The 288,358-nt window shown below is 39.1% G+C and overlaps 2 protein-coding genes and 1 pseudogene across 2 annotated transcripts; 1 reads left to right on the plus strand and 2 right to left on the minus strand.

Annotated features, from left to right (window-relative positions):
* Positions 1–39,360: 39,360 nt before the first annotated feature.
* LOC150085105 (uncharacterized) lies at positions 39,361–160,612 on the plus strand. The gene is made up of 6 exons (XM_090376788.1): positions 39,361–39,735; positions 120,139–120,276; positions 140,398–140,447; positions 142,419–142,535; positions 142,664–142,812; positions 157,427–160,612. Exons 1-6 carry the CDS (start codon positions 39,441–39,443, stop codon positions 159,765–159,767), a joined length of 3,090 nt encoding a protein of 1,029 aa, XP_090232914.1. The 5' UTR covers positions 39,361–39,440; the 3' UTR covers positions 159,768–160,612.
* A 35,819-nt stretch (positions 160,613–196,431) lies between these two features.
* On the minus strand, positions 196,432–245,058 carry LOC150085106 (uncharacterized). The gene is made up of 8 exons (XM_090375775.1): positions 244,280–245,058; positions 228,720–228,856; positions 220,186–220,291; positions 215,290–215,384; positions 211,034–211,130; positions 206,926–207,024; positions 198,899–199,009; positions 196,432–196,616 (listed from the first exon to the last, which is right to left on the minus strand). Exons 1-8 carry the CDS (start codon positions 244,329–244,331, stop codon positions 196,432–196,434), a joined length of 882 nt encoding a protein of 293 aa, XP_090231901.1. The 5' UTR covers positions 244,332–245,058.
* A 36,833-nt stretch (positions 245,059–281,891) lies between these two features.
* LOC150085107 (uncharacterized) lies at positions 281,892–282,727 on the minus strand (annotated as a pseudogene).
* Between the last annotated feature and the right edge of the window lie 5,631 nt (positions 282,728–288,358).

Here is a 288,358-nt window from a genome sequence, read left to right on the forward strand (position 1 = left end):
TTCTTAATGTGCATTATATGGCTCAACTAAATGCTTCCAGACCCTTTTAAACTTTGATTTTATGTCTCGATCTGTACTTGATGACAGCATCTTATTTATCTAGTTCCAAATGTAATAATGCAATACATGGAAGACTGTTTATGCTTGTTTGAATGGGTTTTTCAAATGGAAATACAGGATCATTGAAAAAGGTGTCTGTGATTTCCCTTTTAATTATCTTCAGAAATATTTGATCGATTGCTGTGATCGTAGCAGCAAACAGTGTGGTAACTCACTAAGTTTTATATGACACCTCAACAATGACCTTGGCTGCATTGTGAGTGTGCACTGAATGACTCCTACGCACACTGCCTCAGTCAGTGTCAGTAAGATAGCCACCGTGCAACAGAAAGCGCAGTGTGTGTTGTAGTGTGCTGGATTTAAATCTGTCATAACAGTGCAGTGTCAATACCGACATCAGTATTGACGTTGCACAGCACTTTCTGTTGCATGGTGGCCATTTTACTGACACTGACCGTGGCAGTGCATGTAGGAGTCATTCTGCATACACTTCACAGATACAAAAGCTTTTCTAACTACTTGCCTTCTATAGTGGCACAACCAAACTTCATCTCTTCCATAGAAGCTAACGACTTGTGATGCTGTTGCAAAGTATAGTGAAGTTAACAGATACATTAAAGTCCAGTAATAGGTCTAAATTCAAGTTTATTAAAATTGATGTAATTATAGTGAAATCTGATAAAGTCATTTAAGACTCATTAACGTGTCGCTGCCACCTATATTTGAAGAGCCCATTTAATATATGCTATAATTTTTGGAATGTTGAGAAATATTCCAAAATTAAGTATTCCAAAAATTTGTTATGTACCTAAAATAACACAAGCAAAAATAAATGACAGTGTGTAGTAAGCTATAACAACAGAACGGTCCTAATAGTGAAAGTTCAATGTCCAACAGAATAAAGCAGTTCATTTCATGTGCCTGTACTTTTATGCCACTTGTATGTTGACCACTTACAGCACATTGAGTGCCATGATGCTTATATGCACTGAACATGTTTAATACCACTACCTTCCTTTGACGCAATAAGTTGATCAATATAGCAAGAATGATGAGTATAGGAATGTTATAGCTATAACACTTTTTAGCATTAGCATTAGTAGAGGCATATGATGCAAGAAAGCAAGCTTATTCAGCATCAGCCAAAAAAAAAAAAAAAAAAAAACCCTCTCCCATTTCACTCCTCCGTTCATTCGAAATACCTGTCCAGTTGAGCTTTAAATTTGTTTAGGCTATCAACTTCAACAACAAGTGATGGAAGTCGGTTCCACCAACCAACCACCCGCTGGCCAAAGGCAAATTTCCGCACATCTATCCGACATCCGTCCTTCCTCAATTTGAATTTATGGCCTCTGAGGTGATTATTCTGAGAAAGATGAAGAATCCCATTGGCATTGAGCATGCTCAAACCATTCAAAGCCTTATACACCTCTATCAGATCACCTCGCCGGTGCCTAGTCTCCAGACTCTGTAATTTGCAAAACTTAAGCCTTTCTTCGTAAGAGCAACCCTTTGTTCCATTTACTAATCTTGTTGCCCTTCTCTGTACCCGTTTCAGCAGCTCTACATCCTTCTTGAAATGAGGCCTCCAGACCTGTATACAGTACTCAAGATGTGGCCTAACCATTGCCTTATACAAGGGAATAATCACCTCCTTATCCCTGCTAGAAAAATTCCTGTATATCATTGACAAGACATCATGAGCTACTCTTGCAGCTCGTCTGCACTGCTCACAGAACTTCATATCTGCCTGCACAATTACCCCCAGGTCCTTTTCATTCTCCACCACTGTCAGTGTAGTACCGCAGAGTTGATACATTGCTCTGGGGTTACTGTTACCCATATGTAGTACTTTACATTTGTCAATGTTAAACTTCATTTGCCACCTCTCAGCCCATCTGTTCAACCTTTCCAGATCCTGTTGCAGCAGCATAGCGTCAGTAGTGTCCTTAACGACCCTGCCAACCTTTGTATCATCTGCAAACTTAGACATTAAACTTGATATCCCATCATCAATATCATTCATAAACACCGAAAACAACAATGGACCCAACACTGAACCTTGAGGAACTCCACTAATAACACTAGTCCACGTTGAGCAGTGTCCATTGATTACCACTCTCTGTCTTCTGCCACTCAACCATCCCCTTATCCATAGCAGCAATTTGCCTCCAATGCCACACTGCTCCAATTTGTGCAGCGCAACAGTATCAAAAGCCTTTCTAAGATCCAAATATATAATATCAAAGTTATTCCCTGCATCCAGTTCTTTTGTGACTACATCATAGTATCCAATCAAATTGGTCAGGCAAGACCTGCCCTTAACAAAACCATGCTGCGTCTGAGCTATAACTGAATTCTTGTCTAGATGATCCTGCAGTGCTTCTTTAACCAGTGCCTCCATTAATTTACCTGGAACAGAAGTTAAACTAACAGGTCTATAATTACTTGTCAGCCTTTGATCCTCCTTTGTGAATTGGGGTTACATTTGCACATCTCCAGTCTATGGGTACCTCCCCTGAGTCCAAAGAAGCTCTCATAATTATGGCTAGGGGTTTGCATACTTCCTTTGCTGCCTCCTTTAATATAACTGGATAGATCCCATCCACCCCAGGTGCCTTTTTTATGTTTATCCTCAACAATCTCTCCTCCACTTTCCTCTCAGTTATTACAAAATCATCCAGCTCACTGCCAATGTTTACTTTACCTACATCATTCTCCTTCCTGAATAACTCCTCATGCGTGAATGTAGATGCAAAATACTCGTTTAGATTGTTAGCCACCTGAGCAGGATCCTCAACTGTTGAACCATCAATATCCAGTGGACCAATCTGATTCATCCCTTTCCTTCTCGAGTTCAAGTATGTAAAGAACTCCTTTCTGTTTTTCTTTGCATCCTTTGCCAAGGATTTTTCGTAGTCTGCCTTTGCCTGCCTAATCTCCTTTGTGACTTGGTTACAGACCAACTTATATCTATCATAGGCTTCCATGTCACCCATTAATTTGTATGTATCCCATGCATTTTTCTTCTCTGCCACATGTCTCATTAGTCCATCTGACAACCATTTAGGCCTAAACCTTGAACAATATTTCTTAGTTGGTATGTAAAGCCTGGTAGCCACCAAGATTAGTTCCTTGAATGCTTCCCATTTTGAGTTTGCTGTTGGTAACATCATCAGTTTGTCCCACTGTATAGAATTTAAATACTGTGTCAGACCATCATAGTCGCCTTTACGAAAACAAAAACCCTTCCCTTTACCTCTGATGGTAGTTACCTCCTTGAGTAAATCCCACTTCAACACACTGTGATCACTGCCACCTAGTGGTTCATTTATCTGCAGGTTCTTAATGCATGAAGAATCACTACTGATAATCAGATCAAGAGTATTGCTCCCTCTTGTTGCCTCACGAACATGCTGATGTAGAAAACAATCATCCAATAAATCCACAAAAGCCTTGCTAGTGTGCGAGTGACCAACCCACAAATTCCAGTCAATATCTGGGAAATTAAAATCCCCCATTATAAGACTCTCTGATTTACTGGCCCACTCTATTTCCCTGTACAATATATTATTATACTCATCAGAGTCATTAGGCCTATAGCACACTCCTACTCTCAATTTTGATTTCCCTATGCTTATGTCACACCAAACTGACTCGACACTGCCCTGTCCATCGATGTCAACTGGCTTCACTTCCTTTGACTTTATGTGTTTCTTAATTAATAGCATAACTCCTCCTCCTCCCTTCCTGTCCTGTCTATCCTTTCTATATACATTGTATTCCCCAAATTCCAGTTCCGCATTACTTATATCTGTGTGACACCACGTCTCTGATATCCCAGCATGATATCCACTTGCATTACAAGCAGGCATGCTGGTTGTAATTTTTCACCTTGCATAGTACAACAAACACTATGGTCCATAGAACAGTAGAAAATTAATTCTATGGAGTAACAACTCTCCATACACCTTATTCTGATATAATGGGTAGTCATGGAGAGAATCTACCAAAAGCACGTATCGACAATGGTGGTGGAGTTAGTGTATTTCTTATCATATGGCTAGGCCTTCTTCTGGTTGTCTGGCTAATGCCTATCTTAATATTTGGAAAATTCCATACTCTAACAAAAATCCATCTTTCAACAGGATAATGTGCCATGCCATACCACCAGTGCTGTTTGATTTGTGGACACAATACAAAAGTTGGAATGGCTGGTCATTCCAACTTTTGCGGAGTCTATTTGAACCCTGTGGAACAGGATGAACTGAAATGTTGGTTGGGGTCACACCAACACATTTTGTGTTGGTAGCTTAACTGGCCAGTGTTCAACCATAATGGCAGAAGGGCCAAACTGCATTTCTGCCATTCATTGTTGGAAATCCTGCCAAAGAGGGCTGGGTCTGTAATACTAGATCAAACAGTCTAATATACAAACTAAAATAATAATAAAAAAAAGTCCATTATATATGCGATATGAAACTACGTGTGCTGCTTCAAAATTGCATGGGACAAATTTAGGAGCATATTCTACAGCTAAAAAAGTTCCTATAAAAAAATAGCCTTTATTTTCGCAATATTATAAATTAAACATTCAAATTTATGTAAAAAAAATTACTAAACTGCGCAAACACCAACATTCATACGAATAGTGTGTTCTATGTGAATTGCACCAATCACTCAGTTGTGAGTAACCAGTGTAGCAGAGTATGTACTGCAGTATCAACATGACTGACTTGAACTTCGAGTTCTATGATTGCTGCCTAATTTACAGTTCAGCATGTGTAAAACATTTGGGAGAGAGAGACTACAAATCTGTTTGCTTTTACTGAGTTCACTGATATGATTTTAATTTATGGTGAGGTTCGTTAGTGAGAATTCTCCAGCTGCTGTTTGTAGATATGTTGAAATATCTCCTACCTAATCATAAAACTTGTAAAGAGAGAACTTTGAGAAATAGATATGCTGAAACAATTGAGTAAATGCTGGTAGAAGGTTTTGATAAACTGCAAATGTTAAGTAGCAAATACTCTGAGTTGTACAAGTATTTCCTACTACAGGAACCAGAAGGCTTCAGGTCGTGTAAATATTTCATCTGCAAACATGGAGGATGTTGCAGAACAGCAATCGTATCCATTTCGCAGTACACTTGTAGAAGAATTCTAGATGACAAGATTTATCCAACAGCGTCAGAACAGCCAGAAACAATGAAACATCTGTTCAATCTTCATTTTATCAATTGCCAGCTTACGAAGAAAACCCCAGTGTTCCAATTTTAAATAGAGTAAAGTGGCTTTGGTATATGCCAGTGGTGTCCAACCTTTGAATATTGAGGCCATATTCAAAGATTTGTTTTGCGGGCCACACTAAGTGATTCAAGAAAAATTAGTGTTACATTTTCCATATCTTGTTACATATAAAAGCAGTTTCTATTTTCAGGCTACATAAAAAATGTCAATTCTCAACACTTTATGTTCAACAAATCTATGTCAGTGATTTATTTTTTAGATTTTATTAAAATTATAAAAATATGACTTGTTCTTTAAAAGAATACCTTTTGCTTTTAAATGCTCACTTTAGAAAATTGAAAAGGATCACTGCTTTTCAATAAGGCAAATAAATAAATATAATGGTACACCTAAAATTGAAAATATTAAAAAAAAATTTTTAAGTACAATACACATTTACTGAACAAAACATTTATTGAGATGTTGAGGCTGGATATTTTTAGGTAATTGTTCACAATTTGCAATTCTCAATACAGAATGAAGATGCTCATTTGTTATTCTGTTTCTTTTTAAATATTTGATTTCGCATGTGAAAAAATTTGCTCACAAATGTATGTTGATCCTAACAAAGTAGCCATTTGCAGGCTGTATCCAACCTGCAGGTTGGACACCACTGGTATAGGCACACAACTATTAAATGTGAGTTGATAGCTTAAACAGATTCAAGGCAGAACTAGACAAACATTTGGAGTGAGTGGATGGGTGAAATGAGAAGGGGTTTTTTTTTTTTTTTCCTTTTTTGGCTGATGCTATATAACTTTCTTTCTTGCATCATGTGCCCTTGATGCTAATTCTTCAACTCCTGCTGCATAGTTCGGTAGGAAATTGGGCTTTCTTTGCCTGAATTGAAATTTTCTGCATGCTGGAGCTTCTATTCTGATGCACAAATTTGCTTAAATTCCTGCAGTCACATTCTTGGGACTTGCTGCTTCATTTCTTCCTTTTATGGCTCAATTCTTTCATTTTCCACTCGTATACTTTTCAGATGGTTGCAGGTGATTTCCTTTGTTTTCTCAACTTTGGTTCCTGCTTAACATGTTTCAACCATAATACCTTTCTGAAAATTGGAAAAATCACCTGTTTTCCCCATGATGGAACAAGTAGAAAGCCCCAGTATTTATCTGATACCAAGGAACTTGTGAACATACCACGTAACAAGTTACATTTGCTGACTGTAAGTTCAATTATCTGTTGATGCCAATAGCAATGGGTTTACTTTTTTTTTTCTTTTTTTTTTTTTTTTTTTGACCAGTGGTTGTATGAACAAAACGTGCATTGCCCTCAAAAAGTTTTCCATTTCATCATCAACAGTTGACTTTCGATGATGCTGTCTGTCAGCAGTTGCATGTATTGACATAGTAGCAATACAAAATCTGACTAACAGCCCTCTCGAAATTGACTTGGCTCCATGCACCATGATGAGAACAGTTGATTTGTGTTGCACATATGGCTTACTTATACACTTGTATATCCAGAATGGAATATGAAAACAAGGCTGTTTAGATACTTTTAGAGGGTAGTGCAACAATGTGCTAAATGAAGCAGTTCTTTTCATGGACCAATAAATGCCTCCATAGCGAAATTACCTAAAAATAAAATTAATCTTAATGAAACCAAAAAGGAAAGTTTATTCTTATCGAAATCAAATCATCAAAGTTGCAATTCCTGTGTTCATATACACATTAATATTACCTTCCAAAAAGCATCTAGACATGTTGATTTCAAGATGATGTTATTGCCATTTGCTACAATAGTGTGTCGGACCACCATCAGTCATTATAACATACTTCATCCTCCTGGGTAATCTTTCCACCAACAAACGATGCATTGCATTGGGCATAGTCCATTCTTGTAGCACAGTGACCAGTTGAGGCACTGTTATGGAATGTGTTAGTCTAGCCATCACACATTGTTTCAGTTTCCCCTATAATGTTAAAATTGGAACTTTACAACAACCATTTCAGCCTTTGTGCATCTGGCCAGGAACCAGTCTTGAGTAGCACACAATGGAGTGACATGGAGCATTATCCTTTGGAAAAAACGGTTCTGTGCTACAGAATTGCTAAGTTGCGTTGAGCATGAAATTGTCCAAAATGTTAAAGTATGCATCAGCATTCATGGTTCCCCACATTTCACTAAGTGTCCAAAGGTATGCTATAAGACACCACCTCTTCTGAACTTCATTGTTGGAATAATGCAATTCTTCAGCCATCACACACCCATCCTGCTGGTCACAATACAGCATTGCAAGATCAGTCACCCCATAGAACTTAGGTGCACTATAGCCAGTTTAGTTTATGTGCCATTAAACTCCCATAGAACTTATTTCTGTGCTCTGAACCAATTACGGCATTTGTTGTACCATTCAAGGCAAGATTGCTGACTGTAGTTGGCATTATTTAGCTTATGCACTCCCACTCCCCTATGAAAACTGAGAATGTGCCACTCAGAAGCGTGTTTGTACAAATTTCAACTGTTAACACCTTAAATTATTTTTTTGACATAATTAAAATTAATGACAAAAATCTTGATCGAAATCAAAATCTTGAAAATGAGATCAAAACCTTGATGCCTGATAAGATTGTGTTACTACACTTCCAAGTAGCTTGCAGTCATGTTGGAGGAGCTTCCTTTGTCTTTCTGTGCATTACTAGATGGTGGTACCATCGCATTTCATGATGATATCACCGATGGGCGACTGGATGGTGTAGCTCTCAGAATTGCACAAATCAATAAGGTATTGGTGTGACATTCCACAATAAGACCCACTGTCAAAATTAGTCAGGTCACTTCTGTTTACTGTGCGATAACAACCAAATTGAGTGATACATCTATAACACACACGAGGAATTCTTTAGGGAAAGGGATGCCAGAAGTTTATCAAACTGTGACAAGTAGCTAAATGGTTTTGTGATAAGTGAGAGGAAAGTGGAAGAGAGATTTCTAAACACAAAAAAACGACTGGGATAAATGGGATCTATTCAATTATATTAAGAGAGGCAGAAAAGGAAGTAAGAAAACCCTTAGCCATAATTAGAGCATCTTTGGATTCAGGAGAGGTCCCTATGGACTGCACATGTGCGAATGTATACCCAATTCACACAAGGGGATCAAAAAAGTGATAAGTAATTACAGACCTGATAACTTAACCTTTGTTCCAGGGCAAACAATGGAGTCACTAGTTAAAGAAATGATTTAAGAGACCATCTAGACAGGAGTGCAGTTATACTTCAGTCACAGCATGAGTGTTAAGGGGAGATCTTGTCTGACCAATTTGAGTGGATTCTATCATGTGGTCACGAAGGCACTGGATACAAAAAATAATTGATATCATGCACTTGAATTTCAGGAAAGGTTTCAGGTATAGCTGTACGTAAAAGGCTGTTTACAAATTGGAGCATTGCGGAATTAAGGATGAGTTACTGCTCTGGGTAAAAGAATAGTTGAGTATGAGATGACAGTGAATGGTTATTAATGGAAACTGCTTTTCTTGGACTAATGTTATTAGTCCAAGAAGAGCAGTGTCCATTAATAACCACTAGTTAATAACCTCAGGGTTCAACACTAGGCTCATTGTTGTTTTCTATATTCATTAATGGTATTGATCAAGGTATATCAGGCTTAATGTATAAGTTTGAAAATGATACAAAGGTTGGCAGGATGGTTAATGAGTAATCAAGATAAGCTACTGCAACAAGATCTAGAAAACTTAGGCAGAGAGGCCGAGAAATGGTAATTGAAGTATGCAAAGTACTGAATATTACTTTGCATACTTCATATCTCCAGAATAATGTACCTTTTGTGTGGTACCACACTCAGAGTAGTGGGAAATGAAAGAGAGCTGGGGTAATTGTGCAGTCAGATATGAAGTCCTCTGAGCAATGCAGACAGGCTGCCAGGACAGCTCATGGGGGTTTCGACAATGGCATATACAGGAAATTTGCATGATTATCCTGCTGTACAAGGCAATGGTTAGGCTGCATTTTTTGTACTGTATACAGGTCTTGGGCTACATTGTAGGAAGGATGTATATCTGCTGTAACGGGTGCAAAGAAGGGAAAACAAGATTGGCGAAGGGAAAAAAAATGGGTGATCTTACCAAGAAAGGCTTTCAAATTGGAGCATCTAGAGACTAGACTAGACACTTGAGTTGATCTGATTGGTGTGTTTAATGCTCTAAATGGTTTAAGCAAGCTCAATGGTGATGACTGCACACGCCGGAGGGGATTTAAATTCGCACTTAGGAAGGGTAGTTGCAGGATAGATGGCAGAAGTTTGCCTTTGGCCAGTGGGTGGTTGATTGTGGGGAACAAACTTCCATCTTTTGTGAAAGTGGATGGTTTGAATAACTTCAAGGAAGAACTAGACAAATTATACACTGCTCGGTATCAGTTTTCTCCCTGAAATAATTTCTACAAATTCTCGTAGGAAATATGTTTGAAAACTCAGATATGTGCTTAAAAAGTTCTCATCACCCTTAGTTTTCAAATATTGTAGGTTAATGAACGAAAACCCCTTAGATGGTTTTATCATCTTTTCCATCTATTTTTTCTATTTATTAATTTTATTCTTTTTCTAGAACAATCAGGAGCTTTCTACAACATCCGAGGATGTTCCAGAACGTTCTAGAATATTGTTGCGTGCTAAAGAGTCGGGAAGTATCTGGAAGGTTCTAGAACTTTCGACTGAATTCGCTAAAAACATTGTGAGCCTTCTAGAAACTTATCTAACGGTATATATACTGAAAGGACAGAATCTTGGGACACCTGGGCAACTCAATGCTGTCATCCATCGAGCTAGTCGACGAACCCACCGCTTGACAGGTATATAGGTACACTGCATTCACGTAGACGGTAATTTCTTGTCAGTATGGATAAACGTCATGAGTTAAACTGATTTTGAAAGAGGGATGATTGTGGGTGCCCAATGTATGGGTCACTGTCGTGGAGTTGGTACAGAAATTGCACTATCTCTGTTCGACAGTATCAGGAGTGTATCAGGAATATGCCATTTCTGGAATAACATCTCATCGTGGACTGTGCTGTGACAGCGCAGAGTGGGCGGAGAAAGGTGGTGGAAGAACATGGCCACCTGTCTCACATTGTTTCAGCCAACCGGAGAGAGCGACAGTGGCACAAATCACGGCCCACTTCAACTAGGGGGATGCCAGAAACGTCTCCACCAAGACCATCAGGCAATCATTAGCTGCAATAAGTTATGGTAGCTGCCAACCCACCGGAGTCCCATTGCTAACATCATGACACAGGTCTACTTTGGCACTGGACCTTGGATGATTGCAGACTGGCATCCTGGTCAGATGAGTCCTGTTTCCAGTTATTTTGAGCGGACAGGAGCAGGGCTGTGCCAAGCCATTTTAGTACCTGAGGAAAATATGAAAAACTGTGCCCTGCTATTAATGATGGCAACATTGACAATTATTTAATCTTTCTTTTGGCACCCCTTTCAGCTTTTAACCTGAGGCAAGAGCCTCGTTTGCCTCAGCATGAGTTATACTAAAGGTCTGCACGGACCCAGGCCTGTACCTCGGGCTTTGGCCTGACCTGGCCCTTGGGCTGGGTAACACGAATGATGTTCGAGTCAGGTACAAATAATGGAAATGAATTGTTATTTCAAACATAAATACTTACTCTACTGAATCAACGTTATTGACTGAGTTAGCATCGTTAGCGCCATTTAGGAAGTGCTGTCATTTGTGCCATTTCCGTAAGAAAATTAATTTCATTATCAGTTGGTTTTGCTTCAGTCCGAAAATGTAGCAGGTGCCGCCAAAGATGTTTTCACATCAAAAAAATAGCATGAGCAAAGGTGACAGTGGAAGAGTGGGAGTCAAAGTGGGGAGGAAGATGGAAGGATGAGAAAAGAAGGCCTCTCCAGATGAGGGAGGCAAGGAAGGAGTGAAGGTTGGAACCCCTGGACTGGGCAGCTCACCCAAGCCCAGTTGCAGGGCAGAGAATCCTGCAAAGAGGAGCGCAATTTGGCATCCCACACCGGAAGGTGGCAGTGGTATCTGATCCACTTTATGGTATACAGGTACAAAGTTAACTCACATCTGAAGAAGATGGCAAAAAATCCAACCCTTGTGAGTGTTTGCAAGATAGGCTGTTCCTACTCATCACCCTGCACTCAAGGGAAGTGCCATTATACTCCAGTGGCGTATTCATGTCAGGTATACCACAGAGGAGTTAACTAGGTGGATAATCCCGCACTTAGGAGTGCCAGCACATAAAATCTTACACCAACTGGGGTTGCAATCCCGTACTGCCAAGCAGCAAGAATCCTACCCCAGAAAGGTTTGAAAGGGGAGGAGATCCAGCACAGTGTTATTCCAGCGTAGAGGTTAGTTTTCAAGGGTTGTTGCTTCCTATGTAGAGTTCTATTGTGAGAGGAGGTCTAGAATCTTTAAACAGTCAGAAGTTGATGATAGGGGTTTTCTCTGGTGTGTGATGTAAACTGACTAGGTATCTCTTCTTTGATTTGTTTGCCTAAGTTGAATGACTGAGTGTGCGAACTCTGAAAGAGCTGCATAGTGATGTTCATCCTGAAGGAAAAAATGTTCTTGATGGCGGGGGACTATTATATATTAAGGTCACCCTGTAAGTTATTACATATACCCATTTGTATTGTGTGTGTTCTCTGGTCGATTTGCCTGCTGGACGAAAAACCCCATTTTCTGGGAAAAAAAACCTTGCTACCTACGCCTGAGACCAACTAACTCAGCACGGAGTGAAAAAAAGCACATAAGAGTTCTTCGCGTCATCGACAGGATTCGAATCCTGGCCTTTACCACCTGGTGTGAGCAGGATGGTGACGATACCACTGTGCTACTCGCGCAAACTGATGGCAGGAGAAAAAAAAACAACCAAATTATGATATTAGTTTCCCCTATAAATTATTACATCTACCCATATTTATTTTGTCTGTGAATTGCGTGTGTTCTCTGGTCGATTTGCCTGTTTGCTGGACGGAAAAACTCCAGTTTCTGGGGGGAAAAACCTTGCTATCTACGCCTGAGACCGACTAACTCAGCCACGGAGTGAAAAACGTCCACTAGAGTTCCTCGCGTCATCGACGGGATTCGAACCCCGGCTGACGGCGGGAGAGGTCTTGAATTTTGTCATCATCCTGAGTCGGAATTCCTCATACAGTGGGCAGGTACACATAACGTGGTTCCACGTTTCCATTTCGCCGCAGTCACAGTTTGTGTTTTGCTGAATATCGAGTGCAGTTAGTTTGTGTTTTGCTGAATATCGAGTGCAGTTAGTTTGTGATTGAAGAAACCATGACCCGTAACATGGAAGGTCACTTGCAGTCCCTGGGAGAACCAGGGAGGAGACTTCAGTCTAGTGAAGGCCACTGCAAGTAAAAATTTTTTGGTTACAGTTTAGTGGTGGCATCCCAGGAATCTTGCCAGATGGTCTGCAGGTTTTCAGCAATGCGCTTCTGTTCTCTCTCGGGGTCATTATTGTTGTCTAATTGAAGCCCTGGACTGCTTTCATAGTGCCAAGACGACACTGTGTGATACATTTGCTTTAAATTTAGCATTAGCAAGGGCACATGATGCAAGAAAGCAAGCTTATATAGCATCAGACAAAAAAAAAAAAACACCCCCTTCTCATTTCACCCAATCACTCGATCCAAATGTTTGTTCAGTTCTGCTTTGAATCTGTTTAAGCTATTAACTTCTACAATGACAGATGGAAGTTTGTTCCAACAATCTTAAGTTTTTTTCCAACTTAAGTTTGCCTTTAGCCAGCGGGTGGTTGATCAGCCTCAATTTGAATTTATGCCCTCTCAGGTGATTATTCTGAGCAAGAGGAAGAATCCCATCAGCATTGAGTATGCTCAAAGCATGTCTCAGGCGTAGATAGCAAGGTTTTTTTCCTTCAGAAACTGGGGTTTTTTCGTCCAGCAAAACAGGCAAATCGACCAGAGAACACACGCAATTTACAGACACGAATACGGGTTAATGTAATCATTTACGGGTAACCCTAATATAGTAATTTGATTTTTTTTTTAAATTTGATGCTCAAACCATTCAAGACGTTATACACCTCAATCAGATCACCTTGCAGGTGTCTAGTCTCCAAATACTGTAATTTGCAAAACTTAAGCCTTTCTTCGTAAGAGCACCCCTTTGTTCCATTCACTAATCTTGTTGCCATTCTCTGTATTCGTTGCAACAGCTCTACATCCTTCTTAAAATGAGGTCTCCAGACCTGTACACAGTACTCAATGTGTGACCTGACCATTACCTTATATAGGGGGATAATCACCTCCTTATCCCTGCTGGAAAAATTCCTGTATATCATTGACAAGAAACCATGAGCTACTCTTGCAGACCGTCTACACTGCACAGAAAAATTGATACCTGCCTGCACAATTATCCCCAGGTCCTTTTCGCTCTCTACCACTGTCAGTGTAGTACCACAGAGTTGATACGTTGCTCTGGGGTTACTGCTTCCCACATGCAGTACTTTACATTTGTCATTAACAACCCTGCCGGCCTTTGTATCCCTTGCAAACTTGGACATTAATCCTGATAAACCTGATATGTTGTTTTCTGTATTCATCAATATCATTTATAAATACAGAAAACAACAATGGATCCAACACTGAACCCTGGGGGAAGAGCAGTGTCCATTGATTACCACTCTCTATCTTCTCACACTCAACCATCCCTTTATCCATACCAGAAATTTGCCTCCAATGCCACACTGCTCCAATTTGTGCAGCAGTCTTCCATGTGCAACAGTATCAAAAGCCTTTTTAAGATCCAAATATATGATCCAAAAATTATTCTTTGCATCCAGTTCCTTTGTGACAACATCATAGTATCCGATCAAATTGGTCAAACAAGACTTACCTTTAACAAACCCATGCTGTGTCCGAGCTATAACTGAAGTCTTGTCTAGATGATCCTGCAGTGCTTCTTTAACCAGTGCCTCCATTAATTTCCTTGGAACTGAAGTTAAACTACCAGGTCTGTAATTACTTGTATCTCTCTTTGTCCTCCTTTGCGGATCATATTTTCACATTTTTTTGGGGTCACATTTGCACATTTTCAGTCCATAGGTACCTCCCCAGAGTCCAAGAAAGCACATTAATCCAATATTATTATTATTATTATTATTATCCGTTTATTTCCATAAGGAAACCACCCCGGGACGGCAAAGTGCCAGGAGGGTGCTAAGTACATATCAGGGTACGAGATACTACGTGCAGTGGGTTACATATACTGAACACGTAGTCTCGTCCCGAAATATTATATACACATTTTATGTTTAATATATACAGTATTTACACATTGATGATTCTGTACATACATTATACAACTGATATATTTACAATTCACTAATAATTCCATCTATAAATTACATATTAACATAACTGTTACAGAAGGTATATTTTTACAGTCAACAAATTATTATTGTTCTTAAAGCAGAAAGTTTCTCTTTTACTCTAAATTCTTTGGTACTTTGCAGCCGATTCATATTTTGGTAAGTCTATACGAATCCTGGAAGATCTCTTTCCGGTATGTTGCATCCTCACACAGTTTTTCGGCATCTATGTGTAGTGAGTTAAATATTTTCGCCGCATTTGATGGGAAGAATCTTTGCAGGCTACTAAGATTGTTCAGGACTGAACGCAGTGGATTATTTACTTCTCCGCAACGTCTAGCAGTGGCACGCGGTTTGACTAGAATATTATCCAGGACTGGAGCATCCACTCTGCCTGTGAGCATTTGTGCGAGAGTGTGTATGTTCCTGTTAATTGTCCGCTGCATCCAGGGTGTGATGTTAAGGTTCGAGTAGAGAATGGCCCTTGAGATAGTAAAAGGGTGGCCAGCAACTCTGTTAAGCCATCGCAAGAACCAGTACTCGATCCCAAGGACGGACTTATAATGTGAATCTGGAGCTGAAGACCAGATTTGCGAGGCATACATTGCAATTGGCAGGACACACATTAAAATGTACTTGGTCGCTAGCTGAGGATCCCTAATTCCTACCAGTTCCTGTCTGGTAGCCCATAAAGCGGCGAATATTTTTGTCTTCATATGGGCGAAGTGTTGAGCAAAGGTGAGTCTGTCATCCCACTTAAGACCCAGGTCCAGGTGAGAGTGCACTTTTACCACATTAGACCCGTTCACAGAGATCGAGATGTCATTTTTATTCTGCTTGCAAGTTATGGTCATTTGGGCAGACTTCTGCGCATTAATACGGAGCCCGATGCAATCCAGGTAGCTCTCAAATTCTCTGATTGTGCTATTTGCCATCTGACAAATACCTTCTGCTGATTCATGGTCTTTGGAAGTGATGAAGAATTTTACATCGTCAGCATATGTTATAAAATTGTAGTACCGTGCAAGAAACGGCTCCAGGGCGGCCGCGAAGAGAGTAGCCGAAAGAACTCCCCCTTGTGGCACTCCTCGCGAGATGGTAAAGCAAGATTGTAGCTTTTGGTGCTTAACAATAAGTTTTCTATGTTCTAGCAGGCTGGTTATTATAGTTAACAAATTTCCTCTTACATTAAAATAATTCTTTAAAATCGCAATGAGCGCTGGAATTGAGACGTTGTCGTAGGCTGCGGAGATATCCAAAAAAATAATATCGATTTGCTTTTTCTCATTTAGTGCTTTCTGCACGCGAAAAAGGGTTTCCAGTAAGTTTGTTATTGTTGATCTACCCGAAATAACTGAGTGCAAATGTGGTGGTCTATGGCTGAAGCAGTGTTGATTGATGGTGGGAAGCAGTGCTTTTTCGAATACCTTCTGTAGGGTGCAACTGACAGAAATTGGTCTGTAATCCTTAGCCAATTTTGGGTGTTTAATCTTTGGTATTGGGGTTACAATGTAATTTTTCCAGGCTTGCGGGAAAGCTCCTGACCTAATGATTTCCTGATAGATGTGCAGTAATAGATCTATTATAAATGGGCTACTTATCTTAAGGATGAACATTGGAAATTTGTCTGGTCCAACAGTGGCCTTATTGGGCAGATCGTTGATTGCTTTCATTACGCTCTCTTTGGTGATTTGTATTTCACTCAAAGGAGGTCTTGTTGGTTCCTCTATTGCCGAATGGTTTCGCTTGGTTAAATCTTTCAGGAATTCAAAAATTTTGTTACCATTATCAGTGTTCTCAATTTGATTCAGTCCATGCAGGTTACTAAAAGTGTTATTAGCCCATTCCTTGAAAATGCATTCGGTCATATTCTCTGTGCTATTTCTATTGCTAGTAATTCTTTTTGCTCTTTTTAGTTTATTATGAACAACACTGCAGTGTGCCTGTCGTTTTGCTTTGATGAAATGTGCTCTTTCTTTCTTATAACGAATGTGATCGGCAGGATGACCCGTTCTTTGCCATTTTCTATACAGTTTTTGCTTCCTGAGGAAACTTGCTTTCAGTTGTGGGTTAAACCATTCTTTTGTTCTCTCAGATATTTTGATTTCTTTTGCTGCTCCTTCCAATGCTGTTTGGTATAGCTTTTTAGTGATCATTTCTAAAGCTTCGTCTACTGGCTTTTCTTTCAGGTCATTCCAGTTGTAACTAGTCAGGTGACTGAGAATGACCTCTGCATTAATATACTTCACGGAGAAAAGATACTTACTTTGCTTTTCCCAGTTCGTGCGGTTACCCTGCTCGTATTTGTGTATCTTCAGTGCTGCTTCTATTTCAATGGGATTGTGGTCCGACTTAAATTTTATGCAGTTTTGCGCTAGCCTTATGTCTAAGGAACTATGATACAACAGGTCAAGTTGCTGCATTCCCCTTGTCACTGGTGTCGGAAGCTGCGTTAAGTGCAGTGCACCCAATGTCGCATCCAGCTCTTTCTTGGCCTCCCTGTGTTTCGGAAAAGGCAAATTAAAATCTCCCGCTATTATTGTGTCGACTGATGGCTTTAGATTTGCAGCAAGCCAAGCATAGAGTTCGTTTCTTGTCTCCGTTGTGTGCTCAGGTGGGAGGTATATGATGCATAACTGTATTTTCACGTGCTCTTTTGAAAAGGTAACGCAAATCCCTTCAAAATTATTTGAATTGGTTTTTCGTTCTCTTATAGGCTGGTATTTATTTTGATAGCAAATTATAACTCCCCCTCCTCGCCTATCTGTTCTTCCGGTTCCCACACATTTGCAGTTTGCTGCCGCAGTTAGCCGATCTAACTGTTTTTCATTTCCCAACCAGGTTTCGATTAGGCAAATGAAATCCAGGTCCTCGTACATCATCATCGTTTGTAGGGTGTGGAGCTTATTTGAGATACTCCTCACGTTTTGTACAAACAGGTGGATGTGATGTTCTGCATTCCCAGCTGGGGGTAGTTTTCTTGATTGCTATTGAGCCCGATTCCTTGCATCATTTTTAACCAGTGGTCTGGCCCATCTGTCTCTGTAGGGCTTGACTAAGGTACCTACTGGCCAGGCGCTTACGTCTTGTAGGCGAGTTGCTTTATCTGGTGGACAAGAGATTATAAAGGAGGAGTAAGCTGGGTGTCGTGTTTTCACTTGCTTGACTTCCACAGTTATCCCATGTTCGCCCTCACACATGGCTTTAATGTTTCTGGGCTGTGTTGTGGGTCCCAGCCTTGATACAAAAATTTGCTCTCTGGTTGCAACGGAAGTAATGTTGTACATTTCAGAAAACCGTTTGTTTGTTTCAGGTGTGTTACAGGAAGACACGTTAATACTTTCTCTGTGAACTGGATTACGTCGTCGGCTGTCCTCGGCGAGAGTAGGCATGAAATTTTGGGATGGGCGGGTTTTTCTACCCTCAAAAGTGTTATGCTTTTTAGGTAGCATAGTGATGTGCGCATAAGTGAGTGGGTTTGCAGGAACATGATTTGAGGGGGAAGATGTAATTCTGGAGTTCGTACTCTTGGAATATATGCATGCTCCAATCATTTCAGTTGATTCCTGTTGTCCTAATATTTCTGAGGCTTCTTTATTTTGGTTTCGACTTTTCCTAGTGGAATGTGTGGAGCCATTTCCTTGTGCTGCCCCTAAAGTTTCACTGGGTTTGGTGCTATTGCTTGCGAGGTCCTGCTGCAAACAGACAGTTCGCGGCTGGGCTTGAGATTCACATATTATTTGGCTGTCTTGTAGTTTTGCAATTCTTTCTGATATGTTTTCCCCCGAATTCAATTCTTTTCTTGTCTTCTGTTTGTGATTTTCAATGCTTTCTGTCCTCCTGTACAATCCATGCATATCACTTCTACTTTTCTTTGGGTAACTCTGCCTCGCATAGCAAGTTTCGTCGGTTACGGGAGCCGTTGAGCCACCTTGTGCAACGAGGACGGATTCAAAGCATCCTAGCTTTTCCTCCAGTCGTTTAAGGGTGTGCAATATTTTACTGTTTTGTTCTTTGAGAAGAAAATTCTCTTCCTGCAGTTCCTGTAGCATTTTATGTACAGGGATGAAATTGCTTGCGAGGTTTTCAGCGTATTCCACAGCCTGCATCGAAAAGGGGCTGATGCAGTCTGCAAGGATATCCCTTAATTCCGTACGCGAGACATATTCTTTACGGTTCTCTTCCTGCCTTTCATCCGGGCTATGATTGCTCGTCTGTCTAGCGAAACCCCCTTCAGAGTGCTCGCAGTCTTCCGGGCAAATATCGCATCCCAAGGTTTCAAAAATTGATCCTTCAGGATGGCCCAAGATGCCATTTCCAAGGTCAGTCTGCGAGAGGATTTCTCTTGTTGCTTGTTCAAGGTCATTAATCTGTTCTGTGCAAGAATCTTCACAAATGACTTCATTAGGTAATTCTTCATTATTTTTCCCTGTTTGTTGCCTACAGGCGTTACATTCAAACTTGCGTTTTCTAGTTTTGTTTAATTTCTTAATATCTACAGAAGTACAATCAGGCTTATTGCAATAGTTTTTGTGACAAGTAACGCATTTAATTATGAAGTCATCATTGGTCAGACATATGCAGCAAGTAAGCGGCACGGCTGATGCGATGAAATCTGTCATTCTGAAATGCAAATGGGGGGCTGGAATTTCAGTAATTTCGAGGTAGGTAGTCTTTAGTACAACAAGATAGGGCACTTCTATCGTTCGATGACTAGCCTATGAAATATGCAGGTGGAAATGGGGGAGGTTTTAATCCCTAACTTTGTCACCGCTTGACCTTGTTCAGAGCTTAAGTTCCGTATTGCCTTAAGCAGAATATTGCTATGTTCCGCTGCACTGAATCGCTATAAACCAACCGTTCCTTTCAACTATTACGCGAAGTATGAATGCTTAAAATCAAGATTAGACATATTACCTGTTCAGGATTCCATTGGTAGACACTATATCCAGATTCCACTTCTTATAAGCTCTCTGTCAATATGCAGTTCATTTATGATTCTTTCAGTTTAACTTAGGTATTTGAGTATTTTTAGGAGCACATAATTCAGTAACTCACTGACCTACGCCACCTAGCGGACTAGTGACGAGATCCGTTTCCGTCTCCACAGGCAATTCATACACGATATGCTACCTCCGCCTGAGACTGCCCGGTTTCAAGTTGTCCAATGCCCCGAAATCTCAAAGAATCAACTAAAGCAAGCCAAAAACGGTAATGAAGAGAGAGAGAGAGAGAGAGAGAGAGAGAGAGTGTGTATTGCAAACTAAGAAAAAGATAGTTGCAAAGTACTGAATGTTGCAACCGACCCTTCAATGCACGCAGGCCAGGGGTTAACAATGCCAAGACATACAAAGTGAGATAAACTTAAAAAAAACAAAGGGCTCAGTCCAACTGATGTTATTGAATGGAAAGCACCTTCTTTCTATATCTTTCATCAGATGCGAATTTGTTAAGATCAGTATCAAGTTTGTAGAACTAGGAGGTGTGGTCTCAACCCATGTTTTTATAGGCCAATCCTAGTAAGAGAAAAATCTTTAAAAAAAAAGCAGATAAAATGATAAGGAAGAATAAGTAATTAAGGACGAATAAGTAATAAACATACACATGTAACGCAACTGTTACAAAACCCACTAATAACTGTGAAGTTGAAATTGTTATTCATAGCAACTATACAAGCTTTTGGATTTAAAGATTCAGGTTGTATTACCCTTGTGGTAATAACAAAACCTATAATTTTAAGTTACTGTTCTGAAGACAATTTAACAAAATATGGTCCCTGAATCGAGATTATGTCAACTGAGTTTTGTTCCCCTGAGATTCTAATCCCAATACCCACAGATTTGAAAATTTTTGGAGGGGAAACTAATAATCCAGTGCACAGCTGATAGAGATCTGGATTTAGTTCAAAACGGAATTGTACATCACGTTTAACTTCTTCCTCCCTAAAACGATAATCCATTAAATTCTTGCAATATATACAGGGTGTCTCAAAAATATTGGTGCAAACGTTTAGGGGAGGTAGGTAACATCTAAAGGAATGTGAATCGCGTAGGAACCCATAACCGGAAAGGTCACGGGGAAGTAGTAGCGGAGGCACAAGAAGCAGAAATGACACAAGACAGTAATTAGTGGCAAACATTTATTTGACATAATATTAACAATGGAATACGAGATGGATATATTTCATGATGTTACAACAGATGTCATGATGCTCGAAGGTTCCACCATGAGACGCGATGCATGCGTGACACCGACGCAGCATGGATTGCTGGACACGGTCGAACACACCTGGAGTTTCTTTGACAGTAGCAGCAGCGCAGACGAGTCCCTCCACGAGATCCGTTTCCGTCTCCACAGGCAATTCATACACGATAGATTCGATTTGAGGGCCCCCACAGAAAGAAATCAAGGCTTGATAAATCAGGTGAGCGGGGGGGGGGCAGGCAACGAGTCCACCACGCCAACCCATCGATGCCCAAAACGCCTGTTCAAATGGTCACGAACACACCTTCCATAATGGGCAGTCGCCCGTCATGTTGAAACCAAATGTTGCGTCTCACATTTGCTGGAACATTGTCAAATAACCTTGGTAGAACTTGTTCAAGAAAGGGGTATAAGGAATCGTTGTGCCAGACACACTGTACACTGCAACGAGACACTCCTAAGGCAGAGGCAACGGCACGTGGCTGGTAGTAGGATTATTCTGGACGGCATTCAACACACTTTCTTCCATGGCGGAGGTTCGCGTCGAACGTGGTCTGCCCGCACTACTCCTGTTACCTCTAAATGACCCATAATCGCACAAATTTTGATGCACACGCGCAAACAAACGGTGGTCCGGTACATGTCTGTCTGGGAAGGGTTCTCCATAAATTCGTTGAGCGGCTCGTCCATTGTCCTATGCTAATCCATACACTAGGTGCATGTCTGCCAGCTCACAGTTCATATATCGATGCATGCTCTTCGTGCGGCGACGTTTCCGGTTGTGGGTTCCTATGCGATTCACATTCCTTTAGATGTTACCTACCTCCCCTAAACGTTTGTACCAATATATTTGAGACACCCTGTATAATAAATTAACTCTATTGTTAACTTCCATGTTTATAGCTTCCAACTTCTCAATTTCAATTAATAGAATTGTATTAACAGTCTCAAGGTTTTTACCACTTTTCCATTATTAAGTTTCTCGTAACTTTAAAGTCACCTTAATGGTTTCACTGGACAAAAAACCCCTGATATTCTTTTTCATAAGAGAAATTTCCCCACATACGAAGAATATATCCTGTACATTATCAACCACCAAAGGCTGCGGCCCTGTATCAATACCTGATTTAGAATTAGTATCACAGGAGAGTCCAAGGAAAAAAAGTCTTTATCTAACAACAATCGCGACTGCATATTTATACCAGCAACAGTCCTTGTAACCTCCCCTGTAACGGACTCTCGAGTATATCTAAACTCAGACAGTTTTTTTGTCAGATTGAGATGAAGGCACTTTAGGGGGTAATAACAGAGAGTGGTCCCCCTCTACCCACCTCTATCCCGCAGAAGGTTTACTTATATTACTATATTTTAGATCCATATTACCCAACTCCTACAGAAGTATTTATAATATTAAGTAAACTGAAATTTAAAAAATCAAAATCATTTGAGTACAAATATAACCAACTAATTCAAACACACTAAGAAAGAAAAGCAAAACAAAAAATGTACAGCAGAAGGGTATATTCCCACCTCCTGAAAAATACCAAATAACTAAATGAACAAACAAACTTAAAAATTCTAAAACCCAAGCAAATTTATAAATTCTCAAAAGCTAGCAGTATCAAGTCAATCCCAACTTCCACAACTACTAACAATTTCAACTTAACTAAAAAGACAATTCAATTAAATATAAATATTTAAATATTAAACAAAATTACCTGATATTAACTCTGATGCCAAATAAAGTTTATGACATAACTTACATCCTAGAATAAAGAAATTACAGCAGCTTAAATTGGAATTGAATTTCAATATCGATAATCTATAATGCTAACACCACGGCGGCCATATTGATACCTCCATTACCAACCACCAAGAGAAATAAATTAACTGATTTCTCTTGAAAAAACAAATGCAAAATCACACAAGTACACCAAATATCAATAAAGAGGCTCAGAAGCAACCCCAAAACAAATTAATGCTAAACAAAGCAAAAAAAAAAAAAAAAAAAAACTATCAGTAAAACTACCAGCAGCACGACGCTCAGCACAGCTCCAACAATCCACTCTTCTTCAAGGGGAAAACTTTGAACCCGGGCCTTTTCCACCCGGTGTGGGGAAGCGGTGATGATACCACTGTGCTACCCTTGCAGATTCTGTAAAAGTATTAGTATTAGTAGTGGCAAGTTATGCAAGAAAGCAAGCTTATACAGCATAGGGGGGGAGGGAATTGATGTTCCATAGCTCACTCTGCAATCCGCCCAAATAATGGATGTAATATAGCGCCTTAAACTGTCAAAGTCCCCTCTTCTGAAATCAAAACCCATGCCTTAACCTTTAACTACTGCAACATCTTTCTTCTTCTTCCAACTGACGACTGCGTGATCATGTTTCCTTTAAGTCTTGCGATGTCATCTGCTTCATGAGTAATGATGAGGTCAAAAATATTCTCATTCTAGAATTTTCTCTAACATTCTGGTATAAACAATAACCATCTAGTTTATTTTTAAAAAATATTCTCCATGGTGAGTTTCCCTCCCACTTATTCCAATCAATTAGGGGCCGATTGAAGTCATTCGTAATAAGATATTCATAACAAGACATAAATTCCAATTCCAATATGCACTACGTTGCAAAGAAAACACAATTGTATCATTCGAATGTAAATAATTGTTTTTAATATAAAAATAATATCTTGTTAGATTTACTTTTTAATTCTACTCGAAATATTCTTCTACCCTCGTAAGCGCCTTTCAGAGTCTTTTGGATTACTCTTCAACTTGACATTCCTCTAAGAACATTGGTCCCTTACGCCGAATCACAGCTTTGACCCCTGCATAAATCCGGCATTGACTTTCATAAAAGAAGAACATGGCTAACACCATCATGTTAACAAGCTATGCATCCATCATGTTAACAAGGAACTGTTCAGGCAGGTGGACGGTCGGTAATGGTCTGAGGGGTGATCAACTGGCACACATTGGTACCTCTGGCACGTCTAGACGCATTTCTGAACATTCCAGGTTACGTGTCCATCCTTGCAGACCATCTGCATCCGTTCATGGTCAACGTGCACTCACAGGGCAATGTACTCTTCAAGCAGGACAATGCGGCTCCCTACAGAGCCGTGGTGATTAGAACATGGTTCGAAGATCACTACGCAGATTTTACCAACAACGAATGGCCTCCCCGTTCACCGGATGGGGAGGCCATTCGTCAGAAAAGGAGTCTCCAGAGATTCAGAACCCAGAATGAGTGCAGATCCAGACTTTTCAACTCTTCATACTGCAAAGTCGCATCTTAGGCAGAATTGAACGATTGGACCTCTCCAAAACCAAGGCTCAATTACTAGGATCATGGCTTCAGCAGTGGAATCTTCTTGAAAAGGGTGTCGATGTGTCTTTTTATAAGAAGAAACAATCTTACATAACGAACTATTACTCCATGGTTGGTGCTTTGGTTTTTTGTAACAACGTCCAAGGATTATTGAATGAGTTACATCTGGAGCGTATCCCGAGCAGTGAAGGCCTTTCATTGATTCATCTAAAGTCAGTTTGAAGGCAGTTTTACTCCATTAAAGAGTTGGTTTATGCATTGTTACTGCACGTACATCATTTCTACTACTCAGGTAGTACGAATGCATCATTTAATTATATCTCATATTATGAGATATAATTGAACGATTAAACTCAGTTACAACGAGTGGCCAAGGTACACTGAGTGGAAAGAAATCATGGGACACCTACCTAGTAACGTGTAGTCCCACCTTTCGCACGGATAAGGGCAGTCACACGGCGAGGTATTGAGTCCGTTAGTTCCCGAAAGCATTCCACACGTATTTTCATCCATGCTTGCTGCACCGCTGTCCATAATTCCATCGCGTTCCTGGGTAGAGAATCCAAAGCTGAACGGACCTTTCCACAGCATCCGAAAGATGCTCCACAGGGTTCATGTCCAACGAACGGGGAATCCATTCCATGGTGGTAAAATCTGCGGAATGCTCTTCGAACTATGTTCTAGTCAACACGGCTCTGTGGGGAGGCGGATTGTCCTGCTGGAAGAGTCCATTGCCCTGTCAGTGCATGAAGGGATGCAGATGGTCTGCAAGGATGGACACGGGTTCAGAGATGCTTCTAGACGCACAAGAGGTCCGAATATGTGCCAGCTGAACACGCCCCAGACCATTACCGACCGTCCACCTGCCTGAACAGTTCCTTGTTGACAAGACGGGTGCATAGCTTCGTGTGATTTCGCCAGATACGCACACTCCAGTCTGCTCAAAATAAAAACGGGACTCATCGGACCAGGAGACCTGTCTCCAATCATCCAACGTCCAGTGCTGATGTTCTTTTGCCCAGTTGAGGCGTAGAGTTCTGTGTCGTGGTGTTAGCAATGAAACTCTGATTCGTTAGCTCCCATAACCTATTGTGGCTAATGATCGCCCTATGGTCTTAGTGGAGACATTTCTGGCACCTCCCTCGTTGAAGTGGACGGTGATTTGTGCCACTGTCGCTCTCTCTGTCTCTCTCTCCGGTTGGCTGAAACAATGCGAGACAGGTGGCCACGTTCTTCCATCACCTTTCTCCGCCCACAGCGTAGTCCACTATGAGATGTTATTCCGGAATGGTGTATTCCCGATACACTCTTGATACTGTCGAACGGGGATAGTGCAATTTCTGTACCACCTCCGCGAAAGAGTAACTCATGCGTCGGGCACCCACTATCAAAGTCGGTTAACTCACGACATTTATCCACACTGACATCGAATTACCGTCTACGTGGACGCCGTGATGCAGTGTATCTATATATATCTGCCAGGCGGTGGGTTTGTCCACTAGAAAGAGGGGTCAGCGTCGCGCTGCCTAGGAACCAGTTATCCCATGAATTCTGTCCTTTCAGTGTATTGTACTGCTTTGAATAAGTAATGCTTCACCAGTGGAGAAGCCTAATGTTACTTATTGTAGGCGGATACCATCACCTAGACGGCAACGGTTCGAAGCTTGTTGGCTTACTCATCGGTGGGTGGGCAGGTACCCTGTTGTTGCAATAGTGACAACCCAGTTATGAAGTCTAAGTCCACAATATGAGAGATGCTAGATGGTATGCGTAGTTTAATCTAAAAATATTTCTTGACTTGGTGAAAGGTTTCACCAAGGTATTTCTCAAATGGAAAAAAGATGCCAAGGAAAATGGAGGCCAAATATGTTGGCAGACTACCGTTGGAATCTCGTATGGGAGACACCAAGGGACGATTATAAAATGCAAAAAAAGACAAAATAAGTGTTTTGTCCTTTTTTAGACCCATTTTTCAGTATTTAGCACTGTGTTTATCATTTTCTTAAAATATATGAAATCTTTTTTACTAGTAACTTTGACTTTAATCTCTTCTCCCTTTGACTTTAATCTCTTCTCCTTTAATCTCCCTTCTCCCTTAACTGGTGGATGTTACAGCAATACGGTTCCCATATTTGAATTCAGCAACGTCAAATCTATAAGAATCATCCTGAGGATTAAAAAAAAATAATAATAATAATAAAATAATAATAATAAACAAAAAAATAATAAGAAGAATTGCCGGATTTCTATTGGTTTTAATTAAATTTGGAATTACTTGACTATAAATATTTTTCAGTAATATTTAAGTAATATTTTTAATTACTTGACTATAAATATACAATGAGCGAAGGAATGATGCCTGCAGTCAGGAAGATAGATCGCAAATTACTAACGCATACGACATACCCGATATCCTTCCTGTTGAGGTAGAACATGCGTTGAAGAAAATAAAGAATCAAAAAAGCCCCGGGGGAAGATGACGTTACTGTATAGTTGTTAAAATTGGGAGGAAGAGACATAACACAAAAACTGGCAAGGCTCTTCACAAAGTGCATTAGAAAATGCGTGACGCCTAAGCAGTGGAATAATGCAATCATAGTTTTGCTGCATAAGAAAGGAGATAAATCAGAAATTGGAAATTATAGACCAATTAGCTTGTTATCCCACATCTACAAGTAACTCACAACGGTCATTACTAACAGATTAGAAAGAATACTTGATGAGAGTCAACCGAAAGAGCAAGCTGGCTTTAGGACAGGATTCTCAACTATGGATCACCTTCACGTAATATCACAGCTAATGGAGAAAGCAAATGAATATAAAACACCATTATGCCTGTCATTTGTGGATTATGAAAAGGCATTTGACTCCATACAGCATAAGGCAATGTTTTGGGCACTGGAAAGACAAGGCATTGATACCCCATATATTATGATTTTGAAGAAAATATATAAGAGTGTTACCTCCTTTATTAGACTAGACAAAGACAGTACCAAATTTAAAATTGAGAAAGGAGTTCGACAAGGAGACACAATATCTCCGAGTGGTTTACTGCTGTCCTTGAGAACGCTTTCAGAAGATTAGACTGGTCGCAGAAAGGAGTCGATGTGAATGAAGAGTACCCAACCATTTACGATTTGCAGATGACATTGTGGTCATAAGCCACGATCCCAAAGAATTAGAGGAAAATCTTAATCAGTTATGTACAGTTAGTAAGGATTTTGGACTAAAGACGAAGGCTAAAACAAAAGTAATGATGAATAAGTATGCCACAGAAAGAAATATAATCATTGAAGGAGCAGTAATTGAAAGGACGGATACATATACTTATCTGGGACAAGTCATTAGCTATAATAATGATAAATGGCTGGAAGTCAAGAGAAGAATAAATTTTGTATGGATAGTAGTCAGGAAATATAGTCACATACTGAGGAGTAATATCCCAATTTGTCTGAAATGTAAAATAATGAACCAATGTATACTCGCCACCATGACTTACAGAAGTGAAACTTGGGCACTCACCAAAAGAATGTAAGAGAAGCTGAGAACTACACAGCGAAGAATGGAACGAATTATATTGGGAATCAGACGGTTAGATAAGAAGAGAAACACATGGATTAGGCAGCAAACTGAAGTAAAGGACATTCTTATCAAAACTAAAGAACTAAAATGGTCTTGGGCAGGACACATAGCTCGAAGACATGATGATAGATGGACTAAGAAAATAACAGAATGGTATCTAAGAGGAGCTAGAAGAAAACCTGGAAGATAAAGGCGGAGATGGACAGATGAAATTCATGAGTTTGTGGGTAGTAAATGGATGGCCATTGCACAAAACAGAAGGAACTGGAAAGTTGCTGGAGAGGCCTTCATCCTGCAGTGGATTGAAAATGGCTGATGATGATGATGATGATGAAATATTTTTAAAAAGCCCAAGTATGAAAGTTACATGAAACTCCATCCACTAGGAGTCAAGTTACATGTTGACGGACGACATAAAATTTCATGAAAATCCGCCCACCGGGAGTCGGGTTCTTACATGAGGACGAAAAACAACAAAATTAAAAAATAAAAAATCAGGAAGAAAATATAATTATTGCCGGATTTCTATTGGTCCGATTCCTTGGACCAGTAGAAATCCTTCTTGAATTTCTGGAAGGACTTGAGGAATCTTTTTAAAAGGCTCAAATGTAAAATGTCACGAAAATCCTGCAAGTCGAGTTGTTATGTGTGGGCGGACGGATGGACAGGGATGCATTATGCATATATGCTAATGCACCTAAAATGTCACGATATACTGATTGAGATTCGGTTCTGTTAAGTACACTTGTTGATGCAATAATGGGTATTTTCAAGAGGATCCTTAAAACAGTCTTTCAGCGTTGTTAAAGGCGATTCAACGCTTTGAATGGTTGCTGAGTCAGAGAGAGAGAGAGAGCGCGAGAGAACCCTGTAAATCATTCTGAGCATTTCTTCTTGGGTCCATTTGGTCTGAATATTTTCGAATTCCCTCATATGGCATCGATACAAAAGTGGTGATAAATCACTAACCTGCTTTCTTATATAAATTCGATTTTATAGCATCAAATCGAATGAAGCGAAGGTAAGATCCGTTTGAATATCGGGAAAACACTCGACAATGTCTTTAAATAGTAAATGAGTATCAAACTCATGATTCGATGAAGTGCATTTTCTGGTCAAACGAAATGCTTCTGAACAAACATAGAGAGTTACAATTTTTGTAAAAAAAACTGCCACATCTCGCTTCCTGGAGCGATTAACCCATTAACATAAGTGGACGGGCCATAGCTTAGGACCGTAAATCAACCACTTCTTTGCCTAAAGGATTTCGAACACCACCGAGGGGAAGGTCATTGCCCGGAATTGCTGCCTGCGAAAGTTCTTCCTCAACGCTTCCAGGTGTAATTAGCACATCGCAATTCACAGTTCCTCGTAAAAAGCAGCTCACTCCTCTCCACATCCAAGGAGGGCGCAAATAAATGAATACCCGTGTACAGACAACACCTGGAATGCGAAGTCACGGATAGGGAAAGACCCAGATTTCTGAACGTGCATGGTACGGAATATGTCGAAGGTGATGGACATGGTCACCGAGCCCTGATGCACCACAGCTCTTCAAACTGATGAATTTTAAGTGTGGCTTTCCTGAGGAATCTTCTCTATTTAAAATAACACTAAACTACCCTAAACTACCTTGCAAGACAAATTTATCAAGAAAAGAAAAAAAAAATTAAAAAACAAAACAAAATAAAAGCATCCTGCAAAACCTCAAAAAACTTCTGAGATTAATAGCGTGTCTCCATGACAGTGTAGTGGCTTTGCAACTTGTCACCCGTTTGAACCGAATGACAAGTTGCGAATCCAGTCAGAGACTAAATGAATTCTTAAATATCACTTTAACCGGGCTGTTTCGGGTTTTTAAGCCATACGACATGCAAATTGACCCGTGAAAGTGCATACTCCTACAGCCATAATACAGTGACGCAATATGGCTTAAGATGCTTCAGCATAAATACGTACTGTTTAATCCATTCCGGGGACAAAGACACCAGTGGAGACAAGAAGGTTCTGTCGTACAACTACGTATTGATAGCAATGGCAGAGACATGCCTTCTGGGGAGGCGCGTTGATTCGACAAGCTGAAAGTTGCAAGCTTAACATTATGAAAGCCAAGACCAGAAAGTAGATTCTAACGGCAAAGGTAACATTATGGATAAATTTCAGAGTAAGAAGACCCTTGGAGGTAGTGGATCATTTGTCTTGCCAAAGCTGGACCGAAAGATTGCAACAGCTTGTTTTCTCCGCTTCAGGATTCGAAGAAACATTATGGGAGAAGGTCCAAGGTCTTTATCCCCATGACCTTCTTATCATAAGCCTCGGTGTTTTAGGGACATTGTCTGCAGTGACAATGTCCCTAAAACAGAATTGTCCAACTATTCTTTCCTTACAGATTCACCACTCCAGGAGCGACCACCTGCGGAGCATGGTATTAATAGAGCAGATATACACTGATTATACATTAACTATATATAATGTATATATATCTATATAATTAACTATATATTAACAAAACAAAAAAATTGCAGCCCAAAGGTGAATTTCTGGTTGTGCCCCTTGCCATTGCGTTGACTTAGTATTAGTATCAATATAGAATGACTAAGAATGGCAAAACGATTCAAGGTAGCGGACTTTTTCACATCTGCCAAAAGCAGTAACATTTTCCCTATTGTCAAGATGATTCCCAACAGTTTGGAAATCTGCAATTGTGAAAATTCTTTTAAAACCTGGTAAACAGATTGAAAATCCAAGGTCTTTCAGACATATTTCCCTTTTAAGCCGTATAGGTAAAATATTTGCGAGCTTTTATCATCGAGGGCGCTTTTGATTGCCATTTGGTGGGAGCGGACCCTCGAATTTCTCAGATTGCTAAATTGCTCCTCTGATTTATACAGTACTATCACGATTATTTTTCAAACAGGCATATTACTGTTGTCGCAAACTTTTAGATTGCATATAGACAATTTATTCACAGGGCTCCATTCTTGAAGCTCTGATTTGGAACTTGGTTCTGAATCAGTGGCTGGTAAAACAATTTGGCAATTACCAGTCCATAACATACGCTGACAATCTTGTGCTTTTTTGCTATGCTAATTAGAGAGCACAAATCGAAACTCTGGCTAATAACATCTTGCAGGAACTATCTGACTAGGCAAGTGCTAAAAAACTTGAAATTTCTACACAGAAGACTTCGATGATGGTCTTTAAAGGTACCTTTCCATTAATACATCTCCGTTAAGCTTAACGGCTCCAACACTCCTTGTGTTTCTAAAACTAAATATCTTGGAATAATAATTGACAATCGATTAACTTTCTAACCCCTACTTACTTAATTTGTCCAAAGTCTTTATCCCCATGACCTTCTTATTAAATGAAATTGCAGAAATTATATCTATTATTACTCATACCAACTGGGGTCTTAATCAAAAAATGCTAACTATTCTCTATAAAGCTGTTATTTTGCCTATTGCCACATATCTGGCAGCAGCTTTGTTTGCTAGGACCGACCAGACTCTTCACTTTTAAAAATAAATTATCTACAATATAACTCAGTTTCCTTCTATCTAAAACTTATAGAACGATTTCAACCCTTGCTTTCCCAGTTCTCTCAGGATCCATGCCTCTAGATTTATTTTTAATCTTTCGAGTCTTTTGATATTTTATTAGAAAAAATCAGTTTCTTGACTTTGAGGGCATACAAGCTGATCTTAGTAATGTTCCAAAAAAGGAAAAATTAAAGTGTTTGAAATCCTAATGTCTATATGGCAGCAACGTTTGAATCTCCTAAAGGTCAAGTTAAAAAACTCTTTATTAGTAATGTTAACTTTGTTAACAAAACTGCACTTAAATGGTTCTCTCCAAATATTTATACTGGGTTTCTCCTTACTGGACATCATTACCTAAATGCCAAATTAGTTATGGAAGAGGTTTCCACAACTAATTTGGTCACGGTATATGGGTATTTGTGGCCCATCTCTTCGTGCTGTACACGGACACTGGACAGGCTTTCCAGGTGATCGCGTTCCTGGTGGCAAAGTGGCCAGAAACAACACAGACTGCACAAAACATTTCTGGCCTTTTACAGAGTTCTGTATTCATCAGAGTGTACCACGGGGGAGTTGAACTATGTTTTGGAGTCGCCCTACATAAGATACTATATACTGTATGTCTACATGTCATCCAATTTCGCTTTAATCTTAATCAGACTATCAACCTCGACCACTGTAAAAGGCAATTCATTCCGCTGATGTACACAACTCACAGTTCGAAAGTAAACTTCTGTCACTTCCAAGAAGTTTATATTTGGGTCCCATAGTTCTTGTCTCTCCTGCCAGTAAAAATATACTTTCCCCCTTCTAACCTTCAATTATGTCCTGAATCTTTTTCTTCCTGAACTACTTTTAACTCCTCTCTCTTCTCTAGTTCGTAAGTACTTCTTGGAGTTCTGTTCTCAAGTGCAAAATCTGACATTTAGCAGCATTAAAATACCGTTGTCAACAAATCCAAATCATTTTGAAGCGCATGGCGTGATCATTAACCACCCTTCCTATCTTTACGTGATTAGAATACTTTTACAGCTATTCCTAAGGTCCCTCCTCCATGTCATTAAGGAAGATCAGAAACAAGATTGGGTCCAAGAACACCAAAAGCCAGACCCGAGTCAGGGCTGTCTTTTGGTGTTCTTAGACGATAGATATCTTCATCCAGAAGCCTCACTCAGTACATTACATCAAACTGAGTTAAATCCAAACCCAAATATTTGGTCAATGTATATTAATCAGATTTGGAAGAAAAGAAATAATTTCGCATGGAAATCTCTGTTTAAAATTTTGTTGGTAGAATTTCATTGTTGGAATAAAATTGTTGAATTCTGTATTCTAATATTCTGGAGCAATGTCAAAATATGTTGACCACTTCCACGGATGCCATTGTGGGTAGCACAGTTGGTAGAACTACCGTCCTCCCCACACTGGGTGGAAAAGCCATCAGTTCGAGTCCGGTCGATAACGTGAGGATTTTTTGTGGACCTTTTTCACAACGTGGCTGATGATTTTTTCTCCCGGAAACTCGGGTTTTTTGTCCAGCAAACAGAAAATCGACCACAGAACACACGCAATTTACAAACTGTGTGCACGGAGCAATATGGCCTTACAGTGATGCTCCTAAAAACTTAATGCTTCTACAGATGTCACACCACAAAGTTTCTAGAAAAGCTTCCCTATTCCAGTTCTTCTTTTTCTAATCGCTGCACCTTGTGTAGTAGTTTTTAAAAGGTCTTTGCAACAACAATTAGGAGTCTATAAACGAAGGGTTTAATGACATTCAATTTGAAAGTGGCGCTGGTGGCACCAGCTGTATGCTAGCTAAATTAGTGCGCTCTTAAAAATTAATAAATAAAGAAGGTTTTCGGGAGTGTTACTCAAAAAGAAGTTATATTTTAGATAAAATAAGTGTGGGTGAGTGATAGGTTAAGATTTGAGACCTAAACGTGGTTTTATTTTTCGGACTGAACTTTTTAAAATGGTTATCATTGTTATGTTCGGACATAGGAAATTTCAAGGTCATTAAATTTTTAAGGAACTATAATCAGTCGCTGGGAATTCTTAGTAGAATAGTTGTGCTACATGATAGCTTTGATGTAGAAGTTTTCAGGATACCAAATTGTATTTAAAAATACTCACGTTTTGCTGAGTTATACATTATTGGTATTTTCAAGGTCACAGTAATTTTACCGAGTCAGCCATTTGGATGTTCCAGGAGATAAAACTACAGCAGTGCCACCTGCTTGGTCAGTGGTGACTAGAAATTCGGCATAAATTGCGTAAAATTATGACATCACGAGGCAGCTTCATCACTGAATAAGAGCTACTCCATTTATATGGCTGCGGCAGGTTTAGTAATTTAATTTGTTAATTTGTTAAACTACTAAAGCACCGAAAGATATATGCTCCCAGAAGGGCCTTCCATGGCGGAAAGGTTTCAGTGGAGACGTCAGACGAAACCCGTTTCAAAAGGTCCACACACGACCTTTTCAACTAAATTGTGATCCAAGAAAGCAACGGGAAACTACTTGGATTATCTTTCCCTGAAAACTTCAATGATAGCAAGCAAAATAAACCACGGCCCCGAGTCTCGGCGTCCCTTGAATGGGGCAGGGGTGCTAAGAATCTCCGAGCTTGCGTCGAAGAATTTTCTGAAACTAGCTACATGGAACGTTAGAAGCCTACTACAACCAGGAAAACTAGCCAATGCTTTACAAGAAATGGAACGCATTAACATCAACATACTTGGGCTAAGTGAAACCAAATGGCCTGGAACAAAGAAGTTTATATCAAACGACCACCACGTCTTCTGTTCCGGAGGAGAAGAGAACACCAAGCAGACGTACGGCGTCGCTTTCGTTGTCCACAAACAACTGGCCAACAAAGTCACCAGTTTCACCCCAATATCGGAACGAATCGCACTACTACAGCTAGCAGGCAACAAGATCAACCTGAATGTGCTCCAGGTCTACGCACCAACAGCGGACAAAGACGATCAAGAAATTGAATTGTTCTACGACAAGCTAAGCAACACTTTAAAGTCGCTGAAGAAGCACGACATGACGGTCATCCTCGGTGACTTTAATGCCAAAATCGGTCAAGGAAAGCTACAAAACATAGTCGGAGAACATGGCTTGGGGACACGGAATGAACGAGGAGACAGACTCGTCCAGTTCTGCCAAGAAGAAAAATTTAGCACTGCCAACACTTGGTTCAAACTACCACCTCGACGACTATACACCTGGACCTCACCACAAGACTCTGACAACAATATCGTCAGGAATCAAATTGACTACATCTTAATCAACATCAGATATAAGTCAAGTGTCCTCAATGCAAAAACTTACCCCGGAGCTGACATATCATCAGACCATAACCCAGTAACAGCAACACTACGTCTCAAATTACGAGCAGTCAAACGCACAAGCACAACAAAAAGAATCGACCTGGAGAAACTGAAGAACACCGCCAACAGACGACAAGTACAGCTTCATCTCAACACTACAATCCGATCGATCGAAGCAGTAACAACAGACGTGCAAGCATTCGGGCGTTCACTCAAACAGTGCATCAATGAAACAGCAGAAACCCTGCTAGGACATCAGGCGTCGAAAAAGAAACAACGGTGGATGACCCAGCACATACTAGACCTAATGGATGAACGGAGAATATTCAAAAACAACAACAACCGGGAAAAATACAAAGAAATACAACAAAAGATCAAACAGGAAATCCGGAAGGCGAAGGAAAAATGGATGGAAGATCAGTGTGCAGAAATCGAAGACCTAATCAAGAAAAATGACAACTATAACCTGCACAAGAAGCTTAAAGAAGCTGGAAACATCTACAAACCGGCTCCTATCCCAAGTTTATATACGGACAACAATCAACCTATACTAAGCAAACAAGCCAAACTCGACACCTGGAAGAGCTATATATACAATCTGTTCGGCACCAACAGAAAACCGGCAGAAACGCAACAACAAACACAGAAAGACAATCTCCACATATTAGCATGTTCCACTCCACATGTTAATATGTGGAGTGGAACATGCCATCCGAATAACAAAGCCAGGCAAGGCCTGTGGACCTGATCAGATTCATGTGGAACTGCTGAAACAACTAGACTACAGCAACATCCAACAACTAACGAAATGGTTCAATCAAATCTACAGCAACAACGACATTCCATCCGAATGGCTCCAATCCATCTTTGTGGCCCTACCAAAAAAGGCTACCAGCCGGAAATGCGAAGACTTCAGGCTGATCAGTCTAATGACCCAGGTGCTAAAAGTCTTCCTCAAGGTGATTCAGCAAAGGATAAGATGTAAGTGCGAAAGTGCACTAGGAAACACACAGTTCGGATTCTGCAGGGGACTAGGCACCAGAGAAGCAATTTTCTGTTTACAAATATTGCTACAAAGGTGCTATGAACATCAAAAAGACGTGTATATATGTTTTATTGACTACGAGAAAGCCTTCGATTCAGTAGACCACGACCGCCTAATTGACCGACTGAGAAAACTTGGGCTTGAAAACAATGATATCAACTTTATTACAACTCTCTACTGGAATCAAACAGCCCGGCTTCGCTATGACAACGATCTGACAGACCCAATTCCAATAAAAAAAGGCGTCCGGCAAGGCTGTCCATTATCTCCCATTCTTTTTAACATCTATTCGGAAATGATCTTCGACCAAACACTGGCTGACAAGAACATCGGCATAAAAGTTAACGGACACTACATCAATAACTTAAGATATGCCGATGACACAGCACTAATAGCGGATTCAGAACAAGATTTACAGACCATCTTGAACGAAGTGGACATAGAAAGCCAAGCATGGGGGCTACGAATCAACAAAAAGAAAACAAAGGTGATGAAGGTCAGCAGGACTGCAAGCAAAATCACGATCAAACTAAACAACGAAAAATTAGAGCAAATACACCGCTTCAAGTATCTCGGAGTGCTCATTGATGACCAGCTGAACCATGAGGCCGAAATCAAAAGCAGAATTGAACAAGCCAGGCAGGCATTCACCAAATGGAGAACCCTCCTCACCGACAGAAGCTTGAACATCGTGCTCAAATTACGTACATTGAAATGCTACATCTGGCCAATACTGCTCTACGGTGTAGAAACCTGGACTCTAACATCAGCCACTACAAAAAAGCTCCAGGCCTTCGAAATGTGGCTCTACCGAAGAATGCTGAAAATTCCGTGGACAGCCAAGATAACCAACGCACAGGTCCTGCAGGACATGCACACGGAACGGGACCTGCTCAAAACCATCATCAGCAGGAAATGCAAATACCTAGGTCACATCGCTAGGAACCAACAAAAATATCACCTACTACCACTCATCCTGGAGGGAAAGATCGAAGGCAAGAAACGCCCAGGCAGACCGAAAATGGCATGGCTAGATAACATCAACACCTGGCTTCACATGACAACAGCACAAATTCTACACGCAGCGCTAGACAGAGAACAATATCAAAACGAAGTCGCAAACGCCATTCGGCAGCATTAAAGAAGAAGAAGAAGAATTTGAAAGTGCAAAAAACTTATGCCTCACCAGTGGCGTATCCAGGTATCATCGTAAGGGGGGTATGGCGACCAGGTCCAGGTATTATTGTAAGGGCGACCAGGTTTTTGATTTTTTTTAGAACTCCTGCTGCGTTCTTTTTCTTTAATTTAAAATTTTTTGGTTAAGGGAGTATATGCCCCTTCTGCCCACCCCGGAATACACCCCCGTGGCTCACTATATATGAGGTCTGGCAACAAAATTCCCGGACTGATGAAAAAAGAGAACGCAAAGTGAAGGAACTAAAAAATGGTTTTATTTTTATTCAAAGCAATCATCACACGATTGAATGCACTTATTACACCGTTCTAAAAGTTTCTGAAAAGAATCAGCAAAGCTATCGAAAGGGATGATGTTCGATTTGGCTGTTACATTTTTCTTTGCCTTCAACATACTGAAATCTTTTTCCTTTGAGGTCAGTTTTCACCTTGAGAAAGAGGAAGAATTTCTGGCGCTAGCTCGGTCTGCGCGGTAGCACAGTGGTATCGTAACCGTATTCCCCACACTGCGTGGAAAAGGCCGCGGTTCGAATCCTGTTGATGACGCCAGGATGTCATCATGTGAATGAAGTCTTCTTTTTGAAGAGCTCTTTTAGAATTCCCGAAATTTGGCAACTCTGTCCTCATTTTGAGAGGTTGACGGGCGCCACTTCTTGGGTCATTGCGAACATCCTCATGTTCGTTTTTTAACCGCTTATACAATTCAAACACACTGGTACGACTTAACGTTTCATCACCATAAACAGTTTTTAACATTTCATAGGTTCTGTTGCAGCTTTTCCCAGTTTAAAGCAAAATTTGTTATTCGTTCTTTGCTCCATTGAACGAAACGTTAATGCTGCTAACAAAAGTGGTTATTACTCGCAACCTGTTAGCCTACAGGACAATCTCTATATCAACACCTGTTGGAGGAAGTTTGAAATAACATACCACTTCCGTTTATTTTCAAGCTCTTCGAACATGACCGCAACAGCACCAGTCCGGGAACTTTATTACCACACCTCGTATATCGCCTCTAACCTCTAGCAATCAATAATTAACTTAGTACCGGGTGAAACAAAAAAAGTAAGAAAACAACAATTTCTAACGCTTACACAAACATCAGTTGGAGTGATTCATTGTAGTTTCTTTTTCAAAAGTAACTATTTCGTAACTACAGTACGTGAACTCTGGATATTCATATCATCTGATTTAATCACATAAGAAAACCAGTTGAGAAAATTTCAGAAATATTCTGTAAAGATACTCGTTAAAGAAACGACCAATGAAGTACCCGTTCGCCTGGTTTTTAAATGAAGCGGAAAATTACATCACTGTTGATAAGATAGGTTGTGTCCTGATTATGAGGCCTCATTAATACTATCAACAGTTATAAATCTTAAAAAGAGATAAAAATTGATGTTAAAATGATCTAGAGCAGAATTGCTCAATAATCTTTAATAACAAAGTTTACTCAGTCTAAAAGAATTGTTTTGCAACCATCTATAACTTTTATTTTGTTCACGATTGATTGTTTGAAATCCCATATCCATCTTGGGGTTTTCCTCTTATGTGACCTTCCATGTGAAAAATACTGATCTAAAAGACATTAAACACTGTGACATCTATTACAGGGAGAGGGCCAATAAGTGAAAGATGAAATTGAGAAAAGTGGATGAAAAAAATGCCCTCTTGGTGTTATTTTTAGAATATGTTAATATGGCCGATTGAGAATTTTATTATTAATAAGGTAATTTTCTATTCCTTCATTTGACAGCAATGGTCGAGCGGAGTTAAAATTATCTTTAACTAGTTGATGCTCGCTAGCCCGAGATGCTAGCGAGCATCAACGCTCTCCTCTCTGGAGTCAACCGCGTAGTTGTAACCTGGGTGCTCAATTAATGCCGCTGTGCCAACAAGCACAGTTGTAGTGGTGCTGACTCCGCATACCGGGCACCCAGTTATTTCAGCGTTCCTCCAGGCAGATGAACAAGCATTGTCGACATTTAGGATCTACCGAAGGCTCTGAATGTCCTACTACTGCATCGGGTAACAGCAAGACGATCCAAGGTGGCACACTGCAGGTCACGTAGAATTATAGGACGGCTCATGGAACAAGCACATCGCAATACCCGTCGCTACTCGAGTCGACATACGGAGATTTTGCCTTAGGCTACAGCTATCTTTCCTCTCCCTACCCTATCCCCTTCTTTCCTTAGGCAAAATCTCCAGTCAGGGACGCAGCGAATGACCGGACCGAAAAAGCCGGCGGCAAAGAGTAAAGGAGACTGCGACAACCCAGGGAAAGGTATCGGCATATATGTAAAGCATCCAAACACCAGACGGAGCCACCTGTCTCCTGGAAGGGTGATTTGCTAAGGGCAATAAGGTGTTTGCGTGACACGCGCACTGCGAATGCACCTTAACTTCGGATGTTTCCAGGATAAGACGCTACACGTGCAAACCTGCGAATCGTGCCAAACAGCCGTCGTAGTGAGGATACCTGTGTATGTGTGTGTGTGTGCGTGTGTATATAGTGTTTTCGTCCGGAGAATGGTCCATCTGTAGGCCTGATCTAAGTTGCATACCGTGTCTGTGCAGGGCCATGTTCTCCCACGTGTTCATGCAGCCCGCTCACCTGTTTGGTGTAGCCGTGGCAGCGGCGTTAGTTCAGGTATGTGCCGGACAGTTGTGCTACAGTTCTGGAGGAGTGGCGGGAATTGTTATTGCTACTTTCGTAGGGACTGTGGTGGTAATCGGACTTGGTCTGGCTGCTGCTTGGTACCTGTGGAAAAAACGCAGAGGTAAGGAATTTATTCCGACTTAGTGCTAGCCTGTGTGATGGAGTTATGGCATTCAGGGGGTATCGACACATGGTTACGCGTAGAGAAACGGTCCCCCAAAAGATCACTATAACGGTCAATACGAAGTATTAAAGTGGAATTAAAAATAAAATTTTATCTCATCCTCAAAAGAGTTACTGAATAGTATAATGGATTTTTTACAGCTTCAGAAATGTCTTAAAGGTCCCCTTCAACCAAAATAAATAAATAAATAAATGAAACAAGATTTTTATGGCCTATTATTTTCCCCCTAAATTAGTATCTTGCATTTTAAATTAAACGTGCTGATGAGTTCTAAAGTGTTTTTTTCTCTCTCACTTTTTATCTCATAAAATTAAGATTCTCCTCAATATATATTGTTATATTGAGGTTATATTGCTGTAATGTAAACATATACCATGTAACTAAATATTATCCTAAATATTTCAAAATTTTCTTGTCTCTATAATTTATTGTCTCCATAAATACTTTACACATCGTAAGATAAACTTAGTAACCAAGGTAAATATGAGAGGGCGCTGTTTTGTGTCAAACGACAATCGTTGATAATTTTTGAATTGTAAAACGCTTATATTATTTAGCAATTGAATTATCAAAAAATTAGGTAAGGTTACAGAACTTAAAATATATTTACATTTAAAAAATAATATATGTTTTATTAATTCTAGTGTTGATGTTTGAATTAAAAGATTTTAACTGTACATTGATTAATTAATTTTATACATTTATTATAGATTTATCGATTGCATCTCGATGCAATCCATATAGATGTATCGATTGCATTTAAAGAGAAATTATTTTGTTGTCGTATTTTGATATAGCAAAAATTCTGTCATTATAAGAATATTTTAAATTGGAATTAAAACTTAGTTTAAAAAAAAAAAAAAGCCATGAAATATTTCTTCCTTGTATAGTTCAAAGCGGTCGAGGTCAGTCGATTACGTCACTTCATATAAAATAGGAAGTTCCCGAGAGTATGTTGCCTGAATGAATTAAATAATATTAATATATTTCTTATTTAACTTAATATCTTATTTAATATTATAATTTCTTAAAAAAACGCAACTTTAAGAAATTTCTTCTCCTGTTAACACAGCACTTTTAATTTAGATACGTGTTTGGTATAAGTGACTCAATAATAAAATTCGAATTAACTGTACCAGTTTCTAGCTTGTGTAATTAAATTTGAAATAAATATTGCTAAATTATCGGTTGAATAATGAAATTATAAAAATAAGAACAATACAGGCTCATTAAATTAATTAATATATAAAATAGCTCTTTTTTTAACAGTTCATTCTATTGTTAATAACTATCAACTGATTATAACGATAGCAGTTTCATAATGTTACCCTCCTCCCCACTGGTGGAAGAGACCTGAGTTCGAATCCCGTCTATGAGAAAATTTTTGTGGTTTTTTTTTTTGCAACGTGGCTGCGTCAGGCGTTCTCAGGCGAGGGTAGCGTGGTTTTTTCTCCCGGAAACGGGCGTCGCAATATGGCCTAAAGTTGCTGATGCATTTAAAACACTACAATGATTTGATCTGAAAATTTTCCTGATTAATTAAATTTTATTCAATAGAAAGTTGAAGTACAAAAATATGGCTCTGAAGCCTTCGAAGAAGATTGTCTTGTGCGGATAACGAAACAAAGGGACAGAAAATTTGAATTAAACAAGGGTTCTTTCATCTCACTGCCATAACCTAGGGGTAGCTTGAGGCCCAAAATCGATTCGAGCCTGCAACTCTTTATGGTCATACCAGAGATCAAAACGGGGATGGAGGAGATAATTAAAAATAATGATTATAATATAATTATGAAATTATAATGCAACGAACTCTTAAATTTTGCAGTCAGCTACTTGTGGCAGGCTTGGCTGGGACCATGGTTTCTTGGAATTAATAATTTTAAATATACGATTTTTAATTTCTACACATAATTTTATCGTGTATACAGGATTTCCAGTTAATACGTAGACAATTAAACAATTTTAATTATTTATCCACGAAAATAACCCAAACGATTTATAGTACATCATTAAAAAATATCGTTTGGCGTGCAATACGCCCTCTCGTGACAAACTATTCTTCTGATATTTATTAATTTTTAATTACAATTGAAAGCTAGAAAACAGCCCAATAAGTTCCTCGCTCTCCCGAGCTGAAAATAAAAGTAGAATAACTGCTTACGTGTTCCGACAGTGTATCTGTATATCCTTAACATATGCTCGACATCTGTTATGAAGAACATTTTCACGCTTCTGCAGACGATGGTTAGTAGCAGGGAAAGGTATTTGTCTGCCAACTTGTCTGTCAAGATTTAGGGACATGCATTATAGGTTAAATACAGGCGTACATTGTTAGATTACGGGAGAGACACGAAACAGGTCTCAACCTATCCTTATAATGTCACGCCAATGCACTTTGTTCCATTATTTGCCAGAATTAGAACCATTACTGTTCACCACATAACTGTAATTCTTATAATTAAGCGTTCGTTTTATGAATGAACACTCCATCTGTATTTGTAACTGTAACTGAAGTCCGAAGATATTTAACTCATTTTTTTATTTTATGAGCCCTCTTTGATGTTTCGCAGTGAATTCTCAATTTGGGAGTGGAAAGAGCGAGAGACTATGCCATGTTTCTACCTTCGCCTGTTGGTACGTGCAGCAAACAGGTAATATCGCAATAACGTATTTTCAGGTTATTATATCCGCCAGGTTAGTCTGGGAACTCTTTGCCAGGAATGCTGCGGTCGAGTTTTTTCATCGAGGGACGTAGTCGGTAAAGCGTACAGTGCAAAGTACCTCTGCCGCCTGGGAGAGACGGCAGAGGTCAACAAATCTTGCCGAAGGAAGGAAATACTTTACAGGAAAATAGGTTTCTGTCACGATTATGAAGACCTTGGCGTGTGAAAAATGACGTACCATCAACCCTACTACCCCTTATTTTGATGTTTAATTGTATTCTGGCGTGCGATAACCCGAAGTAGTTTATACTTCCATGAAGTCTGCGCGTGTGGTAGCACTGGCATCGTCACCGTTTTTTCCACACTGGGTGGGAAAGAACCGGGTTCGAATCCCGCCAATGACGCGAGGAACTTTTATGGCCTTTTTTCACTTCGTGGCTGAGTTAGTCGGTCTCAGGCATAGATAGCGAGGTGCCTCCCGGGAAACTCGGCTTTTTTGTCCAGCGAAACAAATCATAGTGTGACATTCCTTTTTATACTTTTATAAAAGTCCGCGCTGTACCACAGTGGTTATAATCACCATCCTCACCACAAAGAGGGAAAAGGCCCCGGTTCGAAACCCGTCAACGACGTGAGAAACTTTTACACGCCTTTTACACTTCGGGCGTAAGTTAGTCGGTTTCATATGAGAACAGTAAGGTGTTTTCCCTCCCGGAAACTCGGGTTTTTCGTGCAAAAAACAGGCAAATCGACCGGGGAACACATGGGAAGATGAATTCGTTTTCGGGTTGCCATAATATGACACTATATATCCATAAAAATTGTTTCTCGGCTAAGATCAAAGTATAGGTTTTATATTTCCATAAAAGTTTCCGTTTTACATCTTTCTTGAAAATGTAAAAGGGCAACTTTTAGATTTTTAAGTACTTTTAACAGCTTTCCGACATCACCATCTATTAATAGCGGAAGGACAGCTTTCCGCGAGTCTTTAATTTATTTAACTCACAAAAAGTGAGTTAATAAATTTTACTTTTAATACATAATTGATATTATTAAACGAAGTTTATTTATATGGTGTATGATTTATTCACAAGAACTCGAAATCTGGAGTCTTCGCTTGTCAATGATTTGCAGCATCATTTTGGAGTTTGAGTTATTTGAAACATATTTAAATGATTTGGAAACGGAACTTCTTATGGAATTAGAAATCCTTTAGTTGCAGGGTGTTGTTAGCGAGTTCGGTGTCCATTAAATTTAAGTGGTTTATTTATTTGCGTGAATTAGGATAGAAAGAAAAAATAAACTATATTGTGAAAAAAAAATGGATATAAGTTCTGATAGCTGTTAGGATGATCGTGTCTTTTCTTTTAATGTATTTATTTCTCCCTGCTTGGCTTCCACTACTGTTACTTCAGGGTTGTCCATAATTACGCGCTTATTTTAAATATTAAATACAACTAGTTGTACCCGGCGTAACATACACCATCTTTCTGATTATGGCGTAAATAGTTTAATCTAGGTCCTTCAGTCTTCACCATTCTTGTTTAGGTGGTAATATAATTCTACAGCAGTCACCTGTGGGATATATGAACATATCTCTAAGGTGGTTCCCCATCTTCTCCAATAAATATTGCAGAAACCTCCGTTTTGGATGTAGGTGCATTACATCGTCTCTTATCTAAGTCCGGTTCTTCTATAAATGCTATGCGCACATTAATTGTCGAATTGGCCTGGGTTGTTTAATGCATTTGTTTATATGACTCAGCAAATGGGTTAACTTGTCGCAACATCTTGTTGCATTACTTCGGCCATAGACCCTTGGTTTGATTGTTTTTCAAGCCGTTTTGTTGTTGCTTCAGAAGAATTGAAAATATAAAGGTGTCCATATCCTGGCTTATTTGCCTCTTTTGGATATAGCGGTGAGACCAAATGGTAAATCTGGCCGTGTATTCTAAAACAGTATGGACCATTTCCAGGCAGTGATTTAATCTCTGCGTCCATTGATACGAACACCATTGCTGAGTTGTACTCTCGTATATGTTCTCTGTAGTTATTTGCCTCACGTGCATACCCTGTAAGCAACTCTCGTAATACAGTAGGTGTCTCAGACAGTGGGTCAAGTGAAACCTTTCCATCGTGACAGCATTTAGTGTATTTATTCGATGTGCTTAACTCGTCCCCAATATCTTGCATTGGAATACTCACAGTGGTAACTAATAATTCCTATGTCATGCTCTTCCACATTAATTACAGCTTGTTGATTATTCGCATTCGGTCCTTCTATTTGATTAATCCTGTGGCGTCTTCTCATTTCCAATCTTGCTTCTCTTTCTCTATTAGATCTCTCTCTCTCTCTTCTAATGTTTCATTAGCATTTATTCTGCATTTTCTCAAAGTTCTTACACACTGTTCAGCAATTTTACACTTCTTAAAACTGAGAACGGTTTATTAAAACTGAAGACGGATAAAATAAACATACATCGATAGCTTTCAGGCATAGGTTGCCTTTCTTCAGTCGAGTAAAACGTTAGTACAAAAATTAATAAAGAATGTCCGGTGTGGTGGTCATGCGAGGTGAACCGCGTAACGGGTGATGGCAACAATTATGCAGTTGGAAAATTTGGGCAGCATAGCTAAGAAGCGTTTTATATACACTGGTGTGCAAAATTTAAGGGCCAACACTATTTCTAAAGGTTACAACTACAAAATCTTTACTTAAGGTACTTTTTACTGATGAGAGTAGATTCGGTCTCAGCAGCGATTCTGGACGTCAACTAATCTGGCGAGAGGTTGGCACACGGTATCACCCTGCAAACATCACTGAAAGGGATCGATATGGCGGTCGAGGTGTTCTCGTCTGGGAAGGCGTTATCTTAGATGAACGTACACAACTCTAGATACTGGAAGACGGTACTGTAACCGGTGCACACTACTGTACTGAAGTAATCCTTCCCCATGTGCATCTGTTCCGTGGTGCCATTGGCCTCGAGTTCGTGTTTATGGATGATAACGCCAAACCCCATCGCACTGCAGCTATTGATATGCTTTTGGAAAGTGAGGGCATTGTTCGTATGGATTGGCTTGCCTGTTCCACCGCCGATCTAAATCCCATCGAACACATATGGGACGCTCTGGAGGAGACGCCTAGCGGCACATCCACACCTACCAGAAAATGTTCACCAGCTGAAGATGGCGCTGACAGAGGAATGGACGACGTTACCGCAAGAACTTAACAACATTGTTCTAAGTATGGATAGGCGGTGCAGAGCCGCCTCTTAGGAGTGGCCATATCTCCTACTGAGGACCACCTCTTCCCTTTGTTCCATCTTTGGAAGTGATGCATCTGTATCATGGCAGCCAGTGCTATGTTGCCATATTTGAATAAAGTCCCTCTGTACCGTTTTGTTTCCTTCATCATTTCTGTACCTCGCGAGGTTCCTTTGGTATGCTTTTCCCATATCCAGGCCAATCCTACGAGAAGCTACAGATAAAAACCTGGCTGGTCCTTAAATTTTGCACACCAGTATATATAGATATTATTAAATTTTTAATTAGCCCAAATTAGTGGGTTTACTGGCATTCACTTCTTCCTAGTATTTCACCATAAAAACAAATTTTATGGGGTGAAATTGGTCCTCGTTGTCCACCTTGGTTGAAATTGGATATAAACCGATCAAAATTCAGTTCAGAAGCGTGAGTAAATACCATCTTGTATAAAATATATATATGTATTTATTTAATCTTGTGGTTCCATTGCTGAATATTTGGAAGAACAACGTTTTGGAGCATTTCCAAATATATCTCTGTTCGCTTATTGTATGGCGGAGGATAAAAGATCAAGTGAGTTCAGTTGCAGTCAGTTTTCACCAATTTTGACCGACTTTGGTTGTGTTCGATGATTTATGAAACGTTTTTCCCTGAGCAGTAGTGGAATTTACAACCGTTGACAAGACCACCAACGTGGACTATAATCTCCAGAGTGTTTCACAACAGTGTGACGAGGTTGACAAGGAAATAGCTATTAACCATAATAAGATTTATATTATTTCCATATAAAGGACTTCAAACTTGGCCTAACCACACCATACCTTATTCCATGTCATTTTACTGTGGTATATTTGTGGTATTCCTTGATGCATTTGTTTAGCGGTTTTTATAATATTCTAGTCACATGTTTTTGTAATCTAAATTGACATGTCTTCTCTTCCTTTCCGCCACCATCTTTCAACTCGATTACAGTCTCTCTCTCTCTCTCTCTGTTAAAAAATAAATAAACCATCACTTAATCTCATTTGAGTTGTATAAATTTGTATATCTTAGTATTAACATAGGTTACATTCTCTACCAAGAACAAACAATAAAAATTCTTCGAATTGTTTTGTAGTTTCGGCTCTTTAAGAGGAAGAGGAAAATCTATCGAGAAGTGTGACTGCTTGTTCTTTCACATAATAATTTAGACAATAATAAAATGCTTTATATCGTGGAGAAAGTGCTTGTAAGTTTTAAATAGTATTTCTTTTCTATTCAAACAATTGCTTACTAAAATAAGTGAATAAAAGGGAAAGATTCGTGTTCTTATCCTATCAGAATATTATGCACCGATGAGCCAAACCATTATGACCAGCGTTATGCAAATCGAAGCAACTGCAGGTGAACTACGGCGCGTAGTTCACCTGCTGGTTACGTGTTGGTACCAGGTACCATAAGGATCTGCTGGTTACGTGTTGGTACGTACCAGATACCATAAGACACATTTAGAAATCTTGTAGTCCATGCCTCGCCGGGTACGAGCTGTTTTGACTGCACGTGGAGGACCAACATCATATTAGGTAGGTGGTCATAATGTTTTGGCTCATCGGTGTACATTATTATTAATTTTATGAAGTACTTAAAAAATGTACTTATGTAATACTATTGTCTGATAAAGTAATAATACAATACGCTAAGTGGCTAAGTCATTAGTTACAACGTACCTTTTCTATGAAATGGGCGCACGGCTCCAATAACATCATCACGTGTTCGTACTGAACGATATAAAGGTGGGCAGATACATAGAGATTCTCTGAGTTTTAATTCAGTGAGAAAATGAGCAAGTTGAAAGATTTAAGTGACTTTAAACGTGACATGGTAGTTGGAACCAGAGGCGCTGGTATGGGTGTTTCGAAAACTGCAACAACGATGGTGTTTCGAAAACTGCAACAATCATGTACTACTCGAAAAGTGGTCCAATGACCAAAGAACTTCCAACAAGAGACGATGCTGTGGTCAGAAACAGCTCGTTGATGCGAGAGGCCAATGGAAGCTTGCTAGACGTGCAGGAAAATAAAGCTACAGTATCAAATAACAACCGCGGTATAAAGTGATAACCAGAGCGGCATTTCGGAATGCACAGCTCATCGTACTTTATCATGGACTAGGTATCACAGCTGATAACTGAACGAGGTTCCACCCCTGTCAGCAAAAAACAAGAAGGTACGGCAAAGTTGTGCTTGGGAAAAACTACAGTTGGAAGTAGAGGACTGGAAAAATGTTGCATGGTCTGACGAATTCTTGCTCTTTCGCGGCGATAGAGGAGCAGAATATGGCTAAGACAGATTGAGTCATGGACACATCTGTAGTGATGGTGTAATTGTTATTATTATTATTATTATTATTGTGTGATGGTAATGGTAATGGTGTGGGAAGTGTTTTCTTAAAGTAATGGAGCAACATTTGGATGCCACATGTTATCCGAAATTACTATTAGTAGCATACTATTGCTATTAGTGGCAAATGACCCAAGAAAGCAAGCTTTTAAAGCATCAGCAAAAAAAAAAAAAAAAAAAAATCCCTCATCCTCTAACAATTTATCTAGTTTTTGCTTGAATTTATTCGCACTACCCTCATCCTCTAACAATTTATCTAGTTTTTGCTTGAATTTATTCGCACTACCCTCATCCTCTAACAATTTATCTAGTTTTTGCTTGAATTTATTCGCACTACCCGCCTCCACAACAGCAGATGGAAGTTTATAACAACAGTCGACCACCTGCTGGCTGAAGGCAAAATCCGCACATCTATCCTGCAACCATCCTTCCTCAATTTGAATTTATCCCTTCATGTATAGTCTGATCAAAAGAAAGAATGCCATCAGCATTGGCCTTTCTCAATCCATTCGAAGCCTTAAATACCTCAGATCACATCGCTGGAGCCTAGGATCCAGATGCTGTAATTTGCAGAATTGAAACCTTTCATGGTCCTGAAGGCTGTCACAGACATTCTCTCAGGTATGCCAAGCTATGCTTGCTACCTGGAAGTCTAAAACGTTGATAGAGCTGATATTCGGGTGACATTCAAGTCGAGTAGACCTAATTTTGGCAAAGTCCGGTCGGTCTGTGACATCCAAATCCTCTACTTATACCTTCACGATGCTGGGGACTGTTAGTAACTCTGGGTATAACCCTCCTGTGCAAATCCTGAAATATGGCACCTAGCATACTGGAGGTGACCACCCAGGTGAGAACCAACGTAAGAAGGGTTCGAGGTGTGACGCCCACACAACACGGAGGAATGCCGCCCCCCTCTGTTTTAATAAGAAGTATAAGGTGGTAGATGACTCTCATCAACCAGTTCAAAACCACCACTTTGCTTATATCAGGCTTGAAGTGATGGAACTCATATTTATTCTCCAGAACAAAGCGTCGGCAACCCCCTCCTTCCCATCTCTTCCATCATGTAGTATGATTAATGTCTTTTGAGGTTATGATGGACATCATGGCGTGATCCAATCTTCCTTACATTTCGAGGATACAGCTCTAAAACGGTGTTAGCATGTCGGTCACTAGATAATCCACAGGAACAACCTATTTGTAACTCTCTAGAAGGCTTCCTGATCAGCAAGTGTATAATCTTCCTCTACGCTGCCAGATAGTGATGGAGGGAATCTGAGTAGTGTGTATGCGGGGGGCATTGTCAAGACCACGTTTTGTCAAGGAGCTCGGTATATTCTTCCCATGAGTATGCCATATCCAAAAATCATTACTTCATACAGCATGTCCTCGCCACCTTTTCTTGCTTTTGAATACATCATGAATTGTCAAAATAATAGAACAAACTTATCTGCGAAAAGATCTAAATCTATCAAAAACTTTCTCATTCGTTTCACAAATATGTGCATTTTCACTTAGAGTCTGTCAAACTGGTGTACTTTTTTCTTGCAAATATCGGTTGATTCAACCACTGTTGAATTCGGACAACTGTTCATCTCAGTTGTCCGAATTATTCTTTGTATGATTTCTTTAAGTTCAAAGATGATATTTGTGCATATGTCCGTTCTGATATTCCTTGTCAGATACTTAGTAATTTGGAATTTCCTTTGTTCGATCTTCTCTGGCTTAAGATCTCTCTAACACATTCTGCCAAATTTATCTGTTGTCTCTATCATTCTCCCAACTCCACTAATCATTTGTAATTCTGATCCGGAGATAGTTGGTTTCGATCCTTCTAAAACTCAGTGCTGCCTCATATCTCGCAAAAAGAATTCTTCTGCATGATGACACTCTGATTCTCGATGACACTCTGATTTCTACGCAAGATCGTATATCTCTGCTGGGGATTACCCTGACTTCTAATCTGTCTTGGCATACCAAATTATGATATTAGGGTCCCCTGTAAATGATTACATCTACCCATATTTATTTTGTTTTTAAATTGCGTGTGTTCTCTGGTCGATTTGCCTGTTTGCTGGACGAAAAAAACCCATTTTTTTGGGGGAAAAACCTTGCTATCTACGCCTGAGACCGACTAACTCAGCCACGGAGTGAAAAAAAGCTCACTAAAGTTCCTCACGTCATTGTCTTGGTCATAAAGTGTAAAGTGTGTTTAGGGTCTAACGGCACCAGGGGTTTCCCACATCTTCGCGTAGTCTACATTGTCGTGTGTTACAGAACACTGTAAAGGCCACAGATTTAAAAGTGTATGGATATTGTTGGGTGTAGTGTGGTGTACCATTGTTCATCTGGCCATTTAGCCGCTGGACCCCTACTGAGGCCCAACGTTGCCCACATTGCACTCGTATATCTGGCCTGCCCCGTGGAGGCAGGCCAGGTACACGAGTATTTTTAAGTAAGTACTCTGGCAGGTCCTGCCACCTAATTTCCCTGGAATTCAGTGGCTAGGACCTTAAAAAAAGGGGAGGGGGCGCTTGGGTTGGGTCAGGCCAAAGGAGTTTTAAGTTATATAGTGTGGAATTAAGAATTTTGGGTGTAGGGCTAGGATAATTTGGACATGGGATGAACGCTAGTTGGAAAGCTAGAGAGGGCGGGGAGACTGAAGGCTGGGAGATGGGAGACAGAAGTATAGGGTCGATAGAGTAGATGACCCCAAAATCAGTGAGGCAGGCCCGTGCCCCACCAGAAGAAAAGAGGGGCGGAGGAGACAAGGGGACGTTTACCTCCCCCCGACAGGGGAAAAGGAGAGAAACAGGGCCGTGAAAGGGAGCACGGGTTCAGGATCGCCACGTGGCATTGGTAGCAATGCTGCGTGAAGTCATAGTTGATAGAGTCCAGTCCGAGAAGGTCAAATTGGAGTTGTGTCAATCCTGGGACAGACAGGTCCGTCCAGGTGGCGAAGTCATTTTAGTAGTGAGCTGCATGAAGATATATTTGGTAGAGTCAATCCGAGCGGGTCAAATCCGGGTAGTGTCAATCCTGGGACAGACAAGTTCCGTCCAGGTAGTGGAGTCATTTCAATGGTGATTCAACTTGGTGGGCATAAGCCCATTACAAATATTGCTTTCTCTGCATCAAAAAAATTGGATTTTCTCTTTCGCTTTCGGCGTTATTTTCTTTCAAACAAATCGCCAATCAGCGCTACCATGGAATTTTGTTCCAACATCTGGGGAAAGAGCGAGGTTCCTGTCTATTATTGGCAAAACCCAATGAGCTGTCGTGGCAGCCTGTCCGCGCAATTACCCCTAGGTGTGTTTCGTTGGTACGTTAATGTGAGATTACTGCTATCCATATGTATTACTTTGCATTTGTCACTATTAAACTTCAACTGCCATTTCTCCGCCCAATATGCTTAAATTTTCTAGGTCTTGTTTCAGTAGCTACCCCGATTATTATCATTAATCACCTGCAAAACCTTCGTATCATATACAAACTTGTAAACTCATGACAGAGGGAGAGACATACTAATATCTGGGGATGATGCAGGCTCACCAGTTATAACACAAGGCGACCAAGGTCCGTTTGACTGAGAAATACCATCAGAGACTGAGAAGCCTGCTAAAATCAAAGCTGAATGGGGGAACATGTTCACTGCCAATTTACGGAGTCCCAGTACTGACGTACTCCTTCGGGATCATAGATTGGACGAACTCCGAGATGGAAGAGATTATGACAGAAACCAGACAGCAGACACTACAGTTACTTCTCTCAAGGCTATATAGATAAGGAGCGTGGCTTCCAACGCTTGGCTCACGAAAGGAAAGCTCTTCCTCGAGACCAAAGGAGTCATGCTTGCCATTCAAGATCAGGTTATCAATACTAGGAACTATAGAAAATACCTCGCCAGGGATCCCGCAGTAAGAAATGACACAATTCGTCGATGCCATCTGGCCCCAGCAACAATCAGCACATCAACGCAGGATGCATGGAGATCATCCAGACAGAGTACACGCACAGACATGACCAAGTGGCTAGGACCATACATCATAAGCTAGTGCAAAAATACCGACTGATCAAAGAAAGTTTACCGTATTACAAGTATGAGCTTCAGACCGCTAGAGACCACTACTCAGACTATACTGGGACTGTGCCATAATAGCGGATAAGACGATCCCGCACAACAGCTCAGACAACTCTCATCGACAAGAAGGAAATGGCTACCTACCTGACCGACATAGCGGTTCCCAACACCAGAAAGCTCCAGAAAACGTTCGAGAAAAAGATCAGGAAGTACTCAGACTTAAGACAGGAAGTGAAAGATATGTGGCATTTGGAACAAGTAATGATCATCCCGATCACCGAGTCAACCACCGGCATGGTGCCAAAGAACCTCCATACGAAGCAGCAATAGGAGTCCAAGAGAGTACTTACATAGAACTCCAGAAAGACGCGATCCTGAAAACCTGTAGGACAGTAAGAGAATTTCTCGACAAATAGTAATAATAACAATAATAATAGTAATCGGACACAACAAACTACCCTATGCACTTTGTACCAGTATCCGTCATGGGGAGTAAAAAGCCCATAAGGGAGAAAAAAGATCATGATGTTTAATTTGTTTTTCTATGTTGTTTCGCTTCTTGTAAGCAAATAATACTCATCGAACGAAGTTCAATTTAGTTTGACAACTCAAAAGAGCCTTCATGCCTGCCTTATTTTCGAAATTTTAAGAACTACGAAGGGAACGTACAATATAAGTAATGGTTATATCAGAGGCATACCAAAATATTGCGTAGCTGCCAGGTGTCTTGTAGTGCGTCTCCTGTTCCAATTTACTGGAACGTGTGTATGCGCCCCCTCTCAAGCTGCGCCCGCGGCGCTCTGCTGCTCGCCTATCCCCATTCACGCTTCAGGTTATATGGCTTATTTTCGTGTTGAATTTTAGTTTGGAGATTTATTTCCTGGATCAAAAGTTCTTCCTTCAGGCACTGCACATAAAAATGAAAAAATGTACAACTGGAAGGGCTACAATCAGTAAAATTCTTATGGCTACCCTTGAAAACTGGGCATTTTAGGAATAATATAGTTTTTTACTTAATTAAATAGTAGTTAATAAACAATTTTAATTGTCATAATCACATTTTTTTCTAACTATCTAAATATTTAAAAAGTTAATATTAATAGCTCCTTTTTTACCAGTATTTTGGCAAAATTACATTTGTACTCAGAGGGCGCTTGTGTGTAACCATTAATTATCATAAACTGTTAAAGGGAAAGTCATCTGCTATTTCTGCTGGGCCTTCCACTGCAACACAATCAGTTCCTTAATTTGTTGCAGTGGAAGGCCCAGCAGAAATAGCAGATGACTTAAACAGATACTTCTCAACGATCTTTACATCGAAAGCAAGCTCGAAGAAAGCAAGCTCGAATCTCTTGGTGAATGTTAAGGATCAGATTACTGTAAAATAATTATTCAGAGCAGCATTTGTTAGAAAAGCTACTGAGGTTAAATGAAGTCAAGAGTCCAGTGTAGGATGGTATATATATTCAGTTACAGTTAAAAAGACTGCATATAAGTGTATCAGTCCATTGGAAATACGAATGAGAGCGTCATTAGACTCCGGGAAGATCCGCTTGGACTGGAGAAGTGCTAATGATTCCCCAATCTACACTGGTAGCGCTAAACAGCAGTTGGGTAATTATAAGCTAGTGAGTTTGACTTCTGTGCTGGAGAAGATCATGGAGTGTGTGGTTAAGGATGCGATTCAGGACCACCTCGATAAAATAAGTAAATTTTCTGTTTATCCATTCTGACCGTGTGATCGTCCACACGGGCAGATTGGATAATGCCGTAGCCGAGTGGTCAATGGCTCGAATCCCGATCACTCAAAGCAAGTGTATTTATGCACCTTAGCGCCGAGTGGTCAGGGCTAAGGTGCATAAATTTTATTTGTTCAATTGTTTGATGTTGTTCAATCAAGTGAATCTCTAGGTTGAACAACATCAAAGTCTTTCAGGATACCATTGAGGCTACGGCAGTTTCAGTGGTATCCCCAGTAGATCCCACCATGGGTTCGTCATGTCCGAACAGTCTGGAAAATTATATTATGTAGTCATTTAACATTTGGATGCAGGTAACAGTTTTGTGATTATATATCAGGACTGTATATCAAAAGCTTTATTTTAATAAAGCTTTTGATATACAGTCTCTCATGGAAGGCTGCTATATAAACTAGAAGAAGTTAGAGTTACTGGTGAGATCCTACGCTGGATCGTAAACTGGCTAAAAGATAGGACACGTAGGTCTGTCATAAATGTTCACTCTTCAGGCTGAGTTCAACTTTCATAAATGATATTGATGAGGTATTCAAGGAAAGCGGTGAAAGTTTGTTGAAGATTTTAAGGTGGATAGTCTAGTTAACAATTTGAGCCAAGCCATTTTACTTCAAAAGGACTTGGATCGGTTGCATATATGGTCGGAAAAATGACAACGAAAGTTTAATGCTTCTAAATGTAAGATTATGCATTTGAAGAACGGAAATGAAGTCCTGGAGTCATGTATAAGCTAGAGAGAGAGAGATAGAGAGATAATCTTTTATTACCCTTCACGGCCATAAAGCCAGGGGCTTACAGTTTCCCAAACTTGGGAAAATTGAACAATTATTTACAAAAAGGTAATTTTACAAAGAAAACATATTATAATACAAAGGAGAGAACTCCTTACGAGAGTTAAATCTGCTTGAGCTGGTTTAACATCGAGATAAGAGCACCAGCTCAATCAGACAGGAACAGGTGCAAGGTATACATCAGTCATTGCTGATTAGTCCTACTCGTCATAATTTTTTTCCGGTAAGTCCGGTCAGCAGCGAATTTGTTCAGGTCGGCGTCCAGTGCCTGGGTTTGCTTGAGCATCTGCTGAGGAAGGAACCTGTCCGAGAGATGGAGTCGTGCTGAAAGCGAGTAGAGCTCGGGATTGGCCCTAAGGGCAGCAGGGGGGATCCTCCAGCCACAGGTATCCCAGAATGAAGGTGTTGCCATTATGCCTGTTATCATCTTGACTGTTGCTAGGAGGCGTTGGTCATCGATTAAGGTGGGAAGCCGTGGAATTCCGAGAGAGTTGGCAAGCTGTGTGGTACGAATCAGAGCTGGAAGGTTGTGCTTCCTGTTGGCCCACTTTAGGAGCCAGAATTCTGTGGCAAAGAGTGGTTTCTTTATTGACGGTGCCGCTGACGCCCAAATTTCAGCAGCATAGAGTAAAGGTGGAAAGATAACTGTTCTTATGTACCTCACGGTTATCTTTTTATCTGTGATATGAAGGAGATGCTGTTTTGCTATCCACCGGAGTCTTGAAGCACGTGTGAGGAGCATATCCATGTGGGCGTTGAATCGAAGTTTTGGGTCGAATACAACGCCCAGATCACGATGGCTGGACACAATTGGGATGAGGGTGTTGCCGACCGAAGGCTGGAGAGAAGAAGGAGCTGGGGGAGTGGAGGGAGAACTAAAAAAAAAAGTGGTTCAAGACGAAAAAGAACTGGGGTGTCATGATTGAGTCCGCCATGAAATTTTCCGTGCAGCTTAAACAGGTGGCTAGGAAGGCAGGCACTGGGTAACTTGGCCTTGATATATAGGATCTTTGTTAGTAGGGAGAAGGGCGTTATTATAATTCCCCTCTATACAAGCCAATGGTTCGGTCTCATTTTTAATATTGTATCGAGGTCTCGAGACTGCACCTAAAAAAAAAAAAAAAACACAGTTTCTGGAGAGGGTTTAAAGAAGAGTCACCGTATTAGTGATGAGTGCAAATCGATGTGCGTATGAAGATTTACTTAGAAGACATAGACTGCAAAGTTTGACTAGATATGTAAGGTGAGATTTGATTGAGGTGTGTAACGCACTGAAGGGATGGAGAAAAATCAATGAGGAAGGCCTGTTCTCCATCGTAGGTGAAACAAAGACAAACAGGGCTCATAAATATATTCTCAGGGAATAACAGAAGATTGAATCTCCTCTGTGGGCAGCAGGTTGTCGAACATTGCAATAAGTTGTTTCCCAACGTCGTAGAGACAGTGAATGTGGTTAAGTTCAAAGCGGAATTGTATGGCTACCTTGTTGGGATGGAAATAGTATGAATATTCTGTTTTATTTTATCTTTTTATTTTATTTATTTATTTATTTTATTTTTTAGCTGATGCAGAAAATATCCCTTTTCCTTGTATCATTTGGCCTTGCTAATACTAATACTTATTTGAAACTCCACCATCTTAAGTTGTTTTAGAAGTTTTGTGATTAGTCATTTATTTGTTTTTCTTTGTAAGCAATTGTATGGTAAGTTTGTTTGCTGGAAAACTGTTCCGATAAGTAATGTGTATTATGTTTTGTTTTGTTTTTTTTCACGGATTATAGTCATTTGACACTTTTTCTTGGTGTGCTGTTGTGATAAATATTCTCAAAAGATCCTTAATGCAAAAAAGCACGCATTTAAGTATTGCGTGACAATGCGCACATTTAAAATTTACTGATTATGTTTTGTCCAAGTATAGATTGCCCTTGTGCTCTTCAGTTAACTGGAAAATATTACTGGTCTTTTCGTAAAGCCCAAAAAGGATGGATTTCTGTGGGTTTGCCATCCGTGTTACGAACCTGTTTCCTTAGCATTGAGGATTCATAAAAAAAGAGGAAATGCATACAGACAGACAGACAGACACATATACACACACACAGCATCCGAGTAGTGAGACAACCAATGCCCGATCTTCGAAATATGTTCATAGCGGCCTTCAAGGTATTTTCCTGGCCTAGAACCTGGCTGTGACCCGACAAGGAACGCTAACTTGCTTGCACCTGTTTAATTGGGACAGTGAGGTCACACGCTACTCAACTCATAAACGACAGGTTCTACTGTATTTACTTGTGTTTGAGCTCATTCAAGCAGCGAAATGTAGCAAACGTCACGCCTTCTGCATGTCTCCAGTGTTAAGTCGCGAATGTAATCCCGATAGAAGGTGGTCTACCACTTCTAGGAGGGTCCGGAATACTCCCCAGTACTCAAAGCTATTAATTGTGTGATAAATTGCTGGCTTTTATGCTAGAGATGAGTCAAAATGTTTTGTGCCTAAAAACTCGAAGTATATTGTCTTCGTTAAAGGACAGTTGCTTTCGTTTGTTCCTTGGAAGGGCAATCTGACAGAACTAGAACTTATTTAATGCCATTAACAGACGTGAATTGAAAAGTGCTGGTTGTAACAAATAGCTGGTTGCGACGTACAATACAGATGTCAATGCAGCATAAGTAGAGCATGCTACTTAGATCTCTGTTGGGCCAAAATATTAAACACCAAACCTTAGCACCTTATACTAACTCCACATGATGTAGCAATAGTTCTATAGTTCTTTTAGCGTTGAGGGCGGAAGACTACCCCCCCGTATGCCATGCTCTAATGTTTTATATAGATTTTTAAATGGAACTCAGATCCAAAGTCTGTAGGTGAGAAGAAACAGGTTATATCGGCAACCTGGCCTCATAGTCCAACGTAAAGTGCTCCGTCCCTCCTATCGCTATTACTCCTAGAAGTGGATGCCCATGTTATAACGAAATGTGGTTATTGTAACTTTGAACAATCTGGGATTATTCGTAAGATCCTTCAGTGAATTCAGGATTGGCTGAGTGAGAGAAGACAAAAAGGTGGTAATCGATAGTAATTCTTCAGAATAGTGTAGTGTAGTGTTAAAGGTGTGCTTCATAACACCCATCCAGTTCTGTGTCCAGTTAGTAAAATGTTCTGCTCCCTTTGGTGGACATTTGGCTGATACGAAACAGCCAAATCACCAAAGTGAATCCCTTTATTGAACAACATCAAAGTCTTTCAGTTCCATATGCTAATTTATTCCGTCGTCTTTTCTAAACACATTGGCAGGCATTCTGGCATACACAAGTGACATTAAAGCTGAAATCACGGCTTGTTGCTCTAGTCAACGTAAAGTATCTTAAAAGGAGGTCGTTTTTGCCTGACATCGTATTGGGCAAAATCACCTCACACTACTTTTTAAGAGCTGCTGAGTCTAAAAAGAAATTTTTAAAAAATGAGCAAAATAACCTCTTGATGCTGTGAATGATTTTACCATAAGCGGGAGAATATTAGTATTAAATGGGCCAGTACCCTTTTATTTATTAATTTTTGCGCAGGACCATTGAGAAGGAAGAAGTCTTGTTGCTTTGGTCCGATTTTTTCTTACTCCAGTCCAGTGTTTATTCCACAAAAGTAAAAGATTTAAGATTTCCTTAAAGGACAGTTTATTGAGATTAACACCCTAGCTTACTTAGCAGTAATATGCAAGGATACTCCCATGGATAGATCTCAAGAATTTCAAAATGCTTTTAATGGAGAAATACAGCATTGTAATTGCGAAATCTCTTCTGTCAGATAATGACAGAATTGTCTTTGGAGATTACTTGCTATTTCTGTTTACAAAACAGACAAAAGAGTAAAAAACTGACGGAGAAAATGATGTCTCGTGCACACCTTTTCCTAATGGAACAGTGTCAATGTTGTTGGACGCCTACCAATGCAATGCTGAGAATGGGAAATATTTCGCTCGTGCAGGTTAACGCCCTGTAGCTGGTTCACATGACCTGATAAGAGAAGTTCTGTCACCATTTTTCTCATCAGTCGGAAAGATAAGAACATCCTGGAGAATTTCTTTGTGAGGAAGTGAAGGTCACTTCCCTAAAACTCTCGGTGAGCTCATATTCATTAGCGTTCTTCGCATCATGGCCACCTCTAAAAATGCCTCGGGAATTTATAAAAAAAACCCCGAAACCTTTGTAGTAATTTATTTTTATTGACTGAAGCGCTTGCGTGGTGAGTGCAAAATTTCCTCTCCAGATGATGATGCTTTCCATGAGAGTACCCCCCCCCCTATTTTGCGGCGGGTATTGGTGAGATTTAGGCTTAATCTGATTTCACTAACCTAACTTTCAAGATTTTCTGTAGTTATAGTTAAATAGCCAGTCGTACTTTCAAGGCAAAAGCGTGTTTATTAGAGAAACCCCCGGGGAGGCTACAGAGAGAGAGATTTAGAAATAATAGTTATATATATTTCTACCTTTATTGTAAAAAGTTTCTGAATGGGGAAAGTTTTATCTTTTCTCAGCGTACAGAGTGAAGTACTCGTGGGTAGCATAGTTGGTATAATCACACAGCTGAAAAGACCTGCGTTCGAATCCCCTCAATGGGATGAATTTTTATTGGTTTTCCCCCCGGAAAGTCGGGGGTGGGGGAAATTGGGTCCATTTCTACTCCTCTCACAGTTCTTGTGTGATACATGCAGACATGCAGTACATGCCGTTTACAGAACTGACTCATTCTCCCGCCCTCGTGGGTAGCACATTTGGTAGGGTCGTCGACCTTCCCACATCGGGAGGAAAAGACTTGAGTTCGAGTCCCGTCGATGACGGGAAGAATTTTTATGGGCCTTTTCACAACGTGGCTGGGTTAGTCGGTCTCAGGCGAGGATTTTTTCTCCCGGAAACTTCGGTTTTTCGTCCAGCAAATAGAAAATCGACCTCAGGACACACGCAATTTACAGACAATATAAAATGAGCAATGTGGCCTTAGTCACTGTGCGCCTAAAATTCTACAACAACAACAACAAGGCTTGTGGATACAACAACTCACCTTCACCTCTTTGTCTTAACTTCCTTAGTGTTATGCTAAACCGGAATCAACTTAGAGTTACACCGATTTATAACAGCATAAAACTCGAGATTTGTTTATACAAGCAAATATTGATCATTTTTCCTGCAGAATACGAATACAAGTTCCTTAATGTCAGTGGTTAGATCGTACCATAACACGCATTACAACGTGATTGAAAAGCAGGTTGTGGGGGCAAAACAAAAACAATAACAGTACCCAGATCACTGTATGAATAAGGAAACAATTAAACGCGAAATACGCGTCTCATTTTAAATCTAACCCTTTTTAAAAGAGCTGTTCAACTTCTTTGCTGCAGGACACGTTTGGTACCAAATAATCTTTTTGTATTTAATGAGAGGTGGGAAAGCAATTATAGGTGCATTGTAGCTACTAATGCTCTGTATCTCAATTTATATCGGATACGTATATATAATACGTATCCGTATATATATATATATATATATATATCTCAATATATATCGATATATATCGATATATATCTCAATTTATATCGAATTTATATCGAAGGTGACACGAGTAATTACAGACCAGTTAGTTTAACTTCTATTGTGGGTAAAATAATGGAGTCACTGGTTAAAGATGCATTGCAGGCACATCTGGACAAGACTTCATTTATAGCTCGGACACAGCATGGGTTTGTTAAGGGAAAGTCTTGTCTGACAAATTTGATTGGATACTATGATGTGGTTACACTGGAACTGGATGCAAAAATAATTTTGATATCATATACTTGGATTTCAGGAAAGCTTTTGACACTGTTGCGCACGGAAGACTAATGTACAAATTGGAGCAGAATGGTATTAAGGGTAGGTTGCTACAGTGGATAAAAGGATGGTTGAGTGGAGAAGACAGAGGGTGCTGCTCTTCGTGGACTAATGTTATTAGTGCAGTCCCACAGGGTTCGGTGTTGGGTCCACTGTTGTTTTGTATATTTATCAATGATATTGATGAAGGTATATCAGGCTTAGTGTCGAAGTTTGCAGATGATCCAAAGGTTGGCAATGTTGTTAATGACAGTGTGCTACTGCAACAGGATCTAGAAAATTTGGGCAGATGGGCTGAGAAGTGGCAACTGAAGTTTAATCTTGACAAATGCAAAGTACTTTCTGCACTCGCTCCTCCGGAACAGAACAGTGTACCTCACTCATCGTAACCTCTGCTATACCCGATCCATCAATGCTGGTGTGCCGCAAGGTGGCGTTTTATCGGGGTTACTTTTTACAGCCCTCCTTATTCCGTTTGTGTGTAACAGAGATGATGTCATTACCTACGCCGACGATATAAAGTTCCTAACGGAAATACCACCATCAGCCGACAGGGGAGTGATCACATCGGAAATCTGTAATAAGATCACAGCTTTCTCTAGCCATCTCAACCATTTCGGTCTCAAACTGAACCCCCAAAAATCCGTTATTATGGTTTTTTCTCTGAAGAAGTGTCCCACATTCATACAACCCTCACTGGAGGGCGCAATTATTCCAAGTGTTACTAAACACAAAGATCTCGGTGTAACCTTCGACCCAAACCTTAGGTTCAACTGTCACATCGAATGTGTTCTACGCAAGATCAACCGAATGCGCTGGATTGCCCGTCAACATCTTCTTCATAACACAGACGCAAGAACCACAATCAGATATCTGGAAACCATTGTGTATCCTACCTTTCTGTATGCCTCTGAAATATGGGCATCCGCAGTACCTTCTCTCATGAAGCCCATCTTCGCCAGTGAATACTGGATATTGAAGTGGGCAACCCACAAACATCGACTCCCCCCTCAGCAGAGGACCGCCAGCATGGCCGACCAACTCCAAATCCCACGGCTGCCTCAAATAATCAGCATGAGGAGAACTGTGACCACAGTCAAAATGCTGGTTGGCAAAATCAACTCCCCTGACTTCTGGGATATATGCCAGTGGCATGTTCCACTTCCTTCCTTACGAGCCACCCCTCTACTTCAGCTACAACGGAACAGGCTGAAGATCAGTGACAGATTCCTACCTGGACAAGTACTTCCTACAGTACAAGCCCTGCTAATGATCGGAGTTGACCTGCAGAAATTCGCTTCTGATCGCAATTACAGGCGCTCGTTGGCCGAACTTGTTCCCCTTTTGTTTGGCCCCTGATGTCGACTAATACTGCTATCTCCTATGAGGTGCATAACGGCACGTCGCAGGCAAATCGACGAACTGTCTTCACAAGAAAATGCAATACCGAACAATAATGTGGCACTGTGAAATATTCTGACTTGTGTGAATATGCTTAAATATGTGCTTTGTACATATGAACGTGTACATACCTTGGTGTACTGTCTGCTTCACATCTATGTACATACTCATATCTATTGAATGGCTAATGCTACGTTTTTAATTGTTATGTAATCTTTTATACTGCACAAATTTTTATACTGTACATATTTTTATATTACCCTATATCATTGTCAAGCCCCTGGCCTCCTGGCTGTGGCGGGCACAGTATTGTATCTTTACTGTACAATAAAGATTTTCTTCTACTGCATATGGGTAGAAGGAACCCCAGAGAAAAGTGCTAACTGTGTGGTACTACACTAACAGTGGTAGAAAATGAAAAAGGACTTGGGAGTAATTGTGCAGTGAGATATGAAGTTTTCTGAGCAATGCAGACAGGCTGCCAAGGCAGGTCATCGGGTTTTGTCAATGATATATAGGAATTTTGCTAGCAGGGAAAAGGAGGTGATTGTCCCTCTGTATAAGGCAATGGTCAGGCCACGCCTTGAGTACTGCGTACAGGTTTAGAGGAAGTATGTAGATTTGCTTGAGCGTGTACAGAAAAGGGCAACAAGATAGGTGAGGGGAATGAAGGAATCCTCTAACCAAGAGAGGCTTAAGTTCTGCAAATTGCACTGGGTGGAGACTAGGCACCTGCACTGTGATCTGTTTGAGGTGTATAAGGCCTTGAATGGGTTGAGCACGCTGAATTCTAATGGGATTCTTCCACTTGTTCAGATTACGAACCTAAGGGGGCATAAATTCGAATTAAGGAAAGACATGTGTAGAATAGATGTTTGGAAATTTGCCTTTAGCCAGTGGGTGATTAATTGCTGGAACAAACATCCATCTGTCGTTGTGGAAGTTGATAGGTTAAATAAATTTAAGGAGGAACTGGATAAATATTTAGAGGCAATGGTTGTGTGAATTTTTTTTTTTTTTTTTTTTTTGGCTGATGCTGCATAAGCTCATACACTTGCTTTCTTGCATCACATGCCACTACTACTAAGTACATACAGGGTGTCCCATAAAAATTAAAGCGCACTTGCCTCTCCTCCCATAAAGCAAAAATTATTGTCGGCATTCAGTTTCAGTAATTCGTTGTAGCCTAGTCGCACGAAATGTGGCTGTCTGCCACTCGTTTGGAGACATCTGGATTCGACTTCCTTCCAAAGACTGAAGGAATTTCTAAAGGTTCTTTCGATCACCGCTGAGTTAGCTGATCTCAGATGACAAAATTAGGGATTCTCCGAGTGAGTTATTCCTATTATTTTTTAGCATGTACCACAGACAGATCGATCTCTGAACAGAAGCTGGAACAGACGGAATAAACAAACATGGAAGGCAATGGAAAACCTCCTCATTATGCTTGGTTAAATTCCTTAGTCAGGCTGGGCACTTTGCACCTAGATCGTGGATCCCCTGCAACAGAGGAACCCACAACAAGGGGGACGGCTACATTCAACACTGCGCTTTATCTTCGACCTCACCTTCACAGAAAGAAATTCATGGCTGCAGAAAGAGGAGGAGGAGGCAGTCTTTCTCACTCTGAATTTTTTGAAAGATTTCCTTTTACATTACTAACTATAGCCTGACGATCTTAATAGTACTATCCGGTATCCCATCGCATGCCTTAGTTGTTAATGCGCTAATAAAACTCAACCTAACTCATCACAGTTGTGCAGTTAGGGATTTTACAAAATTACAGTTATGATATTCTAAAATATTACCTATGATATGAAGTATATAAAATTAACAATTATCATAAATACCTCATTAGACTAAAGAATACAAGTACACACACTGGCCAAAGGATACGAACCTTATTCAGTATCGAATCGAGCCACCTTTGTTTGGTGACGCGGCATGGCGGTTGTAAGGTGATTTAGTGCATTTTGATCCAATTGTAATCATTCTTCTAGCAAAATATCGCGTAGCTGAGACAAAGTTGAAGAAAGAGGGCTTCATTGCCGAATTGCTCTCTCCAGCATATCCCACACATTCTCAATAGGTTTGGGATCAAGTGAATGTGGAGGCCATGGAAGATGGTGAAAATCCGTGTTATGTTCTCAAAACCATTCTTGCACGATTCACGCTGTTGCATTGTCATCCATAAAGTGGCCATCACCTTCGGGATAAAAGTGTAATATTGCTGGGGGCAGTAGATTTGATAGAGTTCAGGTACTCCCTGCATGACATTCGCCCTTCCACCTGTATCAACAAACACAGGTCCGTGCTAATAAGACATTCCCCATGCTATACCAGCTCCAGATGCTTGGGGTGTCCTAAGGCAAGCGGGGTCCATCGCTTCGTGAGGTTCTCGCCACACTCTGTGCCTACTATGAGTGTAAACAGAGACCGCTACCTGTAAAACAATCAAAATCATTGTTCTCTGAATTGAGAACAGTTCGGCTTAAAATCTAACACTGAGAGAATGACTGACATCCAGCAGAAAGTTGCACAACTCCAGAGATTGGTTGGTTGCTTGCTATAGTGTTTTTTGGTTCATCAGCAACTTAGGCCATATTTGCGCCGTATATAATATGTCTGTATATTGCATGTGTTCTCTGGTCGATTTGCTGTTTGCTAGACGAAAAACCTAAGTTTCTGGGAAAAATCCCCACGCTACCTTCCCCTGAGACCGACTAACTCAGCCACGTTTTGAAAGAGGCCAATAAAAATTCCTCGCGTCATTGACAAGATTTGAACTCAGATCCCATCATTGACGGGATTTGAACTCTTTTCCATGTGGTGTGGGGCGGGCGGCGATTGTATCAAACTGTACTGCCGACGAGTGCAACTCTGGAGGTCAGGAGTGACTGGCTGAATCTCGAGGCATTGTCTTTAACTTGGAAGAACCCTTAAAGAAGCTAGGGAAGAGCCTTGACATGAACAGTCAAATACTGGATGTATTGCAAAATAACTGCAGTTTCTGAATTATTTTCAAAAGACTGAAGAATTTTTGCAGATGCTGATAGGAGGTTGTTGACTGTGCTCGCTGGTAGCATAGTGGATATAATCCCCATTCTCTCCACGCTCTTCCGCCCTCGGAAAAGGCCCGGGTTCGAATCCTGTCTAAGACGCGAGGAACTTTTATGGGCTTTTATCACTCTCTGGCTGAGTTAGTCGGTCCCAGGCAAGCATAGCAAGGTTTTTATCCCAAAAACTCGAGTTTTTCGTCAGATAAAATAGGCAAACCAAACCATATATAATTATGAAGATGATACATATAGGTGGATATGGCACTTTTTTTTTAAGAATGAGGCTCATGATTCGAAATATTTGGAATATTGACATGTGGAGCATTTGAGATATGCTTGAGCCACTCTTACTCCTCTGGCTTGAGATTCTGAGGAAAGCTTAAATGAATGTTTGCTTAAGACTTTTCTCATGTTGAAATCTTCTTCCTTAAAATTTGGCCCGATTAAAGGTGGCTCTAGCTCTGGAGTAATTTATCCTATAGAGTGAGTCCCCCTATCTTCTACCAGATTGCCTGCAGATGTTGCTTAAGCATAGTGAAGAGATGGTGTCCACCATGCTTTGGACTTCGAGATAATGATAAATCTTTTTGAGGCTGCATATCCAGCAGTGGTGTTAAGCCATCTCGTGAAAAGGTGAAGGGCCAAATTTGCAGAACAAATTGTTAAGACGTCCCATGGAATTGCAGAGACAGCAAAAATAAACTTTTGGATGTTCAAATAGTTATGACTAATAATGATTTTAATGCACTTCCATGGTGACTGGCTGAACTTGGTGAAGGGCACTGGGAGAAGTATGTCATAGTATATACCCGAATTAAAATATGTTTCTGGAGGGGGACAACGGTTTAGTGGACTTTGAGGTAAAGATGAGGTTCATCTGACTGGTGCCCCTGGTTGGGAACTCAATGACACTTTCTGTTTCAGGGGCCTCAAGATCCTTCTAAACTTTGTCTGCGATTGCTAAATTGCTGAGAGAGGATAAATTCCCTACAAATTAGGCTTATAGCAGTTTGATGCATTTGTTTTATCAACCAGTTAGTGGCGTTCAGAATCAGAAGTTAGTGTGGTGGTGGTGGTGGTGGGAAATAAATCGATCAATTATCAACATTTATTTTGCCAAACTTAGGGCTTCAAAGAGTTGGTTTTCGCTGGACTTCTGACTAATTACAGTAAAGCGGTTTAACTTGTATAATGTGCAGACACCTGTTCTATCAGATCGAAATGCAAATGCCGTGGCATATTGTGCACCGTTAGCCATGTTAATGGTTTCTTCAGTCTGGTGGACCAACAAGTTTTCAGTAATACAAACAATATCATACTGCTGTGATAGGAGGACCTGTTCAATGATGTGAAACTTATTTCGATGGCTCCCGGCAGTTTGTTAAAATATAATCAGTAATTGTGACTGGAATACAAGGTCTAGTCTGCAGTTAACGTCTATTATTCCGGTTGAGACGACGAACTGAGGTGGCAACCAGCATATTTCTTCCATCTTTTAACTTCAGATGCAATTACATCTGAAGTTAGAGAGTTGAAAGTTGGAGGGTGGAATATGCTGAGGGAACGGGTTTGGCAGAATCAGCGAGGAAAGAAGACCCTGTTGAGTTTGACTCTAGTCTGACTCTGACCTGTTAAAGACACAGGAAACAGCTTTGATACCATTTTCCGCCAGCAGTCAATCTCGTTTTGCCCAGATGTCAGCGCACCGACAGGCCAATTGCACGATCACAAACAGCATTAAAGCTCTTCTGTTCTGTTCACAGACAAGATGCATATGACGATCGCATAGCAGGCAGCTGGTGAGCTTTCACCGTAATCTTTAGTTCCTGGTAAATGGAATGAATAACCTGTTGTGAGGTGTCACCAGGAGCGTCTCGAGGTGAAGAGGCTTTTCTTGTCAGCTGTCCTATTTGGTTGATTTGCAAATAGAGTGAATGCTTTAGAGGTGGATTCTTCATTCATGAAGGTAGCCTCATCTGTGGACTTTGAAAAAATAAAAGGAGAAAAAAAAAAAAAAAAGGAAAGAAAATTCGAACAGAAAAAATGGAGGAAGCGAAATGGAAAAAGAGAAATTAGTGTATATTAGAAATTAGAAATTCTGCACAGTGTATATTAGAAATTAGAAAAGCAAAAACGTGAGAAAAAAAAAAGGAGAGAGAATATGATACAGGAAATAATAGCTCTTATCGACCGTTATACACAACAACGTTTGTACGTTTACGCTTGTCAACATTTACATACATTTACACATGTGGAGGAAGTACAGTGTGTACGTGAATTGTTAATACTGAACGGCGGGAAGGTAGTGTATAATTTGTACTTCCTGAATCCCCCCCCTCCCTATTTCACCTCCCAGCAAAGTAAACCAAGTGTAAAACAGCTCCCTAACAAAGGTTGCGCATGAAATGTGTTAACACCAAAATAAATATTTTCTAAAAATCTAGGACAGCAAGCGATGGTGCAAGAATAAATCAAATATTAGAAGAACCTGTCAGCATTTTGGAAGACGTAAGAAATGGTCCGAAAACTTAAGAAAAAGTAAATGAGGAGCGTGTCAGAAAACGACGTGGGAAGAATAACCTCAATAGAAACGCAGTGTAGTGGTGGGGAGTGGAGAGAGCCTACTCGTGAACATTATATGGCAACAAAACCAGACTGACTTCATTGGGTTAGTTTACGGAATTATTTGTTTTAGGTAACTTTACGAGGCATCCATGCATGTTGTGTATAAATGTATGTGTTCAAAGGCTAGTTTTTCTGTTTGCAAGATTGACTTTCCAGACATTTGAAAAATTATTTTCTTCTCTCAGGAGAAAAGAAAAGACAGTAATGACTGCCTGTCGGAATGATGTAAGTCTTTCTTGAAGCAAATACACCGCATTTATAGTTTGTCAGCATTAAAAACACCCTTTTTCTTCACATGTACATTTTAAAATGTGATTAGACATATTGTGATACATCTTGAGACGTACACTAGAGAAAGAGGAAAAAGAGAGTTTTAGTCTCAGTCCAACTAACAAAGTTGACAAACAAAGAATTCAACAGTTCACAGTCTTCATCTGTTTTATTTGCAAAGTCGCTTACATGAGGAACAGAACCAATAAAAAAATGTTCCATGTAGATATTAAAAAAACAAACGGTCCGGGACTAGTGCCGAGACCGTTGTCTAAAAGAAAATCTAGTGGGCCAGTTAATAAGTTGGGCATAGAATTCATAACAGATAAAATCCATCTAGGTGATGTTCTGAACGACACTCAGAAACCTAAATATCTTTGACGTTGTTCAAAATTGTAGCGCAAATCCATTGATTTGTACTACAAAAGGAAATTACAGTGCATAGTCCATGCGGGAAAACTTTTCCTCCGTTTAGGTCATATTCCTCCACCATCTAGACAGCAGAGTAATTTTAGTTGAGCAGTGATGGACAATCCCTCAAACTCCTTTCCAGTTCTTCCAGTGGTTTTACTGGGCCCTGGTAAGCCCCTCATCCATCAGTGTTATTCTCTGAAAATCGAGAAAATGCCTTTAAAAGAAAGCTCGGTGTGCGATGGCGCTGTTTGCAGAGAAAGTATCTTAAAACTCAGAACAGCATATTATTCGCACACATTAATTATATTTGTAGAACATTTCTGCACAAGAGTACTCTAAAAAGTGTTGGGCAGTCTTTTCAGACCGAAGGTTGTGTTCCTTAAAATCGTATCAGCGTTGAAAGACCATCTCTATCAAAGATGTCACAATATTGCTCCTCCTGCAAGATACCACCTGAGAAAACCATCGACCCAACGTCATATGACGAAAAGCAGGCTTAGCCTATTGGACTGCTTCAGAGGTGGGACGATAAAAGTAGCATATATAGAAATAAGATGTACTTATTGGTTAGCATCCCAATCCTTTGGGTAACACAGTGTATATTAAAAAAAAAACAACCACACAGAAGAAAAAGTGCCCTAAAAACGGAGTGTAAATGTAAATGTCGTTCGCTCCAAATAATGTCCACTCTTCTCATTTTGGCACTCTGGCAACGTTGTTTGTGCCCAGCACTGTTATGAGTTTCTTGGGAAACGTAAGCGACTCCAATATTCTATCCGACAAAGAATCTCTTCGTAGTGGTATGCCGAGAAGGAATGCTAACCTAAAAGCAAAGCAGGTTCCACGCTTATGTGTCACATGCCACAGATATTTTGCGGGGTTGATGCATGCTCAGCAAACCAGGAAACACTTGAATAGTTAAAAAAAAAAACCCTTCTCTGAATCTGCGATGTCCATCTTAAACGGAAGCTTAAATCTCACACACGTGCATTTTTCTTCGCCTGTTGGGAGCAAAGACATCGATTTTAATCATTTGCTTCACAAGGTATCCTTAAATCCAGAGAAATTTATTCTTCGCACACATCAGTGGTATTTGTAGCAAGTTTCTGCACGAGACTACCATAAAAAGTGTCGGACAGTCTTGTCAGAAGCATTCCCAGAAAGGGGAAAAGGAAAGTTGTAATGCAAATATCGTGACTCATTTCGTTAGTCATTAGGTGGAGCCACCTCCTTCGTACCAATATGGGAGAGGCTGCTAATATTATCTAACGATGTTGCAACATTGGAGATTTATGCAATACCACAAGACTGACAGATTCTTTTAGCTGCGTCTCTGAGGTTTGTATAAACCGGGTAATGGAATAAAATATTTGAAAAATAAAAACAAGCACACAGGTGTTTAACCACGTAAGAGATGATATCAAAAACTCCATTCAACTCCGATGAATGGAGTTTTTGTTTAAACACGTGGTTAAGCACACAGGTGTTTAACCACGTAAGAGATGATACCAAAAACTCCATTCAACTCCAATGATTTTAAAACTCCTCAACTTGAAATTATTACTTGTGTTATTCTACTTGTATTAGTTTTCTAATGTGCGCGCGAAGGTCCATCGCAGCATTTCTCAACCCTCAAGGGCCAGTTTCTTACATTGTACATTGAGAAAGATTTCGAACTACAACATTATAAACATTTAATATATCAATACTGTATTTTGCCAGTTGAGTAGAGTCGAACAGTTTGAAATTTTGCTGTGTCATATACTGACAGTGGAAACTGAAACATATTTGCATCTGTAAAGAACTCTCGATCACCCTCAGTAGACGTTCAGATGACTCCCTGCTGATCTCACTCGCCCTGATGAAAAGAGATTACGATGGGGAAACACTTTGCTTTCTGACAGCGAAAATATTTGATGGAAAATACCAACAAACTGAGGCAATTATCCTAGTCCCAAATATGACAAGATTGCTTCAAAATGTATTCGTGTTTTTATGTACGTTCTTTAGCTTTTGAGCAGAGCAGCACCAAGACTTCCATTAGAGGACTTTCATTTAAGAAGATGGAATCTATCCAATTACACTGCCCGACAAATTTAACAGAAAAAAATGTTTTTTTATGTTTTTCATAAATATTTTATTGTGAACAGTGTCGCCGAAGGTAAATATTTAATATAATAGACATCCTGGCATGCGACTTCCAAGTATCCAATAGAAGTCGATCCACCACCTTATTATGCAAATTATTCATGTCTATAAAAAGATAGGTTGCGACCACATCACTTCATTCCCGTTTTTTTCTTGGACTGAAAAAGTGCCAACTTCTCTCCACTCCAAAAGGGATAACTGGAGAAATGATCGGAATTATAGATTGGGTGAGTGGTTGCTTGGATTTCTTTTTTGCGCAAAAGTAACTTTGGCCAAAATATTGCGTCTGTCTATTGGTACTGTGAAAAATAATGTTGCTTAATCAAGATTTATATGTGGCTGAAATGTTCTATTAGTTTTTTAAAAAAAGTAAATACATTGTGAACATTAGGATTATTGCCTATGATTTGCGATAAAGTCAGGGAGTTGCATATTTACTGAGAGATGGAAGGCTGTTTGTCACGCCTTATGATATACGAAAACAGTGAGTTGACAGAGCAGCAGTGAAGACCTTTTGGGGGAATTGCTTGCAGAATCTCTGGTTAAAGACGCCAATACATGACCTCTCGACGAGAATACCATCCTAAATGAATCCCAGCCTGGTTTCGCAACAGCAGATCCTGCCTGACAAACCAATAAACTGCAATGACGAGTTTTAAAAGCAGCTGAATGAGGGAAACAAATCTGACATTGTATATCTGGATTTTAGTGAGACTTTTGACACGGTTTCTCATAAGAGGTATAAATAAGAGCAGGTTGGGATAATGGATAAGACGCATCGAGATTTTAGGGATTGACAGTAGTGTATATTCACAGATTTTCTCATAAAGAAGTCATAGGATGTGAATGATCGTCAGATTCAGGGATTATTCCTTTGGAGTGGAGACAAAAGGTGGTCTTAAATGAAAATTCTTTGGAATGCATTAGAGTAACAAACGGTGTTCTTTAGAGAGCAGTGCTCGGATCTCGCTTGTTTCGTATCTTTCTAAATGGATGAGAGAGTACAAAGGAAGCTGTTAAAGTTTTCTGATATCTTAAAGGTTGGGAGAGTGGTTAAAGACCAGAATCAGGCTATGCTGCTTCAAAAGAATTTGGGCAGAATGCAAACACAAATTCGCAACACAAATTAATGACCAGGTCATTAATTTGTGTTGCGAACGCGGAAAGAACCGAGCGATTGTTCAGTATAGTGTGTAATTTCCGCATTGGCCTGGCCACAATTTTAAATTCGGCATCTTTAAAGAATCTGTTAAGCTGTTTGTGCCACTGTTCAACATATGGGATAGAAATAAAGTATTTTTTTTGATATTACTATTGTTGGTTGGTGTAGTATTTTGTATCCTATCCTTAGCCTGTACCCTAATTCGGTTTATTGTGGCAAAGGGATAACCCCTGTTTAAGAACCTGATAGTTAATATTTGTATTTCTGAGCCCAAAGCAGATTATAAATATTCAACGACGGAATCTGCTTTGGGCTCAGAAATACCTTTGATTTATCAGAATTAGATCATTATTCCATTTTATAAAACTCCACATTTCAGATATTGTATCCAGGTCTGGAGATGCCATCTGAAGAGAGATATAGAACTTCTGGAGAAGGTGCAAAGAACTGCATGAAGGAACGGGTTGGAATATGTGGTCTGCAGGGCTAGACAACTAGACACCTTAGGGAAGATTTGATTGAAGTGTATAAGGATGAAGAAGAGGGAGGGAGGATTAGTCAAATGAATTAGGGAGGAAACCTTTTCATTGACGGGTAAGACAAGGGACAGAGGGCAAAACTAAAAATGAAAGGGAAGAACAGCAAATTAGACCCTTATGAAGTTTATCTACTGGCAACGTGTTGTAAAACTTTGGAATAAGTTGTCTGCAAGTGTGACCGAAGCGGAGAGTTTGGAAATAATATGAAAGGAGTTGGTTGTGTTATTATTTTTTTTTTCTTGGCAGATGCAGAGTAATTTCGCTTCCTTGAATCACTATTTCCTTTATGTCCTTGAATCACTGTCCTTTTAATACTAATATCCAGTGTTACCAGACAGCAAGAGAGCTTGCTCGAGTATTGTCAACTGGATATATGCTTATAGCATATTTACATCATTATACAAATGTATACAGCTGTATACAAATTTGTATACAGCTTTGTGGACTGAGTAGTGATCATTGGCCAGAGCACCCATCATCACAGAAAGAAAGAACGACTTCACTTCCCTTTTGGGCACTAGGTTGCCATTAATTTTATCTACGGTTGTGTAAGATCATCATACTTTTCAGGGATATGATGACAAGGATACGATCTCCATCTAAAAATATTCACTTTGTTATACCAAGAGTATGTTGACGATTCGATGAAACGTAGTTTAATGCAACATAAGATGCGTGGGGTGATTGTTATGTCCGGTTACTATTATTGGTCGAGAATTCTCTGACTATCCTATAAGTATTCAGGATCGCGGCTTTCTGGAGTTCCATTTAAGTGCTGTCTAGGAGGCCTATTGCTGCTTGGTTCTTATGGAAGTTCTTCAGCACCATGCAAGTGGTTGACACGGTGATTGGGATGGTCATTACTTATTCCATATGCGACATTTCTTTGACTTCTTGTTTTAAGTTTGTGTGCTTTCTGGTCTTTCGCTCTCTGGGTATACAACGAGAACCCTGTACATTGTCACATTCGTGTCTTTTTTGGTTATTTGATAGTATGCTGGCATGATGAACATATTCATTTCGATGCTCCTCTTTATGCGTTCGTATTTTCTTTCGATTCTCCTCTTTATACGTTCGCTTTTTCTTTCTTTCTGAACGGTTACTAATACAGTTGTGCAGGTAGCACTTCCATTTGTTTTTTTTTTTTTTTTTTATGTAAACTCCAAACACGAGAGGTATTAGAACCTATAGTACTTAGTACCGTGCTTGGGTTGGAGGTTGAGAAGACGAAAGAAGATATTTGTTGACATTGGACTTGAACTTCTGTAGACTGTCATTTTCAGGAAATACGTATGAAGGAAGGTTGTTCCAGAAAACGGCAGTTGAATGAATAAACGAGGAAGATGAAAAGTTGGTTCTGTGAGTTTGGAGTTGGACAGTAAATGGATGTTGGCTGGACGTGTTCGGACTGTTTTGAAAGAGAGAGCGGGAATTATAGAAGCCAATTCAGAAGAACAGTGCCCATGGAAGTATCTGTAGAAGAGGCATGCAGCAGAAACAGTACGCCTATGGGACAGCGAGTGGAGAGACTCTGTTAGAGATGAATCATTAATTAACCTAACTGCCCTCTTCTGAATGGAATCAAGAAGCCTGAGAGAGGTTTTGGGTGTACCACCCCAGATGTGGGAACAATATTGCACGGTAGGACGGATTTGCGATTTATACAGAGTGAGCAGCTGTTTGGAAGAAAAGTAACGCCGAGAGCGAAAGAGAAAACCAAGTTTTTTAGATGCAGAGGAAGCAATATTTGTAATGTGCTTGTGCCAAGAGAGATTAGAAGACAGGGTAATCCCCAAAAGAGATATATCATTTTGCCTAGAAATCGGAGTGTCACTAAAGATGAGCATAGGAGTAGAAGAATCCTTTTTGCGAGATATAAGACAAGACTGAGTTTTAGAAGGGTTGAAATCAACTAAGTTGTCTTTGCCCCACTGGAGAATTACCTGAAGACCGGCATTTAAGGAATTGGTAGCAGATTTTCGAGAAGTTGAAGCTGATTGAGCATGACAAGGTTTCTCAAAATAGAAAGTGGAATGCAATGTGCTAGCATCGGCAAACTATGGATAGGATTTCCAGTCAATGGAAGAAGGTCATTAATATATATGAGGAAAAGAGTGGGGGAAAGAACTGAACTTTGGGGGACACCGGCATTACTGGAGAAGTTAGAAGACAGAGAGCCATCAATCATTACCCTCAGTCAGCGATCAGAGAGAAAACTGGATAACCAATTACTAAAAACAGTTGGCAAACCATAAGATGGAAGCTTGTTTAGAAGACCTTTATGCCAAACAAGATCGAAAGCTTTTGAGATGTCAAGAGCAACTATTTGTGTTTCACCGAACCTCTCCATTGAATTTGTCCATAAATGAGTAACATAAGCCAGTATATCACCAGTGGATCGACACTGACGGAATCCATACTGGTGATCGTTGATCAGACGGAAGGTTTCTAGGTAGTTTAAAAGTTGGCGGTTAATTGATTTCTCCATTACTTTAGAAAGAGTAGAAGTAATTGCAATGGGACGATAATTGGATGGGAGGGATTTGTCACCCTTTTAAGGAACTGGCTGGATATGAGCAAATTTCAAAGCAGAAGGAAAAACACCTTTGTAATAAGAAAACGAAAAAAGGCGGCAAAGAATAGGAGTAAGTTCAGGAGCACATGTTTTGAGAATAAGTGGAGAAATACCATCGGGACCTGGAGCTTTCTTGGCATCAAGATTCGTCAAAATCCTTCTGACATCCTTTTGACGGAAGACCATAGGAGTCATTGAATGGAAGGTGTTGGGAATGGTGGGAGGTGTTTTACCAAGATCATTAATACAGGAGCTGGAGGAAAAATGGGATGCTAGCAAGTCAGCTTTATCCTTGGCTGAAGTGACAACAGAACCATCTGGTTTGGACAGAGGTGGGAGCAGAGATGGGCAGAAGTTGCGGCAAATAGCTTTGGCAAGAGACCAGAATGCTCGGCTACCATTAAGGCAAGAAGCAAGTTTTCTACTCTTAGCCTGTTCAAACTCTAGTTTGGACTGGTTAATAACTGCTTTACAATTGTTGCGAGCTTTGGTGTAGGCAGAAAATGAAACTGAAGAATTAGAAACAAGCCAATTACGATATGCAACATTCTTCTCTTGGACAGCCTTAGCACATTTATTGGAAAACCAAGGTTTAGATAAAGGACGAGATTTTAAAGAGGAGTGTGGGATAAAGGATTCCATTCCTGCAAGAATAATTTCACTGACACGATCTGAGCAAACGTTGACATCACAATTTTTGAAACAGTAATCTGACCGAGGGAAATAAGAAAAGAAATCTCGCAGGTCATCCCATTTTGCATTCTTATAATGCCAAAAACACGAGGTTGGGAATAGCCATGAGATAACGGCTCCATTGGAGAAGAGACAATCTCCAAGTTGTGATCTGGGGTGCCTAAAGGACCTCTCATTTCGACCGTTTACTTAGAAGGGTTGTTTGTGAGAAAAAGATCAAGCCTGTTGGCTGTATGGTTAGGATTGTTCGGTATTCTTGTAGGTAAATGAACAATCTGTGCAAGGTGATTAGTAGTTGCAAAAGCCTCAGCATCTCGACCTGCTGGGTCAGTGTGACTAGAAAACGGAAGCCAGCTGGAGTTGTGAACATTAAAATCACCAAGGAAAATTACCTCACTGTTAGGAAAGTTGGACTGTAAAAAGTGAAGTTGCAAAGAGAGGAAGTCAAAGAGCTGCAAGTGATTAGTGTAGTTGGGAGAACGGTAGAGACAACAGATGAATTTGACACAATGAGGTAGAGAGATTTTAAGCCAGAGAAGATCGAAAAGAGGAGATTCCAAATTACCAAGTCTCTGAATATTGGAACGGACATATGCACAAGTACCACCTTTAAGGCGAAAGGAATCGTACAGCGAATAATTTGGGCTTCTGAGATGACCAGTAGTTGAATGAACTGATAACTGAGATTCTGTCAGAAAAAGTACATGGGGTTTGGCAGACTGCAAGTGGAAATGGACATCGTTGAGATTAGAATTGAGACCACGTATATTTGTGAAATGAATTAGGAATTGTTTGGGAGGTCTAGATCTTTTCGCAGATAAGCTTGCTCTATTAGTTTGACAATTCATGGTGTATTGAATAGTAAGAAAAAGTGGGTGAGACATGCTGTATGAAGTAATGAAAATTTTGGATATGGCGTACACGTGGTAAGAATATACCCAGATCCTTGACATAAGGTGGCCTCGACAATGCTCCCCGCATACACACTACTCGGACTCCCTCCAGTCACTATCTGGCAGAGTAGAGGTAGCAAGATTATACACTAGCTGATCCGGAAACCTCCTAGAGAGTTACCAATAGGTTCAGTCCGGTGTATTAACTAGCAGCTGGCCTGCGAACACCGTTTTAGAGCTGTACTCTCGAAATGTAAGGAAGATTGGATCTCGCCACGATGTTCATTATAACCTCAAAAGTCATCAATCATACTGCATGATGGAAGAGATGGGGAAGGGTTGACCGGAACTTGGCTCTGGCGACTAAACATGGGTTCCACCACTTCAAGCCTCCAATAAGCAAAGTGGTGGTATTGCACCGGTTGATGAGAATCATCTACCACCTAGTACTGCCTGGTAACATAGAGGGGCTGCATTCCTCCATGTGGTGTGGGCGCCACACCTCAACCCCTGCTTATGGTGGTTCACACCTGGGTGGTCACCCACCATGTGCTTGAGCATGGAGGTTATACTCAGGATTGTGCTGGATGGTCGTGCTCTTCCCTTGTGGTAGCCATATGGAGGACAGCGCCACTTGCTCCACTGTCGTCCTCGAAAGACAGTGACTTTCCGAATCTGCCCCTCTGCCTTATAATCTTCATCCAGCTATTGAGATGGATCTGTTTAGCTTTTTTTTTTTTTTTCTTTTTTTTTTTTTTTTTTTTTGCATCGAATAGTGGATGGTAGTTATTGGGAATAGCGCCAGATGGTGCCACTCTCTGCTTCAGACATCACATCGAGCTTTGAGTGGGTAAGTCCGATGAAACAACTTTCGCGATCTCGTCTGGCCATTGTGTTTTATTTTGCGGCCTGATTCGAACTCTTACATCATATTGGTGGTTCGGCATCGTAAACGCTAGGCTAGTCGCACCCTTTTTTTAAATTATTATTTTCATCATCATCATCGCAAAGCCATCGAATTAATACCAGAGGACTGGGGTGTTACTAAAAAGTTGCATGTTGAAATGCATCACGATTAGAAGAAGGACATGGAGACATGGGCTGAAGCTGATCACGTTTTGCTGCACAAACGTGCATCTACCCACAGGTCCATTTTGGTAACAAACCACTAAACTTGAATAACAGCTTAGAGTGAGTGGCACAGAATGACTTAATATTCTTGACTTATTGGATTGCTTCCAAATGTGTGTATAAACTCTGGCAGAAATGTCTTGCTGCTCAAGGACTACTTTGAAGGAAAGATTGTTAAAAAAGTTTTTACACACTTCGCTTATTTTCGGGAAAACCACCATTCCACGAACTTTATGAATATATTGCGTATGTGCAATTAACGCAGATATTAAAAGTGTGTGTAAAATATTTTATGTCTTCCCTATCGCGTTTCTTTTATATGCGCATTTGTGGGAAGGTGTCAACAGAGGACCAGAAAGATCAAAAGCATTTTTAGAGTTGCTTTCGACAACTTTTTATAACAGTTTATGTGTGACGATGAAACATGGATTCACTGTCATTCAGAAACAAACCAAATTTCTAGGTCTGCAAAACCTAGAAAAGGTTTCATTGCTTATATTCTGGTACATTAATATTTCATAAATATGCATTTCTGATTTCTCAAATAACATAGCGGTTTGTCCATCATGTTTATTACGATTTTGGGATTTGGTTGTTGGAGTTTTAAGACCATCAGCGACTAAGGCCATATTGAAGAACTCTTTATTGTACACAGAAGGCACATTGCTGTACACAATATCCTTCATGGCTACAAGCCAGGTTTAACATAAAAGGAATAACACAACAAAATAAACAAAGATAAGAAGGATAAAAAAAAAATCCAAAAACACAGTATTGTGACTAAAGAAAGGTTTGAACACTGGAGTGATGGATCCATGGCACTGATGGACAGGTCCACGGGAGCAGGTTAGGTCGCCGTCCAAGGAGTGTATGTACTGCAGCATTTTCACGGGTAAGAGCCGATCGGATAACTTTAACCAGTTTGGAGTGGCCTGAAGGATTGGATGGGCCCTAAGGCTTGAGATCAGGATCTTCCATCCGCAGTTAGCCCAGAAGTCTGGTTCAGAAATAATGCCAACCATCATTTTGACGACAAAGGCGAGTTTTCTCTCGTGAATGATGGCAGGAAGACGTCTGATGTTGGGAGCTGCCGCCATCTGGGTGGTCTTTGGTGCAGAGCGAAGCCGAAATTTCCATATGGCCCACTTCAATAGCCAGAATTCCCCTGCTAAAATGCATCTAAGATGCGTCGTAGCAGTTGAAGTTCAGACTTTATACCATAGACTGAAATAACCGAAATTTCCATATGGCCCACTTCAATAGCCAGAATTCCCCTGCTAAAATGCATCTAAGATGCGTCGTAGCAGTTGAAGTCCAGACTTTGGCACCATAGACTGAAATGATCGGATAGACACATGTCCTAATGAATCTGCACCCAACAGCCTGGTCATGGACGTGCATAAGTTGTTGTTTAAGCATCCACCGAAGTCGACAGAACTTTATTTGCAGGTGGTCTATGTAGGGTAGAAAGGAGAGCTTTTGATCAAAAGTAACGCCCAGTCGGTATGTTGTTGGACGGCAGAAATCGCGGATCCTCTTAAAATTCCTCTGTGTATACTCTCTGTAAATTGTGTGTGTTTTGTGGTCGATTTTCTGTTTCTGGACGAAAACCAGAATTTCCGGGAGAAAGCCGTGCTACACTCTTCTGAGATCGACTAACTCAGCTACGTTGTGAAAAAGGCCCATGAAAATTCCTCCCGTAATCGACGGAACTCGAACTCAGGCCTTTTCTACCAGTCGGGGAGGACGGTGATTCTACCAACAGTGCTACCCACGAGGGCTTTAGAGATTTGGTAGTGTCTAACTACAGGTGTCAGAGCTCACAACCGTTATTGTGGTTTTATTATACCATGGGCCAGATTGGGCCTAGAGTTGGTGTCGTTTTCGGCAGCATGCCAATGCAAATTATCATTGTGGTACGGCCCCTTTAATGGAAATGTAACTAAAGTTAAATCGTCCAATCTTACTCGCTCAATCGACGTTTATGTAAATTTACATTGGACTGAAGTAAATATAAGCGTTAGAAATAATTCACTAAACAAATCGGACACTAAGGAAGACCGATCACCCGTGTGTATTTAATTACCGAAGCAGACATTGTTCGTTACGCCTGTTCTTGACGCAGAACATCACGTGACTCGTAGCCCGGGTTAGCGTCTAAACGTGTATCGGCATTTCAAGCGTAATGATGCTCCAGCATCACCTGACATTGAACGGACAGTTAAATATGACCGAACACGACACGATGATCGATGGAGGTGACGCACGTACTCAGATAAGGGATTATTACAGTGACGTCACACGTGTAGTGACATTCGAAAAGCCAGTCGCACGGGTCTGTTTAGAAACAGTCTCGCCGATGCGGCTTCATCAATTGCTGCAATTCGCCAGGAATCCCAGTCCTTCGTGATTGAAGTTTATCAACCCCGCCATCTCACCTGTTATTAAGATCCACTCTACCGGCACGTGGCTGCCGACAGCCCTAAACAATAGCTACATTGTTCCGGCCGCTGTTAGCAAATCGCATTAAGAGACGGAACATTTCCATGGTAACCCATTTAGGCCTTTACGGAGATTGCGATGAGTTGAATTAGTGCGCATCTCGCCGAACTGGTCGCGCGGCAATTTCTCAAGCCCTCGCTACACCCAGAAATATTGCTCTCGCATCGTAATTTCGCTGCGATGCTGCACTTAAAAGTTAACCGACTAATATTACTGCGCAGCTTGTAATTAGGGTGGGCTCAATCCGTGGCCACCAGCGATATCGGCACAATCACGTAGAGTTTGTTGAAAAACACCTGCCGGCTGAGGCATGCAAACGATGTGGAACAGAAGTAATTGAAGATCACACACACAGAACGAAACAGCTGATGGTATTATCCCATATGTCGAAGGCACATTACATGTAGCCATCTCTGGATTTAAATAGCAGTTTCTCAATAGTCATTGGGATCGGTCTGGAATGGTATAATGTTAATTTTAAAATCATTAATAACGTATGATAGAGTATGGGAAAAATCCGTCTTGTTGTTTTTGCTTATCACGAAGCGGGGTTTAACATTGATTTCGATTTCGTACTGTTAAGAGGAATTCAGAATCTGATTTAATCCCACTCTGAAAGATGGGATAGAACTCCAGTAAACTTATGTGAGAACCGCTTCGAGGTATCTATCTGCATCTGTATCTCCCTTGCTGTTCCGACCTAGGGTTGGGTCAAGTGAACCAAAGCCTTCCATCTTTTGCTACCTTTCCAAATCTTATCTTCTGTCATTCTCTCCCACTCCATTCCCTTCGTTTCCACATCTTCCCTAATCTGATTTCTCCTTCTTTTCCAGGGTCTTCCTTGCTTCTTCTTGTCCATTTTCATCTCAAACATTCTTCTTGGTATTTTCTTCAAGTTCATTCTCTTTGTGTCCAAACCATCCAAACGTGATGCAGTCATCTTCTCCCTCAAACTTTCTGTTCCCAAGTTCATTCTAATGTATCCTTTTTATTCATCCTCCCCTTCTCAATAGGGACAAAATATGCCCTATTTATTAGCTTTTTACACTTCATTTGAACTTCTCTAGCCCTTAACATGCTGTTAATGTTACAGAAGAAACTGACTAGCTGCTATTCTCCTTGTTATTTCCATATTCAGATTCAGACATTTCACATGCTAGTATAGAGTCTGTATGGTGTGAGATAGTTGGAAACAAAGGTACAATGCGAGTAGGCGTAATCTACAGACCAGGTGATTGTGAAGACTATGACAAAAGCCTCTACATGCAAATGGAATGGGCAAGTAAGCGTCAATGCCTTATTATGGGTGATTTCAATTTGCCTCTAATTGATTGGAGTAAATGGGAAGGAAACTCGACATGGGGAACAAAATTCTTAAATCAACTAGATGACTGTTATTTGTATCAACATGTCAGGGAAAGTACTAGAGAAAAGAATATCCTAGACCTCATCATCACACATGAATCAGATGACATAACAGGGCTGACAGTAGAGGAACCAGTAGCAGGAAGTGATCACGGAGTTCTACGGTGGATGATGACGAGAGAGGTAGCAGAAGTAAAAGGCAAAGGAATGGGTTTTAATTTCAGAAAAGGAAATTACGATGCCTTAAGGTACTACATGGCCTCTATTAACTGGGTAGATATCGCGCAGAGAATGAATACATTTGAACTGTGGTACGCTTTTAAAACATTAATCACCGATGCCTTGAATGCATATATACCATTAAAAAAATACTCCACGAGAAGGGTTCCAAGTTGGATGAATAGTGAAGTTGCCACATTACTTGAGCAGAAAAAGGTGGCATGGAAACGTTACAGAGTAATAAAAAGTACTGAAGCCTATAACAGCTACAAGGTGATGTGTAATAGAGCCACAGAAAAGGTTCGACAGGCAAAGGCAGTTTATGAGAAATCACTAGCAAACAGAGCAAAGAGGGGGGATAAAGAATTCTTCACATATATAAATGCCAAGAAGAGCAGGACAAACCAGATCGGACCTCTACGTAAGGGAAAGGGGATAGTAATAAATACACCAGCTGCCGTTGCAGATGAACTCAACAGTTATTTTGCATCGATATTTACAAATGAAAAGCCTTTTGTGGCAATGGGAAATTGTGGGAGCGAAGTTAAAAAATATGTAATTAATGATATTGAAATTTCGCAAGATTATTTAATGAAAAATCTTTCAAGCCTACAGACTAGTAAGGCTCCTGGAGTTGATGGAATATACCCTATAATCTTGAGAGAGGCGGCAAGCGAGTGCATTGAACCACTGAGGCTGGTTATGCGAGCATCACTAGACTCTGGGGAGATTCCCTTGGATTGGAAAAGTGCAAATGTATCTCCCATACATAAGGGTGGCTCTAAAAGTGAAGTGGGAAATTATCGACCTGTCAGTCTGACTTCAGTAGTAGGGAAAATCATGGAGGCATTGATCAAGGGTGGAATTCAGGATCATTTGGATCGAATTGAAATTCTCAAGGATACTCAGCATGGTTTTGTAAAGGGAAAATCATGTTTAACAAATCTGGTTCGCTATTTCGAAAGGGTCACTCACGAGCTGGATTTAGGGAATAATTTCGACATTGTTTATTTAGATTTCAGCAAAGCTTTTGACTCAGTCCCACATGAGCGGTTGCTTTATAAGCTGGAACAGGTTGGAATCACTGGGAAAATCCTTAGATGGATATCCAGAGGCAGAGGGTTGTGATAAATGGCTATTCCTCAGATTGGGTTGATGTAAGAAGTGGGGTTCCCCAAGGATCAGTATTAGGACCACTGTTGTTTTTAATTTTCATAAACGACATTGATGAAGGGATAGAGGGCGTGATGTCTAAATTTGCAGATGATGTTAAAATTGGTAGAGTAGTTAATGATCACTGTCAAGCTGAGCTTCTTCAGAGAGACCAAGATAGACTTCAAGAATGGTCAGAAAAATGGCAGCTGTGCTTTAATCCAACAAAGTGTAAGGTATTACACCTGGGAAACAGTAATCCCAAAATAACTTATTCACTTGGTGGAGTTCAACTAAACCCAGTACTGGAGGAAAGGGACTTGGGTGTTACGATACGGTCAGACATGAAATTCTCTGAGCATTGTAAACAGGTTGCAAGGAAGGCCCATGGTGTCCTATCGATGATCTATCGAACTTTTGCAAGTAGAGATAGGGACGTGATAATCCCATTATATAAGGCCTATGTTAGACCACACTTGGAATACTGTGTTCAAGTATGGAGACCGCACCTAAAGAAAGACATCGAGCTTCTTGAAAGGGTGCAAAGAAGGGTAACTCGCCTGGTGAGATCGGCAAAAGGGCGTCCTTATGAAGAAAGACTTCGAATATGTGGGTTGCAGAGTTTGGAAACTAGACACCTTAGAGGAGATTTGATTGAGGTGTTTAAGGCTCTGAGAGGCATCAGTAAAATGAATGAGGACAAAATTTTCAAGATTATAAATGATGCTAGAACTAGGGGACATAAATTCAAGTTACGCGGGGAAATGTTTAGATTGGACTGCAGGAAGTTTTATTTTAGCCAGCGAGTTATAAATTACTGGAATAAGTTGCCTTCATGGGTGGTAGAGGCCGACAGTTTGGGGAAATTCAAAGGTCATCTGGATAGTACTTTCGGGTAAGGGAAGCGCATAGGATGATAGGATTAATTTCCTTTTTATTTAATTTTTAATTTCATTTTATTATTTTTATTTATTTATTAATTATTATTATTTATTTATTTATTTAATTTTTGTTTTTATCATTGTTTTGTTCGGATTTTTTTTTTTTTTTTTTTTGGCTGGTGCAGCATAAGCCATAGGCTTTCTTGCACCATACGGCCGTTACTAATACTAATAGTAATACTAATATCTAGGCTGTCATCCTTTGTTAATACACTCCCTAGGTACTTAAAATTGTTCACCACTTCCAACATTTCATTCCCTAATTTTATCCCTTTTACACTCACTTCTTCCACTCTGTCCATCACTGTCTCTTTGCTTTTTTTGGCTACTTATGTTTAGACCATACTCAATAACTACACTTTCCCAATGTGTTAGTTTCTCGAGGCGTCTATAGCGAAATTAATTTAATTAATGAAGCATACCTTAAATATCCACACATTGAGGTTCTGGACCAAGTAAACTGAAAGACAGCATGAACATTGGCCCATTTTCAAAATTTGAAATTTGCAAAAGTTCGAAGTCACTGCTTCTCGTTGATTTGGCTTTTCGATTCAATCCACATCAATCCAGGAGCCAATCTTCTTTGCAATATCCCCGTCACAAAAGGTCACTTAGGTCCCAAGGACTTATTGACTTGTTTATAATTAAGAAAACCATATACTGTATATGGTTTTCTTAATCTCATTCCCAGTGGTTTGGTAGACAAAAATCCAAGGGATTATCTGTATAGTTTCGATGCCAGGATTTATTTCTGCCTTGAGGGTAATATTAGTGCAAATATTGGCCTAGTGAAAATGGGGGATTATTACACTTTTATGGATATATGGTACTGAAAAAAAATTATATTATTTTAAATTAAAATAGGGATAAGTGTAAATTTTTAAGTAATAAACGGAATTATTCTGTTGGAAAACTTTACTAGTTAAAGTCTTCTGTTTTTAAGGTGGTTGGTAGGGATTGACATAGGATGTAGTGCTTCTTAGTTGTGGGAGGTCATTTGGCTAGAGGGTTGATTGAAGAAGTGTAGATCTATTTTTATTTTGGTTGACTCTATTCTTGTCCTTGTGCGTAGCACAGTTGGTAGAATTGACGTCCTCCCCGCAGCGTGTGGAGAAGACCTGAGTTCGAATTCGAGTTCTATCGATGACGTAAGGAATTTTAATGGGCTTTTTCACAATGTGGTTGAGTTAGTCGGCCTCAGGCGATATTAGCATGGTTTTTTCGTCCAGCAAAACAGACAAATCGACCATAAAACACACGCAATTAACACACATAAGACACACAGCACGGCAGATGAATTTAATTATTCGGGTGGCCTAAAAATAATAGTTTGGCTTGTTTCGGTTAATGTTATGCGCAGCTCCTATCGGTAAGGCTTCTTTATAGAATCTGTAGCCAGTACTGATGTTTCGGAAAATGTCCATTTGTGGTCCTCTGTCCTTGTATGGAAGCTGTATCTGAATTTGTTACTCTGCCTTTGTGTTATTTAATCTGACTATGAGTTATCACTTTGTCCTATATAAGCTTTAGGACAATCTCTACATTGTAACCGGTATATAGGATTTTTTGTTGTGAGGGTCTTGAACAGAGGGGTCGAGATGGAAATTTTCAATGTCTTTTAACGTTGTTGTGCATGTATAGCTTATAAAAATGTTATATTTTTTAGCTGTTTGAGCTATTTTTTCGCCTGATACGTGGTGCATAGGGGATGGTGATGAACTCTATATTCGTCAGGATTATTATTGGAGAATTTTTCTATTGTGCATTTTATTGTTTTCGATATGAGTATACGTGGATATCCACAGTTTCTGAAAATGTATATATCTGGATGATTTCGCCCCTTGGAACTTGGCCCTTGCAGAGGCTGCAGGCCCTCAGGATGAAGCCCTTCGGGGCACTTATTTTTGTGTTTAAGGGATGGTTGGACGAGAACGGGAAGATAAAACCAACATCACTACGCAAATTTTTAGAAACCTATAAATTTGCGTAGTGATGTTGCCAAATGGTAAGGACATGCCGTGTGGCCAAATGGTAAGGACATCATCTATATAGCTAATCCAAATTTTAGGTTTAAAGGTAGCATTTTCTATGGTCTTTTTTCAAAAGATTTCATAAAAATCTCTACCAGTAGTGGGGAGGGTGGATTACCTATGCTTAGACTTTGTTTTGTTTATGTAGGCTATTTTGAAGCTGAAGTAGCCTTCTCCTATCAACAAATCAAGAATCTCTGAAATATTTAGAGGTTGGTTGGGTGTAATGTGTATCTGGTAGCCTAGTACTTGGTGGAGGATGGTTTTAGTAACTTCGTTATTAGTGCTGGTATCCGCCAGCTACAGGTTAACTCGTTGTTATCTTTTTATAACAGAAAATCAACTCAAGCGCTAGAAAATCAACACAAATTAAACCCAAGAGAAACTATATTACGCATCAACTTTCAATAATACGCGTCTCATGTGGAGGAACAACACACACATAAATATTGTGACGCTCAGACAAACGGGATTTCGTAATATTTATATGGTTACACGCACATTCAGTCACACCTTTAAAAATACTACCTTTCCGAAGATTACACAAGATTTCTGTTGGTTACTGGGTAACGTACACTGGCACTCGCGCGCGTGTGTGTTTGTGGAGGATGAATGTTTGCCGATCCCCCAGAACCATGTGATGTATAACCAGTCTCTTGGCGAGACAGATGACAACCACGCGAGAGACACGCTAGCTGAGAGCCATTCCGACATGTCCATTATATACACCTGGATATTTATTTTTAATCTTTCGCATTGTCTGCAATTAAACAGTTTATTCACCGGTCGGGATTATACTAGGTGTTTGCAAAACATTCGTAATATTCTACAAACGAACTCGTAAAAACTATGAAAATAGCTAAACCAGTAAAAGTGCTGAGTCCCCAACCACCAGGTTGGGGGAGGGGTTAGCACCAGAGATCAACGGTAGCCGACGTTATCACCAAATGGAAACTTTCTGATTCTACTACAGACCGGAAACGTTTAGACCGCAGAAACTGATGGAATGAAATGAGACAGCTCTCGAATGAGTGGCAGTACGTGGATCCATCAATCTGTAACGAATCTGTTCAGTGGCACCACAGATACTTATATAGAAGGTTGATACGTAGGGAGCTGCGTGAAATCGGATTTTACGAAATATTCACGTGTCAACTAGAACGGTACACAGCCCATCATTTTCGCCCCTGGAACGTTGGAAAGCTATATTAATGGGGGGAGGGGAGACCAATCAGAGTACACGCTGTTCCGATCTGATATCCGTATTTGGGTCTGGCGGACGCTGCAGAATTTTATTTGTGTCGTCCCAAACCATGAAGTTTGGCGGACGTGCACTTTCTCGGGGTTTGGGCTCGAATTATTGGTTGCCGTTCTGAATTCCATGCGGTACATTCGTATTTTAGACAATTTCATCCTCCCTACACTGTGATTGCAATATGAGGAAGACTGGCTGGCTGTTGTAGGGTTTTAGACATTTCAGCATTTAGGCCATATTGCGCCGTATATATATATATATATCAGTAAATTGAGTGTGTTCTGTGGCCGATTTGCTGTTTTGCTGACGAAAACCTCGAGTTTCAGGGAGAAAAAAACGCTAAAAACTCAAAAATTCCTTGCGTTATTGACGGGATTCAAACTCAGGTCTTTTCCACACGGTGCGGGGAGGACGGAGGAACTGTGCTACTCACGAGGATATGGGGAAGGTAATTTTTCTGTTTCAACATGACAATGCCATGTCATATTGCAGAACCTGTCACTTGGTTTGACATGCGCCTACTAAGTTTGTTTGTTTGTTTGTTTTGTTGTTTATTGGCGCATTGACAACGGAGATCATAGTGCGCCAGCCTACTAAGGCTTCATTGGCCTCTCCAGAGTTCCGACCACTGAATACTTTTGGGATGAACTTGAACGGCTTCTGACCAGGATAATGTCCACAATTAATAGCTGAATTGATCACTATGTTGAAGGAGGAACGGACGAAAACACCGTCTTCCTTTTATTGAAAATCGGCCGGACTCTATACACGAGGATCCAGCGTGTAATTAAGATCAATGATGGACCGATACGTATTTTAATTTTTTATCAAAGGTTCTTTAAAACATGAAGGTATCCATAAAGGTATCCCATTATAAATCTCGAACACACCTCTCGAATTTAATCAGTTCACGTATCTGGGGTAAATTCTATCTTTTCACGATCGCCAGACACATGATACCAATATGAGGTTGAAAAACGGCTGTAAAAAATATTGGATGCTTGGGGACTACATGAAGGGAGAATTGCCAGTTTGTCTAAAAAGAGAGCTCTTAAATACATCTATAAATCCTATATTTACCTACGGAGCACAAACCTGGTCTCTTACTAAGGTGCAAGAAAGAAAATTACAAGTAGGACAAAGAGCAATGGAAAAAAACATGTTGGGCTTGTCACGCAAAGATAAAGTTAGAAATGAGGAATTACTGAGAGAACTGGTATGAAGGACGTTATAGTGGAAGCAAAACATCTAAAGTGGAAATGGGCAGGTCATATTATGAGGATAATAGATGGAGTAAAGCAGCAACTGAATGGATACCACTGGAAGGATATAGAAACAGAGGTCGACAAAAAAGGAGATGGTGCGACGAATTGAGGAATTTGAAGGAGGAAACTGGCCAACCACGACACTGGACAGAAAAAGATGGAAGATTTTGGGAGAGACCTTTGCCCATCAGTGGGACAGTAATGGCCAAGAAGAAGATGTTATGTTTGGGTTGCCAGTTTTGTGCGATAAAAAACTTGAATTTCCGGTTGGGGAGGGTGGAACACCATAGAATTCTCATCGCAGACATTCTAATTCGGCCTCGGTGGGAAAACGCCGACAAAGGATGCTTTCGTTCCCAATAGGAAGTATCCCTCGACTTCAATTGAGAATCCAGAGTTTTTCGATGCGGTGTTAGATTGCAGAGACATTATCCACTGCGCTATATGCGAGAGCAAAGAATTGGTGAATTCGTTTGTGTTGTGCCTGTCCTTAAAAATAACGACTAGAAATTATATTATTATAAATTTTGTCCTTCCACTGTTGTATGACGTCCTTTTTCCGAAGCCTTAGTACTTCGCTTTGAGGCGTAGATGGAATCCAAACCGCATTCCTCCACGAGTTCAGTCGAGAAGCAACAAACGGTTAACAGGAGCAGGTTGTATCATAGCTCGGCGGGGGTATCTTGGGGTTACTAGTTGCGTTTCTTGGCAAGTTCTAATCACCCACATAGAAAGTGTGTAGGTTCAGTTATTGTTAGAAAGGCTTTCACTGAGTGCATAGCGTGACTGGTTAATTGACGCTTTTCTCATGTGTGCGACCTTGGGGTGACCGAAACTACAAGATCATGGAATGAAGAAATTTTTCCTCCTCCTCCCCGTCACCTGGCCATAGAATTCTACAAAAGAGCTGCTAATTAAGATATATGGGAAGTTTCTCCTTTAGTCTTGCAAACAGTTCTTTGTAGTGTTCAGGAAAGTTTGGAGCAAGCAAACCTAACAAAATTGTCTCGTTATTTCCCATCCTGTGCAACTTCATTTCTTTGATCAATGAAATTCCCTTCATTTCTGCGAATTCATCATCACGATGACTACGAATCTGACTTTTCCGAATTGTGGTCCATTCGTGTATATTTTGTAACAACTGTTCAGAAAGATATCTGCAAGTCGATGAGACTTTTGTCTTTTCCATTCCTCAGGCTACTTACACATCTACAGTATAAGGCGGGGTATTTCCCATGGCGGACATTGCCAATTAATCATTATTGTGTTGTTTTCGTATGCTTACCACGCCCTATAAATGCAAAATAACATAACTCCACATTATAAGAGGTAAGATGCATGCATGCATGCCATTTTAATCAACTCGCATTTCTTCTGGCCATAGTGGCTAGCAGGAAAGAAACCCTTATGGGCTTTTATACACTGAGAGGAAATTCGAGAACCATAAATTGTTCAAACAGTTGGGTTGGCTTGCTTTGGTTAGAGTAAGTTCCGCGGCAGCTAAGGTCACGAGGCGTCAGTATATAATATCTGTAAACTGCGTGTATTCCATGGTTGGTTTGTTTCTTTCAGGGATGAAGTCCTTGTTCAAAATATAAATCAAATCGGTCATCCTTGACGATATTATCTACTCACAGTATGCCTGCTTGATCTCTTAGTTGTTGAATAGAAATTCAACAAAAGTCGTATTTATTTGAATCTCATATTCATCTGAACCTCAACGTAGTTTGCAAAAACCATTGTAGGATTTATTTAAAATGTTTTGTCTTTGTGTTTTCAGACACGAAAAAACTTGAATACACTTAAAGTTGGCAGCATATCAGCGAACAGGAACTAGCACAGTCTGGTGTCACATTAATTATTTTATGGAACTGCGTCATTTATTCATCTGACGTATAGACAAGGAAGAGAATATTTCGCATGCGAGGTGTGTGAAATATCAGTAGTAGCTAGTGTACACTAAAAGGACAGAATTCATGGGATACCTGGTTGCTAGGCAACGCAACGCTGTCACCCCTCTCGCTATTGGACGATGTAGGCACACTGCATCGCTGTATTCACGTAGACGGTAATTCGATGTCAGTATGGATAAACGTCATGAGTTAACCGACTTTGAAAGAGGGATGATAGTGGGTGCCCGACGCATGGGTCACTCTATCGCGGAGGTGGTACAGAAATTGCACTATCCCCGTTTGACAGTATCAACATTGTATGGGGAATACACCATTTCCGGAATAATATCTCATCGTGGATAGTGCTGTGGTGGAGAAAGGTGGTGGATGAGCGTGGTCATCGACGTCTGTCTCGCATTGTTTCTGCCAACGAGAGAAATGTAAAGCGTTTAGTGTCTAACGGCCCCAAGGGTTTCTCCCATCTCCGCGTTGTGTGCTCTGTTTGTGTAACACAGAACTCTGGGAAGGCCAGAGATTTTTAAAAGTGTGTCTGGTTCTGTAGTGTAATGTCATGTTATGTTGTTCCTCTGACCTTTTATCCGTTGGGCCCCTAGTGGGATCCCCCCGTTGCCCACACTTTTCCCCGAGGAGGCAGGTCAGGCATAGAGGGATCGCAGTAGAGGAGTACTCTGGCGCGTCCTACCACCTAATTTACAAAGATTTCAGTGGCTGGGGCCTATTAAAAAAAAAAAACAAAAATAAATAAATAAAAAAACCCAACCAGCCATATAATGTTAAGACTTTAGAATTTGGACTAAGTTTAAGTTTAGTTGTGATAAAGGTTGAATTAGACATTAAGTTAAAATTAAGTCGAAATTAGATTAGACACGAATGGCAGTTTGGGTATGAGCAGGGGCAAATATTGAAGGCTGGGGGAACAAATAGAAATATGGAGCCCATAGAGAAGACAATCAGAAGAAGGTCAGTGGGGACAGCCCCACCAGAAGAGCCAACCAGAGAGCGACAGTGATACAAATCACCGCTGACTTCAACGAGGGAGATGCCAGAAACGTCTCCAAGACCAAGACCATCAAGCGATTATTAGCAGCAATAGGTTATGTGAGTCGTCGACCCACCAGAGTCCCATTGCTAACACCACGACACAGGACTCTACGCCTCAACTGGCAGAAAGAACATCGGCACTGGACCTTGGATGATTGGAGACGGCTCTGATGAGTCTCCTTTCCAGTTATTTCGAGCGGACTGGAGGGTGCTTATCTGGCTTAAACCGCACGAAGCTATGTACCCATGATGTCAATAAGGAATTGTTCAGGCAGGTGTACGGTCGGTAATGGTCTGGGGCCGTGTTCAACTGGCACACATTGGGAACTCTGGCACGTCTAGACGCATCTCTGAACAGTCCAGGTTACGTGTCAATTCTTGCAGACCATCTGCATCCCTTGATGGTCATCATGCAACCACAGGGCAATGGACTCTTCCAGCAGAAAAATGTGCCTCCCACAGAGCCGTGGCGACTAGAACATGGTTCGAAAAGCATTTCGCAGATTTTACCACCATGGAATGATCTTCCCATTCACCGGACATGAACCTTGTGGAGAATCTTTGGAATGCTGTGGAAAGATCCGTTCGAGCTTTGGATCCTCCACCCAAGAATGCGACGGAATTGTGGACAACGGTGCAGCAAACATGGATGGAAATACTTGTGGAACGCTTTCCTGAACTAGTGGTCCCAATGCCTCGCCGCGTGACTTCCCTTATCCGGGCGGAAGGTGAGCCTACTTGTTACTAGGTAGGTATCCCATGATTTCTTTCTCTCACTCAGTGTACACTGTCTTACCAAAAGAATTTGGCGAAAATGTGCAATACCTGCAATCCACGTGTCAGGAATAGATATAAAAGCAACTGCGTTCACGCTAGAAGTAAACATCAACCAAATATAGTAAATAGCTCGAAGCGTTCAGCTCAGCGACTTGTAATGGGGCAAAGGCACAAACAATCTGTTCATGCCATTGCAGCAAAACTGCAACGCCCTAGATCAATGGTGGGTGACGTAGTAAATGGTGCTACTACAGTTGCGAATGTAGTAACAACATAAATAAATTTTCTGTTTATACTCTGGGACGACCAAACGGTCAGAGGAGTTCACAAGATTAAAGAATACAAGAAACAGCATCGTATTCAGCAGTCACAGGCTTGAACTCCGGTCAATCAAGGTCAATCAATCACGTGTACATCGCTGCTGTAGTAGCAACCATTCGTGCTCTGGAGCTGCGAAAAATTTGGGTACACAGCAGAAATTGGTGGAAAGAGACCGAAGGGCATTGAGAAGAGTGGTATGTAAATACCGCAAATCCTCATTGAGTGCTGTCGACTAGGCGTTAAGGAAGACCATAAAATTGATACTAGTAATAGGACTATACGATGAGAGAGTTAGTTGCATTGTTATGAATTGTAGAGAAACAGTTGTTTGCTTACTAAACTAAATCAATAGGCACAGCATGATGTGCTCACCGAAAAATAGGTTTTGGAGTGATGAATCGTGGTATACGGTTTTCCGATATGATGGCCATGCTTGGGTCCGGATGCTCGGGGAACGTCATTTCCCTTTCTCCGGTTTGGGCTTACTGGTTGTGATTCAACTGATATTTTGATTAATTCAGATCTTATTACACTTTGGTGGCAGTGTGGCAAGAGCCATTTTCTGTTTCAACATGGCAATGTACGATGTCTTCAAATCAAGCCACTAGGAGCTTGATTGAAGACATAAGGGTGCAGAAGCTTCATTGGCCTGCCCAAAATCTCAACATTAACACAGCAGTTAATTCAGTGGCTGAAATGACTGCTGTGTTGTGAAGGAGGAATGGACCAAAATACCTCCGACCTGGGTTTTTTGAAACATGCCGATATCCAGTTTCTTTCATTGTATTTTGAAGGTGCAGTGTACATCAGAATTTGCTATTGTAGTCAGTTAATGGGTAGAGTCAGACAATTCAAAGTAAATAAGAGGTTGTTCACTTTTCTTTCCTAGAATGCTGTGTAGCTGTTGAAGCACTGGCTCTGTTTTTATTATTGTATTGCGTACTACTTCACTCATATGGATAACATATTTGAAGAGAAATGAGACCCCCGAGAGAAAATTTCATTAGCACCGCCTCAGACTAATCAGTGTCTCCTCCTCTACTGCGGCCATTTCATTCTCTTCATTATCAGTATGTGTGCATGTGCGTGCGTGCTTGTGTGTACGTGTGGCAGTGAGCACAAGAGGGAACGTCGATCTTGAAATGCTTACACACCTGGGGGCTAACTCGATATTCGTATTCTTAGAACAGCCACGTCGTGGGACAAGTTGTTTTTATTCCGTTCTACTCCCAGAGGTACATAATCAAGACCTGTCCCCCGTTTCCCCCACCCCTTTCACAAGGTCAGATTACCGCCCAAAGCGCTCCCTGTCAAACTGGAAAGGCAGGCAGGTCCGAAGTGTTGTAGAACTGGGAGGGAAATGCAGTTAGATGTGGAATTTGTACGGATTCCACTCCTTTGCGATATTTACGACAACCAATCGTGTTGCTCGTCTATTTGAGCACGATTGAATAAACGAGATAAGCGAAATCAATGATTGAAATGTCCTCAGAGGTAGCGCTAATTAAATAGGCATTACATGAAATGATGCTATAATAGGTAAGCAGTACCACTTAGAGTAAGAGGTAAAAGTATTGATGGTGAAGCTGTTAGTTCACATGACAGTCATTAAACGGGTACTCACTTTGTCGAAAACGTTTAGAAATACTGCTCCAGTTATTTAGAGATTACAAATTCGTTTATCCGAACACAATCCCTTTAAAATTCATTTGATGTTTGTGGTTGACCTTTTGTCCGATAAGTTCCCGTTGTCGGTCTTATGCATCTCGAAAATCAACCCTCTCCCCAGAAAGAAATCGTATCTCTCTCTCTCTCTCTCTCTCTCTCTCTCTCTCTCTCTCTCTCTCTCTCTCTCTGTCTCGGTAGACAGTAGACAAGGCACTTATCTGTTAGCTCCATACGTGGCCTACCTTGAAGCCATATAGCGATACCGGAAGATAATTATCAGAAATCCAATTACTGCATCCAAGTTGAGATCGCAGCGGGGAAGCTCTCGAAGCGACCGACTTGATTCGTTTTTTTTCTCTAGCCGTGTCTCTAATTACTGAAGTACCTTGTTATTAGGTAGTTTCCTGTGTGCTCCTGGAGAAATGTGACCAAACAGAAGCCATCTCTAAGGGTTGCCTTCAATAATCACTACATCACCAAGAGGGGCTGACGTTAATCATGAATGTAAAATCTCCAAGAAATCTCTCCACTGAGAGAGATTCCATTCTGTCTGTAGAAATTATATCTCAAGGATTAGCATCGTCTTGTACCACCTACATTAATATTCGAAAAGGTTTAAATGGCTACTGTCAAGTTAAAGAACTTTGGCCACAGCTGGGTGCCAGTTGGGCTAAAATCTGCCATCAATAAACAGATTTATAATATTTTACACAAAACTTTTTTATAAGGCTTCAAGACGAAAAATTTAACGAGGAAATTATTTAACTTATTTTTGGAATTATTATTATTATTATTATTAGAATATTGTTTACATATTACCCACGAACACCCTCGTGGGTAGCATGTTGGCAGAATCGCCGTTCCACCCCACACCGGGTGGAAAAGACCACCAATGACGAGAGCAATTTTTAAGGCCTACCATGATTTTCCTCCCGGAAAGTCGGATTTTTTGTCCAGCAAATTGACCACAGAACGCACGCCGTTTAGAGACATTACATACGTGCATAACCGAAGACTCCGTGATCGCAAGAAGATAGAAGTCCATCAGAGGTACTCACCATCTTCCTTACCAATGTAGACCGTCTTAATCTTGCTAAACCTTATAATCGAAGGATCTTAGCAGTAAGATCTTAGCTGATAGTAGCTTAGTAAGATCTTAGCACTTTGCTCTAGTTTTGTATATCAGCCTGTCGTGCCGAACCGTATATAAAAAGCTTTATTGAGGCTAAGTTAAATATTGTAGTAGTAGTAGTAGTAGTAGTAGTAGTAGTGGCATGTGATGCAAGAAAGCAAATGTATGAGCTTATGCAGCATCAGCCAAAAAAAAAAAAAAAAAAAAAATCACACCATTCCCTCCAAATGCCTGTCCAGTTCCTCCTTAAATTTATTCAACCTATCAACTTCCACAACGACAGATGGAAGTTTGTTCCAGCAATTAACCACCCGCTGGCTAAAGGCAAATTTCCGCACATCCAATCTACATCTGTCTTTTCTTAATTTGAATTTATGCCCCCTTAGGTTCGTAATCTGAACAAGTGGAAGGATCCCATCAGAATTCAGCGTGCTCAACCCATTCAAGGCCTTATACACCTCAATCAGATCACCGCGCAGGTGCCTAGTCTCCAGCCACTGCAATTTGCAGAACTTAAGCCTCTCTTGATAACAGGATCCCTTCATTCCCCTCACCAATCTTGTTGCCCTTCTCTGTACTCGCTCAAGCAAATCTACATCCTTCCTAAAATGAGGCCTCCAGACCTGTACGCAGTACTCAAGGCGTGGCCTGACCATTGCCTTATACAGAGGGATAATCACCTCCTTTTCCCTGCTAGCAAAATTCCTATATATCATTGACAAAACCCCATGACCTGCCCTGGCAAAGTCGTTTCTTGCATCCAACTGCTTTATGGCTTCGTCATAACAACTAATTGGAGGATCATAAAGATTAAATTAAATATCGAATGTGACGCCGTGAAGCTCACTCACTTCACGGCGTCACATTGGTTTATAGAAAGCTCATGTATGCAGTGCACTTTGCAAAGTAGAGTACAAGCAATGTTGCCACATACTATTTTTATGTGTAGAAGCATGGATTGTACTATAATTTGTAAATTGGACAGTAATATTGGTTCTTGAAGGTGTCACAGACAAGTCTCTCAGGTATGTCAAGCTACGCTTGCTACCTAGGAGTCAAAACGCTGATGGAACCTTATGGTTTGCCAACTGTTTTTTTGTAATTGGGTATCCAGTTTTCTCTCTGACCCCTTATTACGGATGAAGGTAGACTGTTCTCTGTCTTCTAATTTCTCCATAATGCTGGTTTCCCCACAAGGTTCAGTTCTTTCTCCCACTTTTTTCCTCTTGTATATTAATGACCTGCTTTCATTGACCGGAAATACTATCCAAAATTTAGCTGATGATAGCACATTGTATTTCACCTTCCAGTTTGAGAAACCTTGCCCTGCTCAAACAGCTTCAACTTCTCGAATATCCACTACCAATTCCTTAAATGCTGATTTCCAGATCCTTCTGCAGTGGGGCAAATATAACTTAGTTGATTTCAGTCCTTTCTAGGCAAGATCTTTTATCTCTATTGGATATTACCCTGACTTCTAATCGCTTTAGGCATAAGCACATCACAAATATTGCTTCATCTGCATCTGAAAAACTGGGTTTTCTCTTTCGCCGACTTTATTGGCAAATCTGAGGGCACCACCCTCATGGCAAATCTGGGGTGGTGCCCTCAAAAACCTCTCTCATGTTTCTAGATTCCATTCAAAAGAGGACAGTTATTTTAATTAATGACTCATCTCTGAGTCTCTCCACTCTGTCTCATAGACGTTCTGTTTCTATTGCATGCCTTTTCTATAGATACTTCCATGGGCACGGTTCTTCTGAATTGTGTTTTATAATTCCCGCTCTCGCTTCCAAACCATTCCGAACACTTGCCGCAACCAGTCAGCATCCTTTTGCTGTCCAGCTTCAAACTCACAGAACCAACTTTTCTTCCTCATTTATTCTTTCAACTTCCGTTTTCTGGAACAACATATCATACATATTTCCTGAATATTGCAACCTACTGAAATTCAAGTCTAATGACAATAGGTATCTTCTTTCATCTTCTCACCTTCAATCCATGCACCGTGTTATAGCTTCTAATACTTCTTGTGCCTGGGATTTTCATAAAATTGAAAAAAAAAAAAAAAAAAAAAAACCGTCGGCTTTCTATTATTTAAGTTGACTACACGACAGCTTACCCTCTTGGTTGAAACCTTAATTTGAAATCTTAATTGTTTATACAGTAACGTTAGGAGTGTCGTCAATAAAATGAGCGAATTCGATCTGCTGGTTAAAACAAGTAACGCGGACATAATAGGGCTTACAGAGACACCCGGAAATTGGGGATGATGAGGTTCAGTACGGCTTGTATAATGTATTTAGGAAGGATAGGTTAGATAGAAGGGGTGGTGGGATAATGCTTCTCATCAGAAGCAGCCTGAGTGCGACGATAGCTTTCCCGGATTCAGACATTTCACATGCTAGTATAGAGTCTGTATGGTGTGAGATAGTTGGAAACAAAGGTATAATGCGAGTAGGAGTAATCTACAGACCAGGTGATTGTGAAGATTATGACAAAAGCCTCTACATGCAAATGGAATGGGCAAGTAAGCGTCGATGCCTTATTATGGGTGATTTCAATTTGCCTCTAATTGATTGGAGTAAATGGGAAGGAAACTCGACATGGGGAACAAAATTTTTAAATCAACTAGATGACTGTTATTTGTGTCAACATGTCAGGGAAAGTACTAGAGAAAAGAATATCCTAGACCTCATCATCACACATGAATCAGATGACATAACAGGGCTGACAGTAGAGGAACCAGTAGCAGGAAGTGATCACGGAGTTCTACGGTGGATGATGACGAGAGAGGTAGCAGAAGTAAAAGGCAAAGAATGGGTTTTAATTTCAGAAAAGGAAATTACGATGCCTTAAGGTACTACATGGCCTCTATTAACTGGGTAGATATCGCGCACAGAATGAATACAATTGAACTGTGGTACGCTTTTAAAACATTAATCACAGATGCCTTGAATGCGTATATACCATTAAAAAAATACTCCACGAGAAGGGTTCCAAGTTGGATGAATAGTGAAGTTGCCGCATTACTTGAGCAGGAAAAGGTGGCATGGAAAGGTTACAGAGCAATAAAAAGTACTGAATCCTATAACAGCCACAAGGTGATGTGTAATAGAGCCACAGAAAAGGTTCGACAGGCAAAGGCAGTTTATGAGAAATCACTAGCAAACAGAGCAAAGAGGGGGGATAAAGAATTCTTCACATATATAAATGCCAAGAAGAGCAGGACAAACCAGATCGGACCTTTACGTAAGGGAAAGGGGACAGTATTAAATACACCAGCTACCGTTGCAGATGAACTCAACAGTTATTTGCATCGATATTTACAAATGAAAAGCCTTTTGTGGCAATGGGAAATTGTGGGAGCGAAGTTAAAAAATATGTAATTAATGATATTGAAATTTCGCAAGATTATTTAATGAAAAAACTTTCGAGCTTACAGACCAGTAAGGCTCCTGGAGTTGATGGAATATACCCTATAATCTTAAGAGAGGCGGCATTGAACCATTGAGGCTAATTATGCGAGCATCACTAGACTCTGGGGAGATTCCCTTGGATTGGAAAAGTGCAAATGTATCTCCCATACATAAGGGTGGCTCTAAAAGTGAAGTTGGAAATTATCGGCCTGTCAGTCTGACTTCAGTAGTAGGGAAAATCATGGAGGCAATGATCAAGGGTGGAATTCAGGATCATTTGGATCGAATTGAAATTCTCAAGGATACTCAGCATGGTTTGGTAAAGGGAAAATCATGTTTAACAAATCTGGTTCGCTATTTCGAAAGGGTCACTCACGAGCTGGATTTAGGGAATAATTTCGACATTGTTTATTTAGATTTCAGCAAAGCTTTTGACTCAGTCCCACATGAGCGGTTGCTTTATAAGCTGGAACAGCTTGGAATCACTGGGACAATCCTTAGATGGATAGAAGGATGGCTTCAGGGCAGGAGGCAGAGGGTTGTGATAAATGGCTATTCCTCAGATTGGGTTGATGTAAGAAGTGGGGTTCCCCAAGGATCAGTATTAGGAACACTGTTGTTTTTAATTGTCATAAACGATATTGATGAAGGGATAGAGGGCGTGATGTCTAAATTTGCAGATGATGTTAAAATTGGTAGAGTAGTTAATGATCGCTGTCAAGCTGAGCTTCTTCAGAGAGACTTAGATAGAATTCAGGAATGGTCAGAAAAATGGCAGCTGTGCTTTAATCCAACTAAGTGTAAAGTATTACACCTGGGAAACAGTAATCCCAAAAAAACTTATTCACTTGGTGGAGTTCAACTAAACCCGGTACTGGAGGAAAGGGACTTGGGTGTTACGATACGGTCAGACATGAAATTCTCTGAGCATTGTAAACAGGTTGCAAGGAAGGCCCCATGGTGTCCTATCGATGATCTATCGAAGTTTTGCAAGTAGAGATAGGGACGTGATAATCCCATTATATAAGGCTTATGTTAGACCACACTTGGAATACTGTGTTCAAGTATGGAGACCGCACCTAAAGAAAGACATCGAGCTTCTTGAAAGGGTGCAAAGAAGGGTAACTCGCCTGGTGAGATCGGCAAAAGGGCGTCCTTATGAAGAAAGACTTCGAATATGTGGGTTGCAGAGTTTGGAAACTAGACACCTTAGAGGAGATTTGATTGAGGTGTTTAAGGCTCTGAGAGGCATCAGTAAAATGAATGAGGACAAAATTTTCAAGATTATAAATGATGCTAGAACTAGGGGACATAAATTCAAGTTACGGGGGGGAAATGTTTAGATTGGACTGCAGGAAGTTTTATTTTAGCCAGCGAGTTATAAATTACTGGAATAAGTTGCCTTCATGGGTGATAACTCGCCTGGTGAGAGTACCATCCGAAGTACAATCCAAAGGTCATCTGGATAGTACTTTATTTATTTTTTATTTTATTTTATTTATTATTTTTTTTATTTATTAATTATTATTATTTAGTTATTTATTTTATTTATTTATTTATTTTATTTTATTTTTTGTTTGTTTTTATCATTGTTTTGTTCGGATTTTTTTATTTATTTTTTTTTTTTTTTTGGCTGGTGCAGCATAAGCCATAGGCTTTCTTGCACCATGCGGCCGTTACTAATACTAATACTAAATATCAGTACTAATACTAATACTAACCTCCAGAAAGGATACAGTCAACTTCTTTGAAAGAAAGCCTGGACTCCATGTGCACTCACCAGAGAATGGCTAAAAGATAGGAAACAGAGTAATCATAAATGGACATTCTTCAGTGGGAACTAGTGTATCAAGTAGAATCCTTCAGGGATCAGTATGCGGGTACCCCTATCTTTTCTGTTCTTCCTGTTTCTAATCTTCCTTAACGCTCCAAAATAATTTATATCAGTCTGCAGGCCACACTATAGAAAGAATAGAGCTTCTGTAGAGAGTTCAAAGCAGCATAATCAGGTTTGTGAGGGTGATAATCGATGTTCATACGAAGAACCCCTTAGAATGTGCGGACTAGAAAGCTTGATTTGGTCAAAGGAGGTCCTGACTGAGGTATATAAGTCCCTGAAGGAGATCACTAAAATTACAAGGGAGTTATATTTTTACTGGTAGGAAAGACATGAACTAGAGGATACAAATATTAAATCTTAAAGAGTAAAGAGGTTGGATCTCATGAAGTTTACCTCATAATTAGTAACTAGAAATTTTGAAGACAACGTGGATAATATGCTGTCTGTCACCCATGGTGTCACTAGAGACCTCTAATTTTCAGAGTGGGCAGTTTTGTAGTCATATTAGTGTATAGAAATAAATTAATAAATTTTCTGTTTTCACATGCTATAGTTCTCGTATTTGAGCGCTCCTGCACATGAGAACCATGTAAGTGTGTAGTTCCATTACATGAAATTACATTTTCTTATTAACATCACTGTCCTACAATAGGATAGTGATGACTTACCAGTTTCAGTACTTAGATTGTATGTTCACTTTTTCTGGGGAATCCCGTTTGGTTGACACATTTAATAAACAGAAACACGGCCTTTCAGAGAACTGCTTTCAACTACTGCTTCTGATTTTGTAAAACATTACATTGAGGCTCCAGGTGTCCATAAGGCGTCAACTATACGCAGGAAGCTACACAGAATAGGTTTTCATGGCACAGATGATGCTGCCCACAAATCCTACATCGCATCTACAAACGCACCACGTCGATTTGCAGTAGTGTCTTCCCGCCCAATGTTCTTAGACCATGGATTGTGAAACAGGCGCCATGGAGCAATACGTCACGTGTACTCTTCTCATCATACAATTTGGTGTGGGCGTGGAAAATGCCTGGAGTAAATCATCATACTCCTATTAACACCCCCCACCCAAAAAAAAAAAAAAAAAAAATAGGGTGACCAGATGTTTTTGGTAATATCCGGAATAAAACGAGTTTAAAACGGGGGATATTTTCTAAAAAAAAACCGAACAGTAGGTACTTGGTTTTTTAATATTCTAAAATTCAAATTAATATGTTTACAGAAGAATATATAATCAACTTTTCCTCATCTTTAATCATGTCATAGAAACTTTTAAATGTTAAATTCAAGTTGAATTTACACATCATTATGGAATTGATGGTTTTTATATTCAAGATATTTCGTTCATCGGACCATTGAATTTCTATTTGCGAAAATATCATTTCCACATTTCCGTTGTGTGCAGGAATCGCAAACCAAAAGCTACACAATTTCTCCCTTGATGAAATTTCACTGTTTTGAATACTCATCATTAAAGGTACATTTTCTCTTCTGCATTTCTGCTTAGAGGTACTTCAATAACTTTTCAAAATCCACAACATATCTCTGTAGATGCATTGTGGAGTTGGATGTCCACGCCAGTTATCTGCCGAAAAGAATATTTGCTATTCATCCTTCTCTAGAAATATCACAGAGAACAGATCACGATATTGCTTTCCCCAGGTATCAGAGTATAGTGTGTGTATACAGAGCTGTGACTGACTGAACTTAGCAGGAACTCAAGAAGACGGTTGGAAATTATACCTTGAATATTTCTAAGAATTAGAAGGGTTAGTGGATGGAGTACTACAATGTTCAGCAAAATTATGAGAACACATAGAAAACGTGATGTAACTCGTGCATGCAATGAAGAATGGGACAAAATTTGGTATAGGTTACGACCCCTATAAATGTCTCTTATAGGGATTAAAGGGACATTCATAGGAGTTGTATAAGAATTACCAAAAAGTCATTACAGAAGTCGATACAAAGTGCTCGAAAATACGGCTAAACAGGCCTGACAGCGGTGAACCATGCTCTACATAAGAGTGTCCATAAGATTCTGTGGCAGCACATCCCACTCTTTCACCAGCGCACACCTTAGCTCACCAACTGACCGAGGAATTGGCTGTCGGCGTGCAATGCCTCGCTGAGAGCCAAAACCTCGAGGCGTCGCATCGCACGTCGAGATATTTCACCACCACTTGAGCACTAGGTGCAGTGGCGTTATTATTTTATTATTATTATTATTATCCGTTTATTTCCATAAGGAAACCACCCCGGGACGGCAAAGTGCCAGCAGGGTGCTAAGTACATATCAGGGTACGAGATACTACGTGCAGTGGGTTACATATACTGAACACGTAGTCCCGAAATATTATATACACATTTTATGTTTAATATATACAGTATTTACACATTGATGATTCTGTACATACATTATACAACTGATATATTTACAATTCACTAATAATTCCATCTATAAATTACATATTTACATAACTGTTACAGAAGGTATATTTTTACAGTCAACAAATTATTATTGTTCTGAAAGCAGAAAGTTTCTCTTTTACTCTAAATTCTTTGGTACTTTGCAGCAGATTCATATTTTGGTAAGTCTATACGAATCCTGGAAGATCTCTTTCCGGTATGTTGCATCCTCACACAGTTTTTCGGCATCTATGTGTAGTGAGTTAAATATTTTCGCTGCATTTGATGGGAAGAATCTTTGCAGGCTACTAAGATTGTTCAGGACTGGACGCAGTGGATTATTTACTTCCCCGCAACGTCTAGCAGTGGCACGCGGTTTGACTAGAATATTATCCAGGACTGGAGCATCCACTCTGCCTGTGAGCATTTGTGCGAGAGTGTGTATGTTCCTGTTAATTGTCCGCTGCATCCAGGGTGTGATGTTAAGGTTTGAGTAGAGAATGGCCCTTGAGATAGTAAAAGGGTGGCCAGCAATTCTGTTAAGCCATCGCAAGAACCAGTACTCGATCCCAAGGACGGACTTATAATGTGAATCTGGAGCTGAAGACCAGATTTGCGAGGCATACATTGCAATTGGCAGGACACACATTAAAATGTACTTGGTCGCTAGCTGAGGATCCCTAATTCCTACAAGTTCCTGTCTAGTAGCCCATAAAGCGGCGAATATTTTTGACTTCATATGGGCGAAGTGTTGAGCAAAGGTGAGTCTGTCATCCCACTTAAGACCCAGGTCCAGGTGAGAGTGCACTTTTACCACATTAGACCCGTTCACAGAGATCGAAATGTCATTTTTATTCTGCTTGCAAGTTATGGTCATTTGGGCAGACTTCTGCGCATTAATACGGAGCCCGATGCAATCCAGGTAGCTCTCAAATTCTCTGATTGTGCTATTTGCCATCTGACAAATACCTTCTGCTGATTCATGGTCTTTGGAAGTGATGAAGAATTTTACATCGTCAGCATATGTTATAAAATTGTAGTACCGTGCAAGAAACGGCTCCAGGGCGGCCGCGAAGAGAGTAGCCGAAAGAACTCCCCCTTGTGGCACTCCTCGCGAGATGGTAAAGCAAGATTGTAGCTTTTGGTGCTTAACAATAAGTTTTCTATGTTCTAGCAGGCTGGTTATTATAGTTAACAAATTTCCTCTTACATTAAAATAATTCTTTAAAATCGCAATGAGCGCTGGAATTGAGACGTTGTCGTAGGCTGCGGAGATATCCAAAAAAATAATATCAATTTGCTTTTTCTCATTTAGTGCTTTCTGCACGCGAAAAAGGGTTTCCAGTAAGTTTGTTATTGTTGATCTACCCGAAATAACTGAGTGCAAATGTGGTGGTCTATGGCTGAAGCAGTGTTGATTGATGGTGGGAAGCAGTGCTTTTTCGAATACCTTCTGTAGGGTGCAGCTGACAGAAATTGGTCTGTAATCCTTAGCCAATTTTGGGTGTTTAATCTTTGGTATTGGGGTTACAATGTAATTTTTCCAGGCTTGCGGGAAAGCTCCTGACCTGATGATTTCCTGATAGATGTGCAGTAATAGATCTATTATAAATGGGCTATCATGCACGAAAAGAAAATCTGAACCAATCGCACATGGGATTCGAAGACCAGCTGTCAGTACCTGTGCGCATTACGGTATCCCTATCAAAAACATGAAGGGGTGCGGCCATTGATCCTTATTCCATCCCACATGAGAACACTGCCTCCACCGTAAGTGTCCCTTTTTAACGTCTGGAATCTGTTTGTAGGTTACGGAACTGTACCCCATTTGACAGGGTTCCAAGTGACATGCTCATGGCACCAGTTTCGACGAGCTCTGCGGTGGTTTGGGGTTAATGAGATACAGACCAGTGACTTCCTTGCGTAGTCTACTTGAATTGAACCTTCTAAACACAGTCCAATTGTAAACGTTTTCACCTGTGGCCGCAGCAATTTAAAAAGACAGTTGATGACAGGACATCGTATTGTTCCGTCTTGCTGATAGCGGTCTGTTCTGGTTGACGTAGCCCTCGGGCGACCTTGGCCAGCTCTTCTTGTAATGTCTCCTGAAACTGCTCCTGCTTGTTCCTGTCTCCTGAAACTGCTCCTGCTTGTTCCTGTCTCCTGAAACTGCTTTCATAATGCCGAGACGACACTGCGTGATACATTAAGCCAATGTGCCACCTACGCCTGCGACTGCCGGTTTCAAGTCGTCCAACGGCACGTATTCTCAAAGGAATTATCTAAACGACGATGAGTTGCCATCGTGAGTACTGGAGATGTGGCTGTCCCAGTGAACTAGCCAAAAAAAAAAAACAAAAAAACATGAGAGTAGCGATGTGGTGGCAATCTTGTTTTTATAGGCATGAATAAAGTTTAGTTTCCAAAATGAGAGAAAGCTACCGCATGAACCACTAGTATTACTAGAAAAAACCAGGACACTACTGCGTTCCGAAAAAACAATTTCGGAACACCTGGATAAAACTTTAAAATCCGGGAAAATCGGAATGGCCACTTAACTCCAAAATAGAAGTTGATGTTATCACGAGGAAACCAGCAGATTCGCAAAGGCAGCTTTGTTTGCAACGTGGTCATACACATGGAGTAGCCATTGCAGTTTGGTCTTGTGTTTGTTTTCTTTGGCTGTTAATGGATTTAAGTCGTTATGCCAGATAAGTGTTGTGTACTGGAAATTATAACGCACTTTGTAATTTTGAGACGTCAATGTTTCTTGACGTCACAAATCAGCGTTAAGGCTTTCTATATCTGGTGCTTTCTACATCTGGGGCTACTTCGCGTAGTTCGAATTCGGACCGTCAGTTTTACCCCCAGAAACATCAATGCCAAGTATTACACTGATATCCTTATCTTGGTGAATTTCATGGTGTTCACACTTTTAATGTTCTATGGAATTGGATCCCTTTGATAATGCTTCTTCCCATACAGCAAGCAATGAAAAATTGAGTTTGAGGACAAGGAAGTTAAATCTCTTCCTTGGACAGCTGATAGTCCAGTAAATGGAGAAATTCCTGTTGCTGGAAAAAAAAAAGCAATTAGTCAAAAATATGGAAAAGGCCCCTGTTCGAATCCCGTCACTGACCCAAGGAACTTTTACGGCACTTTTTTCATTCCGTGGCTGAGTTAATCGGTGTAGGCGTGGACAGTAAGTTCCTCTTCCCCCCCCCCCCCCCGAAATTCGAATTTTTTTTTTAGTCCAGCGAAAGAGGGAAGTCGGTCAGAGAATATACATGGGGTAGATGAGCTCGTTTCGTTTTCGGATGGCCTTAATATGATAGTCCCCTACGCTTATTATCACTTGTAGCGAATGACTGTTTTATTCACTTTTTCTTTGCAAAATTTTGCCCTTTCATGCGGGCAATGCTACTTCAAGAATACGTTAACAATTTGGATATTTTTTAAAGCTTGCAAAGATATGTTTATCATGCAAGATACATTTACCAGATATGTTTATCATGGCCACATTTGACACCATGTCGCATTTCTTCTCTCCTTTGTTTCGCAGTTCGCCCACCTCTGTTGCGTTCTATTTCAGAACAATTATCTCTTCCAAAAAAGTAGAGAAACATTGTCCACAGACCACAATTTGGCAAAGCTTTGTGACACTGGTATGAACAGCTTTCTTTTCCGTGGTCGTGGGAAGGACTGGTTTATGTAAGACGGTGGCGAGATAATCGTCAGAATGCCAAACACCAATCCCCTCTTGAGAAATAGAATTCCTAAATGAATACGAACACTGACGCCCAGAGTTCCTGTTGCCCTTTTGGAGCTCAGAAGTTACTCCATTTATGCCTAGTTAAAAAAAAAGTCTATGTAACATTAATTTAAAAATCTTAATAAAGAAATTATAAACAATTTTTGCGATGTCAACTTGGAAAATTTCTCAGCAATCTTATTATTTATTATTTATTTTTTTTGGCTATGAGTAGTGCTGGAACTAATAGTTTACAATTTTTACCTTCCTTAATACATAATTTCACTAATAAACTAAACTGTAACTCTTATTTGCATACATTAGTGTTTGCTAATCTTTTAAAGAATTTTCTTGTTGTTGCTACCTAATACCGGATCTACCTACGACGAACTGGTCGCTGCCTGTTGACCAAAAACTGTCTTAGATAGAGAGAATAATAAGAAAGATATGATCAAACTTCCGCCTTTTATATTTTTCCAGCAGAAACATTTTTCAGTAATTCAATCTTTTTCAGATAAAATAAACTATTAAGTAGCATCCATTTTATTTCTGTTTTTACTGAAAATATGCTAACCGAACGAACTACTTGAGAAAAAGTGTATGTTATTTATGTGTATGGAATTACTAGATGAACCACCAATTGAACCACCAGTCAAGATTAGATCGCATGTTTTCTTATTTGAAAAAGGCAGCGCAGCTAACAGTGTGTATGTACATGGGAAGAAATTAGCATTAGCATTAGTAGAGGCATATCATACAAGAAAGCAAGCTTAAAGCATCAGCTAAAAAAAAGAAAAAACAAACCTTCCCATTTCACCCATTCATTCGTTCCAAATGTTTGTCTAGTTCTGCCTTGAATTTATTTAAACTATCAACTTCCACAACGATAGATGGAAGTTTGTTCCAGCAATTAACCACCCGCTGGCTAAAGGCAAATTTCCGCACATCTATTCTACAACTGTCTCCTCAATTTCAGTTTATGCCCCCTCAGGTCTGTAATCTGAGCAAGAGGAATTACATCAGCATTGAGCCTGCTCAATCCATTCAAGGCCTAATGCACCTCAATCAGATACCTCCCAGGTGTCTAGTCTCCAAACGCTGCAATTTGCAGAACTGAAGCCTTTCTTCGTAAGAGCACCTCTTTGTTCCCCTCACCAATCTTGTTGCCCTTCTCTGTACTCGTTCTAGCAACTTTACATCCTTCCTAAAATGAGACTTCCAGACCTGTACGCAGTACTCAAAGTGTGGCCTGACCATTGCTTTATACAAGGGGATAAAGTCTGTCCGCCTGTCTGCACTGCTCAGAAAACTTCATATCTGACTGCACAATTACCCCCAGGTCTCCTTCATTCTCCACTACCCTGAGGGTAACACATCCAGTTTGGACAGTTCTCTATGGTAACTATTACCCATATGCAGTACTTTGCATTTGTCAATGTTAACTTTCAGTTGCCACTTCTCAGCTCATCTGCCCAACTTCTCTAGATCCTGTAGCAGCAGCAGCATACTGTCATTATTGTTATTAACAACCCTGCCAACTTTGTATCATCTGCAAACTTTGACATTAAGCTTGATATACCTTCATCAATATCATTGATAAATATACACAACAACAATGGACCTTTTATCCATTGTAGCAACTTGCCCTTAATGCCATCCTGCTCCAATTTGTACAGTAGTCTTCCATGTGCAACAGTGTCAAAAGCTTTCCTGAAATCCAAGTATATGATATCAAAATTATTTTTTGCATCCAGTTCCTTTGTGACCATGTCATAGTATCCCATCAAATTGGATACTATGTCTGAATTATTACTGCAGTCTTGTCTAGATGATCCTGCAATGCTTCTTCAACCAGTGACTCCATTATTTTCCCCAGAACAGAAGTCAAACTTACAAGTCTGTAATTAGTCTTGTCACCCTTTGATCCCCCCCCCCCTTGTTAAATGGAGATACATTTGCACATCTCCTGTCCATGGGGGAATTTTCCCAGAGTCCAAGGTAAAGTGCAGCCATTATCAACCCACTGCAGGATGGAATCCTCCTCAACAATTCATGCCGAGGGAAATGGACCATAATCTGCCACGCTGGTCCTGTGCGGGTTGGCAGATCGACCGTATTCAGTAGTCAGGGGCTTGAACCCCGGTCTACTCAAAGAGCATGTGCTACTGCACTCCCGTTTATGACCACTCGGCTACGGAGGCCATACACTGATCTCATAATTATGGCTGAGGGTTTGCTTACTTCCTTCGCCACCTCCTTTAATATAACTGGATGAATCTCATCTACCCCAGGTGCCTTTCTTATGTTTAACTTCAACAATTTCTCCTCCACTTTGCTCTAAGTTATTACAAAATCATTTAACTCCCTGTTAGAGTTTGATAAACATCTGGCACTCTCACCCTTGAATAACTCCTCATGTGTGAATGTGGATGCAAAATACTCATTTAGTTCGGCAGCTATCTGAGAATGATCATCAACACTCAAACTACTGATATTAAGTGGACCAATTTGATTCATCCTATTCCTTTTAGAGTTATATAAAGAAAGACGTCTTTGCTGTTTTTCTTTGCATCCTTTGCGAAAGATTTCTCATAATCTACCTTTGCTTTCCTAATCTCCTTCCTGACTTGATTACAGACTAGCTTGTATCTGCCATGGGCTTCTTGTCGCCTGATAATTTATATGCATCCCATGCATTTTTCTTCTCTGCCACGAGTCTCATTAGTTCATCTGACATCCATTTGGGCCTAAACCTTGAACAATATTTCATAGTTGGAACAAAAAGTCTGGTGGCTTTCAAGATTATTTCCTTAAATGATTCCCATTTAGAATTTGCTTTTGGTAACATCATCAGTTGGTCCCACCGTATAAAATTTAAATACTGTCTCAGACCACTACAGTCACTCTTACAAAAGCAAAAGCCCTTCCCTTTAGCCTTGATGGTAGTTACATCTTTAAGTAAATCCCACATCAGTACACTGTGATCACTGTCACCTAGTGGTTCCTTTATCTGCAGATTCCTAATGCATGAACTGCTGAATATCAGATCAAGAGTATTACTCCCTCTGGTTACCTCTCGAACATGCTGCTGTAAAAAACTATCATCCAGTAAATCCATAAAAGCCTTGCCAGTGTGCGAGTGACCAACCCACAAGTTCCAGTCAATACCTAGGAAGTTAAAATTCCCCATTATAAGACACTGATTTACTGAACTACTAGTTCTCTGCACAACTGTTCATTGTACTCATCAGAGTCAGTAGACCTATAGATGCGAAAAGTTATTCGATTTCTAAGACGTTTTTCGTTATTCGAATGCCACGTGATAGCGCACATCGTTGGAAAAGTTAAAGATAGCAATAGGCAAGACCAGACTTAGATTTCTGCTTAAGGAAATGAGTCTTTTGTGCAATTTATGGACATTTCTGTCCCTGTAGCCATCAAATACGGATTCACATCGGGGAACGCAGACATTTCTATTAAAAAGGTATAAACATTTGTTGGGGTTTCGGAGCATTAGCAACTAAGGCTATATTTTTCCGTGTATATTGTCTAAATTGCGCGTAGTCTGAGGTCTATTTTCTGTTTGCAGTACGAAAAACCCAAGTTTCCTTGGGAAAAAACCATGCTACCCTCGCCTGAGATAGACTTACTCAGCCACGTTGTGAAAAAGGTCCATCAATCAATTGCAATTATTCATAAACCCTCCTCATATTGAGATTCCAACACATTTTAAAGGCAGATGTGTCCTTTCACTTCTGTGTTTCCGCTTAAATTCCTTAATATTGATAATAGGAAGTTGTGATCTCTTTAAAAATTTGGAGAAGCTCCAGCATTTGTTGGAATTTGCTCGAATTTTGCTTAAGAAACTACTAAAATGCTTATCTAAAATGCTTATCGTAGAAAACACGCAGGTTAGAGACCTGCGTGTTTTCTACAATCGGTGTTTTCTTTTCGCGATATGAAAAACTATGCAACCATTACTGTTTTCTAAACAACCCAGCTTCCCCTTCTGAGGAATGGGTACTCTGTCCTCTGAAAGCTGAGGTATGTGGAGTACAAGGAGAATATAGAACGTTCAAGTCATTTATAAAAATTCTCAATTATTAAACTTATATCAATGACCGGCAGTTACCCGCAATAAAGTAAATGCTGAACTTTCTGTCATTCCATGTTGCGGTGTGTTAGCCTGAATAGTCGAGGAGTTACCCTCATGCATAACCAGTTATCACCATAAAACACCAGATTATGAAACCACCGACAGTTCCAGAGCGTGCCGTTAATAGCGATTTCACACGTGAATGGCTGGCCTGTCCTCTATATTTTACCAATTCGGGGGTAAATGTGGTGCATCGGTACCCTGCAGTCATGTTCTTTCCATCATCAGCAACTAACACCCCCGAGGCTTCCACTATTGATGTGGTCAGCTGTTCACAGCTTGAAAGAGTATGAACAAGATTCTTTGCCTGTGGCTAGTGGAATTCATAACAAACATCCGTGACCTCAACTTCGTAAATAAAGTGATGGGACATTACAGGACTTAAATTTTCCTTTGAATTCATTAAAGGTTGTATGATAGTTTATTATGATTTAATAAACTGGATTAAAACTACCATTTAAACCTTATTTTTCAACTAAATGCAAGTGTTGTAATGGAACTTTAAGTAATCGATATAAACACCTTTGCATACCGATGGTGTTACATACTGTATTCTCTCAAAAGTTTTCGAACATCACGGACCAAGGTAACTGAGGGAAATAAACTTCAGGGCTTTTCCAAATGGGTAAAAACATTTGTGCAGCTGATCGGCAAACCCTGAAGAGAGAGGTTCCATCTTCCCGACAATATTCGATACAGCATGGTCAGAAACCAAGTCGTAACTCTTGTGGTGTTTCGAGGATTAGAGGGGGTAATGAAGGGTAGAGGTTGACCATCTTCAGGTCTCTTCTGAATGCCACCCTCAGCGTCACCACCATGAAGATGATGCGTAACAACAAACTTCCATACGATGACCCAAATCTTAACCACGGTCAGTGACTCCCGATATTAAAGATCTGATCACAAGTCCAAGAATGGTTCTTAATTAAGACAACCAATTTTTTCTCCTACATCTAAAGATGAGTAACCTCTTCTACCTGAAGGATATATTTCCTAACAACAAACAGATCAACCTTGTCTGGCTGCCCTGTTTAATCACAGTTAATAGATCCAGCGAAATGCTGTGTCAATAAAAAATCAAAATCAAATCGCCTTGAAGATGCTTGTTATTTTGTCTATGTGTTACCTAACTTCTTGTGTAACTATAGAGGACATCTAAATGTGGCCAACCAGATTTTTTTCCTATGAACTAGAAATTAATTGACATTGAACCGTGAAATATATGATTTCAAATGGATGAATATATTGATCCATTTGAAATCATATTGATTTATAGATACTTTATTTGATTTTGGCTTCAATCCAAAAGCCAAGGACGAAGATGCTTTGAGGGGGCTCCCTTTTTTCTTTTTTTTTTTTTTTTAAATTACAAGTAACTCTCACCAACGCGGACATTACAGAACCAGCAACTCCTTGATATCAGCATAACTGCAAGTAGAAAATACTTACAGGTACTAAACATACTGAAAATAATTGTAGAAGGGTTTTAGGCGCATCAGCAACTTAGACCAAATTGCGCAGAAAATATTATGTCTGTAATTTATGTGTGTTCTGCGGTTGATTTTCATGTGTACTGGATGGAAAAGAGTTTCACGGAGGGAAAACCACGCTAGCCTCTCCTGAAAACCGTCTAACTCAGTCACGTTTTCATAAAGGCCCATCAAAATTCCTCGCGTTATTCACGAGATTCGATCTCGGGTCTTTTCCACCCGGTGTGAGGAGAATGGCGATTATTTCAAATGTGGTACCCACAAAGGCATATACAAGGCTTGATATACTCCAGAAGATAACGGGGGTGAATCGTTAATGGAAGAGCGAGATGCAGTGGAAGAGGTATATGCAATGGAACTTGATGCAGCGGATATAGAAATTGGCTCCATGAATTGTGTATTCGATAGCTGCTTATCTTTCTTTTAATTTCATTATGGAGTTTTTATCAGACAATAGAACTTACCCACAACATGGAAATCACCCTTTGAACACACATAATAACGTAATACAGACATAACACAGGATAAACTAGATTTAAAATAATAAACCATGTGAGCGCACACTAAGATCAAAAATAATTCGATACTAATAATGAATATAGACTATAAAGTATGATGGGCGGTGGTATCCGCTGAGAATAAATAACAATAGCCTTCTCCACTGGTGAAGTGTTATTTATTCGAGGTAGTACAATTCCATGGCAACTCGTTGTGAAGGCAGTCACAATATGATATATAACCAAAACGATCCCAATTTAATTAATTAATTTAATTAATTTAACTATTTTGGTAGATAGCTATGTTAAAATGATGCATTTGCACTAACCTATGAATATTTAATGGACCAAAACTCCTCAGAACAGAGAACAAGCTAAAAATATTTATATTTTAATTTATATATTGCGGCAAATTTAAAAACAACGTTGGTTATGAAGTTTAAAATTCTTCCAAACCATAATAAAATATTTAAAAGGTGGTCTCGCCGTCTCATTCAAAAGGACAATGGCGTACCTCGTTCTTCTTGTAAAAGTCCTTCACACAAAGGACCCGACGCATTTTCCTAACTGCCTGTTACACTGCATGGTAAATTTAAAATCCGATTCCATCATAGTCCATTTTGGAACTTCATTTCGTCCTGAACCACTTTTAATCCTATCTCGCAGCATATAAGTAACTCCTAGATTTCTGTTCCTTAGGTGCAAAATAACATTATTTCAAACATTAAACAACTTGCAAATTTTTAGACTATATCTGCTACCATCTAAGTCATTTTGAAGCAAAATGGCTTTGTTTCTGGTCGCTGTCCATACTTTTGACCTTTAAATCATCAGCAAATATTGGCTTCATCCAACGTATTCCCTTAACAGTACCATTAAGGAAATCCATGTGATTTTAAAAGCTTGGGCCCACCGAAGAATTTTCGACGTGTCACCGCCACCCGATTGTGAGCTGTAAACCAGGAGGTGGCCCAAATTGTCCCTTATTCCATGCGTAGAACCCTGTTCTCTAGCTCGCTGAAGCATCCCTTGCGCGTTCATATCTTTAACAGACTCGATAATTGTGTGCTGAAATTTCTGCAGGAGGTAAATGAATGTGCTAATAATTTGTATATTCTTTTAAAAGGATTCAAAACATCTCCAATTTAAATTTATCTCCCTTTGTGCGTGTATGCCTCGTAAGAGAAAGGATGCCATCAGCATTGCACTTACTCAATCCATTCAAATCCTTAAACACCTCAATCAGATCTCGTTGCAGACCTAGTCTCCAGATGCCGCAATTTCTTCGTATGTGTACCCTTTTGTGCGACTGACTAATCTTGTTCCTCTCTGCTGCACCCATTTCAACAGATCCATATTATTCCTGAAACGAGGCTTTCGAATTTGTATGCAGAACGCACTGCACCCTAAGAAATGATTTATACAATGGGACAATCACCTGCTTGCTACCACTGGCAGAATCCCTGTAAATCATTGACAGAACCCCCATGAGTTGTCTTAGCACTCTGCTTACTTACATTGCCCATAGAAATTTATGTCAAACCGCAGAATTACTCCTAGATCTTTTTCGTTCTCCACCATCTACACGGTTGATACGCTGATCTGGGATTGCTGTTTGAAGATGAAAAGCCTTCTTATTGTAGCTCTCATTTTCTTCGTTAAAGAAAGTAGGCCCGATGATGGAGTAGCGTTATGCCACAGCAGCTCCTGTTGAAGTATGTACGGATTTTTAGTAGCTTATATAAGGGTGTCTTTGGTGTTGTCAGATCCACTTCGATTAAACCAATCATCAGCTGCGAAAGTTTTCTTGTCCAGAATATCCGCATGTTGAAATGTTACGCCTAACGCTACCTCGGCAATTATTCTGATTCTCCGATTTTGTACGAATGGATGCGATGTTGATTTACAATAACTCTCCAAAACGAACGCATTTGTGCACATTTGAAGGCACATTTTGACAGGCTGCTTGTGGCGCCACCTCTACTTAATTAAGCTTCACGTTTCTCCGATTTTATCAATTTGAGATATTGACAAAATTTTTGGGAAGCTCAAGTAATGAATCTACGGTAATTTGTAATTTTATTGATATTCCTTAATAAAAGTTAGGATTCCTGTTGCTGGATTTTCCTATGAGATATGGGATGTCTTATAGAAGAATCCAGGATGCAGAAAGCCCATTTTAAGGCGAGATATAACTTATCGTGGAAAGCTAATAAGCAAATTCACATCAGAAGTTGCAATTACCCCGCTGGGAATATAATTTCGTCCGTTGTCCCCGTACTTTTAGTTAAAATCAGTGAACCGCGATGGTCCCCAAGACCAATGCACCCCGTCTGTATTTGAGAATATTGAATGCTGGCACAGAATTTCGATAACCAGTTTGACAGGCAGCGCCGCCTCGAGTGATACGATTGCCACGTGCAGACAGAATGTCGCCACAAACCCTGATCTCAGACTCATGAGGAGAGCTCTGTTCTATTGGCTGCAGAAACAGTGAGTTTCATTAAGGCTGAAGGAAGATCAGTCCCACTGAAGCAATCACGTTATGAAATAGTCCCCAGACTTATGCGATTTATATTTTCAATCTTGAGCTCGTGAAGTAAATCATGCTGAAGGGTTCAATTAGCGTTACAGACGTTTACAAACCCACGATATCTGTACTTAAAACAATAACATCGCCCTTATAAGTTCAAAACAGTTCAAAAGTTTTGCCCTCCGACTGATTTCACGTTTTACTTCTTTGCTTATTTATAGTGATCAATTTAGTTTTTGAGCTGGGAAGTTGGTACATATTTCTACAAACCTGACATTCTTCGTGCTCATCACGATATATCATTACATCAAGGTATATTTATTGGAAGAAATTCGTGAAATTCTGATACTCTGCACAAATTGATATACGTGGTTTGACAATTAACTTCCAGGACTGAGTCCATTGCACGCACAGGACCATGATACAACATTTCATAGCTGACTTACATGACTACTTCCCTCTGCAAGGGCAAAGCCTTGTCATTGTGTCAATTTATGGAATAAAGAGTTCACTAAATTCACAACACTAAATCTTGTTTCAAGATCGTCGCGGCCTTGCCGAAATGGTTATGAGGTTCTAGAGGACCGTTTTTTCGGAATGGCCGTGAGGATTCGGAAGACACGTGCTGTAAACATTCAACAACTCTTCTTATTCCGGCAAGTGTCTAAAAGTGCACCCTTTCAGGGACAGCCTTGCGCACAGGTGCATGTGTTTTGCGCTATTCACCAACAGACTAGATGGTTGCTCAGGGCTCCAAAATTGGGGGAGCCAAAAATTGTGAACAAAAGATAAAATTACCTAATCTAAGTAAAAACGTAACTCAATGAAAGGAGGCATAGCTAGCACGATCGGTATGTTAAAAATAAAATAAAACTTTCTCAGGAAGTGTTTTATTAAAAGAACATTTCACGCCACGAACTTATCAATACTTACCAGGAGTATATGTCTAAGGGGCTCGCATAGGCGCCAAATAGCCTTTCCCCGACCCTGCTCTTACGGAATATAAAAATAGAACTTATAATAAATGTTCCCAATCCAAGAATTCTCGATACGCTAGTACCCACGGTTGGGTTGACTCGGGTTCAAGCCCACGTGACTTAAATATGGTAGTGTTCTTATATACTCTCTCTCGCCATCCCTGAGAATAAACGAAAAAGTTATTCATTTTTATTGCATTTCTACCGAAACCTCCGCTCTCAGTTTGCTACAGCACCTTGCAATACTATCATTCGGGATTCCTCGAGTCATTGGCACAGGGCTAACACATTTGTTAGCTATATTGGCACAGGGCTAACACATTTGTTAGCCCTGTGCCAATATAGCACAGGGCTAACAAATGATCGAACAAACAAAAACCCATGTGGCAGTTCAAAATGAAATTATTTTGGATTATCTGCGTTTTCGAGTGTCTGTTTCCTTTCCTCATTATTAGCCCAGATAAGCTTGTTTTTTATTATAACTTTTAAACACCAAGGTTTTGGACTGCGTACTTCCCCTCCCTTCCCTCTACAGATATACACCCTATAATTTGAACTTGGGCACTCTGCAAGAGCACTGCAGATGTTCTGTAATCGCACTTTCCTTAAGAAAAACCTTTTCTGAAATATTGTGTTCGTTTCGGATGACGGGTACAAGTTCGTACAGCATTAAACAACGGATTTCTGTTAGTAAAAGGGCCTTAATGTCCAAAGGGACATCTGAAAAATTTGGCACAGAGTCTTCACCAAAATTGAGTATTGTAGTCCGAGACCATGAACTATTTTCAAGGGAACTTTTTGGACAAATATTTAGTATTTGGGGCAATTATTTCTTCAAAATACTTGTCCCAAAATACAGTACTTGTTTAGGTTTCTCCAAAATACTTCTATTTCTTGAGTGACCGGGAGAAACCTTGAGTGTCTTGAGTGACCGGGATTGAAGCCCGTGGCTGCTAAATACGGTACTGTTTCTTGTATTCTTTCTTTCTTTCTTGTAAACTCCACTGACCGTGTAGTCGTCCCGGAGTATAAACAGAAAATTTATTTATATAATTATACCACTCACAGTAAATACACTGATGAGCCAAAACATTATGACCACCTACCTAATATGACGTTGGTCCTCCACGTGCAGCCAAAACAGCTCGTACCCGGCGAGCATGGACGCTACAAGATTTCTAAATGTGTCTTGTGGTATCTGGTACCAACACGTAACCAGCAGATCCTTTAACTCCTGTAAGGTCCGTGGTTGAGACGCCGCAGATTGGAGTTGCTGCTCCAACACAAACCACAGATGCTCGATGGGATTGATGTCTGAAGAATTTGGAGGCCAGGGCAATATCTGGAAGTCTTCCTCGTGTTCCGCGAACTAGTCTCGAACAATCGGGTGGTGTGGCATGGCGCATATTTTTCGTAGAGTTTTCGAGCATTGATCCGCCGCTCTGCAATGTGCCTTGCTCCTAGGTGGTGTACGCAGGCCTTGTTCTTCTTCTCCAGTTGCAAATTTTCGTTGATTATGCGACACACGGTCGACTGGGAGGTTCCCACACGTAACGCTATAGCTCTTTGGGTTTTTAGATTTTCACCGACAAGGAGCGACTGCACTTTTCATTCTACCTCCCTCATTCAACTTGGAGCAGGTTGCAGTTTCTTCAGTGTTTTCCGCCCACTTGCAGCAGCTTCGCGGAATTTTCCTTTGCCATTCAAAACCTTATGGATACCAAACTTCGATACCCTAAAATTTTTCGACTTGCACATATAAATAATTTTCGCATAACTGTACCCTTCTTCGGAAAGCGCGGTTATGTAACCTTCCAACCATGGATCCAATTTCCGAGGCATGTCGACATTAAAACAACTTCTACAACTCTTGCACCTGTTCATAAGGTTTGGGACTGTGCCTGCCCAAAAAAAAAACTTTACATTGCTGCCGTACGTCACAAGCAGGATTAATGTCAAAATTGTTATCAAAAGGCTGAATCAACCCTCCGTATAGAGTAAACACTGTCTAGAAAAAAGGAACTACGAGAGGGAAAGAGAATATCCAGTTTTTTAGATTCAGAGGAAACAATATTTGTGATGTGCTTGTGCCAAGAGAGATTAGAAGTCGTGGTAATCCCCAAAAGAGATATATCATTTTTGCCTAGAAATCGGAGTGTCGCTAAAGATAAGCATAGGAGCAGAAGAATCCTTTTTGCGAGATATAAGACAAGATTGAGTTTTAGAAGGATTGAAATCAACTAAGTTGCCTTTGCCCCACTGGAGAATTACCTGGAGATCGGCATTTAAGGAATTGGTAGCGGATATTCGAGAAGTCGAAGCTGTTTGTGCAGGGCAAGGTTTCTCAAACTGAAAAGTAGAATGCAATGTGCTATCATCGGAAAAACTATGGATAGGGATTTCCCGTCAATAGAAGAGGGTCATTAATATGCAAGTAGAAAAGAGTGGGAGAAAGAACTGAACCTTGGGGCACACAAGTATTAGTGGAGAAGTTAGAAGAGAGAGTGAGAGGGCCATCTACCATCCGCATTGAGGTCAGAGAAAAAGCTGCATACCCAATTAAAAAAATAGTTGGCAAACCAAACCTTAAGGTGGAAGCTTATCTAGAAGACCTTTATGCCAAAACAGAACAAAAGCCTTTGAAATGTCGAGCAATTGCTTCAGTTTCACCAACGTTTACATTGAATTTGTCCATAGATGGTTAACATAAGCCACAATATCACCAGTGGATCGACACTATTGGAATCCATGCTGTCGATTATTTAGGTTTTTAGATAGTTTACAAGTTACCAGCCCTCGTGGTAGCACAGTTGGTAGGATCGCTGTCCTCCCCACGCCGGGTGTATAAGACCTGAGTTCGAGTCCCATCGATGACATAAGGAACTTTTATGAACCTTTTTCATAACGTGGCCGAGTTAATCAGAGAGGGTAGCATGGTTTTTTTCTTCCGGAAACATAGTTTTTCGTCCAGAAAATAGAAAATCGACCTCAGAACCCCCGCAATTCACAATATATACGGAGCAATATGGCCTTAGTCGCTGATGCTCCTAAAACCCTACAACAACAACGAGTTACCACGTAGTGTTGCTTGTTAATGCAGAGGGGGGGGGTGGCATTCCTCTGTGTGGCGTGTGTGTGTGTGTGTGCCGCAAGGATTTTGATGTGGGCGCCATACCTTGATCCCTGCTTACGTTGGTTCGTAGCTGGGGGGTTACCTGCAGTTTGCTAAGTGCCGTATTTAAGGACTTGCACATGGGGCTGTACTCAGGGTTGCCAATAGTTCCACCATCATGAAGGTGCAAGCAGAGGATTTGTCACAGACCGACCGAACTTTGCCGAAATTAGATCCCCTTGACATGAACTTCATCCGAATATCAGTTCCATCAGCATTTTAACTCCCACTTAGCAAGCACAGCTTGGCATACCTGAGAGGATGTCTGTGACAAACTCAAATACAGATACTGTATAGTGTAATTCTAAACTACAGTAATCTAATTGTAATCTTACTATACTATAATAAACTAATCTGACCTTATTCGTGTTAGAATGAAAAGGAAATTTATTTTATTATTAATAAATAGCATTGTTTTAATAACCTTGAACAACAGCATGTCTGTAGAAATAACAGGGACGCACCCTGGAGCGTGGCTGACAGGCTCAAATCTCCCTGCTCACAAAGAGATTCGATCAAAATTGAGGGGGAGAGTAATTCTCTATAAATTCAAGTTAAAATTAAACACTTCTTACAATGTAAATATTGAGAAAAATTCTTTGTTCATTGGGTCTGAAGAATAATTTCAGAAAAAGTCAAATAATTGAACAATCCTGCACAATTATGGCAAACGTTTCGAACGTGTTTTTGGACTTCGTTTTCAAGTTTAAATAGTTCAGGAAATCAATTTTTCAATTAAAATATGTTTTTTTAATAGTAAAATGATTTTTTCTGATGTATTTCCTATCATTTCAGACACTGGAGCCGTTGAAGAAGAAAAAACTTCGGAATCGGAGAAAAAAACAGCCGGAAATGAAGCGAAATATGCCTTCGACAATCCATATTTCCGGGATGACGAAGTGGACGGAGCAACGCCCGACGCTGCGGAGAAAGGTAATTGTCGTAGTACAGTATTGACCAAGGAGGTTTCCAGTTGCCCCTTCATTGAGACTAATAAATCGGGTCGCAGCTGCGAAAGTTACTCCACGCGATTAACTTTTGTACTTTTTTACTACGCCCATCAGGACGCCCATCAGATTGATCGCCCTCACTCAGGGAAAGAAGTTGGACCGCGGTTGGGTGGCGGGATGGAAGGGGGGAAAGAACCCATTGGCCAAGGTACAAGCGTAACACGCCATGACTGCATGAAGTCACTTTTCACACGTGCTCTGGGAACGAGAATGAAACTTGTTTATTAGAACAGGTCAAATGTTGAGGACTACGTTGAAGAAAATCGCAAATAAGCTTAAATGTAATTTAAGCTGGGACATTTTAACTCACAGGAGCTTTGCAATTGGCTTTCTGTCAAAATTAATTTGAAATGTGAATGTGAAGGGGCAATTAGTAATTGATGTGAAGCTTAATAATTTCCTCTTTATTATTTTTCATGCGAACAATGGCTGGATGCTTAAACATCCAAGAGCGTGTCCAAATCTCACCAACTGATATTCATGCAGGATGGAGCCCCTTAATATGTCTCACTAACCATTCGTGTGTGGCTGGACGATCAGACTCCTGTGAAGTGGCCGGGACCAATTAGGTACCACTTCTTTCGGTATCTTTGGACAATATACAAAATCGTATGTTGGAATCTGCCGCTGCCACGGATGTAATGTCATTAAATATTCTACAAGCAATGCGCACACTGTTCCAATTTATGTTGTTCTTCTGTTGCTAAACAAAATCAAAAAATGGGAGTTACTTGATAGATATCCTGTAGATTACGCCCTCTGTTGGACAAAAGAGAAATGGAAAATTAACAAAATTAATGGAAATTAATATAAGCCGAACGATTTTAAAATGTAAGAATTAATAAATGAAACTTGCAGTGTAAGAAGAGGGAAGAATTTGCAATTTTAAAACAGGAATTTGTAATATGAATTTTTAACCTGAGACATCAATCTGGAACGATTATTTCATGCCGATTGATTGTTTTGTGGTAAATATTTCTTGGTTTTTATCAGTAGCTGTAGCGTATTAGTTTTATCTATTTGAAATCGTGTCGGTGGATCAAAAATTTATCAACAAGCTCGCTCTCTCTCTCTCCCCTTTGGAGAATCAACTTAAGCGTTCCTGATACATCGTTCATTATACAAATGTTTTCTCAAGCATCGTTTTCAGCTCTCCAGTACTCAGTTGTCCTAGGACCTTGAACCGAATCTTCGCTAGAGAAAAAGTTCGCACAACCCTTCTTCTTAAAGCCGCCCAGCGATCTGGAATGCAAGAAATTGCAATGAATACACCTCAATCATAGTTGACTACAGTCAGAAACAAAACGTAACTGGGGCTTATTGTGCTGCTCACAGATTTCTTTTAAAATATTACGAAAGGAGCTGAAAGTGTAACGCAGTTTTGTTTAAATCCAATTTTTCAATTTCTTTCCAGATGAAACTGAAAGTGTGGTTATGCTGGTTGGGAGGGAGTGGTTAAAAAGTAAAGTTAGTTTTATTAAACATTATTACTTATTAGTTTTCCCTCGTAATGTATCTTCAAGTTTAAGTAAGAATACAAATTAGTTGAAAAAATGCATTTTTTTAAACGGAAAACTGAGACTGGGGTAGAAATATTTCAAAATTCATGCAAATCTTTGAAAGCTATGAATGCCATTTTTTATTTGGTTTAGGATTGAAACAGGTGTTAATTTATTTACTGGATACAAAAATATTGCCGCAGTGAGAATACTACTTGAACTGTTTTCATTTTGTGTCTTTTAATTGATTCTATTGGTCAATGAATTGCACTATGTAACAAAATGTTAGGTATTTCTATGTTTTACATAAATGCGAATCAATGCCATGGTCATGATACATGATACATGTGATGACCCTTCTGTATTTGCATAATTGAGAGACCAAATAAATGTGTAAGTTATCTTCAGACTCGTTCTGCTATATCTTTGGATATCACGTAAGTCTACAGCAGGAGAAATAACATCGTTGGTGTCACCAAAATAGGAAACCTAATCTAGAATACCTGTGGGTGATGAAGATGAGTTGTGAGCACCTCATATTTTCTCTTAGATGGAGGTCAACATTAGAAAGATGGTTTCGTGGTAGAGGTGTATGCCTTTTGCTACACCTCAAATATGGAAAGAGAGAGGATATAAACCATCACGACGACTAGTACTTTTGGTTGGTGTATGTATCAACTTTTGTCTGACGATAAAAACGCTGTGTATCCCAACATACTCCTCCATTGCTCCAGTGCAACACAGTGAATGCCTTCCAGCTCCTAGAGCGCTTTCCAAAGAAGAATTTCAAAAATGGGTGATGAATCTGATGAGCAAGATAATTGGGATTATGCTTCAAAGGCCTGTTCAAGTAAAATCACGTTTCCTAAGCAAGGGTTGGTTGGCTTAGTGAAGCATTTTTATCTAACCAAATCCTGTACAGAGCGCCTGACGTCTCGTTTAAAAGAGCATAATCTGTTGGATCTTGCCCAGCTGCAAGATTTCCACATGCAGAAGATATTAATCACAACCCAGAAGAGTGGCGTATTTTCGTAGATAATTCAATTGAAACTTTGAAAGCTATGTTGCTTCAGAGTAGGAATACACATTCATATGTTCCTGTTGTGTACTCTGTTCATATTAAAGAAAGTTACAGAAATGCGAAGCACGTGTTAGAAAATATTAGGTATGACCAGCATAAATGGGATGTCTATGGGGACTTCAAGATGCTGGGGTTCCTTCTAGATTTATAAGGTGGTTTTACGAAGTTCCATTGTTTTCTCTGCCACTGGGATTGCAGGGCAGTGGATCGACAAAAGAAAAGAGTGGTCTGCTAGAACTGAATTGCAGTCCGACGCACACAGTGCTCCAAGAAACATACTTGCTTCCATCACTTCATATCAAGCCAAGGCTGGTCAAATAAATTGCTAATGCATTTAGTCCTCAAAGTGACAGCATCAAGAATAAATAATCTATGTTTCTAAAATTGTCTGATGCAAAAGTGAAAGGTGGCATATTTATTGGTCCAGAAGTAAAGCAGATGTTGGCTTCATAAGAACTGCAAGACAAAATGAGATGCTGAGTGAAATGGCTGGCAGTCGTTTCGCCTTGTATAGAATAGGCTTCAGATAAGATTAAGAGTGAAAATTACAAACTAATTGACAAGTCCCTTGAAAATTATGAAAATATGGGATGCAGAATATCACTCAAGCTCTATTACTTTGGCCCTCGCAGTTAAGTAACACGGTGGTTATAATCAGTCTTCCCACATTGGATGGACAAGTTCCGAATCCTGTCAATGACAAGGAATTTTTATAGCCTCTTTTCACAATGGCTGAGTTAATCGGTTTAAGGCGAGGTTCGCATGCCCCCCCCCCACCCCGGAAACTCGAGTTTTTTGTCCAGCAAACAGAAAATCGACCAAAGAACACACGCAGTTTACAGACAATAAATTCAACTGATGCTCCTAAAACCCTGTTGAAGAAGCAACAACAACTAGCTTCAGCTAGCTAATTCTCTAACTTTCTTTATCTTTGAAATGTCTATGAAGAAAAAGTAAGTAATATTCAAAAACCAACGATTGATTTCGTACTCTAACAAAGCATATAGAATTGAGCATTACATTTTGTGTTCCAGCTCTGAAAAGAATGAGATTGATGAGTTGCCTCGGTGTTCCATCATAAGTAAACAGCAGCAATGCCCTACTGATATTGCCGAATTCGTATCGAAATATTTGTTCTTGAATGCGTTGATTCTATGAGAAAAGAAGTGGCAGATTAGATCATCCTTACAAACTTATAATTTAGAGAAAGATGAAGTTGTAGCCAAGAGTAAAAATAAAAGAACTTCAAAAGCATCACAAATAATCATTTGGATAACGAGTTCATTTCTAATTTTCTTGTTAAAAAGAATGAAGGGACAATTCATATCTAATATTCTCCTATCTGGAGCTATTCGCCTACTTTCTCTGGAGCATGTAATCCGTGCAATCCTGTTTACATCTACACGTGTTGGCTATTCGCAGTTATCTTTGGAATGCTGGAATGTTTCCTCCCATCCTTACAATCACACCGATTAATTCGAACGCGAAACAGATTGCAGCGCCGTCTTTAATGGATTTCCTGCTTTGCTACTTTGATAGATATCTAATGATAGGGTGCGTGGCTTTTTTTTTTAAACCAGGAAGTGGGGGATGTTATGTAGGTAACATTGTATGGCCTTTTATCAAAATGGAGAAGAGATGACAGAGAACTAAAAACAAACGTACGTAACTCGCGTGGAGTAATCTGCCTCTTCCATTGGTGGAGAAAAAACTGTAAAAAGTTTAAGTACTCTTCAAAGTCGTATATCTTTTTGAAAGTTCCATCGTAAACACCGGTTATCTTTTCATTGAAAGTTTAGGAATGCAGGAATGTTTAATGCATTTGGTGATAGATATGTTTATTGTGAAACGTCACAGACGCCAGAAGGTCAACAACGTTAGTGACTGAAGAGAACGGGAGGGAAAATCAACAAAAAATAAAATTGATTGCTATTTGTTGAAAACAAGTCTAAAATCGTTCTTGTTAGCAAACCAAATTCCCTTTTACTGGCACACATAGCTGCTATAGTAACTTGTTTAATATTTTAAAAGAGAGAGAGAGAAAGGCAGGTTGTATACGCTCAGTGGACAAATTATTAGGAATTAGCAATTAAGGAAAAGAAATGAACGGGCCTCTATTCTCTATGAGCTCTACTTGGACTGTGGGTTAATCTCTGTTGAGTAGAATAGTGATGACGATCCCTGCCATTTAATATATGGAAATTGCAGCATCTAGACTCTAGGCACGGGCGAGATGATCTGATTGAGATGTTTAAGGCTTTAAGTGAATTGAGCAAGCTCAATTCTGATGGGATTCTCCCTTCCACTTGCTCACACATGAGGAGGCACAAATTCAAACTGAGGGACGGTTGCAGAATACGCGGAAGTTTGCCTTTAGCCAGCGGGTGATTGATTGCTGGAACAAACTTCCATCTGTTGGGGAAGTTGATAGCTTAAATAAATTCAGGGAACGAGTATGCAAATTATTGGAGGAAATGCATAGGTGAAATGGGAGGTATCTTTTTTTTTACCTGATGCTGTATAAGGATCAGGTAAAATTTCTTGCATAATTTGCAACTGCTAACACCAAAACGGAAGCCAAAGGGGATTCTAAAACGTTGACTATTTGTTGAGCATAAAATTACACACAAAAAAATGTATTCAGACAGTCACAGACAGAAAAAATGCAAATAGGTGCAAAGAAAACTGATGTGGGTGATGATGTGTGTTACCTCATTGAGTATATAGATTGCACAGGAAGTTCGACTGCACTAATCTGAAGCCAGAATGTAGAAAACGCATGATCTATCAGACTCTGAAAAAGGTCTTATTGTGGGTGCGCGCTTAGCAGGAGCCACTATTTAAGAAACGAAAGACAGCTGGTTTCTCAAAAGTATCCAGCTCAAAGGGTGTTAATGATTGGAAAGCAGCGGCTCTTCCACGTCTCAAAGGCGTAAATGAGGTGCAGAAATAATACTTTAAGAGAGGAGCCGTCGAACTCTAAGGAGGACTGTATGGAAAAATAAAAAAAATAAATAAAATACATTTTCTGTTAATACTCCGGAACGATCACACGGTCAGAGAAGTTTGCAGCACCGTATTCAACATTCACGGGCTTGAATGCCAATCACTCAAGGCACATGTTTATGTGCCCTTTCGCTTGACTACTCGCTACGGTGGCATATGAAATCCAGTGTGCAGCAAATAAATCTGAATTCAACCAAGCCCAGAACTGCCACATTCCAACCAGTATAGGAATTGAAGAAATTGGGTATTGGCATTGGGTATCTGCCTATTCGGAAGCTACTTGTTTCAGAGAAAAAACATAAAATTCCGCCTGCAGTGATGCTGAGAATATCGTGATTGGAGAGTGGAAGAAAGTCGTGTGGTGAGACAAATCACGGTATATTTTGTTTTGCACTGACGGTAGGCAGCGAGTGTCCACGAAGCAATGAACCTTGCTTGCTTTGTTAAGACAATCTGTAGGTGGTATCATGGTATGGGGATGTTTTGTTTTGCACGCATTGGGTCCGCTGATACTGGTGGAAGGTCGAATATTGTCGAGGGAATACGTACTGAATTTTGTGTCAGAATATTGCACCTTGCAATGTCAGGCTTTTATCCCGAAGGTGATGGCTGCTTTATGTGTCAGAATTGTATCGGAGAACATTAGCATTAGAACAGGCATATGATGCAAGAAAGCAAGCTTATACAGCATCAGCCAAAAAAAAAAAAAAAAACCATCCCATTTCACCCATCTATTCGCTCCAAAGCTCTGCCTTCAATTTATTTGAGTTGTAAACTACAACGACAGATGGAAGTTTGTTCCAGCAATCAACCGCACGCTGGCTAAAGGCAAACTTCCGCACATCTATCCTACAACTGGCTTGCCTCAATTTGAATTTATGTCCCCACAGGCAATTAATCTGGGCAAGGTGCAGAATCCCATCAGCATTGAGCATGCTTACACCATTCAAGGCTTTATACACCTCTATCAGATCACCTCGTAGGTGCCTAGTCACCAGACACTGTAATTTGCAAATCTTAAGCCTTTCTTCTTAAGAGCACCCCTTTGTTCCATTCACTAATCTTATTGCTCTTCTCTGTACTCATTCAAACAGCTCTACATGCTTCCTAAAATGAGGCCTCCAGGCCTGTATACAGTACTCAAGGTATGGCCTGACCATTGCCTTATACAAGGAGATAATCACCTCCTTATCCCTGCTAGAAAAATTCCTGTACATCATTGACAAGACCCCCATGTCCTACTGACACCCTGTCTGCACTGCTCAGAAAACTTCATATCTGACTGTACAATTATCCCCAGGTCCTTTTCATTCTCTACCACGGTCAGTGTAGTACCACACAGCTGATATATTACTCTGGGGTTACTGCTACCTAATATGCAGTACTTTACATTTGCCAATGTTAAACTACAGTTGCCACCTCTCAGCCCATCTGCTCAACGTTTCTAGATCCTCTTGCATTAGCGTGCTGTCATTAGTGTCATTAACAACCCTGCCAACCTTCGTATCGTCCGCAAATTTGGACATTAAGCCATATATACCCTCATCAATATCATTAATAAATACAGAAAACAATAATGGACCCAACACTGAATCCTAGGGGACTCCACTAATAACTTCACGAAGAGCAATGTCCATTGATTACCACTCTCTGTCTTCTCCCACTCAACTATGCCTTTATCCATAGCAGAATTTTGCCCTTACTGCTCCAATTTGAACAGTAATCTTCCATGTGCAACAGTATCAAAAGCTTTCCTAAGATCCAAGTATATGATATCAAAATAATTTTTTGCAACCAATTCCTTTGTGACCACATCATAGCATCCAATCAAATTGGTCAGGCAAGACTTCCCCTTAACAAACCCATGCTGTGTCCGAACTATAACGGAAGTGTTGCCTAGATGATCCTGCAGTGCTTCTTTAGCAGGTGTTAATTTTCCCAGAACAGAAGTTAAACTAACAGGTCTGTAATTACTTGTGTCACCCTTTGATCCTTCTTTGTGAATTGGGTTCACATTTGCGCATCTCCAGTCCATGGGTACCTCCCCTGAGTCCAAGGAAGCTCTCATAATTATGGCTTAGGGTTTGCTTACTTCCTTTACTGCCTCCTTTAATATAACTGGATAGATCCCAACCACCCAACATGACACGGATTTCCATCATCTTCCTTGATCCCCTCATTCACCTGTTCTGAGTGCTATTGAGAATGTGTGGGATATGTTGGTGAGAGCTATCCGGCAACGAAATCCTCTTTCTTGAACTTTGTCGCAGCTGCGCGATATTTTGCTGGAAGATTGGTTACAAGTAGACCAAATCGGCCTAAAGCATTTAATAGAATTCATGCCTCACCGCGTACCTGCTGTTGTTTGTAAACTTGCCTCGGTTTAACTTTATACTTTCCTTAAACTAATTACTGAATTTTTGTCGATTAATTTCTATATTAAAAACTTAATTTACCCTCACGCACATCTTTAACAAATCATATTACACCCCTATCTTTTCACGCCGCGTGGAAAAGGCTTAAGTTGGAAGCTCCTTAGGGGATTTGATAAAAAGATGGAGAAATTTTATGGCTTTTTTGGCATTATAGCTCAGTTAGTTGGCCTAGACGAGTTTAATGGACTGAGTTATATGGCCTACGGTTATTTTTTTCTACAAATTCAACTGAGGTTTTTCATCCAGATAAACACACAAACGGATCATAGAAATCACGCAATACACTGAATCTTCATAATCTTTTTGCTTTGGTGTAAGAAAACAAGCGTTGTGCGCTTGCCGAAATTTAAGCACCTTAACTTCTCTCCACGTATGCCTTATAAAGGCTCTGAATTGTTTTTAATAATACAGGAGAACAAAACGTGTCTTACCCAACCATGCATGCAAGACAATGTCATCACTTCTATGCGCCGGGACGCAAACAAGGCAAATGCCATTCTTTTCTACTAACATGTAGAGGCATTATCCTCTTGTCTGCAAATATAGGTCTTTGTTCATTTTTACGCTCCTGAGAGCTGGCGCCCCTATGTCGCTTCCAAGTTTCCATGTTAACAAGGCTCAGAACCATGTAAAATGTATATAATTAATAGTTCACTCCCGTAGTAGTACTACCATTAGATGTAAGAACGAGTAAGAATGAATATTCACTCTCCTAGTCAAAAGAACAGGTCCACTGTTCATACCAAAATTTCATATCAAGGCCGAGTTTGCCAATCTTGGAAACATCCAAACCGACCATAAAATACACAAAATTTACACACGATATACCGAGTTATATCTTAACTGCCTAGACTCAAAAATGGACAAGTATTATATTGATTCGGAAGGATAGTAGAGGAATCATCATAGTATTACCATAGTGGTAACTAGTTGATACTATTGGGCATCACCTAGCGATGTCCAGCAATATCAGGGGCGAACTGAGAATGGCTCATAACCGAGCATCGCTGTGTCTGTACTGTACGACCAGAATCATTGAACCCACACACACTAAATAAACAAAAAGAGTTTTCGAATCCAGCAGATTCTGTTCGTAGAATGCAGTACGTGCTTGGGTTGGAGGTTGGGAAGACGAAAGATTTACTTATTTTGCTGGATGAAATACCCAAGTTTCTTTGGGGGAGGAACCGACTAACTTAGTCACGGAGTAAAAAGCACATAAAGTTCTTCTCGTCATTTTGACGGGATTCGAACCCAGGCATTTTCCACCCGGTGTAGGAAGGACAGTGATTATAACCACTGTACTACCGCGCAAACTAAGTTCAAGACTGGTGAAATTGTGTAAAGAGAGAGATTTGGTTCATTCAGATGGACACCTTCAGCAATTAAGTGGCTGAAGAGTTAAATTTAGCGAAAAACATCTGGATTCGTTTTCAAGAGAGCTTTGGCCGTCACCGGGACAATGCGCGAGGTGACAGCATGCGTTCTATATTGCGCAGTTTTTGGTAAAATAAGGAGGCTTGCAGCTTAATCATTCCCTTAATTCATCCGCTATAACTTCTTGCTTTTTCCCAAGTGGAAAGCTCAAGGGAACAATAATGAAAAGACTGTTGGGTGGCTATTTCGAAAGAACGGTTCCAGAAATCTGTTTTGCATTGTTGTTTGCATCCATGGGTGTAAGCCTTTCGGAAATAGGTGGACACTTTAGTTACATACTTCTAGGAAAAGGGACCCAAATCTGAGTAAACATAGGCAGTCACCACAGCCTCAGAAACTAGCATCCATCCGGCTCCCCACCCCTTCATTTTCAGCCCTGATTGCATCGCTGTTTTTGAACAGCCACCGAAAACCTGATCGGTGCTGCCACCTAGTGTTATAATGTATACATTATGGTGGCAGTTTTGCGACGCATCAGCATCTGAAACCATATTACTCCAGTGTACTATGGATGTAGGAGAGAGCGTGTATATTCGCTGGCCAAATAAGGTATTTTCTCTTCCCGAAATGGGTTAGCCTTGGTTGAACGGGCCCTTAAAAATTCTGTTTATACTCCGGTTGGTTGGTTGGCTGTTGGTGGGTTTTAGGCGCATCAACAACTTAGGCCATATTGCGCCGTATGTAATATGTCTGTAAATTGCGTGTGTTTTGTGGTCGATTTGTTGTTCGCTGGACAAAAACATTGAGTTTCCAGAAGAAAAAACCACTCTATCCTCTCCTGAAACTGACTAACTCAGTCGGGTTGTGACAGTCTCAATGAGAAGGGTTATAAGCATTCCTCGCCTCATTGAGGGAATTCGAACTCAAGTCTTTTCCGTACGGTGTGGGGAGGACAGTGATGATACCAACTATCTTGCCCGCGTGGGCTTTTGTATTCCGGTACAACCTCATAGATCAAAGGAGGTCACAGCTGGTCATTTGACAAGAATGTTATCATTAACTGTATTTTGTGATCACGTGGATTCCTTTCGCCACTTGTTGAACGAGTGACAGGGGATGAAACTAATGTACTGTTATGGAGGAGTGTATGTGTTCATACATAACCGACGCTATTCACAGGACCCTTTCTTGGCGGGTCTTTCTAAAATGAAGATCAAAATTCTCGCTACAAAATTACGAATGAAGGCTGAAAAGGCCCTTCCACTCGGATGTTAAAATTATGGCGATTGTTGTTTTTGGAAAAATTTGTTTATTATTTTATGATCTGTCGATGTCCACCCACTTTTTCTGTAATGGCAGCCCGAAGAGAGTGGCTTGACCACTTTCCAAGATGACACTGTTTACTCGCAGGCTGTGAATCTCGGTGTCGCGTGATCAAGGCAACGCAATAAACACCCATTCATTTCGATCCAGCACTCGCTGCAGTCCTAAGATAGGAACGCAAGGTCTCCTTTTGCGACCACCTTCAACATTGCGTAAATACTGACCTATCTCTTTAGTATGCCCACCACCTCTCACAGAAAGAGAGAGAGAGAGAGGTATACACTTCAGAATTCTTTCCTTCTCTCCCCCCTTCTCTATCTTCCTTAGATGACTGCCGTTGACTTTACCTTGACGCTCCTCTCGCCAAGGGCGAATTCCTGACTTAGAGCGGGAGGAGGTTGAAGCGGACTGGGTGGTTAAAACGCTTGTGTGTGTAATGCGCAGTCACGTTCTTGCAATCTTGCGCTTAATAAACAACTCCACGTTGCTCTCATCAGAGCCATCTGGAGAGTAATTAATGAAATATCGAAATGGTTATTAGCATTGGGAATCGATTCCATGACCTCGCAAAGAGGTTTCTTACATGACTGGAAGACGATTATTTATAGTTCTAGTTTCTCATCGCACTTTAAGTAGACAGCAGTTCATGCCTGCTAATCAAGCCTTCCTAGGTGGATATTTTAGATCATGTTTCGTAGCTAATTGCATCTTTCTCATCGCAGGAGATGAATGAAGGATGCTATTATTGTCCCCACACGTTTCTGCGTTATTAGGAGCCCTTCAGAGAAAGGGTATTCCCAGTTAGCGCAGTGACTGCAGTTTTTCATATCTTGCAAAAAAGGCCAGGGTTCGATTACTGTCCTGATTTGGACTTTTGTGAGATCTTCTCAAACGCATTGGCACATTTATGCATAGGCGGTTTAAGCATGCTTAATGGTTTCAAAATTTTTGAAATATAAGCCCAAGCACACAAAAGTTTATATCAGTGGGGGGCTCAAAATCCTACAAGTGCCTCAAGATTCCAACTGATCTAAATGCACCAAAGATCACACAGTGGCCCATATAGTCAGTGTTTGATGAGATTTATATGGTTTTCTCCTACAGAAACTAGTTTTTCATCCCGTAAAACGATCAACCCGGCTATAGAGATCACGCAGTTTACTGTATAGCTGGTAACCAACTACTTGGTCCTGTCCAAAAACACTTTCGAAGTTCCTGCAATCACTGGTGGAAATAGAATATTACACTGCAGTCTGAAAAGGGGACATCGGAAAATTTTCTAAGGGGATTGATATTTTGCTGATAACATCAGACGCAACAATATAGCCAATAACAACTTACAATACAGAATTCAGAATAACAGAACGTAAATAATTAACCATGATTTGAAAGGAAACGTACGCGCCCGTTTATATTATATTTATTTTATTTGCTTCTTTACTCTTTCTTCTTTTCTTCTTGGAAATCTCTAATGCACAATCAATGATTAACTATTGCTCAAGGCGAGGTCCTTCTCTTCCTTTACAAGTTTACATGGCCAGAACAATTCTCTCGACATTGTTGCAGTGCATATCCCACCAGTTCCAGACGCAAAAGTAGTTGATGGACTCCTCAATTGGCTGCTTAACCATCTCCATTAATCATTGAAACACGTCATGTGTGGGGATTTCAATCTCCTGAAGACCCTGGGGAACCTCAAGAGAAGACTGAGTTAGCGTCTAGGTATATTAGGTTTTAAACTGGTTAGTACACCACCCACGAGGGACGAAAGCACATTGGACCTCGCGCTCGTGTCAGCAAATAGAAATGTTCATCACTTCTGGTAGAAGGAAAGTCACAACCAAAACAATTACAGCGCCAAAAATTGAAAACCGATTAACTCGGCCAACGTGGGAAAAAAAAACCCCTAAAAGTTCCTCACTTTTTTGATGGGATTATAAACCGTACCTTTTCCACATGGTCAGTGATTGAGCTATCCTGCAGTCTCCCTTTCAAACGGCACGCAACCGTTTGAAAGGGAGACTTTATAGGATGGCCCAATCATTTGTTTTATCTGACCATTTTTTGATAGATCTTTGTTTTGTGGTAAGTCATAGTTGAACATTTAACTGGACTGATATTAAGATAGTTGGCCGCTGCCCAGATTAAAAATTCATCAATGGATAGTTGAAGGTTTTCAACATCTTGTGTTAGCACACTTAAATTACTTCAGATGAAAACTGTAGATGTCTCGGTGAATGATAGATCATTCGTAAATATCACAAAGAGGTGGTATTTGTACAGGTCACTGGTACAGATCCTCGCACAACTCCCCTCTCTGATATTTTTAAAAAAAAATTTTAGAGATACACGAAAGCCAACTCATTTGCCCGTATGTAATATGTCCATAGAGTGCGTTCTGTGGTTGATTTGCTTGTTTTTCTGGACTAAAAACCCGAGTTTCCAGGGGCGGTGAAGACGTTGGTGGAGGTAAGAATGCGTTAAATGTGGGTGCCCGGTACGAATCTAGGGGTGGATAACTCCTTTGTGTCTTTTGATAAAATCTTGATTTCGGCTGTTCAATCTGGTATAATTTGTTGCTTGTTTGAGATTGCCACTTTCTGTCCATGTTTTCAGAGGCTTTTTGAATGACACGGATAAGGTCGTTGTATGGAACTTTATGCAGGAGAGAGATTACATTTGATGGATTCTTGCAGCGCTTGATTGGCACGTTAATTGCCCAGTAATCCAGAATCCAGGAATTCAAGAGAATCTAACTCTTTGTTGTTTTGTGCTGAAGTGAGATAAGCAATAAAGAATTTTTCTTAGACGAGGATGATCTCCTAGCTGTAACACTTAATGAGTCATGAATGCTACCCGTTGACCACGTGAGGAACAAGAGTGCGGAGTTAGTGGGCTAGCATAGATAAGGTGTCAGTGGTTCAATAGGTAGTAAAATTCCGAGCGTGATGGGTAAAAGGATGGATTTATCGGACTTTGATAAAGGAGAGATTGTAGGTGCTCAACGAGCTGGCGCCTCGATTTTCCAAACGGCTGAACTGGTGGGGTGTTTGAAAGGCGCCGTAGTTAAAGTGTACCCGGACTGCTGTCAAAATTGTCAAACAGCGACTCGACGGCAAAACTGCAAAGGTCAGCGAAAGGTTGATGTTAGAGGTGAGAGCCGGGTCCGTATAGGCGAGCAGGCTCAGCACTGTTAAAGAGTTGACTACCCAATACAACATGGGCCAATCCGGAACAATATCTGGCATGACCATAAGTCGCACGCTCGCACGATTGGGCTATACCAGCAGACAACTCCTACGGCATTCTCTCCTAACCAAGGTTCATCGGCGTAAAAGACGCCTGGTGCTAAGAGTATGCAAGTTGGACGTTAGAAGACTGGAAGAAGGTGTGATGGTCGGATGAGTCACGTTATTTACTCCACACCGTGGATGGTCGTGTAGGGATTTGGCGTCAACAACATGAGGCTCTTCATCCATTATTTATGGTATCAAAAGTGCAGGCCGGTGGAGGCGGTTGTATGGTGTGCGGCATGTTTCATTGGCAGGAACTTGGACCCCTGGTGCACGTGGAACAACGTATCACTAGTCTCCGCTATCGTCAACTGCTTGCTGACTGTATACACCCCACTATGTTACACTTTTTTCCGAATGGCAATGGTGTCTTCCAAGATGACAATGCGCCGAACCATCGGCACTTGTGCAGGAATGGTTTGAAAAACACAGTTCTGACCTCCAGCCTATCGATTGGCCTCCGAACTCCGCCGATATCAATCCCATAGAGCACTTGTGGGACACTATTGAAAAGCATATCAGGCGTCTGGATACACCAATCGCCTCCATACTTGCATTGCTGACCGCATTACGCACAGCTTGGTTGGCCATACCTCCCGAACGCTTCCGACATCTTGTTGAATCAATGCCACGTCAGATAGCTGTTGTACTGAGGGAAACAGAAGGACCTGAGAAGTATTAGGTAGGTGGTCATAATTCAGTGATCATTCAGTGTATATTGCATTCTATGGGAAGAGACAGAAATTATGCTGTTTGGATGGATTGTGCTGCACTTGGGTGTGCATCCGTTTTGAGCCATCAGTGTACAAACGACTTGTATTTGTATTACTTATGCGTAATGTAACTGTTCTATGTGTTGTTTTGGGATTGCGTTTTGTTTCAACTGTGTGAGGTCCATGTCAAAATCGATCGAACTGATTTCTCAAGACCGAAGGGATGTTGGTTTATCTTGGTAGATTTTATCGACAGTTAAGTTCCATTGTGAAAATAATCCTTTTAGTCTGATACCCGCTTGTTTGCATATGCTAGGTTTGTTATTATATAAGGTTTCGACCTGACGTAGCGGAGTGGTCAGGGCGCGAGTGCAGTAACACACGCTCATTGAGTAGACTGGAATTCATGCCTGTGACTGCTAAATACGATTAACATTTGTATTGATTGATTTATTGTAAACTCCACTGACCTGGTGGTCATCCCGGAATATAAACGAGTATCCAAGAGAAATCGATCCAAATTACAGAGCTGCGCATTATGCAAATTATTCATACCTATAAAAAACAAGAGTTGCGACCACATCTTCATTCCCGTTTTTGGCTTGCTCAATGCAAGATTATTCTTTCAGATGGCTGGCCGTTAGTTGGACCACTTGAAGCCAGGCAGTCACAGACGGAGATGGCGTTGTCTTAATGTGTCACACAGTGTCGTGTTGGCACTGTGGAAGCACTTTCAGGAGAAGGAACTATTACAAGAAAGCTGGCCAGGATCGCCTGAGTGCTACGTCAACCAGAACAGAACAGAACGCTATCTGGGTCTGTTCAGGTTGGCGTTCTAACAGCAAGACGGAGCAAGAACCCTGCGATGTTTCGTCTTGAATTGTCTCTTGAAGTTGATGTGGCCACAGGTGAAAACATTTCCAACCGGACTGTGTTAAGAAGGCTCATTTCAAGTGGACTACGCAAGGAAGCCAGCAGTTTATATCCTATTAACCACAAACCACCACAGAGCTCGTGGAAACTGGTGCCATGAACATGTGACTTGGAGCCATGACAAATGGGATACAGTTCTTTTTTCTGATGAGTCCCGTTTTATCCTACAAACGGATTGTAGGCGTCATTTCATCTGGAGACAACGAAGAATGCGGTACCTTCTCTCCAACATCAGAGAAAGGGACACTTTATTTGAAGTGACATGTGGGTGACTTTAATAGGAATCCCACTAAAAGATGTGGTGGTTTTGAAAATTGTTCTGAATTTCTTTGGTTTTTCGTTTTTATAAGTAGGTCATTTGAGTTCAAACTTCAAACCATTTTTGGTAGACCAACTATGTTCTGGACGCTTTCATATGACAAAGGAAGAAATTTTACTAACAGGTTGACCTGTTAAAGAGTGAAAAATCAGAAAGAGTGGAGAGATGGTTTGGTTCACATCTTTCTTTTGTCTCTTGGCAGTAGATAGACTAGGATCATCATGCTTCCGATGACATTCAGTTTGGTCTGTAGATCCAGGTTTGTCGGATCCATTATTGGCCTTTTCTCCCTGAAAGGTTTACTTTTTTTCTTTCCGATTTCTCGCTTTGCCACGAGGTGACAGGAGTGGTGTCACCCGGTGACCAAGCGACTGAAGAATTAGGCTAGTAAATAAAAGCAAAAGAAGATGGATTTCTTCCATTAAATCAGTAAAAGAAGAAAGTTTGTTTACCATGTAGTCAGAATGTATAGATATAAGCGCTTAGAACTTCAGAAAGAACAAAAGAATGTATACAAGATATATAAAAGATGACTTAATGCTTTTAGAACGCTTGTATCAGTAATCGCTTGGCACTCAGAGCCCACACAGATCGTCTGATATTGCCTATGCCGTCTGCAACTTGTATTGTTGCCCACTTATCTGCGGTGCGCCAAGTAGAAGTTGGCTCACTTCTACGTCTTCCATCCAAGAAATACATAATGCTCTTTCCGCACCAGTGCTTACCACCATTTCTATTTACACTACAGCAGTGCCACAGGTGGCTACTTCAGCAAACAAATGATGACGAAAATTCTGCCTTCATCTTTTTTTTTTACCACTGTAAGCACATTACCAAACTTCTAAAATTTGAAGCTACTTTTTACTTTACATCAATAAATACTATTTGAAAATCCAAAATTGAGCGAAATTCTTGAATAATTGAGTCCTATCTCTTTGACCCCGGTTACAGCTGTTTCGTCATGCGTGATATGAAAACATTTGGGAGTCATCAGTTTATGTTGGAAACAGTGTGGTAGTGAGTCATCGTGATTCAGTAGAAATGCTAATATTAGCAAATTCCGTGGGCAGAAATCTCAGCTGTCCTCGTACGAAATAATTATACGCCTCGTGACATTCTCCGAGCATCTGAGGGTGTTCGGATTGGGAAATTGTGGTGAATCACGGGCGGTGCTGTTTACTATCTTGTTCAGTACATCGCGAAGACTTGGCTCAACTGTGTTGCGTACTCATTAAACAAAAAGAGAGAGAAAAAGGAAAAAAAAATTAATGACCTTGTCGCAACTTTAAATTTATGTGCGCGAAATAACTTCAGGACAGCTGGAATGAAGGGCATCCAGCGTTTTATCAAGTCTATGAGCTGCATTCCACTGTGGGGGAAAAGCATTCTTGTCCCCATCTTCTCTGAAGCATTAAGGACCAGGAAAATCACCGAATAATTAACTTCCGGGAAAATCTATAAGCGCTTTTTTTTCTTTTCTTTCAAGTGAAATTGGTGAACGTCTTGGACGCACTTGGAACTTACTAGCTGCACACCTGTACGTTCTCCACCTTAGATGTTTGTTAAAGTCGAAGAGGAAAACCACATCAGTTGGGATTGCGAAATTGTTAACGAGAATCTTGCATTCCTGTGCGATTACCGTATTTCCCGTGTACAAGATGCATTTTTTTTTATTCCGAAAACAAACACTAAAATTATACTGTTTCTTTGGAACAAAGATTCAAGGACATCGATACTAGACATCTAGAAAAGGGAAGCTTTTCTATTTAAAAACCAATCCAAGTGCTCTTACCAAAGAAGCAGGAGTATCTCATAAGTAGTAGATGATTTTGTTAACGAAGTGAAACTGCAGTGAGCTTAAGATCGGTTTTTAGGCACACAAAAGGGATGGGTATCGGCGAGATAAATCCAAATACTGTATTTGATAAAAAATTTTACCATTTCCATTATCTTCATTTTGCAAGCAAGGGATGTTACAATCTAATGGAAGAAAGATAGTATGAAATTTGTGCCAAAGGGTGATTCGTTACTGGATGACTAGTCTTCGTTTTGTAGAGTTTGGAATCCTATATTTATTCCAGACTCTACTAAACTCTTTTTTTTTTATGGATGATGATGCATTTCTGTCTTGTATCCTTCTGAAATGATATTAATACCCATCATCCGGTAGACCAAGAAAATTGACTAACCACGAAGCGGTATTTACGTGAACTTCAAAAATATATCTAATTTTATTGGATCTTTGATCTTTTGGTATATAATTCATCCAGTTCCCAACAAGAGGAGCTGCAATTGTCAAGATTGTCCTCAGACATCTCAAGAGATCTTTTCGTTTTTGGGGGGAAGGGGATGGAGGGAAGCTCACAAGTCCCACATAACACCAGTGAAGCCCAACCGTCATTTGAAATGGTGAATTGCCCATTATTTTTTGGAGCAAAAAAGTAGCGCTACATGTGTAGCCCTTGTTTTCAGTTGGAAGAATATATGGAGAACGCTGGCAGCAGTGAAATTCAGAATACGAAGTATCATCGTATGAGGTTGCCTCTCGTGGTTCATACAGGATTATTGTCCATATTGCTCATTATCCATGTATAATCCATACAAAAAAATAATAAGATTTTTTTTCGCTTCTGAAAAAATTGGGCCACACCTTAATAACTGCTTTAATATAGAAAAAATCTATTTTATTCAACATTAATGGTGTCAGGATACTTTGTGGAGGATTGCGTATTATTAAAAGCAGGGTTTAGAGAGGCGGATTTTCTCTGGTTCCTCTGCTCGGCACATCTTCAAAAGAAGTATGGTCAAGAATGACCTTGTAAGATCGATTACTCAGAACACCTTTGAGCCAAGCGAGAAATGGCCTCGCTGTTCCATCCATGAGAAGAGAATATTTTCGGGAGCAGTAATTAGATTCGTGAGTTGGTTGGCAGTTGTAGGGTTTAAGACGCATCAGCAACTTAGGATATATTGAGACGTATATATTATGTCTGTAAACTGCGTGCGTTCTGTGGTTAATTTGCTATTTACTGGTCGAAAAACCCAAGTTTCCGATTGATAAAACCATGCTACCCTCGCCTGAGGCCGACTAACTCGGCCATGTTGAAAAAGGCCAATAAAAATTCCTGGCATCATTAACGGGATTCGAACTCAGTCTTTTCCACGTGGTGTGGAGAGGACACTGTGCTATTCACGAGGACATTTGATGAGTTGTACCATCTGCGTGTTAATATAAGCACAAAGTCATTATCATCAGTGTTCTACCAAGGGCAGGTCCAAGCGTATCAGGTGGAGAGAATATCGGGTTACTTTCTCTCGTTTCCAGTTATTCGGGCACGATAATGCAGCTCCCACCTTTCCCTCACAGCAATTCCCAGTCCACCCCTCTCTCAGCACGTGGCCCTTCATTAAACGTAACTCGGTTTATCGTGGTGGGCGTTGCAGCCTCTTAACACATTGGCTTCCAAGTGTGCCACCACACAGGTGCGTAGCTAAATCGAGGGTTGACTCCTTTTTCCTGCGCGTTGTTCCTCGATCTATTGGCACGCACCAAACCAACACATTCCACGAAACCACGCAAATTAGATAGCTCGGATCAACGAACTGTAAACACAGTTTGACTCTGCAACGGATAAATCAACGGGACTCAACTTTCTTGTACGCGATTGAACCACAAAGTAAACTGGGTTTAAATACAACACGATATGCCTCGATGGTAAAAGAAAATTTAGGGGGTTGAACTCAAAATTTAGTTTCTGCTGAGCTTCATCAGCATTTAAGAATTTTGAGTGGGAGATTGAGTTGGCACATCATTTCGTTTATACCCAATGTTAGCAATTGAGGTAGGATGGTTTGAGCAGCTCTTATTTTGACCTAGGGCGTCTTAAAATGTAACTGTGCCCTCAAGAAAATACGGTACTGCGCGTATTTAATCTGCTCATGCAAGATCAGATGATTTTTATTTTGATTAATATTAAAATTAAATTTTAATTTATTTATAATATAAAAATAAAATTTTAATGTATTTATGTATTTCAACTTAAAAGTTTTTACCTTTGGTTTCAGGACAAGCCGGCTTGCCTGTTGATAATGGCACCACCGCTGCAAACACAAAAGTAAGTTTTCCATTTCGAAATTTGTCCGATAAAGACAGGATAATCATTTGAAATGAAAATGCGAATAACATCGACTAAAAGAGTGCTGGAGATATTAAATTTACAAGTGGCATTCTCGACTTTGCCTAATTTGTCACAAAAATCATTGAAAATGATCATCCTTGTGATGAGAACATACTGAGAACGGCTTGTGAATGCTATCTCTAGCACTCTTTTATTCAAAGTTATTCGCATTTTTATGAGTACTCATTTAAAATGATCACCCAAAACAGACTTTTTTTATTATTTTGTAGCAAAAGACTGTGACTTTATGTTCACAAAATTTGCAGTTCTTTTAAAAATTAAAAAAAAAAAAAAAAAAAAAAGAGTATTGACTTATTTTGCTAATAATACCATAACATATAAACCAAGGATAGAAGAAACATTGGTTGATCGGTTACTTGTTTCTAAAAGAAGTGGCCCGGGTTATTCTGCTCCCACTGAAAGCGGAAGCCGAGTATTCGCCATTAAGCCATCTGACACCCTGCCAGGACAGCTGTTTCTAAGTTACTGGCTTCTCACTAGACTACCCGCCTCTGTTAGCAAACCTATGCTGAACTGTGGATAATATATTTTCTCGAATCAACAGCCAAGAGATTTATGGTCATTAAATGAATAACAATCATTAGTTGCCTTGGCTGAAATTACAAACGCTCTAACCTTCATTGAATTAAGGCATTTCAAAGATACCATCTCCTTAAATGAAAAATGAAAAATTTCGTGTACCTCGGGCATTTTAAATATATACTAAATTGCCAAAATATTAGGAAACGGACGAATATGGCCATTTTATGCATCCCTGTCGCCCTCGTGGGTAGCATGGTTGGTTGAATCACCGTCCTCCCCATAGCGAGTGGAAAATACCTCGATTCGAATCCCGTCAATGAGCCAGGAATTTTTCTGGGCCTTTTTCACATCTTGGCTGAGTTAGTCGGTCTCAGATGATGTGTATGTTCCCTGTTTATGGCGGCCCCCAGGCATGTGCTATCTCCACTAATGTCTCTGTGAGGGAATAATCTCTGTACAATGGCCGACATAGTATTAACACACACTACAATACTGTAGTGTGTTATCCATGTCAGGCCATTTTGCCACTAGGGGACAGCTGTCCGTGGACCTCCTGGACAGCCAATTCAACTTATCATCTATAGTTATTCCTAAATACTTATTGGTTTTAACATACGCTATTTGTTTATTATATATACGTGCAGTAAGTGGATGATCATAATTGAAAGTCCCTTAAAAACCATCAGCTTAGTTTTTGTTATAGAGATATTCAACTTATGTAATGTAACCCATTGGGTCAGATCCTCCAATATTTTCTTAATCCTTGTCTCCAAGACCAATCTTGAAGATCCCGGAACACAAATTACCAAATCATCTGCGTACGCTATAAAATGTTCAGTGTTCAAGACTCCGAGAGAAACCAGGGAAGGATTCTTCCCTGGTTTCAGGGTCATCTTTAAAATTGCTAACTTCCATATTTCTGGAAAAACTGATTCTAAAAGGCATTTGTTAAACATATTTAACAATATTTCAGGATAAATTTCAAACATCTTAACTATTACTGTATTTTCTGCTAAATCCCAACCAGGACATTTATTTAACCTAACTTGTTTCATAGATGACTTAGGTCTATCACTACTGGACTGTATAATTCGGGAAGAAAGTGGAATCCCTGCTACTTTACACCCTCCTTGACAAACTTGGCGGACATGTTCTTGCATTCATATTATGTCATATTATAACCACTCTTACTTCATCCATTATTATTTGAGAACGTTGACAGTTTATCTGGCTAAAGGAATGGAGAGATTTAGGAAGCATTTTTAACTAATAATCTTTATTTTTATTTTTAACCAGAAAAATTCTCTGTAGTGTGATTGAAAGATGGTTGAACCACAGGTTTAATATTTTTTCTTCTCATTCCAGCTCAGCGCAGTCTCCAAAATAAAGAAGCTGAAACCGGTCAGAAACCTTCCTTTTTCGTCGGTATTCAATACGGGAAGGAAACATCGAGCTATGGATGACTCCTTTCTTGCAGCTATGGTAAGTTGGTTCTTTAATCTTTACCCAAAAATAAAGTATCGACCTGTCTAAACTTTAAAAAAATGAAACTTTTACTCTGAATTTATTCGTCACACACAGTTGGCAGTACTGTCCTTTTCTGTATGCAGGAACCCGAACGAATCTTGGTGCCTCTCCGGGGTCATGACTTTACTGGACTCGGCTTTAACATCTGTGGCAACATGCGAGATGGTATATTTGTCAAAGACGTCTTACATCGTGGCCCAGCCAGCGAGTCTGGTAAAATACGCGCAGGTAAGCAACATATTTTTATTTAAATTTGAGCATTAAAATTACTTTTGAAGAGTCCTCGTCGGCAGAATAGTTGGTAGAATCGCCGTTCTTAGGGCATGTTTCTATGGATAGTGGTTCAGAGGGATTCACAGGCTCCGACTCAGGAGGATTCATAATTATAGAGACACAGTGAAATGAAATAATACTTCTAGCATTTAAAATTAAAAACATTCGAATTGGCTAAATATAGATATAAAAAGCTGATCCTCAATTAGACAGAAGGAATAGTTGAAATATCGGACCTATTATTGAGAATTTTGTTCCAGTACCCCTCAGATCAACAGCGAATCTGTTCTGGTCAGCATCAAGATTCTGTGCCTGTTTGGGCATTTGAGGAAGAAACCTGTCTGAAAGATGGAGCCTTGTTGAATTTTGGCAGAGCTAGAATTGGTCTTTAAGGCATTTTCCAGCCCCAAATCTCCCAGAATAAAGGTATTGATATTATACTCATTTTCATATTGACTGTTGCTAGGAGGCACTGGGCTTCAATTAAGGTGGAGAACCGTTGAATCTCCAGAGTGTGGGCAACCTCGGTAATGCAATTCTGAGGTGGACGGTTTTGTTTTCTGATGGATTTCGGAGCCGGATTTCTGAAGAAAAGACCGGTTTAATTGTTGACAGTGTTACTGAAGCTCCGATTTCAGCTGCATAAAGTGGAAAGATGACTATGATAATGTGACTCAGGTGGTTGTCATTTCATAAGTAATATATAGGAGACGTTGCTTTTCTATTCCATCGGACTCGTGAAGTATTGATGAAATTTGCTTCATCGAATATATCATGAATTCGAACTTGGTGGGAATGAACTTTAGCCCTAGCTGGCTGAGGTAAGATGCAACTGTGATGAATGTGCTGTTGATTTCCATTTTTAACCGGTCTATATTTTGACTCGGGTTTTTGGGAGAGACTATTTTGATATCGTCCTCATTACTTGGTTATTTGGCGTTGGTTTGTTTGGTTATTTGGCATTGATTGTTATTTGGCATTGGTTGTTTTGGCATTGTTTGATTGCAATTAGTGGAGAGATAACAGATGAAAACAGAAGGCCAAGGAGGATCCCTCCCTGTGGGACTGATGCAGTAATGGACCTTGCTAGAGTGCAACCCATTACATGAAGCTTTACTGCTCTATAGCAGAGGGAATATTTGAACTCCTTTGCATAAACCACACTGAAATTTGTACATTATTAAGGCGAATTTCTCGTTATTTAAGATATCTCGTTAATAAAGATATTTTATTTGTTTACATTTCTGTGTTTGTCCCTTAACTTTTGAGCTTCATTCTACATGTTAGTGTTAAATAGATTAGTTTCAATGGAATTGTGGTGCGTGTAAGAAGCTCCTTCTAATTGTGAATCTAATGGAAAGAAGAAAACGTTTTGTATTGTTGACTGACAATGCTGGACCAATATATTTTCAACTTTTACAAAGACGTGTGCACTCTGCTTTTTCTTGTTGCGCAAAAGTTAAAACTTTTGCGAAACTACGCTGCTTGTTCTCAAGTACAGACAACTGAAGAATTTAGTTAATGGTTTTAACAAACCCCTCAGGAATGCCATCATTAACGACACCCGTGCATCCACCCTCTCTTCAGATCCCACACAGCTGGTTACAGTCCACGACTCCCATTATCTGACCAACTTTGCTGCGAAAAGCTTCAAAGTAGCGCGTTCGATTCGCAACATTGAACACTTGGGCCGAATACGAGATGAATTGGACATTTCCTGCATGGATTTGTACCTTTAATGACGATGTTTGCCTTTTCATCAGCAGACACTTCGAGCAGGACACAGACGGCCGACTCGTGAACAACCAATTTCAAACACCGTGATTACGACGTCAAATTGAATATTTGGGGGGAGGGGAGAAGAAAAAAGAAAGAAAGAAAAAGCGAACATTAAGAAGCGCAGAACGAAACAAAGCCCAAAGAGAATTAGCGAGATTAGGCGGGCTGGTTGGTTTTGGCAATGCCGAAATGAAGCAACAACACGCAGATGAACACGGGGTCAGACGGCGCAGTTGCATCATTCCAAGACAAATGCTGACCTTCTTCTCGCTGCCTCTGTACCCGATATCCTGTTGGTTGTAAGTTAACGACCAACTTAATGAGTGTCATTAAAATTGTTCTGCAAAACGTTGAGCAAGAAACTGCGACATATCAGAAGGGTTCCGGAGTGTGACAATCTTCTGAGACGCTCAAGGAAACTGCGAGAGAGTTACTTGCGCACTCGCTGCGCCGTAAACACGTTTGGGCGACCGTGAGCTGGCGTTCGCCACAAGGACATAGAGGCGGCGTAAATATTTGTAAATTATAAGCCATAAATAACATCCTTAGGAACTGGAATGTTCTTACATAATAAATCTGAGCCCTAAAGCTGCGCTCTTCGTGTGCATCTAGTTATGCGAGATGAAGATCAGCAGGTCGTTGCGGTTCCCCCCCAATATCGGTCACCACTCAAATTTGATAGCTGCTTCGAAGACATTTGCAGTTGCTCAATTTACCGAGATCAGTTTTTTTTAACTCTAACTCATATAAAACCTTATATATGTATTTAAAATGATAATTTAAAATTTATAAATGGTTTTCCACTTTTGAAAATTAATAACTCAAAAACTATAAGTCCTATCTAAAAACGTTTATTTTTTTTGCACTGTATATGTAGATTTTTTAAATAATAAAAAATTTCGAAATTTGACCACCAGGGGCGCAGTGATTAATTTTTTTTTTAAGTAAATGATCCGCCAATCTTTACTGAGGATCAAATCTTCACGTGTCTATCATTATTTTCTAATGCGCAATCAAAGTGGAACATTATTCTCCACAGCTGTCTTCAACATTTCTGACTGAATGCTCATTCCTGCCAAGGAATTGCATTGCGCCCTCCAAATCTAAAAGATTAATTGTTTTTGCTCCTTTGAATTACTTCTTGTGATGCTGACAGGCTATCACTTCTAGGTTTAGAATCAGGTAGCCTTCGAAGCACTTTACAATGTGGACGTGTGAAAATGTGTCATGTCTGGTTCTGAACGTTAATTCAACTCCTGTATGGTATATTATGATGACACAGAATTCAATAAAATGCCATAAGTGAGTATAACATTATGTTATCATGATCACCAGGAAGGGGACTAAATTCTGCAACCATAGATGTACGAACAGCTGTTGAGACCCCAATTGGCACCGCAAAAAAAAGGACAGAATGATTGAATGAATGAATGAACAAAAGGATATATTAATGCATTATTTTCTCCAAAGTCTTGGTCTAAGCCAAACTTAAATTCGTAATCAGGTCTCAGCTTTGTCCAGCTGAAGACAAGTCCAGAGTCAGATTCGAAGTCAGAGCGGGGCAAATCCAAAAACATAACTTTACAAAAACAATCCTGGTATGGGAGAACCATGATTATATTCGTTGTGTTACCCATACTGGCATGGAAAGTGGAATGCAATGCGCTCTCATTAGCAAAACTATGGATAGGATTTCCGGTAAATCTAAGAAGGTCATTAATATACAAGAGGAAAAGAGTGCGGGAAAGAACTAAACCTTGGGGGACACCAGCATTAGTGGAGAAGTTAGAAGACAGGGAGCCATCTACCATCACCTTCAGTGAGCGGTAAGAGAGAAAACTCGATAACCAATTACAAAAAACAGTTGGAAAACCATAAGATGGAAGCTTGTTTAGAAGACCTTTATGCCAAACACGATCGACAACCTTTCAGATGTCAAGAGCAACTGCTTGTGTTTCATCGAACTTTTCCACTGAATTTGTCCATAAATGGGTAACATAAGCCAGAATATCACCAGTGGATCGACACTGATGGAATCCATACTGGCGAACATTCATCAGACGGAAGGTTTCTAGATAGTTTTAGAGTTGGCGGTTAATTGATTTCTCCATTACTTTAGAAAGAGTAGAAGTAATTGCAATGGGACGATAATTGGATGTGAGGGATTTGTCACCCTTTTTAGGAACTGGCTGGATATGAGCAAATTTCCAAGCAGAAGAAAAAACACCTTTGGAATAAGAAAGTGAAAAAAGGCGGCAAAGAACAGGAGTAAGTTCAGGAGCACAGGTTTTAAGAACAAGTGGAGAAATACCATCAGGACCTGCAGCTTTTTGGCATCAAGATTCGTCAAAATCCTTCTGACATCCTTTTGACGGAAGACTACAGGAGGCATTAAATGGAGCCTGTTGGGAATGGTGGGAGGTGTTTTACCAAGATCATTAATACATGAGTTGGAAAAAAAATGGGATGCTAGCAGGTCAGCTTTATCCTTGACTGAAGTGACACCAGAACCATCTGGTTTTGAGAGAGGTGGGAGCAGAGATGGGCAAAAGTTGCACCCAATAGTTTTGGCAAGAGACCAGAATGCTTGGCTATCATTTGGACAAGAAGCAAGTTTTCTACTCTTAGTCTGTTCAAAATCTAGTTTAGACTGAATAATAACTGCTTTACAATTGATGCGAGCTTTGGTGTAGGCAGAAAATGAAACTGAAGAATTGGAAACAAGCCAATTACGATATGCAACATTCTTCTCTTGAACAGCCTTACACATTTACTGGAAAACTAAGGATAAAGGACGAGATTTTAAAGTGTAGTGTGGGATAAAGGATGATATTCCTACAAGAATAATTTCACTGAAGCGATCTGAGCAAACGTTGACATCAGAAGTTTTGAAACAGTAATCCGACCAAGGAAAAGAAGAAAAAAATCTCTCAGGTCATCCCATTTTGCATTCTTGTAATGCCAAATAACACGGGGTTGGGAATAGCCCTGAGATAAAGGCTCCATTGGAGAAGAGACAATTACCAAATTGTGATCTGAGGTACCTAAAGGACCACTCACTTCGACCGTGTACTTAGAAGGGTTGTTTGTGAGAAAAAGATCAAGCGTGCTGGCTGTATGGTTAGGATTGTGCGGTATTCTGGTAGTTAAATGAACAATCTATGCAAGGTCATTAGTAATTGCAAAAAGCCTCAGCATCTCATCCAGCTGGATCTGTGTGACTGAAAAACGGAAGCCAGCTGGAGTTGTGAACATTAAAATCACCAAGGAAAATTACCTCACTGTTAGGAAAGTTGGACTGGAGAAAGTCAAGTTGCAAAGAGAGGAAGTCAAAGAGTTCCAAGTAATTAGTGGTTAGGAGAACGGTAGAGACAACAGATGAATTTGACAGAATGAGGTAGAGAGATTTTAAGCCAGAGAAGATCGAAAAGAGGTGATTCCAAATTACCAAGTCTCTGACAGGGAATATTGGAACGGACATATGCACAAGTACCACCTTTAAGGCGAAAGGAATCGTACAACGAATAATTTGAGCAACTGAGATGAGCAGTGGTTGAATCAACCGATAACTGAGATTCTGTCAGAAAAAAGTACATGGGGTTTGGCAGACTGCAAGTGGAGATGGACATCGTTGAGATTAGAATTGAGACTAATAAATACGTACTAATTCATTTGTGAATTGATCTAGTACGTATACATCATAACAAAAACAGAGACCCTGTTTATTGCGGTTCCTACGGTTTTAGCTGCCGACCCTGTGAAAAAGTAGTTAGGTACCATTTTTGTTGTCATTATTATTTTTTATGTTAATCTTTCATTTCAGGTAATCTGCAGGCATTCTCAATTTTTTCCATTGTAATTACACTTGACAGGTCAGCCCTTGACCCCCACACAGTACACTGAAAAAATACATTTGTCTATATACTGTATATTCACTAAGTGATCACTGAATTATGACCACCTACCTAATACTTCGTAGGTCCTCCTTTTTCCCTCAGTACAGCAGCCATCCGACGTGGCATTGATTCAACAAGATGTAAGAAGCGTTCGGGAGATACGGCCAACCAAGCTGTGTGTTGCAAATGCAAATGCGGCCAGCAGTGCTGGTATGGAAGTGATTGGTGTATCCAGACGCCTGATATGCCTTTCTATAGTGTCCCACAAGTGCTCTATGGGATTGATATTGGCGGAGTTCGGAGGCCGCTCGATATGCTGGAAGTCAGAACTGTGTTCCTCAAACCATTCCTGCACAACAAGTGCCCGATGGCTCGGCGCATTGTCATTTTGGAAAACACCATCGGCATTCGGGAAAAAGTGTAACATAGCGGGGTGTACACAGTCAGCAAGCAGTTGAAGATAGTGGAGGCCACTTCCTAACTCCCCGGGTGGAGGGGACGGCCACACGGTCCCCCCGTCTCGCCATCCCTTGTTTCCTCTCTGGTGGGGCATGGGCATGCCCCACTGAAACTGGGGCCGCCTTCTCTATTGGCTCCATACTTCTGCCTTTTCCCCCCAGTCTTCTGTCTCCCTCCCCTCTATCTTCACGCTAGCGAAGTCCCACACATCAAAATTAATACATCAAAACTGCCATACGCCCAGCATTCGGTCTAGGAAATTAAAGCGATAATATCCCCACGTCAACGCAAATAACAAAAAACACTTTATTTTATTTTCTTGATGACCATTGGAAGAATATGCCACCCAAAGTTTTTTTTTTTTTTTTTGGTCCTAGCCGCCGAAATCTCAGGAAACTAAGCGGCAGGACCTGCCAGAGTAAACTAAGTCTGCAGAGTTCCTGGCCTGCCTCCACGGGGCGTAAGTGGGGCAACGTTGGATCCCAACAGGGGTCCAGCGGCTAAATGGCCAGAAGAACAACGGTACACAACATTACACGATCCAAGATCCATACACTTTTAAATCTCTGGCATTTACAGTGTACTGTAATACACCACAACATAAACTACGCGGAGATGGGGGGAACCCCTGGTGTCGCTTGACCCTAAAAACACTTACACTTACACTTACTAGTGGAGGCCACTGATGCGTTGTTTCACATGCACCAGGGGTCCAAGTTCCTGCCAATGAAACATGCCGCACACCATACAACCGCCTCCACCGGCCTGTACTTTTGAAACCATGCATGATGGTATCAAATCTGTACACGACCATCCACGGTGTGGAGTGAATAATAAATACATTTTTTTTTTTTTTCTGTTTATACTCCGGCACGACAACCAAGTCAGTAGAGTTTACAATAAATCGTAAATACAAATATTTATCGTATTTAGTAGTCACGGGCTTGAACCCCGGTCCACTCAAGGAACGCGTGCTATACACTCTCGCTCCTGACCACTGGGCTACGTCACGTGACTCATCCGCCCAGCACACCTTCTTCCAGTCTTCTAACGTCCAACTTGCATGCTCTTTGCACTAGGCGAGTCTTTTACGCCGATGAACCTTGGTTAGGAGAGGATGCTGTAGGAGTCGTCTGCTGGTATAGCCCATACGTGCGAGCGTGCGACTCATGGTCATGCCAGATATTGTTCCGGGTTGGCCCATGTTGTATTGGGTTGTCAGCTCTTCAACAGTGCTGCGCCTGTTCACCTATACGAGTCGTCGGACACGGCGCTCACCTCTAACATCAACCTTTCGCTGACCTTTGCAGTTTTGCCGTCGGGTCGTTGTTTGTTTGTTTGTTTGACCATTTTAACTTCGGCGGCTTTCAAACACCCCACCAGTTCAGCCGCTTGGAAAATCGAGACACCAGCTCATCGAGCACCCACAGATTGCCCTTTATCAATATCCGATAAATCCTTCCTTTTGCCCATCACGCTCTGAATTTTACTACCTACTGAATGCTCTTTGCACTAGGCGAGTGCAAAGAGCATTCAAACCACTGACACCTTATCTATGCTACGTAGGTCGACTAACTCTGCACTCTCGTACTCCTCACGTGGTCAATGGGTCGCATTCAATTTTCATAGGGGGTGGTCATAATTCATGATCATTCAGTGTATAAGATGATGACATAAATGGTATGCATATACGCAGGATAAACATAAATAGGATATGCAGTGAGAAATAAATAAAATAGAAAACAAATTACAAGTAGGCCAATTACAGCTGTAAATGTCAGATTAGGATTTAACTCAGCATCAAGTGAAATCTCTCTCCCTCTCTGAGATCAGGAAGATTGTCGTTCGTGCTGATTTGCCAACGGTTCTTCCTTTGTTTTGGTTTTTCGCGAGGTCCTTGAAATGCAGTAGGAACGTCTCAACATGGAAGACAAAATCAGGGTCGCTTGGTTTACGAACGATCATCTTGATGGAATATACCCTATAATCTTAAGAGAGGCAGCAAGCGAGTGCATTGAACCATTGAGGCTAATTATGCGAGCATCATTAGACTCTGGGGAGATTCCCTTGGATTGGAAAAGTGCAAATGTATCTCCCATACATAAGGGTGGCTCTAAAAGTGAAGTTGGAAATTATCGACCTGTCAGTCTGACTTCAGTAGTAGGGAAAATCATGGAGGCAATGATCAAGGGTGGAATTCAGGATCATTTGGTTCGAATTGAAATTCTCAAGGATACTCAGCATGGTTTCGTAAAGGGAAAATCATGTTTAACAAATCTGGTTCGCTATTTCGAAAGGGTCACTCACGAGCTGGATTTAGGGAATAATTTCGACATTGTTTATTTAGATTTCAGCAAAGCTTTTGACTCAGTCCCACATGAGCGGTTGCTTTATAAGCTGGAACAGGTTGGAATCACTGGGAAAATCCTTAGATGGATAGAAGGATGGCTTCAGGGCAGGAGGCAGAGGGTTGTGATAAATGGCTATTCCTCAGATTGGGTTGATGTAAGAAGTGGGGTTCCCCAAGGATCAGTATTAGGACCACTGTTGTTTTTAATTTTCATAAACGACATTGATGAAGGGATAGAGGGCGTGATGTCTAAATTTGCAGATGATGTTAAAATTGGGAGAGTAGTTAATGATCACTGTCAAGCTGAGCTTCTTCAGAGAGACCTAGATAGACTTCAGGAATGGTCAGAAAAATGGCAGCTGTGCTTTAATCCAACAAAGTGTAAGGTATTACACCTGGGAAACAGTAATCCCAAAAAAACTTATTCACTTGGTGGAGTTCAACTAAAGCCAGTACTGGAGGAAAGGGACTTGGGTGTTACGATACGGTCAGACATGAAATTCTCTGAGCATTGTAAACAGGTTGCAAGGAAGGCCCATGGTGTCCTATCGATGATCTATCGAACTTTTGCAAGTAGAGATAGGGACGTGATAATCCCATTATATAAGGCTTATGTTAGACCACACTTGGAATACTGTGTTCAAGTATGGAGACCGCACCTGAAGAAAGACATCGAGCTTCTTGAAAGGGTGCAAAGAAGGGTAACTCGCCTGGTGAGATCGGCAAAAGGGCGTCCTTATGAAGAAAGACTTCGAATATGTGGGTTGCAGAGTTTGGAAACTAGACACCTTAGAGGAGATTTGATTGAGGTGTTTAAGGCTCTGAGAGGCATCAGTAAAATGAATGAGGACAAAATTTTCAAGATTATAAATGATGTTAGAACTAGGGGACATAAATTCAAGTTACGGGGGGAAATGTTTAGATTGGATTGCAGGAAGTTCTATTTTAGCCAGCGAGTTATAAATTACTGGAATCAGTTGCCTTCATGGGTGGTAGAGGCCGACAGTTTGGGGAAATTCAAAGGTCATCTGGATAGTACTTTCGGGTAAGGGAAGCACATAGGATGATAGGTTTAATTTCCTTTTTATTTTATTTTTTTTATTTATTAATTATTATTATTTAGTTATTTATTTATTATTATTATTATTATTTTTTTTGTTTTTATCATTGTTTTGTTCGGATTTTTTTTTTTTTTTTTTTTTGGCTGGTGCAGCATAAGCCATAGGCTTTCTTGCACCATGCGGCCGTTACTAATACTAATACTAATACTAATACTAATCTCAGTGGTTTATATGTCGTCTTGTAGACTCACCATAAATTGAGGTTGAGATTTCTGTTGCTGGTAGTCAAGATTTCCTCTTTGAAATATCGGTTGCGTTGCTTCATCATCATCATCATCAGCCATTTTCAATCCACTACAGGATGAAGGCCTCTCCAGCAACTTTCCAGTTCCTTCTGTTTTGTGCAATGGCCATCCATTTACTACCTATAAACTCGTGAATTTCATCTATTTCTTCTAGCTCCTCTTGGATACCATTCTGTTATTTTCTTAGTCCATCTGTCATCATGTCTTCGAGCTATGTGCTATGGTCATGTCCTGTCCAAGGTCATTTTAGTTCTTTAGTTTTGATAAGAATGTCCTTTACTTGAGTCTGCTGCCTAATCCATGTGTTTCTCTTCTTATCTAACAGTCTGATTCCCAGTATAATTTGTTCCATTCTTCGCTGTGTAGTTCTCGGCTTCTCTTCCATTCTTTTGATGAGTGCTCAAGTTTCACTTCCATAAGTCATGGTGGGGAATATACATTGGTTCATTATTTTACGTTTCAGACAAACTGGGATATTGCTCTTCAGTATGTGACTATATTTCCTGAATGCTATCCATCCAAAATTTATTCTTCTCTTGACTTCCAGCCATTTATCGTTATTACAGCTAATAGCTGTAATGCGTTGCTTAGGGAGCTATTTCCCTAAACTGAATATGCTGGATGGTCTCTTGCGTATTTTGCTGCCTATAAGCTTTTTCTTTACAAAAATTGTATGGATTGATATGCAAGTCATTGTATATCTGGTTGGGTGGTTGGTTGGTTGGGGAAAAGTCTCATTACACCATCCTTGTTATTGAGATTTTTTCTGAAAGGTGTTCGTCTGTCAGTGTTAGTTCTGCTAGAAAGCTTTGGTTTAAAACACACGTGGCAAAAATTTGCTGCATATATCAGCTTTGTGACTAACTGAAAGTGGTTAAGTTCTTGTCTATTGTAGCTGGATCATAGGTGTCAATTCTAGTTTGAGAAAGAATGGATTACAAGACCGTAAAGATTCTGAGAATAAGGATTTTGAGATAGTAAGGAGATATCATCCAGCATTCTGTACTGGAAATCTTAATGTCGGCAGAGGACTAGATCGTGACTGCATACTGAGGGTATGAGAACTAGATAAGATTTGAGATATTTTCTAAGTAGCTCCTGATTATGGCTTCTTCCAGCTCCTCTTTGCTAGTGGACAACACTTATTAGCAAGTTATGTATTAGTACAAGTCCATCATTCCGAGTCACATACAGATACAATACTTGTGCCTCAATAAATAACAGCGAACTCACTGAAACTAATGCACCCCAAAGCTCTATTTGCTCTCGTTTATGCACTACTATTCTGTGGGACGTTGTTCCTCCATCAATAGACAATTCAGCTGTTCTTTCCGAAAAAAAATTACGCCATTTGTAGACTGAATGTATAAAGTTTGTTCTGGATTCTCTCCCGCCATCCGATCCATGGTAGCAGGGATCGATTATGGTTATGAGGGACTTAGACCTCCTAATATTATCTTAATACAATTGCAAGGTATTCTAGCACGAGGTAACAACCTCATTTCAATTATGTTTGATGTTCCTCTTCTGGTCACAGTCTCGCTGTCGAGGCTGCAAGACTGAACGAATTCAACCGGAATCTATAACGTTATCGAATCTAGATGGAGCGGTCTGCTTTTTTAGGATGTTATTTCCCTTACTCATTAAAATATATTATTAAGTTATAAAATTTTTCATTGGTTTTCGCTGAGTTGAACTTTCTTCCGCATGTTTCGATTTTTGTATTCGTTGAACATACTCGGATTAATAAGGATTTCTGCATCAGGAACCGCACTGGCCACGCTAGACCGAGCTCTGTTATTGCCCTATTAAACGAAATAACTCAGGGCCATTTAGAGATTTTATAAAACGCATAAATGATCCTAATGAAGGCTGTTAATGCGAAATTTGTCTTACGTGATTTCTTTAGGGTTTGTTATCTCAGCTCTGTTGAGTTTTATTACTTACCTATTGGCTTACTATTGCCAGTGGTATGTACGAGTTCACATTGTAATACTCTGTAACAAACGAGCAAATGCTCGTTTGTTCTACATCTGACATATACTGATTCTGGGAATGCATCCTGGAAAAATTCTTCTTTAATAAGGAAATTCTTTCTTCCTGGGATGGCTTCAATGGAACTGGCAGAAAGCAAATAAATTTTCATAACGGAATGCGCCGTCAGTTACGCGTTTAATAGGTCAGCCGATTGGTTCCAGTTGAAGATCCAACGCTTCCGGCATATTTGCATCCGAAGTGCACTCACCCCTCTCTCTTGGAAGCCCCTCAAAGAAAGTGCCGAGAACGAAACTTCGGAAATTCTGTCTGGTTGGAAACTCCCAGTATGGGGAGGGGGGTATGCACATCGCATGGCGTTATCTCGAGCAGTTAGACCTCCTAACCTCTTCGGAATCCCTTAAACTTACCACCGCCTGAGAGGCTGTACGCATCAAAGAGCGGAAAAAGGCGTTGGTAGACATTACATTGGGTGGTGATGTTGTGATGCGGTCCGCGATGCATGAAAGGCGTTTTCAACAAGGAGATACTGGTTTATGTAACCTAGTAGACGGCTTGACTATTCCTACTGCGCAGGTGTACCGCATTCAGCTTTCCATGTAGACCCGTCTGGCATTTTACCAATACCTTGCCTAACACCTCCTTCTTATGCAACGGAAAAATCCACTTCGATGACTTCAGCACTTTTTACTCGCAATAAACATTCGGACAAGTGAACACCCGCAGCTTTGTAGTTTGGGTTGGGTGGGTGATTTACATTGTACCAAGGCAACTAAAGCAGTTAGGCATTAGTGTATAGTGTTTATAAACTACATGGGTTCTCTGATCGGCTTGGAAGTGCTGGAAACCAAATTCTTGGAAGAAAAATCCACGAAATTCTCTCCCAAGAACGTTTAACTGGGCCACTATGTGAAAAGGTCCATAAAAGTTTCTTCTGTCCTGAAATTGGAAATTTGAATTTCTCTCACCATGTGGAGAGGGAAGTGCGTTAGAGTTCAGAATGTGCTGCAAATGTATCTTATCTGTACAAATGTGGACTAATCTGTACATTAGGCAAGATGAAAAAACCTCACTGGAGAAATTGCTACTCTGCCTCCTCTAAATTCGATTGACGAGGTCTTCGAAGGGATTTGAACCAAAAGCTCTCCAGACGTGGGATTAGGTAATTTTGACCGATTATCCGAACTGTTTGACCGGTGATTCATTTTTGATCTTTTCAACAGCTGAGTTTACATTCTTGATTAAATATTTTCCACTTTTATTATGTTTGGGGAATTATATTTTCAGTTCTTGAGTGGTCCTTTATCTAATACGTAGCTATATATTTTACGCGCAGAGATTGTCGCGGTCAGAGTGTTCACAGTTAGCGTGTTTGCGTGTCATTAAGCTGTCATTACTAATACGTGGACAGTCCTAATCCTTTTCTTTGCAAATGATGCGGGAAGGTGACAAATAGGCCATCCATAAAATTAAGGCGTGCGTGACATTCCGTTACCAAACCTGTATATTGCGTTGTTGCAATTCTGTGTTGGATGTCAAAGTTGCCGAAAGAAAAAAAGGAGTTATCCTTAGCTAAGGACACAAATTCTTTCAGTGTATCATAGCTACCAGCACGATATTTTCTAAAGGGTCATTAGACCGAAGTGTACATTTTACCAACCCAAATATTTCCAGGCTTAAATTCACTTAACCACAGCTATTTAAAAAAACTACAAGTGCAAAGCAAATAAGTGGTAAGAATATAATAAACGCTGGTGTCAGGGGTCACTGAGGCAAGGTGAAGAGTTCCGGAAAGGCATTAGCTAAAAGTCATGTGATTAAGTGAAGAGGAAACAAATAAGCGACTAATAATCTTAGTAAGCCTGAGATTATTGATCTCTTATAAGTGGCATCTGTGGGACGTTGATAATCCGAACTATTTTACCGGTTCGGATAATCGATTTTGGCTCCTTTCTTTAAATTTAAATTTAAAGTTAATATTTTAAAAGATTGCCCATGCTTTTTCACTGTGGATTAACGTTGCTAATGGTTACCGACCATCGTCTGATGTCCGATGCAGAAAAGTTCGCTTCCTTGTATCATTTGGCCCCTTCAATGTTTTTTCCTCATTTCCGAAATCCCTCCACCAACTCCAGTCCACTCCATTTGTTGTATCTCCTCAAGGAAGTTGGGAAGTACCATTTTTGTCTCTCCCTTCCTACACAATCTCATCACCACACCTCCATCCAGCCCCGTTCCTATCCTTATTTTAAAATGAACTCCAAGATCTTTGTGGGAGAAAGGTTGACGCTGAAATTATTTCTAATTCTCGACAATTAAATGTCTACTTTAGAAAATATGAAATATTTTAAAAGCTTGCATGTCATATCTCGAATTATTGTGAGTCAAGTTTGATATCTCCCCCACAGAATAATTTATTGCTGTTTTTGTTTGTTTTTGCGCCAAGGCGACTAAGGCTATGCAGAGTAAAGCGTACTGTGTCAATAAACTGCCTGTATTTTATTGTCGATTTGCGTATTTTATAAATAACAGCACCAACTGAAGAAGGATGTTCGTTTAAGAGATTTTTCTTTCAGAAGCAGGTGGCGATAACAATTTGCTCTCAATAATTTTAGGAAAATCTACAAATTCAGAATGCCATATTTGTTTCGCATTTGAAATAAATACAATTTTATTAATTTTCCACTGGATCGAATATTCTCTAAATGTTTTTTCTTTATTCTTCCAGTGATCGCATTCTCAGTGTGACTGTATCCTTTTCGAGCATGGTATACGAAGATGCCTTGACAATTCTCAGCTACGCGTCACCGTATGATGTCCAGTTAGAAGTTGAGAAGGCGTCCGAGAATACCCCTGGTCTTCCTACAGCATCGCCAGGTAGACGCTTAGCTTCGGCCAGCTTCCGTAATGGAGGCCAGAGATTGTTCCATCCTCTTTACCGCAGCCAGTCCATTGATGATCTCACCCAGATCGGAAAGGAGATTTTTCCTTGCAACAGCTTGGCTCCCAAAAGATCACAAAGCATAGGAATCAATGTTCCCAAGGTAAAGCCGCAACAAAAGGGTCCAGAATATGAAACTTTACCTCCAGCAGCTGTAAACGAAGTGAAAACCGATCCTTCAGAAATCAGTCTGGTCACTCATGAAGATGAAGTGAAAGCGCTGAAAGATATTAATCATCCACAGCCAGTGATGGAAGTAGAATTGCAAAAATCGGAATCGGCAGAGAGCAGTGCCAATACCTCTTTGATAGTACAACAGGGGCAGGAGTCCCTACATACAAACAGTAATAAATGCTCAGGTAAAACTACAAACTGCTTCGAGAATGCATGTTGTGAGGAAAAAGATGTTGACAGAAGGCAAAATGACAGTTCGAATAGCGAGCAGTTGGAAGAGAAGCCCTCAGCCCCACCTAGAAAGGGCAATATTCCAGGAAAGAGGAGAGCCCCTGCACCTCCCAAACCCCGTCATGGAATGTCACTTGAAACCACTGCTCAAATTCATCATTCCGAAGACGAAGGACCCGATTTCACAGAGGCTAGTGAAAATGTCTTGAGTGGAGTTCTGGAAAATTTCAGCAGCGATGTGCATCCCTTCGTCTTTGACTTTAATAAACAGCCTTCAAATAATCTACAAAGAAAGAAAGAGTCTGATTTTGACTGCTTGACTGCCGAGGTACAGAAGAATGATACTGCTACAGAAGGAACAATGTTGAATGTTTCAGATGATCCTGGCAAAATCGGAATGAGTGACGACGAGTCATCATGCCCGAAGCGAAAAGCCTCCTCTCTGGGCGACTTAACCAAACTAGATGAAGGGAACAGCAACAAATCACCGACACTTCTAGAGCGGGCAGTTTCAATGGACTTTCACCAGCAGAGTGATGTTCCGGGAGACACCTTATCAAAGCAAAAGAACATCATGAACCCAACGTCACTGAATTCGGACGACACGGGAGGGGAGTTCTTGCGGTCGGATCGGCCCCTTCACACTGGCCTCAAGAAGTGGGATGGTAGCTGGGAGAAGATCAGTACTTCGGCGATTTCGGAGCCATTGGGAGATCCTCCAGATAGCCCTGAAACGTCTGATTTAGAAATTCCCCTCTCCAAATCTCGCGATCAGTGGTTAATAAAAGATACCGCCAAAAGTGAAAAAAGTGAAGAGACAGTTGTTGGAACAGAAGGAACTGATAATACAAGGAAAGAAAAGCTGAGGCTAACGCCAGACATCGATCTAAATCTTGATGCATGTTCTGATCTTTCTGCGCCCTCTCCTTGCAAGTCCCCTTCAACTTCAAGTATGTCGAGCACCGACGATGATAAAGATTGCAAGGTGGTCACATCAACCCCAGCTAGAAAAGTTATTGAAGTAGACAGTTTCTTAAAGGATAGCTTAACAACTTCAGATATCAATGAGAATGAAAAAATGGATCCAACGAATAGCGGACTTCAGGAAACGAGGTATTCACCAACTGCAACATCAAGAATTGGCGTCGCTCACCCGCATTCCCCGATGATGGTCACCATAGATATCCCTGTAATTCCTCCAGTCATCCGACACTTTGATAAACCTCTGCACAGCCCACATTCTCCCACCCCTGCAACATCCTCCATATGGACTACTACCCCTAAAGAGATGACAGAAGCCAGTGATGCAAAACCTCCTCCCAAGCCATTTTTGTTAAAGCAAGCAGGTGTGACTGGTATATACATGAACACAATTGCAGATTCCAGTCCCAGAGTGTCACCAAATAGAGAATTTGGGACGTGGAACTATCAAGACGACTCACCCAAAGAAATAACCCAATATTCTGACACTGTGAATGGAAATGGCAGGGAATCTTCTCCCAGTCACTACAAAACGGCCCTCGACATCTCGGATCTGTCTTCAGTAAGTAAAGATTCATCTTGGAGGAGCATGGATCAGCCCACCTTCAAAGTTCAAACAGCCGAAGGGGGCTATGCGAAAACCTTAATTATTTCGACGTCTGATACGCTGACTGAAAGTCCCATGCACATCAGTCCTGAGTCTAGTTCACCCCCTCCAAAACTGGAGCCTCCCTACAACTAAGGTAGAAGAGCCCCTACAGTTACCACCGCATTTTTCGAGAACTCTCAGCTGATTTTTAGATGGAAGAAAAGGCTGAACACTTTGGTCCCCCTCGGAATGAGAAAGGATCCAGTGGAAGGCTTAATTCTATATTTTGTGATTACAGCAGGCCACGTAGCTGGCATCAGGGACAGAACTGCTGTGTCCAATAATCTTTCACTTCACGTTAACGTTTTCTCTTCCCTTGAAATAATTGTGGATGCGATGATGATAGCTAGTCCGGGTTCGATCAGTTATCGTCAGCTCAATGTAAACATTATCCTACATCCGTGGAGGAGGTGGGAGCACGCTATTGCCACCTGGTGATAAGCCACTAACAACAGTATATAAACTATTACGTGCCTTGTTCAGTCACCGTTGTTTTCAAGACTTCACAACAGCACATCAAGTGTTCTCTGGTGTTCGGTTAATCTTTTTTTATAATATTCCAGTGACAGCGTGGTCAAGAAGCAGAGAAACAGAATTTCATCGTTACTGAGTAATACCATAATGAGAGAGACTTCATCAAAATATGGCAGCGCTGTCTGTTAAATATTACCATTTTGTATTTCAATTTTAATATTACAGTTGGTTATGCTACTAATTGCGATGGACTATTTGTTCGTGCGAAAGCACACGTGGGTTGTAAAAATTTTTATTTCAGATTGCACCGAAGACTGTTCATAGTTTTGTGAATACGCTGTGATAAGCTGAGTGCTGTAAAACTTAGTCTGGATCTGGCATTCATCCTTCGTGATGCCAGCTTTTGTGTATGAAATCTTTACTTATGAATCATGCAGAACTTTACAAATGATTTCCATTATTAACGACCACACGTTCACGCTTCTTTCAAACTTATGTGTATCAATACAGAAATTTATTACTTTTTTAATGAAATATTTGAATATTTTGCTATCTGAAGGTATGTAAATAAATTTCTAAAGACTGAAAATGAAAGGGAACTAACCGTTTATAAACATAATTTACTTACAATTAATGAGTAACATAAACCAGTAAAATGATGTACAGGAAACAATTTACAAATAGGTGGCGCTGTGCACTGTACAAAGTGCAAAGATATAAACAACATAAAAAGTTGTTTATATCGTGTTTAATATCTGTGTTATGTTCTTTAAAAATATATGTAATGTATATTTTAAGCAGTCTGTACTTTCGAATTTAAATTTTTATACAAGTGGACGACAGATGTCTCTGCAAACAACAAATCCCAGAGGTTAGTTAAACTCTGGCAGTGAGGAAAGTGGAGGAGAAATTGTTGAAGATAAACATAAAAAATGCACCCGAGTGGATGGGATCTATCCAGTTATATAAAGGAGGCAAACCCTTAGCCATAATTATGAGAACTTCCTTGGACTCAGGGGAGGTACCCATGGACTGAAGATTGGCAAATGTGACCCAAATTCACAAAGGAGGATCAAAGGGCAACCCAAGTAATTATAGACCTGTTAGTTTAACTTCTGTTCCAGGAAAATTAATGGAGGCGCTAGTTAAAGAAGCACTGCAGGATCATCTAGACAAGACTTCAGTTATAGCTAGGACACAGCATGGTTTTGTTAAGGGGAAGTCTTGCCTGACCAATTTGATTGGATACTATGATGCAGTCACAAAGGAACTGGATGCAGGGAATAACTTTGATATTATATATTTGGATCTTAGAAAGGCTTTTGATACTGTTGCACATGGAAGACTGCTGCACAAATTGGAGCAGTGTGGCATTGGAGGCAAATTGCTGCTATGGATAAAGGGATGGTTGAGTGGGAAAAGTCAGAGAGTGGTAATCAATGGACACTTCTCATCGTGGACTAATGTTATAAGTGGAGTCCCTCAGCGTTCAGTATTGGGTCCATTGTTGTTTTCTGTATTTATAAATGATATTGATGATGGTATATCAAGCTTAATGTCCAAGTTTGCAGACGATACGAAGGTTGGCAGGGTTGTTAAGGACACTAATCACAGTACGCTGCTGCAACAGGATCTAGAAAAGTTGAGCAGATGGGCTGAGAGGTGACAAATGAAGTTTAACATTGACAAATGTAAAGTACTACATAAGGGAAACAGCAACCCCAGAGCAACGTATCAACTCTGTGGTACTACACTGACAGTGGTAGAGAATGAAAGGGACCTGGGGGTGGTTGTGCAGACAGATATGAAGTTTTCTGAGCAGTGCAGACGGTCTGCAAGAGTAGCTCATAGTGTCTTGTCAATATTATACAGGAATTTTTCTAGCAGGGATAAGGAGGAGATTATCCCCTTATATAAGGCAATGGTCAGGCCACACCTTGAGTACTGCATACAGGTCTGGAGGCCCCATTTTAAGAAGGATGTAGAGCTGTTGGAACGAGTACAGAGAAGGGCAACAAGATTAGTGAATGGAACAAAGGGTTGCTCTTATGTAGAAAGGCTTAAATTTTGCAAATTACAGTGTCTGGAGACTAGACATCTGCAAGGTGATCTGATTGAGGTGTATAACGTCTTGAATGGTTTGAGCATGCTCAATGCCGATGGGATTCTTCCTCTTGCTCAGAATAATCACCTGAGAGGGTATAAATTCAGATTGAGGAAAGACAGATGTAGGATAGATGTGCGGAAATTTGCCTTTAGCCAGCGGGTGGTTGTTGGTGGAACAGACTTCCATCCCTTGTTGTGGAAGTTGATAGCCTAAATAAATTTAAGGCTGAGCTGGACATGTACTTGGAACGAACGAAAGGGTGAAATGGGAGCTTGTTTTTTTCTTTTTTTTTTGGCTGATGCTGCAAAAACTTGCTTTCTTGCATCATATGCCTTTACTAATGCTAAAATGCTAATGTTTTATTCAGCGCCCTCTCCAATATTGTTAATGTAATTATCGAATTGTATGAAAAATTTAAATCATTAGTTTCGTATCCACTGTAGAAATATTTTTAATTCTTTTTTTAGTAAAAGGAAGGGCTCCGCATTCCAACAAATTTTCTCTTAAAAAAGGATAAAACGGGATTGTCCAAAATTGCGTTTAAATTTCTTAAAACGTTTCATTCAACATACAAGTATACTGGATATGTGCCACAGTTGAGCGAAAGTTGAAAATCAGGTTGGATTGGATTTGTAACATATCTTAACGATATTTTCATAGGAGCTGTCAGTTTAGTGTAATGTGAGAACATTTTATTCCTGTATTTATAAATAAGGTTTTATACTCAAGGATAAATGAGAATGTAACTGGAAATATTTGAGAGATTGGCAGCCGGCAACCCACTCCCCCTCTGTGCCGGGTGTAACTAATGCTACCTGTGAAGAAAATACTCAGCTCAGCTGCAATTATAATTTTACTCTTTTAAATTTTCATTTATTTATAACCGGCCACACCTGAATTACCTATTTGTTAATTGTAATATATGGACCAGAATTCGAAACTACTCCTAGGGCCTCAACATAGTCAAATCAGCCACTGTATGGGAGTTTGAAAAGTCCGACTCCACAGCTGAGTGATTCCTTCAAAGGCGACTTACGTAGCCCTTCAGCTACCATTTTAATTTAAAGGCATTTCTTAATTAATTTGCAATAATTTTCACATAGTCCAATAATCTGTCCAGTTGTTTTATTAGTTACAGATCAAGAAAACTGTGCAAAGGCAGTTCAAATATGAATGAAAATTTTTTTTTTTATATATACACAGGTGTGCAAAACTTAAGGACCAACACTATTTCTAAAGGTTACAACCATATAATCATTACTTAAAGTACTCTTTAGTGATGAGAGTAGATTCAGTCTCAGCAGCGATTCTCGACGTCAGCTAAAAGTACTCTTTAAATTTTCTCGCCAGATTAGCTTTCCCGACGTCAGCTAATCTGGCGAGAGGTTGGCACACGGTATCACCCCACAAACATCACTGAAAGGAATCGATATGGCGGTCGAGGTGTTCTCGTCTAGGGAGGAGTTATCTTGGATGGACGTACACAACTCCAGATACTGAAAGGTGGTACTGTAACCGGTGCACGCACTGTATTGAGGTAATCCTTCCCCATGTGTGTCTGTTCCAAGGTGCCATTGGCCCCGAGTTCGTGTTTATGGATGATAACGCCACACCCACCAGAAAATGTTCACCAGCTGAAGATGACGCTGACAGAGGAATGGACAATGTTACCGCAAGAACTTATTTACAACATTGTTCTAAGTATGGACAGGCGGTGCAAAGTTTGCATCGACATTAGGGGTGGCCATATCTCCTACTGAGGAGCACCTCTTCCCTTTGTTCCATCTTTGGCAGTGACGCATCTGTATCACGGCAGCCAGTGCTATGTTGCCATTTTTGAATAAAGTCCCTCTGTACCGTTTTGTTTTCGTTGTTGTTTCTTTCATCATTTCTGTACCTCACGAGGTTCCTTTGGTATGGTTTTCCCATATCCAGGCCATTCCTATGAGAAGCTACAGGTGAAAACCTGACTGGTTCTTAAGTTTTGCGCACCAGTGTATATATTAATATACAGGGTGTCCCAAAAAGGTGTAACCAATTTTAAATGTTTGTAACAAATGTAATTTTAATGATAGAAACACAAAACCTGCGCTAAATGTGAGAAAAACAGTTGAAGTTTTTACTGACATTACCATGTGCACCACTTGTCACACGAACAAAAAGATGTAACCAATTTTAAATGAGCAATACAAACATGTTGGAGAAAATGGAACAAGATTAACGTGTAATGACACGGATTTGTTTCATGGACAAGTTCACATTTCATATTTCGGGAAAGATGAATAAGCAAAATATCAGAATTTGGGGGACTGAAAACCCACACTGCGCGCAGGAGTATCAGCGAGATAGCCCAAAGGTGAATGTGTGGTGTGGCATCATGGTTGATCGTGTTATTGGACCCTTTTTCTTTCAAGAAGCGACTGTGAGAGCGGATAATTACCAGGACATGCTTGAGCGTTATGTGTATCCTCAATTGGATGAATGCCAAATAGGATTATTTTCCAACAGGATGGAGCATTGGGCTTTGAGTGTGAGGTCTCTTGATGACAAGTTTCCTGGCCTTTGTATTGGGTGTGATAGTCCCATTGCGTGGTTCACCTGATTTATTCCCTTGTGATTTCTTCCTATGGGGATTCATCAAAGTCATAGTCTACAAGACCCCTGTTGCAGACATCGCAGACTTAAAGCGCAGAATTACAAATGCAATTACCATGATTAAGCGTGACATCCTTGAAAAAACATGGGATGCACTTTATTACCGATTAGATATTGTTCGTGTGACAAGTGGTGCACATGTTGAATGTCAGTAAAAGCTTCAACTGTTTTTCTCACATTTAGCGCAGGTTTTGCTTTTCTATCATTAAAATTACATTTGTTACAAACATTTAAAATTGGTTACACCTTTTTTGGGACACCCTGTATAATGAAATGCAAATTTACAAAAGTCTTAGAAGTAACTGGTATTCTTGCCTTTTGATAACCTTTGGTTAATCTCTGTAGGTAGTTACCCAATGAGGTCACTACCCTTATGATAATACATCAAAAAAATACACTGGCCAAAACAATTAAAGGATCACTACACGATCTATTGCACACCTATCGATTATCGCAGTGAATCATCTGAAAATGCCATCTCAGACGGATTTGTTCAAGTCTAACGCTTGAAGATAGACATTCGCAAAGACACTGCTTCTTGTATCACAAAAGTACCATTACCGGGTTATAGAAGCAAAGTTTCCAAGAAAACCGTTTATAGACATCGAAGTCAGGGTCATAGATCATCAACACCACTGATCATCATAGATCATCAACACCACTGAGGCAAGATCTCTCTCCCTCTCTCTCTGCCACAATCAAATACTATCCAACTACGTGGAACTTTGCAGCAGCGACAGGAACAAAGGTGCCAACACAGACTATCCGAAATAGTCTACCGTGACGTGAACTTTATGGCAAAAAAACCTATGTTGCGTATTCCATTTAGTTCCCGATATCCTAAGGACAAAAAAATCTTGGCACTCCAACATCGCAATTGAAAGGACGAGAATATCCTCGTATGCTTTTCACACTTGAGTACAGGTAAAACATTTAGTGTCAGGTTTCCTGCCTGCATAGTTTACAGCTGAGATCCTGCAACTCATGGTCGTTCCCCACGCAGGTATTTTAGGAGAAGAGTTTATGATAGACAACAACTTAACCCCATAGAACATATTATGGACCACAGTTGGTCCATAATATGTTAGAAGGCGAGGGCATCGGCTGTATAGATTAAGGTTTGCTTGTCCCCACCCAAAGCTCCCCCCCCCCAGTGAAATTCTGATCAGTTGGGCTTTATTGTGGGCCCTGTGGACCCACAATAAAGCCCAACCGATCAGAATTTCACCGGTTATATCTGAGACTCCCTAGGAAAACGTACGGCCATTTTGCCAGATGTCCAGTGAGACCTAATCGGCTAGAAGAGCTTAGACTAATAGTTCAATCACTTTTAGGCAGAGGTGAAAGTGATTCTTCCATTGCTACTATTGGTACATGCAGCATTCTGGAAAGAAAGGTGTGTGGGATTTCAGGCTCTGCTGTAGGTCATCGTGGAACAAATGAATACATGGACTTCGTTAGAGTAACTGAGAGTGCTAACTTCCTATATACATTGTACTCACCATATTCAAATTCAGCATCACTTATGTTTGAGCGAGACCACGTCTCCACTATTCCAACAACGTCTGCATTCGAAGACTGCTTCTTCTTTGATAAATTTGTGGCAAATTTATCAAAGAAGAATATTAAACCTAAGACAGTGCATCCAGTTGACTTCGGTGACGAGTGCGACGTGTAGTCAGTTTGGTGTGATATAAGCACAGGGAAAAGAAAATTAAGAGTATGCTTAATGACTGTGATCAGTACACCAAACAGATATACAAGGAAGTAGAGTGGGCCAGCATATCAGAATGTTTCATAATGGAGGAATAACTTTTCATAACGTTTCATAACTTACTACACGTTGACCGAAATTTTTCGGTTGGTCGCTCACACACTAGCAAACAGGGCCGGGCCGTCCCGAAGGGATACACTGCACCCGGGCGAAAACGTCCAGGGGACACCTGAAAACGTCAAACTTACATACACATGTGAAGAAAATTTTAAAAGGGGGGCGCCATACTGCAATTATGGTAAGGCATGCAATGATGGATTTGTCAAGGGGCGTAATTGTCGAACCAGTGTGATAGGTTAGTATGATACAGTGACTAAGGAACTGGATGCAAGCAATAATTTTGATATCATATACTTTACATAAAAGACTGCTGTACAAATTGGAGCTGTTGTTGTTGTGGGGTTTTAGAAGTATCAGCGACTAAGGTCGCATATTACTCCTTAACACTCTGTAAATCGCGTGTATTCTGAAGTCGATTTCCTGTTTGCTGGACGAAAATTCCTCCCCTCATCGAAGCGACTTGAACTCGGGTCCTTTCCACCCAGTGTGGGGAGGACTGCGATCCTACCAATTGTGCTATCCACTAGGGTGCATACTGGAGCAATGTAGCGTTAAGGTAAAGTTACTGCTATGGTTAATGGGATGATTAAGTGGAAGAAGGGACAGAGTGGTCATCAATGGGAACTACACTTCGTGGATTAATGTTATGAGTGGAGTCCCCCGGGGTTCAGTGCTAGGTCCATTGTTACTTTCAATATTTATCAATGATATCGATGAAGATATATCATGCTTAATGTCAAAGTTTCCAGATGAAGCAAAGGTTGGCAGGTGGTTAGTTACAGTCATCAGAGCGAGCTACTGCAATAAGATCTATGAAAATCGGGTCGATGGGCTGAGAAATGGCAGTTCAAGTTTAACATTGACAAATGCAAGGTACTGCACATGGCCCCAGAATAACTTATCAGCTGTGTGGTACTACACTCAGGACAGTAGAGAATGAGAAAAACCTGGAAGTAATTGTGCAGTCAGATATGAAAATCTCTGAGCAGTTCAAACATGCTTCCAAGACAGCAGATGGGATTTTGTGAATGATATACAAAAACTTTGCTAGCATGGATAAGGAGGTGACTATCCCTTTGTACAAGGCCGCATCTTGAGTACTGTAAGTACTCGAGTATTTTGAGTAGTCTGGAGGCATCACTTTAGGATGTAGCTCTGCTGGAATGGGTGCAAAGAAGGGCAACCCGTTGGTGAAGGGAACGAAAGGGTGCATTTACTTTGAAAGGCTTCGGTTCTGCAAATTTGAGAGTCATGAAACCTGGCACCTACAGGGAGATCTGATTGGGGTATTTAAAGCCTTGAATGGATTGAGTAAGCTGAATGTTAATGGTTCTACTTGCTGAGACTACACACATGAGCGAGCATAAATTCAAGCTGAAGAAGGATGGTTGCTGGATAGATATGTGGAAGTTTGCCTTCAGCCAGCGGGTAATTGATCGTAGAAACAAACTTCCATGTGTTATTGTGGAGTTGGATGGGTTGAATAAATTCAAGGGAGAACTAGACAAATTCATGGAGTCTACAGATAGGTGAACTGTATATATATATATATTTTTTTTTATTTTTTTTTTTGGCTGATGCTATATAAGCATTCTTTCTGGTATCATTTTCCATTGTTACTACTACTACTACTGCAACTACCCCCTTAAAATCTGAAAATCTGTTGGTAACATAATCAATTTTTGCTCCTGGTAACCACGTCCTGGTTCTGGTTCACCTATATTTATTACGAAAAATGTTATCCGTTGCCCTGACAACAGTCCCCCAATAGAACAGTATGCAATTGACTATTCTGTTTCGGAACTGAATTGACAGTGCTTCATCTGGTATTCCATCCATCAGTGATATTTAAACAGGTGAGCATGCACCAGTTGTGATGTGGAGCATTGTCGTATTGAAAGGCGTAAGGGTAGCTTGATGAAATTGTCGATAAACAGATTCTTTTAAATTTCTTGCAATCAGACCAATGTCCCACAACTTTTATTGGGACAGTGGATATTCCTCACCTAATACACAGTAAAAGAGATACGATAAAGTAGCATACCATAAAAGTGGACACGCTATGGCCAAAAGCAGTCCTTTATAATTCTAAAACTGCATTTGGACAAAGCAGCCATGGTACTTGATTGCACTGTTGATGTTTGGCAGGCTGGGGGTGAGGGTACTATGGTGTAGGAATTGCTTTTGTGGCATGCCTTGGGTTCTGTGATCACCATTAATTAACAGCTCTATGGGAATGCCTACCTTTCTATCGTGCCTGCACGGGTAGCACAGTGGTTATTAATCACTGTCATCTCTACACCGGGTGGAGGCCGTGGTTCGAATTCCGTCAATGATGCAAGGAAGGAATATGGACTTTTTTCATTCCATGGCTCTCTGACGTGTGTTCTCTTGAGCTGTTCACAAAAACTATTAAGGTAATCCGGTAATTTCTTACATATATCCATGTGTATTGTGGTGTATTTTGCATGTGTTCTCTGGTCGATTTGCCTGAGTTTTGATGGGCGAAAAAACCCCGACTTGCTATCTACGCCTGAGATCGACTAACTCAGCCACTGAGTGAAAAAAGTCCATTAAAGCTCCTCGCATCATCGACGGGATTCGAACCCGGGACTTTTCCACCCGGTGTGGGAGGACGGTGACGATACCACTGTACTACCAGCGCAGACTCTGTTCTTCACAAGAGAACATGCAATTTATGAACGTGATACACACGGACTTATAAGTTCTGTCTTGGTTAGTCCTAATATTGTTTTTTTTTTTTTACCTTGTTGTCATTGCCAATACATCCCTTCACGACCAGTGTATCCAACTAGCCCTAATGTCTGTCAACAAGAGAATGCGCCATGCAACAATGCCCTACAGGTTGCTAACGGGTTTCAGGAACATGACAAGAATTCTCCATCCTCCCATGATCGACCAACTCACCTGATCTCAACCTAATTGAGCATGTTTGGTTTACGATTTACAAGAAAAGGGCATTCGATTGTACAACCATCCACCTGACAACTTGCTGGTATTACTGGACACACTGTGCCATGAATGGGTAACACTACCACAGGACACCCTGCAATGCATTGTAGAAGCTATGCCAACACGTGTGGGCTCTATTACGGGCAAAGGTTGCCCCCAGTGTGCATTACAGACGTATTGCTAAAGCAAAACAAACTCAGTGTAAATCCACATCTAGTAGGAATCCTGTTGGAACCAAATTCCCTTTTGGGTTGTGAAACCAAACTTTGATTCATATGATAATGCTTTATGATTGTCCCATCTCTGCTTTCTTTCTATTTTATTATAAATATTTTTAGTAAAATATAATTTTAAACTCAAATTTAGAATCCTACGTGTGGGTGGAAAAATGAATTGGTTAAAGGCCCTAAAATTGCAACCGAAAAAAGAAAGAAAGAAAACGTAATTCAACAATGTTTACCAAATTACTGAACTTTATAGTGAATGTATTCGGCAAATTCCTTCAGCGCATCCATCTGGTTGAGGAAATAAAGCTATATCTGGAATCTTTTCTAGTTACCTGGTAAGAGATTCGGTTAAAAAACTGAACTGAAATAGCACGAATCTGCTTTTAGGTCTCTACCGTTAGTAACGCACTGATGATCACAGTGAAGGTGGACAACTCCTCTCTTTATGCCGAGGGCTGCACTTACATTCTCATTGCCTAAGCAACCGTAAACAACTACTTTTTTTTTCTATTTAAATTATAAGCATTCGGATAATTTTCTTTATCGATTGAACGGTTTGAACTGCCACTGTTCAATCGATAACATTTTCGAATTTTGTTATAAAATAGTCAGATAACATTTTCACGGTGTTCTTCCTTCAAAATATTAAAACTCTTCACGTGTTATTTTGATGCCGGATCCTGCTAATGTTGGCTCGACACCGACTAACTCTGACACATTATGGGAAAAGTCTTTATAAATTCCTCGCATCAGGAACCGGATTCGAACTGAAGCCTTTCTCATCTGGTGTAAGTGGATGGTATTAAAAGGTACTACCCATGGAATTCTGAAGGATATTCAGCATGGTTTTGTAAAGGGAAAATCATTTTTAACTAAACTTAGAAAAGGTTAGGCTGGCTAAGGCAATGAGAAATCGCTGGCAAAGAGAGCAAAGAGTGTGATTATGACGTCGTTATCTCTACTAGCAAATATTCGATAAATCATCTATAGGACACCATGCAACACTGCAACCTGTCCACAATTCTCGCACAACTTCATGTCTGACTGTATTGTAACTCCCAAGTCCCGTTCATCCACTACTGACTTTAGTTGAACTCCACCAAGTGTATAAATTATTTTGGGTTTGCTGTTCCCCAGGTGTAAGACCTTGCATTTTGCTTAATTAAAGCATAGCTGCCATTTTTCTGACCATTCCTAAAGTCTATCTAGGTCATTCTGAAGAAGCTCTGCTTGGCGGTGATCATTAACTACTCTACCAATTTTAACATCATCTGCAAGTTTAGACCCCACGCCCTCCATCCCTTCATAAATGTCATTTAAGATAATCAAAAACAACAGTGGATTCAAAACTGATCCTTGGGAAACCCCACTTCTTACATTAACCCAATCTGAGGAATAACCATTTATCACAACCCTCTGCCTGGTGCCCTCAAGCCATCGTGCTATCCATCTAAGGATTTTCCCTATGATTCCAGCCTGCTCCAACTTATAAAGAAACCACTCATGTGGGACTGAGTCAAATGCTTTGCTGAAATCCAAATAAACAATGTCGAAATTATTCCCTAAATCTAGCTCACGAGTGACCTGTCAAAATGGATAACCAGATTTGTTAAACATGATTTTCCCTTTACAAAACCATGCTGTGTATCCTACAGAATTCCATTTCCATCTAAATGATCCTGAATTCCACCCTTGATCATTGCCTCCATGATCCCTACTACTGAAGTTAGACTGGTCGGTTGGTAATTTCCCGTCACACTCCTAGAACCGCCTTTATGTTCCAATTTACACCAATCCAAAAGAATCTCTCCTGAGTCCAGTGATGCTCTCATAACTAGCCTTAATGGTTCAAAGCACTCATTTTCCGCCTCCTTTAAGAGTATAGGGTATATGCCATCAACCAGGAGCCTTACTCGCCTGTAGGCGCGAAAGTTCTCATTATATAATCATTTGAAATTTCAACATCATTAATTACATTTTTTTTCAACTTCACTTCCATAACATCTTATTGACACAAAGTTTTTTTTTATGTAAATATCGATGCAAAGTAACTGTTGAGTTCATCTGCAACTTCAGCTGTGGTATCTAATACTGTCCCGCATCCATTACATAAGGATCCAATCTGATTTGTCCTTCTGTTCTTTGCATTTATATATGTGAAGAATTCCTTAACTGCACTCTTTGCTCTCTCCCAGACTCAGTAAATATACTATAGTGAAAATTATACTTCGTTTAATGAAACTTCTTTCTCCTTCAGAAAATGATGATTTACTTAAAGATGTAACTACCATCGAGGGTTAAGAGAAGGACTTTTGTAATGGTGGCTACGGTGGTCTCAGAGAGTTTTAAATTCGATACCAACTGATGTGTTACCAACAGCAAATAGGAAGCATTCAAAGAATTAATCTTGGGAACTACCACGCTTTTCATACCAACTAAGAAATACTGTTCAAGGCTTAGACCTAAATAGATGCTGGTGAACTGATGAGACTTGGGGCAGAATAGAAAAATGCATGGGATGTATATAAATTATCAGGCGCCACAGAAGCCTATGGCAGATATAAGTTAGTCTGTAATCATGTCACAAAGGAGGTTAGGCAAGCGAAGGCACATTACGATAAATCTCTGAAGAAGGTCGCAAAGAAAAGAAGCAAAGCGTTCTTAACTTATGTAAACTCTAGAAGACAGGGGATGAATCAAATTTGTCCACTTGATATCGATGGTTCGACTAATGATTCTGCCCAGGTAGCTAACAAACTGAATGAGTATTTTGCATCCTCACTCACACATGAGGAATTCTGTAGGGAAGTAGACGCCAGAAGTTTATTAAACTCCAACAGGGAGCTAAATTATTTTATAATAACTGAGAGGAAAGTGGAAGAGAAATTGATGAAGTTAAACATGTGGGGTGGATAGGATCTATCCAGTTATATTCGGGGAGGAAGCAAAGGGAAGTAAGTAATCCTTTAGCCATAATTATGAGAGCATTCTTGGATTCAGTGGAGGTCCCTATGGACTGGAGATTTGCTAATATATCCACAATTTACAAAGGGGGGGGATCAAAGGATGACACGAGTAATTACAGACCTGTTAGTTTAACAGGTCTTCTGTTCCGGGGATAATAATGGAGTCATTCATCTGAACATATAATTTTCTTTCAATGTTGCACTGTCCAATCACGACGTTCTCGCACTTGCAAGAGGATTTTTCTGTTCTGGCTGAAATGGGGCAGTCGTGGACTTGGTTGAATTCAGATGTTATTTGCTGCACACTGAATCTCCTATTTTTGCGTTCAGTCCTCTTTAGAGTAAGTACAACGGCTTTCCTCTTTGCGTTCTTGCCACATTTACGCCTTTGAGATTAAAAACCTTTAAGAGGGATGTTTTTGAGAAACCACAGTCATAGATCTATTTGATAGATGATAATTATATTTCGTCTGTAAAACAAGAGCGATCATTTCAAGTGAGACCATTAAAATTCAAATAACTTCGAGTAAAATAATGCTGGATTTACAATTATTTCGTTATTCTCTTATATTATTTAATTTTTGTTACAAAAATGATCTTTACAACATAACTCAGCACAACGAACCATATGTAGAATTTCGTGGAGCTTTACGATATGAAAATTCCTAGAAAAATCACGTTGAGTAGTTTTTAAAAGACTTCTTTGGTGTAATTTCTTTTACGGGACATTCGCATCTTAGTTAAGAAGTTGTCAAGATGCCAACACCACACACAAATTAAAGATTTGATAGCTCTACACTCTTTTAATCGATGATTAAAAGAATTGAAAGAAAGGACCATATTCGACCACCTCCATAAATTCATTTGAAGACGAATACCACTGAATTTAGAAGTTGTTAAACTAAATGGAAGGTTCCAGAAGTAGATTCTTTCCACGAAGGCAAATTTCTCCATACTAAATTTTCAATGTATCTTCATTAGAAATCGAGGAAGGAAATGAAAGCTTGACCCCATCTGAGAAATTGGTCAGATGATGCATAACTTTTGGATCACGTTTCTCAATTGACTTCATCGAATATTAGTCATTGAAATCACAGTAAAGGCTTTCGCAACAGCCCCATCAGCATTTCCGGTATGCTTGCGCAAGCGCGTACGACTTCGCAGTTGGAGCAACAAGGGGAAAAACTTATAGAAAAATAGTCTACTCTACGTCTCACAGTTATTAAACCAGAACTGGAAGCAAACGTTAGAATATTCCACGGGCCGTTATCGGAGGGTATACAACCGCCACATTCTTCAAAACCAGTTCTTCAACTGACTACCGGCTGGAATGCAAAAGCAGGTCTTAAATACGCAATTTAGTTGTACCCCGCGTTTTATGTTAAATACTGGAAAAGATTTCAGATTGGCAGTTTGTAACTCAAAATAAATCTCACTCTTTTATCTCTAAAGTCACCAAAAGTAAAATACTTGACAATTATGGTCTCGGGTGTCATTTTGCGATTGCAATTTTATTTTTACTTTTGATTTATTCTCCTCGTGAATTTAACGTGCAATGAAAACAAAGGCAAATTTATAAAAAAAAAAAAAAAGAAAAGGAAAATAGGAAGGGGATTGAAGGAAAGGAACACTAGAAGGAAATCGCACTGGTCCACTTGATATTCGTGATCCTGATCACAATGCTCACAAATTGAATGAGTATTTACATCTAAATTCACACATGAGCAATTCTTTAGGGAAGGGGATGCTGGAAGTTTATCAAACTATTAACAGGGATTTAAATGATTTTGTGATAACTGGAAGGAAAGTGGAGGAGAAATTGTTGAAGGTAACCATAAGAAATGCTCCTGTGGTGGATGGAACCACAGGAGCATTTCTTATGGTTACCTTCAACAAGCAACGGAAGTAAGCAAGCCTTAGCCATACTTATGAAAGCATCCTTGGATTCAGGGAAGATCCCCACTGACTGAAGAAGTGTACATGCATGCTTAATTCGTAAAGATGGATCAAAGAGTGATCTGAGAAATTTCAGACCTATTAGTTTGACTTCTGTTCCAGGAAATATAATGCAGTCATTGGTTAAAGAAGTAATGTAGGATCATGTAGACAAGACTGCAGTTATTGTTGACAGCATGGGTTTGTTAAGGAGGAAATCTTGCTTCACCAATTTAATTGGATACTATGATGTGGTCACAAAGGAACTAGATGCAAAAAATAATTTTGACATCATATACTTGGATTTCTGCTACAAATTGGAGCAGTATGGCATTAAGGGAAAGTTGCTGCTATGGATACAGGAATGGCTGAGTGGGAGAAAGCAGAGAGTGGTAATCGATGGACACTGCTCTTCGTGGACTAATGTTATTAGTGGAGTCGCCAGTGTTCGGTGTTGGACCCACTGTTGTTTTCAATATTTATCAATGATATGATAAAGGTATATCAGGCTTAATATCCAAGTTTGCAGATGAAAGAAAGTTGGCAGGGTGGTTAATGACAGCACGCTACTGAAACAAGATCTAGAAAAGTTGGGAAGATGGACTGAGAAATGGCAATTGAAATTTAACATTCACAAATGCAAAGTATTACATAAGGGTAACATTGATCCCGGAGTAACCTATCAACTGAGTAGTGGAAAAAGACCTGGGGACAGTGTAGACTGATATACGTTCTCTATACAGTGCAGGCAGGCTACCACGAGAACTCATGCGGTTTTCTCAATGATATACAGGAATTTTGTTAGTAGGGATGAGGAGATGATTATTCCGTTGTATAAGGCAATAGTCAAGCCACATCTTCAGTACTGCATATACTCATTTTAGGAAGGATGTTGAGCTACTGAAACGGGTACAGAGAAGAGCAGAAAGATTGGTGAGGGAGTACAAACGTGTGCTCTTACCAAGAAAGGCTTCTGTTTTGCAAATTGCAGCGTCTGGAGACTAGAAACATGAGAGGTGATCTGACTGAGGTATGTAACGCTTTGGATGACTTGAGCAAACTCAGTTCTGGCGAGATTCTTCCTCTTGGGCAGACTACGTTCATGAGGGGGTAAATTCGCAAATTAAAATTGTGTAAGGATGGTTACAGGATAGATGTGCGGAAGTTTGCCTTCAGCAATGGTTGATGATTGCAGGAACAAGCTTCCATCCGTTGTAGTGGAAGTGGATAGTTTCAATAAATTCAATGGAGAACTGGATAAGCTATTGGAAGTGATGGATAGCGGAAAAGGAATTTTTTTTGGTGATTCCGTATATTAAGCGAACACTTAACCAGCATAATCTTAGTTATTGTGGAGAATATGGATAATTTATTTATAATGACCATTGGGAGAGAGAGAGAGAGAGAGAGAGAGAGAGAGAGAGAGAGAGAGAGAGAGAGAGAGAGAGAGAGAGAGATGACATGACTAAATTGGCAGTAATTTCGAGCAATGCACGGGAATTTCCCCGGATCAGCAGAATGCGATCGTACGCATAAGCCAATTTGGAAGTAGAAGGAAAGGTTTTAAGAAGTCATTCGTGAAGAACGATGTTCCAGACGATTTGTTCAAGGACAGAGCTCCGAGGACAACCCTAGTGACCGAGCGGCAAACGGAAGTAGATCCAGAAATAATAGAAACTGCACGATTTTCAAAATAACTTCTTAGATTATAAAGAGAAAGAGGACAACCATCAGTAACACTAAGTGGACAAATAGACTAGACCATCATAACAGGTAAAAGGCTGCAGAGAAAACAACAAAAATATCAAGAACGTACTTAGTTTGCAGAATGAACTCGAGAAAACAATTTAACGGTTGGATACCATATTGATCATCTGATACAAGAGAGTTATTAGTGAAAAGAGAAACGAGCCTAATAGCAATTAATCGATGTGCAGAAATTTGCCTTTAGCCAGCAGTTGTTGATTGCTGGAACAGACTTCCATCTCTTGTTGTGGAAGTTGATAGGTTAAATAAATTTAAGGATGAGCTAGACAGGCATTTGAAGTGAGTGGATTTTTTTAAAATTAATTAATCTTCTCCTTCTTGGTGATTCCTTTCTACTTCTCTCTCTCTCTCAGTGTAACTCAGGTTTTGGCTGGTGCAGCATAAGCCTCGGGCTTCCTTGCACCATATGATGGCTAATCATAATATTAATACGCTTGCTTTCTTCCATCGTATGACTCAACTAATGCTAATCTTTCAAGTTTTGGCCAAATGAGATGACGGAGCAATAAGACGAAAAGACTTCCTACTCAGGATGTTGGAATGTTTAGGAATTAATTTAAGAAGAGCTGTCTTCCAGAAAACACGAAAAGTACTTCTATTCAGACATTTCTTTAAAATCAAAAGAACCATTGGGCATAGCTTGTGGAAAGCTTAATAAAAATGCCTTCATGAAGGTCGAGGCCTGAGCAACCAGAGTTAATAATTTTTAGGACAGCTGTTTCCTCCTCCAGCTGTGTAAATGGCTGAGATTCAGAAATACAATGCTGGACAAAATTAACAGAGCACGAAGAAAACGTGGTTTAAATCGTGCAGAATGCGATGAAGCGGGACAAACTTTGTTATGGTGGTGTACCATAGAATAACAGTGAAATGAGAAGGCAGCGAAAAGTTCGGATAAGTATAAAGGACACATATAGGGGTTGGAGAAGAATTATCAAAAAGGTCACATTACACAAGTCGATACAAGATACTCGTAAATATGGTCACATGACATCAGTACGGTGTATGATAACCTCCAACGGCTAAACAGGGGTGACAGCGTTGAACCATTCTCGATATAAGGATATCTATCTACAAGATCCTATGGCAAAAAATCCCATTCTTCTACCAGCGCAGACTTAGCTCACCAAGTGATCGAAGAGTTGGCTGTTAGTATGCAATGCGACGCCCAAGGGCGTCGCATTGCACGCCGACAATTGTTCGATCGGATTTAAGTCTGTCTGGTGATCGTGTGGACACAACAGTCATGGGAATCTTTAGTTTCAAGATATTCCTCCACCACTTGCGCTCTTGTGCAATGATGTTGTCGCATATGAAGAGAAAATCTGGCCAGCCACCCCCTAAAAAGTCGCACACAGGTTTGAGGATCTGTTTTCAGTACTCCTGCATGCAGTTATGGTACCCCTATCAAAAACATGAAAAGGGGTGCGGCCGTTGATAATTATTCTGTCACACATGAGAACACCACCTCCACTATGTCCCTTTCTTGATGTTGGAGAGACGATACTGCAATCCTTGTTGTTTCCAGATGAAATAACGTCTAGAATGTGTTTGTAGGCAAAAAGGGTAGTCATCAGAGAAGAGAAATGTATCCCACTTGCCAGGGCTCCAAGCTACATGTTCATGGCATGAGTTTCGACAGTGGTTTTGGGTTAATGAGATACAAACCACTAACTTCCTTGCACAGAGTCAGCTTGAATTGAGGCTTCTTAACACAGTTCGGTTGGAAATGTTTTCAAGTAGCCGCAGAAACCTCAATAGGCAGTTGATGACAGGACTTTGTGGGGTTCCGTCTTGCTGTTAGAGCCAGATAGCGATCACTTCTGGTTGACGTAGCCCTCGGGCGACCTTGGTTTCTATCTCCTGAATCTGCTTCCATAACTATTACATTAGGGTCACCCGGAAAGTTATTTCATATACCCATGTATATTGTGTCTGTAAATTGCGTGTTCTCTGGTCGATTTGCCTGCTTTGCTGGAAGAACAACCCCGGGTTCAGTGCAAAAAACCTTGCTATCTATGCCCGAGACTGACTACCTCAGCCACAGAGTGAAAAAAATCCATAAACGTTCCTCGCGTCATCGACGGGATTCGAACCCGGGCCTTTTCCACCCGGTGTGGGGAGGACGGTGACAATACCACTGTGCTTACTGCGCAGACAAACGGCTTCGATAGTGCCCAGACGACAATGCGTGACACATTAAGCCATGCCACCTCTGCCTGATATTGCCGTTTCAAGTCGTCCAATGGCCAACCATCCCGAAGAATTATCCAAACGATGACTTACCATCCTGAGTACCAGAGATGTTGCTATCCCAATGAGCAAGCCAAAAAACCGGAACGAAGTGATCTGGTGGCAATGTGTTTTTATGGGCATGAATAATTTACACAATGTGCGGCTCCGTAAGGTGGTAGATCGATATCGTTCTATTGGATATTCGGAATTTGCATTCCACGATGCGTATGTTGTAAAACTTCAAAACAAGTCATTGTCCATGGTTTCCTCTTTAAAATATCTTGGTATGATCATTAATAGCAAGCTTATTTTCAGTAAACACTTAGAACGACTTTCAGACAAAGTAAAAAAATTTACTTTTTCTCCAGTCTTGTAGTCTTAACTCTCACTCTCTACGGTTGCATTACAAAGCTGTTTCTATCAATTTGTACCTATGGTTGGGCCGCCTCGTTCTAACATGTTAAGATTTCAATTCAGACTAAACTTGGCATTCAACATCCAATACCTTTGTAATGTGCAGGACCTGTTGGACTGTGTCTACTCCTGCTTTTTAGGTCCTTAACGGCTCTATCTCTTCCTTTTGTACCGAGGCTTTTGCTTATACATCAAGCATGCTGACCCTCTTACCTTCCTGGGTATTGCAATCAAGGTTACTTCGAATCGCAAGGCAGAGAAGACACACCGTTGGAATCTTTTGATGCAGCGTTGGCAACACAGATGGTCCACTACCTCTAAGGGTCTTGTTATTTTAAAGTTTACCCTTAGCATCATCTTTGTCACGTTAGAGTCCACTCAGAAACGGTTCCACCCTGGTCTGTACACTCTCGACTTGCCCTCTGTCATGTTTTAAATTTTCCAAACATGACGTTTGACTTTTATGTGACGTTTTCCACGCCGATTTGAGAAATTTTCCCAAGCTCAGTGAAATATTATGTAACAAGGGAGTTGTCATTGTAACTCATTATGCTGTAAACACTGCTAAGATTGCCTCTCCTTATCTGCCCTTAGTGATGTTGGTATTTCTTCTGCTCCACCTAAGATGATCCGGCGATCCTCGTCTACGATCTTAATAAAAATCTCACCACCAAAGTGGACTTTTTGGAGGATCTTCAAACTGCAGTTTTCACCATGGACGACCTTTCTAAAGAATTAACTTTTCGCTTCACTACAAAATCTCTAAGAATAATCTCAACTGGGTAATTAGTGTTTCGCCTAGGCTTTATCATGAAATCTTTATATTGGCTCGCCTCTACCTAGGGTTTACGGCCCACAAATTCCGCTCCTTTCCTGCGGTTACTACGTCTTGGCTATGGCCATACTGCAGCTAAATGCCGATAAGAATCGCCTACGTGGCCACTGTGCTAAATGACGCCATGTCTAAGTTCCCCTCAAAGTCAGAGTCACCTGTTTGAGCAAACTGTCGATCAAAGAAAAAAAGGCTACAAGCATTCTGTTCGGGATCTGAACTCTCCTGAATTTATCAGTGCTAAAGAACTTATACACATAAGAACCAATTATGGATAGCATATCTAATACTCAGGCTACTTTTGCAGACTCTAATCCTAACTTAGGGATTTGCATATTCTACAGTTAAATGCGAAAATTTCGGTGGCGTAGCCAAGGTTATATATCGGTTATATATATATATAGGTACATTGTACTCCCTGAAGCTGAAATCTGGTATTGTGGCACTTTTTTGGAAAGAAAGTAGCGCTTTTTCTGAATTGCAATTGGCACCTTTTTCCTGAATGTACCTACTAACATAAAATACTAGCTATGCCACTGACAACGATCACATCTTTTTGTTGACAAGGTGCATCAGTCTGTAGACTACTTCAATTTTGAAGTCACGCTCTCCAGGAACTGTACTGTCATTCTGGGAAGGTAGGTTTCTGGATACCCACTTTCCTTGCAGGTTGTGCAGCTTAGCCATCCGAATCCTCGCTGTGCCTTTATTATAATCATTCCTTTTCTTAACCTCATCAAAACCAATAGCCGGACATCACAGCACTCGCTATGTATTCATGTCTCTATATAGCTCAATTTCTTACTTTCTGATAACGCTTTGCTGTCCTACAACGGACTTTGCTAATTATCTACATTACCACCTTGTTAATTCATATCCACGGTTGGTTCTGCATACCTAATTATTGTCACGTCAATGCTACTCTAATCTTTGGTTTAGCTCCGCTGATACAAATGGCATGCGAAATGAAGAACTCCTCACATCAGTTGCTTGCAATCAACCTAAATCTGACAATAGTGTTTCACAGGGATGCGCTCAAGGTTCTGTTCTTGGCCCGCTCGTCTGGGATTTTGTCCAGGACAAGTGACTGCTTTGCTCTATTCCTAATACCTCGAGTCTATTACGCCAGCAATCTAGGAAATATTTAATCTTCTTCAGGAGTTGCTCGCAAGACATTTACCCGCTGTGAACAGATTATGCTTTATCAATACCCCATTTTGGTTTATGGGGACTCACGTTCCTCACTATAAATATCTGCTAACAAAATAACTGATTTATGTTATTTGCTAACTCTAATAAACTATCCATTTCCTCACAAAAAACAAAGCTTCTGATTCTTAAAAGAGCTCTTTCTACATCTAGTCTTCCCGTTATAGGGTTTTATGAACATTCCCTTTCCATGGTTGACTCTCATAAATTTCTAGACATAATAGAGTCAACTTAGTTTCCAAAAACATTTCTCGCCTGCATGCTAAAATTATAAAATACACAATTACAGATTATAATTAATTACAATTATACAAATTACAATTTCATAAAATTGTACAATTATAAAATTCTCCCTCTCTACCTATGGTGCTAGCATCTGGTCCTTGTATGTTAAAAGGTTCTTCAGAAAAAATAATCTATTCAGCGATGCATGGATAGATGATGAATACGATTTATGACGAAATAGATGATTTTTTTAGTGATGAATCGAACCTTTCGAAGTTTCACCAGCTGCGCTTCGTCATAAATGGCTGTTTCCACTGGACCTCCAGATAATCTTCCATGGATGTTTCCATTTTCGTCACTCTATACCAATTACCTGTATAGATACACTTTAAGTACTCAGTGTGACCCTAAAATTGAAAAGAAATGCTGCTGGGACTAGCTTGTTGAACTTTGGCAGGATTGATGGTCCAGTACTTCCAAAGGTCTGGTCACACAATTTATTCCACTGGTTAATTTTGCAAAATGTGCTAAAATTCTTTTCTCCCAGTTTAAACTTTTTTACTGACTGGGCTTTGAGCCATACTTTAACTGTCCACTTGATCATTGTCAGCCTATCTGTTGCACTTCATTTTCTCCTGGGAATGAATCTTCTCTTCTGACATCAAAGGAAATATTTAATCTTCAGGAGTTGTTTGCAAGACATTTACCCGCTGTAAACAGATTATGCTTTATTAAGACTCCAACGATTCTTTTGCTCCAGCTTCCCTGAAGATCCCAGCTGAAGAAATTACCTAGACTACAAATGTACAGTGCCATCTGCTGCTGGGCTACAACTCTATTGAATCCTTTGTGGACCTTCTCTTCATCAGCACTGGTGGCTTCAGAATGTCTGTAAGACATGGTTAATGCTGGCATAGGCTTGCTTCTGAGGGGATTCTTCATTGCAGATTATGCTTTATCAAGACTCCAACGATTCTTCTGTTCCAGGTTCCCTGAAGATCCAAGCTGAAGAAATTACCTAGACTACAAATTTACAGTGCCATCTGCTGCTGGGCTACAACTCTATTGAATCCTTTGTGGACCTTCTCTTCACCATCACTGGTGGCCTCAGAATGTCTGTAAGACATGGTTAATGCTGGCACAGGCTTGCTTCTGAGGGGATTCTTCTTCTCTTTGCTTTTCTAACGTCTTCATTTTCATCTATCCTATCAGGTGTATGCTAGAGGACAGTTGAGTAGGTGAGTCTGCATGCAGGCTTCAGGAGCAGGATTGTTCAATTTTTTTTTTTTGAAAGATCCCAAGCTTGCACACAGTTGTGGCCCACCACCCCCATGGTGTAGACAGACACCAGGCAGACTTTCCAGGTGACATAGTGGCCAGAAACAACTAAACACAACACTTACACTGCACAAACACATTACAAACTTCTGGCTGTTTACAGTTCTTTATCATCAGTGTTCCATGGCAGAGTTTAACACTAGTTCAACTCTGCCATGGAACACTGTGATGATATATTACTATCCATATGTGATGATATAAAACTATCCATAAGTACACTTCTACATGTACTTATGGATAGTATTAATTCCGAGATAGGGGGTCATCACTTGCCATTAAATACATTTCCTGCAAACAGGTCTACATTTATGCAGGAGTGTTTTGATATCCTCCACATTCCGTCCAAATCCAAAATTTCCTTGCAAGAATTTGGCCATTACTTAGGTTTAGTAGTTTCATTAGTTCTCTTCCAAAGTGATACGGGGTTTTGATTTGCCTTCTTTGATTCTGCTTTTAGGAAATAGAGGGTGCCCACATTTTTTGCTCATGATAAATATTCAAAAAAGGATTACCCACACGTTTACTTCCATTGCATCCCATATCCCATTAATAACAGGCTGGGCCTTAGTAGGTATCTTTTCTTTACTTCTTGTACCAGCGAAAGAAAGATACCCTTTCTTTAGCTGCTACAAGAAGTAGCAGCTTTCATTACAAGCTTTCTTGGAGGGGGGGGGAGGGAGGGAGAGGGAGAGAGAGAGAGAGAGAGAGAGAGAGAGAGAGGGGGGGGGGGGGACTTGAGATGGGAGTAGTGACTGTGCTTTTTTTTCTTGATATGCTTGTAAGTGGTGTGCACATGGCATAAAAGAATTGTGTGGTGAGACCGACATATCGGTTTGCATTGACGTAGAACACTTTCTCAGAACTACTTGTGCATTAGATTTTCCTGTTTCTTTCCCTCCGCATATGGGATATTTTGCTCTATCTTGATTTTTTTAAAATTGCTTTTCATCTTTCCACCCTTGGCATGCTCTTGAATATGCAGGATATTTACTTCAACACTTCAAGCATGCTGATTTTGGGGCAGAACTTGAGGCACTCCTTGGTGTCAAACTGCATGGCAGACAAATCAATTGGAGATCCATGTGCCACCTGGGAATGACCATATTTTGATACCTGAAACACTGCAACTGGCTCAGAATGTAGAGCTTTACAGAGCAGTTCAGATATCCTGCCTTGATAGAAGTAGGTTTGGGAGAGGTAAATACAAGGATAAGAACTAGTTGGACTAGGTTTCCCCTCCTTATGCATAGATATCTTTTTAACGGCTGACTCCTTGATAACTTAATTCATTGCATATCTCCTTTTCAGATGTTTGAAGGAGATTCACTGAGGAGGTGCACATTCTTATACATAACATGTATAGGAGAATGAAATTTTGATTTACAAATGTTCTAAGAAATACATGGTTCATAAATCAGGAATATTTAAATTTAGAAAACAAAAATAACTGTTCAGTACTGTTATTTAGAGACAGTTTGATGAGCAAGAAGTGAAAAGGACTAAATGTATTGAAAAGTGTGTAGTTAATGTCTTCGATGTTTTTAAAATTAATAAACAGTATTAAATAATTTTATAAATGAGAAGAAATAAAATACCCCAGAAATACATATTTTTAAAATTTTTATTCATATTAGATAACATTGACTCTTCACGTTGATGTTTTAAAGCAGTGCACAGTAACTCATTGCTTTAAAAACCAACTATAATCCATCTGTACAATTAAAATAAAAATAAAAATTAAAGTAAATGGCACCAAAACAAAGTGTGAGCCAAGGCCACTATTAAACCAACACTGAAAATAGAGCTGCCTTCAAATAGCTAAATCAAGATGAAGGATATCGAACAATGTTCTGCAAGAATTAATGTCATTTGCACTCAAGAATTTTTGAAAATTCTTATCGTTCTGATGAAAATTTCTAATAATTCTTGAAATGTAAAAGATATTAATATTTGCACAACTATATTCAATATTCATCTTAATTTAGTTACCGATATTGTATAATGCTGTTAAGAACTTATATTAAATCAGCATTCAAATAGTTTCTGCTGATAATATAACCAGAATTCGAAGGCAACTAAAGAATTTTACACAAAAGTAATTAGTTCTGTACACCCATTTATAAATTCTGCTTCATATTAAAATAGTTCAATGATATAAGCAATAAGACAAATGATAAAAATATGGCTGAGTAGCAATTGGCATCACAGTAAGAAAACTTTACAAAACAAACTAAGAATTAAAATATACACAATGAAATGTCCAAATTAGAGATTGGTGGACAATTTGGGCATTCCAATATTGCAAATTGTTGATTCACATAAGTCTTGGGAGAATGCAGTCTGATAAGTGCTTTCATTGACTAATTTGAAACACTGCACTTGGTAAATTCTTGTAGCTTATCATTAATGCTTAATTTTTATGGTGAATGAATATTTACATAATGTTGTAAACTTATTCTGAAGCTGGCAAAAAAAAAAAAAACTTGCACTTCTCTTGCACATCAAAAGTCCCTATCCAATTCCTCAATGAATTTTGCCATAACTTTCAGGCTCAACCACTCTTGCAAGCAACCCACCTGAACACTCTAAATCATGCCACACAAGATGAACAGTAGATTATATTTTGTGAAGGTAAACGTCACAAAATCTAGTTTAGTTTGGTCTATTGTTCATCCCTACAATTTTACAGCCATGCACTATGGTTCGTGCCCCACTCACCAGTGAAAACAACCCATCCTCGCTCATCTTGCTAATCCCTGTCAGTATTGTTTTCAGTCAAATTCCCTCCAAAAGCATCCAGTTGCTAAGCTCTGCAGACCACATCTTCTAAGCCAATCCTCATTTAGCGATAATACTTAGTGTCCTTTATCAATCAAGCCCCCCCCCCCCCTCTCTCTCTCTCTCGATGCAGCTCCCTGTGAACTGCCCAATCTACTGGATACAATATTCCAATGTAATTGATAAAAATATTGATACAATGACACAATATTCCAATGTGGTAAAGCAAACCTGACTCTATTGGAAAAATTCCAATAAATCAAAGATAAAATGCTGTAATTCCCCCCAGACACCAGATTGCACTGCATACTGAACTTCATGCCTTTCTGTTAGAAACACCTAGTCTTTCTCATAATGAACATTCCCCAATTCTTCTTTCCCTAGTCTGTAAACTGCACCAGTTCACAAACTAGGATGGCATTAAAACTTCTGTTTTAATGCCACTCTAGCTTGTGAACCTTGCATTTGGTAGCAATAAACTTTAGCTGGAATTTTTCAGACCACACTTGCAACTAGTCAATTAGGCGCCTCGGTAGCCAGGTGGGAAGGAGCAGCAGTGCACAGCACACGCTTCTTGATTAGACCGGGGTTCGAGCCCGTCACCACCAAATACGGAGGATGCGGAAAGGTCAGGGAATGACCACCGCATATCCCGGAGCAACATGACCTTAGTTGCTAATGCTCCTAAAAACCAAATAACAACAAACAGCAACTAGTCAAACCCTTTTTGAAGCTTTATAGCCTAATTCCAATAATTACCCACCCTCCCAGCCTCTAAGTGTTTAGCAGACTTTGATAGTGTCCCACATATTCCCGTGCTAATTTCATTTAGGAAGATAAGAAACAAGAGAGGTACAAGCGCCAATCCTCAAGGGGCCTCTCCTGTCACTCCAGCTCACTATGAAGAACACCCATCCATGGCCACCTTCTGACGTCTATCATTCAACCAACTCCCAAACCATTCATGGATTTCTATGCAATTGAAAACAGCTCAATTTTTTTTTTATTTGTTCCTATTTATGAGGAAAATCATTATTTTCCTCATAAATAGGAACATAATTCTGTGCATTTGAATAATTCTTATCCACACTGACCATATATATAAAATATATTTATTGAAAATATAAGATTAAAATCAAGACAATATCCACTAAAAACACAAAAAACATAATACAATAAAACATTCAAAATATACTGTTAAAATTTAAAAAAATAAAATTAAAATTTGTTTCACTTTTATTTTCAGTGCTTTTTATTTTTAGAGAATGAAGTCTCTAATGAAAATCTTTATTCTCATAGTTCTACGTATATTTTAAATGTTTTATTGTAATATATTTTCATATGTTTTTAATTGTATTATCTTGACTTTAATTGTATAGTTTTGCAATAAGTATATTTTTAGTCTGATCAGTATAGTTACAATCTCCAAGTATTTTTGAGTAATAATATTTTGTATATCAAAGTATACAAACTCCTCAGCCTTCAAAATTCATAGCCAATGCTTTTTTTTCTTCTAATATTTAAAAAAAAAGTGTGGAATAGGTCGCAGGCTATACAAAATAATGGAATAAGTTGAAGGTTATACAAGAATAAATGTTTTGTGAGAATATATATTAAAATATTATCTACTCACAATGTAAGTTCTGAATTAAAAAATATAACGATAAAAACCAAAACCAACACAACATGGTTTGAGCCAAACATCACAAATGTTGCAATGCAAAGTTTTTTTTTACATGATTCTGTACTAAGCAAGAACAAGAATGATGCCTCTGAGGAAAATACTGACACTTGGAAAGAGAATATAATCAAATATGAGAATATATTTTTAAGAAAAATATCTCTAAGAATATATTTTTAAGACTATATCTCTAAGAATATATTTTTAAGAATATATCTCTAAAATGAGAATATACTTTTCTTAAAAATATATTCTCATTTTACTCAAAACAGAAAAGAAGCATGGCAATTCACTGATGGAGATAAATGTTTTAAAGTTTATTTAAGTACGACTAACTATGAGCCTTGTTATCACAAAGCGTGAATATTTCTGGTATCTTTGACTTTGTATTAAGAAGGTTGCATGGTACATAATTTGAATTTTTTTTTTTTTTTTTTAGTTGAACTAAGGAAATGATTTAATACTAATTAGGATATTCAGGATAGGAAGCCATTATTTTATAACTCACAAAAATATTATTTCAATGTATGTTATTCAAATAATGAATATCAATTTATTTTTAAATATTTAAAATATATTATACTTTTAAACCAATGATATAATGTGAAAAATTTTTGCATTAGAGATTCATACATAATAAGTCAGATCTTATCCAGCTGATAAAATATAAACAAAAAAAATTAAAACTAAAACTAAATGAGACATTTAACTCAAAATTCAAGACAAACACTGATTTCCAAAATTCATTTACATAATTACAAAAATTAAAATTAATTTTTTTTCATCTGCAGTGAAGAACACACCTCAATTTTAGATGACTTAATATAAACTATTCAAGTACAACCTACCAATTAAAAAACATACTAATAACATTTTATAATAATAATAATAATATATTTGAAAAAAATATATATTTTCCAAACATTAATTTTGTATTCAGAGTATTAGATAACTTTTCCTCTCTCATTAAAAATTCCAGTTCACTAAGAAATTGATATATCATTCAAATTTACATTTACAAACCTTTTTATATTTACAAACTTTTATATTTACAAGCCTTTTCCATCAGTTACTGAGAGAAATAATGTGGAGCTTACAAGCAATTAAGAGTCATGATAACACACAGCCACTTAGCTGTATGGGATGGGGGACAGATGTGACAGAGAACACTGAAAATTGAAGGGTGAGTAAAACGTACCTATCAACAGCTGAATGTAAATAAAATAGAAGAAAAAATATCCAAGTCCCCTCAATACAAATTATGACTTTGCAGTGGCCTTGGGCTCCATGACTTAAAAGTTGTAGAATAACTATCCCATGACCACAAGGAATGGTGAGAGGAAGGAGATAATGCACATGCAATAGCCACCAAGAATCCAGTCGGCAACAGAGCAGTGATGTCATCGTATAAATGATGAACAATGAATTCAATAGAATATTTCACTAAGTTTCAGAAGTAATATGCAGATGGTTTAATAATTCAAAGTATGAATTAATTTGATTAAACTAGTATTTAATTAAAATTACAAAGCTAAAAGACAAGAAATTTTTCATGTATTAATAAATATTTCACTGAGATTTTTCTTTCTGAAAATCTCAATGAAAAATTTGAGTTTTTGCTAATGACTTTTTATCTTTTTTCTCTTAAAATGTACCTGTCATCAATCTTGGCATATAAAACAATTAAAGAAAAAAAAACTGCTTATACTTATCTATCGAAGAATATTGCAAAAGACTGTGGAAGTAAACAGTAATGATCCAACCAAAATAAAGCATGTTTTTTGCATCCTCCATATTTTCCAAATATAAAGGAGTTGTCAGATTAACTCCTGCATCATGCTTTACTTCAGGCCAATTTATATTCACATAATATGCTTACAAAAATTAAAAGTGGAATTTTCACTGGAACACACCCAGTTTAACTCAGAAACCAGATCTCGTTAGACTATAAAAATCTATAATGTAAAGAATGGAAATGAATTCTAATATTTTTCAAGCTTTTTTTTGCAAAGAATATGTGAGAATTATTTCTACAGCAGAAACCTGGACTTTTATTTAGTACTAAAATTTGCATTTTATAATATTTAAAGTTAACAGTAAATATTTTTCCATTCACAGCATTTAACTTTAAAAATTCGTAATAAGAAAATATTTGTACCATATTATTTATAAGTAATTATAAATATTATCAGGGTTCTAAAAATACTATACTGTAATAATTCCAGTATTCTTCCTCAACAAGTAAGAAAACAATCATTAAGTTCTATAGTGATTTTAAATTATTACATTTAATTTCGTAATATCTAATTATTATTTGAAGTTCTTTTGCTTTCAATTACAATTAGCTACTAACCTACTAAAAATCATACTACTCATATATTTCTTCTTAAGCAAGCTAACTAATTAAACGTTCACACAGAGAAAAATAGATTTATTTTCTTCTTTTTTTTAAAAAAAAAAAGGCAGTGAGTGATCCCTATAGTTTAATGTCTTATTATGAATTGTCCAGGTGTGGCACCTTAAATAAACAGTACTTTCCACACAAGAAGTATAAGCTATTTAAATGTAATGCAGTGTCACTGCCCAGACAATCATCTGAAGGTTTACTGCTCTCTCATCTTTGGGCAGATAGACACTTCATCAGTGAGGCAAATGGGCTGCTGAAATCAAAAAATTTCTTCAGAGCCCACAGGTTGAGAAACAATGCTCTAAACTAACTGAATTTAACTTATCTATGAAACAAATTTCTGTATTAGTGCACATCATTCTCACAATGTGCTCTAATATTATCTTAACACAGAGAAACAGAAAGAATAAGAATGCTGAATTCTTACTGTAGCTGCTACTTTGAGAAATGATATCATTAAAACTGTGGCATGAAATAAAATCAGTAGTGAAGATTATAAGATAGTCCTGTAGAAATTTAAATTTACATCATGGTATCAAGGCAAACTGTTATGCTGAAAATTTCATGATTACCAGTTGTGCTGTTCAAAAATTAAATTCAAAAATTCAATTTTGAAAATTTAACATATTAATAACAAAACCATTTTGAGGATAAGAAGGAACCTCACGTGCTGTCTTGCTTAGAGCTTTGCAAATTCTAATTTGTCTCGGTTAATCTGTCTTTACAGTAATCAGAGATATCTGAGTTCTCTTGACCTATGGGTTGAATATTAACACCCCAGATGCATAAGCTAGTTTAAAGTTGATATGGTCATCTCATACAAGATTCTAGCGATGGCTGATTAACCGGTTAAAATAAATTTATTAAAATAAATAATATATACATAAAATACTAAAACAGAGATAAATTATAAAATAGAAGCGTTAAAATACAATAAGATAAAAGCATTAAAATACACAGAAGCTTTCAAGACGAAGTGCGTTTTCATCAGCTAGTTGGTGAATAGTGTACTCCAGTATATATTGTTGGTTACGACAGCAAAAGTCAGCTGAGCATGATCATGTATCAAGAGTCTGGTGTCGGTAGAACAGAATTACGTACAAGTAATGATTGCCAGTGCTCATCGCACTGCAATATAGTACATTCCATAATAGCTTGAGGCACTGCACATAGCTACCAATAATAGTACTATGAATCACACGAGGGGAGTGCACTTGCACCCTATTATGGAATGCAGTGCAATGAGTGCTAATATTGCAGTACAATGAGTGCTGGCGATCATCACGCATATGTAATTCTGTTCTACTGACACCAGACTGGTGGTACATGATCATGCTCAGCTGACTTTTGCTGTATTAACCAACAATATATACTGGAGTACACTATTCACCGACTAGCTGATGAAGAGGCACTTTGTCTCGAAAGCTTCTGTGTATTTTAACACCTTTATCTTATTGTACTTTAATGATTTTTTTTATTTTATAATTTATCTGTTTTAGTATTTTATGTATATATCATTTATTTTAATAAATTTCTTTTAACCAGTTAGTTGGTCATTGCTAGAAACTTGTATGATATGCAACCCAAAGCGCAAGGCCTGTTTTCCAATATGGTCATCTGCCTGTAATCTTCAATACCTTATTAGTATTAGTATTAGTAATGGCCGCATGGTGCAAGAAAGCCTATGGCTTATGCTGTACCAGAAAAAAAAAAAAAAAAAATCCGAACAAAACAAAAAAAAAAAAAAATAAATAAAATAATAATAATAATTAATAAAAAAAAAGGAAATTAAACCTATCATCTTATGTGCTTCCCTTACCCGAAAGTACTATCCAGATGAACTTTGAATTTCCCCAAACTATCGGCCTCTACCACCCATGAAGGCAACTTATTCCAGTAATTTATAACTCGCTGGCTAAAATAAAACTTCCTGCAGTCCAATCTAAACATTTCCCCCGGAAACTTGAATTTATGTCCCCTAGTTCTAGCATCATTTATAATCTTGAAAATTTCGTCCTCATTCATTTTACTGATGCCTCTCAGAGCCTTAAACACCTCAATCAAATCTCCTCTAAGGTGTCTAGTTTCCAAACTCTGCAACCCACATATTCGAAGTCTTTCTTCATAAGGACGCCCTTTTGCCGATCTCACCAGGCGAGTTACCCGTCTTTGCACCCTTTCAAGAAGCTCGATGTCTTTCTTTAGGTGCGGTCTCCATACTTGAACACAGTATTCCAAGTGTGGTCTAACAAAAGCCTTATATAATGGGATTATCACGTCCCTATCTCTACTTGCAAAAGTTCGATAGATCATCGATAGGACACCATGGGCCTTCCTTGCAACCTGTTTACAATGATCAGAGAATTTCATGTCTGACCGTATCTTAACACCCAAGTCCCTTTCCTCCAGTACTGGGTTTAGTTGAACTCCACCAAGTGAATAAGTTATTTTGGGATTACTGTTTCCCAGGTGTAATACCTTACACTTTGTTGGATTAAAGCATAGCTGCCATTTTTCTGACCATTCCTGAAGTCTATCTAGGTCTCTCTGAAGAAGCTCAGCTTGACAGTGATCATTAACTACTCTACCAATTTTAACATCATCTGGAAATTTAGACATCACGCCCTCTATCCCTTCATCGATGTCGTTTATGAAAATTAAAAACAGTGGTCCTAATACTGATCCTTGGGGAACCCCACTTCTTACATCAACCCAATCTGAGGAATAGCCATTTATCACAACCCTCTGCCTCTGGATATCCATCTAAGGATTTTCCCAGTGATTCCAACCTGTTCCAGCTTATAAAGCAACCGCTCATGTGGGACTGAGTCAAAAGCTTTGCTGAAATCTAAATAAACAATGTTGAAATTATTCCCTAAATCCAGCTCGTGAGTGACCCTTTCGAAATAGCGAACCAGATTTGTTAAACATGATTTTCCCTTTACAAAACCATGCTGAGTATCCTTGAGAATTTCAATTCGATCCAAATGATCCTGAATTCCACCCTTGATCACTGCCTCCATGATTTTCCCTACTACTGAAGTCAGACTGACAGGTCGATAATTTCCAACTTCACTTTTAGAGCCACCCTTATGTATGGGAGATACATTTGCACTTTTCCAATCCAAGGGAATCTCCCCAGAGTCTAGTGATGCTCGCATAATTAGCCTCAATGGTTCAATGCACTTGCTTGCCGCCTCCCTTAAGATTATAGGGTATATTCCATCAACTCCAGGAGACTTACTGGTCTGTAGGCTCGAAGTTTTTTCATTAAATAATCTTGCGAAATTTCAATATAATTAATTACATATTTTTTAACTTCGCTCCCACAATTTCCCATTGCCACAAAAGGTTTTTCATTTGTAAATATCAATGCAAAATAACTGTTGAGTTCATCTGCAACGGCAGCTGGTGTATTTAATACTATCCCCTTTCCCTTACGTAAGGTCCGATCTGGTTTGTCCTGCTCTTCTTGGCATTTATATATGTGAAGAATTCTTTATCCCCCCTCTCTTTCCTCTGTTTGCTAGTGATTTCTCATAAACTGCCTTTGCCTGTCGAACGTTTTCTGTGGCTCTATTACACATCACCTTGTAGCTGTTATAGGCTTCAGTACTTTTTATTGCTCTGTAACCTTTCCATGCCACCTTTTTCTGCTCAAGTAATGTGGCAACTTCACTATTCATCCAACTTGGAACCCTCCTCGTGGAGTATTTTTTTTAATGGTATGTACGCATTCATGGCATCTGTGATTAATGTTTTAAAAGCATATCACTGTTCAAATGTATTCATTTTCTGCACGATATCTACCCAGTTAATAAAGGCTATGTAGTACCTTAAGGCATCGTAATTTGCTTTTCTGAAATTAAAACCCATTCTTTTGCCTTTTACTTCTGCTACCTCTCTCATCATCATCCACCGTAGAACTCCGTGATCACTTCCTGCTACTGGTTCCTCTACTGTTAGCCCTGTTATGTCATCTGATTCATGTGTGATGATGAGATCTAGGATATTCTTTTCTCTAGTACTTTCCCTGACATGTTGATACAAATAACAGTCATCTAGTTGATTTAAAAATTTTGTTCCCCATGTCGAGTTTCCTTCCCATTTACTCCAATCAATTAGAGGCAAATTGAAATTACCCATAATAAGGCATTGAGGCTTACTTGCCCATTCCATTTGCATGTAGGCTTTTGTCATAATCTTCACAATCACCTGGTCGGTAGATTACTCGTACTCGCATTATACCTTTGTTTCCAACTATCTCACACCATACAGACTCTTTACTAGCATGTGAAATGTCTGAATCCGGGAAAGCTATCGTCGCACTCAGGCTGCTTCTGATAAGAAGCATTACCCCACCACCCCTTCTATCTACCCTATCCTTCCTAAATACATTATATAAGCCATACTTAAATTCATCATCCCCAATTTCCGGGTGGCACCACGTCTCTGTAAGCCCTATTATGTCCTCGTTACTCGTTTTAACCAGCAGTTCGAATTCGCTCATTTTATTGACGACACTTCTAATGTTACTGTATAAACAATTAAGATTTACTGTTCTTGTATATTTAACAAACCTAACACAACCCTTGAAGTTTTTTAGGCTCTCTTCCCTGATATTAGCTACCCGCTCACGTGAAATGTTTCTGCCCCCAGAACATCTAGATAATACGTCCAGTTGGGGTAACAGATAAAAACTCTTAAGGTATGTGCAAGAGTTACTTTGACCAAAATTATAAGATAAAAACTCTTAAGGTATGTGCAAGAGTTACTTTGACCAATATTATAAGATAAAAACTCTTAAGGTATGTGCAAGAGTTACTTTGACCAATATTATAAGATAAAAACTCTTAAGGTATGTGCAAGAGTTACTTTGACCAATATTATAAGATAAACGCATGTCAGTATTACCCACATCCCCCCTAACTAGCAGTTTCCCTGAACCTTTAAGGTATCCTCAATAATACTGGCAAAAACTTTTGCACCACCTTTGTTTAAGTGTATCCCGTCTCTACAAAACAAATTCCTTCTACCTACAAGTGTGGGCCGTGCTGATAGAAATTCCCCCCTAAAGCCTTGCAGATTCCTTCAAGTCTTGAATTAATCCACAAGGCTCTTAACATATAATCCCTCCTATCGTGTCTGGGCAGAATTGCAGACACATTGACATTGTGGTCTAGCTCACGGTATTTCCTCAGCATGGTACTGTATTTTTCCAACAAATCGTCAGATCGTGTATGTTTAATCTCATTAGTCCCCACATGAATAATAATATTCTCTTAACCCCCTTTAAAATCTGACAATCTGTTGTTGACATCATCAATAGTTACTCGCGGCAGACATACCCTGGTTCTACTCCACCTATCCTTATTTCAAAAAATATTCCCCATTTCCCTGACAATGGAGTCTCCTAATAAAACAATGTCCTTTTTAACCAGAGTAGTTTGCACTTTTTTCTGTTTTAAGGCTCGAAAGAGGAAAGGGAAGGATCAGTTTTTTGGAGGGAGCAATGAAACAACAAGCAATTAAAAGTATTTGTTGGAATGTTACAACAGCCTGCATATCCAGTAATATAACATTTTAAGTCATGTTTTATAATTTTTTGTTATTTCCTGTTTGAACTACTCTATTCTGTAGGCAAGGTAGTTCACCTTTAGAAAAGTATTTCTTTTAATGAATCGCATTCATGCATGGCCGCCTATAAGCTTCTTATGATGGGGTTTTTGGATACTCTATGCATCCAATGAATAGTTAGTAAAGATCTGCAGATAAGCTAGAATGCAATCATTGTTGATACTGTATGATTAAATTATATTAAAAATTCATATTGTTCGTTACTTTTCCTTTTGATCCAAACAAAGGTGAAAAGTTTTTCACCTTTGTTTGGTGAAAAAAGGAAAAGTAACGTCCATATAACACTAGTCTACACTATTAAATTTATAATAGAGTGCACACAAAGGGAAATATATTCAGATTCTCATATTGGATACCTGGACTTAATTCTAATATATGCACAAAACAAATGAACACAGAATGAACCTATTCATCCAAAATTATTAGGCTGGTTTCAAAACTTGATAGATATTGTATAAATGTCTGTGAGGGGCAGAGATATGAAGACACTGTTGAGACCACAAATATATCCTTTAAAATAGATGTCAGATGTAAGACAGAAGTACAAAATGTGCAATGTTCAGGCTAAACTTTGTCATACTACACTTGAAGTTAGCCAAAAGGCCAAGAAGCGATAAATGTTAAGTCACAGAAGAAGCACTGACAATTTTATCTTCTTCATTTCTATTTACAAAGCTCACAAAAAGTAACAATAGCTGCAGGTTGCCAGATGTTTCTGATAATGCTATTTTGCACACGCACCTTATACTTCTTTCTCTTCCCACTTAATGTAGTTACGCCTAGTTGCAATGACAGTGAAATCTTTGACTTATGAAAAGATTATAATTTCCAAAATACTCTTTTGAAGTTTCTCAAGCTTTGTTTTGTTTTTTTTGGAAAAACCAGCAATAACTAAAATGCAGAAAAAATATGTTTCTGTGTTGACTAGTTAAGTTTCCCATTTTGGAGCTATTATTATGATAATATACTACATCTCAGAGAAAACAGATAACTCTTAGTTTACATATTAACAAATAAAATACTATAAACAAAAGTATAGACTTTCGAAAGAAAAAGGAAAAATTTAAGAATGAAAAATTCGAAAGACACTTGATATATGTTTCCGACAAATTGGGCAAGAATCTTGTCTCTTCAGTAACATTCTACCACAGGTTGCACAGGTGCAAAGGTGATGACAAGGGTGAAGAACACAGTTTCTCTCTTCATCCATACATACAACACAGTCCTTATCTCTTGATGTAGTATTATCTACAAAAATAAAATAAAAAACTACTTATTATTTATAAAGTAAGAAAAAAAAATGTTATCAATACTGAAATGATTAACTGCAGACTTGGCTTATAAAAATAATGTTTATAATTATAAAGTAATTTTCCTTTCCACTTGAATGACAATATAGACTCAGTACTGCCACCATTCTATAAAATTAATCTGCTCAGAATGTGTACAAGTAGAATTATTTTTTTGTTGATCCCACTATCTTTTTAGGTTGTGTTGCTGTAACAGAAAGAAGGAAAACCCCTGTATCAAAATATGGTTTTGCTGAAATTGGATCGTCGTTCAGTCATCAAGTTTCTCACCAAAGTAGGAAATGGGCCAAATGTCATTCATGAAAGGATGATGGCTGTGTATGGCAACAGGTCACCTTCACAGTACCAGGTGAAATTCTAGTCAAAACAATTCAAGTGGAGTCCATCGAAGATGATCCACGTCCAGGAAGTCCTGTGACTGCAGCCACTCTAGAAATGTGCCAAGCTGTAGAAACCCTTGTGTTGAATGACAGACATTTAAAGGCGACTCAAATGCGACATATCTGAGGGAATAGCTAAAACCATCCTCCATGAACATTTGGGGATGACTAAGGTCGGTGCAAGGTGGGTCCCCAGATTTCTACCCCTGTGCAGAAGCAATTCAGAGTACTGTGTTGTGAGGAGAATTCAGAGCTTTATGGAAGTGATCCTGAAGCTTTCATCTCCACAACTGTTATTGGTGATGAAACATGAGTTCATCACTGGGATCCTGAGACCATGCAAGAGTCAATGCAATGGAAGCACAAGAGTTCTCCCCCACTCAAAAAATTTCAGATACAATCTTCAGCTTGCAAGATTATGGCCACCATTTTTTGGGATGCTGAAGGAATTTTGTACGTTCACTTCTTGGAACACAAGCAGACATTCACTGGGGGAGTCATATGCATCCCTACTGTACAACCTAAGGGATGTCATAAAGGAAAAACACCGCAAAAAACTTTCCAGAGGTGTGCTGCTTCTTCACAAAAATGCAGCAGTGCACAGATCATATGCTGTTGCTGCTGCTTTGAGAGAATGTGACTTTACAGAAATTACCCATCCACCTTACAAGTCTGGATCTGACCTCCAGTGGCTATTTCCTGTTTTGCCACCTTCAAGAAAAATGTACTTGGATGTCTCTTTGCTGATGATAATGAACTGAAGTCTGCTGTTTCTGCATTCTTTGATGGACAGGACAAAGAATTTTATTTGTCTGGTATTTCTTCATTGCCAACAAAATGGAACAAGTGTATTCAGAGGAGTTACACTGGAAAATAAAAAGATTTTTGCCTCCATCTCATTTCCTTCATAGGTAGGTATATAATTTAGTGAACATCCCTCGTAACATGAACAGCAGAAGATACTGAACCTATGCTTACAACAGATATATTTAAATATCAACAGTCTGAACTTTTTCTTTGGTGAACTCTGTTTGAACAACCATATGATCCACCTATTTGATGAAAACACAAATTGCAACCAATGCAAAAATATATATGTTTTTTAATCTTTCTTTCTTCTCTTTGCCCTCATGGGACAATTCATACACAACCAACATGATCAAGCAAGATCAAAAGCATAAAAGGTCCAAATGGAACCAAATTGAAGTTAGCTATTTTTTGGTCTGAATAGTGTATTTAAGTTCTAATAATTAAAAAAAAAAAAAAAATATATATATATATATATATATATAATTTATATATTAGCATAATGAAGTAGTTAAAAAAAAAATGGTACATTTGCCATAATGCCATGCTACTGGCATTAATTTTGATTTAATATTTAATATCAGTCATATATATATTATCATATGTGTACAGAACCACAATCTCTTTTCTTATTAAAGATAATAAAATTCATAAAGAGCATCTGATTAGTTAAATTAATATTTAATACTATTGCAAATGTGCTGTTATCATATTTCAGTTTTTCCTAGTTTAAGCCGTTTATTGCACAATGTTTATTGAATTATTTATCACAAGGTGTACGATAAATAATTCCTCATTTTAAAACTTTCCTTATTTTAATTAAAAAAATAAAATAAGAAAATTATTTTAATAAAACAAAAGTTTAATTATTTAGTATTAATTGAGCTTTTATAAAATAAAAAGTCCCCAAAAGATGTCTATAACCACAACATAAAAATTCCATTGCCAACTGTTTTTGCCATAAAATCCCTAAGGTTTTTCACAGGGATTAGGGGAGAAAAATATATCCTTGATTAAACAATAAAATACATACCTTTAATTGCACTCAATGAAACTGTTCTCAACTCATTGCTTGAAAGATCAGGTATATTGAATCTTATTTGGTTTCCTAATCCTTTAGCTTCTTGAATATGATGAATATATGCTAAACATGAATAAAATATCAGAATAAATAAATATGGTGACATTTCAAATATAACAAAATATATCAGAAATTAAATAACTAAAACTCAAAATGCAGGTTCACATATAAAAGGTTCATGTATAAAAGTACTTTTTTGATGCAGAGGATGTTTTTTTTTTATACACAAAATGCATAATCTCATTGAATAACCTCATTATATATGAGGTTATTCAGGTCATGCATCCCATGCAAAATATGCATGGGATGCATATAAATTAATGCATGGGATGCTTATGGTATATATAAACTAATATGCAATCAAGTCACAAAGGAAGTTAGGCAAGCTAAGGCAGACTGTGAGAAATCTGTGGCAAAGAATGTAAAGAAAAGCAGCAAAGACTTCTCTAATTATATTAATAGAAGGAAGGAGAATCACATAGGTCCACTTGGTGTCGATGGTTTAACTTTTAGTGATTCTGTTCAGGTTGCAGACAAACCGAATAAATATTGTGCATGTACATTTACACATTATGAATTCTTTAGGGAAGGGGATGACAGAAGTTTATCAAATTCTAACAGGAGCTAAATGATTTTGTGATAAATGAGAGAAAGAGTGGAAGAGAAATTGTTGAGGATAAATATAAAAAAGGTGCCTGGGGTGGATAGGATCTAGCCAATTATATTAAGGGAGGTAGCAAAGGAGGTAAGCAAACCCTTAGCTATAAATATGGGAGCATCTCTGGATTCAGGGGAGGTTCCAACAGACTGGAGATCTGCAAATGTATCCCTGTTTCACAAGGAGAGCGGAGGGGAGGGGATCAAAAAGGTGAAATGAGCAATTACAGGCCTGTTAGCTAATGTTAATTCAGAGAAAATAATGGAGTCAGTGGTTAAAGAAATAATGCAGAACCATCTAGACAAGAATGCAATTACATTGCAGTGAAATGGATTGGTTAAGGGATTATTTTCTCTGACAAATCCAATCAGATTGGTCAGGTAGTTGTTGGTGCATAAGCTTCTGTGGCCATAATGCACCTCCCAAGGTTTTTGCAGTACTTTGATCCAAGCCCGAGGCAGGAATCGAACCTGCGACCTTTGGGTTGCCAGGCAAGCACTTTACCCACCCGGCTAGCCCGGTCGGCAAAGGAACCACTGGGTGACAGTGATCACAATGTACTGATGTGGGAAATACTTAAAGATATAACTACCATTAAGGCTAAAGGGAAGAGCTTTTGCTTTCATAAAGGTGACTACAGGGGTCTCAGACAGTTTTTAAATTCTGTACAGTGGGATCAACTGATGATGTTACCAACGTTGAATTCTAAATGGGAAGCCTTCAGGGAGTTAATTTTGGAGGCTACTAAGTTTTCATTCCAACTAAGAAATACTGTTCCAGTTTTAGGACTAAATGGATGTTAGATGAATTGAAGAGAATCGTGGCAGAGAAGAAAAATGTACGAGATACATATAAAGTATCAGGTGACACAGAAGCCTATGGCAGATATAAACTAGTCTGTAATCAAGTCACAAAGGAAATTAGGCAGATTACAAGAAATCCTTGGCAAAGGATGCAAAGAAAAACAGCAAAGAGTTCTTTACTTATGTAAACTCTAGAAGGAAAGGGATGAATCAGATTGGACCACTTAACATAGATGGGTTGACTATTGATGATCTTGCTCAGGTAGCTGATAAACTGAATGAGTATTTTGTATCTGCATTTACACATGAGGAGTTATTCAATGAGGGGAATGCCAGAAATTTATCAAACTTTAACATGGAACTAAGTAAATTTGTAATAACTGAGAGCAAAGTGGAGGAGAAATTGTCGAAATTACACATTAAAAAGGCACCTGGGGTGGATGGGACTATCCAGTTATATTAAAGGAGGCAGCAAAGTAAGCAAACTCCTAGCCATAATTATGAGAGCTTCCTTGGACTCAGGGGAGGTCCCCATGGACTGGTTTCCCCCGGAACACAAGTTAACACTTGTGTTCTGGGACAAATAATGGAATCACTGGTTAAAGAAGCATTGCAGGATCATCTAGACAAGACTGCGGTAATAGTTAAGACACAGCATGGGTTTGTTAAAAGGAGGTCTTGTCTGACCAATTTGACTGGATACTATGGTGTGGTCACAAAGGAACTGAATGCCAAAAATAATTTTGATATCATATACTTGGATTTCAAGAAAGCTTTTGATACTGCTGCACATGGAAGACTGCTGTACAAATTGGAGAGGTATGGCATTAAGAGTAAGTTGCTACAATGGATATAGGGATGGTTGAGTGGGGGACGACAGAGAGTGGTAATCAATGGACACTGCTCTTCGTAGACAAATGTTATTAGTGGAGTTCCCTAAGGTTTGGTGTTGGGCCCATTGTTGTTTTGTATATTTATCAATGATATTAATGAAGGTATATCAGGTTTAATGTCCAAGTTTGCAGATGATACAAAGGTTGGCAGGGTTGTTAACGACAGTAAAGACAGTATGCTACTCCAACTGGATCTAGATAAGTTGGGCAAATGGGTCAAGAAGTGGCAACTGAAGTTTAACATTGACAAATGCAATGTATTAATATGGGTAGCAATAACCAAAGAGAAATGTACCAACTGTGTGGTACTACACTCAGGAAAGTGGAAAGTGAAAAAGACCTAGGGGTAATTGTGCAGTCAAATATGAGGTTCGCTGAGGAGTGCAGACGGGCTGCCAGCACAAGTCATGGAGTCTTGTCAATGATATATAGGAATTTTGCAAGCAGGAACAGGGAGGTGATTATCCTGTTATACAAGGCAATGGTCAGGCCACACCTAGAGTACTGTGTACAGGTCTGGAGGCCTCATTTTAGGAAGGATGTAGAGTTGCTAGAATGAGTACAAAGAAGGGCAACAAAGGGGTGCTCTTACCAAAAAGGCTTAAGTTCTGCAAATTGCAGCACCTGGAAAGTAGGCACCTGCGAGGTGATCTGATTGAGGTGTATAAGGCCTTGAATGGGTTGAGCAAGCTGAATGCTGATGGGATTCTTCTTCTTGCTCAGATTAAGAACAATGAGGGGCACATTTTCAAACTGAGGAAAGGCGCCAGTGGGTAGTTGATTGGTGGAACAGACTTCCATCTTTGGTTGTGGAAGTTGATGGCCTAAATAAATTTAAGGCTGAGCGGGATGGATTGGAGGTTTTTTTTTTTTTTTTGGCTGATGCTGCATAAGCTTGCTTTCTTGCATCATATGCCTCTGCTAATGCTAATTAAATTGTAAATGTTGGAAGTGATCACAGAATGGTAAGATGCACAAACTGGTAAGATCCAAAATGGGAAAAAGATCTGTCAGCCCATATGGAACTGGGGGGGGGGAGAGAGAGAGAGAGAGAGAGAGAGAGACTTACTGTACTTATACTTACTTCAAGCTGAATAGGCTTAATACTTAATGCAGCACAACCCAAAGAACAAGCAGGTTTCAGAAGTAGCTTCAGTACAATTGACCACATCCAAACAATGAAGCAAGTTATACAGCATATAATGAATACAACCTTTCATTATGTATAGCCTTCATTGATTATGAAAAAGCATTTAACTCAGTCTTCCATATGTAGAAGCAGTCCTACCTCTGCCAAGACTGGCAGAGGTATGCCTGCTTGGTTCAATCATCCAAATCTGCAGACTGCATTCTTTATTACTGGACATAGCTCATTTTTTGCTAAACTAAATGCCTTGGGGTCAGTGAGCACAAAATGTGTGTTTGTGGGACACAAGAGGACTGGAAACACATCTTGTTTAACTGCCACGAGTATCAAGGTCTGAGGGGCTTAGAGGGGAATAGGCATTCTGTGTGTTATCAGACACTCAGTCTAAAATACTGATGGACCCAATATCTTTCTATTTCAGAAGATTTAGGAAAAGTCCGGTTGGCCTGCCTCCCTAAAATCTACTCAAGCACACCTTCTCGATGGTAAGCCCTGTTACGTCACTTATATAGCAACGAATGTGAAGAGTGGTTCTCTTCAAGACGTTGGTCAGCGTGAAGAGGAAAAGACCAAACCCTCCAGCACATGAGAACATAATAAAACAAATGGCCCTCAGTCCTCCCCAGCAGCTTTTACTCCCCCTCTTATGGCAGCAAGAGGATCAGAGTGGAAGCAGAGGGTGCTAAGAAGCTCTGGGTATGACCAGGCTGCCGTGCACGGAAACTGAACTTGGCCCGTCACAACGTAAGATTATTCATCAGTGAAGATAGGATATTAGAGCTGGAAAAGGAATTAGAAAATGTGAATTGGAATATCATAAGTTTGGCTGAGATAAAAAGAAGAAATGAATCCCTTATAAGTTAAACAAGTGGAAATCTGCTGTACACTATTGGAAACAGTGAAAGGAGCGAAGGTAGATTTGGCTTTCTGGTCCATAATGATATAAAAAACAACATTTTGGAATTCAAAAGTACATCATCAAAGGCGTCAAGACTACTACTTAGGATTTATAAGAGGTACAAGCTAACAGTTATGATGATTTATGCACCAACATTGAGCCATGATGAAGAAGAGGTAGAAGAAATTACCGAAATTGAGAGTCTTCTAGATGAGCAGAAAACCCATTACATTATCATTATGCTTATTTGGTTTTGTTTTTAGGAGCATTAGCAACTAAAGCCATATTGCTCCAAAGATATGCAGTGGCCATTCCCTGACCTTTCCGTATTTGGTGGTCACAGGCTCAAATCCCGGTCTAATCAAGAAGCGCACTGCTGTTCCTGTCCACCTGGCTACGGAGGCACCTATCATTATGGGAAACTTCAGTGCTAAGGTTGGAAAGAGGCAAAACAGCACAGAAAGGAGAACTATAGGAAATTTTGGAATCGGTGAAAGAAATGAAAGAGGTGAAAGACTTGTGGAATTTGCAGAATCTCGAGGGATCAGTAATGAACACTTTTTTCAAGAAAAGGGTGAACAGAAAGTGGGCATGGAAGAGCCCAAATGGATTAACAACTACTGAAATCGACTTCATTCTCACTAACAGAAGCTATATCATGAACAATGTTACAGTCCTGAACAAGTGATCACAGAATGGTAAGATGCACACTTGATATAGATGTAAGAAAAGAAAGGAAAAAAAACTGACTCGAGTAAATAATACAAAAGTCTTTGAGATAACAGAAGAGGAGAAAAAGCAGTACGTACTGGAACTTAAGAACAAGTTTGAGCTTCTGCAGACTGTTCAGGACCAAGGTATAGATGAGGAATACTACAACTTTCTGAAAATGATAAAGCCCAAGAAACCTATAGGTAAAAAGAAATCCAAAGAAAATAAAATTAGTCAAGAAACACTTGTCGTGATGAACTGAAGACGACAAATGAAGAGCAGGATAAACACTGACGAGGAGAAAATTGAGTATACTGAGTTATGCAAAGCCATTAGAAAGCGACTCAGAGAGGACATAAGAAGATTTAACAAAAGAAAAGTAGAACAAGTATTAAGGGAAAAAAGAGGACTTAAATCAGCAGTCATGAGCAGTAACACAGAAAGACAAATGATGCTGAAACTGAAGAATAGCAATAGTGTACTTATCAGTAGCAGAAGACTACTATAGAGAATTATACAAGGAGTGAGGGAATGATACAAACAGTGGGGAAGATGGATCACAAATTAGTAACACATACAACATACCCAATATCCTTCCTGTTGAGGTAGAATATGCAGTGAAGAAAATGAAGAATCAGAAAGTCCAGGAAGATAAAGTTACTGTATAGTTGTTAAAATTGGGAGGAAGAGACATGACACAGAAACTGGCAAGACTCTTCACAAAATGCATTAGAAAAGGCATGATGCCTAAGGAGTAGAATAATGCAATCATAGTTTTGCTGCATGAGAAAGGAAATAAATCAGAAATTGGAAATTATAGATCAATTAGCTTGTTACCCTGTATCTACAAGTTGTTCACAAGGGTCATTACTAACAGATTAGAAAGAATACTTGATGAGAATCAACCAAAAGAGCAAGCTGGCTTTAGGACAGAATTTTCAACTATGGATCACCTTCATATAATATCACAGCTATGGAGAAAGCAAATGAATATAAAACACCATTATGCCTGGCATTTGTGGATTATGAAAAGGCATTTGACTCCATACAGCATAAGGCAATGTTTTGGGCACTGGAAAGACAAGGCATAGATACCCCATATGTTATGATTTTGAAGAAAATATATGAGAACACTACCTCCTTTATTAGACTAGACAAAGACAGTAACAAATTTAAAATTGAGAAAGGAGTTCGACAAGGAGACACAATATCTCCGAAATTGTTTACTGCTGCCCTTGAGGAAGTTTTCAGAAGATGAGATTGGTCACAGAAAGGAGTAAATGTGAATGGAGAGTACCTAAACCATTTATGATTTGCAGATGACATTGTGATCATAAGCCACGATCCCAAAGAATTAGAGGAAAATCTTAATCAGTTATGGAGAGTTAGTTAGGATTTTGGACTAAAGATGAATATCACTAAAACAAAAGTAATAATGAACAAGTATGCCACAGAAAGGGAGGAGCAGTAATTGAAAGGGCGGATTCATATACTTATCTGGGACAAGTCATTAGCTGTAATAACGATAAATATCTGGAAGTCAAAAGAAGAATAAATTTTGGATGGACAGCATTTAGGAAATATAGTCACATACTGAGGAGCAATATCCCAATTTGTTTAAACGTAAAATAATGAACCAATGTATACGCCCCACCATGACTTATGTAAGTGAAACCTGGGCACTCACCAAAAGAATGGAAGAGAAGCTGAGAACTACACAGAAAAGAATGGAACGAATTATACTAGGAATCAGACTGTTAGAAAAGAAGAGAAACACATGGATTAGGCAGCAAACTCAAGTAAAGGACATTCTTATCAAAACTAAAGAACTAAAATGGTCTTGGGCAGGACATATAGCTCGAAAGACATGATGACAGATGGACTAAGAAAAGAACAGAATGGTACCCAAGAAGAGCTAGAAGAAAACCTGGAAGACAATGATGGAGATGGACAGATGAAATCACAAGTTTCTGGGTAGTAAATGGATGGCCATTGCACAAAACAGAAGGAACTGGAAATTTGCTGGAGAGGTCTTCATCCTGCAGTGGATTGAAAATGGCTGATGATGATGATCAAGATCTTAGAGAAAAATTAGTGGATTATGTGCTTAATCTTTAGTCATTGATGTCAGGATGAGGCATGCCTTCTTGCAATGAAGGAAACTTTTGTGCTGTTTCAATTTTGTGCTGTAAAACAGCCTTGAAGTTTTTAGAAGATATGTACTTCTGTAATTAGGCTAGAGAGGACTGACTGACATAGGTCTGATTACTTTAAGAACAACATTGGAGGTCAATGGTGCAATACATATCAGTTGGCCTCTAGCTATCGGAACGGAAGTCTTAATTGATTAAGGTAAGCATAGAATGTGCAGTACCATTCTGATTAACGGTGGGCTGCTTACTCTTAAATAAGACCATTCTTGATACCTGGAAGACAGGAAAGTTATTATCATTTCATCTCCTTGTGGTGCTGGGTGTTGTTATTGTGGACTGGGCAGCTCCTTGTGCTACTGGTCTCAATATCTCCTTGAAGTGCTGGGTGCAATTTTTGCCAGAATGGGCAGTGCCTTGTACTGTGCAATCTGGCGTGAACAAATTCAATTCAGTTCTGGACTGCTAAGATATGTAGATAGACTGCAGTTCTTATCTTTGTGAGAGTGAGCCAGATGTACTTCAGACATTATTGCATACTTTTTAAATGTCTGTATTTCATTTTCTGAATGACAGTGTAAATTGTATCTGTACTATTGTAAGCAGAGTATTGTAATATACAGTGGGATGCCATAATTTGGCAGGGAACACCTGGTACAATAAATAAAAATAAAAAAATTCATTCATATAAAGAATATTATAACTCTACTTTTCCTTACCGGCTTTTTTTACTTCCCTCTGTTCTTCTGTTAGCACTAATGGCTCATTTCCTGATCTGAAAAATCCTGTTTTGCCCATGCGTTCTAAAAATGTGCGAACTATAGGTAGAGAAAAAAATTTTGTAACTTTGTTAGTTGAGAATAAACAAAGAAAATTAAGGAATAATAACTGTAAAACAGCTTATTTCACAAGATGAGCATTGCATAATTCAGCTTATGAAATAAATGCAATTATAAGATTAAATAAGCAGGGGAAAACACTTTCCAAGGTTTAAGCATCAGATACTGAACTTGCAATATTTTCTTACAATCTATGATAAAGTAGAAAATAATTTATGCTATATTTAAAAATTATAACTAAAGAACTGTATCATAATAGAACCTACAATGAAATAAATATCAGTAATACCAATATCAACATATTAAACAATATCAGTTAGGCTGCCCCTAACTGATATTAGGGACAGCAGCCTAACTGATATATTATTTAACTGGTGTGCATGTAAATATACAAAATTATCACTGATATATAACTGATATGAAGTGGAACCCCGATATAGAGTTTTGCAATATTAATCTGTTCCAGTCGTATTGTGAAATTATTGTAATGTGAATCCAATAACACATTGTTTTTTGGTAATTCATTCCAAGACCTTGGAAATTGAAATTTTCGCTATATTAGCAAAGGCACATGATGCAAGAAAGCAATCTTATATAGCATCAGCCAAAAAAAAAAACAACCTTATTTCTCCCATCCACTAGCTCCAAATGTTTTGTCTAGTTCTGCCTTGAATCTATTTAAGCTATCAACTTCTACAACAGATGGAAGTTTGTTCCAGCTATTTACTAAGCTCTTTATCTCTCTAAAAGGTGATTTTTATAATGGATGTTGTACATTTTGATTAAAGCACAACACAAAAAAAATCACTTCAACTAAAGGTTGCAAAAAACAAAACATGCTGTCAATATGTTTACAAACACTGCTATTGGCTGAGAGGAAGGACCTTCCTCTCATTCACATGGCCTGGACGGAGGGTCCCATCATAAAGTGAAATAAGTAGTCGCCAGTTAACATGTTCACCGGTTAGTAGAATCAGCTCTTTATAGAATCAAATATCAAAAGGCCAATTCAAATCATTAAAATGCACTACACTATCATTGTTATCACGTTTGGTTATAAGAATCAATTTTGAATGCCTTTGTGATATTTCTCTAAAGCACATTTCTGGAGGTCACTACCATAAAACAATAAAAAAAAATTGCAGTTTCTGGTTTATTGGGTTTCTGTTAGTGAAATTATAGCGTTACTACCCGCTCTATTATAAATGGGTAGTAAACTCGATCTTATTGCACTTGCCATAATACCGATAACTAGAATTCAGTGGGTTTTACATTATGGTGAAATGTGTTTTCCCTTCACTGAAACCTTCAATCTTATAAAAAACATAAATAAATTTTCAATTTTCAGATCTTCTCTTCATTCCTATTTTTTAAGAAAACTTGTAAACTTGTTGCAGCATATGTCACTTGCACATATTGTGTTAGTTGCAATTTGTGCATGCTGTGTTCTTTGTTATTGATTACTTATTTTTTTTACTCTCTTAAATTTTACAAAAAAAAAAATTCCACTAACAGAAATATCAAGTAGTTAGTATGTACATATTACAGTATTACATATTAAGCTATGTACATAAGCGTAAATTTATTTTTATTTTGCTAACTTGTGGAAAATATTCTTCCAATTTTCGCATATCATTTAATTTTGCTAATTGGTAAGGTTATAAAGTGTAAATCTGCACTTCATATTTTCACTTTTATAGCCTGTGGATAATATTCCTCTTATTTTCACTTATTGGAACTGTCATTTAATAGAATTAAAATTCAATTTGCAAATGTGATCACAATGACCAGCACGTACTACATATCGTACAGTGAACCAATTGTAAAGCGGGGTTCAACTGTATATATTATTTTTACTGTTATGTCCTAACCACTAAACAGTGTGGAATTTAGGAGATTAAGATCCACCACCACAAACGATGGATTTTAAGACAAACGTTTTTTTGGTGACAGATGCTACATAATCTTTGTTTCATATATATCCTGCAGCATGTATCACTAGTAGAAAAAATCTGCCTACATAATACGTATGAAAAAAAAATAACTTCAAGAAAGCTGGCAGTAACTCCTGAATTATAATTAATATTATTACCATTATTAGCTCTTTCAGCAGTGAATTAGCCATAAATGGGTGCTCCTTCCCCACATGCAGCTAAGATGCAGATTTTTTACCTAGAACAAGCCATTATGGCACTACCCTCCTGGTATATCAATCATAGAAAAACAGCTGCAGGTGATACTGTCACTTTGAATGACAACAAAAGTGACATGTTTCTAGAATAGAGAGAAGTGATACATGAATATGATGAACAAATCATAACCCATGTGTTTATTGAATATGTACAGAAATTATGGTACAGTAGGGATAACAGCAGCAAAGTGTTCCAAGTTAACAAACCCTACATGTATGAAATACCACAGAGTACTGTACAAATCTAGTTCTCCATATGCATATAAGTACGGTTTTGTTGGCTCATAATGCTTTGACAATATTGGCCATGTTGAAACTTCATTCTTATGCAAGTTCAACTAAATGCAATGTGGTTTCATTCACAATTTGCTTTTCCCGTAGTACTGTTTCTCCCTATTCTGGAAATGTATTCCCCTTTCAAGTTACATCAAAGTTACAGCATCACTAGCAACTTTTACTGCCGATATGCCAAACACTGTTTCCACTAAAGTTTTGGGATACACTGTGTATGTGTGTATCCCAAAATTTTGTGAGTGTGTGTGTACATATACATAATTATCACTAACTATTTTCCTTCTAAGAGGAAAGAAAAAATAAACATACACAGTATATTACATTTCGGTTGTTGTTGTTATTTGGTTTTTAGGAACATTAGCAACTAAAGCCATATTGCTCTAGGGATATGCGGTGGTCATTCCCAGATCTTTCCGCATCCTCCGTATTTGGTGGTCACGGGCTCGAACCCCGGTCTAATCAAGAAGTGTGTGCTACGCACTGCCGCTCCTGCCCACCTGGCTATGGAGGCGCCTACATTTTGGTAAATAAGTTATTTAATTATATTACATTTCGGGTGTATTAGGCAAATAGTAATGATTTATGATTTATAACAAAAAAAAAAAAACAAAAAAAAAAAACCCAATTCATTTGCACGAACCAACAGCATTTCATTTCTGTGCATTAACCATTATTGTCTATTCATTCCTCCAGTCGGTGCAGGCAACAAACATAATATCCGATGCTTCAGCTACAATATAAAATATACAGATAGCCTACATAATACGCATGAAAAAATAAATAACTTCCAGATTTCCACAGGTCCAATTTAATGAAATTTGTGGAGGCTCAACATATTGTAAAAATTAATGAAACTAGACCAACTGAGAGTTGAGTAATTACATACAAAAAGAAAGAAAGGGAGAAAGACAAAGAAATGCTAATCAACAGATTTCTATTGGTCTGATTTTAATGAAATTTGGGATGGCTGAACAAATCTCTCTAAAACAACTATATATAAATTTCCATCAAATGGGTTAGCCCTTATTCTGTTTATCATCTGGTCTGAAAGAAAAAGGAGCTATTTCAATGTTAATCATATCTTTCAAAAGGCCAGATTCTTCGGGAAGTTAATGGTAAATATTCATTTATTATCTAGATGACTAAAGCCAGAAGATTCAGAAATCCATTGCAAGTGAATAAACATTGAATTATTAATGGCAGCCAGATTTTCAGCCCTACAGTCATGATGGGTTTCACATTTTTTTGTGACAGTGTATGGAATCGAACCATGACCTCTTTACTTGTGGCCAAGCACACTAACCACTTCACCACAGCTAGCCTGTACAATTAGTCTACCTTCCTTGCACTGCACAAGCAATAATAATACTAAAATATTTAAAAAGCACCTGAAAAAAAGTTATGTAGTTTTGGGCATAAATGAAAAGAAAATAACAATTTATTACTTTTTAAACAAGCTTTATTACAAAAGTTTTTTAATTTGAAAAAAACTTGAGAACTTGCCTTTTTCTAAAGTAGATATTGAAGTCATCTTCCCAGGAACTACCTCAACTTCAGAAATGCAGTAAACAGGAAACAGAAAACGTATCCCAAGACATCTCTAAATATATATATATATAAAAAAAAAAAAAAAAAAAAACATCTGAAATTAATTAACTTTGTTTTCATTATAAAGAAAGCTAAATAATGGAGCTCTCCTGATGGATGTAGAATATATGAAAATGGAGTAAAAAACATAAAACCTTCTTAATATATTGGTAATAATACAAGCCCCGAAAAATTAGAGGTTCTTTTTTCATGATAGTTGTTGATAGCAATTAAAAAAGTTCATATAAACAAGTGTCTAATTCTCAATGGATACAGAGATACAGCTGTTTGGAACTGTTGCACACAGCTCCCTGAATCAGATGTGACCAAGAAGTAGTTATAACCTGACGCTGTTTGGCGTTAGAAGTGTTGTTAAGAATGCCACACATCCTCACAGATGCTGAATATGCTGATATGGTGGTTGTCTACAGTTTTTGTGATGGAAGTGCTACTGCTGCTTGTAGAGAATACTGTCGACAGTTCCCTAAATGCAGAATATGAGATTCAAGAGTGTTTATTAGTGTTTACACTAAACTGTGTGAGACTGGTACAGTTCCCAGCATTCATATTTCTTCTGAACGTGCAAATGAACAAAAGTGGATGAAATAGAACACATTCTTCAGTCAGTAGAATGTAGTCCTACTATTAGCACACAAAGAATTTCTACATATATCAGTGTTCCACAGATAAGAGTACGGTGAACGTTACATGACCACGGCTTGTATCCATTTCACATACAGCGGGTACACCTTCAATCAGGAGACGACAACCAGCAATTGGAATTTTGTCGATGGGTAAATGCTAATTGCCAATTAATTCCGTTAATACTGTTCAGCGAGGAAGCTACTTTCACTCGTGACAGTATCAACAGCATCCGTAACTCTCATAGGTGGTCAGACGAAAATCCACATGCCATTGTAGAAACAAATTTTCAACATCGCTTCTCTGTAAACATGTGGTGTGGTATCATCGAAGGGAGCGCCTCCGTAGCCAGGTGGGAAGGAGCAGCAGTGCGTAGCACACGCTTCTTGATTAGACCGGGGTTCGAGCCCGTCACCACCAAATACGGAGGATGCGGAAAGGTTAAGGAATGACCACCGCATATCCTGGAGCAATATGGCCTTAGTTGCTAATGCTCCTAAAAACCAAACAACAACAACAACAACGTATCATCGAAAATCAGTTGATTGGGCCTGTTGTGTTACAAAATCATCTAATTTTGTAACACAACAGGCACAATCGGCCCATTTACCTAGAATTTCTGCAAAACGTACTTCCACTACTATTGGAGGATGACTACAAGGTTTATTATGTACTTTCAGCATGCCAGAGTTCCTGCACATTATACCCGTCTGGTATTACATTATCTAAATTGAACTTTCCCTGAAGGATGGATCGGCCGCAGTGGTCCCGTTCATTGGCCACCAAGGTCACCAGACCTCCCTCCGTTAGATTTTTGTTTGTGGGGATAGATGAAAAGCACAATATACAAAGAAAAGGTAAATACAAGAGATGAATTGCTCGCTCGCATTTTGGATACTGCTGCCCTCATAAAGGAACGCCAAGACAACCTCAGAAGAACAACACATCATATTACCACAAGAGCTGCAAACTGCATTGAGGTTGGCGGTGGGATTTTCAAACATTTATTGTGAACTGTAAAAAATTTATCAATTATTTGTGTTTTGTATCATTCAAAAATTCAATAAATACAAAGAATAAGTTATTTATCATTCTTTAATACTCTCATAATGGGTTTGTGCGCACCAGTTTCAAACAGCTGTACCTCCATATCCATTGAGAATTGGACATGTTTATATGAACTTTTTTACTCAGAATAATCAATACAATAACCTCCCAAAATATTTACTATTCCTCCTGAATCACCCTGTGTGTGTGTGTGTGTGTGTGTGTGTGTGTGTGTGTGTGTGTGTGTGTGTGTGTGTGTGTGTGTGTGTGTGTGTGTGTGTGTACTGTATACTCATAACAGATGTATAGACTCACAAAACATATAGGCTATGAATAATTCTCATGCACTTCACGGGGAGACATTGCATTTCCAAAAAAAATGGTATTTGGTGTGCAATTTACAAAACTTGCATTACAGGAATGTTTTCTTCAATCACAACGTGAAATCAACAAAAGTTTACCCTATTATTTTTGAAAAGTTTTTCAAATGGTTAACACTAAGAAATGGCACTGAGTCGACACAGAGTTATTTCCAACAGGATACCGCTACTTGTCATACATTATATGAAAGCTGGAAAAAACTGAAAGTTTTTACAAGGACAGGGTTATCAGAAAAAGCATATGGTCACCTAGATCTCCAAACTTGTCTTCATCTGCCTTTTTTCTATGGCATGCTAAAGGGGAAAATGTTTCAGAATAAGCCATGCACTAAACAAGAACACAAAAACAGACAAACAAAAAAAAAATCATTCACTAGGAAACTGAATCCATTACAGAGAATATAGAATACAGCACAAATTTATAAATATGAAGCACCGGATACAGTTCCACTTAGCTACCATTTTATTGGGCTTTTCTATTAGTGCAATCAATTATAATCGGGCAGTAAACTCGATCTTATTGCAGTTGCAATAGTTGAGATAGCTGGAATTCTGTGGGTTTTCACATTATTATGGTGAAATGTGTTTCCCCTTCCATGAAATATTCAATCATATAAAAAGCATAAATAAATTTTCAGAAACTCATTACTCTGTATCTTACTTGCACATATTGTTTCTTTGTTATTAATTAATTGGTTATCATTTTTACTGTTTTAAATTTTACAACCAATAATGTTCCTACCACCTAATACAACGTCTTTAATTCGGCCATTAGATCAAGGCATTATATCTACCTTTAAAACTCATTACACCAGAAAATCGTTACAATGGATTTTGGAAAAAATTGATTCCAAATCTTTTGAAGTGATGGAAGCATGGAAACATTTTTCAATTGTGGACTGTATCAGAATCAGCTTTAGTGCTCAAAGAAGTAAAACTGTCAACATTAAATGCGTGTTGGAAAAATGTATAGCTGGAATCAGTTCATTCAGAAAATATGGTCAAACAGGCAGAAAATGGAATCGGTGCGATAGGTTTTTTTTTTTTTTTTTTTTTTTTTTTGGTTTTTAGGAGCATTAGCAACTAAGGCCATATTGCTCCGGGAATATGCAGTGGTCATTCCCTGACCTTTCCGCATCCTCCGTATTTGGTGGTGACGGGCTCGAACCCCGGTCTAATCAAGAAGCATGTACTAGGCACTGCTGCTCCTTCCCACCTGGCTACGGAGGCGTGCCATGGTGCGATAGTAGAATTAGCTAAGTCAGTAGGAGGGGGAAGGTTTTGATGATATGACTACTGAAGATGTTCACGAATTATTGGTAGAAAAAGAGGCTGGCGAGGCAGATTTGGTGTAAATGGCATTGGAGGAAAACCAAATCAATTTAGAGGATGATAGCGCAGATGAAAATTCTGAAGTTCCAAAATTTACACTAAAAAGCAGAAGGGAAGGCATCAACTCGAGCAATTAGAATCTTATTTTTTGAATGCAGATATGCAGATCCTTCTACTGAAAGGAGAACAAAGTTCAAAAGGGAGCTTCAAAAATGTTTAGCTCCATACCAAGAAATTTACAAAGATCTATCACGCAAAAGCAAACAAACCCAGATTACTGATTTTTTAAAGGGGGGCAGAAGGTACATGAAATCTAGATGCTGCAGAAGAAAGTTCAGAAGGTGAAGATATTCTTCAACAGAAAAAAGGTTCTCATTTGAATTGTGCTTAGCAGTGATGAAGAGGAAGAAAATTAAATGGATGTACATTATCTGACATATATGTATCACAGTTTGTAACGACGTTGTTCAGTTATTCCTATTTAAGTTACTACTATTATAAAAATGAAGTTAAAATATTAAGTTATTACTATTTTAAAAATTAAGTTTCCGATAGTTATAAAAAAATATATGTATTTTTGCTTTTGGAACGTAATCCCCCTTTTGTATTGGTTCCTAGTCCCATATAACATGGTTTCACATTACACAAGATTTTGTGGGAACCAAACTACCGTGTTATACAAGGGTTACCTATACGTAGTAATTTCAGAAAAAACTATGGTAGACCACAGTTTATAAACTACTCGCAGAAATTAAAAAATTACAGAATTACCTGTTTGTGAGCTGCACGTTCAATTATTTCATCCACCTGAAGTCGCATTGTACTTGTAGCAATTACAGCATCACTTTTGCAGCAGTGAGAAATCCCTAAAAATAGTTACTTCATTAGAAAAAGTTATTACTTTTATTCAGTGCTTTTTTTTGGGACGGTACACAATGGTACCGTCCCAAAACCGGCACCTTTATTAACAGTGATGTGTGACATTTGGATGCAGTGCACTTCAAAATTTGTAATATTCCGTAAATGTTTTTCACATTTACCTACTATTCAAATAAGTTTAAAATTATTTAACTAAATTTGCATTTTTTACTGTCTATTGTTAACATATTTTCTATATAAAACTGTATAACCATTTTTATAATTCGAAATTACTCAGTCAGACCTCTGTTTAACGAAGTCCTTTTATAGTGAATTATTTTGAATTCCCCTTGGAAGTTACATTTAAAATAGTTTTCGTTGAGCGAAGAAAATTTATATAGCAAATGGATTAGGAGAGAATTAACTCAGAGCCTCCGTAGCCAGGTGGGCAGGAGCAGAAGTGCTTAGCACACGCTTCTTGATTAGACCGGGGTTTGAGCCCATGACCACCAAATACGGAGGATGCGGAAAACTTCAGGGAATGACCACTGCATATTCCCGGAGCAATATGGCCTTAGTTGTTAATGCTCCTAAAAACCAAATAATAAACAAACAGAATTAACTCGGCACGCACTGTTCACATTTCTGGCCTTCAGGCAATTTAGGCAATTAGTGCTGCTGCACGAATTAAGAGAGCTAAAGCATTCTACAACTTAGTGGTACCTCGTAAAACCTATCCAACCACCTGTCCCACATACGGAGGAGTCGCGCTAGTGATCAGATCAAGGTGTATTCCCAATGGTCTCTGGTCCACCTTCTACTGCAGTGGTGTCCAACCTTTTCCCGTACAGTGGCCATATTCAAAAAAATTCAGTTAGATTTCTTTAGTGTGTTACATTTTCCATATCTTGTTGTGATTAAAAGTACAATTGAAAATTTTATTAAGTACAAAACACAATTACATTTACTGAACAAAACATTTAATGAAAATTTTTTTGATAATTAACAAAATTTAAAATGCTGTTTTAGTTCACTTTCCTCACAGGCCATAGGCTGGACACCTTTATGAATCAACTGTAAGCATCCCGTTCGAGATTAGAAAAGTGATTTTCTTTTACCACAACAAATAATTGTCTGTTGTTTCACAGAAATGCGTTATCCACATTTTTCCGTAAATTTTCCCTATCTTTGTTTACATGGTCACAGTACCTGAATATCCGAATGACACTGACATTTTGGATAGTTTCAAAAAAAAATAATATATATATTTATATATATATATTCAAATTTAAGAACTAGTGACAATACTGATGATGAGAGGTGGAAAATGAAGATGACAAAAGTGTTAATCCTTTTAAACATGAACTGTTGGCAGTTCGTGAAAGTGAAGTTAGAAAATTGTCAATTAGGTTACAGTTAAATGAAAGAGATGCAATTCGTGGATTTCAGGGATACCTAATTGATAAGAAGGTTTTGGAAGAATTGAAAAATTTGATGAATGCTCTGAGTACGATACCAATTTCATCGAGTGAATGTGAACGAGGATTTTCACAAATGAATCTGATCGCCAGCCCAACCAACGCTTCGTTGATGACAAAAACAGTTTCTTCACTATTGTTTTTTAAAATTGTAGGCCCACTGCTGACCTGCTTCAATCCACCAAAATACTGATTTGTGGCTGCTTCGGAAAGGTCATTCAGCAACCGACCAGGGCCGCCGCAAGTGGGTAGGCGAGGTAAGCGTCACTTACGGGCGGCAGATCAAGAGGGCGCCGAAAAAACTTTTGACATATACAAGTAGGACCTCTGTTTAATTAACGAACTTCTTTATAGCAAAATTTTCTATTTAGCGATATGCGCAATATCACATAATTTCATTTTTTTCCTCTACTGACAGAGGCGGACAGGCCTTAATGGGGAAACCCCAGTGGGTCAGAGGCCGGTGTGATTTTGGCCATAAGCACTTGTAAGAGGCCGCTACAAGTTTTCCCCAGTAAGAATTTTTGACAGTCTATTAGTATTGCTTTCTTTTTCTCTCTGAATCTGTAGTATCTTCACCTCACCAGCATGCTTCATTTTCACACTTTTCTGAACTATGTTAAACATTTTTAGGGAATAAAACACAATTTCAGTATAAAAAGGACAAAAATGAGGAGGCACGCTTGATACCCATAAACAAAGCTGCCCGCGTGTAGCGACTGAATAAACAAAGCAGCAAAGACAGAAACACACTGTTATCCCCTCACGGTAGCACACAATTTAGTAAAACACACTTTGGAGATCACTACCATAAAACAATTTCCAGTTGAAATCTGTTATAAATGGGAGTAAACTCCATCTAATTGCATTTGCGATAATACTGATAACTGTAATTGTGGGTTTTTATGTTATTATGGTGAAATGTGTTTTCACTTCACTGAAATCTTCAATCGTACAAAAAACATAAATACATTTTCAGAAACTTCTCTTCTTTCAGTTTCGGTGATTCCTGAATTCGACTGCCATTTATTATAAACACAAAGGCGAATTCAGTTCGTGTTATATACGACATCGTTCCTGATTTATAAATTAAATCGTGTATGATCGAATTCGTGTAGTGTAAACGCGTATTATACGAGGACTGACCGTATTTTATACTGTATTTTAATTTTTTTCTCAGGGTAAGTATTTTTTGTGCTACCACATGCAACTTATTTGTTAGCATATGCTTATAGCTTCGATTCTTTATACGATTTCAGTTTTTTAGCATTGCTTATAAATATCATGAAACTTACCTCCTAATCCGTATGGTATGGTTAAAATATAATGAAGAAATTAAAATGGGAAATTAAAAAATATAAAAAAATTCCCCGAGGGGGAAAAAGTACACTCTTTTCCACTTGGATCATCATACATAAAAATTAACGATTATGAAACTAAGAATGAGAAGAACCAAGACTTCCGCAATTCTGTCATTAGTTGGTTCATTGATTGGGAAAGAAATTCTGAGTGTTATAAAAGTTAACTCTAGCACCCGTGGTGCATGGTTAGTGTGTGCGCGCCAAAAATTTTACATTATCCTCCAAGGTTCAGTTGGAAAATCATTCAATGGCTAAAGTTTCGTGTATTAATAATAGTTTATAACTGGAATTCAGATTTTCAGAACATGTTTGAGTGTTATAATTATGTGAATGCGAATGTTGACTGAGTTCTGTGGCTGAATAATTAGCATGGAGGCTGGTTTGGTGATATAAGCTCTGTTATTTGCAGTTTTGCAATTTGACGGTAATACTACTAATTTCGTATGCACTAGGGTACCCACAGACACTCCAGCTTGCCTGCACAGGCCAAGTTTGTGCAGTCAAACCGAAGCGCATGTATATAGTGCAGGCCGCCTGAATGGCCGTCTGGCCCGGTCTGCGTAAATTTGAGCGACGATGTGGTTTTCCCAAATATGCCGCGCGTGCGCGCGCGCGCGCGCGCGCACACACACACACACACACACACACACACACACACACACACACACACACACACACACACACACACACACACACACACACACACACACACACACACACACAGAACCTTGTGAAGGCACAATCAACGCCGTAAACAAATTCCCTACTTGATAAAATTGTTCTATAATTATTACCTTCACAAATTCTGATTGTAATTGGGCCTCTGACATCAGTAATTTCCACATTCTGGGTTATGAGAGTGAGCAAACAGCAGGTTAAGGCAAAAAACCAAACACAGTGAATGAACAAATAATTCATATTTAATGCACCTTAAATTCTTCTTCACTACCCTTATGCTGTATGAAGAAATTCTTCTTCACTACCTTTAAAGATAATACTGTATTACTCCATTTAATACCAGAGGTATTTAAATTTTTACAATATATTTTTAAAAACGATTTTACAGTTGGTACAGTGCTGTGTTTATTGATTATCATCTCTAATTGGAAGTGCTAATGTCACCCCAATCCACAAAGGAGGTAGCAACCTGATCTGTCCATGGAATTTTGAGCATTCTTCTGAGTGTCCACATTTCAAAGGCTTCCAGTTTCCTGATTTCTGCCTTCTGCATGACCCAGGTCTCACATCCACATAGGAGAGTGCTCCACGTATAGCATTTGACTATTCGATATGTTTTCTGGAAATCCAGTTTCGTGTCACAGGAGAAGTTCTTTATAACATAAATGAATTATATAAATGAAGTTTAACGCTTCTAAATATAAGTTCTTTTCAACTGGGAAAGAGGACATTTCTAAACCACTTTTAACTCCTGGAGAGAAGTTAAAAGTGGTTTAGGATGAAAAAGCCTTAGCAGTTACAAGTCAGATATGATATTTTCCATGCAATGTACCTTCCTTCTGCTTATTTACATTGCATGGAAAACATCATATCTGACTTGTAACTGCTAAGGCTTTTTCAGATAAAGATATATAGGACCTTTGAAAGTAGGAAAAAGGATGCTATTTTCTCTTTATTTTATATAAAATGATGTTGAGACCACATTTAGAATATGGTGTTTGGGACAGGGGGGGTCACACTTGAAGGAAGAAAGAAAGGCAACCAGACATCTCAGGGGGAAACCTGATAGAGGTATATGTGTAATTTGGAAGAAAATCAGAAAAATTAGAGAGGGCAGTATATTTTCACTGGCAGGAAAAAGATAACTTTTTTCCCCTTTTTTTCTTTGCTTTTTTAGCAGATGCAAAAAAAAGCCCACTTCCTTGCATCACTTAGCCATCATAACACTAAGATATGTACAGATAATCAGCAAATACAAAAGCTATTCCTTAATTAATAAGAAATATACTTACATTCAAAAAGATCCTGCTTCAAAGAAAGATCTTCAGTTACTGATTCAAAGATAAAGTCTGATCCTTTTACAGCTTCTTCTAATCTTCCTATGAAATAAACTCCGCCCTATGGTATAAATTACTGCCACATTACAAAAATCCATGTCTAAAACTTATCTCTGCTAAAACAAGTAATTAACTGAATATCCTAAATATTCCTGTTAAGTTGTTTATGATCCATTAAAGATACAATAAATTAATAATGTCAGAAATCTGTTTAAAACTTCAATAATAAATTACACAAGGGCTGTTCAATAAAGAATGGTCATAATTTGTTTCATAACATATCTTTATTAATCATCCATATTTTGATACTCCTTTTCAAAGTAGTCCCCATTTGATAATATGCACTTACTCCAACATTTCTGTCATTCTTCAAAAACATAATGGAAACCATTTTTTGATATACATTTGAGAATCATCTCCCAAATGCCTTTACAACTTTTTCTGATGACTGGAAACATTTTCCTTGCAGCTCCTTCTTTAACTTTGAAAATAAAAAATTTAAAGGTTGGTTGTAGGGTGGATGAGAAACACATTTGACATTAATGCTGGCTAAATACTCAATGACAGTATGGGCAATGTGAGGTCTCATATTGTAGTGATGGATGCTGCATCATGCAAAGTGTGGAGTACAGTTCTGGTAAGGTCCTGTAACAATCATATGACATGGCACAACATGCTGGTAAACTATTCCTTGAATGTCACAAAAAGAGATGACCATAATCTTTCCTGCAGAAGCCACAACTTTTGCTTTTTTTCGGTGTTAATGATGATGTAGACCTTCAAATAGAGCTTACTCTCTGGGTCAAAATGATAAAGCCATGTCTCATCCGCTGTAATCACATTATGCAGAACCTCACCATCTTCAATAACCATCCACTGCAGCTCCTCACAAATCACAATGTGAACTTGCTGTTGCTCGGGTACAGTAGTCATGGAACCCAGCATGCACAAACATGTGCCATCTGCAGATGATCATGGAGAATACTGTGCTTGCTTTCTACTGATATTCTCAACATCTCTGCCAGTTACCTTACTGTTATATGATGATCTTTTCTCACAATTACAGAAGCAGCGTTTATGGTTTCTGTGGTGACAGCAGTGGTTGGAGCTCCAGTACCGCCAATTTTTGTGATTGAATCACATCCATCTTTAAACATTCCAAACTACCTGTGAGCTGTGCTGCATGGAAGTGTAGATTCACATAAGCCTCTTTTAACATTTCACATACTTCAGCTGATGTTTTCTAGAGATGGAAACAAAATTTGAGGATAGCATACTGTTCCTTGCATGTCATGTCCATTGTCATGTAGGCAAAAATGAACAGACATAAACTTGACTGACTGACAAGGTCACGCTGTGTGCGCGAGTCACCTATGCAGTTGCTGTGTGATGAACCTTGGTTTGGTCTTAATTCTGCAGCTCAGCTAAAAATAACAAGCAGTACATATGTTCGTAAAAATTTTTATGATCGTTGTTTATTGAATAGACCTCGTAATTAATACTTTGAATATCATGAAAAACAGCTGGATTAATAGAAAATCTTTATCATTCATTTCAAAATTATAGTCATACAGCAATGGACACCTTTGATGAAAATTGAAATTCTCAACAAATTATTTATCACAGAACTAATTATCCTAAGAATACAAACGAGGCAAACTTTGGAGCACATCAATATCACCTAAACAAGAACCTAATGAATAACATTTTGTATTCCCTAAATTCAATGAAAAAATAATTATACATGCACACATTCTTTAGATATCAGTATTTATTTCATTTTAAAACTGCTTATTTGATTTCTAAATATAATCATTTTATATAAAACAAGCCTCTCTTCACAGTGTATTAACATAAATTGGAACATATATGATGAAATGTATAAATTACAATAACATGCTGAGGAAATTCTGTGTACTATATGTAGGAAATTCATTCTGTGCATTTAGAGGACTCAACAAAAACTAATAGGAAACAACTAATGTGAAATTTCAATCAAGTGTGAATGAATGTCAAAAAAAAGGTACCAGATATTTAAGTTCATCTCATACCTCCACAGACAAATAATCATAATGCATTCAAATGTAATATCTGCACAGTTGATGCTTCAAATTAAAGTTAAATTTATCTTTGGGTAGTGTTGCAGAATAAACTACTCAGCATAATGTTTGAGGGAGAGAATTTGGTAGTTTTGGCACTTTTTGGCAATGGAGAAAGTGTGAAAGGTGAGTAATTGAGAATTTTTGCATCCTTTTTTTCTTTCCTTTAGTTTTTTGTTTTTGGCAGATGCAAAAATAAAGCTAACTTCCTTGCATCATTTTAGCTATTATAATACTAATACACTATGGTTGAAAACAACTTTCAGCACATCTAACCTGACACCATCCTTTCTTCAATTTAAATTTATGGCCCCTTCTGTACGTGTCATCTGAGAAAAGGTAACAATGCTATCCCCAATTAGCTTACTCAATCTGCTTAAAGCTTTAAACACTTCAATAAGGTTTCACCAGTGCCTAGTTTCCAAATGATACAATTTACAAAAATCAATACTTCAGAACTTTCAACAGTGCCGACCTTGATGAAACTTGATCCTGCTCTTATATTCTACCAGAATGTTCGAAGTATAGCCAATAAGCTGCATACCTTACAATCCCTCCTTTTAGCTGATGAAATTATGCCTATATGAAACATGGCTCCATGCAGACAAACAAATTGCATACCTTTCCAGAGCACACAAATATAATATCATAACAAATGACCGAACCCACAAGAAAGGTGGTGGGGTGATGTTATGTGTCCACAAGTGACTTCATATTACCCATACAGGGAGGAGTGACTCAAAACATTTTGAGGCCTTGAGTATCTCAATATCAGATAAAAGGAGTCAATATCCAGAATACCAGTTGCAGCTTGTGGTAATCTACATACCCCCAGATCACAGCCCAGAAGATAGAGTTGAGCTGTACTGTTGGATCATGACTCACGTTAGAGTCACCTCACCTATCATCATTTTGAGTGACTTCAATTTGCCCCTCCCGAAGTTCAGTAATGAGAAGGAAGAGCTCACAAACCTGTTATCAGGAATCGGTCTGAAAGAACTTGACACATCACCAACAAGAGGATCCCAACAGCTAGACCTGTTATTTCACAACGTTGTCGGAGTGAGAAGCACTGCCTCCCAAACAAAATTCTCTTTGAACCATTCAACTATTGTTATTGAGCTACCAACCAACATATACACTCTTCTTCTTCTGGAAGGCACCCTACCAAATCTACATGCAAGATTATTTTCTCCACCAAATTCATCAAAGAAGCCAATATCCTTCAATATTTGAAATCAGTTGACTGGCACGCAATCACACACTTTCCATTGACAGAGATTATTAACTCCATTGCATTGCACCATAAAAAAATTGCTGAAATAGGAGCAGCTAGAGAAGTCCGTATCTGCCACTGTACAAAGCCGTGGTTCTCAACTGAACTAAAAGCCCTCCTCACAAAAAAACAGAAGACCTTTAGGGCCTTTAGAAAATATCCTTCAGATCAAAACAGAATGATATATCACCAGGCAAGAAAGAGCGGCTTTTGTGAGAGCTAAGATTCAAGCTCATACGCAAATCCTGTACAACATGCTCGCTTCAAACAGAAGAGTCGGAACAAATAAGTAAACATACTCTATCTGAATGGGCTCTCTACACCTTCAAAGATCTGGGAAAAGATAGTGCATATGTAAATGCTTGCTATGTCCCAGGAACATATACAGTACAACTGTCCTCTATTACCCACAACAGGGCTGACCTCACTCAGGCCATCAACAGTCTTCCAAACAAGGCTATGGTCAGGCCCGATGGCTTCTCCCTCTTTATTATCAAGATCTGTAGCCCTAATATAATTGATCTTCTCCTTCAAGCATATAATAACATCTTGCAAACTGCCAACGTCCCGCAGATGTGGAAGCAGTACTAAACAAAAACTGTTCCTAAAAATGCACATCCCAAGACTACAAAGGATTACAGGCCCATTTCAATTACTTGCCACACCCTAAAAATTTTTGACAAAGCACTCATAAAGTACTTTGGTACCCACTGCTTTAGGCACCCCCAGCATACCTTCATATTCAACACTTAAGGGGAGATCAACCACAACCAACCTTCTTGAGACCTTTGGTCGATTACAACACACTCTGAATAGTGGAGATCAACTAGATGTAGTTTTTGTGGATATTTCTTCTGCATTTGACAGATTCTCCATCAAAGCCCTTCTAAAAATACTGCATCACTACCATATGATCAGGAGCCCCTTCTTAATACAATTGCAGCTCTTCTTACCAGCAGGCAAACACAAGTTTTGTATGACAATACAGTCCTTGCATAAACCCCCTCAGGGTGGGGGTCCTTTCTGCTTTACTTTTTGCTTCCGCCATTGACCCCCAATCTGGCACTACATGACAATTTCCTTTCATATGCAGACAACCTAAAAATGTTAATTCCTTCCAGTGATGATTGCAATCCACAGTTAATTGCAAAGGATGCTACCAGACAACTTGAAGACTTTGCCTTGTTCCTAAATGACATTGGACTTGCCCTGAACCCGAAGAAGATTGCTCAAATGTCATTCACTATGAAAAGGCTGAAGAATGATATCAGTGTTTTCCTCAATGGGCATCCTGTTCAAAGAGTGCAACAATACAAAGACCTTGGTATGATATGGGGTGAAAAACTCTCCTTTGCCCCTCACCTCACAGAGGTAAGAAAGAAAACCCTTGGGGGTTAAAGAGGAACTGACAGGGATACGAAGTTCTAATCTCGTAACATGTTTTGTGGTGAGATGTGTCTCTCCCACTGCCCTTTATGCCTCCCCTGTATGGTCTTCCTTCCACGCCAGTAGAAAATCTCAGGAGGTTCCTGACTGTGGAATACTGGATCCTGAGGTGGCTAAACCGCTACCTAGGAAACACGTTTACCACCTCTAGAAGTACCCTTCAAGCAAATCTAGATTAGGTACCCTGGCAACTGATACTAATCAAAATAAACATTTCTACCCTCTTAAAACTCATCAGCAAAAAGATAGAAATCCCTACCATAGCTGAGATTGTCTTTCTCCACCCAACTTCCAGCAGACCCCATCGACATAGCCAAACTACAATGCAGCCAGCCAGGGATAGGATAAATCTGTAGACCGGATATTCCCTTCCAATACTATAGGTATATTCCTCATTCTGGACACTGACTGTGACCAATTTCATAAAGAAAAGAACTATCAGACTGAGATTGTGCATCTCGTATACACCATCCTGTCCAACAACTACCAGATCGAGATTGGTAAAAGAAAGGTCCAGACCAATTAATCATACATCTCAGGAATGTAGTGTTCCAGATGTCAGCTGCTGACCTCTAGTGGATGCCTCTTGAATTAAAAAAAAAAAAAGAGTCCATTGTCCAAGTGGTCCCAGATCCTGTTACAGAAGCAGACAGAATTCTCAGTTTCCATTAAGAATGAAACTCAACAACCTTTCCTTCCTGAACAATATATTTCCGGCATGAGCTACGCCTTAACCCCTTGGAGATGTCTAGAAAGAAAGAACCAACTGTGTTTTTTCCCTTGATCCGAGGAACCAGTGAACTCTCCTGTCCAGTTTATCCAATTCCTTATATTTATGTAAATGTCGATACCGTCATTGATTATTTTATTGTTATTATTTTTCGTAGGTTCCTTATTTGCACTCTTCTAGCTTGCATGCTGTTCTAGGGGTGTTTATAAAAAGCAATACACTGAATAAATAAATAAATAAATAAAAATATCCTTCAATCTCCATTTTGTTTCTTTCTCCCCATTCTATTAATGATTTCTCTATTTTTGGGTTAGATATGGTCCATATGATGTCCTTCATGTATGATCAAAAAAGGCTTTGCAGTCTTGATCATATATGAAACACATAGAAATCACTAACTATGAAGAGCTATAAAGCAATTTCTGCCATCAAACAAATTTTTCTCAAAAAAGATAAAAGAACCACAAGGCACTCACAGTGTATTATTTAAGGATGTAACTACTGTCAGACAAAGGGAAGGGCTCTGGTTTTCTTAAAGGTAACAACAATGGTAACAAACAGTTTTTAAATTCTGTTCAGTGGACCAACTGATGAGATTACCAAAAACACATTCAAAATGGGAAGTAATAATCAGGGAGGTAATTGTTGAAGCTACTAAGTGTTAGTATCGACTAAGAAATACTGTTCAAGGTTTAGATCCAAATGGAGGTCAGATGAACTGATAAGACTCGAGGGAGAAGAAAAATGGATGAAATGCTTATAAATTATCAGGGGAACAGAAACCAACAGTAATGTAAAAACCAGTCTGCAATCAAGTCAAAAAGGGGGTATGGCAGATTATGAGAAATCTCCAAAAAATAATGCAAAGAAAAGTAACAGAGGCCTCTTTACCTGTGTAAATATTAGGAGGAAGGAGATGATGGATCACATTGGTTTACTGATATGAATGTTTTAACTGTTGACAATCCTGCTCAGGTTGCTCAAATTCTAACAACAGCATAATGGTTTTGCAAAGACTGAGAAGAAAGTGGAAAAAAAACTGTTGAAGCTAAAAGTAAAGAAGGCACTTGGAGCTGGTAGGATATATCCAATTATATTAAAGGAAGCAGCAAAAAAAAAAAAAAAAAAAAAAAGGTAAGTAGGCCATTGGTCACAATTATGAGAGTATCCTTGGATTCAGGAGAGGATTCACTCCCTACAGACTAGAGATATGCAACTGTCTCTCCTATTCACAAGGGGGGAATAAACAGGATCAAGCTAACAGGTAATTACAGACCTGTTATCTTGACTTCTGTCACAGGAAAAATAAAGGAGTCACTAAAAGCAGAGCACAGCCCATTGATATAAATTTTGTTGTCTCTTTGTTGTCCTCCACCCACCCATCCCTTTATACATAGCATTACTTTGCCCTTAAATCTACACTGTTCCAATTTGTACAGCGGTCTTTTATGTGCAACATCATTAAAAGCTTTTCTGAAATCTAAGTATATGATGGCAAAATTATTTTTTGCACCCAGTTCCTTTGTTACTATATCATAGTATCCAAGCAGTTTGATCAGACAAGATCATTCACCCCTTAACAAATCCGCTGTCACAGCAGTATAACTGCATTACTTCTAGATTGTTAGCTTGATGTCTGTTTTAGTGTAAGTAAGCTAAATGCTGAGGGCATTCTTCCTCCTGTTGAAACATGAGGAAACTTAAATTGTGGAAGGATGGTAGCTGAATAGATGTGCAGTAATTCCTTCAGCCAGTGGTTAGTTAATCGTTGGAACAAACTTTCATTTGTTGTTGTGGAAGTGAATGGTTAGAAAAAAAAAAAAAACTTTAGAACAAGACAAATTATTAGAGGGGTTGAACAGCTCATACAGAAAGTGTTTTTTTTTTTTTGGCTCATGCTGTATAAGCTTGATTTCTTGCATAATTTGCCACTACTAATACTAAATTCTTGTTTCATTACTAAACAAAACTTCTTCAGCCCAATGCTGTTTAAATCATAATACCATTTTTATTGCTTTATAATGAGAAACTGCTGCTTAATTGAACAATATGATTTCAAACCAATTTCCATCACCCTTACAGTTGTTTTTGCTGCAGTTATTTCTTTCTATTGTTTGGAAAGTATAGATATCACAAAGGTGCTTATCTTCTCTTTTACTTGACATGCTTTTTCTTCCACTGCAAGCTTCTACCAATTCCCCCATTTTCTTTAACTGCTGCTCAACTGTTGATTTGTGTACACTAACAATTTCAGTGTTTTTTCACGTTCTGTCACAGTTCTAAAAATTTTTTTTAGTAGTGTTCCTAGGAGTAATATTATTTGTTTTCCCTATCTTCACTATTTTCAAAGAGCTAAATCACCTATGACAGAAAAAATTACAGGATTGCTCTGAGAAACAAATACAGTTGGTCTGTTTCCTAAACCCACTCCCTGCAATGGCTCAGAATTCCACTGTATATAATTACCTTGAAATTTGTTTTAAAACCAGTGGCCTAAGGGCTTATGATACATTCCAAGTAGTTAACAGTAATGGCTGCTATTATTATGTCTGTAGGTATGCAACTAATTTTTTTGTTAAAACTGATATTTTCTTCATTCAATATCACCCTAAGAATATAAATTTTGTAGTGCCCACAACTTTTTTGCTGATAAAAAAATTTAATACATATCTTTGAGATAAATATGCAAAAAAAGTTGAAACATGAATCACTATTAATTGTCCAGAATATAAGTGAATGTCTATATATACAATGCTGAACAATAACAGGGCTCCAGAAATTGCCACTGAGATGGTTTTCAGCAAAAATCAGAAGACTATAAAATATATATTTAATAAAATTCACACATATAAAATATGTATATTTTACATATACATAGTATACTGAAAAGTTTTATACTTATTAAATTAAATACATTTCATTAATTGATTTAACTAACCACAAAATTATTATGGGTCAAGATGCCATCCTCTCTGAGAGCTTTTTTGTCTTCATTTAAACGAAGCTGAATACGATCTAGTGCTTCTGGGCTTCTGTCATAGACACGAACTTCATGACCATGATAAGCAAGCTCACCTAAAATGATATAATACTGTAAGGTAAGTAATACAAATATCTATCAAAAGTAGGGCTTACAATACCGGTCAAAATCTTAATACCGGTATTCCAAAAACAAATGTTTTTCTCAATAGATTTTGATGACAATTAGGTGCAATAAAGTAAGGAAAAAACAAGTACTGTAATTACTTGAATAATTTTGACATTGTTTATTTGGATTTCAGCAAAGCATTTGACTCAGTCCCACATGAGTGGTTACTTTATAAGTTGGAGCAGGCTGGAATCATAGGGAAAATCCTTAGATGGATAGCGTGATGGCTTGAGGGCACTAGGCAGAGGATTGTGATAAGTGGTTATTCCTCAGATTGGGTTAATGTAAGAAGTGGGCTTCCCCAAGGATCAGTATTGAGACCATTGTTGTTTTTGATTATCTTAAATGACATCTATGAAGGGATGGAGGGCGTGAGGTCTAAACTTGCAGATGATGTAAAGATCAGTAGAGTAGTTAATGATTGCCACCAAGCAGAGATTCTTCAGAGTGACCTAGATAGACTTCTGGGATGGTCAGAAAAGTGGCAGCTATGCTTTAATTCAGCAAAATGCAAGGTCCTACACCTGGGGAACAGCAACCCCAAAATAACTTATACACTTGGTGGAGTTGAACTAAAGTAGTGGAGGAACGATACGGTCAGACATGAAGTTGTCCGAGAATTGTGGACAGGTTGCAATGTTGTATGGTGTCCTATCGATGATTTATCAAACATTTACTAGTGATAATGATGTCATAATCACATAATGGTGATTTTATAACCTTCATGTGATTAAATTATAAGCAATTATTTTTTTTTAAATTAGTACCGAAAACCCGGTATTTTTTTGTATCAATACCAGTATTTCAATACTGGAAAAAAATGAATGGGATCCTGGTATTCGAGATCCCGGTATTGTAAGCCCTAATCAAAAGGTAACAGAAAAGACAGACTTCAGAAAAAGACTTTACTCAAGATCTGAAAAATTTATAACTGCTATTACATATTATCAACATTTATATTACCCATAACATTGCATAAATATCAATATTACAACAGCACATTCAAATTTACTCAGGAGTTATCAGGCATTACAATAAAATCCATTAATTTTTTATAAGCTCAACAAGACAAATTTAAGTTAAAAAAGCCAAATGGTGATATATATTACTATTAATTTAAAATATATGCCAAACTACGGCTATATCCAACCTGTACAACAATTATATTGTAATGTAAATGGCAGATGCAATATAAACATCATCTAATATATTCACTGAAAAGCATAACTGAATGCTGAAGTAATGTTTTTTTTTCTTACACTACACTATGTAGAAAAAAAGAAAAATGTTTAATGCCAAAACGATAGCTGCTTCACAGAGCAGTTAACAAGACTGAGTAAATTTAGAATTTATTTATTTAAATTTATATTTATAAATTTAGAATTAAAAAGTAAATTTATGAGTCCCCCAAGGCTCTGCTAATGTTATTAGCAGTGCCTTGGGGGGGGGGGGGGGGATCTGCTAACATTAGTCCAAGAAGAGCAGTGCCTGTTGATAACTAGTCTGTCTTCTTCCACTCAACCATCTCGTTATCCATAGCAGCAACTTGCCCTTAATGCCACCCTGCCCAAATTTGCACAGCAGTCTTTTATATGTAACAGAATCAAAAGCTTTTCTGAAATCTAAGTATATCATAGAAAAATTATTTTTTGCATCAAATTGCTTCGTTACTATGTCATAGTATCCAATCAAATTGATTATACAAAAAAAGTATAGGGAGTAGGGGGAAAAAAAAAAGGTCATCTCTTAATGAATTCATGCTGTGAATGCAGTATAAATGCATTCCTGGGTGACAAGTAATGATCCCACTATTTGATTACAGTGTACAGATCTCAGTTATTATGGTCTTTAATATGTGTTTACTGTCACCCTGTGAATATAAATTTATATTTATATTCACAGAGTGATTGTTTGTTGCGTGGCTTAAAAATTTAGAATAACTATGAGGGAAAATCCCTACTCCCTATACTTGAGACTGGCTAAGAAGTCCATTCAAATTGATTTTTAAGAATTTCTTAAGTTTCTGGGATATTTTCTGAGGTGTTAAATTTATATTTCTATTGAAGTGAATATTACATATTTAGTAAGATAAATAAATAAAAAATATATATCCATTTATTTGCTGTGGTAAATAATTGCATAACACCAATAACTGGGTCAACATACCTGATGCCAGATGTTGCAAATCAGAAGGGTTTGCAACAAATACTAAACAATAATAAAAATGAATCATATTTACATCAAAAGTCAGATATATATTTCTGAGAGGTTTTCTGAAAGATGGCAAGAAACAAACAATAATAATCTGATCTATCATCTACAAACAATGGCATACTCTGAAAACAAAACCTAGACATAAGATAATGCCCAAGTAGAACAAGGGAAGATAATATTTGAGTTGGAAAGTCTGTAAAGGTTAGGAAACAGTATGACAAATTATTATTAAAAAAAGAAAAAAAAAACTAGTAAAGGTAGCTCTACAATATCAATATCACAAAAACTTTATTAGATAAAAAAAATTAGAAATGAAATGTGTATAACATGTGGTTGCAAAGAAAAGAGATAAGAGGCAAGCAAGCAACTGGGAAGAGGGTAGGGCTGCACGTCCTCAGATAACAGGTCAACATTAAAGGTCAATGCTAATCATATTATCAATAACAACAGAATTAGATGGGAAGTATCTCATAGCATCCATCTCATCTTTAAATACATTCATAAATATTTCACATTATTTTTTTTCCCCTGATCAATACAACCCTAAAGATGTAAAATTAGATATAATCATGTTCATAATGACAGTGGTGTGTTTGACTTTCATTAATTTATTTTTATATATTATTATTTTTGGTTTAAAAACTTTATACTTCTTTATTTTCAGGCTAATTTTTACTAATGTTTACACTAAAGCACTGTGAATATTGTGAAAAAGCAATATGAAAGAAATTGGTGTAAGTATAGTGCGAACTAAGGTTCACACCTTAACATTTATAAATATATAACATGGCTGCAATAAATATTTATCACTGATTTTTTTTTTCCATATTTAGCATTAGCATTAGCAGAGGCATTTGTGCAAGAAAGCAAGCTTATGCAGCATCAGCCAAAAAAAAAATAATAAAATAAAATTAATAAATAAGTAAAAAAAAAAAAAAAAACCACTTCCACTTCATCCCTCTGTTCGTTCGAAATACCTGTCCAGCTTACCCTTAAACTTACTTAGGCTATCAACTTCCACGACAAGGGATGGAAGTCTGTTCCACCAACCAACCACCCGCTGGCTAAAGGCAAATTTCCGCACGTCTATCCTACATCTGTCTTTCCTCAATTTGAATTTATGCCCTCTCAGGTGATTATTCTGAGCAAGAGGGAGAATCCCATCAGCATTGAGCATGCTCAAACCATTCAAGGCTTTATACACCTCTATCAGATCACCTCGCTGGTGCCTAGTCTCCAGACACTGTAATTTGCAAAACTTAAGACTTTCTTCGTAAGAGCACCCCTTTGTTCCATTCACTACTCTTGTTGCCCTTCTCTGTACTCATTCCAGCAGCTCTACATCCTTCTTGAAATGAGGCCTCCAAGCCTGTATACAGTACTCTAGGTGTGGTCTGACCATTGCCTTATACAAGGGAATAATCACCTCCTTATCCCTGCTAGAAAAATTCCTATATATCATTGACAATACACCATGAGCTACTCTTGCAGCCCGTCTGCACTGCTCAGAGAACTTCATATCTGCCTGCACAACCACCCCCAGGTCCTTTTCATTCTCTACCACTGTCAGTGTAGTACCACAGAGTTGATACGTTTCTCTGGGGTTGCTGTTTCCCATATGTAGTACTTTACATTTGTCAATGTTAAACTTCATTTGCCACCTCTCAGCCCATCTGCTCAACCTTTCCAGATCCTGTTGCAGCAGCATAGTGTCAGTAGTGTCCTTGACAACCCTGCCAACCTTCGTACCATCTGCAAACTTGGATATTAAGCTTGATATACCATCATCAATATCATTTATAAATACAGAAAACAATAATGGACCCAATACTGAACCCTGAGGGACTCCACTAATAACATTAGTCCATGATAAGCAGCGTTCATTGATTACCGCTCTCTGTCTTCTCCCCCTCAACCACCCCTTTATGCATAGCAGCAATTTGCCTCCAATGCCACACTGCTCCAATTTGTGCAGCAGTCTTCCATGTACAACAGTATCAAAAGCCTTTCTAAGATCCAAGTATATAATATCAAAGTTATTCCTTGCATCCAGTTCTTTTGTGAGTGCATCATAGCATCTAATCAAATTGGTCAGGCAAGACTTCCCCTTAACAAAACCATGCTGTGTCCAAGCTATAACTGAAGTCTTGTCTAGATGATCCTGCAGTGCTTCTTTAACCAGTGCCTCCATAAATTTTCCGGGAAACTTCTGTTCCCGGAAAATTTATGGAGGCACTGGTTAAAGAAGCACTGCAGGATCCTCTAGACAAGACTTTCACTTCCTTTGAATTGGGTCACAGCTTGCACTTCCAGTTCAGGGGAAGTCTCCCTGCCTAGACCCAAATTTGCTTAGATGCCTATGCTGCCTCCTTAATAGAACTGGTTAGATCCCATCCACCCCAGGTGCCTTTCTTGTGTTTATCTTCAACAATTTCTCGTCCACTTTACTCTCAGAGATTACAAGATTCTCTAGCTTACTGCCAGAGTTGAATACACCTCTGGCATTCCCCTCGCTGAATAACTCCTCATGTGTGAATGTCGATGCAAAATATTCATTTAGTTTGTTAGCTACCTGAGCAGGATCATCAACAGTTGACCCATCGATATCCAGTGGACCAATCTGATTCAACCCCTTCCTTCTAGAGTTTACATAAGTAAAGAACTGTTTAGTAAATCAATTTCTAGATCTTTGGACTACCCTTTATTTGCATTAATTTCAGTTGTCTTCCTGGGCTATTCAGAAAATTTAATCTTTTATTGCTAAAACGTTTGCTTACTAATTAGCATTAGTTGAGGCATATGATGCAAGCTAATACAGCATCAGCCAAGGAAAAAAAAAAAAAAAAAAAAAAACTTTCCCATTTCATCCATCCAGTCACTCCAAATGTTTATCTAGTTCTAAGCCTTAATTTATTTAAGCTATCAACTTCCACAGCAACAGATGGAAGTCTGTTCCAGCAATAAACTACCCGCTGGCTAAAGGCAAACTTCTGCACATCTATTCTACAACTGTCTTTCCTCAATTTAATCTATGCCCCCTCAGGTTCTTAATCTGAGCAAGCGGAAGTATGCCATCAGCATTGGGCCTGCATAAACCATTCAAGGCCTTATACACCTTGATCAGATCACCTCGCAGGTGCCTAGTCTCCAGATGCTGCAACTTGCAGAACTTGAGCCGTTCTTCGTAAGCGCACTCCCCTTTGTTCCTCTCACCAATCTTGTTGCCCTTCTCTGTACTCGTTCTAGCAACTCTACATCCTTCCTAAAATGAGGCTGCCAGACCTGTATACAGTACTCAAGGTGTGGCCTGACCACTGACTTATACAAAGGGATAATCACCTCCTTATCTCTGCTAGCAAATTTCCTATATATCATTGACAAAACTCCATGACCTGCTCTGGCAGCCCGTCTACATATATATTATAAATATTTTTATTGCATTTAACACAAATATGAAATTTGTTGAATTAAAAGTGTCATGGCACTTTTAATTCAGCAAATCTGAACTTCTTTACAGTTTTAAAATTTATTTATGAAGAAGTCACCCAGATATCCGACAGGCCAACAAAGATATAAGCCATATTTAAAGTTATGATTACTATTTATATTATCTGCTTCTGAGAACTTTTTCCAAACACAAGAAGGAAAAATAACTACTCATACATCCTTTTATTATACCATTAAGCTGTTTGTTATTTAACTGTTAAAAAGTTAATTAAACATTATATGTTTCTGGGAAGGCTTCACAAATACAAGGGAAAAAACCTTAAAAAACAAAAAAAAAAAAAAAAAAAAAAAAGTTATTTAATGTATGCCATTAGTTAATATAGGCAGTATATTTCGTCTCAATCATGTTAGCAAAAAGTATTAATTCACTGTTTAATAGTTAAATAACTAACAGCTTAATGGTATAATAAAAAGATGTATAGAGTAGTTATTTTACACACAAAAAATACACACAAAAATACAACTTTTTATGCACGAACTGAAAGCATTTTGTTTCTGCATATCAACCATTTTGCCCATTGATTCCTCAATCAGTGCAAGCTACAGGTTATGAACAGCCTATGTGATATCCATGAAAAAAAAAAATAATAAAATAATATTAATTGATAGATTTTGAGTGGCCCAATTTTAATGAAATTTTGGGTGAGGCTCAACAAACAGCTTTATAAAAAGGCCATATATAAAATTTCATGAAAATCAATTTATAAGGAGGTGAGTAATTACGTGCAGATGGATGAACAGACACAGAAATCTAATTGCCAGATCTCTATTGGGTACAATTTTGATGAAATATGGGATCGCTTAACAAGTCTCTCTAAAAGAGCTAAATATAAAATCCATCTACTGGAAGTCAAATTATTACACACAGATGGATGGACAAAAAAATAATAATTGTGGGATTTTTTTTGGTCCAATTTTAATGAAATTTGTGGTGGCTCAACAAAGTTTTTAAAAGAGCCAAATAAAATTTTATCAAAGTTCATCCATTAGGAATTGAGCTGCACACAGATGGACAGAGACATGGCAAAGACAATAGATGCTTAATGCATATATGCTACGTGCCTAAAAAATTACTCCTATATCCTTTGATAGTATTATTAAAAATGTTGGTTAACTCTTGATATTTTAAGGAGTCCTTATGTGCTGTAATGTAATAACTAGATCGTACGTATAGCTTAGCTTAATTTTCAGCACTCACCTCCGGAGGTGAGTGCTGAAAATTAAGCTAAGCTATACGTACGATCTAAATGTTGGTTAAATAATTAATTTTATTTCTCTAACAAAAATTTACTATCCTGATGATATTAGGTATAAAGGTATTGTAAACTTTACCTTTTTCAAATATTATATGATGTATATTTAATACTGAACCGAATATGGCACAGTGAAGCCACACCAGAATCTTGGCAGAAAGCTATAGTCATTCCAATATATAAAAAAGAAATCACAAAGAATGAAAATTACAGAGGAATAAGTCTCCTTAAGAAGACTCATTACTCATTAATAGTGGCTATAAAATATTTGCAAAAATAATAAAAACAAACTAGAGGTAATAAATAGGCCTGACGTAGTTGAGTGGTCAGGAGCACATGCTCTTTGGGAGGACTGGGGTTTGAGCCCGTGACTACTAAATACAATTAACAATTTGTATTGATTGATTTATTTTAAAACCTACTAACCTGGTGGTCGTGCCGGTGTATAAACAAGAACATTTTTTTAAAGGGATAAAGAGGAGAAGAACAAAATGGATTTAGGAAAATTAGATCTCATGCAAATAATTTTTTATTTTGAAAATCAAAAAACGCAAGGAGTTAAACAGATAAGCACACATAACATTCACTGATTATAAGAAAGTCATCGACTGTGTAGATAGCATTAGCACTGGCATACGATGCAAGAAAGCAAGCTTATACAGCATCAGCCACCAAAAACCACACCTATTTCACCTATTCATTCCCTCCATTACTTTGTCTAGTTCTTCCTTGAATTTATTTAAACTATCAACTTCCACATCCCTTCCTCAATTTGAATTTTAATTTCCCATCAACAATAAGCAAGCTTAGTATTGATGGGAAAAATCCCATCAACACTGTTTCCCATTCAGGCCACACCTCGAGTACTGTATACAGGTCTGGAGGCCTCATTTCAAGAAGGATGTAGAGCTGCTGGAACGAGTACAGAGAAGGGCAACAAGATTAGTGAATGGAACAAAGGGTTGCTCTTACGAAGAAAGGCTTAAGTTTTGCAAATTACAGTGTCTGGAGACTAGGCACCAGTGAGGTGATCTGATAGAGGTGTATAAAGCCTTGAATGGTTCGAGTATGCTCAATGCCGATGGGATTCTTCCTTTTGCTCAGAATAATCACCTGACAGGGCATAAATTCAAATTGAGGAAAGACAGATGTAGGATAGATGTGTGGAAATTTGCCTTTAGCCAGTGGGTAGTTGGAACAGACTTCCATCCCTTGTTGTAGAAGTTGATAGCCTAAATAAATTTAAGGCTCAGCTGGACAGGTATTTCAAATGAACGGAGGGGTGAAATGGGAGTGGTTTTTTGTTTTTTGGCTGATGCTGCATAAGCTTGCTTTCTTGCATCATATGCCTCTACTAATGCTAACGCTAAGCTTGCTCAATCCATTCAAAGCCTTAAACACCTCAATCAGATCACCTCACAGGTGCCTAGTCTCCAGATGCTGCAATTTGCAGACCAGAAGCCTTCTTAGTAAGAGCAACCCTTTGTTTTGCTCACCAATCTCATTGCCCTTCTCTGTACTTGTTCCAACATCCTTCCTAAAAAGAGGCATCCAGACCTGTATCCAGTACTCAAGATATGGCCTGGTCATTGCTAAATACAATCACCTCCTTATCCCTGCTAACAAAATTCATGTATATTATTGACAAAACCTCATGAGCTGTCCTGGCAGTCTCTCTGCATTGCTCAGAGAACTTCATATCTGATGGTGCAATCACCTCCAGGTCTTTCTCATTTTCCACTACCCTCAGCGTAGTACCACACAAATGGTATATTACTTTGGGCCATATGCAGTACTTTGCATTTATCAATGTTAAACTTCAACTGCCATTTCTCAGCCCATCTGCCCAACTTTTCTAGATCTCACTGCAGTAGCATACTGTCATTAACCACAAACTTGGACATCAAGCCTGATATGCCTTCATCAATATCATTGATAAACATAGAAAACAACAATGGGCCCAACAGCAAACCCTGGGGAACTCCACTAACAACATTAGTCCATGAGGAGCACTGTCCACTGATTACCATTCTCTGTCTTCTCCCTACTCAACCACCCTTTATCCATAACAGCAAGTTATCCTTAATGCCACACTGCTCCAATTTGTAAAGCAGTCTATTATGTGCAACAGTATCAAAAGCTTTCATGAAATCCAAGTAGTATTAGTAGTAATGGCAAATGATGCAAGAAAGAAAGCTTATATAGCATCAGCCAAAAAAAAAAAACCTACATAGTTCACTCATCTGTGCCCTCCAAGAATTTCTAGTTCTTCCTTCAATTTATTCAACATATCCACTTTCACAACAACAGATGGAAGCCTGTTCCAACAATCGCCCACCCACTGGCTGAAGGCAAACTTCCACACATCTATCCTGCAATCATTCTTCCTCAACTTGAATTTATGCCACCTCATGTGTGTAGTCTCTGCAAGTGGAAAAATGCTATTAACATTCAGCTTACGCAATCACATCTCCCTCACAGGTGCCTAGTCTCGAGATTCTGTAATTTGTAGAACTGATGCCTTTCTAGGTAAAAGCAGCCTTTTGTTCCCTTCACCAGTATGGTTGCCCTTCTCTGCACCTTTCTAAAGTGAGGCATCTAGATCTGTATACAGTACTGAAGCCTAACCACGGCCTTGTACAATCACCTCCTTATCCCTGCTAGCAAAGTTTCTGTATATCATTGACAAAACCTCATGAGCTCCTGGCAGCATATCTGAGAGAATTTCATATCTGACTGCACAATTACTTCCAGGTCTTTTTCATTCTCCACTACCCTGAGTGTAGTACCACACAGTTGATAAGTCACTCTGGGGTTACTGCTTCCCACATGCAGTACATCGCATTTGTCAATGTTAAACTTCAACTGCCATTTCTCAGCCGATCAACCTAATTTTTGTAGATCTTCTGGGAGTAGCTCACCCTGATGACTGTTGTTAACCAGCCTGGAAACCTTTGTATCATCTGCAAACTTAGACTTTAAACCTGATATACCTTCATCAATATCATTGATAAATACTGAAAACGACACTGGGCGCAGCACTGAACTCTGGGGAACTCCACTAATAACATTTAGTCCATGAAGAGCAGTGCCCATTGATCACTCTCTGTCTTCTTCCACCTAATCATCCCTTGCCCTTAATACCACATTGCTCCAGTTTGTATAGCAGTCTAGTGTATGATATCAAAATTATTGTTTACACCCAGTTCCTTTGTGACCATATCACAGGAACCAATAAACAAGTTGTTCACCACTTCAACTCAAAATTAGTAAAAGAAGTTTGAATGCAATAACTGACTACTCATGTTATTCAAAAGCATATTTGTGATTTGTTCCCTGGAGCTTCATACTAGATCAGCTACTTCAGAAGAAAGAAAGCATTCAGAGTTGTTGGCACAATAAGAGGTAGATGGGTAAGCCTTCCTCTTCATGGACTGTCAATGGCAATGATTGATGGATACACTACTTTAAACCAGAAACCAAGCAACTCATCCAATATACAGTTTGGATTCGCACATCTTTGGACTTCCATCTTTTAGTCAATTAAAGTAAATCATCTTCAGGTGAAAGTTTAGAATAATGATCAGTGATGGATTGTGACTTTTCAAAAATGTTAATTCCAGCAGAGGAGAGGAGTTCAATTATTCAACGGAGGTCATGCAATTAAAGCTGGAAGAAATGATTCATGAGATTATGCGAGCAAATGTGCACATAACTGAATTGTGTTGAGTATGTTAGCGGTCACAGGAAGACCAACATGATATATCCCCCACCACTACTACTTGCTACTTTAGCTCGATTGGTGAACATTGATGACATTTGGGCAAATGTACCAGGTGTGCAGCATTAACCAACAAAGAAAAATGTTAGTACTTCTTAAATATGGCAATTACCCCTCCCCTATTTGTATCATTAACTTTTTTTTTTTTTACCGGGTAAGCCTTAAAAAATTCTTTATGTTCTGTTCTTGATAAAAATTTTAGGATTAATAAGAGAATAGTATTAATTTTCCATAGAACTGTTAGCTGTCAGCTGAGAAGTGAGTGAAACAGCCTTAAGATACTTAGAGGAAATAAATTTTTTGGATTAATAGACTATTTGCTGTTTCTAAAGGTAATTTTTGATATTATCTCAATATAGTGTCAGAATTAAGAATAATTTTTTAAAGTTTCCCATCTCATTTTCAATATTATTCCTTGCTGTTAATCCCAAAAATCTGATTGATGAATTCTGTAAACATAGAATGTGTACAAAATTCTACAATGGGATAAACAACATGAAATAGAAAGGTGAATTCATCGATTCATCTTGCACCATATGACTGTACACATAGTCATACGGTGCAAGGTGTACAATAATGCACCTGGTGCTGTGACTTTAATAACACAGCCATAAAAAGGTCACAGCCAATTCACACTAACAACAGCAATTAACAATTTTTTAATTCTAAATATTCTACTTCTTTTTATTTATAGAAGTACCTTTAAATTCGGTTCATAAATATATCATTGTCATTAATGGGTAATCAAATATCTAAATAATTTTTAATACTCTTATCAGTTTTGTTACCTAATTCAGAAGTAATATGTCATCATGAACAGATGACATGGATTGCTTTGTAAGCACAAAGCAATCCAAGATTACTGGCTAACAAATATAGTCAGTTCTACCACTCAAGCATACATGATAATTGTGGCTGTTCATCACTACTACTCACAAAACAACCAGCATTAGCCATCTTTTAAAATATACAGATGCTAACAATGGCTTTTGAAGATGAGGGATCAGAGCCAGATTTACATATAAGCTAAGCAAGCTGTTGTTATTGTTATTTGGTTTTTAGGAGCATTAACAACTAAGGCCATATTGCTCCGGGGATATGCGGTGGTCATTCCCTGACCTTTCCGCATCCTCCATATTTAGTGCTCATGGGCTCGAACCACAGTATAATCAAGAAGCGTGTGCTACACACTGCCACTCCTGCCCACCTGGCTACAGAGGCGCCGCTAAGCAAGCTACAGCTAAGGGACTCACATTACAAGGGGCCTCGCTCCATCTTAAAAAATCCTTTTTTAATATTGTCACAGGTGAACAGTAAGCAAGAAGGGCCTCATATATGTTATAGCTTAGGGCCACAGGTTTAAATCAGGCCATGTGAGGGGTAAGCAACCCACAGGTTGCTTACCCCTCACATGGCCTGATTTAAGCAGCCCATTCTTTCACATTGTGGCCCACAGTCATTTATACAGCCCAAAGCGTTATGATTCCATCAAATATCAAACTAGCATATCACACATCGACTTTTGAAAATATCCAATCTTTGTAATATTCGATTTTTGTGTATTGCTTTCTCATGACGTTTTACATAACTTCCTCAGTATATAATATATATACTGAATTATATATATATATATATATTTATATAATCAAATCTTCCCATGTACTTTATCCCACCAATATTTTCTAACTGGTTGTACTGTATTTTCTGTTTTCAATTCAATATACTATGAATTATGAGACATTAAATTTTCATTTGGTGTTGCCAGGTGAGCAAAAGTATCTATCTTTCTTCTGGGCAACTTCCATTCCCACAGGTCTTAAAACACCTCTTGCTGGTGTCTGAGATGCCAGTGGCGGGTATCTAATTTTGCCGTGATGCTTTGATTTCACTGGCTTGCAAACAACTGACAAAAATAAAGACATCCAAGTTGCATCTGAGTCTCAACCTGGGAATTCAGACTAATCTTGAAATTTCTAAAAAAATACAATAAAAATTTTATTATTGGTTTTTCTCATTTATTTTTGTTTGATATTTTTTAATTGCAAAGCATAATTAACATTTCATCATTTTCAATTCAGTAAAAAAAAAAAAAATTAATTTTTTATAATTAAAATAAAAGGGATTAAACAGATGCCACATGAGTGTTTTGGTTACAATTGAGGATGCAAGTGAGTGAAGGTTAAAAATATTATTATAGCCATAATACTGTACTAAGAATGGTATAAGAGTTATGTAATAATTTTTGAAGATTCATCTTCAATTATCAAATGTAAAAAAAGTAAACTATAAATATAGGTGTTGATAACAAACATTAAATTTGTTTTGAAAAATGGTAATTAACTGTACTGCAAGTACAGTTAATTACTTGCAGTACAGTTAATTGGAGTCACATGGATTCTTTCCTGCAAGAATCCATGTGACCTTCAATGTTTTCCCTGTTTTGTACCTCACAGCCAAAAGGGTTGCATCCCTCTGATCTAGTTAATTTTAAAATTTTATTCCCCATCATGAGTCTCCCTCCCACTGAGGGGAAATTGATAAGGGGCACAATGAAATACCTTTACTTCCAAATAAGATTCTATACTAACATAAGTAACTTTCTGAATATACAAAAGCTTGTATTGAGCTCAGGCTACCTTTGATAAGAAGTATGACCCTACCATCCATCTATATTCTCTATACTTCCTAAATAGATTGCACATACCACAGTGAAACTCAACTTTCCCTATTTCTTGGTGGCAACACATTCCATTGTCAGGGTTAACACTCCTAACTAGGAGTCTGAATTCACTCATGGGACTATTTCCATACAGGCACTGAAATAGTATGAGAAAATACTGGGAACTCTGCATTGTTTCTCTGTCCCAAATGCCACAGAACCCTACTGCTGCTCTAACAGCAACAGGCTCTTCAGAAACAATTATGTCTATCCAAACAGTGAACTTGACGTAACTAACATCATTTGTAATTGAATAACATCACCTAAGTGAATCGGATATATATAAAACATAGTGCATTATTTTCTTTAAACATTTCAGTCATTTTACTGGCAACACTCAGGACATTACTGTCAATACTAAGTGTTCTTGTGTAGCTTACTACCATAACAGTGTCTGGAGACTAAGCACCGGCGAGGTGATCTGATAGAGGTTTATAAAGCCTTGAATGGTTTGAGCATACTCAATGCTGATGGGATTCTTCCTCTTGTTCAGAATAATAACCTGAGAGGGCATAAATTCAGATTGAGGAAAGACAGATGTAGGATAGATGTGCGGAAATTTGCCTTTAGCCAGCAGGTAGTTGGTTGGTGGAACAGACTTCCATCCCTTGTTGTGGAAGTTGATAGCCTAAATAAATTTAGGGCTCAGCTGGACAGGTATTTTGAACGAATGGAGGGGTAAAGTGGAAGTGTTTTTTTTTTTTTTTTTTTTTGGCTGATGCTGCATAAGCTTGCTTTCTTGCATCATATGCCTCTACTAATGCTAATGCTAATACATCAACTAGATCAGAGGGATGCAACCCTTTACAAGTTATTTAAGCTTGTTTCCCTAGCTTCCTGCATGTTTGAAATATTGCTACCCTTGCCACAATTTGTCTCCTTTGGCCACAAACAAGAACTCATCAGAGGTATACAAGTGTTACTTTGACTAATTAATGTGTATCTATATTTTCCCTGTCCAATCTAACCAGCAGTTCCTCTTAACCCTTAAAGCCTCTTCAATAATACTGGTAAGATGCACTACCTTGCACCACCTTTGTTCAAATGTACTATCTCTACAAAATATAAATAAAAATACATATAAACAAAATAAAATAAGTTAGGATCCCATAAAAATAATAATACTTTTTTACATATATTCTTTAATACTATGTCAAGCTCTTTTACTGAAAAGAAAATTTGAAATATTCCTACTGGTATGCCATCCCAGTAGAAAATGTCTTAATATTTAAAGTTAAGCAGATACAATCTGTATCAGACACTCTCAATTCTGTCTAATTGTAGTTGTACTGGAATACAAACAGAATATTTATTTATTTATATTTATGATTGGGCTACTTAGCAAGTTTTAAATTTACAATTTTTTTTTTATTTTTACAAATTTCTTCTTTCATTTTGGTGAAAGAATAAACCTTACAACACGCAGTGCAGAACACTACTAGCACATGCTAGGTAATCCATCAGCAAAGAGTCTAAGTCATTCGCTAATGAACTCCCCAGCAGCTCAGTTCCTTGCAGTGCCCTCAAAGAGATTATTTTCAAATCTGAAGTAGTAAGTCCTCTTCCAGGAGTTACTATACTCAGGAGTAGGTAGCATAAGTTCTACACCATACCTCTCTGAGTAAGTAAATTCTTTGTGGGTTCTTTAATGATTCTATAAAAGGTGCATGAAGATAGAAAGGATTAAAATATTCTTAATTAAAGAGTAATTTATCGGTGCTCAACATACTAACAGGCACTGTTAAAATAAATTAAAATTCTCAATGCTTTATGAAGCTGAAAGAAATTACTGGTAGCATAATATAACTCATACAATTATAGAAAGGGGGGGGGGAGAAGTCTGTATGGTCAGTAAGTTAAGATTTTATCTACTTACCGATAATTTTAACTCCCAGAGATCCTCCTCCAACAACTGTCACCCTAACCATATCAAAGAACCACGATTATATGCAGAACTCACAACAAAATGAAATCGAAATATGGATTACACAAAGTTCAGATTCCAAATTACAATTACCAATGACGAAAATTACAATCTACGGTTAAAAAGCCAACGTGTTATAAAATGTTGATAGTGATAAGCAAACCTGTATCACTAAAGAGCTTTTGATTATCAGCGTGATATGAATTTGCGAAACGCAAATGATAAGATGAAAATAATGGATAAAATCAAAAATGCACAACTTAATCCCCTCGAACAACAAAGGCAGTGATAACTTCAAATTGCAATGCCCTCGTTTTTCTTTATGGCCAATTACAAATAGCAACGTTGTAAACATATGCTATCGCAATGAACGTCACTTTACTAATAATTTCGCTAAATAAAGAAAAGTTTCAGAAATAATTTCGCAGCCTGAGGGAAAATAAATGAAACTAGCATAAAACACTACCCCCACACCTTTATATACGATCACGATAAATGCCTCTTATTAGATCATGATGAATGGCTCACATTTCCCAATATTTACGAAATCTCGTATTACTTTATGACAAATCGCTGACACAAGGTATGCATGTAGCAACGGTGGGTGCATATAATTCCACCAAAATAAAATTCATTTTGATAACAGATTAAAAACAACGCAAAAGAAAAAAAAGTTAAAGCTAATTTTAAAATTGCCTTTAGGTTTGAAAATACACGAAACAAAAAGGTACCGCACACCCACAATTAGGTCACGATGAATGTATCATATTTACCAATGCTGTAATTGCGAAATCTCAGTACAAAATTACTCAAGATTCAAACATTCGATGATCATTGAGAAATGAATAAATTAACAAACATCAACAAAGTCATGTGAGGACCATCATTACGGAAGCAGCATTTGTTTACGACCGTTTCTGCTTCCAGCAGCGCCAACATGCGAAAGAAAATGTTCATTAAAAGTATATGGATTTCTATAAATTCAACCAATAAATTAATTAACGACGCATTCATCCAGTCTATAGCAAACTTCGATTTTTGATTTTTCTAACTCTAATGGGAAACTCAAATCAAATAAATCAGAATGCGTATGCACTTATTGTCAAAATTTAAACAAACAAAAATTGCAATAACAAGAATTTATTAAGTCGTCATTTTAAAATCGTTGTTTTAGCATTTGTTCGGTTTGCTAATAAAACCATGTTTCCGGAAGAATAATGTATAACCTCTTTTTGACAGCTGCGAGAGGCCCCCTTGGCTAGTACAGTTGCTAAGTTCGAATCTCTTCGAACGGGGAGAATTTCTATGGGTTTTTTTCGCAATGTGGCTGAGTTAGGTGGCTCAATCGAAGGTAGCGTCGTTTTTTATCCCGAAAACTCGGGTTTTTCTCCCAGCAAAACAGAAAATCGACCACAGAACACACGCAATTTACAAACAATATAAAACCCTACAACAACAACAACGACGCAGCTGCGAGAGTATTAATGGCTCAAAACATTTGAATTGGTATTAAATTGGTAATGACGCACCATCTAAATCTTCTACCGAGAATCTCTGTTCCTACTTCAACTGTCATCTTCGGAAATTTAATCCCGGGAGCTCACATCTGGTGAGTATGAGTCACATCTGGTGAGTATGAGCTTGGCGCGCCCAGAGTCCTGAGCTGGATATCATCATTCTTCTCTTTCTTGGTGATTTCCTTCTCTCTCTGGGTAATTCAGAATTTTTTTTTTTTTTTTTTTTGCTTTGCAGCATAAGCCTCAGGCTTCCTTGCACCAGATGGCTAATAATAATAACTCGGCGAACTGTTCTTGATCTAAAACTGTTTACCACATCTTCACTGGTTCAACCTACCTGCGGGATCTTCTATGACATTTTGATCTTTATGCTGCAGCGATGGCTACTAGACAGAAGATCGATATTCCATTCATATTGGTAACTCTAGATTAGTGATATCCAGGAACTCATGAACAAGTTCGATCTGGATATGGCTGTGAACAGGAAAGAGTTTCACATAACTATTTTCAGTAGGTTGACTGGCAGATGGGTTCTGGGTTAAAGATGTCCTCATTAATTTATTAATTTGTGTGCGTGTGTGTGATGTTTACTGCAGCTACCTGCTCTCTGCGATTTCTTTCATGGCACTGGACTTAATATTAGCATTAGTAGAGGGATTTGATGAAAGAAAGCAAGCTTATGCAGCATCAGCCAAAAAAAAAAAAAAAAAAACCACTTCCACTTCACCCCTCTGTTCGTTCAAAATACCTGTCCAGCTGAGCCTTAAACTTATTTAGGCTATCAACCTCCACTACAAGGGATGGAAGTCTGTTCCAACAACCAACCACCCGCTGGCTAGAGGCAAATTTCAGCACGTCTATCCTACATCTGTCTTTCCTCAATTTGAATTTATGCCCTCTCAGGTGATTATTCTGAGCTAGAGGAAGAATCCCGTCAGCATTGAGCATGCTCAAACCATTCAAGGCTTTATACACCTATATCAGATCACCTCGCTGGTGCCTAGTCTCCAGACACTGTAATTTGCAAAACTAAAGCCTTTCTTCGTAAGAGCACCCCTTTGTTCCATTCACTAATCTTGTTGCCCTTCTCTGTACTCGTTCCAGCAGCTCTACATCTTTCTTGAAATGAGGCCTCCAGACCTGTATACAGTACTCTAGGTGTGGCCTTACACAAGGGAATAATCACCTCCTTATCCCTGCGGGAAAAATTCCTATATATCATTAACAATACTCCATGAGCTACTCTTGCAGCCCGTCTGCACTGCTCAGAGAACTTCATATCTGCCTGTACAACCACCCCCAAGTCCCTTTCATAGAATGAGCAGAAGCCTGTTTTTCAGGCTTCTGCTCATTCTATTAGAAGCAGTGCAAGAATCTCTTTCACCTCTGCCAGTGGCTACTGTCAATCTATTGGTCTTTGTCTCCTCCCAAGCCAGCAGTTTTCCGACGCATCTAACACTGCATCGATAGCATCAGCAAATATTCTTGCACCCTTTCTATTTAAGTGTATCCCATCCCTGTAGAAGCAATCTCTCCTGTTAACAAGTACAGTCCAGGCTGAAAAAAATTCTACCCCTTGAGCCTTGCACAATCTTTCCAGGGCCGAATCGAACGACAAGGCTCTCATCATATACTCCCTCCTATCGTGTCTGGGCAGAATTGCACTTTCAAATTCAACCCTAATTCTCGGCTTTTGTTCAACAGTGACCTGTACTTGTTAAGTAATTCTGCCGGTCTCCTACTCTTAATATCATTAGTGCCAACGTGTACAACTATATCACCTTTTGTGCCCTTAAAGGATGATATTCGCTCTACAACGTCATCAACCTTTGCCCCTGGCAGACATACCCTGGTCCTGTTCCACCTATCCTTTTTACAAAGCATGTTTGCCGTTTCCCTGACAATAGAGTTGCCAACAACTACTAGTTCCTTCGGGACCAGCGCATTCTGCCTTGGGGGTTGCGTCTGTGTCACGTGATGCCCAAATGCAAGCTCTGGCGTTGATGTGGGCAGCTGAGAGCTTGATGTGCCCCTCAATTTAGTTTCTTCGAGGGCATCCACCCTGTCCTTCAAGCTCTCCTATAGGCCCATAAGAACGCTGAGTTGTTGCCTGATATCGATACACTCCTTGCATCGCGCACACACAAAGAAATCCCCCATGGCAGTATCATGTCCCGTACCCGATTGCTCTGCAAACATCAAGCAAACAGCGCATTTTATAAGGCTGTGAGTCAGAGGACAACTGACCCCCCTCAGTTCTGCTCTGAGCCACAGCACTTCCATTAGCTTGAGCCTTTTGGTTTGCTGCTCTGGTCTGAGTCTTGATTCTATTAATTTATTAATTAATTATAATTAATCATGTTATGTTTTTAATTATGTTAAATATAATTAATTATATTACGTTTGTAATCTAAGTCGTTTTATGTATTTATTTAAAAGTAAAATTTAACTGCTAACGAAGTTCAACTAACGCTATCTAGTACGGTATCACAAAGGCGGGAAAGTTACGAACGGTAAATCTACGGAGACTTAAGTGTTAAATTAACTTTCAAATCTCGCTGTCTCAATTCAGAATAAACTAACGATCCTTACTAGGTCTATAAGCTACTTACAGAAATAATGCGATGTAAAAAATATTCAATCAAGCGGCTAAATATGGCTAAAGAACTCGTTCAGCGGAGTTGCAAACACGTGGATACTCTTACCGATACTTTTATGCAATTACAATATCACGAAACCCTTTTTTTTATTTTCTTGAATTGGAATTTTCCCATTTGAATGAACTTTCATTATACAAAATAAATTCTACTATTTATTTTTATGTTTTGTACAATCTTTGTTCTGTTATCTTTTTTCTGCTCTGTTATGTACTTTAACTGGGCACATGCCTGTTGATCATTAAATAATCAACATGAAATTGGCCGTCAAAAAATGAATAAATAAAAAAATCACCCTATTTTTATATTTCATCTGCTTCTAAATATTTATCTATTCCTTCTTCAAATCTACATAAGTGCTCTAACTCTACAAGGTCACATTATTATTATTATTATTATTATTATTATTAGCCATATGGTACAAGGAAGCCTGAGGCTTATGCTGCACCAGCCAAAAAAAAAAAAAAAAATTCCCCGAGTTACCCCCTGAGAGAGAGGGGTATAAAGGAATCACCAAGAAAGAGAAGAATGATGATATCCAGCTCAGGACCCTGGGTTTGCCAAGCCCATACTCACCAGATGTGAGCCCCCGGGGTTAATGTTAAGTACATTAGCAATGAGCTTATGGTTTTCACCAGTCTGTCTGTCCATTTGTATGTACCAACTCGAATCCCAGTAGAAGGATTTTTAATTTTTTTTTTTTACATGAAATTTTATATTTGGACCTTTAAAAAAGATCTGTAGAACCGTTCCCAATTTCAATATATTCGGACCAATAGAAATTCAACAAGTATTTTAAATAAGATCTTTATTATTAATAAGGTGCAAAAGTACACAGATTTTACAATACCCTTCACAGCACTAAGCCAGGGATTAACAAGCGGTTGAGATATCATCTTGCTGGAAATATAATACAGGATAAATAACATAAAGTAGATTATATTTCCTTAAAAATTAATAAAATAAAATAATAATACAGTACATCAATTTAAACTAATAAAATACATAAAAAATTACGCACAATAGTTTTCTTAAATTCGGTTTTCTTAAATTCTTGCCAAGCCGGAGTGATCTTACATCATTTGATGGTTGTGGAACACACATGCAGATCTAGGATGAGCCATCTATACTTTGTCATCGACAATTTTGCACAGGTCAGCGTCCAAGGATTAAGCTAGAATATTTCTCTTTACCTGCCCTCATGTAATAACTTGACTCCAGTTGATGGCTTTCCATATTTTAAATTTTGACCTTTAAAAAAGATTTGTCTAGCCATTCCATATTTTACCAATATAAATATGACAATGATTATTTCCTTCCCATCTGTCTGCATGTAATAACTGGACTCCCAGTAAACCTATTTTCGTGAAAGTTTGATATTTCTTTATAATTATTTGAAAATAAATAATCTCGCAATTATTTTTTTTCCTATACACTATGCTGCCACTTTATTAGGTACACCCCTGCTGTGCACACAAATGGTTTGTCCCACAACATTGCAACTCACATGACCACAGTTGTGGATATAAATGCAGCAAAACAACCTTTCTAGTATCAGTTAAGCATACAAACCGCAGCAAGAATGGGGAAAAGGAATGATCTAATGGACTTCGAGCATGGCATGGTAGTAGGTGCAAGACGTGCTGGACAAAGCATCTCTGAAACGGCAGTTCTCCTGAACTTTTCACACACCACAGTTTCAAGGGTGTACTGAGAATGGTGTAACAAACAGAAAACATCCTCTCAATGGCACTCCTTTAGAACAAAATCGCTTGTTGATGAGAGAGGTCAGAGGAGGATGGCTAGAATTGTGCAAGCAAACAGACAGGCCACAATGTCGCACATCAAATCAGAATACAACCTTGGCATGCAGAACAAAATATTGCAACGGACCATTAGTCGTACTTTGTCGCCAATGGGCTACAACAGCTGACGGCCACATTGCGTACCTTTGCTATCAAAGAAGAACAAGAGAGCATCCCTCCTGTGGGCACGGCAACAGCAGCATTGGACTATCGAGGATTGGAAAACAGTTGCTTGGTCTGACGAGTCGAAGTTCCTGGTGCATCACGTTGATGGAAGGCTCAGAATTTGGCAAAAACAACATGAATCCATGGACCCATCATGTCTGATTACTACTGTGCAAGGTGGTGGGGGCAGTGTTATGGTGTGGAGAATGTTTTCTTGGCACACGTTGAGTCCACTGATTCACGTCTGAATGCCACATCATACCCAAGTACATCTGTTCGTGTTGACAGTTTATCCTCAGTCAGAAGGTTACTTCCAGCAGGATAATGCGCTGGTGCACAAAGTCTGAATCACTATGGAATGGGTCCAGGAACATGACAATGACTTTTCTTTGCTGCAGTGGCCTGATCAGTCCACGGATCTCAATCCTATTAAACATCTTTGGAATGAGCTGGAAAGGGCTGTTCACTGCAGGCCTACACCTTCTTGAATATCAACGAACTGTGACACAATTCATTGTGTCACAACGAATTTGTTTCAAACACTCCTGTCTGCATGGTACTCTATTCCTGAACAATGCTTTCAGCATCTTGTTCAATCCATGCCTAGATGAATTCAGGCTGTTTTGAAGGTTAAAGGAGGCTCAACATGCTACTAGGTAGGTGTACCTAATAAAGTGGCAGCACAGTGTATATCACATAGGCTATCCGTATAAAACAGAACATGTAAATTCCTTCACATTGTCTCTATACAACATGACAAGTTGTTTGATATTAGAATGCAAAATGGGATGACCTGCAAGATTTCTATTCTTGCTTTCCTTCGTTGAATTACTGTTTTAAATCTTCTGATGTCAATGATCACTCGGATTGGCAGTAAAATTATTCTTGTATGAATGAAATCCTTTATTCTGCAATCCAACTGAAAGGGTACAGCCCAAAAATGGTTTTTGAATGCTGGCTGCTACACTAGACCAAACCTATCTGTAACTAGAGCAGCTAGGGTATAATCTCGCTGCCTCTCCTCCACCAGATAGTGACTGGAGGGAATCTGAGTAGTGTGTATGGAAGAGGCACTGTGAAAAAGGCCCATAAAAATTCCTGCAATCATTGATGGGATTTAAACAGGTCTTTTCCACCCAGTGTAGAAAGGATGATGATTATACCAACTGGGTTCTCATGTGACCATTCTTAGCCTTGTGTTGTTTGGCATTAAATCTTTCATCTCATCCCATTTTCATTACAAGAATGAAAAATGGGGAGAGATACGAGATTTCTATTCTTTTCTTTCGTTGGATTACTATTTTAAATCTTCTGATGGCATTAAATCTCTCATCTCATCCCATTTTCATTACAAGAATGAAAAATGGGGAGAGATATGAGATTTCTATTCTTTTCTTTCGTTGGATTACTATTTTAAATCTTCTGATGCCAATGTTTGCATAGGATGATGTCAGTGAAATTATTCCAGTAGATATGAAATCCTTTATTCCACACATCACCTTAAAATCATGTCCTCGTCCTTACTCTAAATGTGTTTTCAGCTAAATTCAAGATCTTGGGTACAAGTTGTCTCTACGTGGTCTTAAACAGAGATATTGTATGGTCAAGTTCTGTGATTGGGTGATTATTGTGAATGCCTTCGCTATTGTTAGTCTTAGTTAGGGTGCTTATCCCCACCTTACGCTGTTTTTATAGAGGAAAATGAGTTCCCTATTTAAAAACAGCGGTAAGGGATATTTTAAAAGATTAGTTTTTACACGACTTTAGTTGGGATTTAAACAAAAAACAGTTATTTTTGAAAATTTCTAATTATTTTTGCTTATTTTAATTCTGTATTGCTGTTTCTCTTTACCTTTATTTAGACTTCGATGCATTACAATGTTTTTTGGCATGTTACATGTGGGCGGGGAAAGCAGTGAGTGGCACCTGCCAATCACTGCTTTGTTTCTGTCCGTTAGTCAAAATATGGACTTGACTCAAGAACTGGAGATTTACTGTTTTCCAACGAATGGGCTAAGGCTAAATGTTGAATATCACAATTGGCTTGCATTCAACTCTCCAGATTCATTTTCTGCCTGTACCAAAGTTTGCAACAATTGAAAATTGGATATTAATCAGTCCAAATGATATTGTGAACAGGCTAAAGGCAGAAAACTTGCTTCTTGTCCTCACATCTGGTGAGTATGGGCTTGGCACACCAAGCGTCCTGAGCTGGATATCATCATTCTTCTCTTTCTTGGTGATTCCCTTCTACTTCTCTCTCTCTCTCTCTCTCTTTTAGGGTAACTTGGGAATGTTTTTTTTTGGCTGGTGCAGTATAAGCCTCAGGCTTCCTTGCACCATATAGCTAATAATAATAATAAAATGGTAGTCGAGCATTCTGGTGTCTTGCCAAAGCTATTGGTCCCAACTTTTGCATCTCTACTCCCACATCTGTTAAAACCTGAAGTTCTATTGCCACCTCAGCTAAAGATAAAGCTGAACTTGCATCCTACTTTTCTTCTAACTCTTGTATTGATGACCTTAGTAAACCAGCTGCTAACATTCCCACACTTCACTCAAAACCTCTTGTGGTCTTCCATCAAAAGGATGTCAGAAGAATTTTGAACAATCTTTATGCCAAGAAACTCTCCAGATCTGTATGTTATTTCTCCACTTGTTTTCAAAACCTCAACTCCTGAGATTACTCCTGTTCTGTTTTATTTTTTTACATATTATTATTATTCCATTGGTGTTTTACCTTCTGCTTGTAAATTTGCTCATATCTAGCCAGATCCTCAATCATGTGATAAATCTCTCCCATTGCCACATTGCACTTACTTCTACTCTTTCTAAAGTAATGGAGAAATTCATTTACCATCAACTCCTAAACTATCTAGAAACTTTCTATCTGGTCAATGATTGCTAATATGGATTCCCTCAATATTGATCCATTGGTGTTATGCTAGCTTATATTGCCCATCTATGGACAAACTGAATAAAAAAGTTTGATGAACTTAAGCTATTGCTCTTGATATTTCAAAGATTTTTAATTATGTTTGACATAAAGGTTTTTTAAATAAGCTACCATCTTATGGATTTCCAAAAGTTTTTTGTAATTCAGGGCATCCATTTCACTCTCTGACCACTCATTGCAGGTGAGAGTAGACAGCTCTGTTGTTTAACTTCTCCACTAATGCCGGTATTCCACAAGGTTGTTCCCCCACTCTTTTCCTCTTGTTTATTAATGACCTTCTTCCATCGAATAGAAATCCTATTCATAGTTTTGATGATGAAAGTACATCATATTCCACCTCCCAGTTTGCAAAACCTTGCTTTGCACAAACAGCTTAAACTTCTTAAATATCCACAACCAATTCCTTAAATGCCAATAACAGTATAATTGTGAAATGGAGCCAAGGTAATTTAGTTAATTTTAATCATTCTCAGTCCTGTGTTATACAGGTAATGGACAAAAAAATGGAAAATGCAGTCTGTATACATCGATTAGAGTCTACCAGTGTCTGAAAGTCAACAGCAGAGATGCCACACCATATATCTGCAAAAATGTGATCAATAACTGCTTGTTTGAAGGAGCTGGAAAACGCTGCCTGAGACATTGTTCCACAAGTTCCCATAGATTTTCTACCATGTATAGATGTAGTGAACTAGTGATGCCACAGTTTAGCATAAACCCAATACTCTCTGCAAAATCTTGGTGTTTCTATTTTTTGTCCATTACCTGTATCTTGCCAAAAAGGATTTTTCTGCTCCTATGCTACTTTTAGATGATGCTCAGATTTCTAGGCAAGATCACATATCTCTTTTGATATAAGCACATTACAAATATTGCTTCCTCTTCCCATAAAACAATGGGTCTTTTCTTTTGCTCTTGGCATTACTTTTCTTCTGAACAGCTATTCAATCTGTACAAATTTCAAATCTGTCCCACCATGGAATACTGTTTATACTGTTTTCCCACATCTGCTGTGGTGCCCCCATCAGCTTTCTTAGCCTTCTAGACTCCATTCAACAGAGGATGGTTAGGTTAATTAATGACCCATCTCTTACGAAGTCTCTTCACTTCCAGTAACATAGACTATCTGTTTCTGTTGCATTCCTTTTCTATAGATACTTCCATGAGTGTCTTCTGAATTAGTATCTATAATTCTCCTGCTCTTTTCCAAACCAGTCCAAACATGTGGTGCAACCGGTCAGCATCCTTTTACTGTCCAATTTCAAACTCAGAATTTTTCTTCTTCCTAGTTTATTCCTTCAACATCCATTTTCTGAAACAACCTCCCTTCTCACGTATTTCCTGAAAATTGCAGTGTATAGAAATTCATGTCTAATGTCAACAAATATCTTCTTTCAACTCCTCAATCTTCAGTCCATCCATGGTACTAAGTACTATAGGTTCTAATATTTTTCGTGTTTGGAGTTTTCATTAAAAGAAGTAGTGGCAAATGATGCAAGAAAGAAAGCTTATACAGCATCATCCAAAAAAAAAAAAAAAACAAAAAAACTTCACACATCACCAGTCTATTCCTTCTAATAATTTGTCCAGTTTTTCCTTGAATTTATCCAAACTACCCATTTCCACAATAACAGATGGAAGTTTATACCAGAAATCAACCGCCCACTGGTTGCAGAAAAATTTCTGCACATCTATCTTGCAACCATCTTTCCTCAATTTGAATTTATGTTCCCTTATGGTTGTAGCCTGAGCAAGAGGAAGAATGACATCAGCATTGAGCTTGCTCAATCCATCTAAGGCTTTAAACCTCAATCAGATCATCTTGCAGGTGTCTAGTATTCAGATGCTGGAATATTGCAGAACTGAAGCATGTCTTAGTAAGTCCACCCTTTATTCCCCTCACCAATCTCATTGGCCTTCTTTGCAAATCTGCATTCACACCTTGTACTCAAGATGCAGCCTAACCATTGCCTTGTACAATGGGATGATCACCTTCTTATCATTGACAAAACCCCATGAGCTGACCTGGCAACCTGTGTGCATTGCTCAGAGAACTTCATATCTGACTGCACAATTATCCCACCCAAAGTCTTTTTCATTTTCCACTACCCTGAGTGTAGTACCACATAGTCGGTTTGTTAATCTGGGATTACTGCTACCCATACGCAGTACATTGCATTTGTCAATGTTAAACTTCAACTGCAATTTCTCAGCCCACTGCTTAATTTTTCTAGATCTTGAAATGGCATACCTTTATTACTGTCATTAACCACCCTATCATCCTTTGTGTCATCTGCAAATTTATACATTAAGCCTGATATACCTCATTAATAAATATAGAAAACAACAATGGGGCCTACACTGAACCTTGGGTGACTTCTTGGGCAATCTACTTCCCACAATAATACACTAAGCTTTAAATTTACAATCAACACCAGCCCACGCTCAGGAATGCAAAGCATGAGATTTTGCCTATGGCAAGGTTAACTATCACACCACGGATAAAACCTGGTACATCTGCACAATAAACAGTACCACACAAACATAAAATCTGAAATTGGCGGGAAATTTGAACATTTTCAGACTGACCACCGCTGGACACTGTAGGTCTTTGAATCTCCTATCACAGTTTGCTGTAATATACGTAAACCACCCTGTTTATTTAAAATTAAGTACATATATTCAATATTACTCTTATAATTACAAAATATCCGCCAAGTAATTAACCTAGCAAAACTGGTATAGAGATTACAGAAATGGGTATGTATAATACATTCCTCTAGTATGGCTATATGTCTGCTCAAAGTCCCTGAGGAAGTAGCAGAGGTATGGCCATAAGGAAGAATGTTAATTTTCACTAACTTTTGCTAATTTCTCCAGCTTTCTTTAAAATTTCATTAATTTTGTTGTTTTTATATATGTATCTTATAATTTTATATATAAGGCTATCCATATCAGGGCTAGTATTTATATATAACTAGAATGTTGGTTGGGGTCACTATAAACCTGATGCTCCCAAGTAGTACCAAAATTTAAAAATAGTGATGAATAAATAAGTTAAGTACATACATAACCCATGCACATATAATGTCTAATTGTCCTCAGACAATAGCATTAAAGCTGGAGCCAGTATTTACGCCATTTGATATTTAAATCTAAATGTCATCTGACATAATTCCAATATATATATATATATATATATATCTACAGGGTGTCTCAAAAATATTGGTACAAACGTTTAGGGGAGGTAGGTAACATCTAAAGGAATGTGAATTGCATAGGAACCCATAACCGGAAATGTCACGGGAAAGTAGTAGCAGAGGCACAAGAAGCAGAAATGACATGACAGTAATTAGTGGCAAACATTTATTTGACATAATATTAATAATGGAGTATGAGATGGATGCATTTCATGATGTTACAACAGATTAGCATTAGTAGAGGCATTTGATGCAAGAAAGCAAGCTTATGCAGCATCAGCCAAAAAAAAATAAAGTAAAATAAATAAATAAAAAATAACCACTTCCACTTCACCCCTCTGTTCGTTCGAAATACCTGTCCAGCTGAGCGTTAAACTTATTTAGGCTATCAACTTCCACGACAAGGGATGGAAGTCCACCACCCGCTGGCTAAAGGCAAATTTCCGCACATCTATCCTACATCTGTCTTTCCTCAATTTGAATTTATGCCCTCTCAGGTGATTATTCTGAACAAGAGGAAGAATCCCATCAGCATTGAGCATGCTCAAACCATTCAAGGCTTTGTACACCTCTATCAGATCACCTCGCTGGTGCCTAGTCTCCAGACACTGTAATTCGGAAAACTTAAGCCTTTCTTCGTAAGAGCACCCCTTTGTTCTATTCCCTAATCTTGTTGCCCTTCTCTGTACTCGTTCCAGCAGCTCTACATCCTTCTTGAAATGAGGCCTCCAGGCCTGTATACAGTACTCTAGGTGTGGCCTGACCATTGCCTTATACAAGGGAATAATCACCTCCTTATCCCTGCTAGAAAAATTCCTATATATCATTGACAATACACCATGAGCTACTCTTGCAGCCTGTCTGCACTGCTCAGAGAACTTCATATCTGCCTGCACAACCACCCCCAGGTCCCTTTCATTCTCTACCACTGTCAGTGTAGTACCACAGAGTTGATACGTTGCTCTGGGGATGCTGTTTCCCATATGTAGTACTTTACATTTGTCAATGTTAAACTTCATTTGCCACCTCTCAGCCCATCTGCTCAACCTTTCCAGATCCTGTTGCAGCAGCATAGTGTCAGAAGTGTCCTTGACAACCCTGCCAACCTTCGTATCGTCTGAAAACTTCGACATTAAGCTTGATATACCATCATCAATATCATTTATAAATACAGAAAACAATAAAGGACCCAATACTGAACCTGAGGGACTCCACTAATAACATTAGTCCACAATGAGCATTGTCCATTGATTACCACTCTCTGTCTTCTTCCTCTCAACCACCCCTTTATCCATAGCAGCAATTTGCCTCCAATGCCACACTGCTCCAATTTGTGCAGCAGTCTTCCATGTGCAACAGTATCAAAAGCCTTTCTAAGATCCAAGTATATAATATCAAAGTTATTCCCTGTATCCAGTTCTTTTGTGACTGCATCCTAGTATCCAATCAAATTGGTCAGGCAAGACTTCCCCTTAACAAAACCATGCTGTGTCCGTGCTATAACTGAAGTCTTGTCTAGATGATCCTGCAGTGCTTCTTTAACCAGTGCCTCCATTAATTTTCCGGGAACAGAAGTTAAACTCACAGGTCTGTAATTACTTGTGTCAGCCTTTGATCCTCCTTTGTGAATTGGGGTCATATTTGCACTTCTCCAGTCCATGGGTACATCCCCTGAGTCCAAGGAAGCTCTCATAATTGTGGCTAAGGGTTTGCTTACTTCCTTTGCTGCCTCCTTTAATATAACTGGATAGATCCCATCCACCCCGGGTGCCTTTCTTGTGTTTATCTTCACTTTACTCTCAGTTATTACAAGATTCTCTAGCTTACTGCCAGAGTTGAATACACCTCTGGCATTCCCCTCGCTGAATAACTCCTCATGTGTGAATGTCGATTCAAAATATTCATTTAGTTTGTTAGCTACCTGAGCAGGATCATCAACAATTGACCCATCAATATCAAGTGGACCAATCTGATTCATCCCCTTCTTTCTAGAGTTTACATAAGTAAAGAACTCTTTGCTGTTTTTCTTCGCATCCCTTGCCAAGGATTTCTCGTAATCTGCCTTCGCCTGCCTAACCTCCTTTGTAACTTGGTTACAGATCAACTTGTATCTATCATAGGCTTCTGTGTCACGTGTTAATTTGTATGTATCCCTTGCATTTTTCTTCTCTGCCATATGCCTCATTAGTTCATCTGACATCCATTTCGTCCTAAACCTTGAACAATATTTCTTAGTTGGTATGTAAAGCCTAGTAGCTTCCAAGATAAGTTCTTTGAATGCTTCCCATTTTGAATTTGCTGTTGGTAACATCGTTGATCCCACTGTATAGAATTTAAATACTGTCTCAGTCCATTGTAGTCGCCTTTACGAAAGCAATACCCCTTCCCTTTACCCCTAATGGTAGTTACCTCTTTGAGTAAATCCCACTTCAGAACACTGTGATCACTGCCACCTAGTGGTTCGTTTATCTGCAGATTCTTAATGCATGAAGAATCACTACTGATAATCAGATCAAGAGTATTGCTCCCTCTTGTTGCCTCACGAACATGCTGATGTAGAAAACAATCATCCAATAAATCCACAAAAGCCTTGCTAGTGTGTGACTGACCAGAACCCAAATTCCAGTCAATATCTGGGAAATTAAAATCCCCCATTATAAGACTCTCTGATTTACTGGCCCACTCTATTTCTCTGTACAGTTTCTTATTATACTCATCAGAGTCATTAGGTCTATAGCACACTCCTACTCTCAATTTTGATCTCCCAATGCTTATGTCACACCAAACTGACTCGACACTGCACTGTCCAGCGATGTCGACTGGCTTCACTTCCTTGGATTTTATGTGTTTCTTAACTAATAGCATAACCCCTCCTCCCTTCCTATCCTGTCCATCCTTTCTGTAGACATTGTACTCCCCAAATGCCAGTTCTGCATTCCTTATATCTGTGTGACACCACGTCTCTGAAATCCCAACAATATCTGCCTTTGATGTTTTGAGCAATACCTCAAATTCACCAAATTTATTTACTAAACTCCTAGCATTGGTGTACACTCAAGTATACATGCACCTGCTCTTCCTCTTAGCCACCCTAACACAACCCATGTGTTTACTTGTACCCCAATGATTCCCAGCAGTCTCTGAAATATCCTGCATCTTATTTTCCAGGCTGCTGCTCATTCCAATAATGAAGCAGTGCAAGAATCACTTTCTCCTCTGTCAGTGGCTACTATTAATCTATTAGTCCTTGTATCCCCCCAATCTAGCAGTTTTCCGACTCACCTAACACTGCCTCGATAGCATCAGCAAACATTCTTGCACCCTTTCTATTTAAGTGTATCCCATCCCTGTAGAAGCAGTCTCTCCTGTTAACAAGTACAGACCAGGTTGAAAAAAATTCTACCCTTTGAGCCTTGCACAATCTTTCAAGGGCCGAATTGATCGACAGGGCTCTCATCATATACTCCCTCCTATCGTGTCTGGGCAGAATTGCAGACACTTTCAAATTCAACCCTAATTCATGGCTTTTTTCATCAGTGACCTGTACTTGTTAAGTAATTCTGCCGGTCTCCTACTCTTAATATCATTAGTGCCAACGTGTACAACTATATCACCTTTTGTGCCCTTAAAAGATGATATCCCCTCTACAACGTCATCAACCTTTGCCCCTGGTAGACATACCCTGGTCCTGTTCCACCTATCCTTTTTACAAAACATGTTTCCCGTTTCCCTGACAATAGAGTCACCAACAACTACTAGTTCCTTTGGGACCAGCGCATTCTGCCTTGGGGTTGCCGCTGTGTTGCCCGATGACCAAGTGCAAGCTCTGGCATTGGTGTGGGCAGCTGAGAGCTTGATGGGCCCCTCACTTATAATCCTTCGAGGGCATCCACCCTGTCCTTCAAGCTCTCATATAGGCCCATAACAACACTGAGTTGTTGCCTGATTTCCTTACACTCCTTGCATTGCGCACATACAAAGACATCCCCCATGGCAGTATAATGTCCCATAAAATGTCCCATACCTGACTGCTCCACAAACATCAAGCAAATAGTGCATCTTAAAAGGCTGTGATTCAGAGGGCAACTGCCCCCCTCAGTTCTCCCCTTAACCACAGCATTCCCATTAGCTTGAGCCTTTTGCTCTGCTGCTCTGGTTTGTGTCATGATTTCGATTTACTTTCAATAAAATTTCAATTTCAGTACAAAATTATATCCTAAACTTTTATCCCAACACAGTTATAACGCTATATTTATGTTTCAGTAACGAGTGTTATCTAAGAAATCTACGAGCGTTATCTACGAAATATTTATGTTTCAGTAACGGTGGAACCTTCGATGCTCGCAGGTTCCACCATGAGACGCGATGCATGTGTGACACTGACGCAGCATGGATTGGCGGACACGGTCGAACACACCTGGAGTTTCTTTGACAGTAGCAGCAGCAGCACAGAAGAGTCTTGCCACGAGATCCATTTCCGTCTCCACTGGCGATTCATACATGATAGATTTGAGGGCCGCCCACAGAAAGAAATCAAGGCTCGATAAATCAGGTGGGCGTGGGGGCCAGGCAATGGGTCCACCACAGCCAATCCATCGATGCCCAAAACGCCTGTTCAAATGGTCACAAACACACCTTCCATAATGGGCAGGCACCCCTTTATGTTGAAACCAAATGTTGCGTCTCACATTTGCTGGAATATCGTCAAGTAACCCTGGTAGAACTTGTTCAAGAAAGATCCAATATTTAGTAGAGTTCATGCGGGATGGTAATAGGTTGGTTGGTTGGTTCTTGGGTTTTATTGGCGCATTAGCAACTAAGGCTATAATGCGCCAAAACCAGGTGATATATAAAAATTTTAATTTCACTGACCTAATTACTTAGGTCACCATGTCTAATGGTAACAGGTATGGGCCGACTAAACAGTCACCGACCATACCCGCCCACACATTTATTGCGAAGCGATGTTGTGCCGCATGGGGGTGCACACCGTATGGGTTGCCGTGAGCCCACACGAGCATTGTGCTGATTGAATAAGCCTTTGTGAGTGAAATAAGCCTCATCTGTGAACAAAACATAGGCTGTAAAATTCAAGTCTTGAACACTTTCTTGGAGAAACCACTGCGCGAAAGCCACATGTGCAGGATGATCTTGGGGGAGCAGTAACTGAACCCTTTGGAAATCAAGGGGGTATAAGGCATCATCATGCCAGACACGCTGTACACTGCAATGAGACACTCCTAAGCCAGAGGCAACGGCACGTGTGCTGGTAGTAGGATTATTCTGGACGGCGTTCAACACACTTTCTTCCATTGCGGGAGTTCGCGTCGAACGTGGTCTGCCCGCACTGCTTCTGTTACCTGTAAATGACCCATAATCGCACAAATTTTGATGCACATGTGCAAACAAATGTTGGTCCGGTACATGTCTGTCTGGGAAGCATTCTCCATAAATTCGTTGAGTGGCTCATCCATTGCCCTCTGCTAATCCATACACCAGGTGCATGTCTGCCAACCCCCAGGGGCTCTCATCTGGTGAGTATGGGCTTGGCACACCCAGGGTCCTGAGCTGGATATCATCATTCTTCTCTTTCTTGGTGATTCCCCTCCCTTCTACGTCTGAATTATATTCTCACTCTCTCTCTCAGGGTAATTCAGAAATATTTTTTTTTGGCTGGTGCAACATAAGCCTCAGGCTTCCTTGCAACTATATGGCTATTAATAATAATAACTCACAGTTCGTATATCGATGCATGCTCTTCGTGCGGTGACTACTGCTTGAATGAGTAAACCAGAAATTTTCCCTCTCGCAAACTGATGAACAGCACCGTCTACTAACTTACGGTGATGTTTCCAGTTATGGGTTCCTATGTGATTCACATTCCTTTAGATGTTACCTACCTCCCCTAAACGTTTTAACCCCACGGGCTCACATCTGGTGAGTATGGGCTTGGCACACCCAGGGTCCTGAGCTGGATATCATCATTCTTCTTTTCTTGGTGATTCCCTTCTACTTTTGTCTCTCTCTCTCTCTCCCTCTCTCTCTCTCTCTCGGGGTAATTCAGAAAATTTTTTTTTTTGGCAGGTGCAGCATAAGTCTCGGGCTTCCTTGCACCGTATGGCTAATAATAATAATAATAATAATAATAGTACCAATATTTTTGAGACACCCTGTATATAGGTCGACATCCCTAAAAAACTGGTGATATACACTTATTTGATAAAATAAAAAAAACAAGTTATTCTTTTGAATAACAATAATTTAAATTTGTTCTGCATAACTCCGTATGACCTTTCAAATACTTCTAAAGCATTAGCATTAGTGGAGGCATATGATGCAAGAAAGCAAGCAAGCTTATTCAGCATCAGCCAAAAAAAAAAAAAAAGAAAAAGAAAAAAGCACAACCACTACTCCCATTTCACCCCTCCGTTCTTTCGAAATACCTGTCCAGCTGAGCCTTAAATTTGTTTAGGCTATCAACTTCAACAACAAGTGATGGAAGTCTATTCCACAAACCAACTGCCCGCTGGCTAAAGGCAAATTTCCGCACATCTATCCGACATCCGTCCTTCCTCAATTTGAATTTATGCCCTCTCAGGTGATTATTCTGAGCAAGAGGAAGAATCCCATCGGCATTGAGCATGCTCAAGCCATTCAAAGCCTTATACACCTCTATCAGATCACCTCGCCGATGCCTAGTCTCCAGACTCTGTAATTTACAAAACTTAAGCCTTTCTTCATAAGAGCAACCCTTTGTTCCATTCACTAATCTTGTTGCCCTCCTCTGTACTCGTTCCAGCAGCTCTACATCCTTCTTGAAATGAGGTCTCCAGACCTGTATACAGTACTCAAGGTGTGGCCTGACCAATGCCTTATACAAGGGAATAATCACATCCCTATCCCTGCTAGAAAAATTCCTGTATATCATTGACAAGACACCATGAGCTACTCTTGCAGCTCGTCTGCACTGCTCAGAGAACTTCATATCTGCCTGCACAATTACCCCAGGTCCTTTTCATTCTCTACCACTGTCAGCGTAGTACCACAGAGTTGATACGTTGATCTGGGGTTACTGTTTCCCATATGTAGTACTTTACATTTGTCAATGTTAAACTTCATTTGCCACCTCTCAGCCCATCTGCTCAACCTTTCCAGATCCTGTTGCAGCAGCATAGTGTCAGAAGTGTCCTTGACAACCTTGCCAACCTTCGTATCGTCTGAAAACTTCGACATTAAGCTTGATATACCATCATCTATATCATTAATAAATACAGAAAACAACAATGGACCCAACACTGAACCCTGAGGAACTCCACTAATAACATTAGTCCACGTTGAGCAGTGTCCATTGATTACCACTCTCTGTCTTGTGCCTCTTAACCATCCCTTTATCCATAGCAGCAATTTGCCTCCAATGCCACACTGCTCCAATTTGTGCAGCAGTCTTCCATGTGCAACAGTATCAAAAGCCTTTCTAAGATCCAAGTATATAATATCAAAGTTATTCCCTGCATCCAGTTCTTTTGTGACTGCATCCTAGTATCCAATCAAATTGGTCAGGCAAGACCTGCCCTTAACAAAACCATGCTGTGTCTGAGCTATAAATGAATTCTTGTCCAGATGATCCTGCAGTGCTTCTTTAACCAATGCCTCCATTAATTTTCCTGGAACCGAAGTTAAACTAACAGGTCTATAATTACTTGTGTCAGCCTTTGATCCTCCTTTGTGAATTGGGGTTACATTTGCACATTGCATATAGTTGATAACAACTGCTTTCCAAAGTTTTTAACTCTTGTTTCTATTTTAACTATTATGCTAGTTAAGGAAGTTGCTCTGACTAAAAAGGGGTTTAGGGCTAAAAGTCTCAGACTATGGGAAATTTACTAGATGAACAAGTTAGTGCAAAGAATTATTTTAGTTCAAAGCAAATCATTGGAGCAGTTGAAATGGCATTGTTTCATGGAGGGAGAACAATGTCAGTCATGGGAAAACACCAACTGTAATTGTTTGATGGAGTAATAAAAGAAAAGTTATTTTTTTTAAACAACAGAATTACATTTTTACATTATATTATTTGTGCCAGATCTTTGTAATGTTGTAGATGTGTTTTTAAGCTTTTTATTTTTTTTTTTTTTGTGGATTTAAAAAAAAAAAAAAATTACTTTTCCTATTTTTCAACTCCAGGATGACACACAGAATTTGTTAATTTCTCACTTTTTCGTTTTACTGTTTTTGTACTATTATTTTACATAAAATCAAGTACCAAAACTTGTACTTAGAAAAATATAGATTTCTAAACCTAGCCTGTTATAACTTTGGTATGAAACATTCAGTTTCAAGATTTTCAGCAATTCATTTCTTGGGCCACAAAACTTGAAACCATTAGGTAATAACATCTTAAACAAGGAAGTCTACATAAGTTCACAAGATATAGAGTATACAAGGCCATCACCATATTTAGCAGTCATATAACAAATTGAATCATGGTCAACGCAAATGCTTACCCCAGTCATTTGACCATTGGCTATGTCAGCCTATAAATTTTCTGCTTATACCCCAGAATGGGCTTATAAGTCCACAGAGGAGTTCACAAGATGGAGTGAATACAGAACATCACTGTATTTAGATGCTGTGTAAGGCCCTAAACATGTTTTAGTTGAACTATGGTCAATGAAACATGAAAAAGGATGGCAAAATAAAGTGCTTGCTTTTGTTACCCAATAACAACTTCCTTAATACAGCCACTGATTTTGTATGATTTTACCCTGCAATAGGCTATACAAGCACAGGTTTCTTGATGAGGCGATGGTAGTGTTGGATAAACTGGATGAAGAGGAGGGCACAAGAGGAAGAATTCTGGAAAATATTAGATTATATAATACAGGGTATCCCAAAAGTCACTATCTATTAGGCTAAATAAGGCACATTTCAAAAAATATTTTAATGAAAATACAACAAGACTTTTCCTCTCCTCACTTATTTTAATAAAATAAAATAAAATACTTAGAGAAGTTTTTCATACTGTGTATCTATTCCTTAGCTATGAATTCATAAATACATTACATATGGAAATCAAGAATGGTACCATGTGGTCATGCTAGATAAACAAAGCGCATGCATGAGGTTTACTAGCATGACCATGCTAAAACAGAAGCTTCTTTTACCACAGTAAAACAAGCTTCTGTTACATATTTTAGTATTTGTTACATCTAACCCCAGGGGCTCACATCTGGTGAGTATGGGCTTGGCACACCCAGGGTCCTCAGCTGGATATCATCATTCTTCTCTTCCTTGGTGATTCCCTTCTACTTCTCTCTCTCTCTCTCTCTCTCTCTCTCTCTCACAGTAACTTAGAATTTTTTTTTTTTTTTTTTGTGGTGCAGCAAAAGCCTCAGGCTTCCTTGCACCATATGCTTAATGATAATAATAATATTACCAAGTAACCTGCATCCCTTTTCTCCCATTGGTTGAATAAATATCACTAAGAGGAAAAAAGATTACACGTATATTTGGTCTGGAAAGAAAAAATAATAATTAATAAATTATGAAAAGTTGTAGAACAATGTAAACACCACCTATATTTTGTAGAAAAATATGCATATAATCATGTCACATTTGGACATTTTTGTGAAATTTATTTGATTTAGCCAAACAGATAGTGACATTTGGAACACTCTGCATTGTCTACAATTTTCAACTGAGCCAATGTATGGAGGAACTCTAAAAAGGAAACTTTAAGCCAATTGCTGGAAAAAAATTCTTGCAGGGCATAAACAGTGATATTGACTTTGAAGGATTGAAATAGTGCTTTCACACTGTATTTATGTATTTATTAATACATACATATTAAGAAACTACACTGTAGTTTCTTAATATGTATGTATTAATAAATACATAGTGTGGGCTGCATTAATAAATACATGTAGTGTGGGCGGCATCATTTGCTCTGTATCTCATATTGTGTTCTTCCTGGGTTGTCATGTCTGCAATACCAGGGTACCTGCCCACCCACCGATGATAGGCCAAAAGCTTTGAAATGGTGCCATCTGGGTGGTGGTACTCACTGAGAATAAGTAACAATAGTCTTCTGTATTAGGGGCCCATCAAGCTCTCAGCTGCCCACATCAACGCCAGAGCTTGCACTTGGTCATCAGGCAACACAGAGGCAGCCCCCTAGGCAGAATGCGCTGGTCCCACAGGAACTAGTAGTTGTTGGTGACTCTATTGTCAGGGAAATGGGGAACATGCTTTGTAAAAAGGATAGGTGGAATAGGACCAGGGTATGTCTGCCAGGGGCAAACGTTGATGACGTTGTAGAGCGGATATCATCTTTTAAGGGCACAAAAGGTGATATAGTTGTACACGTCGGCACTAATGATATTAAGAGTACGAGACCGGCGGAATTACTTAGCAAGTACAGGTCACCGTTGAAAAAAAGCCATGAATTAGGGTTGAACTTGAAAGTGTCTGCAATTCTGCCCAGACACGATAGGAGGGAGTATATGATGAGAGCCTTGTCGATCAATTCGGCCCTGGAGGGATTGTGCAAGGCTCAAGGGGTAGAATTTTTTTCAGCCTGGACTGTACTTGTTAACAGGAGAGATTGCTTCTACAGGGATGGGATACACTTAAATAGAAAGGGTGCAAGAATTTTTGCTGATGCTGTCGAGGCAGTGTTAGGTGGGTCGGAAAACTGCTAGTTGGGGGGGATACAAGGACTAATAGATTAACAGTAGCCACTGGCAGAGGTGGAAGTGATTCTTGCACTGCTTCTATTGAAATGAGCAGAAGCCTGAAAAACAAGATGCAGGATATTTCAGAGACTGCTGGTAGTCATTGCGGTACAAGTAAACACATGGGTTGTGTTAGGGTAGCTAAGAATAGAAACAGGTGCATGTATACCTGTGTGTACACCAATGCTAGGAGTTTGGTAAATAAATTTGATGAATTTGAGGTATTGCTCAAAACATCAAAGGCAGATATTGTTGGGATATCAGAGACGTGGTGTCACACAGATATAAGTAATGCGGAACTGGAATTTGGGGAATACAATGTGTATAGAAAGGATAGACAGGACAGGAGGGGAGGAGGGGTTATGCTATTAATTAAGAAACACAAAGTCCAAGGAAGTGAAGCCAGTCGATATCGATGGACAGGGCAGTGTCGAGTCAGTTTGGTGTGACATAAGCATAGGGAAATCAAAATTGAGAGTAGGAGTGTGCTATAGGCCTAATGACTCTGATGAGTATAATAAGATATTGTACAGGGAAATAGAGTGGGCCAGTAAATCAGAGAGTCTTATAATGGGGGATTTTAATTTCCCAGATATTGACTGGAATTTGTGGGTTGGTCACTCGCACACTAGCAAGGCTTTTGTGGATTTATTGGATGATTGTTTTCTACATCAGCATGTTCGTGAGGCAACAAGAGGGAGCAATACTCTTGATCTGATTATCGGTAGTGATTCTTCATGCATTAAGAATCTGCAGATAAATGAACCACTAGGTGGCAGTGATCACAGTGTGTTGAAGTGGGATTTACTCAAGGAGGTAACTACCATCAGAGGTAAAGGGAAGGGTTTTTGTTTTCGTAAAGGCGACTATGATGGTCTGAGACAGTATTTAAATTCTATACAGTGGGACCAACTGATGATGTTCCCAACAGCAAACTCAAAATGGGAAGCATTCAAGGAACTAATCTTGGAGGCTACCAGGCTTTACATACCAACTAAGAAATATTGTTCAAGGTTTAGGCCTAAATGGTTGTCAGATGAACTAATGAGACATGTGGCAGAGAAGAAAATTGCATGGGATACATACAAATTAATGGGTGACATGGAAGCCTATGATAGATATAAGTTGGTCTGTAACCAAGTCACAAAGGAGATTAGGCAGGCAAAAGGCAGACTACGAAAAATCCTTGGAAAAGGATTCAAAGAAAAACAGAAAAGAGTTCTTTACATATTTGAACTCGAGAAGGAAAGGGATGAATCAGATTGGTCCACTGGATATTGATGGTTCAACAGTTGAGGATCCTGCTCAGGTGGCTAACAATCTAAATGAGTATTTTGCATCTACATTCACGCATGAGGAGTTATTCAGGAAGGAGAATGATGTAGGTAAAGTAAACATTGGCAGTGAGCTGTATGATTTTGTAATAACTGAGAGGAAAGTGGAGGAGAGATTGTTGAGGATAAACATAAAAAAGGCACCTGGGGTGGATGGGATCTATCCAGTTATATTAAAGGAGGCAGCAAAGGAAGTATGCAAACCCCTAGCCATAATTATGAGAGCTTCTTTGGACTCAGGGGAGGTACCCATAGACTGGAAATGTGCAAATGTAACCCCAATTCACAAAGGAGGATCAAAGGCTGACATAAGTAATTATAGACCTGTTAGTTTAACTTCTGTTCCAGGTAAATTAATGGAGGCACTGGTTAAAGAAGCACTGCAGGATCATCTAGACAAGAATTCAGTTATAGCTCAGACGCAGCATGGTTTTGTTAAGGGCAGGTCTTGCCTGACCAATTTGATTGGATACTATGATGTAGTCACAAAAGAACTGGATGCAGGGAATAACTTTGATATTATATATTTGGATCTTAGAAAGGCTTTTGATACTGTTGCACATGGAAGACTGCTGCACAAATTGGAGCAGTGTGGCATTGAAGGTAAATTGCTGCTATGGATAAGGGGATGGTTGAGTGGCAGAAGACAGAGAGTGGTAATCAATGGACACTGCTCAACGTGGACTAATGTTATTAGTGGAGTTCCTCAGGGTTCAGTGTTGGGTCCGTTGTTGTTTTCGGTGTTTATGAATGATATTGATGATGGGATATCAAGTTTAATGTCCAAGTTTGCAGATGATACAAAGGTTGGCAGGGTCGTTAAGGACACTACTGACGCTATGCTGCTGCAACAGGATCTGGAAAGGTTGAACATATGGGCTGAGAGGTGGCAAATGAAGTTTAACATTGACAAATGTAAAGTACTACATATGGGAAACAGTAACCCCAGAGCAACGTATCAACCCTGCGGTACTACACTGACAGTGGTGGAGAATGAAAAGGACCTGGGGGTAATTGTGCAGGCAGATATGAAGTTCTCTGAGCAGTGCAGACGAGCTGCAAGAGTAGCTCATGGTGTCTTGTCAATGATATACAGGAATTTTTCTAGCAGGGATAAGGAGGTGATTATTCCCTTGTATAAGGCAATGGTTAGGCCACATCTTCAGTACTGTATACAGGTCTGGAGGCCTCATTTCAAGAAGGATGTAGAGCTGCTGGAACGGGTACAGAGAAGGGCAACAAGATTAGTGAATGGAACAAAGGGTTGCTCTTACGAAGAAAGGCTTAAGTTTTGCAAATTACAGAGTCTGGAGACTAGGCACCGGCGAGGTGATCTGATAGAGGTGTATAAGGCTTTGAATGGTTTGAGCATGCTCAATGCCAATGGGATTCTTCATCTTGCTCAGAATAATCACCTTAGAGGGCATAAATTCAAATTGAGGAAGGATGGATGTCGGATAGATGTGCGGAAATTTGCCTTTGGCCAGCGGGTGGTTGGTTGGTGGAACCGACTTCCATCACTTGTTGTTGAAGTTGATAGCCTAAACAAATTTAAAGCTCAACTGGACAGGTATTTCGAACGAACAGATGGGTGAAATGGGAGTGGGGTTTTTTTTTTTTTTTTTGGCTGATGCTGAATAAGCTTGCTTTCTTGCATCATATGCCTCTACTAATGCTATTATGAAGCATTACTTATTCAAGGTAGTGAAATACCAAGACAACTCGTTGTGAAGGAAGAGCACAATATGAGATACAGAGCAAATGATGCTGCCCACACTACCATTATAGTTTCTTATGAGTTATCTATGGTGTATCTACACCGATATTATATAGATATTAAACTGTTACTCTTAATGTATTATGCTTTGTGCATTTAGTTATTTTTAAATACATATTAAGAAATTACTACTTACATGATGTGCACAATATATTAGTACACTTTTAAGAATTAATATGTAAATATATTTGGTTATTTTTTGTTGTACACTGGATTTTACTGTAAATCATTCATAAAAATGTCCATATTTGTTTAAACACTCAAATATATTTTCTGGCACATTTTCTTTACACTGAAGGCCTCAAAGCAAAGTTTCAAATGCTGCCAACATTTCATGTTTGGAAGGTTTAATATTGCCCTCATCTTCGCCCAACTCATCATCAATATTGCCACTAGTTCTTTGAATACTCTCCAAAATGTTGGAGTCACTCGGATATTCAGCTACAATGACATCATTAAACTCCTAAAAATTCGTCAAGAACAACTTCTCCATTGAGCAAAGCTCTCGCTTGGAGTTCTTCCCAAGATTGTTCATTATCACTGTTAATTGGCATTTTAACAAAGCCTTTGCAAAACAATTCTTAATCATTATTTCCATCACGTCTTGATGCCACACTTCTGCCAACTCTGATAGGCACATCCGCAAATCTATAACAGAATTTATAGGTTAGTTGGTTTCTATTCTCAGTATAATTTTTTTCAGTATGCACCTTCGGTAGTGCATTTTCAAATTCTTGATAATGCCGTGGTCTATTGGCTGCAGTTTAGACAAGGTATTCAGAGTGAAGAAAACAAGCTTCACACTTATAAGTTTTGAAATTACCAAGCGAAGGTGGGCAGGGCAGTTGTCGACAATCAAAGCGATTTTTCTTTTTTCTTTCATTTCTATTGAGTTTTAAAATCCACTGTTCAAAAATATTTCACTTGTCATTCAAGCTTTTTTGTTGTAGTTGTAGTCCAACTCTAATGACTTTACTCCTTTGAAACATCGGGATTTTTTAGTTTGCCTATTACCAAAAGCTTCAGTTTGTCATTACCAGGCATATTTGCACCAACCAAGGCTGTAATTCTCTCCTTACTATTTTTACCACCCACACATTTATCACCTATAAAAGTGAGTGTTTTGTTTGGCAAACATTTAAAAAAAAAAACAGACCTGTTTCATCAATGTTGGATATGTCCAAGGGTTCACATCTGGTGAGTATGGGCTTGGCATACCCAGGGTCATGAGATATCATCATTCTTCTCTTTCTTGGTGATTCCATTCTACTTCTGACTCTCGCTTGCTCGCTCGCTCGCTCTCTCTCTCTCTCTCTCTCTCTCTCTCAGGGTAACTCAATTTTTTTTTTGGCTGGTGCAGCCTAAGCCACAGGCTTCCTTGCACCATATAGCTAATAATAATAATGTCTTTGGGCTTGTACTCAGTGGTGGGATTCAGCCGATTCGCACCGGTTCGGCAGAACCGATACCTAATTTTTTGTTGAGTTCGGCGAACCGGTTGTTAAAATGGCACTTGTGATCAGGGTTCTCTCTAAGGTGGGCGCCTGGTATTCTATGCCATTTATTAATTCAGCAAGAAATTTTCATTTAGTATCGATAAAATGAAGAAAATGTACGTTCTGATTGATGTTTATTAATGGTATAAGCATAGTGCTTTGTTTATAAAAGTTTATGATATGACCACACGTGGACAGAACCAGTAAAAATATTCAAATATATTGGCACATATCTGCTCCTGCTCTATAATATATTAAAATAAAACATTTTTAAAATTTTTTACAGTAGCCCTTAAAAGGATGAAAAGGCAACAGAGTTTGACAGATTTTTTTCAATAAGAAACCAAAATCAGAATTTGTTGTATTAGAATTGGCCTTGGATTCAGTTACATTACCAACAATTTTCGTTGAACTAGTTGAATTGGAAAAACAAGATGCAGAGACAATATTATTATTATTATTAGCAGCTATATGGTGCAAGGAAGCCTGAGGTTTATGCTGCACCAGCCAAAAAAAAATTCTTCAGTTACCCTGAGAGAGAGAGAGAGAGAGAGAGAGAGAGAGAAAGTAGAAGGGAATCACCAAGAAAGAGAAGAATGATGATATCCAGCTCAGGACCCTGGGTGTGCCAAGCCCATACTCACCAGATGTGAGCCCCCTGGGTATATGTTCTTCAGTTATGGAAAGTTTAAATAATGTTGGGCTTACTAAGAACTACCTAGAAAAAAAAAATGAATAGGATTTTGCTCCAATGGTGCCAGCGTTATGCTTGGGAGAAAATCTGGAGTGAGCACTAGGATTGCAAAAGAGTTTCCAAACATAATAATATGGCACTGGTTAAATCATCGCCTCCATCTTATTTTAGATGATTCGATAAAGGAAACAAAGCAAGTAAATCATTTTAAAATATTTATTGATAAGATATATACTATTTTCCATCAATCCAATAAGAACCAAACTGAACTTTCCAAAATATCCAAACAACTTGGAATTGAAATTATAAAGATTGGTAGAGTTTTGGGACCAAGATGGGCTGCATGTAGTTTGAGGTCAACCCTAGCTGCTGCAAGCAAGAAATATAGACATAATAAAGGCTGAAAAACTCGTGATAAGATCTATTAAAGCATTTCAAATGCTTGGAAAGGAAAAGGTTCCATACGAAAAAAAAGTTGATGAATTAATTACTTCAGGAACCTTCAAAAATATAAAATTTGTAGAAAATTATTGATTTGTCTCGGGCTTCCTCGAGAAAGACTTTTAGAAAACATTGTAACGAATTTGAAAAAAAAAAAAAAAGACTAATGGATTGTGAACATTTAAAAGCAAGTTGTAGCCAATTTCAAGAGAGGAATATATTACAATTTCTCAATTTTTTGAAGCCAGATTACTGGAATATTGAAAAAGTACTAGTTCCATGGAAAGCAGCTGAAGAACAATTGCTCATATTTAATGACATTTTTAATTACCAAATTGATATTAATGATTATCGAGATTTCTTGGAAAACGTTTTAAAAAATTCCCAGAATTATGGAATTCCTGAAAGTGTTCAAAGGGCTAAAAATATTGTCAGAACAATTGCTGTAAGTTCAGCAGAAGCGGAAAGGGGTTTTTCAAAGATGAACATAATATGTTCAGAGAAGAGAAGTCGCCTAATATATCAAAACATTAACGAAATAGGCCTACGCGCTCTGGATTCATTGAGGAATTTTATTGTGGCTTAAACACAGAGCGTACAGATAAAGCAGAAATATATGAGCTTTCGGCTATATGGTAGCCTTCGTCAGAATTAAAATACATGAATGGCAGTTGGAATGAAGATGTGCACTGCCAGGTGCGTGAGACGCGAGGTTTAATTGTTTGTTGACGTCTGTGGCTGTGACGCATGATGACGTGGCCAGCGCTTGTCCAATGACAGAACTACTGACTCTGTGATCGGGTTGACTTGGCAACCACTGTTCCTGTTTAAGGATTTATCCGAAGATTTTATATTTAATGATTCCAACCAGGTACGCTTTAGGTAATGGTGGGATCTGTCTACCACCACGACATCGCGGTGTGGGTCGATGTCGTGGTGGGTTGTCCAGACATGTTCGGCGATAGCTGAGTGTTCTATATCCGCTAAACGGATCGCTCTTTTGTGCTCCGAGAGACGTTTCTCGAGTCGACGTCCAGTCTCTCCGAAGTAGCAGCTAGTGCAGTCACGGCAAGAGATGCGGTAGACTAAACCGCTCTGCAGAAGGGTGGGGACAGGTGTTTTCACGTTGGAAATGAAAGAACGCAGTTTCCTGCCTGGGAGCTGGATGCACTTTATTCCGTGCGTTCTCAGGATTCTACCGATCTGTTGTGACAGGTTGGGGTAGTATGGGATGAATGCCCTTGTGGATGGCTCGTCACTGTTGGTGTTGTAGCTGGTCGTCACGATGTCACGTGTCTGTAGATCACACCTGTCGAGGACGTCAATGGGGTAGCCACACCTCGTAAGGTCTACTTTGACCCTAGTGACCTCTTTGCGTCTTTCATCAGCGGAGCTGGAGTGTGTCCAGGCGCGAGTAAGCAAGGTTCGGGCCGTGGAGAGGAGGTGGCCTCGCGCGTGTGCTGACCGGAAGTTGGTAAACTGGCCAGCACACATGGGCTTACGATAAACTGTAGTCCTCAGGTATGTGCCTTCACGTCGGACAAGTGTGTCTAAGTATGGTAAAGAGTTGTTCGACTCCAGCTCAATCGTGAATTTTATGAAGGGCGATAGTGAGTTGAGGTATGATAGAAGTCGCTGACCTGAGTCTCTAGGGATGACCACGAACACATCGTCAACATAGCGACACCAAAAGGCGATGTGATCAGGTGCGTGTGCAAACGCACGTCCCTCTAACTCCTCCATCACGATGTTTGCTGTGACTGAGCTGACCGGGGAACCCATGGCCGTGCCATGTATCTGCTGGTAGACTGAGTCATTAAATATGATCGCACCCCCTGTTAAGCACAGTCTGAGGGCGGTGGAAATGTCATCGGGTGTGAGACCAGTTCTTTCGTTGAGGGTTCTATCATTGTTCTATCATAGAACCCTCAACGAAAGAACTGGTCTCACACCCGATGACATTTCCACCGCCCTCAGACTGTGCTTAACAGGGGGTGCGATCATATTTAATGACTCAGTCTACCAGCAGATACATGGCACGGCCATGGGTTCCCCGGTCAGCTCAGTCACAGCAAACATCGTGATGGAGGAGTTAGAGGGACGTGCGTTTGCACACGCACCTGATCACATCGCCTTTTGGTGTCGCTATGTTGACGATGTGTTCGTGGTCATCCCTAGAGACTCAGGTCAGCGACTTCTATCATACCTCAACTCACTATCGCCCTTCATAAAATTCACGATTGAGCTGGAGTCGAACAACTCTTTACCATACTTAGACACACTTGTCCGACGTGAAGGCACATACCTGAGGACTACAGTTTATCGTAAGCCCATGTGTGCTGGCCAGTTTACCAACTTCCGGTCAGCACACGCGCGAGGCCACCTCCTCTCCACGGCCCGAACCTTGCTTACTCGCGCCTGGACACACTCCAGCTCCGCTGATGAAAGACGCAAAGAGGTCACTAGGGTCAAAGTAGACCTTACGAGGTGTGGCTACCCCATTGACGTCCTCGACAGGTGTGATCTACAGACACGTGACATCGTGACGACCAGCTACAACACCAACAGTGACGAGCCATCCACAAGGGCATTCATCCCATACTACCCCAACCTGTCACAACAGATCGGTAGAATCCTGAGAACGCACGGAATAAAGTGCATCCAGCTCCCAGGCAGGAAACTGCGTTCTTTCATTTCCAACGTGAAAACACCTGTCCCCACCCTTCTGCAGAGCGGTTTAGTCTACCGCATCTCTTGCCGTGACTGCACTAGCTGCTACTTCGGAGAGACTGGACGTCGACTCGAGAAACGTCTCTCGGAGCACAAAAGAGCGATCCGTTTAGCGGATATAGAACACTCAGCTATCGCCGAACATGTCTGGACAACCCACCACGACATCGACCCACACCGCGATGTCGTGGTGGTAGACAGATCCCACCATTACCTAAAGCGTACCTGGTTGGAATCATTAAATATAAAATCTTCGGATAAATCCTTAAACAGGAACAGTGGTTGCCAAGTCAACCCGATCACAGAGTCAGTAGTTCTGTCATTGGACAAGCGCTGGCCACGTCATCATGCGTCACAGCCACAGACGTCAACAAACAATTAAACCTCGCGTCTCACGCACCTGGCAGTGCACATCTTCATTCCAACTGCCATTCATGTATTTTAATTCTGACGAAGGCTACCATATAGCCGAAAGCTCATATATTTCTGCTTTATCTGTACGCTCTGTGTTTAAGCCACAATAAAATTCCTCATATCAAAACATTTCTTAAATTATTTCTTAAATATTTCTTAAATTATTTTAGAATTATTTTAGAATTCAGTTGTTGTTGTTGTTATATTTCTAATATATCAAACACAATGACTATTAGTCTAATCGGCCTACTCTAATGGAATGGGATCCTACTCCTACAGTGGTTAAGGATAAATCACTCAGAAGATGATGATGCTCGGATAAAAGCGAAGAAAAATTGCAAGCGAGGACGCCAATCAAGAAGCAATATGGAAATATCTTAAATAACAGTTTTAGTTTTTTGTCAGGTATTATTTAATATTTTATCATTAATATTTTAAAACTCTTTCTTATAACATAATCTAGTTTTGTGGACCTCTTTTATTGTTCTTATTTAAGTATTAACTGCATGAAATAATAAACTACCTTTCGGTATATAGTTTTTTTATACTTAGAACGGTCATTAGGGCACAAACCGGTTGTTAAATTATTTGAATCCCACCACTGCTTGTACTCCATTATTTTTTTCAAAACTGTTTCTTTCCAATGGGTACATTCTTCTTCAATTTCAGCCCCACTTTCACCAGAAATAACTTTTTTGAGTAAGCCATGGCTCTTTTTAAATTTGTCCAGCCAACCAGAACTGGCTTGGAAAGTTTTATGCACGAGAAAAAATGCATACTCCACAGCCTTTTTTTTTATTAAATGGCATGTTTTGGTTTCGAATCAATTTCACCCACTTAAAAACTGCTTCATCTATATCTTCATATTGGCATAGTTTTGCACGCTTCTGACTGGGTCCTGTTTCCTCAAACAGCTTGAGAATAGTTTTTCAGAATGGCTGAACACTACTGGCATGGATACCAAATTTTAAAGTGATGTCTTTTTTTTAACACCCCAATCTACACTATTAAGCACTTCCACTTCCACTTTTTCCACTACACTCAAGGATTTCCTTTTATACATTGTAAAGTTACTTGCACAGCAGTTAAAAAAAAAACTAATCTAGGGACCACTTGTACCTACCATGTAAACAGAGACAGGTGAAATTTAGTGAAAGTGTGGAGGACTCATTTCTGCAAAACAACAGATGAATTTCCAGGATAAAGGTAAATCAGTCTCCTAATTTTTTAATAGGATGCTTACAGTAGAAAACAAGTTGACCCCATATCCAATGTCCACGTCGGGAATATGCTTTAAACTTTGTCAATGGCTGTGGACACGTAGATAGCAGTTTACCAGTCAACTTCTCGATACAGTAGAGTCAGTTATATAGGTTTTATGGGCACCACTAAATTGTGGAATGATTTAGCTCTTAATTCTTAATCCCTTTAGCTCTTCATTTATGCTTTCTACAGCATCAGCACTATTACCCAAAGGCCACACCTTGAGTACTGTATACAGGTTTGGAGGCCTCATTTTAAGAAGGATGTAGAGCTGCTGGAATGAGTACAGAGAAGGGCAACAGGATTGGTGAATAGAACAAAGGGTTGCTCTTACGAAGAAAGGCTTAAGTTTTGCAAATTACAGTGTCTGAAGACTAGGCACCTGCGAAGTGATCTGATTGAGGTCAATAAAGCCTTGAATGGTTTGAGCATGCTCAATGCTGATGGGATTCTTCCTTTTGCTCAGACTAATCACCTGAGAGGGTATAAATTCAGTTGTTGTTGTTGTTATTTGGTTTTTAGGAGCATTAGCAACTAAGGCCATATTGCTCCAGGGATATGCTGTGGTCATTCCCTGACCTTTCCCTGACCACATTCCCTGACCTTTCCGCATCCTCTGTATTTGGTGGTGACGGGCTTGAACCCCGGTCTAATCAAGAAGCGTGTGCTACGCACTGCTGCTCCTTCCCACCTGGCTACGGAGGCGCCGTATAAATTCAGATTGAGGAAAGACAGTTGTAGGATAGATGTGTGGAAGTTTGCCTTTAGCCAGCGGGTGATTGATTGCTGGAACAAACTTCCATCTGTCATTGTAGAAGTTGATATCTTAAATAGATTCAAGGCAGAACTGGACAAACATTTAGAGCGAATGAATGGGTGAAATGAGAAGGTTTTTTTTTTTTTTTTTTGGCTGATGCAGTATAAGCTTGCTTTCTTGCATCATATGCTTCTGCTAATGCTATTTTCATTTCACAACATATTCACAGAACACTTTTCATCTCACAACATATTCACAGAACACTTTTCATCTCACAACATATTCACAGAACACTTTTCCTCTCACGACATATTCATGGAACACTTACAAAACAGAAGTTTAGCTGGAGCCAAAGAACTGTTTGCTAATACTGTATTTTATTACATATGATGCACTGTGCATCAGGAGCATCCTTATTTCCAACACAGGTAAAGCTGAAATTCAAATAACAGTCATTACACTTTCGTTTTGATTTTTTATTAGTTGGTTCCTGTTTTTTCACTTCTGATTTTTGGGGAACAAAAGGTTGCAATTGTTCATCCTCACTTTGAAGTATGACAATATTGTGTTCGTTTTCATCAACCACAGTTGCACTACTATAAGTACTTTGCCTCTCATTCCCTTTTTCGACCACAAATCCATGGTGACGTATTTTAATAATAATGCTGTATTTCAAAATAATAATAATTATCAAAAAAAAATTTATACAAGGAAGTGAGTTTAGTTATGATATCGGATTGCTCCCTCCTCACTTCAACCTGTGTACTCCAGGCTAAATCACATACAAATGGCATATTAGATCACCACATTGCTACTTTTTTTTTGTAAGTGTCATTACGGCTATGCATACTTCTCTATGCAAAGCCTGCCAAAATAAAGTGTTCTGTGGTCTATTATATTAGTCTATCCTAGGATATTAATAACCAAAAAAAAATTATGTTAAGTATTATAATGATACAAAAGTGGTGTATGCTACAAATATGCAAAATTAATTTATTTATTTATTATTTTTTTCATTATTAATTAGGATTTTTCGCATCTCACGGAACACAGTTTGAGAAACGCTGGTGTACATTAACTTTTTAATGTATTATTTATGTGTAAACTTTATTACACATTAAGCTTACACATTCTTAATTACTTATTTACACCTCTGACTTGGAATATCATATTCCATTCAGCAGGAAAAATCGATAAGTTTATGCATGTTACATTAAAATGAAATAGGGTATATATGGTGTTCTGGGATATGGACATTATTTTGCATCTAGAACCACAGGCAGTGTTTTTTTGTTTTTTTTTTAATCTCACCTTCTGAGAATTCCCCATATTAAAAAAAAATTTAATATGGGGAAAAATTTTCAATTTTTACATATTTATTTTAAAATACTGTGAAATCTTAAGTACTGTGTTATTGTACAATACAACAGAATCTCTTCAATAATATATTTAATAAAATCTCATACTCTACATATAAAACAATAATAAGAATATGAATATATATATTTATATATGAAATTTATAAGCATAAATTATAAAAAAAATCTGCATTTGCTTTAAAATTAAATGAGACAACAGAAAAATGAAAAGAGTATAAACACAAAGTTTGCAAAGTGAAAAAGCAACAATATTATTAAAAATAATTTTAATCACTTATACCCAATTTTTTTGTTTTAGTTTTTCCCTCCAGAAAGTCATTTTCATCACAATTAAAAAATAAAATAAAATAAATATATATATATATATATATATATATATATATACACACATTCTACCACTAATAAAATTCATTGTCTATCCATATATAAATAAATCCTCTATTCAATGAATTTTAGCAAATGTTATAACAATCAAAAAGCTTGTACATTTATGGATAACACAGGACAAGTGTTTTTAAACTACCAAAAATAAATAAATAAATAAAATCAAAAAACCTCATGAACTTGCTCTTCAAACCTGAAATTCCAAATAGCTATAGACAGCACAAACTTGTTATTGGCTATGCTCCTATAAATGAAAAGCTTTCATTTACTCCTTATCAACATTAGTTATATAATTCACTGTTTACTTTTATCATGAACTGCTGGTCAGAATAAACTGTGTGGAAGTGCAGGTTTGATGAGACTGTTTTGGAATGCTGCTTGGTTGGCAAAGCCTCGAAGCAAGGAACTGGCAAGCCTTTATATGCACACATTCTTCTAAAATCAGTTTGGTTTCTTATGATATAAAAATCCAAGAAAACACCAGTCTCTCCACCTGAGACCAGATAACTTGGGCATGCTTGAATAAGATTTAGCATGCTTGATTTAGCCCCTGGCCCTGGCAGGCACATTATTGTATCTTTATTGTACAATAAAGATTTCTTCTATTAAAATTATTATACTATTAAAACTATATAATAATAAATATGTAAAATATAAAGGACTATAACAATTTTTATCCAGACTATTTTCTGGTAATTCCTTATTTTGATTGATTACACTAGCTAACACGATTTTTATCTCCAAGAACTTTAAATGCTGTTTTTAACCAATTCTTAAGCGTAGATTTTGAAAATCACCACGATAGTTTCACATCACAGTTATTCAATATAGAGTTACGTTTCAACAAAATATGATAATTCTGCATAATCTAGCCAGTAAAGTATGACATACTGATTTATTTTAACAGTTATAAGCTAATTCTCTTAATTTTAGCAATTGATTCTGGCCTCGGGTTTTTTTGTGATAAACATAACCAGACTTCTACCTGTGGTTCCTATGTTCCAATTCCAATATAACAATTTAAAGAGAGCACACTTAACGTTTCTGGGGAGGATTTTTATAGGCTGTGCGAAGGTTTTCCAAGTATTAACTTGGAAAGCCCTGCACTTTTACAGGCTAATGTTACATTTACAGGGTTGCAAATCTATCCTCCATAAAAGCCCCTCGAGAGTAGAAACTGTTAACATTAACCATTGGTACATCTTTTGACGTAGATGTGATAGAAACTTTTTATGGTGATTTTTTGAATCCTCCGAAAATCAATTATAGGAAATAAACACAAAAATTTCATTTATTTCCTCCAGAATCACATATTTGCAGAAGTATCACAAAAAATACTTTTTGTTGGCTAATGTTATCAATACTGACAATCTTCATAATTACGAACATTTAAAAATTTTAAATGGCCATTATTTGAGGACAGTTGGGTCAAATAAAAATTTATAAAAACTGATGATAATACAGTAGTTAAAGCCATAAGCCAAAATTCAAACTTAGGATCAAATATCCAAAAATAAACCCCTACTACTGATTATAAACAATTTTACTCACACAACACATAATTCCTTAGAGTCAATACTGTAGTATCCCATAAGAAACAGGAAGGGTAAATTCAAATTACTATAACAAAACATTTAACTCAATATATTATATTACTCTAAATATATTACTAGACATATACATTAATTCTTAACAAACAGTCAATTGCCCACTGAATCCAGAAGCACTGATACAAGATAATAAAAGTGCCCCAGTTATTTTGAATATATTATATTCAACTTTATATTGCAAACTTGTAGGATAAAATATACTACTAAAATATATTACTGTAATTATACTGCACGTATAATTCTTAAGAAAGGCACTCAATTATCTTCTGCATCAAGAATCTTTGGTGCAAGATAATAACGTAAATATCCCATATTTTCAATCTTGTATTCCAATACCAATGGGCTGTCCAAAGACATTGATAGTTTCACACGTTGGGAGAGAGAAGTTGCTTTTGTGAAAAAATTCAGATATCGTAAAGCAAAAGTCAAAGAAACTGGTTCTTGCATCTCAATTGTGACAGCATCGCTTGGTTCATTTGCAGTTGCTGTCTGTGACAGTCGAATTCCACCAGTGCCAAGATCACCATCTGTAGAAAACTTAATACCATACTTATTACAAGATATTGTAACTGAGTCCCCGATACTGCTTAGTTCACGACATATTCTCTGAAATTCTATTGAGGGCATGGTAGCAACAACGTTGTATTCTGTATCAGGTATAGCTAAATGCTCTGTCTGCAAGTTCATCAATCTCATTGAAAATTCGGCATATCTGTCTTCGTTGGGGCTCTGGAATATTAAAACTATAGAATCTGAATCATTTTCTGCTTTGATAACAAGCTTGTCATCGTTTGATGCACATCTTAATACCTTGTACAGGCTATTTAAATTCAATCCCAATGTGACATTACTATCGCAACGATACTTTTGAAAGCCATCATTTCTCAAACAGAGGGATACAAGACTCACATGGGAATTATCCATGGCTTGCATCACGAGCCCTGTGCGTTGGCATTCTAAATCGGCATCGCTAATTAAGTCTTTAACTGCTTCCAACACCTTTTTAAAAAGTAAAGCCTTAGGAAGATGTGCTTCCAACATGATTACGAAGTATTCCACTTAAAAATTATTTAAATATCTTAAAATTTCAAGAGAAAATTTACCTCTTTCAAAATTTAAATTACATCACCCACACTACTCGATTAAAGGGCTACAAAAGTAAACAAAAATCCTCACAGCGCCACCTACATACGTAATCATCGAATATGTTGCATAATAATGATGCAATGACGATATGAAGTAGAGTGATGGGCGCTAAAATTTCAAGTTCATCATCGTACATTTGAATTAAAATAAGTGATATAACATCACTTTATACCCTGTTTGATGAAAAAGAAAAAAAAAAAATTCAGCGCATGTCATCACACACACACACACTGCTGGGGTAAACTGAACAAACCAATTTCGGCCCTGGAGGGATTCTGCAAGGCTCATGGGTTAGAATTTTTTTTCAGCGTGGTCTGTACGTATTAACAAGAGAGACTACTTCTACAGGGATGGGATACACTTAAATAGAAAGGGTACAAGAGTATTTGCTGATGCTATCGGACAGTGTTATGTGGGTCGGAAAACTGCTAGCTTGGGGAATCACAGACTAAAAGGTTAAAAGTAGCCGCAGGCAGAGGTGAAGGTGATTCTTGCACTACTTCTATTAGAATAAGCAGCGGCCTGGAACGAGCGGTGCTGGGGGTTTCAGAGACTGATGGCAGTCATCATGAAACAAATAAATATATGGGATGTGTTAGGGTAACTAAGAATAAGAATAGGTGCATGTATACTTGCAGGAAACCGGATGGACGTTTTTGAAATTGTAGTTGCAGCTGCATGGATGATATTTTCTGTTATGTACGTGACTGCGTCATTGATAGGCTCCTGACTGACTCCAGTCATTCTGATCAAACTTCCACCGCAGTAACCTGACAAGAAGACAAAGTCTCTCAGTAAGTATGGTGATTATCCACCTCCCAAGTAAGTGAAGGGAGAAGAGAAGAGAAGCTGATAGAAAGATCAATGGCAAAAAACGTACGGGTAGGCATGTGGAAAAAAGGTGTTTGTTCCCACATTAAGAAGGGAGAGGTCACTGTTAGTGAGCATACGCTCTATGACTCGTCCCCTTCCATTGATGTTAGCACTACCCCACAGGGTGTTATGCCCATTAAAGTCCCCAAGAAGTAAGAAAGGGGAGGCAACTGCATTACGAGATTATCAAGGTCTTTCTGGCAGATGTCAGTACAAGGTGGCAAATATATAGAGCAAACGATTAGTAAAAACCCCACTGCTATTCGAATCGCTACTGCCTCTATGCTGGTTGTAAGTCGCAGAGGCTGAAAAGAGTTATGGTTTTCCACAAGGATTGCGACTCCTCCACGACCTGGGCCAACCCCAATTCTATCTTTGCGAATGATAGTAACGTTACGTATCCTGAGGTCATCATTTGCCCTTAGGTAAGTCTCCTGTAAGCAAAAGCAAGATGGTCTGTGCTTTTGCAGGAGTGCTTTGATGTCTTCTGCATTTTGCCGGAGTCCACGACAATTCCATTGTAGGAATTTAGCCATTATTTTGGCTTGGTGGTTCCATCAGGCAGCTTCCGAAGTGCTGAGGGCTTTCTTTTGTCAGTCTTAGATTTATTTTTTCTGGGGAAGTATGGACGCTACCTGGTGTCCATATCCTCATCAGAAAAGAGTTCCAAGACTGTTTCTTCATGTACCTCCTTCTCCTCGGCATTCATTTTTTCTTGAGAACTAGGATGTATGTCAAATATCTTATTCTTTTCTCCAGAAACTTGTTTTTTTTACTGGTGAAGCATTAGGAGATACAGATATAGGAGTGGCAGCTGATTGGTCCTTTTGTGCGGGTTTTATTGAACTTAGCAGGTAGCGAGCAATAGGAGTGAATGACTGCTTTGGTGGTATGGTCATTTCGGTCTGAATTCTGATGGAACACCTCCCTGCTACATTCTGAGCGTTGGTTGATTTATTTGTATTTAGAGGTTTCACCGTTTCCTTTGCCTATTGATAAGATATGTTCAGCTGTGCCTTAAGTCGTTGAATTTCTTCTTTCCACCTCTGGCATGCTCTTAAGTAGGCCGGGTGTTCTTCTTGGCAGTTAATGCAAATTGGTTTTGCAACTGAACATGATGTTGTTTCGTGATCCTTTGCACCACACCGAGCGCAGCGCATACAAGGGCTTCACGACAAGCCATATGTGAGTGTCCGTATTTCTTGCACTTGAAGCACCGTAACGGATTTGAGACATACGGATGCACTGGGCAGTTGATATAGCCAGCTTTGATCTCATGAGAAAAAGTTGGTGAACTGAATATCGTTAAGATAATATTCCTATTCAGTCACATCCATCAGATTCCATTCCGCGATGACACCACAGGATGGAGTTCAATGTCTTGTGGGGGGATAGTGATAGGCATTCCCCCGATAGATGTTGCACGGAGGAGCTGTTGTGAGTATATATCACTTCTGGTTTCCACGAGTATGTCATCCGAATGAAGTCGTTTGACAGACTTAGGAGAGCCTGCTAACCCTTCTGGATAAAGAAGGGTGACATTTTTTCTATAGGCTTCTCATTAGTTGAGTGAATTATCAGGAACCGAGGTGTTGGACCTGATATAACCTCCTTTTTTCTGTCTTTTTGCAGAAGTGACGTTCTCTTGGTATACAGTCAAATTTTCAGTTAGGGACCAGGTTGAGGCCCCAGAAGAAATTAGCTTATCAGGATTCATGAAGTTTTTAAGTGGTTCAGTGCCCGGGCTTCCCACCCACCACGGAGCCCAAAGGGATGCCCATCTACCTGGCATGCAATAAATGCTCGGGAGCGAAATGCCAAAGCTACTCAGACACCATTTCACACCACCACCTCCAGCCTGAATCCTGTCCCTTGGACCATGAGGGTAGGCGCGTGACATTGATACGGTTGACCCTCTTATCAATGATCTTAGCAGGACCTTCCAGGACCACACGTCTTGTCGAAGCAAGGGCCAAAGTGGTGTATTGAAGCTGGGCCCCTCAACCACCAGGATCCCCCTTACTGAAAACAACTGGTCACAGCGCATGACAAACAAGCCGAATTCCATTGATGTTAGCCTGGAACCTAGGCTGTGGGCGTTGGATCCCAGTGATGCTAATCTGGAAGGCCAGCAGCATCACTGGACGGTCCCCTCACCATGTTGGTGGCAATGTCGAGGGGAAGTGTCATGGCATAACCTTGTGATACCTACTGGTAAAGCAGATCCTTGGGGAATTGTTTATTGTATCATTATGAATAAGCTGCCCAGGGGAGAAATGTTAAATGCAACCGACAGCAATTCAACACACATATGGGCCGAATCTATTAATAATATTCTGAATGCCCTACTTCAAACTGATGGGAGTCCCATCAATGATGAACAAAAGCAAATTGAACAAGAAAATCGGGCCTTCTCCAACAATAAAATAGAACCTCCATTCCCCTCTGAGGAAATGAGCAAAGCCCTTGATATAACAAGAATAAATAAATGCCTGGTCACGATAATATTGAGGCTTAGGTCAGTGGTGTATTCGGGCCGGAACGCACCGGAACGACGTTACCGTACTTTTTTCTAAATGTCATAATAGAAAATCATTAAATGTATACACCTAATATTATGAAACAAAGGCATAATCAAAGGGGAGGGAGAAATATCTATTTTACCCTTTGCTACTAAAAATATATATTAATAGTAACCTTTCATTTTATTTATTCATTTTATCCATATGTTAAAATTAGCGGACCCCAGGGTTTCCCCCATTAGCCGCTCGTAAACGTCTTGTGGTGAAGCAATGCAAATGCCGGCCATGCAAGGCGGCCAGGATCAAATTACATCTTGCCACACTTACAGAGGTCAAGACTCTGTATGCGCAATACAAGTTAGGTAAAGTATGGGTAATGGATGGGACTGGGTAAATAGAGTAGAAAAGAGAAGGATCACAGAGGTACCCATCATGAAATAGAAGTTAGTACAATGAAAAAGTAAAAATAGCAGTATAGAAAGTGGAAGTTATCTTCCTGTCAACTCTTCAAATTCTGAAGAAATGAAATTGTTTACAGCAAGATATGATCTACAGTTTTTTCTTCACCACAATGGCATAATGGCGAATTTACCAGTTTAAATTTATACAGTTTGCAGTTTAAACTACCATGACCAGTAATTAAAAACGTGGTATGAAGGTTAGGAATAGCCAGAGGGAATCTTTCTTGACAAACTCCCTAACAACTGGGATGAAATCTTTAGTAATTAATTCGACATCTGTTGCAGTCCAACCCGATTGCCATTTATTGGCAAAAAGCATCCGAAGTCTTTTGTTTTCTTGGGTTTGGCTATTCTCCAAGTTAAGACTGATGCCACCAATTGTCGCAGGAATTTGTCTCCTATGATGATAATCTAAATATCTAAATTGCACCTGGTATTGTCTTGGAAGTTTACCAAGGAGCACTTGAAGAGCTCCAGTGAGAAGTGGTTTTGGAAGCTCTGGACATCAGAGCATGGCTGCTCTCTGAGCTTGTTGCAATTGCTTAATTATTATATTTTATCAGATCTATAGCTCCAGGCACCGGCCCCATAGGTTAAAGTTGACAAAAATATACAGTTATAATATAACCTTAAGGCTCGATTCTTCAAATCCCATTCTTTATGTGTGATTTGTCGTAATTTGGCCAAAAGAACTTTGCTGTCCTTGACATATTTTGCGTGCGGTAAGAAACTCCTTCGATCATCCAATAGTATGCCCAAATATTTCACTGTAGCACTGCATTTGATTGCTTTCTCATTATATTTAATGACAGGAGGACGTCCAGGATCCAACTTTCCCTTTAGTAGCATTTGATGCGTCTTCGTAATAGAGACCTGAAGCTTGTGTATTTTTGTCCAGTGCTGTAAATCAGCTAGTACAAGATTTGAAAGTTTTCCTCGAGTTACCTTTAATCAGAAGTACAAGGCTATCTGCGTAAGCAATCATGCTTACACCTTGAAAACTCTTTCCCAGCCATATATTGAAAACCAAATTCCGACACAGGGGACATCCTCTTGAGACAGACCTTGTAATTTCTTCAAATTCATTTCTAACACTTATAAAGCGATCAAAGAAGTAACTCCTTAAGACATTATAGAGAGGTGCAGACACCTGGGCCTCCCGGAACCTCTCTAGTACACTTTGCCATCAAAGTATGTCAAAGGCCCCTTTGAAGTCCACAAAGAAACCCAGTAGATATTTTGTATCTGTGTTGTCACAACGCTCAAGTAATTCATGAACAGCATCCTCTGTCCCACGCCCTTTCACTAATAATAGTAATAGCAATCTTTATGAAACTTGAACGTTTCTTACTAGAGTGCAATGCGTTAGATAAAGAGATCCAACGAATAGATATACTGTGATGCGCGCAAACGCTACATTTTGATTCATCATGAGCTGAACGCTAGAACTGATTGTTCTATGAACAGTGAGTCTAAAGTCTGATTCAGTTACTGTACAGTCGATATGGCGTTATCATATAATCTTCTGGAGAATGAGGGTTCTGGTACTATTTTTTTAGCAATACATCTCTGGCTGACGTCATCAAGACAAATGCCTTGCCAAATGGATTTTTCCTGATTCTTGGAAACAGGTGGTGCTCCGACTCACCTAAAAGGTCTAGACAAAAATCCTACTCTCCCGAAATCTTACCGCCCCATTGCTCTTTTCCCGGTTTTT

The sequence above is a fragment of the Mastigoproctus giganteus genome, chromosome 6, assembly GCF_048544385.1.
Source record: "Mastigoproctus giganteus isolate SK-2022 chromosome 6, ASM4854438v1, whole genome shotgun sequence".
NCBI lineage: Eukaryota > Metazoa > Arthropoda > Arachnida > Uropygi > Thelyphonidae > Mastigoproctus > Mastigoproctus giganteus.

What these genes read in the sequence shown, in the direction of transcription:
- LOC150085105 (XM_090376788.1), top strand. Translation starts at nt 39,441, where the DNA reads ATGTGTGTGTGTGTGCGTGTGTATATAGTGTTTTCGTCCGGAGAATGG. An exon ending in CCACCGCTGCAAACACAAAA is followed by an intron (nt 140,448 to 142,418) that starts GTAAGTTTTCCA and finishes TTCTCATTCCAG; the next exon opens with CTCAGCGCAGTCTCCAAAAT. An exon ending in GGTAAAATACGCGCAGGTAA is followed by an intron (nt 142,813 to 157,426) that starts GCAACATATTTT and finishes TTATTCTTCCAG; the next exon opens with TGATCGCATTCTCAGTGTGA.
- LOC150085106 (XM_090375775.1), bottom strand. Translation starts at nt 244,331, where the DNA reads ATGGTTAGGGTGACAGTTGTTGGAGGAGGATCTCTGGGAGTTAAAATT. An exon ending in AATATCTACTTTAGAAAAAG is followed by an intron (nt 207,025 to 211,033) that starts GCAAGTTCTCAA and finishes CTCTACCTATAG; the next exon opens with TTCGCACATTTTTAGAACGC. An exon ending in GAGGGAAGTAAAAAAAGCCG is followed by an intron (nt 199,010 to 206,925) that starts GTAAGGAAAAGT and finishes ATTCATGTTTAG; the next exon opens with CATATATTCATCATATTCAA.